We start from the raw sequence: 288,358 nt of genomic DNA on the forward strand, positions 1-288,358 counted from the left end.
GCCCACATGCTGACCCATGGACGGCCACACACACCCCCCAGATCACCTGGGCCATGGAGAGACAGGCAGACACCACCTCTCCTTTGCCCCATCATCCAGGTTAATTTTTGCTGCTGCTTCTTCAGTATATGCAGCTGTGCCTCTTTGTCCCTCAGCCTTCTTCACAAGCTCACCTGGCCTGTCTGTAAGGGTCAAGCTTATTATCTACTAGATCATCTCCTTTCTTTCTGCCCAGCCTCTCCTAATGACATCTGCTTAGTGTCCTTTCTCCACACCATCCATAATGTTCCAAGCATATGGGACTTTCAAAGACACAGGAAGAAGCAAATTGTAGTTGTTGATGGCTCATGAGAGGTGCTGTTCACATTTATTTTGTTACCCTTGCCTGTTCCTTGACATGTGGTCTCTTTTTCGCAGGTGGTGGTTTACTTCTCTCTCCTGGAAGTTTGTTTGGACACAAGTGCACGGCTCCAAGCCCACATGAGCACTGCAGCATCACAATGTACAATGTGTGTGAGCAGCCAGGGCAATGCTGTTACCCAGGAAAGGCCAGGCCATGGATCAGCAGTAGGGAGAAGGTGTCTGAGGTACTGAAGCTGGGTTGGTGCACACAAGAAACACCAGCCATGGAGGCCCTGCTCTCAGAGGTGACATGGTGCTCGGCCAGAGCTGCCAGCCCAGGAACAAAGACCTCAGGAATCATCCTTATCTTTAAAACCCTCCCAAAGCTTGTATGGATGGAACAAAACTTGAAACTCTTGGCCATAAAATATGACTTAAATAGGAGGTGTGTAAGTCAGGCAGGTCATTTGTACCCCTTAGTGGCACAACCCCCATTTTCCAACAACTTACTGGGGCCCCTTGGCTGCATGGCCCTATGGGGAATGAATAAAAGACATTAAATCCCACAACCCCAGAAGACAGGGCTAGAAAATCTCTGTCCCAGTGGTAGCAGTGTCCAGTTCCCACTGGACTTCCTGATCCCACGCTGTACCAGGACAGCCCATTTCGCAAGGGCCCAGCCAAGCTGCTGTTCCCAGAAGGCGGCAGAGGGTGAAGAGAGGGCAATTTACTGCCCTGGTTATTGAGTGGTGTGTGAGTCGTTTGTCACACTGAGCCCTGGCACCTTGTTCTACCTGTGTTGTGTGTGTTTTATTGGTGTTGAGCAGAGGGAGGCTGGAGCAGAGGGAAGTCTGGGAGGAAAGGCACTCAAGTGAAAAATGAACCGAGTCAAACAGGATTGAGAGAGAGAGAGAGAGAGAGAGATGCAGGGGAAGGGGGTGAAAGGGGCCAAATTATAAAACACAAGACAAATGTGCCCACTGGCAGCAGGGTTAGGGAGAGAGGGAGAAGGAAGGCATGAGGGGGAGCAGGGGAAGAGAAAGAAAGAGAAAAAAGACACTGCCTTGTGGCCAGCACTGTCCTAGTGGGATCAGGGATGCACATGTAGTCAGAAAAATAATTCTCAGTTTAACAAAGCAAGAAGAGGGGGTGGGAATGGAGGAAAGCTACAGATCCAAACAGAAAGTGCCCCAGGGTGTCCAATCTGCTGGGTTAAAAAAAAAAGCAAAACCCACATTTTGCTTCTTTCCCCTCCTTTCTCCACTGGGGAGCTGGCTCCTTCCCTGTACCCCCAGCCACCACCACCACAAGGAATGGGACCAGGGAAAGAGCAGAAGGTCTGTTTAGAATTTCACATTCCTTCTATTCTGATCCCTCAGTGCCAAACTTTCAAGACAAAAATCATAAAACGAGGTGCTTTGTTGGTGAGGCAGATTCAGAGATCTTCCTGTTAGGAACAAGAAAGGAAAGAGAGAGACAGAGTGAGACAGAGCGATAGCTGGATGGAGGGCTGGCTTTGTGCTTGCAACAAGCCACTAAAGGTGCATTTTTAATTAAATTTATACAAAATGTGTCAGTTTTATCTCTATGTTTCAAACCTGACTCTTTTCTATCAAAGTAAAGTATTGATCTTCACTGCCCCGAAGCTACCTGACTGAATTAAACAGAATAAATAGAAGAAGGACTGAAAGGGCTTAGAAACAACTGCAGAGAGGCGAATGTTTAATGGCTCCACAGTCATTTACTGCAATTAAAAAACAAAACCGTTTAGAGGGGCTGTTAACACCTTGAAGTCTGAAAATCCTCACTTCAAAAAAGCCCCAAAACAGCTTCCAGGCAAAACATTTTAATTGCCATAAATACTTCCAGCCCCAGCCATCACTGGTGCATGTGCATGTTATACTGATAGACAAACAGATCCCTGGGCCCAACAAGACAGAACGTGCTCAGTTGGTGAGATACAGGTATGCTCTATATGGCATAGGGGCCCCTACACCCAAGGAAAGACCTGTATCCAGTATAACACAGAAATATGTCCACTTCATGAAAACAAAAACTCGTTTATCTGACAAGTTAAGGATGGATGTTTTATACCCACACAACTATTCCAGGTACATTTCTGTAATGTGACATTGCCTTTACTGAACAAATATTCTCCAAACTCTATACTCAATTGCATGTCATGCAAGTCATAGGTATCTTACAGGGCTCTCTCTTTCCCCGTTTTATGTCACAAGAAGCTGTGATAGACAGTTCTACAACCAGTTCCACTTGATTAAAAACTATGTTGGGGCTGGGATAGCCTACAGGCCCGGGAACAGGCAGGGCCCTTACTTTTGTTAAAGGCTCTTGACCCTCATGTGATTTAAGAAACTGACCAAACAAAAAAACTCACTACATTTGCTTGGTTAATCTTAAGGCAGTGTGCTACTGTATGGCTTACCAAAGCCTTTCTGAATGGCCTGTGCACCTCTCAGCATGGAGATTTTCCATCCCTAGTTTGTAGTCATCTTCTGCTGAACTCAGCAGAACTCTCTCTGTAGAGAGAGACATTAGCAGGCTGAAGAGCCCTAGTGGCTTTAGACTTCCAGAGTTTGCACTGGAAAATAGTTGGGCTCATTCACAACTCATCCCTTTCCCTGGCTATTTCTGGGATAATATAGCAGCCTCATGGTTGAAAGCAGTTTTTGCAGGACATGATTACAGTTTCCTATCTTAGTGGGCATACTACCAGGTAGGCAGTGTGCTGGTGCTGTTCCTGGGGAAGATATTTTGTACAGAGACTATAAAGATTTTCTTTGTCTTTATGTAAATCTGGAAGGAGATCTATAGCCTGAAAGCAGCTCTTGGCTGAAAATCAAAACAAATATATATCTTGGCCTTGTGCATAATTCCAGTTAGCGAAGTAATGTGACTGTGAAACTGGATGGCTGCTAAGAGGGGCTGGATTTGGTTCCTAGCTGTGTCAGTCTCACTGTGGGACCCTCGGGAACTTGAATTATCAGCCTACAGTTCTGGTCCCTCTGTATGACATGAAGCACATCCAATCCCCTAAGCACAGGAGCACACAGATCTAAGTCTTGGGGACTATGGGTTTGAAAGCCATGGAAGTGACTAAAAGTATCTCTGTGGGGCATAAAGCAATACGGTGGCCAGTACTAGAAAGTCTTTAAAGGAACTAGCTCAGATCCTAAAGAAGAGGACTTGCAGCACTCAGCAGGGTAAATCCAGGCTGTTTCTTGTCCATCTGGGTTAGATTTTCTACCTGGACTAGCTGTGAGTGAGCTCAGGTACAGCGACCATAGCCTGAATTGTTATTGCCCATTTATTTGTGAGGTTGATTCACCAAGCCTATAGCCATCTGCACATACAACCTTGCAGGCCACAAGCTTAGCTCCAATTTGGCTTTGGAACTTCAGGCACTGAGAAGGTTGCTTGACTTGGATCAAATTCTTTGGCAACTTCCCAAGGCATTTTTTCTGGCTTTGTGAACAGTTCTGCTGATCAGGATAATGATCAGAGCAGGACTTCAGCCTATCATATGGACTGTAAGTCCATCTCTTTTGACTGATTCAAAATGTCCCACAACACCAAATACAGTGTCCCTCATCATTTCAGGGCCAGAAACCATCTTGAGAATTTTCCTTACTTGGGTCCAAAAAAGGAATGATTTTTGCTGAAGGAGCAAAGTCAGATAATCAAAGCTGATCAGTTAATAGTATATCAGTTTAGGCAAGTGAACCCTGCATGTTCTCATCTTTCAAACATTTTCTTGAACATTAAGTAATGATGAAGAGATTTTCTGTAAGCAGCAGGACATTTCACATAGAAGCAACAGCATAAACGTCACCATACACAGTTCTTGCCTGTGATTGCTAGAGAATCACATATTTTTAAAGGATCTGTGAAGCCACATACACGGGTTTGTACTGTGGCAGCTCCATCACCAGCATCTGAACTGCAGGTTAGTGTTCATCCCAGGCAGGTGCAATACTCACAAGCAACAGAAGCCAGCATGGCTCTGCTTGACAGGATTTCAAAGCTACACTCTCACTTGAGCATCAGGAAGTTCTGCCCTATACCCTTCCTGGGCCCACAGCCTCTCGGGTGAAACAGCCCTACAAATCTGAGCCAGTTGCCATATTCTGTAGCAGAGGGTACATACGTATTCAGTCAACCTGCAACTTGTGCATCTGAAATGAAGCGTTTGAGAGCCAAAGAATTAGCCTCTTTAGCACTAAGGTTGGATACTCCTGCTGCTTATGGCCAAGCTCCTGCTGCTGCACTTCAGAGCATTTTGCTTTGTTACGGACCCCTGATTAACACTTTCTAAGCATTTCAGCCCACACTCCAGTCACTTTGCAGATTGCAATGAATGCAGATTTCAGTTTATGGGTTCATAAAAGTGTGAATTAGAACAACAATTTTCTCCCAGCCTATTTGCACAGCCCTTCCTTGAGTGACCTGTCCTTACAGACAACACAAATATTTCAGCTCAAGCAAACTGCCCAGCGAGGCATTTTTAAGAGACTAGAATGAGATCAGTGGCCCAGGAAGCCATGCCTGTGGGAGCACAGAGCAGGAGCATCACTGTGAAGACCAGCACTTGCCGCTCCTGGCAGCACTATAAAGCACTGAGGAACAAACTCCCCTAGCCCCTGTAGGAACTGCAGTGATCCCAGCAGCTCTGGCCACTCATACAGGCCACTCACACCAGCTCTGAGCCCAGCATTGCTATTGCCACCCACACTAAACACCAAGAGGTGAACACACCTCCCTTGTTCATGTTCCACTGGTGCAGTGTAGTCACATAGCCACAGAGACCCCAAAATAAGTACCTCACAGTGACCCTGTGCTATGTTTCTTCTCACACCACATGTGCCTCGATCTCTTCCAGCCTCTACCCTGACATCTCATATCTTTGGGCTGTGGAAAACACTGTCACCCAGTAATCTGCCCTTTTTCCTGCTCCCTCTGTATCACTGGTGTGATCAGTCCTATCTCTGCATGGAGGAGGGGCTGGCTCACCAAATTTCTTTAATTAAAAGAAAAAGGATCAGGTTTATTTCAGATAAGCAGGCAGGATTAAAATAGACAGAAAGAATAGACAAGGGGCAGCTGTCAGCACTCCAGCTGATCCAGTGTGATTATTAATAATGATAAGCAGGAGAAGAGGGCTAATAAAAGGATAATGAAGTGGTCCTGAAAGTGACAGGAGATGGAGCCTGATAAGAGGGCCCATGGCGTGGAGCTGTTCTGGCCCCAGTGAGGTCTGTGCAGAGCAGCCTCCTAGGGCAGACACAAGTAACAGGGCACTAGGAGGAAATGTTTCATCTCCCCAGGGATCATGGCAGAGAGATTAGTGGGCTCAGGAACTCTGGACGTCCATGCCACACAGCATTCATGACCAAATCAATCAAGGTCCTTCCTAGGCTGTGACTGTCAGGAGTGCAAGTCATCCCTCTGGATAAAGCATGGCTCTGAGAGGACTGGTCTCACTAGGACAGCCAGTTGTGGATCTCCTGTGTTGCTTTGCCTTGGCCCTCACTCAGCACAGCACTATCTCTGCACAGCCCAGGACTGGGGCGCCACATTTCAAAAGGGAGCACAAGTGGAGAAGCTGCAAGGAACAGTTGCTGGGAGAGCACAGAAGCAGCATTGGGGCATCTCTGCCCTGCCTGGGGATTACCCACCACTCCAGTTTCTCCTGGCTCTGTCAGCTCTCCAGGCCATGAAAGTGTCCCATGTCTCAGGCAGTTGTCCAAAAAGGTGGAATGATGTGGCTGCAGAAAGAGCAGCCTGGAGGACTGGCTCTGGGTGTCCTTTCCTGAGGGAAAGGTCACGGGCAGATCACAAAGTACAAGCAACGATTACCACAGCACTCTGTACTAGTGGTCTGGGTCAGTCAAGGGGAAATAAGGTGTGAAAAGTTATTTCCCAGAAGCCATTAAACAGAGAATGAAATCCCATCTAACACCAAATATGTCTGTCCTCAGAGAGAGGAGAGGATCAAATCATCTGTAAATATATGGTGGGAAAGAAGGAAGAGGAAAACTGAGGACTCAGAACCTCAAAGCAAGACAGGACAAGTCAGATGGCTGGAGAAGGGAGGTCTTGGTTAGGGAATGCTGTGGGAGGAATTTTGGCTGTTTGGGACAAACTGGATTAGCTTTCATTAAACGAGTCTCTTGTATATCCAAACATCCCCTTCTCCCTCCTCAAGCCTAGAGCACCTCTCCTCGTTCAGAGGCAGAAATACCGTGGGGCCTAGGCTGTGACAGCCCACAGGGCAGCTGGCAGGGTTGTTCCACTGGAGCAGTCACGCCCAGGCACAGGCAGCAGCACTGCACAAGGCCCCAGAGAGGAGCTGGGAATACAGGCTCTGGCTGGCACTGCCTGGCACTCGGCTCCCGCCACTCTGGGTCACCGCGGCAGATGCTGGGAGCATATGCCATGAATTAATTCCACTTTCCCTGAGATGCTTTGGAGAGAGGAACAGCAGTGCCTTTCCAACTTATTAACATAGGCGCTCCCTCCCACTTCCACTTGCTTTATCACACTCAATAAAACAGCCAGCCAGAGTTCCTCTAAGAGGTTCCTTAATGGAAAGTTGCTGGGTCTGGCTTTTTTTCAGCTTTTATTTCCTCCATTTTTTCCAGTGTTTCCTAGGCTATCTCAACCCCAATATTCCCTTATCACTGACAAACTGCACTCTAGTAAGGCATTTCCACCAAGAATGCCTACAAATATGCATTACTACAAGCAAAACCAGAGATTTCTAAAACTGATAGGACCTAGATTTAATTTTTCCTTTATGCACTTCTTTTACTTTATCTGTGATGAGGCTCACCATTGGCACAGTATTGCTCTATTGAGCTCTAAGTCTGCCAGAAGCTATCTGCAGGTAGACATTTACACCCATCCAGAGTCCCAGCTTGTCCCTGGGGAGACACCTCATGCCAGCTCACTGAGTTAAACATGCCATTTGCACACACATTCTTACAGGTTTGCAGCTCTGCCTCAACAATGTAAGTATAGAGCAGAACAAAGACCAAGCAAGACTTCCCTAAATTGAATTGCTGATGAAAAACATTTGCCAGATATATGAAAGCTATGTTTGAATTGGGAACTTGAGATTCCTTATTTATATTTTCCTGATTCTGCCAAAGATTCATTGTGTGGCCCTAAGCACACCACTGTACCTTGCATTACCCCTCTGCAATACAGGGTCTGTGGAGACCAGCAAGAGAATACTGCTGTATGCCTTGGCCAGGCACAGCCCAGAGGGCTGATCTGAGTTCCTAGGAACTGGGGACAGTTTTGAAAACTGCTCCCTCTTCTTATCTCACCTGAAGCTCAAACAGAGCAACTGCTTTGCAGTCTACAAGAAAAAGTTACACCTGCCATTTCCTCTCCTGCATTCTCTTTCTGCAGGACTTGTCAGAAATGTGGGTTCCTGAGGCAGCTTTGTCACAGCCAATACACACTGGCGCATCACTGGTGCGGGAGCCCTTTTATTAGAGGGTGAAGATAAGCTGAGGCACAGACTTCTAGTTAAACACAGCATAAAAAGGGTCCTGGTTTATTCCTCTTTACAGCTTAGTCATCCTGGCTCCAGCTATTTGCTGACTCTGGCTGCAGCAAGCTCCAACTGGAGGTTTCCCTTGCAGCTTCTGACTGCTGGTTATTTCCTGCTAAACTATGACTGTATATATGAGTTTGCAGACTCTGAATGCAGGCTTTTACCCAACTAGACTATGACTACAGGTTCCAACAACAGGCTCTAACTGCAGACCCAGACTGACCTTGCATCCGTGATTCTCTCTCCCCAGGATCCTGCTTCATGATTCTCTCCTTCATGCTCCTCAAGGTTCCTCCTCCATGATGATCCTCCCCTTACCAGCTAACTCCCTCTTTTATCTCACTCATTGGATATAGCTGTTACTCATCAAGGGTGAGATCACCTGTATTCCCTTCCCCTACACAGCATCACAAGTCTGGGCCTGTGAAAGAGCAGCTCATGGTTCCTCTTTAGTAAGGACAGTAACATGAGTGTGACAGCACCAGGACTTGAGAAAGAGAAGCAACAGGCCTTATTCATCTTTCCAACACAGCAACCAAAACACAACTGTGGAAGGAAGGTGGGTGGGAACAGCTTACTGGAGAAGGGCCAGGAGCCTGGCACCCACCTCCCCTCCTCCAGCTGTGCAAGGAATTGAAGAGACATGGAAACAAGTCTCAGTCTATTAAGTTTATTGAAGGAAATTAAAGAGACAACTTGATCCCAGTGCACATAAATACTGAAGCAAGGAGAAAATACCTGACAGCATGGCTGTGGGAAGGTGAAAGCAAGCAGGCTCAAGAAACAAAAGAGGAAACTCGGAAACTGAGTCTAGAAATAAAGCAGATTTTAAACCATAAGGGCAATCATCTATTAATAAGTAACCACGAAAGAGTTTCAAATATATTGTCTGCCTTTCTAAAAGACAAACAAAGCTCAGCTCTATCTCACTGGACTGTAACATGGCCTATATTATAACAGATCAGACTAAATGATCAAAGATACCTCTTCCTGCCATAAAATAGATGAGGCTGGCATTTTTTTCAAGCCCTTCTCTCCAGCTCTGTTCAGGTGTTTGCTGGGTTACCACTGTCCCAGACTGGGCACAGGGCTGGCCCACACACACCTGCTTCTTACTCCAGAGTATCCCTGCCCAGGGTCCCCAGCTGAGGCAGTAGCCAAAAGCACCCAGTTTTTTCCCTCTCAAACTAGCTTGTTGTCTGATTTACTAACCTATTTTAGTTTACTGAATTTCATTTTTTTCCTGGGATGTACAAAGCATTCTAAATTCTCTTTGGCCAGGAATTCCAAGTGTCACAGAAAAGTAGATGGATGCTAGCTCAGCTGGGAAGTTTCTGCTTCTACCAAAACAGGTTTCTTTGCCCAGAGAAAGATTTCTGGATCATATTCCATACAATGGCCTCCCAAGCTTATGCCTCACTTAGTTTTCTACTTATAGGAGAGATGTCTTAGTCCTAAAAAACTTAGTGTTTCCTTAAGACAGATAAGTCTCCCATTATTTTTGTGGCCACAGACTGGAGCCCAACTCCTTCTTTTTTGTTGGTAAAGTTGTTTGGCATGTCAGCTCACACCTGAAATTCGCCAGAGTACTGAATTCACAGAGAGCTATTTGACCTGTCCTGCTGTCACAAAAGTGGGGATGCAGTGCCCTGTTAGACAAACCAAACAAGCAAAGAAAAGCAGCACAGTAAGTTTCCTCCCAGTACTTGCACTCTCCAGAAATATACAGCAAGGTTCTCCAACAGGGCAAGGCTTTGAAGGACACTGGTTTAGAAGTAATGTTACTGTTTCCCTCAAATAATGACCACGGTTCTACAGGGACAAGGTATTAACAGCTAAATGAGTTTTCTTTAGATGACAATAAGAGTGAGTTACTTGGTTCCTAGGAGACACCCACCAGGGAGTTACCTTGTTTGGGAGCATCAGGCTCCATTCTTTCACCCACATGGAATAAACATTTTCCTTGCAAAGCACCTATGCCTGAAGCGATCTCCATTCAGGCTGTGGTTTTGGGTGATTGCAAAAGCTAAGTGAGGTTAGGCCTGGTCAGAATTTAGCTTGGAAACCTTAAGGTATAAAGAGGGGCTGTAAGAAATGGCAGTTTAATAGGTGATGCTGCTTCCTGAGTCAATACAGAAGTAATGTTCCAAGAGAGAGGTTAAACTAACAAGGAAAGGCTGGAGGCTGCTGGATGAAATGTAAATCAGATATCCTAACAACTTGAGGTGTCTGTTGTGAGGAAGATGGTTACCTGGATGTCATATGAAAACAAGTCATATAGTCTAAGCTTCTTTGATAGCCATCAGTGCAAACCACACTCCATTGTACGATGGTCCACTCCAGAGAGGCTGCATTTCCATAGAGAAAAGACTGACCATTGCAGTTATCTTTAGAGGTGCTATTGAGGTGGAATGACTCTTTATAAGTAAATATTTTATTGTGTTTAGAATTCTTAATTTATTTTGAGAACAAAAGTTCTTATTAAAAAATAACCAAAACTTCTCCCAAGACAATTTTTCTATGAAGCAAGGTCCTATTTATTTTCATGTCTGAAATAAATTCTCAAATACAAACAAGTGAATAGAAAATTTAAATGCTCAACTATTTACAGAAGATGGACATATGAGACATCTGGTGTCAGAGCTCTATGGGAGACTGAGGTGGTCCTCTCTCTCCAGCTGTCCCAGGTCCCACTCAGTCACTAGTTCTGATGACACTTCTGTGAAGAGATGGTCCCAATCCCAGCTGACATCATCCTACCAAGAGGAAAAAAGACAAACATGCTGAAATGTTACTGGTGTCACCCAAAGTTCTCTAAACAATGCCAGAACAGGAATGAGAGAAACCAAAAGACAACTGCCCTGACCAGGGAGCTCTCAGATTCAGTTGGCTAGAGCAAGAATACTAGAGAGAAAGAAATGTGAATATCTGCTACAATTTTAAAATATGGACAAAATCATTGATGTTCTAAAATTCTAGACAGGACATATTTGTTGATTCTTGTTAATATTAGATACACCCAGGCAGGGCGTAGAAAGGAGCCCTTCCACTCTTCTGTGCTTCTGCTGAAGCATGTGCCGTTCAAAGCTGCAGAAATCCTTTGTTGCCAGTCCTGAACTCCTGCCCACTCAGTTGTATTGAGGTTGTTCTGTCTGCTTTAAAAACCCCATGCCCAAACTCAAAATGTCTTTTTCCCTCTGTACTTTTCTGTAGAACCACCTGTAGTTCATGGTGGCTACCAAAGAACAAAGCACTGTTTCTGCAGGGATCTCTGACAGTACTAGGCCTTTCACATTTTCCTGAACAGCTCCTTCATACTGAAGGGGGCCAATCATAGTGATGCCATAAACTCACACCAAGAAAGCACTATCTATCTTAAAAATCACCAGCTGGGGAAATCAAACCTCCAACAGCTTGGACAAGCTCTTCTTCTCATCTCTTCTTCACTCCACTGACAAGGCTTCCTTACCTAGTACAGTACTCTGAGACACACAAGAAGCTTTTACCTTGTTTTCACAAAACAAAGACTTACCTCTCGTAGTTCATGCTCTGGAGCCAAAACTTTGGTGAGGAGCTTCAGGTCTACCTCCCCATCCTATGAACACACAGAGTCACAGTCTTACAGACACAGAGAAGATTAACACCATCATTTCACTAGATACATTTGTTAGACATCACCACATTTGCCTCATAAGGGTCACTTTGTCCAGGACAACAGCAAGAACCTCATCTGAGCAACAGATACCATGTTCACATTATTTACAGACACAAACAAGTACAAAAGCCATGCTGCAGAGAGGAACAGACTCTGAGGGAGACTGCAAGTTCTTTGGATGATAAGGCTGTGTATTTTGTGCACCTGAGTATCACCATGGAGGATGTCATGAGCCTAGAAGGAGAGGGATTCACACTGGCCAGCCTACAGCAACATCCACTTACCAGAGTCTGGAAGGCAGCGTATTTCATTAGATCTTTGTCCAGGTCATGGTAGGTCAGCACTCGGTTCACTTGCACACTGCAGCCAGAAAGGGTCAGAGAACAAGCCTGTGTCAGTGTGGAAGCACATGTGAGGAGAAGACTGGCATAAACAGCAGTCTGGTGACTTCTTGAGTGTCCACATCCCCCATACAGACTCTTGGGATGGATGTACCCAGACAGAAGCACAGCTCAGTCAACAAATGAACGGTCAATGACAAATCTAGGTACCAGGTTGTGCACATGCATAAAAATAGGATGTGGAACAACCATAGACTCTCTCAGAGAAACCAGCATGCCAAAAGAAGATCCACAGACTAGTTGGCAGACAAGGGCTAGAAGGAAAAGATCATACTGAGCATTCAAACAGCCCCAGTGCCTTAGCAAAGGAGCCTCTGAGAGCAGCACCATACAAGCTACACAATAGTAGGGATTTTTGGCTTTTCATGTCTGAGCTGCATCAGAGCTACAAAATATGACTTCCTAAAATGTAGCCTTCCAAGAAAAATATGGTGTAGGGAGGTGATAGACTGTTGTACCACACCTGCCTTCACAGGTGATCCAACACTATAGAAAAGACCTCTAATAATGGAATTTGCTTGTGTTTGTCCACGAAAATCACTTGCCTTTTCTACTACAAGAAAACTATAAACACAGGAGGATCAGATTGCTTTATTAAAAAAAGAAAGAGAGAGAAAAAGAAATTAATTCCAGTGAGAGACACAGTAATTTTAAATTTACTACTATAAACTGTCAATTGTTTTTGTTAACAGCTATATAATTACAATAACTCCTCCACACTTATGAGAGAGGCATCTGGGCCAGGAGTAAGATATCCCACCCCTCCAAATAAGGATCAACAGAAATCACAGTCTGTGACCTTGGCAATAAGCCCAATAGAGGAAAGAAGACTTTCCTGGTATGTTTAAGACAAAACTCAAAAAACTTTCGTTTTTTAAAACTTTCTAGTCTCCCTTGACCTAACTCCAAGGCTACTGTGACACCACCTTCAAACAACAGGATTGTACTTTGCAAATTAACTACACACTTGAGTAAAAAGGATCTCCTGTGAAGGACAAAGCAGTCTACAGTGTGTGTGATAATGCATGTGTATTGGAGACATTTGGGGTTATGCAGGCAATCTTAAATCAAGAAATTTCCTACTTTTGAGAGTTTGATTTTGCAACACCAAATACGCTATTCTAATGTAGGGGGTTTTTATATAGAGAGAGAATATGCAGTAATTGCTTTTTCTGTGTAACAGAAAACAAGAATTTTGCACTGTTCAGCTTGGAGCACTACTGTCACAAAACACCACACCAAATCCTGCAGAACAGCACTGCTGCTGACATCCAAAGAGCGTAAGATGGGTTTAATTTCACTAGCCAGTTTGCACTGCTGATGAGAACCTCAAGAGCACCTGGCAGTGCTCTTACCTGGGGGGAGCTGCCACTTGCATGGCCAGATCTTCCTCCTGGACATCCTCCAAGTCAGGGATCACAGGAATGTCTGCAACAAGAGAAAGAAGCAGCAGTAAGTGGGGAGCGTTGTGCAGTCCTCTCACTGAAGACAAAGGTTCCCTTGCTTCACAGCTATGAAGCACTCTGTTTCTTACTAGAGGAAAACAGTGAAGGGTTATTTAGCAATAATTAAAAATAAATGGTTTAATACTAAAACAAGGCATTAAAACTTTGAAGTCTGAGGTCACAAGAAATCTTGCAAGAGGAAGAGATTAATCCAGGTAGGGCTCTATAGGCCATGGACTATGCATCTATAAACACAACCCTGAAGCTGAAAAAAGTTAGTGCAAAAAAAGGAGAAAGAGAAGGTAAAGTAACTGGAGGCAGAAAGCAAGAACAGAGTATACCAATAGAGAGCTTCTTTAAAGACTCAAGACCACAAAGGCTCTCCAGGGGATCCCAAGCCCTCAAACCATGAAGAAGCTGGTTTGGCTCAGGGAAAAGGATTCACTTGCGCAGTGTGCAGGCAGAGCTGGTCCCTTCAGCCCTGGAATGAGCAGCCTGCTCCCAGCTCTGCCGGCAGCGCGACAACGCTACTGCTGGATGGCAGCAGGCAGCTGAGCCTGGCTCTGCCCCGTTTTGCAGCCCAGGCTGAGATGAATATTCAGGAGCTGGAGAGACATTCCCACCTATGGTGCCGAGGGCTCTGGGCAGGGTCTTCCCGAGAAGCCCCTAGTCCGGCCGCCTGTCAGAGCTGCGCGGGTCCTCAGCTGCCCTCCCCCGCTGCAGGTCCGCCGTGTTCCCCCGCCGGCCAGCCAGGAGGCAGCCCCGGCCCAGCTGCAGCGGGGCACGGGTCAGGCGGGCCCTGGCGCGGGGGCCGTCCGGAGCTGGCCACACAGTGGGATTTCTCGCTAATTGCCTGCCTGGCGGAAGGCTGAGCGGGACAGGGGCTGTCATGAACGCGACCACGGCAAGAGGAGTGACAGCTTGGCCGGCCTCAGCAGAGCTGTGCCTTCCAGCTCCCCAGCCGCCCAAGGAGCAGGTGCCTGCGAAGAGGTTCTCCAACCGCAGCAAACTTCCCAAAGACATTTAAAGGGAAACTGCTGCAACAGCCCCTACGCTGTCCCTTAGACAGAGGAGGCAAATGCAAGGAGTGTCTCACTTGTGCATCACTGGGCATTTGGGGCAGATCTCCACACCTCAGCTTGTGAGGACAGTACCTGGTAGAAGCTGCTATCCCACTGGCTCTTCCCTGCAGAGGCTCCCAGGTCTTGGTAAAACTTGTAGCAGAATGCACTTATGGGACAAAAGCATCTCCAGGGACAGACAGACTGATGTGTGGAGGCAGCTGGTAAACTCTGCTCAGGGATAATGTGGGAGAAAGTCCCTGTATATAAGCAGCAAGGATCAAGGAGGGAACAGACTGGTGAGACTGGTCCAAGGCGGGAAATGAAGCTCTGTGCAGAGGTGCCCTGTTAAGTCCAGGAAAATGAGCATGGGAATGAGAAACCATTTAACCTTTCCTGAACTAATTTATCCTTTCATGACAAGACTATGAACATTTCTCAACAAACAAAAGTAAATTAAAAACTACCTGGGAACAGAGCTGTCTTCACCCACAGAGCAGGAGAAGGTCAGATCCTTATCCACTTTTGACAGCAGAAGTGTAAAAGGTGTGTGCACCTTTTTCTTCACTCAGTGCTCATTTTGGCAGCTACTTCAGGAGTCTATTTTCCCCAGTTCTCTTTTGTTTTTGTTGATCTCTTTTTACACTAGAAAAAGTTGTAAACTTAGGGCCCTGATCAGTGATGCCTCTTCCATTTTGCGGGTTCACAAAGACTTCTGGGTTCTCTAGTGCTGATTTTATCTCATTGCCATTGAATACCATAGAGAGATTTCTAAACCCCTTGCAGAGCACGACCTGCACTCTGTATTAGCAAAATTCAGGCGACCACTTAGAAATTTTTTCCAAAAGAAATTCAAGGCTCCAATATTTTATAGACACTTTGAAAATATTTCAGACGGAGGAGCTGCAAAAGCTCTGGAGGCCCCTGCCAGCCCCTCCAACAAAGGCCAGTGCACGCTTGTTCTTACTGCAAAGTGCAGATGCCTTGCCCATTTCTAGGCAGAAGCAATGCCCTTTAGGACTGTGAGACTGACAGGAAATAGTACAGAAATGTCTCAAATTTTAAGAAAATATCAGGTCCCTGGGCTAGATGCTATCAGGGGCAAATAATTCCTGAAATATTTGTGTCTTTATTTCACTTGTTACTCATAATTACCTATTTCCTCTGTCAATTCCCAATGTGCCACTTCTGCACAATCCCTCTCCCTTCTCTCAGCACAATTTGCAAAGTGTCTCAGTTCTGTCTTATCACCAAGGACCCAGCCTTACCCCCACTCATTCTCCAGTCATTTAATTGTTTTTGTTGCTCTTCTTGAGACTCACATCTTTTTTCCCTATAAGCTCTGGTAACACAGCTAAGTTGTAGCACAGGGTCAGCTGCAGGGGAAATAGCACAGCACGGGCTATTGTGCTGCAGGAGAGTAGGCATATGCTCTACTATTAATATTCCCACTAGCTGAAGGGAGGCTTTACATATAACATTAGTACATGTAGAAATGTTCACAGGACCATGTCCTCCCAATCTCACACTGCATTTTTTTCCAACAATAAAGTTGCATGACAACCCCTCACTCTGTGTGCTTTGCTCTGTGACCCACATTTTTCCTCTCCTCTTCAGTGTGGGGGTTTCAGATCATTTTCCATAAACCTGTGTTTCTGGTGCAGAACCTTGACACATACTTTACTGGCCTGGCTCTCATGCCCATGTAGACAAACCTCAGAAATGACTGCAGAAAAGGACACACCTTCACAGATACCAGTTCACTGCAATGTCATGAACAATGAAGTGAACAAATGGCCTGTGCAAAGATGAGTGACCCTCAAACACTAGATGACAAATGCAAACTCCCCTCCACCTCCCAGATGGTTATGAACAAGTGAACAAAGAATGAAATCAAAATGAGCATATTCATATGGAAGTTATGGTGGGGCAGGAGATACCGGTATCAGATGTTCGCTAATTGGGGAGTTAAGTCACTGCACAAAACTGATTGTCCCAGAACATGTAAGTCCCAGCATATAATTAAGAATAATACTTTATTTCAACAGCTGTACTTAGCTAGGTCTTATATAAAAAGAGCTTCATGACTAAGTTATGGCATGGCACCGATGACATAAGACAGAAATATGTGAATGGGAGGAGAAGATGGAGGGGAAAGAGTGAAGGTAACCCATGCTACATGCAGACAGTCAAACAATAAGCAGAGAACAGCAGCTTTTCAAGTCATACAGAAGGATGGCTTTATGTGTTCATTTTAAAGTACATGTATTAACCATCACCTTTTTTACCTCTTAGCAAATAACTTACTTATAGGCAAAGAAGACAACAACAAAAGCAAGGAGCAGGAGACGGGAGAACCTGTACCAATCTAATACCCAGCTGCTCCTGCAAGTTGGTAAATTGCACCTCCCCTCCCAAGCACAGCTTATTTTTGGTTTAGTAGCAACACCTGCAGCCTGGGTGTCTTAAAATCTAGCAAATTCCCAGTAAGATCTGGTCCCTGCCCAAAAGTACTAAGCTGTCTGCTAGATACAAGATGGCGCATAAATAGGGACAAACAGAATCTCTTCCAGGGACAGACAGAACCTCTTCCAGGTCAGGCAATAAATCACTAGCAAAGCTACATTTAGAAACCATGTTCCAGTTCAGACCTGCAGTTAGTCAGAGTGTGGTTGCTACTTACTCCCTAAGTTGATTTAAGAGTACCCTGAGCCCCCATCCTGACACCCATAAACAAAGAAGACTCCATCTCACACAGTCTGATCCACTTTCCCCAACTGGGTCAGTGTTTCAAAGGCCAGTTCAGAATGGACACTCTTGTAGAGGGTACTGTGCTGCCCTCCCTGTGCACACACCATCATATCCAGAGAACACAAAGAGGGTAGTGGCTTCTGGAGCTGGGAGTCTCCTACCACCAAGCAGGGATAAAAATGAAACTAACTTTATTTTATGTTGCTTGCTTATAAAATGTAAAACTGAAATAATTACAATATCTCTGCTGCTGCAAAACTTTGTTTTACTGAATGCTGTTACCTTCTGCATCACGTTTGGGGAATTTTAAACAGGCAAATGGAAGGTCTGATTGAAGATGAAGTTAAGTGAAAGAAATTGGTCTCATTTAGCACATGACAGGATTCATCTGTGTTCCCAAGTCCACTGAGGTAGCATCATGGGCGTTTCATATTCATGAGCTGCTGCGACACTGTGTCCCCTCATTTACAAAGCACCGTGTTCAGCAAATTCTGTCCCTGTGGACACTCTGTGCATTTCATGGTCTTGTCAGAGAGACATCAAACACTTCAGTAACCAAATACCAGAAAATGGCTTTAATTAGCACGTCTCAATGCAATAAATAATTTTTCTCTCTAAGTGGAAAAATGGAGAATTAAAAAAAAAAGGAAATAAAAAAGCAGAAAGCAACAAGCAAAAAAAAATCTTCAAAAAACCATAAAGAACAAGGGACACAGACAGCTTCTGCTGAACACACAAACAAGCTTGAAGCCTCTTGGAAGCTTTCTCAGGAGAGCAGCAGGCAAATGGAGAGAATAAAGAATGCTTCTTTGGATTCTTGGACATTAATTTCATAGGGATGTCTTTTCCTAACTGAAACTGCCCTACCAGTAGGTCAACATGGAACAGCATACCTGTCTGATCAACCAGCAAGGAGATGAAAACGGTAGAGTGAAAAGCAGACAGTACCACAGCTACCAGGGCACTGTCTCAAAAGTGAGATAGTGAGAAAACTGAGATAAGCATAATACAACCTGAGTGTCCCATGTCCCAAAGCCCCTTCTGAGAAGAGAATGGTAACAGCACAACTGGGCCAAGCTGATGAGAAAAGTCACCCTGTGAGCGGGTGCTAGAGGTGTCACAGGATCTAGGGAAGGTCATACAGCAGATTCAGTACTGACCCTACAGCTTTCCATTAAAAAGTTATACATTTGCTTTGTGTAACGTTGCATCTCAGCTAGATGGATGACTGGCTAGGGGTCAGGTGGTCCAAGAGACATTCTACTTGCTTCAGTAGTGTAGTGCTTTCACAGACTGCTTGGTGTGGCATGACTTCTTCTGCACCTGACAGCTTGCAGGGGACAGGCATCAGGCATTTCTGCTGCTTCCCAAAGCTGCTGCTGACACAAAGGCTCTGCCCAGTTTCAGTCATTTGAAGTGTGAGGAGAGGCACAGAACAGCCCTGTCAGATGAGTCACTGGGCTCAGTGCAGGGCTTCACAAGCAGTAGTGCATAGCTTGTACTTATGCAAGAAGTAGGAGCAGACCCTGACAGCTTTAAAGGCAAGGAATCTCTTGCATAGGTTTGTTCATCAGCAGCAGAAGACAGGAGAGACTGGAGGCCAGGCCTAGAACCTGGAGCCCGCCATGTTCCTGAGGTTATCAGCATTTAGAGTGGTAACACAGTCTTACCAACAGCCTCCTGACAGAGCACTACACCTGCCCTCCTTTCCAGTAACATGTGTTTTCCTCTTTTCAAAGGCTGTTCCCTGTTCCTTTGCAGCATTCCCATGCTAAAACATACTCAGAAGGTAGTGGGGCATCAGATGAGAAGGTATGAGGTGTCCTGATAGGGTCTAGTGAACTCAGAAACACAAAACCCTCTTCAACATCGCTGGAGATGAGGGACTGCATTAGAGCATTACTGGGGCAGGGAAAGCAGCTTCTCAGGATGCTCCTTTGGAAGTATGTTCAGGAGCAGGCGTGCCTGATTCTATTTCATCCTCTTCATGTTACGCTGGAAAAACAAGACAAACTACATTTCTTTTATGCTAAATCCTTAGGTTTTTTTATTTTTCTTATATATATTTATTAAAAAATGCCTCTTTGATCGGCAGCACCCATGACACCTCCACATCCAGCGACTCCTCAGAAGCCTCCCTCCCTCCACACAAGGCCACCGCTGCTGACAGCCAGCCAGGTTTGATCAGAGCCACTCAGAATCGGATTTTCATAAGACAGATGAGGAATCTTACTGCTGCTCTTTCTCATATCAGATGAGAAACTGAGGAGGAGGGGGGATGGGTCCTGAGGGAATGACACTACAATCAAGGGCTACGCGATTCTCTCTCTGTCCCTCCACTGCTGCAATTTTCAAAGGAGTTTGCCTCAGGCAGTTTTAAATGATGGTGTCTCAATTCTGTAATCATCTTTCAAGAGCTTTTTCTTAAAGGGTATTTTAGGTAAACCTAGTCCGTCAACTCCATTTATGGACTCAGCAATCACAGACCCAATATGACTGTGTATCAACCATATCGCAGAATTTAGCAACAGAAGATGCTTCCCCAGACTGTCATTTTCAGCCCTGGACAAGCCATGTGTGCTCCCTTGTAATTAAGGAGCCCATTGCCCCTTGGCCAGTGGTCTGCTGCTTCAAATAGAACTTCAGACAGTCTCTTGGGACATACTCTCTGCTCTCCCCTGCCCACCGTGGCTCTCAAGAGAGAGCTGTCCTCCAGCACCAGAGGCTCTAGATCACAATGCCAGCAGTTACTGGAGGGGTTCAAGCTGGCCTGGACCAACAGTTCAGTTGAAACCATCAGGCTGGGCTGAATCTGCCCTTCAGTGACCTTCAGAGCACAGAGACTCAGAGCAGTACATTGGGTGGGGGAGCAGCAAAGGGGAGAGCTGTGGCATGGTGACAGAGCCACACATGAAGTCAAAATGCAGAGTCCCAGAGACCCAACAACCACTGACACTCTCTGCCCCAAAACCTTCTATTCAGCCCATTCATACCGCTTCCAAAACAGCATATCTTTCTCTTCATCTCCATTTCACTGATGCTCAGAACTTTTCATCCATTTAGCTCTCGCCAAATCACTCTAACACTGCCTTCTGAGCCTATGAAGTACTCACTGGCCATATTCCTGACTATTCCTGCAAATTCTGCCCTCTCTTACCTTCATGCTCAGCCACTGCATCTGTCCTTGCAGCTCCTGGCCTCTGGAATTCACCAGCACTTGGTGTGCTCTGTAGAAACAGCAGCTCACCAGGGAAGCACCTGGCAAAATTGATCAGGAACGACAAAGCCAACAACAACTCTCATTGTGCCCTATTCTCAGCTCTGTTTGGAGCAGTATCATCATTGGTGTATATCTGAATGTAGCTCAAGAAGTGTTGGATATTTTATGGCTGTGAATTACAGATCTCCCACCTGACAGATATCACTACCCAGAAGAATTGGGGACCATGGCATCTGCCCACTTCCCCTCTGTTGTTCAAAGTCAGGACTCTCATCTTGTTCAAATGCAAAGGAGCTGCTGGCACATGCCAGAAGGGTAAGAAGTCCTTCTAGAGGTTTGACATTGCATAGAGAGGTCTAATCATCAGCTCTGCTTCCTTGAGGAGGCTTCCCAGCAGGCAGGAAAGGGTTTTTTTGCCTTGAGGGCACAGATCTAGTGACTGTCTCCTGGCAGCTTTCCTCACCTGCAGGTCAGGTTCCAGTTATCTGTGTAGCATAGTCAGGCCTTCATTTCAATCAGCTGTCTCATTCACATACACTATCTGCTTTAAAATAACAAGCTGTTGTTCCTGCAGACAGAAAATCACACATCACATCCCAGTGATTTTTCTAGGAGCCCTTTTCTAGGAGCTATGCATCCCAAGAGTAACAGAGAGAAGGCAGAAAGGGACTTCTGATGATGTTGCAATAGTCTGTGTGGGAATAGCTAGAAGGATTACAACCTTAGCTAGTAAGTTTCCATAAAGTGCCGAGGAGAAAAATCCAAGTGCAAAGTAGTAAGAAGAAAGATATCAGGGGGAATACAACACAGCAGTGCAGAACTGGTGGACAAGAAAGAACAACAAAAAAACTTCTAGCCAAAGGACAAATCAGATTGCTGAGGTGGGGGAGGAATGTTAGCATTTCTCGCCCTGACAAGAAACAGCCCTATCTAGCTCTGTGCCAGAAAGAGACACATGAGGAGAGTAAAGCCCTCTATGTCATGCTGGAGAAAAGAGCAAAGGGAGGATAAAGCCCTTCAACTTCGGCTTGGTTGTTCCATCTTCCCTCCCACCTCATGACAAAGGATAGTCTGCACGTGGCAGAAGCTCTTGGCAGCTACAGAAAAGGAAGCAGTGCGCTGCAGATAGCACCTTTTGAATTCCACAGAGAGTCTCACACCTCCCATCTCATGCAGTTTCCCTGCCATACAGAGCTCAGTCACTGCTGCTCATTTTCCCTGTTGACATGGACAGAAAATTGAGCAATTACCCTCAAACTCCTCTCTCTCAGATTGCGGAGATTGCTACATACAAAGCATTAAGCCCCCAATTGCCCCTGGTCAAAAATGACTTAACTAGCCCTGTCCTTTAGGAATTAAACAGTTTTGTGTTGCTTGTGAAGGTTTATTATTCCTCAAGTGTGATGCATTAAATCCTGCTAAAGCAGGTTTCTCACCATGCAGAGGACCTGGTCCCCCATGACAAGGTCCAGTGGGCACATACTCACTAACCGAGGCATTATCCATTTGCTGTGCCTGAGTTCTCACAAGTACCAGCATGTGTTCAGGAGGGTGGGCACTAAGATTGCAGTGGGTGCTGTAGGAAATCAACCTAGCTATCAATTAGATAATCCAGAGCTACTTTTGGAGAGACATTGCACTTTTTCAAAACTGTCTTCTACCTTCTGGGTTTCCCCGTGCAACTGTAACAATGGCTGAAACTGCAGATCATTCTCTGCACGTCCCTGTCGGCTTCACCTACGTTTACCACCTCCCATACTGTTTCAGTCACTCCACACAGCCTGAGAAGTGTGTCCATCCTTCTCCCCCAAACTCCCACAGAGATAAGGAGTCAGATGCTATTTCATACACAGGCCAGGAGCAGTGAAACAATCCTATTTTTATTTCTGAAACTACAAGGTCTATCAAGCCCAAAAGTCTCCACTTGGTTGTACAAAGTTCCCTCCACTCTCCATCTGCCAAACGGGGTTCTCTATAGCCCCCATACTTTTTTAACACATTCTCTAATGGACTCCAAACTTGGAGGCTCTGGTTGTTAGTGATGTATAAACGATCACAACTGAGCACATTTCAAATTCACAAGAACACCTTTTTAAGGGCATATAGTTTTGTCCTTCATTCTTCTAATGAAAAGGTTGGATGGGGGACAAACAATGTTAATGGAATGGTACAGCTCAGCTTTCTAATAGGTTAAAGGAAGGCGATCCAAATGTATTGGTTGACAGCAGCAATCATTACGCAACCGCGCCTGTTCATATTAAGGTGTACAAGCTAAGACATTATGCAGCACAAAATAACCGTGACCCATCCTTGGGGATCCATACACCAATGTCTTGATTTTTGTATGTTTAGAATCTGAGCTTTACCATTACAGTTAAGGACACAAACTCAAGTGCAGTTCTATACAAAGGGTAGGCTGATACAGCTCAATTTACTGCACAGCCACAGCCACTGAATGCTACTCCTTGCCTTCTACACTAGGCAGTTTTTTGTATCTCTCTGCTTATTCAAAAAAGTAATTTTATTCAAGTTCTGGAGTTTGTTTATATGTCACTTTTCTTCAGTCCAATTACTGAGCCCACAGGCAGAATTCCTCTCCCAGAACAGTTTACCTAATCTCCCAGTCGAAATAGGACCACAACCATGCAATACACCATCCATTTAGAGATTTTCTATATGCAAATTAGATCCACAACCCAGCATATTTGTACGAGAAACTGCCTGGGTAGGAACCATACTATATCTTTCTTCTAATGCATAGATTTAATCCAAAGCCAAATGCCAGTTTGCAAACAATCCAAATTCAACCGCTAACCACAGGTTAGGCACAGATAAATAAGTTAAGTCTCTTAAGATTCAACATGTATTCATACCACACTCTGCATCAATTCTATTCTATATTTATTACCCAAGGTCTTGGAGTGCTGAAAGTCACATGCTACAAACAAACATGTGGCAAGCATTTTTATGCCTGGTTAGCAAAGACAGTCATACCCCAAGTACATGACCAAGGTTCAACAAAAAGGACAGCACGTATGCAAGCAGTCAGAGCTGTTCAGAACAGACTACCAGCCTCAGTGACATACGCTGAAATTTAAGAAGCCCAAGGAACTTCCCAGGGGGAAAATTTAGTCTGTTCTGAAGATGCCAATACTATAAAGGTGCCACTTCTGGCAGTCATATGTTGCAATGCTTAATCTGTCTGTAAGACCCAAATAAGTCCTTATTTAATCTCATAAACTATACTGATGTCTGATCCTTTGTGACTCCAGATAATTCCTCTGATGCTTGGTGATATTTTACAGATGCAACTTTTTATACACTGTATAAAATTCTTAGCCCTTGAAAACTGAGATACCTCGTAGAGGCTTTAATAAATTTCTATGCTCCTCACTAGTGCTTGTCTTGAAATTCATACAATGGATTTTTCCTGAGATCTCTCTTGACTCATCCAGTCCTAGAAGAGCAGGTAATACACACTATAAAGAAATCTAGTGCCAAGTCAGGAGTGCAGTAGATTTCATAGCAGCCTGTACAGGGAGGAGATGGGATTACCCACCAATGTTTATGTTTAGCTTATGATCTATGATCTTGGGTTAGGGCAAGCAGATTTTTAAATTAAGAATTCCATCATGACAGAAACTCCAAGCAACAAGGATATTGCTATAAAAGATAATAGATGCTTTAAACAGCCTACTATCACCTAAACCAGGGGAGAGCAGGGACTTCTTTATCCACTCAATCTTTTATTGTGCTTTTAGCTCTCATTTTGCCCAGTCCACTATTCTCCATGGAGGTGATTACAGAGAAAAGTGTGTCCTTGCCACTTTCCTGCTTTCCAAGGGTCCTCTATAATTCTATGTTCTTGAAGAGCCAGAGTTAGACTACAAGTTCATTTCCTCATCCTCCCTCTCCATCTCCTTTACCCTTTCTCCCTCATTCATCTGGGGAGACCTAAGCAGCTCCTACATTTGTTTATCCCCAAAGTGGTAAATTTCCTTGCAACTTCTTACAAGATGCCTCTGCTCACTTTACTGGAGAGCCCCTAGACATGCATGAAGGCATTTCTTGCAGTCAAGTAGGTGATACCTTACCTCCTCCATCATCTGATGCCTCCAGGCTCTGCTGTCTGAGACGATGGCTGCAGCAAAGTAGAAGAAAAAATTTCAATTGCAAGCCCAGAAAAACATCGTCGTGTCCCCTTTCTCCCCACAAATGTCATGACCTATCAAGGAGAGAGTTTCCAAGTGCGCTTAGCCCACAGACTGATCTTCCATACCCCTCATTGCTGAGCTCAGCAGAAATCTCAGCTTAAGCAAGATGGACCCAAGACAAATCTCTAGGCTGCAGACAGTAGGGCCTGGGCTGGGTCTGGGAGGAAAGCACTGGCTTTCTAATTTTCCTTCTTTCTGTTTCATGGGAGTGACAGAGCCATCATCTACTCCATAACCCAGGGAGCTAGAGAATGACCAGCCCTGCCCCATCCCAGCACACATGATATGAATTCCTGACAGGCTCTGCATCCTTCCCAACTTTCAGATCTTGGTGTACTGGTCAGATGATCAAAACAGATGTAAAAGTTGTGGAAGAATTCTCAGCAACAATGGGAACTTACTCTTCTACTTCTTCTGCATGCTTTCTTCCTGACCTGCAAGACAAGGAAGGCTTATGTTTAGAAAAGGCTAGAGAAAATTAAAAACTTTGCCTTTCCCCATATGATTGTTATTGTGCAAAACAGTTCCTGCATCAGATCTGATATAACACATCACACCTTAAAGAGTTCTGAGTGACTATTAAGCCAGTGTACCAAAAAGTCCCTGAGCATGACAGACTGAAACGAAACCACTTGGGTCCCAAAAGACAGCCATGCCCAGATATGGCAAGAACCATAGTCTCTGGTTCTTTAGTTTCTCAGACACTTTTTTATCCCCTTTGCCATCAGCTGCAGGAAAAGCTGGCCATACCTGAGTAGAGAGGTTGGCGCATTAATGAGTGAAGAAGGTGCAATACTTCTACCTACTCCTGAGAGATCAACAGTTTCCTCCCCATGGTTGTGCATAAAGACTTTCTGGTTGCCTTTCAGGTTAGGTGTCACACCTGAGCTGGCTCACCTCAGGTCAGACGTGCAGTTGCTGCAGAAAATCAGGGTTGATCTGGCTGAGTTAACAGGAGTTCATAATAATAACATGGTGGGGAGGTGCTGGCAAATGGCAGCTCCCTTGCTCTCCACCCCAGCAAGCCCAGAAGTAATTCAGTCCCGATTAGGGACACTTGTTCAATATTCAAAATGCAAAACATGGAGATTGCTGAACCAGCACTTTGAAAAGTTAATTAAATGCCAGGTTTCTTTTTAGCAGATACTCCATCACTCACTGATTGCTTTGGCCATTTTGCAGAGTGAAGTTTCATGTCTATGCGTTGGGAATAAATATTCTCCCCTCCCCTGAAGTCAGGGTTCCATGACAAAGAATACATGAGGCTCTCCCCTGTCACAGGCACTGTCCCAGGACACACCACGATGTAAGAAAAGTTGCTTCACTGCCTTACACTGCTCTTTTCAAAGCACTTCGTGACACGGCACAGGCCTCTCCTCATCTGTTCTCTGTTCTAGCAAGTAAAGTATTCATCTAGCTCTCCTGTGAATAATCTATTCTTCTTCTAAGAGCAAGGAATAGGATAGAGAAGATGTTTAGATATATGGAGAAGAGATATAAGGAGGAGAAAGTCCTTTGTCTCTACTGCTCCCTCTGGAGCTTGCAGTCTGAGAAGCTGAAGATTACACTGAATCAGTGATCTGAGCCCAGTAAATATCAACTGCTGTAATCAGAACTGCAGCTGTGTGGTGACATCTGCACTTGGGCTTTCAGCTATATCTGCACCCTCTATTCAGAGGCAGAAATGCAATGTAACTGGGGGAAGAGCTCTTCCTGTGAGGATGAAGTGTCCAGCTCCATCCTTCTCCCCAGTGGTAGACAAAGCACTTTTTGTAAACCTCCTGATACTATGGAGAAAGATACAGATGGCTTTGGAGAGCCCTCCACCAGTTTTCAATGGCGTTTAGACTCTGAGAAGATAGAGGTAGAAAGATGATGCAAGATTTCTCCTATTTTATTCCTCCTTTATGCCTTCACAGAGCTGGTTCCCACAGGGCCTTGCCCTTTCCAAGCTGAAACATCCCAAATGATGGCATTGCACAGCCATGCACAGTGAGATGATTTCCTGGGGTTCAATTTAACATCTTCTTGGCATGATCCCGTTACTCTTGATGATTGTCCAACCCCAAGTAACATTCTCTTCCTCAGTACTCACACTCCTTACATTTTTGCTCCTGTCTCCAGGCAGGAATGAAACACTCCACCATGTTCACACTTCCCAGGAGAGAAGGTCACTACTACTATCCCTGTAAGCAATTTCTGTTTCTTTTTCCTAAGCTCCCTGTCATGACTGATATCCAGATGGCCCACAGGGAAGGCAGTCATATTAGTCCTAGAGGCAGAGACTGCTCTGCTTATGTTCTGAGATTTAAGTGTTTTCAACTTTTCCATGTTGTTAGGAAAGGACTTATTCAGGACAATAAGCAAACATCTCATTAGGAAACAGCTGCACTACATATTGGAAAACACAATTTTGGGGAACAAACTCATCAGCAGGGAGGGGGGAATAGTACTGGCCCCTTTAATCCCAGAGCCCAGGTGTTAGAACTCTCCCTTAAAACAAGACTATTCCTTCCTTTTCCCAGGGCAAGTTACAGCCTCATGATCAGTGCCCCCAGGAGAACACCTCAGTCCCTGTGCCACAGGTCCCAGTGGTGGCACTGGATGAGGCAAGTCTCTCACGCTGACAGTGGTGCAGTTTATACAGAGCATTTACATACTAACAGCACTGAAGCAGGAGCTAGAAATGTCTGCTCTTCTGTTTAGGAAAGACATCTACTTCCAGTCACCTGTACTAGATATGTTTGTTAATACATGGTTTGATATAGCTTTATTTGATGAAACTAGCATTTCAAGTCAGCTCATGAGCTCACATGTAGAAAACTGTCCCAAAAATATGGTATGAAGCTTCTGTAGTGCAGGAAAGAATTGTTTGTTTTACAGTCTCTGTGGCCTTAATAATCAAGCAAAGAAGATACCAGGCAACCTACTATTTCTTCTATTTTTTTTAAATAAGGCTTTGTTTCATTTTGTTTGGCGCCAAATTACTTTTTGAGTTCTTGTTTCAGATTGGGGGAAAAAATGACAACATATTTTTGGTTTAACTAGTCTTTTGCTTTTTTGGCAAAACTGCAGTCCCTAAATCTACGTAACAAAGTGACTCTGAGAGGAAAGATCAGCTTTGTCTTGAAGGAAGTAAGAAAAATCATTAATAGCTCTTCAAAAGGTGCCCCACCTTCAATTCTGTCCATTCCATAAACTTACCTGAGGGCTAAGCTATACCTGAAGATAGTATTCCTGCAGAACCAATCAACTGCTTGTCTCTTTGCTCTCCAAGTACTATGGGAAGCCTCACAGGATTTCTTCATGATGTTATCACATTGCTTTAAGGATTGTGGAGTAGTTCTTCCTAAGAATAGTCTCATCTTACCAATGTCAATTGCCACACATTGAGACCAATATTTCCTCCTTCAGGAATATCAGGTCTGGGTAAACAGCACCCTCTTCATTCATCTTGTGAGCTTTCTAATGGTGAGTGAAAGCAGACATGGAATGAACTCGACTAAATTCAAGCCGGCAAACTCAGCTTTCCTACTCTTTTCTCATATTCTCAACAACACGAAGTGCACTGCCCTGCTTTGTCTGCTGCAGCAGCAGCAGGCACCCAGGGAGGGCAGCAACAAGGACCTACAAAATGAGCAACTGAATATGACTACAGATACAGTCACTCAAGTAAGGATAAACAAAACAAGACAATCCCAGGAGCAGTGCTCAGAAATACATTCAGTCTGCTGTATTATACACCAGCCACTCCCCAGTTTTGTGAGACAGGGATACATCTGTTTTTTTCTCTTATGCTCCCAAGTCCACAGCATCTGGAGGGGCAAAGAACATGGACTCACTCCATCACCTGGACAGTGAGACCAGTGCTCCCTTTCCCTGAGAGGCTGTCAGCATTCCCAAACATAACCATAATCCCAGAATATTCCCTCTGACTTTGGACAGCTGCTTACCCCTTCTCTATTTCAGGGTATTGAATAGCTGTGAAACTGGGTGAAAGACCCTGACAGTCCTTGTGTAACCCCATGGCATGTAACTCCTAGTACAGAATACCTGTTTCTCTCCTACCTCTGCCCTGGAGCAGAGGATATAGATCTGATCTCTCGAGTGTTGTCTTTGCTCAGTTCTTCCCGGGAGGAATCCTTCGTCCACATTAGTGAGAACGGGTTAAACCTCAAACCCGAGACTTTACTCCCACACAGCCCCCTGATGTACAGCTGAGCTGCCTGCAACTTCTGTGCTGAAGGGTGAAAGGCAGTTTCAATGTAGACATCATCTCTGTTAAACTGTTTCTTTCTCATTTAATGGACTACCACGGAGATCTAAATGGAGATAAAGTGGCAGGGCTCAGAGAACAGCCAGGATGCTATCTTTATGCAGCATGACAATGTGCAGTGGTTAATTAGACACCGTTAACCTATTTTAGCAGAGGACATAACTGGGATGAATAGCGAAAAACGTCCTTGAAATCTTTTAATGTCCGCAGCTCATGAGAGCTCCAGACACACTAGCGGCCCGCACCGCGCCACAGCCAGGCCCAGGGGTTCACTGTGCAGGGCCGGGGAGGTGTGAGGACGGGCGGCACAGCTAAGGAAAAGGGAAGAAATTACCGCAGCTAGGTAAAACGGATTCGGAAGCGGCGGGACGGGAAGGCCCAGCCCGGCGCGGAGGAGGAGAGAGGGCTGGGGGCGCGGGCAGGTCGCTCGCCCGCCCGGCCGGCCGCGCTGGGCCCGGGAGCTGCGCCCGCCCCGCCCGGGGCCGCCTCCTCAGCCGCAGCATCGCCGGGCCGCGGCCGCCCCCTGCCGGGCACAGCGCGGGGCTGCGAGCCCGGGCCGAGCGCCGCTCTCACTGGACAGGCCAGCGCGGGGGAAATTCATCTGCCCCTGTGTGGGCTGGCCTATGTCCTGGCGTGCCTGAACCCCTTCTGCGAATGACGGGGAACCAGAAGGCCGCTCCAAGCATCCCTCTTGCTAAAAGAATGAAACGGGGAAAGAGGAGAAGGTCGTGATGTTCAGAGATGCGTTTTGTTTGGAGACAGCAGGGCGATCAAAGGGCGGGCAGAGACAGGCTGGGTGCGCAGGAAGCAAGTCAGCAAGCCAGCGTTTTGCCTCAATGCTTCCACCCAAAACCATGCCCCATATCAACATCCAAGGCTTGGCTCAGCCCACAGGGAGGCACGAAGCTTTTTGCCCCCCGGGCAAAGACTGTAATTCAGGTCTAGGCCTGAGAGAGGAGGGGAAAAACTATTTTAAAAGACGTTGTACCCTCTTGCTCAAGTGTTCCTTAAGTGCCCATCACCACAGTGAGTGGGCGGTGAGTTAGGAGTTGCAGCTCGTTCAATAGCCTAAGGCACAACTAACTTACACATCCAATATGACACATAGGTGCTAACTGAATAGTTCTCCGGGCTCTCCAAGTGTGGGTCTCTGTCACTGCTTGTTTGCTGTCGCATGGGAAAAGATACATTCACCAAGGCTGTCTGTAAATTAGAACTACTACCGGTTCTGTAAAGCACAAGGTGCCTTCTCAGCTATTCCACTGCACCTTCCCTGGGGCTCTGATCTCTAAAGTTTCCACCGTCTCTTTGTGGCCTGTGGCAGCCTGGAAAAGCCAGGCTTTCCTTTACAAAATTAAGGAGTTTAATCTTCACATCTCCTACAATTAAAGCAAGTTTTGCCATTGATTTCAGTATGCTATGAGGCTTTATTTTCATCATAGGATGTCGCCTCACAGCCCTCCACTTCCTAGCTCTGGAATGCATGGCTATCTGTATCACTGCAATGGGGGTTTGGGCAGACACATATTTTTTAAACTGTAATGGCCCTACCATCCACTTTCTGCCCCTTCACAAGCTGCCTGTGCTGGTGGGACTGCATGCTGAGCACACTGCCCCAGAACATGGCTCTGGAAGAGGATGGATACAGCAATGAGCAGGCATGCTGTGTAAGATGAGATCTGACAGACCTGCTGCTAGCCACCTGCAGCTGAAATGGACTTGGGAGCCACTTAATCTCCAGCTGAAGTGGTTTTGTTTCTCCTCATGTCCTAATATGAGGGCTAACTTAACAGAAACTACAAAGGAGGGAAGCTCTGGCAAGCAGGACTTCAGGAACTGGCACAAAAGAACAAGCTGACAGAGAGTGCTCCTGAGGATCACTGAACCTCAGCCTGCTCACTGCATCATCCCCGAAGCAGATGTTCCCAGGGTTCCCCCTCTCGCTCACTGGTAGAGAGCTGACCGGCAGAGCTGTTCAGAGCTCCCACTGAGCAACAGTAAAAACAACAACACTCAATACAAATTCCTGCTGTGTGGGAAAACAGAAAGCAGTGCTGCCGTTTCTAGAGGTATCCACCACATATCTTTGGTCCCTGAGAACAGAGGCTTCTATCCAAGTGATCACGTTCTTGGCCTCCAGTAAGCACAAAGCCCAACTCCCACAAAAAATGACTCTTGAGGTTACAGGAGCATTTCAGCTTCCATTTAAAGAAAAAAGCACACTTCTGGATCCTCATGATTACAGGAAAGAACTGACTGCTAAAGGAGACAGTATTTAAGGTTGTTTGGGTTTTTTTTTCAAATCTCACAATAGAGAACAAACCTGTGATTACGAGGTTCAAAGACCTTTCACTTGTGACTGGCCTCACTGAAAACATTTACATGAAAATATTAGAAAGAATTAGGTGTTTATTACCGAATAGTATCTTGTTCTGTCATCTGAGAGCAACAGCTTCTGAACGAAGATATTTTAAGAACTTGGATTAAGAATTTGAGAATAGTAGAAGGGTTTTATGGGGAAGGGGGCTGGGGGAAGGGGAAATAGGGTCAAGCAAGTAGATCAAGTCATATCAGGTCCCTTTCAACAGGTAAACTGCATTAAGATAGACTTCACAGCCAATATACAGGTGACCTACAATGGCCAGACAAGCTTTTAGCCTTGGCTATGACAGATATCATTACCAAAAATGCCACACTTCTGTTCCGTTTTTGTCATGCAAGCTTCATTTCTACGGGAGCAAGAGACTGCAATCCTACTAGACCTTCCATTGCCCAGTATCTTTCCAGAAAAAGAAGGCAAAGAAAACATCACTAACTGGGAAAAAATAAACAAAAATCTAGGTTAAAAATGAGAGAAAAAGAAAAAAGAAAAAGAAAAAAGAAAAAGGTAAAAAAAACTATTGAAAAGAAAAAAAGGGTGAAAAAAGGAAAAAGAAGAAGCAAAACTCTTTTTCCAGGCTCCTCTGAGCACTGCAAAGATATAAATGGACATAAGTCTAACACTTTCCCCTTGCAAGAAACTCTTGCAAGTCACACTAAGCAGGTTTAAAAGGAATAAAAATCCCCTGTGACAGCCAGGGCGCTGAGAGATTCTCAGGTGACTCTTCTGTCTTTTAGCAACATTTCTTTTTCTGCCAGTTATCTTTACTGAGTCTAAACAGAAACACCAAGGAGAGCTCACCCCAGCAATGACATGAAGGGACAAGAGGACAGGAGCTTGTTAGCATTCCTGGAACATCCAGCCTATTAAAAAAAAAAAAAAAAAAAAAAAAAAAAAAAAAAAAAAGAGAAGGGGGCAGGGAGAGAGAAGAAAAAAACCCACCCTGGGCCTGCACATTGCAGCTTACCGCCATCTTGATGTCCTTGATGCGTGCTGATGGCATGGAGGTGGCTGGCACCAGATCAGCCCAAGAGAAGGAATGAGAGGCCAATGGAGATTTATGTGAGGAGAGTGAGATGGACAAGGTAAAATTGTCAGGAGGAGTTGTTAGAAAGTAAAATATATTGTGACAATTCCACTCCTGCCGTTCATCAATAAACTGACAGATCATTTAGTGTCAATTAGGAGTGATAGATGGACAAGTCCCCATGATCCTGGGCCAAAATTAATGGCTGGGAGGGAGAGGGTGATTGAAAATGACGGCTGACATTGAGAAGAAAGTCCTGAAGGTCCCCAAGGGGCCATTACTTGCCTCATTCCCTTGCAGATCAATGCAGGGACAAACCCAAAAACAGACACTTCAAGACAAAACTTAATCAGACTTCCTTTTCTTTCTTCTCCTTCTAAGTTGTGCCCCCTCACTTGGCAGCCTTGATCCTCTCTGGCTATACTCCTCACTTCACTGAGGACATCCGCAGATGGCTGCAGGCTGCAGAGTGAGGCTGACATCTCCCACGCAGCCAGGAGTCTGGCTCTGCTCCTAATGTGGCAGTGTCACAATAAGTCCAGACTGAGACTCACCTCAACCCTGCTGGATTTGGAGTAGAGAACAGAAGCAATGACACAAGCTTTCCCCCACTGCCCCAGACAGAGAAACTCATGAGCACTTAACTACTCCCAGCTGCAAGATAGGGATTGCTAGAGGTTCTAAAACCAGGCACTCTCAGGGGTCATTTCTTATAGAGAGAATACAGCATAGTTTAGGCCCATATTTTTGAAACAGGAGGTTTTTAACTTTACCTATCTCTTGAGACCCTGAATCATAAAACCCCTTAATCTCTTAAATAACTTTCCTCTGGCTCCAGGGTGCAATCTCACCCCTGCCCAGCCTTCAGAGCCTGAAATGATATCTACACAAGGGCTGGGTTACCCTGCTGTAAAGGTCACCCCCACTGCATCCTCTTCCTTCCTACAGGCGCTTAATATTCACCTTCTTGACAAATGCATTCCTGGACACTGTACCACTTCTCTGCCAAAATACTTCAGCATGGTCATTTTCCTAAACAAGCCTTGATTATTCCAACTCTGTGTGGCCTATCAGTCAGAAAGGGGAAATTCCAGTTATAGCTGAAGCACTTGTTGATAAACTACCATGATCCACATAGAAGAAACAAGGTACACATGCAGTCACTGGAAGGGACTTCCTACTGAAAGCAGCACTTTGTGCTTGCTTGCCGGGCTACCTAAAACAAGCTGTGTTTATTCCTCAACAACCCAGCTGCTGCCCACAGAGCTGTAGGAATTTTAGGGGGCTCATTGTAAGACCAAAGGGATCAAGTACCCAAGTGAACTGAAAGAGACCCAAGAAGCAAAGAAATTAACTACTAGAGAGGAAACTGGAAGAAATTCTATGAGGAAAGTCAGAGACGAGATCAGAAGTTGCTGGAATTAAATCAATCATGGAAGCACCCCTCCTTTATCAAATCCTCACCAGTATGCAAAACTGAATTCCCTTCCCCCACTGGCAGGCACTTTGTGTTTCTTCCTTTTGATGCATGAGATAACCTGACAGTAAAGCTCTGCTTTGCTTGTCAGGAGAGTCAGCGCTGATGTCATTAGGGACATCAGCACAGCTTTCAGAGTGGCACTTGGGCTCCATCCAGTGGTTAGAGAGCTGCTTCTGTAGGAAAACCCAGCTGAATTTACTGTTATTTATCTCAGCAGGCTACTAGGCTCCAAGTGGCCGCCCAGGTTCTTTCTGCTGGTCCCCTTTCAGCTAATACTGGCGCTAGAATGTTGCTGGGGCAGCAGTGAGCCTCTTCTCACAGGGAATGATTCTTCTGAGTACTGGTTTAACTAGATACAGCAGATTCAGGTACAGATGGCCCTGGTAGTAGAGAAAAATGAATTTCCTGTCACTACTTTGAACCATTTAGTTGCTGTTTGCAAAGGACCAGCCTGGGGGTTTGCTTAGATACTTACCAGTGGTCCTTTGTCACCCAGATGTAAAGAATGGGACTCCTGGAAATGACAACTGTTCTGTAAGAGTACTGGGAGTCCAAAGTAATCTTCCCACATTTGGCTTTTGAAAACTTGAGTAAAATAGATAATTTTAATCGTTCTCAGCAATTTAAATATCTGACACAAATGCTATGGGAACTCTAGTAAGATTCTGTATCTCGCATACCATCTGTGCTAATTAATTTAAAAAATAATTTGGGTTGGAAAACTTTAAGAGTCCTCCTTTTCCTGTCTTGAACAGTCTGATGGAAATAATCAGCAAGATGTTGAGAATATTTACAAGTTTACATAAGCATGACATGAGCTGGTAAGGAAAGGGACTAAAAGAGAGCACAAAGGTAGAAAAACAGGTTGCAAACTAAATTCTACTCTAACATGTGCCAAATGGAAATAAAAAAGACAATTTCAAGTGATAATTTGATACTGATAAGTCTCTGAACTAGAAATACAGCAGAAAAGCATCCCTGCAGGAAAAGCAACACATATGCAGTTGTAACTGACTGAATCTGTCATATACAGAACTAAAAGCTAAGACTTCAAATGGAGAAAGAATAACATAAATAGCTACAAGATCATTGCACAAGTGGCTGCAGTATCCCATCTGACCCAAAATATATTTACATGACACAGAAAATCTAACTGTAGCCACTCTGCTCATCCTTCCTAAGTGAAAGAAAAAAAAAATCAGATTTTAACACTGTCTGAAAATCAATACTTCTAACAGAACAATTCCCAACTGTAGGTTCAGTTAAACCAGCAAAAAAGGGCTTAAACTTAAATCAGATATATCAACAGAAGCATGTTATTCTAACTACATCTACACTAGTGGACTTGGAGCAAGTTAACTTGATGGGCTTCCAAACTGAGTCAAATTGTTTGAAAAGCTGTGGGGAGATAGAGCCTGAGAAAACAGAAACAACAAAGCTACAGCAACATTGGTATGACATCAGCCAATGACTCAGACTTTTCACATGAAGGCTTTACCCTGGGATATATCACAAAGCAAGCCCTACAGGCCAGCATGTCAGACTTTTTTAAGGGAGAGAAGAAGAGAGATCAGCTTGGGGAGAATACACAGGAAAGGAAAGACAGGGGAATTAGTTGTACAAAACCCTTGTACCTCATATGACTGGAGAAAGTCAGGACAAACTTCTTCATAAAATCCATTCAATAAAAACCCTTATTACAAATGAACACTGTTAGATAAGACATATCACATGCATGATTGAGCAAGAGACATATCTTGGTGTCATGTCCCAGTGTGCAGACTCAGGGGCAGAAAGGTCTGCAACTCTGTGTCCTGTTCTGCTTCTCCAGCTGAACTACATCCAGTGTCATCGAAGCCTTTACTCCAGACACTTAGAATGTCTTGTAACCCATGCAGTTGAGATGCTGGGGGAGCACCACTCACAGCTAATGCTGCAAAGTTATAGGACAGAGCTAATATCAAACAATGGAAAACAATGGTAAAATAGCACGTGGCACAGTGCTGTTACATTAGGAACCTGCTCACTGTCCTTCAGGGCACATTAGGCACAGACCTGCACATGCACTACCTCCAATCTAGTCCTTCACCTAACCAACAATTACATAACTTGTTTTTCCTAAACAATGAAATTGAACCTTCTTGTCTGCTGTCACATTTCCATGAAGCTTCTGCTTGGTCCTACAAAGATCCAGGATCACTGGTGGCACTTTTTTAATACCCTGAGGTGGATGCATCTTTGCAATGGCAACTTCTAGCTGCAGCCAGCCTATGAAAAATAACCATCATCAGGGTTAAACTGGAGAGCAACAGGAGTTCAGGTTGAGATCTTTATTCCCTTGCTTTATTCTAGTCTCCAGATTTCCAGACTATTTATTTTTCAGAGACAGAGTGATAATTTTCCCAGAGAAAGTACTGGTTTTTGCGAAGGCTACCCCAGAATACAGACCACCTTTCTCCCCTCCCAAGAAATACTGACTGTGTAACAGGTTTCTGGATGTCCTCACCCATTCTCAGTTTCAGAAAAGAAAATACATAACTTTTCATAAATCAGAGTGCCTCCAAAGTATATAGTAAGGCATACAGACTTTTATTATAGGCCTTTAACTACACAAGCAATCTCACACCACTCCAAAGCTGAGCCCTTCAGCTCTGTGAATATGAAATATTTCAGCATAACTTCTCAGCTTGGAAAAACACAACTATTTGAAAGCAAGTAATGTCCTCCCAGTTTGAACTGTCCTTTAGTTTTCACACCTATTCTATTACCATACCCAGATATTTCCTTTGTCTTTCGTGTCCTTCACGTAAGTATCAGGCTTCTCAACGCACATTCTACAATTTGTATACTTTTTCCTCCCATCTCTTCTTGCTGACCATCTCCATCCATCTCCATTATACCATAACCCTATACACACATAAACATCGACAAATTTCACCTTTACTGTCAAGGCTGATCACTAAATCCCGATGTGTTCATTGCACTCTTGTCAGTGTGGTGCTGTCATGTGTCACTCTCCTGGAAAGGATGGAACCAGTCAAATCCCCCCCATCCCAGCTCCTGCATTTAACATGCTTATCATGCTCTTGACTCATTCCAGGCACTGTACCAGGTAAGGAATGCGCTGCCTCTGGCAAACAGGGACATGTACAGAGTTTGAAGGCTCACCAAGTCAATTAGCCAATGGAACCAAGCAAGAGCAATACTTTAAATGGCTTGAACAAGTTATATTGATAATGGAAAGAGAGACCATCTAAAAGACCCAGGAAAATTGTCCCAATGTCTGTGACAGCAAGGTCCAACTAGTGATATTCCTTTATTCCACACCTAAGTCCCTCTTAATAAGGAAAGAGGTGAGGACTCACTTGGTAGGTGCCAGTACAGGATCATCGGCCCAGCCTCCTTGCCGGCGTGGGGGTTTAGGTGGTGGAACCTTTAATAAAGAGAAGAGACATTTTACAGACACCTCTGGTCAAGGCAAAGTCAAGCCAATTGAGACATCAGGTCCACACACACAAATGTAGCACTTTAACAAATAACGGAGAGATAGTGTTTAAAATGCTCTTTAATCATAAAAGGAAGACATAAATTACAGGACAGGTTTTTAAGCTTGTCTGTAAACAAAAGTTGCATCACCCTAATCAGTATTTGGACAAGTTTCAGGTCTATGTGCCTTTGACTTTTTGAGTACACACAATACAGTAGCTGACTGATCCATAGAGGATGTGGTCTTCTGGCAAAATAGGGTTCACTGGGAACATGTTCATCACTGTTGCCCACATATCAGTGGAGGTATCACAATATGCCTTTCCTAGGGTACAAGATAGGATATTTTAGACATCTTGTTTTATATGAGGAATTGTTGCTAAAACATCTGTTTTTGTCCACTGCTTAGTATAGGAGGAGAGATGCAAAGTTCAGATACAGAGATCCATACCCAAACTCTTCCAAAGTTAGTTGGGATGAATCCCACCACTGCCACCACCAAAATCCAAAGGGGAAGATCATCTGGATCTTAAAAACATTCCCTGCTATTTTCTTGCATTGTCTTGTGTGGCACTCTGCCACCTGGCAAGAGAAAATGGGAATTCAGCTTAGGGCTTATGATGGGAATTTTCAAATGGGGCCAATGGGAATTCCCACCATTTGAAAGGTGCCCATTGCCGTTTTGGGCTTAGTTTCCCCAGCCTGAGGCACTTTGTACAGCACTGCCTTCAGTGTTCTGCATGGCAGGCAATGATGAAGGCAGAGGTAAGGTGAACCCAGCTTACATAGCTCTCAATTGATGGTGCCTAGTGAGGGAAGATGCATTACAGGGTCCTGTGAATGGACCATCATGAGAAAGAATGATTGGGTAAAAGGTCCCGAAGCAGAGAAAAAATGCTAACTGCAACGGAATGGTGGGGGCACAGGTGGCTTCCACAGCTTTTATTAACAAAGTGAATAAGTGGGATGACTCCTTAGGAGTTTTGACATCACAGAGGACCTTGCATGTGTGGTGGGGTCAACATTGAACCAAAGCCAAATTGTCTCTTGCCACAGATGAGGACAGGGTCGAGCTAACCCCTGTCGGTAGGGGTCTCACATGTTTATTTCTTGAAGTAGAAGCATTGTTTGTGAGTGTGGGAAATTAGGAGACCCTGCCAGGGGTGGCCTCTGCCTGCTGCAGGGAGGGGGTATGACCCTGCATAGCTCCCTGATAGGAGCAAAAATAGTCATCCTCCAAAAATAAACAGGGAGCAGGAATGAGGCAGGAGCTGCAGTCCCAAAATACCAACTTTCTTCAGCAAAGGGAGCACAGGAGGGCAGAGGGACAGGCAGGGAGCGTGAAATGCAGGAAACAGCCTCCTTATATGGGCTCATCCGTAGGGGACAGAGCTCAGTCGACTGGAATGACCATGTCACAGAATGTGAAGCCTTCAGGGGCCCAAGTGAATGGAGTTTTCTGATCTTTAAATGATTCCCCCAGATTCTTAAGATGCCAAACCAGAGAAGAGGCTACAGTGCCAAAAAAGGAGCATTTTGAATTCAGTTGATCTGGACACACCCAGAGCCCAGGAAAAAGCGGGAACACACACCACATATGGGCGTGCATGCCCACATAAACATCCCTATTCCCATTACACACACCCCTAACTCAAAAACACACTCCTTCCCATACAGATGCTTCCCATGCAAACAACCCCCTTTCCCCTCACACTATCCCTCTGATAGCCAGCAAGCTGTATTTCCAACACACAGCCTTCACAACTCCTCACAAAGGAGCATGAGGATACAAAAATGACACCAAAGAACCTGTGCCATAAGGCTGAGGGAAAATGCAGCATCTCCAGGACATTTCAATGCACCTGCAATTTAATTCACTCATCATCAAAACTAGCCTTCAGATCAAAGATAACTCAAGTGGGGCACATTAGATCAGAGGGTGATGACAATGTCTGGCCCAGTCTTTGCAAAAGGCATGACTCCAGGGCATCTAGGGGTTTGCTTCCAATGCCTTGCCAATGTTACAACATGTTCCCATTGATCATACACACCAGGCAACGCTGAATGTCTGTCAGATCCTGAAAAACACCTCACATACACCTACAGGTCTTTTATTCCTCTTGCAATAAATCAGGTAATTCTTTCTGAATTGCCTACAGGAGCACTAGCAACAGGAAAGGCAATGTTAACTGTCAGCTGAGAAGAAATAGCTTTTCTTTGTTAGCTGCCTGGAAAGTGCTGCAATAAGGTCACATGCCACATACACTTTTGTCAAGTAAATAAACTTACCTTCATATATTTTCACAGTTCCAAAACCTCAGCATAATTTACAATTGAGAAGGCAGTGTTGTGCTTTGCCATAATAAGGTGACAGGTAGGGACTTTGCAGCTGCAAGCAAGAGCTCAAGGCAGAAATGGGACAAATGTCAACCCCAGAGGGATCAGAGCAGAAACAGAGTACACTGTTCATCTGTAATGCAGCAAATATGCTCCTAAACATACCTTTTTGGTGAAGAAGACTGGGGGATTTAAATGATCAGAACTTGCTGGTAACTACTGTTATACCTTAAGCAAGATTTCTATATATGTTCTCAAATGCAAAGCTATACATCCGAACAGTTTAGTGTTCAAAACACTGAGATTCCACCAGCTCCTGACAACAGTGTTGTTTCTCAGCCCTTGATGCTCAGTCTCTTTCATAGCCTCAACTAATCACTTACTTGCTGGGATTTGCCTTTCCACTTCAGTTTTGTTAGTTATTTATCTCCAGAAGATCTCCTCTACTTGAGTTTCTGCAGATTGTCTCTCTTCCAAGGAAAATTGCCATGGTCTGAGATTTTGTTTTGCTTTTTTGGGGTTTTGTTTTGGTTTAGTTTTTTTCTCAGAAATTCAGCTCACCTTTTTTGTGATGGCATTTTTCCAGTATTTCTCAGGCCAGCTTTCTTACCAACACTTTGATACTACATCCATAATCAGTATTTTATCTCTCCCTTGGAAAAATGACTGGCCTGAATTCCATCTCTCCTTCATTAAAGTAGAAACTCTACCTTCTTCTTTATTGCTTTTCAGGCCCTTTCTTATCAGACAGATGCAGAATTCTAATCTGGCTTCCCCATTAAAGCAGAAATTTCCAGGCTACTTGTCAGATCATGTCTCCAGCTCTGATGGTGCCAGATGGATCCTGCTTCCCTCATGGAAGCAACTACCCTGTGTGTCTCTGAATCCTGAAGGTCCAGCAAAGTTTCTTTTAAGACCTACCACAAAAGAGGCAGATTATGGGCATGTTAAGTCCCTCAGATTCTCAGGTGGGTCTGGAAATATGGATTAATTTACCTTCATCAACATGACAATTCCTTTGAAACATTGAGCACTCTGTGCAGGGATGCAGGGACTCAAATGACATTGACAGTGTGCAACAGAGGACACACAATTCATGTCATATTTCTCCTAAAACATGTAGGATCTATGTTTTTTCCAATATACAAACACTGTGAGATTTTACACAATATGTAGATGTCTTCTTTTATCCAATCTTGGCCATGAAGTGAAAAGAAAGAAGTATGGGCAGTCTCAAAGATTCTCTTCTCCAGCAAGATGCAAGAGGCTCCTTTGACTGAAGAAAAGCAAATCTCCACAACCAGGCCTGATGAATTAGTTTTGATTGCTGCCATTTTAGGAGCTGTAAGTCAAATAGCCCCACTGCTCCTAAACAGACACATAAAGTAATATATACTGATCTCAGAGTATGTATGATATCAAAAACACATCAATTCCAAGATCTATGCTAGCCTGGGCTTTTTGCAAAGAACAGCCCATCTCTGCTGGCTCTCTTTATTATATCCATAGACGGTTCAAATAGTGCATCTGATTTTAATGAATACCCTTCAAGGACTTCTGCATGTTTTAAATACCAAGCAGAAAATACTGGATTTGCATTTCATCCAGAAACTGTCCTTCTTTTCACAGTCACTGACTTTTCTTTACTAGAGAAAAGTGTTACTGAGACAGAAGTTCTTGGGGCTCTTCAAATATTCTCTGCCATCTAAGAGAGGTAAAGGAGCAGTTCATATTGTTAACCAGCTATCAAGAATTGCTCTCCTAAAACAGTGGCCAGCTGTGGTCAGCTGACATGCACCCGTGAGGAAAGCTGTCACCTTTGCAGCATTTGGCACCTTAACCTGTCTGAGGAGTTACTGCTCTCCCCTGCAGGAAAACAGTGAATCAGCACACAGCAATCTGATTCTCTGAACAAGGGGTCACCAGGTAGGATCCTCACAACCCACAGTTACAGGGAAGTGCCCCTCCAGCCCTCCTAGGCATGAACATTTCTCAAACAGTTTGCTACCACTTTATGCTACATATGGTCAGACATTTTCCCATCCACCTTCCCACCTCCTACAGTTCTTTTGCTGCCTTGAGGTGGGTCCAGGAGTACTCAAAGTATGAAATGAATGTGTGGAAAAGGAAAAGCTTTTAATAAAATTATTTTCATTAAGATTGTCCCTGATCCACATCAAGGTAGACAAGCAGGCAGGATACTACTAGAAAGGCTGGGAAACATGGCTGACTAGCAAAGCTATTTCAGAAGATGTCATCAAAAGGCAAGGAGATAAGCTCAGAAAGCTGAAAATAGCTGCCCTGCCAGTCAGCCAGTCGGGGTGCACGGGAGAGAGGCTGCACAAGGCCTTGGGGAGCTCCAGGCCATGCAGTGCTGGGGCTCACACTGGGGAAGTTGGCCTAATTAGGGAACAAAAGTTCAGCTGCATTTTTAAGATTCCTCCTGGAGAATCTGGCCAGCTTCCAGATGAGAGGTCCCCAGGAACAGGCTGGGAGTCCAGCATTTCTACAAGCAACCAGAAGACCTCTGGAAAAAAAAAATAGATGCAAACTCTCTAAAATGGAAGCAGGTAAAAAACCCCAGTGCGTTCTTGGATGCTGGATCCTTTCAGTGGAGGGTATTTACTAGAATAATGCAAGAATCAAATGACAGATGACAGAAACTCTGGGACATGGAAGGACACACACGGCTCAGCCCAGGACCACATAAACGGGAGGGCATTCACAGTGTACAAGAGCTACAGGAAATTCTGCCCCAGAGAACCTCCCAGGTTCCCAGAAATGCCAATTGCTTCAAGAGCTATCTACTGCCAGTCCACCCTACTCCCAACTGCATGCCTAAGAAGGCAAAATGCTGGCAACATGCCAAACAAAAAATGTAGCTACCCCTGGTGAACGCTCCTCTACAAGCTGAAGATCACAGGGGAAAACAGAATGCTAAAGAAAAACATTGCAGCTAGACTGTAAGGTCTTTGGGAATAGGAAATTTTTATTCCAGCCATATACCAACACTCTCTGGATCTTATTGCAGTGTAAATTGTAGATACAGAAATGACTGTGACTGCATTACAATTATGACTTCTGAGTCATGAACTCTCTAAACCAGAGTGGAAGGACAATGCCCAAACCGTTGTGATTATTTTTATGCAAATAAGGTCCCCTGATCAACACTCAGCTGAGTACAGCTGGTGCTGGGTTCCTCACTTGCATGTTTCTAAGTTTCAAGGAATGTAGGGGAGAGCACTTGGGGGGTGGCTGTTGCACAGATCCAGACCAGACCAGAAAATGGAATGAGAGTTTGGTGCTGGATGCCAAGCACTGTGCAAGGGTAAGAACTGGGTCAGGAAAATACCGTTCTGATTAAAGGCCCTGATCATATCAAGCCCCAGGCCATGTCTACACCACAGGTGCAGACACACCTGCAAGCAGGATCCATGTGAGTCAGCTCAAGTCTGGAAACTGTCTTGTTTTAGGTACTTCTGGTAACAAAGCTGGTACTTCCCCAGGCAGAGTGCAGGTTGCTTCTCACCAGGGGATCTCCGCACCATTCTGCACTGTATTTTAGAATGCAGATACACTCACTCAACTCCACCCAACTCAGTGACCTAGCAATTTCAGAACACAACTGGCTTTATATTTCAGGTACTTACATTTTTTTTATAGTTGTTCTTCCAACAAACATTCAATGAAAACAATTGTTCCTGACATGTTGACTTAACCTAAAAAGCAACAGCCCATTTTTCTACCCAAACGTTTTAGAAGCACTGGCAACTACTAAAGGACTTTGATCCCCCTCTGGAAAGGTTGGATCTTCAAATCCTCTTTCCAGCTGTTGCCTTAAAGTGTGTTGTCACTCAAACACTTAGTGATATAGAGCCACAGAGGCCAGCATCCACCTATATAAGGGTCAGAAATCAGGTGTTGTCCTTGTTTTTATTCCATGAAGGACCTTGAGACTACCTGTGGCATGTCTGCCAAAGCACAGCTTGAGGATGAGGTCCCAGCTGAACTCATTGGAACTGATGTCTTCCCACTCAAATGTTGCTGCCTTCAGTTAGAAAGTCTTTCCCTATGGTACCAAAATTCTTTTGGTTCCATTTGCAAAGCAGAGCAGCTCCAGGAGAAAGGACTGAGAGCCTTCTCAGACTCAGAACAGCTCATAGGCTTGTTATTATATATACTATTCCCCGTGAAGCTGGCAAACATTACTTGCTGCATTTTTCTCAGAGAAGGAAGAGGACAATAAAATCAGTGTTTTCCAGCTTAGAAAGGAGACGGCCAGTTTAATCTCTACATCTAAAGCATGAGGTTCCAACACTGAAATGAACATCTGCTTATTCAGGACCTGGAGGTCCCTGAAGGCAAGGAAAAGCCCTGCTCCACTTCTGAAGGCTAGAAAACACAGGATGGGGATCAGGGTGTCTTCAGTGGTAGTGCAAGGACATGCACTCCAGAGCTCAAGGAATGGGGCCAAAACTCCACAGAAGGACAGGGTTTCAGACACACTGCCATTCCCAGCCACTCTTTATCATCCCAATAGATCCACCTGAGATTATCTACGTACTACAAAGGCACCTAGTGCAGGATATAGATTTTGTTTTGAGGATACAGCATCTGAATCCCTCTCTGAGTCTATTTAGGGAATATCCACAGTGCTTCTGCATAAAGCTCTAGCCTTCCTTTCAGATAGGGTCTAAAGAAAACTAGTGGAGAGACTTCTCCAAGGCCCCAGAGCAAATCTATGGCAAAGCCACGAAAAGAACCCAGTGAAATCTTGGCTCACAACCACATTCACACTCCTGCTTATTCTGCTTCTGCAAATTAATTGAAATATTAGGATACACCCTTTATTATACCATTGATTAGCCTAACAGCCTTTGGCTAAATATCTCAGGCAGCCTTGGAAGGTGCAGCCAAATGAGTGATTCAACTGGCAAAAATTCAGATGCAAGATGAGTGGTTTGCCAAAGGATGCAAAACAAGTTTCAGAGCAGGCAGATGGCTAGAGGGCAGGACTTTTGCAGGTACATTCACATCTACAACCCAGATGGGGCTGTTTGTTAGTATTCAAGCAGCTACAAAGTTATCTTCAGCACAGCAAGAGGAAAGGGACCAAATCCAGGAAGAGTTCAGATTGTAACACTCAGCAAAGCCCAAAGGGAGTTCAGAGAAGGGTTATATGAGCCATCAGGGACAAAGGGGCCAACTTCGGACAGATGAGTCAAGAAGCCAAGTATTTCAGATTGGCCAGGCAGTGACTAAGGGAGGAATATACTGCAACAAGATTTGAATCACACTTTATAACATAAAGTTCCACTAACAGTTGATTTGGAAGAGACTTATGATACAATTATCAGAAGTTTGTAAGCATTACAGTAGTGTAAGTTACAAGCAGCTTACTGATCAGTCAGTTTTCTGAACACTCAGTTAATCATTTTGTACCATTTACGGACTTTTACAAATGGAAAACTACTGTAAAGTGTGACTGTCATGCTTCAGAGCATAAGCCTGAATAAAGGACACAGGAATTACCCAAACAAGAGGGTTTTCAAAGCAGGAATCCCCTCATACTAAGTAAAATCTCCTTGCCAGGCACTATTGCGTAACATCCCTGAAGCAACAATTGCTCATGTGGAAGAGTCACATCAGTAAAGTTATTTTAATGAAATTTAGCAGCCAGAAGCAAGAAGGCGCCTGTGGCATGTGACCAGTCAGCACTCAACAGCAGACCTTGGGAATCAATGATTTAGGGCACTGTATGGAGGTGGAATTAGTTCCAGTGAAATGACTGTAAGGACTGGTTCCAGCAAGGCGAGGGGGAGAAGATTAGATCAATTATCAGTAAAAATTTCTATTAGGCAACCAGTCCCCAAAACTATACCCATCAGTGGGAGGTCTCTTTGCCTAATAAATGGAAAAGTGCTCTGGGCATAGTCCTGAACTATCCATCACTGCCAAATAAACCCAGTGGATCTTTTTTACAATATCATCTCTTACACTACCAAGAGAAAACTGAGCTAATCTGAATAGTCTTGACTCCTTGTGATGAGCATACCCTTCTGAGGCCAGAATTAATGAGATGGGTGATACGGGTTTCTTTTCTGGGCTTTACATTTCACAGATGAATCTACTGTGCTACCACTACTGGAGTGGTCCTTCAGTAGAAGGAATTAAGAGCACAAGAGAGGGTGTTTTAATTATCTAACAGAGAGCAACTCTAGACAGGAAAAATTGGGCAACACCAATTCCATGGTTAGAAAGAGTGCAATGCAATTAGCCCAAAGAAAGCCTGTTTCAACAGAAACAGGTAGAACTTCTCAGGTTGTTCTGAACAGCATCATCCTGGCTGCTAATGCTAAATTAATGCTAAGGCATATTTTAGCTTTGGTGCAGGTTAACAAAAGACATATATTCCTTCTCTGTGTGTGATAGGAGCCTGGTAAGAAGCACTATGACATAATTAATTACAGATTCTGGCATTCAGTGCTGGTGCAATAAAATGAAAAGACTCACAGAAAATACACAGGCACATGTCCTTGTTACTACTGCCTGGCCTTCTCCTCTGGGGCACCAGCAAGACTTCATCATCTCTGAAGACAAGGTTTCATGTTATAAGAGCAAACTAACCATACTGGACAGCAATCTAGGTTCAGTCAGGTTTTGTACTCTATTAGCTAAAAGCTGTCCTGACTTTTAAATGAAAATAGAGCATCTTTTCAGTGGCCACATATACATCTGTGACCTCAAAACAAGATACAGCAGCTGATAAGAGCAGCTGTTTCAAAGATAATTAAAAATCTGTCAGCAACAGAAACAGAGGATGCAAGAAAGGCACTGCATCCAAAGCAAACTTTATATTATTCTCCAGCATTAGAGTACCCTCTTAAGATAGTCTCCAGACACATAATAGGTTAATCCTACTAGTCCCCTTCAGAGGAGCCAGCATCTACCTAGAAAACTTCTAGTCTTACATGGTCAACTTTTTCCTGAGAGTCTTCATCCTAGAAGGGTCAGGAGGGAAAAAGAGAGAAAGAAGTTAAAAGGAAGGACTGTGGAAGCCTGCACAAAAGAGCTTGAAGATTGTCATTTATGGCTGTCCTGCAGCATGTGCTTTGCAACCTTATTCACTTGAACAAAGCACAAAGTTGATCCCACCATTATAACATTTTATATCTAGTCATTTATGCAGATGCCAACTGTGATACTTAAAGAAAAAAAAAGTAAAAAAAAAAAACCCACACAAACATGAGCAAGAAGAAAACTGACTAAGTGACTTAGTTCATTCTCCCTACAGCACAAACTCAAATCATTCAGGTGTGTAGGATTCTAGAAAGATTCATACAGAGAGTCACTGCAGCCATGCCAGAGAACAGAACTGATGCTGGAACAGTCATACCAGGCATTATACACTGTGGCAGGCTAACTCTTTTTTCAGAAGCTACTGTTTCTCAAGGCAACCTCAGATTCTCCCCTGAGAGCACAAGATGAAGCAGTTAGTGTAAGACAGGCATAGCTGACATCAGTGTCAGCTCCAGCAAATGATCTTTAGCTAACACTATAAGGGAGCAGCTTGGTTGTGGGGTAGATAAGTAACTCAAGAAAATCAGCCTGTTAATCACTGTGAAAGTTGCAAAATGGTTGAGAAGCTTTTAGATGAGCAGACTCTCAGCACCAGCTATTGCAATAATTAGTGCTGTTAGGCACCAAATGCCTAAGGAGGTAATTGAGAACCCAATAATCTCTGTGCTATTCTAAAAAAGACAGTGTTCAGAACCACTCAGGAGGAGAATCTAGAGTATTCTACATTGACCTATGATCCTACACCAGGAATATGCATAGGATGGCTGGAAAGGAAACACTCCACTAACCCACCTGACTTTTCCTCTGGATAGATCATCCCTCCCCTGGAACATGGAAGCCACATGATTCATAAATTGCATGTATTTCTGATGGAAGTGGTTTAGTATCTGAGTTCATTTTGTGTCTTTGCTGTCATCTGGTCTTAAGATCTTACTACAGTAAGAGCAGAGGGGGCTACGTGCAGGTTAGGAGAGCTGGCGTACAGAAGTGTCCTTACCAATGAGCAGCACAAATGAAATCAGATTTCCCCAACTGGTAAAAATCTGTTGGAAGCATGTATCTGTCAGCCAGGGGCCTGCTCATTCCCACAGCCAAAAGCAGAAAGGCTTCTGTGGGCTCCAACATGACCCATCCAGCTTCTCTGGATGTATGGAGCCCAAGTGGTACAAGACTTGCACTGGCATTGAAGAAAATCTAACTGGGCAACACATGTTGGAAAAGCATTTAAATAACCACTTCTTGGAGCAATCTTCCACGTGGGTTTCACCCTCAGCAACTATTATTATTATTACTATTACTATTATTCTTTACTCATTTGGGTTAGGTAATGGAGTCCTATTTAAACAATGCCTGGATGTCAGTCTAAAGAATCACTGCCAGGAGTGTTTGTAAAATGGGTGGTGGAAGTCCAGATAGCTGCTTTGCAAAATTCACCTGCAGGAACATCCTTCCAACATGCAGCAGAGATGGCCCAAGTTTTTGTCTGCCTACGTGGATCTATGCTGAATAAGGTATTTTTTACAGCAAAAAGCTGTATTTTTTACAAAAATGCTTTTTAACTACCACCTAAGGACCACAACTACATAAGCAAGCTTACAAATACCTAACTAGGACAACAAGAGAAGAACATACTTTCAAAAGTGAAAGCACAGAGCCTTTCCTCAGGCTGTAGTGAAATGTGGCAGAGAGAACCAGCAGGGAACTTGATGTTTGGGCAAACCTTGATATAAAGTAATTTTGTCCCACCTATGTGGAAATATTCTCAAAATAGGGAAAACCTTCATCCTTTAGCCTGACCATTGCCTAGTAAAGCAGTCTCCACTCAAGGGATCTATGACTGCTGCCAGAGACAGCCTGACAAAATCATACTGAGACTGTAAGAGGCAGAAACCAGGGAACTCTTGAACAATGTCCCCAGGGAATCACGTCACTGTAAGATAAAGAGAAAATAGACCATGGAAGTAGGATAACATTAAAATATTTTTGCATACAGATTTCTCACAGAACAGCAAATACTTCACTCTTGTTGAGAGAAGAAACAGGAAAGGAAAAATCTGCTGATACATTTTTTAAAAAGGCTTTTCCATTCAGCTTTCCAAATCAATCTCATCAAGCGCTCAAAACCTGGCCAAACAGCTTCTTCTGACAGATGTCATCAAACCAGCATTCAGGCTGTCGGATGCAGTGATAGAGCCAGGAAAAAGGTTTGACTTTTATTCTATAAAAGTGTCCAGAAGTCCTGTTAGGATGGGATAGCAAAGATCTTCAACAGATCTCGTTATATTATCTGACCCTCCCATTATACAAATAACATGACTAGCTTGATTTTCTCCCATTCTGTCTGAAACTTGATAGCAGCAAGATGAGTAAATGTACCACATCAAGCCAGGGGATGAGAAAGGCCCCTCAATGGAAAAAGAGATACATTACCCCTCTGAAAATGAATGTTTGAAATGTGGAGTTCTGGCATGCAGCAAGCAGATTTCTCTCTAGGAATTCCCACTTACAGCATATTCCCCTGGGTGCCCAAGAAGCGCCTGCCGGATTGCCAAGGAACTCTGAAGGCCAGGAACATACACAGCCTTGGCTGCAGGAGGGTGCCAAGTGCACCAATGACAGCAAACAATCATGTTCCATCTTGCCTGGTGAAATAACACATAGCTGTAGTGTTGTTTGTTAGTACTTGTACTTCTGAAAAGGCAGGAATGCTCTGCATGTCACATGGGCAGAGCGTGAGCTTTGTGACCTTTCATGAGCCCCTTGAGGAGGTCTACATTTGAAGATAATGCAGGTACTCACATAAAGAATGGGAATTATGAAGTAGAGATTTGGGCAGAGAAATTACAGATTTGCTGCTGTAGTTAAGAATATTCTTGTGGGAGATACACACACAACAGGCGCTGAAAAAATACTAAGATATCATAGTGTTTTCCTAGAGCTTGGGGGAAGTAGATTAGGCTACAAGGCACAAGACATTGCAACTATGCCCTGGGGAAGGGGGTTTTTACAACACACTTGCTGAATAGAGCAACACACAGTCTGGAGTCTTTTTGGAAGAGAGAGTCCAGGCCAAGCAGAAATCAGCAGTAACCTGATAACATCTATGCTCCAAGTCAGATGATTTGCCTATTGACTTCAAAACAAAGATCTTTTTAATTACAATAATTGTTCGCCCCCAAAGTGAATTTCCTTGTAATAAGCCCAGATGTTGAAACATGGAGAGACAGGTACTTTTTGCTTCCTTCAAGCAAGCTGCTCCAACTGGAAAACACTTCCTGGATGCTTCTCAGTGTCAGAAGACCCAAACAATAGCAAAAATGGTATGTTCATACCAGAAATTTGGGATGGCTGGAAACTGGGTGGATTGGCATGGAATTAAAAGTCAAGGTGAATTAAACTAGTTTTAAAACTCTGAGTTATCTCTGAAGGCAAAATCACTAACCTGAATGTGAAACTGCATATGAGGGTGTGAATATGACAAAGGTTTAAGACAAACCCCTTTGTCTTCAAAATCAGTAATAAGAATAAAACCACCTATGCTGAAATTAATTACATGGGGCCTACTCCACTTCTGCCAGTTCCAGGGGAAAAAAAAAAAAAAAACAAAAAAAACCAAAAAAAAAAACACCACCCTGTTTATTTTAATCTTGCATTCCTTTTGGGAAGATTTCTTATAAAGGTTTCAAGATGACTAGATGGCTGAATGAGACATCCATTTTAACAGCTGACCCCACCACTTAATGGCAAGCCAAGGCCAAGCTTCCAGAAAAGTAAAAGGCGATTGTCACTCTAGGGTGAAGGAAAAAGCAATATTAGTTCTGTTAAATACTCACTTTGGTAACAAATATGGTCACATATAAAAAGCCTCCAATTTTGGAGCAAAGGAAAAGACTGAGGATTATTTACAGTGGATTTTGTCTTTCTTCCAGTAGCTCCAAGGTTTTCGATTAACACAAACATTTAGCAACAAAGACCTGTCTGAAGGGAGATGATTGACACAAACTGACTCTGCCTGGTGGTTAAGATCCAGTACTCACACATTTGAATGTTGTAAGGCATGAGAGTCCTCACCCTTCTGCTGCTGAAAAGCTCACTGCTTTCAAACAGAATACTAAATATTTCTTAGTCTTTTTCAGAGTTGCCCTGAAGCCTGGAGCCCCTATGATCTCTTCCCAGCTATTGAAATGGTTGTGATGTAGCACAAAGCACAAGTAAACTGCAGAAAGTCACAGTCCATCATCTGTACCTCTATATAATGCCCTGTTCTCTTTAAAACCAGAGAATCAGCCCATGAACTAGGATGGCCAGTTGCAGCAAGAGAACAATCTGACAGCAAGCCACCCTAATGTGGAGGCCAGCTAATGATTACACCCCCTTAAACCACCAGCTGGTTTCTTTAAGACTTTCTTTACTTATAAGATTGACGGTTACTTCTATTTCTTAAATTGCATCTTCTGCACATTCCCTCCCAAAATCCATCCTGAATGCCTACAACATATCCAAGGGGAGAATCCCTAGGTGAAAGATGATTCTCCATTATGCCTATCAAAAGAAAAGAGCATGCTTTCTCCAGAAAAAAAGCCTGCTCTATGAGGTGTTATTGTAAGCTAAACTGTAACAGTGCTATTTTCAACAGCATCACAGGGTCTCAAAAGAAAAAATCCCCCACAACCATTTTGGCACAGATGTCTGGGACACAGCTACTCAGTGTAATAGGAAAGTTTTGTCACTGCACAGGGAATCAGGGAGTAGTCACTCCAAGAGAGAAGGTCCCAGAGCTCTGAGCAGAGTAACTTGAAGCTGAGTTGGTGCCAGTGGCCAGCAGAGCAAAATGGGTCTCCAGTTTAAAGAGGCCAAGAATATGATATGCGGGAGACCATTGACTGGCACTGCAAAAGGGTAAACATCACCTCATTTAAACAAATACCACTGTCAACAAGGTGGAAGTCGGATGACACTTTTGTCCATCTGGTATGTGTCAGGGAGCAAAACTGGTATGTCATTTCCTGACAGCTGCTCCTTCTAGCAGGAGATGCCTGTGGAGAAGTCATGCTAACATCCAACAGCAAGCTTCCAGGAAGAATTTCAGCATTCTGCAACACTAAGCAAAAAAATTATTTGAAGCAGTTCAGATCTATTTCTGGGTACTTGAGGATGTTGCCTCACTCTCCTGAGAAAGAAGAGTTCCTGACCCCCTTCTACCATTTGAAGATGTATTGATAGAACAGCCTCTGAACCAAAGTTTTCTTCCAAAGACAAGTGAGAGCTGACTTTGCACATTATTACCCACAAGGAAAAGTCTCAGATGCTGCAAAGTCAGCTCCTAATGCCTTGTAGGCATGCATAAAAAAAATGAAAAAGAGCATCACTACACAAACTTGATAGAGACCATGTCAGATGTACTCTGGCTCTAGCAAAGCAAACCACAAAACTAAGGCATCTGTTTATCTGCCTTGCTACCATAGATGGTGGCAAAACTCATCACAAAATGATGTGCCTGCTCATATTTTAATTCTAGAAATTAAAATATCAGGAAGATACACATGCACAGGAGGGAGAGGCCTCAAGTCCTGTATGATACTACTCTCCATACTTGACATGTGAGAAACCATAGCCCTAGATACAGAATGTGTGTGGAAACTATTATACAATGGGCAACACTAGGAAAGGGACAGGGCAGTCACATGGGTCCCAAATCTAAGGATAAAATTCAAAGGGCAAAACACACCATGCAGCAAGGAATCTCAGAAGAAATTAATAATTCTCCACTGGAGACAACAGCAGGACAACAGACAAGTCCTGCTGACAGGACACCCACCTCTCCAAGAGAAGCAGACGGGGAATTCTTCCTGCTGAGATTTTCATCTGCTAAGAGGTCTTGGCGGGCTCGACGGCCCATCTTTAGTACCTGTAGTGCAGGGGGACGCGGGAGCAGAAGGACACGGTTACTGACAAAAGCCGTTCCAGTGCAGGGAGCAGAACGCCAGGCCCGGCCCTGCCGTGGGGCCCCGCGGTGCCCTCAGAGTGCGGGGGCATCGCCTGCCGCAGGTGAGAGCCCCACGGCCGCCTCCGGCCCCTCCCGGCCCCTCCCGGCCGCGCTGCTCGGCCCCACCGCCCCGGGTGGGCTCGGCCCGGCCCTTCCCGCCCCGCGCCCCCCGGCAGCCGGGCCGCCCGCCCCGGGCCGCGATCCAGGCCCCCGCGCCCCCGGCTCGGAGAGGCCGGGCCCGCCCCGGCCCCGGGCCCGCTCACCGCGGCGACGCCGCCCCTCCGCGGCCCCTCCGCCCGCTCGGGCTCAGCCATCCATCCGCCGCCGCGGCTTCCGGCCCACAGCCCGCCCCGCGCCCCGGCAACGCGGGCACGGCCCTGGCAACGCGGGCACGGCCCCGCCGGGCTCGGCCGCAGCCCCAGCCCCAGCCCCAGCCCCGCACCGCCCGGCCCAGCCCCGCACCGCCCGGCCCAGCCCCGCGCCCGGCAGCCAGGGAAACACCACCCCTGCAGCGGCCTTATAACCTCGGCCTGAGTAACGGGGACACCAGCGCTGCAACACCTCGGGAATTCTGTTAGCCCTTTCTAATTCCACCTGCAGTAGGGCAGGCCAGGGACAGTCTGAGGCTCTGCCTTCTCCAGCTTTTTGCCGAAGACGCTTCAAGTTCCCACTAAGGCAGATAATCCTGGCCTTACAGATCTGTCTCCTGATAGAGGCTTTTGCCACAGTCTCCTGATGGCTCCTGATGCTCTTCCCAATTCTCCTTGGCTCTCACAGCTTTCCAGATGGGGCAGCCAGTCCCCAGAGCCCGCGGTGGAGGCACTACCAAGGATCAAATGTAAGCACGACGATCATTACACACAGTCTTCTCCACCGTGAGTTGTGCAGAGATTTCCACTGAGCTGTATAAAACGACCCCAGTCTGTTTCTTGGCTGGACAGATGTACAGTTAATTGTAAATAGATCTGGGTTTAGCTCCACATGTTTAACCAATATTCAGTTTTCCAGTCCCTTTGCCTATATTTTTTTTTCTGCTATCTCACATTCCTCACAATTTTCACCCATCCTCATTAGCCTAAATAATTTCTGCTGCTGCTACAATAGAGAACTGTACTACACCACAAACTACACAGCTAACACTTTGCCATGATGAAAATTGACTCTGTAAGACTAAACTTTTAAGCCTCCCAGGAATACCTTTTACTAAAGGCACCAGATGTCACTCCATACCTGCTTGTCTTTTGTAGAAGCTCATGGTTTGGCTGAGGAACTTTAAGTCATCTAAATAAATTGTATCAAATAATTCTCCTTTTTTTTTCATTCCTACTGACAAGTTCAAGTAGTTGTGCTGTGATGATCTAAGGATTAAGTGAAATAAGATTTGTGGGCAATGGTAATAACTTTTTATTAGACCAACTGATATAGCTGGAAAAAAAACATACAAGAAGGGTTTCTGTGCCTGAAAGCTTGTGTGTTTTTTCCAGCTGTATCAATTGGCCTAATAAAAGATACTATCTCCCTTTACAAACCTTGACATGTTCAAGGAATTCAGTAAGTGAGACATGATTTTCCTTTTTTGAAGCCAGGCTTGCTGGGCTTTATGAAATTATGATCTTCCATATACTTTGTTCTTCTCTTTTAATTCCAGATTGAAGCATTCATGAGGTAGAGAGGGCAGTTTGCCCCTAGCCCCATGCCTGGCCACAAGGGCCATAGGAATATGGCCCTGCATTTCCCAATTCTCCCCAACTCCTCCAAACAGCCACTGCAACAACACAGCGACACAGATGCCAGGGGACAGACAGGACTGTAGCTCTGGGGTTACAATGCACTTACAGCTGACCTTCTTGATCAGAAAAAGAGCATCCTAAGAGGAGCACGATAGCATCTAGAGCAATGTCTGCTAAAACAGGAGGGTATCCCTGGGGAAGGAATCCTTGGGTAGGAGTACACTGCCAGCTGTGCTCCCACACAGGCAGCTGGCAGGGTGATCCTCCCAGAGCCAGGGTAGAGCCTGGGTACCATCCTGGACAGACAGATCATGAGGCAGCATGACCAGTGCATTTACTTGTTTGGAACTGCACTCCCCCTCCAAGCTTTTCCTCATAATTCCCCTGGGTCCCCATCCCAGACAGTACACCATTTCCCCCCAAGACACTCTGTGCTGCTGGCTGCCTACCCCAGGGAGAGAAGTCTAGAGCCAGTGGATGGAGGATGAAGTCCATGTGCAGGAAATACAACATGTAAGGACTTGGGGAACTGAGCCTTGCCTCAGAATTTTGCCTCCTGACTTCAGAGTTTTTCAGTGAGAGAGAAGAGCAAATGTGCAGAAAGAACAAAACCTAAAATCTGTCCTACCTAAAGTCCCTCTGGACTCCACTTATTGGAATGGGGTTTGTCACCTACCCCTGACAGTTTTGCCTGCTTGAGGAGGGCAACAGGAGGAAAAGAGTTTTCATCCATCATTTCATATTGTGGCTAAAGTGGATTTTGCTTTCCTTAAGTTTTTGGGGTGATATTTTCTGAACAGTTTAATTCTCTTCTGTCCTACTGGTGACACCACAGGCAGCATTTGACCCTGGGCCTAGATTGGCTCCACTCAACCAACCAAGAAGGAGTCAGGTACCAGGACAAAGGTCTGGTGCTGCTGTGGTTGTCCAAAGCTGTTTTCAGTGCTTGCTTTCTGTCCAGTTCAGGTCTGTGGTGCCAGGTTTTCTCTTCCCCAGTGTCCAGTTTCAGGTGTATTCTCAGCTCTTATTCTGCCTTACTTGTTTGGTTTTGCCCTCACTGTAAATCACACTGCTGCCACTCCCTCTCAGCTGAACAGCAAGTAAGAACTACGCAAGCATTCCTTTCACGGACAAGTTCTCACATCTAAGCATGGACTCTCTCCATCTGGTTTCAACACAAACCTGATCACATAGAATAGGACTAATAGAGTCTCCCACTAGTGCTGTTTACTGTTAATTTCTCCTTGACTGGCAGACACATGAATAGAGCTTGTGTCTGGTCCTCCTATCCATGAGAAAGTCTGGGAAAGCAATCACACTAAGCCCTCCCATATGCTTCTGGTCCTAGACTCCCTTTAAAGCAAAGGCATACACGTGTAGTTAAAGCTACAGCTATGGTGGAAAGCCCACATGGTAGCACAATGATCACCTTATTCAGAATGGCCCAAAGGTTTTCTAAAGCAGCTCTTTGACAGATGGATTTATGGGATGCAGGGCAATTCCAGTAGCAACAAGTGACACAGCACTTTCTTCCTCACCCCATCTTCACATCAGGCAGCCAGCCCAACTCCTAATTTTGATATGGGCCAATTCATTAAAACATTAAGCTTCCACTGGGAAGCTAAGCACTCAGCAAAGACTGCTGCTGTAGCCTGCTCCACATTAGCAGCATGCTGGCAGCTCCAAGCATCTCAGTTTAATTTTTCTGCAGGTTTTTTCCTCCATGCACCTCCCAAGTATGTACTCTATCTCTAAGGGGTTTTGGAGGGGGGAAACAACTGCAAATATTTTTCTTTCTTTAGGCTCCAGAACAAAATCCTCTAACAATTGTAAAGTTTCAAAGAAGACATTCCTCCCTCTGTATAGTGGACGGGCAGCAAAGGCCCACACATTTGCCTGTCTTGATCTCCATGAGGACAGATGCTGTTCATGTTACATCAGCCCCAGCTCAGACTGTCAAATCCCAGCCAGAGTTGCCAAGTGTGGCATATTTCCTATGATTCTCACAGGTTCAGTACCCCTGTCAGGCCCTCCCTCAGCCTAACTGGATTCCAGCATGAAAAAGATGTGCAACCTGTTAATGACTGCTGCTCACAGCCACCAGCATAGCTTCCCCATGGGGCTTCCCCACCTCTTTTCAACCCACAGAGGAACGCTTGGAGCAGAAAGTGAGTGGCCCAATACTGGAACCAGCAGGACACCTACATCCTTCTCCACTATTACTTCCAAGCAGTAAGCTCCCACTGCCGGCTTGTAACAGAAAAGTCTGATCTCAACCATTAGCAAGGTAGCCTTGCATTTTCTACTATTGCATTTCATCCCATTTCTCCTGTATTAGCCTTCAAAATTGCCTACCCCCTCCTATAGGATATCCCAGTCCTCCCCTGTACTGACAATGCCTCCAGTTTTGGATAAGCAGCCAATTTCGTTAGCACATCATTTTGGTGTGCCAAGATCATTAATAAAACCTGGGCTGAGGACCAGCCTCTGGGAAACTCTCGTAATTTCTTATAATTTCTGTACTTGTCTCCATCTTAACTAATAACTCACCATGCGGCACTGCAGCAAATGGATTACTGGAGTCCAAAGCAATCAGTTTGACTGCATTTAGTGTGACCTCCAACCTGGCAGCAGGGTGGAGGGGATCCCAGTGTGGAAAAGCATCCAAAAATCATTTCAGAAGTACCTGGGGAGATCTAGAAACATCCATCCCAATCTACTTAATAATATTCCACCGATAGTTAACATCAACAGTCAGAATTTGCATCTTACTTCAAGTCAAAATTTGCCTGACATCATCTTGGAGCCACTAGATCTCATTACATCTTTGTCTGCTCCATCAAAGAACTCTTAATTCCTCTTCCCCAAGCAAAGCACAAGCAAACAGTGAGCAGGTCACCATTACATTTCCTTAGAGCTGCACAAAAGGGCTCAAAGGGCATCCAGCACCCCCAGCTGCCCCGTGGATTTCCTGCCAACCTGTTCCACACTTCATGTCTTGGGTGAGCCGCTGTCCTCTGAACTTTGAGTGCTCCCCTAGCCCAAGGCCTCTGACCGTGCAGGTAAGGGAAGGCCCCTGAGGCTGTGCCCGGTGTTTCCAGTCGCCCCCAGCTGCACTGTTGCCGGCTGTGCTGGACACCACCGCTCCAAGGGCCACATGCCCTCAGGGCCAAGAGCATGAGGATCCAGAACTTGCTTCCACAGAGAGTTCTGCCCACATCCCGCCTTGCCCACAGCCTCGCAGGAGCCGTCTCTGCCCCGCTTTTCCAACGCGCCACCAACCCAGCGGGCTGACCGGCTCCTTCCAGCGCTGCGAGCAGCTGCCGTGGGCTGGGAAGGCACAAAGGCTCAGGGGCTGTCCCTCTCTCTGCTGGCCCCGGGAGAAGGGCTGGGTGCTGGGGGCAGGCTCCAGGTGATGCCAAGAGAAGGGCTCTGGCTCGCTCCGCGGGCCGGGAACCCCTCTCTGCTCCTCGGGACAGCAGACACTGAGGCGGGAGGCCGGTGTGGCGGGTGCAGCAGTGAGGGCATGCCCCGGCAGGGAGCCGAACAGGCTCGGGTTATGAGTTATAAACCCATCCACGGCCGGCGCTTTTTCTCCCGACTGTGGTCCTGCCCCACTTGGAGGGCAGAGGATGCCCGAGGCAGCCCCTTGCCCGCAGGAGGGCTGCCGTGACCGGCCCCCGCAGAGCTCTGGTTGCCACCTGCCTTCAGGGCCGAGGGGCATCGCCCCGGCCCCGCCGCCACCGCGCTCCGGGGAGCGGGGCCGCCAGTCCCGCCGCAGCCCCCCGTCCGCCGCCTGGCCCCTCCCTCGGAAAGAAACCACATCAGGAAAGTATTCGGGGTATTTTTAGCGGCTTTTAATGCGATTTCACAGCTGGCGGCGGGAGGGGCCTCCCCGCACCGCCCGGACCACCGCGAAGGGCCCGCCCGGCGCTGCCCGAGCGGTGCCGGCAGGGGGCGCCCCCGCGCCGCGGGCGGGCGGTGCTGCGGCCACGTCGGAGGGCGCGGGGCCGGGGCCGGGGGCGCGGGAGAGGCGGCCCGGGAGCGCGGGGGGCGCGGAGAGAGGGCGGGGGAGCGGCGGGGGCTGCGCGGCTGCTGGAGCCATTAGCGCGGGGCTGGCGCGGCCGAAGGCCGGGCTTGGAGCTCCCTCCCCCGCCCGAGCCCCGTCCCGGGGACGTCATGGGAGGGAGGTATAAAATTTCAGCGCCGGGGCCGGGGGAGCGGCAGTGCGCGCGGGCGGGCCGGTGCGGAGCGGTGTCGGTGCGCAGCGGTGTCGGTGCGCGGAGCGGGGCCGGTGCGCGGAGCGGGGCGGCGGACGGGCCGGCGGCGGCGCTCTCCGGCGGGCGAGAGGCGCCGCGGTGCCGCGCTCCCGGGCGGCGCGGGCCGGGCCGCGGGCGATGTAGGGCGCGGGGCCCGGCGGGGGCATGAATGGTGCAGCGAGAGGGGCGGGCGCGGCGCTCCCCCCGCGGGAGGGCGGCGCGGGCCGCTGACACGTGCGGCGGCGCGGCGCGGAGGGGCGCCCCCTGCTCCGCGGGGCCCGGCGGGGCGGCGCATGGGGAAGGAGCGCGGCCCGGCCCGGCACGGCGCCTGCCGCTTCTCCTTGCGGAGCGCTGCCAGCTCTTCCTGGAAGTCCTGAGTCGCGCGCGGCGCAGTGAGTTCATGCACCTCCTCGCCAAGCCTCAGCCTGCGGGTTCTGGCGAGGCCGCCGCCAGCGCGCCGCCCGGTCCCCCGCGCCCTCTCGCCGCCGCTCGAGGGTCTCTCCGGGAGGCCCCCGCCGCCGCCCCCTCGCACATGAAGATGTACGTGCAAAGGGCTCTGGTGCTGCTCTCCCTGCTGAGCTTCGCTACCGTGAGCCTCTCGCTGTCCTCCTGCACCACCTTGGACCTGGACCACATCAAGAAGAAGAGGGTAGAGGCCATCCGAGGGCAGATCCTGAGCAAGCTGCGGCTCACCAGCCCCCCGGAGACCGTGGGGCCGGCCCATGTGCCCTACCAGATCCTGGCTCTCTATAACAGCACTCGGGAGCTGCTGGAGGAGATGGAAGAGGAGAAGGAAGAGAGCTGCTCTCAGGACAACACCGAGTCCGAATACTATGCCAAAGAGATTCATAAATTTGACATGATCCAGGGCCTCCCCGAGCACAGTAAGTGCGGGGCTCCCCGTCCGGCCGGGTGCCGCGCCCGCGGGGCGGAGTGCCCGGGGTCCCGGCGCGGGGGAGGGAGGGAGGGGCGGCCGGCCGGGCCGAGGGGCGCCGGGCCCCCCAAAGGGGCCGCTTCCCCGGCGGGGCGGGGGCGGGCGGGGGCGCGTTTCCCCCGGCCGCGCTCCGGTACGGGGTGAGCGGGAGCCGCGGGGCGGGGCGGGGGGCGCTCAGGACGGCGCGGGGCTCTGCCGGCACTGGGGACGGGGGGTGGCGGGGTCCAGGAGCGGCATCGGCCCAGGCCCCGGCCGACGGCGGCGAGACAAGCCCGTGCCTAGAACCTTGACATCAGAACAAGGCAGGGAGGGGGAAGCCTTGCGGGTGGCGGGGTAAATGCTGCGCACCGGGCTGCGAGACGGCGCAGGTCTGGTGTTTGGGTGACGGCAGGTAGACGGCCGCCTCCCTGCTGAAGCTCCAGCGCCTGCCGCAGAGATACAGACAACCGTCCGGTCCGTGCAGCACTCGCGCCGGCAGTGGAGGAGGTGGAGAGGCACTTGCTGAAGAGACTGCTTCTTGGAGGACACTGATTGAGATGTTAGTCAGATGGTGTGAGCGTTCAGAGAGCAAGCAGGAGACAACGGGGATGCTGAGCAGGTGTAAAGCAGACAGCGATGCCAAAGGGACCCCCAAGGGAACACAAGCACTGAGGAAACATGACAGATGTTGAGCAGGTGTGGAGCAGATGATGAGCAGACCCAGATGTGGACACTAAACAGATTCAGGTGCAGAAGCTGAGCAGATACAAAGAGACTGAGCAGACATGAACCCAAAGCAGATTGCAGATGCTGAGCACATGTAGGCACAAGCAGTCGTTTTGGTTTGTTTAGGATTCCTTGGAATTGGAAGATGCAGTCATACCACTATCCAGGGTGTTCTCCTGTGATGCTGTGCCGTCCTGGGGATAAGATCTGAACACCAGCAGTTCTGGGAGGAGCTGTGACTTGGTGCAGGCAGTCTCAGAATGCAGTTACTCTGCCAGGTTTATGTTCATCTTGACATATGATGAGCTGGAATAAGCTACAATTTAGTAATGCAACAAATTTTACTTAATCTCTACCAGACTGCATTCCATATGGTTATATGATTAGCTCTTAGCTCAGGAGACACCGAGATTCAAGGAACAGAAAGGGCAAAGGTTACCTGTATTTCAGCATTTTTGACCTACTGAAGTATCATTTGTGAAATTATAAACATATATGGGAAAACCAAGTGTCTGCAAAATAGTACAGCCACACTATGCACTTGCATTTTTGGGGGAAGGAAATGGGGAAAACACAAAGCACAACAGTGGCAAATGGAGTTAGGGATGTGGATTTGGCTAAAATAGAGGGGAAAGCGGAATGAAGAAACAGTGCATGAAAAAGAGTGATGAGCAGGGATTGTGGCTTTGGGAAAATTCCTGTGGAAATGAATGATCCTGTCCCATGTCCCCATAGGACACTGGGTTCAAAAGACCAAGTATTGTTGAGATTAAATTTCTGAGAGTGGGCAGTGTAGATGCCACCACCCAGAGAAGGAGGGAACTTTGTAATTTGGTCACACTGGGGGAGACTAGCTCCAGACAGATTGTAGTGGTGGAGAGAGACACACTCTTTTTGAAACCTGGGGAGTTTCATTGCTTACACCATGGCTGAATTTGGCCTCGCATCTTCAGAAGTGGCTAGTGCTCAACTTTCCCATGACTCTGTCACTGTGCCAGGTGGTGATCTAAGAGCATGCTCTGAGCCAAAGCCGGTCTCCTGGGGAGGGGGAAGGGGAGGACTACTCCATTGAAGGAACTGCAGTGATGATACAGAGAAGTCTGAAATGTGTGCACCTCACACAAACTGTTCTAGCTACAGACTATTAGTCAAGTGGCATATTGGCTCAGAGAACCCATCCTTTTCAAAGATACAAAGCCCAAATGTGAGAAGAGCTGAGGAGCAAAAAAAGCAAGGAGGAGAGCCAAGTTCTCCATCCCTTCTTTGAGCTGCCTGGTGACTCATGGAATGGTCTTTTCCCTTGTGCATCTCAGGTACATTGCCTGAATTAAAAGTGATTTTCAGAGTGTAACTCACTTTTGACTGGCCATTCACTTCAGGGATCTCAGGTGGATCAGACCCCTTTAACCACTGACTTGGTTATGTTCAAGCTTGGGAAGCATTTGCAACAGTCCTGCAAATAGCTTTTTTGCCTACCTTCCTGAAGGAAAAACAGATGCCATTTTCCAAGGCAGCTTGAGAGACAAGGCAATTAAAGTCATGGGTCGCTAGGGCCAAACATTTATTCCCTCTAAACCTGCCACCTGCAGAGTTCCAGATGGATCAACTTTTTTTCTCTAAAGTTATGCAGCTTTGGCATAAAACACCTTGGTGATTCAGAGGTATAATATAGAGTGAGGCAATACCTGCTCACAGACAGCCTACCCTTCCTTCTCATCAAACTTGAACTGCACAGCCATCAGCCTTCCTGGGGCTTGCCAGAAACAACTGCTTCTGCTGGATCCAGCAGCATGTGGTAAACCTGCACCTCACTTAGAGCAGTGGTAGGAAGATGGAAGCTCCCAAAAGAACCTGCTCTCTGTATCACATTATACACACAAACAGGCAACTGGTCTCATCATTGGTGCCGTGAACAGCTCTGGGCTGCTGACTCCACAGTAACAGCAGGTTCCAGTTGTGAGGATATGTCATACCAGACATAGCCTGGCATGGGTGCACAGGGTGTCACAGATTCCTGGTCTCCAGGCTTGGTTACTGCCACTGGGAGTTGTCGACTGGGAGAGCTTGCAGGAATATTGCCTCCAGGCTTTGTTCTGTGCTGGTGGTGAACAGGACTGGATTCCAGTGTGATTAACACACCTCAGCTGGGTCTGGACCAAATTCCCTGAAAAATCCCCTTGCTCCCTTTGCCTGTGCCCTCATGCAAAAAAGTACTTGGCTGTCAAGTTTCCTGGGAGTGAGACCTCTGTCCTGAACCCCATGCTATGAGAAACAGGCTCCAGCCTCACACTCACAGAGTGAAACACAAAACACAGCTTCATTTCTGCATCATAGAAGGCTTGTTCCCAGGGTACAAAGGGAACATGAAACTTTTAGGGAAGGGAAAAGAGCTATTACTGTTTTCACTGGGAAGGTCTTCCAATACCAGCACCTTGATGGTGAAATAAGTAGAAAGCAGTGTGGCTTTCTTCTTTTCTTACAGCAGGTGAAAATCAGTAGATGTAATGTCTTAGCACCATGGCTGTCTAATTTAGCCAAAAACATTAAGATGATAACACAATAGTTGTCTCTCATCAGCTCTGTGCTGTAGGACCGTATTTGCAGACTCTAAATAGATTGTCAGATAAAGTGCTGCTGTTGGAAACATACTGAGCTACACTGACCAGTGGTCTGATGCAAAAAGGCATTTCTGATGATAATTGGGACACCCCTTACGGCCAGGCAGTCAGGTCTGAAATGAAAGGGCAGGCTGTTAACAGCACTATTAATAGGGCAAGGCGTGCAAAGCAGCTTCAGGGGCTATTGAAACACAGTATCTGCCTCGGTCTAGGATACAGAACAGAAATCAGTGTTAGACTTCAACTAGGAAGATGTCTTTGGGCACTTAATGAGAACTTGGGTTTTTGCTGGGCTCTTCTGCAGCATCAAACCTTGAACTGTTCACAGAGGTGGAGTCCCCCCAATAAGCATTTGTGTGTGGCTGGGGCACCCTTCATGTTGCAGGGTTTTTGGGCTGAGCAGGCCAGCTTGTGCCTACAGTGGGGTGTGGTCTCCTGGGATTCATGAACAGCCACCTCTTCAATAACAGCTAGAGACTTTCCCTTATGGGAATGCTGTTCTGCTCAGTAGTACTAATGACAAAAACTCCTCCAATTAAAGTCTTATGTCAGCATCTGGTCCTTAGCTTATTGAGTAAAAATTCAGCACCCTAAAAACACATCCTTGAAAACTGGCAGGGTCCTGCTTGCTGAATTTGTGTGTAGCACAAGAGGAAGACCTTCATCTCCATCCATACGAGTGTACATCAGTGTTGCTGAAATCAGGATTTGGCGTGGGAGGTGAACCTCTGAACTCAGGTGCTGTTTCACACTATCCCATTTTCAGAAGCTGTTTCTCAGAGGAGATAGTGATGGTGGGATCAAAAGAGGGGCCTGCAGGACTTCAGGAATGTAGCTTGAAGGTTGTTCCAGCTAGGGCTTCTAGCCAGTTTGTCACAGGCTGGAACCATGTCTGGGAAGAGGTGATAGTTCTTCTTTCTGTTTCTTTATGTTTGTTTAGAAGCAACTTAAATATCAGCAGATATAAGAGCCTTCTGCTGCATTGGACAACAGTCAGAGGTCATCTGAGAGGCTCTGCAGGGCTGCAGACAAACCTGCATGTGGATATAGAGCAGGAGCTGCTGTGTCTTGTCTGCAGGAAGCTTTCATGATACTAGAGCCTTCAAGGCTAGCAAGGTCAATAGGAGAGAAACAACAGCAACAACAAAAACTTCCATGAGACCAAAATGACCCCTCTGATGAGATTGTTAGTTGCTCTTGAGGACTCTGGTTTGGACTTTAAAGGTTTTACCTCCTCTCTTTTGAGGCATCTGTGAAATGGCTTTTTCTGTTCAGCAGACACACATGGAAGCAGAAAATTGCTGCATTATTTCCTGCTCATGTGTGTGATCTTCACAGGCCCAGTACTATTCATGAACTCCTTCTCCAGTTCATGAGTGAGAACCAATTTTAAACCCTAGTTCTTTCAGTACACATTGAATAATCACTGCCCCAAAGAGTTTTGACACCTCATAGCTTGTGTTTTTTGACACTGGGTGGTTTCCATTCTAGGAGGCAATGTCAAGATTCAGCAGCAATGGGATCACTTTGTATGTGGCTTCATGTCTCCATCATGAGCAGAATAACAGCACCCTAGCTGTTGGGAATAGGCCTCACTAACTGCAAGTGAGGTTGTCCCATTGCCTGGCCTTGGGTTGTCATTTTGGTTGCAGCCAAGTAATGAGTATTATCAACATTTGATGAGCAGAGATAGAAGACATAATAATAAACATACTGTGGTTGATCTTTACTAATTAATTCTCCATCTTGTGGCATTGAAATTATGATGGCAGTAAATGGGAATGTTTGCAAAATGTTGCAATGTAGACCAAATTTGAGTTAATTCATCCTGTGTTATCTTGAGCTAGATAGCTGTGCTTCACAGGTGGCAAGATGTTTGAATGACAAGTCTCTACTGGAAAGCTCTTTCTCAAACAATATTTATTTGAGATCCTGCCTCTCAGGGATGTGATTCTCAGTGTTTCTACATTTCTTTCTCCTAGATGAGTTGGGCATTTGTCCAAAAGGTGTCACCTCCAATGTGTTCCGCTTTAATGTGTCGTCAGCAGAGAAGAACAGCACCAACCTATTCCGGGCTGAGTTTCGAGTGCTGCGCGTGCCCAACCCAAGCTCCAAACGCAGTGAGCAGCGCATTGAGCTCTTCCAGGTGAGTATTCTCATCACCTTCCCCAGCGTCTGAGCCCAGAATAGCTTGACTCCTTAATTGTTCTCTCAACTGGTATGTGCAGAGCCATAGAAGAGAAGAAAGTGCATGCTGTAACCCAGGGTTCTTCCACCATATGCAGTGATACAGTCACCTTTCTTTCCTTTTACAATGTGGTGCTGCCCTTTTCCCTCTTGGAAGGGGAGCCCCTCATCAGTGGAGCAGCTCTGATCCTTCTGTCACATCATATGTAGGACCCTTGACAATTTTATTCCTTTGACTGTTGTAGTACAGTTGGTGCTAATCCAATGGATGGAGCTCTCTGTCTTGTCACTGATTTACTAGAAAAACAGTGCTTGCTTTCAATGTTCCCTTCAGCAGCAGCTCCCCAGGAGCACAATTCAGCCCACCTGTTAATCCAGATACTTATCTAGAGCTTCCTTTGAACCTAGGGACTGCCAGAATAAGGTCTGGTTCATGCTTGGAAGTGGTAATAGGCTGAACTGGACCATGTAATGATACAGCTTAACATCCCAGCTTAGCAGCACACTCCCACAGGCTCATGTCCACTTTTCCATAAGAGTGCAACTAAAATTGTCTTTGGGTGGTAGTTCTTGAGGACTTCCTGGAATCCAGCATCAACGATCACAGCAATTCTCCACCACACAACTGACACAGGAGGTGATCTCAGAGCTTCTCCATATGTTCAGTGGTCTGTGGAGTCATCCTGGGGTCTGCAGGAAGGAACATCTTGAATGTGCTGTGGTTGTTTGTCTGGAAGTGGGAAGAGATGTCAGAGCATAGGCAGAGGTCTCCAAACCTGAACAGCCCTGGTGTGTTTTGACAGAAGTTGAAGAGTGTAGGACACCTGAAAATGCCACGGTGAGAACTCAGTAAATTGGCTTCCTGGGCTAGTGACTTGTGGCAAGATGCTGTATTTATCACTGGTGGTTCTAGTCTGAAATCTAGATCCATATTCCACAGGTGTATACAAAAACAAATCCATCCATTAAATGAATTGCTGTGTGCTTCTGCCTTTATATGTGTGCCCCAAAACAATTCTGAATTGAGAGAGGTGGGCTGCTTAGGACACAGAAATGAGCATTGTGTAGATCATCTCTGGAGTTCCAGATGGTTGTGAAGCATGTCCTTCTCACGTCACTCAGGGTATTCCTGGAGTCTCACTTGCCAAGACCAACCTTATAAATTAGTTTTTAGCAAGCTGTGAGAGAAAAAAAGACTGAATACTATCTCTTCCTTCTGCACAGCACTGGTTGATTTTTTCTACCACTCCTTCTGACACAGATCCTTCGGCCAGATGAGCACATAGCAAAGCAGCGGTACCTCAGTGGCAGGAATGTGCAGACACGGGGCTCCCCTGAGTGGCTGTCCTTCGATGTCACCGAGACCGTGCGTGAGTGGCTTCTGCACAGAGGTAGGGGTCTCAACTGGACTGGGTGTCAAGGCATCCATAGAAATAGGGATCAGTGTTCACGGAAGTATCTTTCTGCTCCTCTTGTCACAGGAGTTTGGTTCACAGAGAGGATAGGTTCTTTTAGTCTGGGAACAAGCGTTTCTCCAGAGAGCTTCCTCAATGTGTGACGTTTGCTAGATTCCTGGCTCTTTCCTGGAGGCTGAACCATGTAGATCTGTGGGCTGAGTCAGAACGAGGATTCATTCCCTGGAGGAAATTCTTTACAACTAAGCCCAGAGGGGACCCCTCTGCTTGTCTAAATGATCATAGAAAATAACAAATTCTTTGCTTAAATTTTCATGTGAATTAGAGCAAATGTAATATGGGAAAAAGCAGCAAGGATCCTGGTTTATTTAGCTGTGTACAGCTTGTCAGGTATAAAGGTGAGGAAGTACCAGAGGATGACACACCTACACAGATGGAGGCTTTAACACTGCAGAGAACGTACCTCTGCTACCACTGGACAGCCCAACAGATAGTTATAGGGCAGTTCCCAGCAGGAACACTGACCCCGTTTACAGCTGGAGCATAAGGCATCGTGACTCACAGCTGGATTGGCCTCACAGATAGAAGCTAGGTGCTACTGAAGACTGGAATGCAGGTACTGGCAAGCAGCTACTCCCTGGAAGGGTAAGCTGTGAGCTTGCAGGCTCCTCCTATTTCAAGCAATCTAAGTTGTGTCCTGATGGCTGAAGTTCAGAGCTGGAACTGCAGCAAGATCTGGGCAGGCACACTAGCTGACAAGGCATCACAAAGTATATATAGTGCTGAGGAAAAAGGGTGCTAGGCACCTTGTCAATGCCCCAGGAAGCCAGATGTTTTAATTCATGGCACAACATAAAAAAAGAGCTTTCATAAGAGTCTTATGTTCCTGTAGTCAGGCCCACACAGCATGACTGGTCCAGGAAGTTATTATGAAAGTAGATTTGCCTCTGGAAAGTCTGTGTGACTTAGACTGCTAGCAGTTCAACAAAACAGGAGGTTGCAGCTGCTGAGAAAAATGCTTCCAGTAAAATTACTTGTCCACATCCAACTTGCTTATTTTCAGACTTCTCCCTCAGACACTGAGCAGAAGCCAGATAATAGGTACTAAGGATGGCAAAACCGATTTAAGAGACCAAAAGTCAGCTCTTCAAAATACTTGTTTTCCCAGGGAAGTTCCTTGAAGCTCACAATGTTTTTTGGATGCTGAATAGCCTAAAAAAAGTAACAAGCAGCACACTTCTTACCTCTCCAGAAAGTTCCCTTGAGCAAGAGCAAGGCTTTTGGCAAAAGCTAGTGGATTTTTCTTTCTGTTCTTCCCACAGCAGCGTCTGTTCCTCAATTCTGATAACATCCCTGACTCTGAGACCAACCCATTGTCTAGGAGTTAGCACAGCATGTGTAAAACTTCCTTAAAACTTCCTTATGCCAGGAGCTGTCCCAGCTGAGAAAGATTGTTTCTCACAGAGTCATTTTCTTTGCAGAGTCCAACCTTGGCCTGGAAATTAGCATACACTGTCCTTGCCATACTTTTCAGCCCAACGGGGACATCTTGGAGAATTTGCATGAAGTGCTGGAGATCAAGTTCAAAGGTGATAAAGAGCTGGGTTAGGGGAGGCTCTTGGGGAAGGGAAAGCCTCAAGCATATAAAGAAAAAAAAGAGGTCTTGCTTTGTGTATTCAAGCACTTTATATTGTGTAACATTTGTCTTAAAACATACACATCTGGGTTTGTGTCTTTGTTATATGGGTATATCCACTATATACATAGGTTACAAAAAGAAGCAAGGGCAGGCTGGGTGGGTTTGCATGAGTGTCTGCAGAAAGGAGTAATTTTGTATTTCAGCATCTCTCTGGGAAGTTCAACTTGATGCCTTCTCAGATTTCCACAGAGGCTCTACTTTCTAGTTAGGGTGACTGAAACACAAGGAAGTTAGGCATCCTGTGTGAGGTGGCTCAGAGAGTCAGTGGCTTGGCTGGCCTGAGAACTAGGAACCTCCTGGCTTGCAGCCCTGGGCAGCAGCCACTGGCCCCCACAGGCTCCATTCCTGAGGCTGTTCTGCAGAGTGCCAACTATCTGACATCTTCTTTAAACCATTCATCTTCCTGCCTATCCTGGGACTCAAGCCAGGAGTGAGTGGGATGGATTAATGGCCCCACCAGCAGTTTGCAAATGGTAAAACAGGTGGCCCATAAGCCTCTATTTCAGGCCTGCAACAGTCAAATTCACCAGAAATAAAGGGGTCTCTGTGAGAGAAGAAGTAAGTAGACACAGTGCCTGAACCTGGTTCAAGAGCCAACATGAGAGTGTTAAATGTACTGAAAGATCTTGTTGCATCCTCCACTTCCATGCTGATTTCTTCTTCATACATCCTCTTTTTCTGAAGGCATTGACAGTGACGACGACTATGGCCGTGGGGACTTGGGACGCCTGAAGAAGCAGAAAGACTTGCATAATCCCCACCTCATCTTGATGATGTTACCCCCACATCGACTGGAGAGCCCCGTGTTGGGTAGCCAGAGAAAGAAACGGGCCCTGGATACCAACTACTGTTTCCGGTAAGTGAGAAACCTGCTCAGATCCTTTGCCTGAGGTGGGCAGGCCTGGCGAGACTCTGTGCCACCGGGAAAGGCAGAGCCCTCCACAACCTCCGGTTGTGGGTCACTGTGGTGCCAGAAGGGCCACTGGCCAGTTCAGCAGAGGTGCTGTGTGAGTCTGGCAGAGCCACTGGTTCAAAGAGACCCGCAAGCACCTTCCAGGAGCACGGGCTGGGCAGGAGTCCGCAGCAGCCCCATGCTGGGTGCTGGAGCAGCAGGGGTATTGGGAAAGCTGCCTGCCAGCAGCACAAGCAGTGCCCTGCCTGCTGAGCTGCCCCTGCTGCCAGGCTGTGCCACTCCTGGCACTTGGCACACGCAGCCACCACGTCCCACCAGCACTGCTGGTACCAGTCCTTCTGCTCAGGAAGCTGCATCTCACAACTGCATGTAGGGCCCCCTTTAGATTCACTGTGTTTCACTACTGTGTTTCAGGAACCTGGAGGAGAACTGCTGCGTGCGTCCTCTGTACATTGACTTCCGACAGGACCTTGGCTGGAAATGGGTCCACGAGCCTAAGGGCTACTTTGCTAACTTTTGTTCAGGCCCTTGCCCGTACCTTCGCAGCGCAGACACCACTCACAGCACGGTACATCCAGTATATTATCCTGCTTGTGGCTGTGATTGCCCCTTCTCCCTAAGTCTGATCAATATCCAGTCTCTTCAAAGCAGCATAAGTAGTTCAGCTCAATATTTGTGAAAAACATTCCAAGGAAACTGCAGGAAAAAAGCCTTGGTGGTTCAGCAAGGAAAATGGGCTTGCTTTGGAGTCAGTATTGAGTCTGCTTTCAGGCAAATCGTGAGGAGAAAGATGCTGTTGTCTCTTGGATAAGATGTGAAACACCAGGACTGATGGTTTTAGGGTACTTACTCGGCAGTGGCCATGGTATTAACTGAATTGTTCACATCAAATATCAGTTCTGGTAATTATCTTCTTCCTAAATTTCTCCTGCAATTTGCACTGGACAGAGGATTTTTCAACACTCTGTGCCAGCTTGTCATGAAAAACTGTTGTGCAATGGCATGTGCCTGCCATCTGCTCCTAGAGGGGCAGCTATAGCTCAAAAGTGCAGGGAAATCCATGTTCATTTCCAGAAGTAAACACAGCTATTCAGTAAGATCTACCTTCTCACAGTATCATTCTCAGCTGCATGAATCCTACCTGACCTACAGTAGGGAGGAAGCTACTAGGCAGTGAGATTTTTGAGTGAAAACTTGGCAGAAAGCAAATGTCTTTAGGTAACTTAGGCATAACCTCTGGTCAGTCTTTGGGAAGAATACAGTCTGAGCCCGGCTAGAGTGGAAGAAAATAAAAGTAATAGAATAGCACAGGTATGGTAAAAATATCAAGAGGAAAAGACAGATTAAAGATTAGATAGTCCATTGCTGAAGCAGGAAAGGACAGAGGAAAATCCTGTGCTTTTTCTGCCCACAAAAGACAAAAGGCAGCAATCCAGATAATGCAACAGCTCACTAGCAAATTACCTTCAAATTCCACTAAAACAGTTACTGGAAAAATCAGATTCAACTGAAGAAAAATAACTAGGTAAAGATGGTATTTCAGAAAAGATGCTAATATTTTCTTGACAGCTTGACAGTGTGCATTGCAGTAAGGTTCACTGAAGCTCAAGGACTAATATCAGTGGGAACAGCTGATCTGTGGGAATGAAGAAGTGAACAGATGCTGGCCAGTAAGCACAAGACAAAGCAAGGGAATGAACAGCTTTGAAAGGGTAATGGGCATGTAGCTTTACCATCTGGTTGTCCTGAGAAGCTCTCTAGAAGGTAACTGGACTGAATCACTGTGAGAGACAGGAGACTTTAGAATGACTCCTATGATCTTAAGCAAGAAAGGAAATGAGCAAGCATTAAGGTCAGTGAGGTGATCAAAGAAAACTTTAGAACAGTACAGCTGCTGACAGCTTGCCAGCACCACTTAGGAAATACATGATGAAAAGAAAACTTCTCACCACTCTGTTTAACTTGCTGTTGAGTAGTGGCCCCAGAGCACATGATACCCTGTGGACAGCCAGGGGTACTTTGCTTAGGATCCCAGAGAGTACCACAACAACAGTGATTACATGGATCTAGATGATAGAACAAGATGTATCCTTAGCACCTCTCATCCCCAAACACTGTTAAATAGTTAAAATACAATGTGTTAGACCCTGTCATTTATACCAGATAAGCCCTGAAGAGACCACACTAGTGCAGGTGAGATCATGCTCACTGCTGAGAAGTGGTCACCTCTGGCAAGAAATGTGGCAACTGCTCTGTAGTGGTTACATGGCTGTAGTGTATAGTCATCTGTGGGCTGGGGCCAGCTGGGAGGAAGAATCCAGCGAGGTCCCACAGGACACTGTCCTGGCTCCAGTATTATAGTGTAATGACTTGGAGGATGGAGTGGACAGAGAAGGCATCAGACAGTTCAAAGCTGGGAGGGAATTGTAGATACTTGAGAGGACTGGCATCCACCCAGTGCTATCTGGAGATGTTGGTTGAAATAAGCAGCACAGATACTCTTTCTTCTGGTTTCTTTAATAGAATCCAAGACAGCATGGCCCCAGGCTGGTTACACCCAACCTTGTTAAAAGCAAAAATTGTGACACGCTGCTGTACCAAATTAGAGATGAAAGGAGACAACTACTTGTACTCCTTCAACCCTTAAGCATCAGTCACAGAGAGCAAGGGTATTACAACTAGAGAAAACAAAAAAAACTCTTAACAGTCAGGCCAGGGCAGGTGAGACCCTTTAGAACCAGGCCGTGATCAGGAAGTGACAGAGGAGTATTACTCATCTCAGGGAAATACCCTCTGATGAGCATAGTACAAACACCTAGAGACTTGTTGACTTGGCAGCCCCTTCCTCTCCTCAACCAACTTCAATGTATTCCTGACCTTGTAAAATACATTTACTTTGTTCCTGCAGGTGCTGGGTTTATATAATACGCTGAACCCTGAGGCATCTGCTTCACCCTGCTGTGTTCCCCAGGACCTGGAACCACTCACCATCTTGTACTATGTCGGGAGGACCCCCAAAGTGGAGCAGCTCTCCAACATGGTGGTGAAATCCTGCAAGTGCAGCTGAAAGGCCCCCTGGCCCACCCAAAGCCAAGGAAAAAACTGTCAGCACCCACTCTCCTGCTCCCAGGCTAACACAAAGGGAACTGGGGGTCAGAGACTACGCATGCTGAGGGCCAAGTGCCAAACCTTGAGAGTCTGGCAGCCCTTGGGGATTTCTTCTGGAACACTCCTTGGTCGTCTTGGCAGTGTAATGTTCCTTCTAGGAAGTACTTTGGTGACACAAAGGCCACACTCTCCAAAATGGCTGGACAGTTGGTGCGGAAGAAAAGGATAATGTGGAAGAACTGCTGTGTATTTGAATGCTGGGTGGTTGAGATGGGAAAGCAAGAGAATGAGAAAGCAGGTGAAAGGGAGAATGGAAAAGGGGAGATGTTTTCTATTCTTGCTTTAGCTATCTTAAGACCTCAGCCCTCCCCATTAGCCTAAAGTATCAAAGGTTTTCCCTGTAGGAGGAATTTATGAAGGTTTCCTTAGAGATGGAAAATGCACCAAGCAGGGAAGCTGCTAAGAGAAGAAGTGCTCAGAGATACACTTAAGACTTTTGTTCCTCAGAGCTGTGCTCCAGGAGTCCTGCAACTGAAACTGTGTCTGCCAAAACCTCTAAGTTCAGTTGATAGGATCCTGGCTATTGGGTTCCACATGTAAACTGCAAGGCTCTCAGTCACCCTACCAAGGGTGGGCAAATACAAGGAAAGAGGGTGCTGAGACCATTTTCAGAGAGCCTGATGTCTCCATTCAGTTCTTTTACCTTCCTGGAGTTTCTAAGAGATGGTTTCAGGGTCAGGGCAGGAGCTTCTGTGGGTACCTGAATACTGGGCCTGTTCATTTGTGACCTGATACACCCTGAGGATCTCTTGTCTGTTGTGGTTTTTGAGGTGCTTTAGGGTGTTCTGCACCAATTCTGCATGATGACCTGAACTTGGTCTCACCTGCCAAGACTTAAAAAATAGTAATCTCAAAAACTTTGTAAAAAATAAATATTTGGAGGGCGGGGGGCGAGGGGAGGGAAATGCAAAGTTTTTCACAAGCAAGTTTTTTGCTGGAGGGTTAGATGATTTACTGTTTTTAAACTGCTACTGCTGTGGCATACTCAGTCTAAAATTTTTACCCTTTCCAAAATGTCTCTTCAAAAGAACAGATAGAATTTAAGTCAGCAAGAAATTCCCCAAATGGAAATTTATTACCCTCAAACTGTACCTGGTGTAAATGTGCCTCGTTCCAACCTAGTCCTTCAGACATGTACATCACTGCTGGCATCTGCTTTTGATAGATTCATATAAAGCTCCCCTCAAACATAAAACATTTTCAGCAATACTGTTTAAATATTCAAGGCAACGCAGTTGCCACAGCTGACAAATGTCCTATGTCCATTTGAAGGTATATGTGGTCTGCCAGTACAGACCTGTACATCCAGGTGAATAACACACCCTTCCTCTCATGTACTGATTTGGTGCCCATAAAAAAGATTACAGATGCTGCCTGGGCAAGAAATCAATGTAATCCTTTAAATGTGTTTTTGCAGCCATAGATACTCCCAGAGGTAAAAATCTCTGGTGCTGAATGCCACATGAGACTCAGGGGCTGTGTCTGACTTGTCAAAACACAGCTACTTAAAGGTCATGTTCTAGAAACCATAGAGGTTCCTCCCTGTCTCCTCCCAGTTCCTGGTCTCCAGCAACTGTGTAAAATGACACCTGGCTGATTAATCACTTGAGGCCAGGGCTCTCCAGGGTCAGCTCAGAATCCAGCTCTTCCATCAAGCCCTTCACAATAGTGGCTGCTTCCATATAGTTCATGTGAGGCTGCCAAACCATGTAAACTCCAATGTCTTAATAAACCCTTCCTGAACCATTACCAACTGGTTAGGGGTTAGCAAGGGTGGGTCAGTAGAGGCAGCCTGCCAACCTGTATGCCATTTTGGCCAGGGCACACATGCCCTGATAGAGGCACTCCCCAGTGCTTCATCCTTTTCATCTCTCTGGGGCTTCCTGACCTGTGTGATTGGTGTGATGATGAAAGCTCTGATAAGCCTGCAGCACTACAGTATTGCTGTGCCCTTTGCATCTCTCCATGCCTACTCTTCCCTGCCACCTGCCCAGGGAAGGAGCAAATAAATTCATTATGACTACGCCACCATGCCAACAGACAGGCCAGAAATTTACTAGCTACAAGAAAGTGTGTGTGGGGGAGAAATCCAGATGCCTATTGGCATAGGAATTCCCTCTGATCTCCTTTTAGTAGCAGCCTCAAGGGAGGTTTTGGCTTACAAGCTGCAGCCTGTTCTTTGGTCATTGTTCCTCTCGAGCCCTGGGCTGGCTTTGCTCCTCATCCAACTGAAGGGCTTCCTTGCTAATAAACAGGGAAGCAAGGATGGAGGAGCTGCAAAGGCTTGAGCTAGAACACTTGCACACTCAAAAGTTCTGTGTGGCACTTGGAGCACATCAGAACCACCCACAGATTAGCCCTGGCAGCCCCTTGACATGGGACTGTCTTACTAGCCCTTGTTCACTGCTGCTCCTCAGTGACAGGAAGGGGCAGCAGAAAGACCAAGCCTTTTGCCTCTTGGCAAAGGAGACAAAATGGCAATGGAAAATCAGGGGTGAAGAGTCCTGGGGTGTCCAACCAGTATATATACTCATGGGAACAATAATTTTTGAAATCCAGCACATTTCAGTTACTGCTTTTCTGTTCAGCCTTCCATTTCTGTAGCAACATTTGAGAATTAGATTTGTGAGACAGACTCTGATTTCATTTTCTTAAAACTAAAGTAACTTTTCCAGGGGTGCTTTAGCTATAATTCAGCAACAAACTATACTAGCTACATAGGGCTTAGTAACAGATTGAATACACTTCTGGGTGCAAGTGTACAAAAATGTTTCAGGACACTTGTGTGAGAAGGCAGAGGGCAGTTACTGTGCTGTTACTAGCTAGCAAATTGAAGAAGACAATGGGAAAGAAAAAGTGGGATCTTCAATGCCAACACTGAATACATCTCTCAACAGTTCCCTTTTGTTGTTTTCAGAAACAAACAAAAGCTGATGAAAACAATCCCGGCACAGTTTGTCTCTTTAACAAAGATCAATGGTTAGAAAGAGTGAAAAAAGACCCTATTCTGCAGTGCCATAACGCAGATCCTATACAGATGATCAAACAACCTTCTGTGCAGTCCCTCTTTCTCTGTGGCAAACTATTATAGCATGCAAAAGACCTAGATCTGAACTTGAACACCTTGTTTTTCAGGCTGTAGTGCACTGTAGCGTTCTGAGAGGAACACTGCTTCAGTGACTACAGAACATACACTTATACCTCAGCAAAGAATGGTCTTTGCAGACTAAATGAGTCTTTGTTCCCTGGGCTTTGCATTGGATGGTCTCTAGCAATCCCACTGCACTTAGATAAAGCCCATCCCTGTTACACTGTGTAAACTGGGATATGCTGCTTGGTGTTTCCATATAACCAACAGACATCAATACACTCAGTCAGAAAGATGGACCATGAACAAAAGTAATAAAAGACAAACATACCTGTCCGTTCCTCTGGCAACATCATGGCTCTGTTCTGCTGGGTCCTGGTATGCCTTTTATCTCTCTGTTGTAGCTATCAGATTTTCATTTTCCCAGTTCACAGATCCTTTTCTCATCTTTCTATGCTGCTCTGAAGCTTTCCTTATCTGTGACTACAATATCCTCACCAGAGCAAATATACAGGAGGTCTGGCTCAAGTTTCTTTGTCAATGCAATCACTACAGCCATCCCATGAAGCGGATCCATTGAAATGTCTTAGGTGGTAGATGTCTTCAATATGATCTCAAGTCCAATGCAGGGCAGGCTGAGTATCACAGTGACCAGAATGCAGCTCTAGAGCCAGCTCCACTGTGCAGAAAAGGGTTTTTTGCCCACTACAAGTATTTCTAGTGGCATACAAAAGAGCATCTCTGTAGTACTGGCTTGTCTTCTCTAATAGGTGATTGAAAGGCAATAAAGTCCATAATGAAAATGCAGTTTTCAATACATATGGAGTCAACAGTGTTGTATCTACACACTTGGAAAACTATACTACTTTGTGGTCTTATTGGCTACCTATAATCTACATTAATTGTGGTTTAGAATAACAGCAGCAGTTTGAATATACTGCAAGGATGCAACTATGCCTTCTAATTCTTTAGAAATAACATCTATTATTTTTTACATTCAAACTTAGTAAGACATATTGGTCAAAAGCTGTGTAAAATTACTATGTTTAGTAAAAGAACACCTGGACTTCCAGATATCTGTTTTACCAGTATTTTCTTTTGTATAGAGGGAATTCATTTTAAATCCTGGTTAATTTCTTATGCATTTCCAGAAGTGACAGATGGAAACAACAAAGCTCAGTGTCTCTTGTCCTCTCTTGAAGAGAGGCTTCAGATACAAATGCAAGATCCTTTATCATGCAACAAGTCAACACAAAAGAGATGAGACAGTTTACTCATTATGAAATAGATTGTCTTAGAAATGAATTCTGGTGTATCGACAAGAAATACAGCAAATGAAAACTGTTAATTAAAGGTTGCCATTCTCTAAATGACAGTAATGCATTTGAGATGCCACTTATGCCCGTAATTACAGAAAAAATATGGTACAGCACTTTGGATGTCACAATTTCCAGGAAAGACCAGTTTCCAAGATTAAAGATCTCAGTTACTTGGCTGCTTTATGACATTCTTATATAGGGCTAGGTTTCTTAGAAAGATGCAGAGATGGTCTGAAGGCATTCAACCAAGCAGCTGGGCCCTTTCCACTATTGGCCTATGATTTAATGAAAAATACACTTAGAGATAAGGACCTTTCAATCTGGTAATGAATAATGGTTTATTTACAGCTGTGGTTTATGGCAAACCACTCCTCCTCTCCTCCCCTCCCCCTCCATCACCCCCATTATTGGTCTCCTACATCCTACAAACTTAGAGAACAGCTTCCAGGCAGAAATTCTGTCCCTATGCTGGCTTATACTGCTACTGTTAACTTAAACCAAGCAATACCAAGTGGTACCTTCTGAAGGCAAAGACTTATTTCTCCCTCTTTCAGGAGGGTTGTGATCTTTGTGCAGGGTGATATTCTTTGCCTCTCATTCCACTTAGTTGACTAGGAAAGATCATAGAATGGTTTGGGTTGGAAGGAACCTTAAAGATAATGTAGTTCCAACCCCCTACCATGGACAGGGACACCTTCTGTTAGACCACGTTGCCAGAGCTTCATCCAGCTTGGTCTTCAACATCCCCAGGGTTCCAGTGTACACATTTTCCCTGGGCAGCTTGTTCCAGTGCCTCATAAACCTCACAGTAAAGAATTGCTTCCTAATATCTAATCTAAAATTATTCTTTCAGTTTGAATCTATTCCTTCTTGTCCTGTCACTACTTGATGTTGTAAAAAGTCTCTTTTTGTCTTGTAGGCTCCCGTCAGGTACTGGAAGGCCCCAGTTAGGTCCATCCCTAAGTCATCTCTTTTCCAGGCTGAACAAACCCAATTCTCTCACTCTGTCTTCACAGGACAGGTGCTCAGTCCCCGTGATCATCCTGGTGTCCCTGCTCTGCACTTGCTCCAACAGGTCTTCCTGTGCTGGGGATCCCAGAGCTGTACACAGCACTGCAGGTGGGGTCTCACCAGAGCAGAGCAGAGGAATCCCTTTCCTCACCCTGCTGCTCACACTGCTTTGGATGCAGCCCAGGACACAGTTGGTTTCTGGGCTGTGAGTTCACATTGCTGGCTCATGCCCATCTCTCCTCTCACCCCCAAGTCCTTCTCAGCAGGGCTTCTCTCCTGTTCATCCCCCAGCCTCTGCTGATACCAGGGTTGCCCTGACTCAGGTGCAGCACCTTCCACTTGACCCTGTTAAACCTCATGAGATCCCGTGGCCCCACTTCTTGAGTTTGTCCAGGTCTCTCTGGATGGCAACTCATTCCTAGGTGTGACAGAAGAACAGGAAGATACCTCATTGCTGTCCACATGGGGCCAATATAGGAAAAAATTAACATCTAGGCATTAGGTGTGTTGCAGAAAGCAAAGTGAGCTTCCTTTTTCTGGTCTGCCAACACTCAGCCATTTCTCACTGGCTGTTTAGATAGTCACTCATCAGATTCAGAAATGAGGCATTATAATAATAGATCATGGCCAGTGCATATACATCACTTGATGAAAGAAACCAGCTGGGTCATATCAAACCAGATTTCCTGACATTTTTCAGGAAGGATTTCTTTTTTCTCCTGAAGTTATTATCCTCTTCAGGAAGCAGACAAAACAAAGATTTGCTGTGCAGCCAGGGGCAAATCTTACAGGATTTGTGCAATGCATGCAGTGTAATGACTGGGGAATGTCATGGTAGCCGTATTCTGGCCCTTTTTTGAAACAAAATTTTGGCCTTTTGGAGTGCTGAAATCCTCTTGTAGGTTGACTAGATGCTTGGGAGAAATCCACTGTTTTTAAAGACTTGTAAGAAACTCCACTTGCAGAGGAAAGCAGTAGCAGATAGTCTGACTCACAACAAGAGTCCCTGAAAGACATCCAGCTTGCAACAAGCTGCCTTGCATGACACAATTTGACATCTGCCCCCTCAAAGGAGACTTGCTACAAAACTCCCTAAGTATGCTTCAGGATCTGAAGATCTCATTTAGATACCACCATGCTAAGTGTTCTGTCATGCTAATCTGAAGAACTGGAAAAAAACAAATGTTACAAACAAAGAGAAACAAAAGAGATGGGAATAAATTCTCAGGAAAATCTAGTGTGACAGCAGTTACACTGCACTGAATTGTCTTCATTTTTGTCATTTACCTGCCTTCATTCAAAGACCTGGGCCCCAATTTGGCAGAAAATGCCACCAATCTTTATTGCTAGATAATTTTCAAAAGGAAGTTTTACTACACATATGGAGACATGAGTTTTGTAGGTCTGTGGATAAGGAAAAAATAAAAATCCAGGCTGGTATCACAGAAAAAAATGTATTCCACATTGAATTTCTGGAATTAGAAATAGTGGAGAAAACACTTTCAGGAAGGAAGAAAACCCCAGATTGAATGAGGGAAAGCATCATGCAACTGGAAGCATTAGCAATGTAATTAGTGGCACCAATGAGATGCCTAAAGCTTCCCAGCAGAATCACAGCTCTCTATCTGCACCTTGAAGATTGGTGTATTAAGACATCCTAGGTGTATTAAATATATTATATTAAATATATCTGACACAGCATAACTTTTTCAGAAGATCATATCAATAAGGCAAAACCACATGAAAACAACGAGGTAAATCCTATACGATAATTACTGGAAACAGCATGGAAAAAATCCCTTGTCATCTTTCTTCCCTAGAGTCAGAAAAAACCATAGTAGTTTTATAGTAGAATGAGGGAGTGATGACAGTCAAGCTTTTTGACTTGTCAGTACAGAAACTTTTCAAAGACTCTTTCCTGACTTTTGACACGATAATACTCAAGATATACGGATCAGTTCAATGATCCCAAAATATTTTATGACTTTGGAACGTAATTACACTGAGTACTGTAACTTGTCTCCCCTTTGTGTGAGGGAAGGAGACTATATCATTGCTGTAACTATGGTGAAATGAGGTTTTCTAAAATATTCTTGCAGGGGCACCAAATTGAACTAATGTTCTGAGGTTGTCTTCTGTTGCACATCCCAGAACAGCAGAAGGCAAAATGTCAAATACAGTATTGAAATTTCTTTTAGAGATAACAGCACCTCTTTCAACCTGCCCCAAACAAATCATAAAAATTTTGTTAATAAAAGTGTGTTTTTAACAGCCCCCCAAATCTTTAACAGCTGCATCAAAATTGGTCTTTTTAAGACAAACTTGAATTGTCTGATAGATCAGATAAAGAAGCCACTTCTTTTCAAAGAATAGAAGATTTCTCAAGGTCACTGTCTGTGCTATAGGCGTGGACTTGTAGAGAAGAGGCCTTGTTAAGTATAGTCTTTTCCCTTGGGAACCACTATGATTCACTGAATACCACTGGCAAAGGCTTCATACCAGGGTCTCCACAGTGATCAGTGATTCTTTCCTTTTAATTCAAAACAGCAGTGAAAACTCCTTTCCAATGAGGGCCAATAAAATTCTTTTTTGGTAAGGTAATAAAGCAGAGTCCTCAGGGCAGACTTGGTGTTATTTGTCACCTTCAGTTCAGTGGAGTTGTCCTCTTGCATTACAACTGCAAAGGAAGACTCAGAATCCAACAATTTTGAGATCAGTCTGCATTTCCTAACTACTCATCTCTAAGTCAGCAGGAAAACTTCATTCTTTGGAAAAGGACAGCAGCGTTCTAAAGTGGGAAGGAACAAGTTACCAGGTTCATTAAGACATGCTGTGGTTGTGCACATTCACCTTGAAGGTGCTCTGCACTTGAGCTCTCTGGAAAACAAAGATGGCAAGTGAAATGTTTATGAATAAGATAACCTTTCTTCTAACTGAAGTTTTTAAGGTTTTTTTCCATATTTATGTGATTAACCATTTACAAGGATCATATTATGGATAACTTCCATATAGCAACCTACTGTCCTCCAAAATCCCAGTTTGTCTAGAGGTGGATATTGGTCTCCCTTATGTTCTTTTAAAAGTTTCAACATTCTAAAAACATCTGCAATACATAGTGTCCATCCAGGTGAAAGCATAGAGAAGTTACATGTGACAACGGTGCATATGTCAGCCATAGACACTTTCCTTAAGAAAACTCAACACCACAGGATGAATTCTGGTAGAACATGCAATTGTCATGAAAGTAGCTATGTCTTGGCTGTTCTGATAGTCTGTACTGGAACTGTCAAAATAAAAAACCCATGTAAAATCAGACTACAAGACCACCTAGCTCAGCCCTTGTTGGACGGCGGTCAACAGCCCATGCCTGATGCACAAATTAAAAACTGGAACAGCCCATTGTGAGACTTCCCCAGAATAGTAATTTGAAAAGTCTGAGAAACTTCCTGTTTTTCAGTTTTAATATTTAATATGCTCTAACAGATTACTTTTTCATGGATTTGTGTACTTGTCTTTTCAAACCACATACTCTTTTTTCATATTCACATGTTGTAACAAGAAATTCCATAGGTCAAGTACATACTGTGGAAAAAAGTTGCCACCTCCCCCACTTTCTTTTTTTTTTTTTTTTTCTTTGAAACTTGTATCTGTTAGTTACATTTGATGCTCCTACTTCTAGTGGGCATGATTGTAAACAATTACTCCTTTTTCAACTTCTCCCTTACATACCTTCTTGCTCATCTCTTTTCCACTTTCTGCATGAAGAAAGCTATGAATGTTAAGCTGTTGGTATAAGCTCTCTCAGTTCTGTAAAGCTAAATATGGTTCTCCTGATGTTTGGTGTAAACAAAGATGTCTCAGCTCTAGAAACATGAAGGAAAGAAAGGAAAAGGCGCTTTTTTTTTTTCTAGAAGGAAAAAAAAGCCCAGCCCTAGATTTACATAAAGCTCAGAAGCTTCTTTTGGAAGAAATCTATGACAGAACCATGAGAATAATGTGTCCAGAAAGGAAATAATTTGAAGAGGATAAATCAGCCACTTACTGCAACCAAAAAAATCTAACTATTTATACACCAGAAAATAACCCATTCAGATTCAAAGTGAGCCCAGGATTATCAGCAAACATAGGACTGACTGAGGAGAAAAGTCCTTGCCAGTTTTATCAAGTAAATCTTAAAAAAAAAACCAAAAAAAACAAAAACAGGAGCCAGACTACTTTTGTTTCCAGCAAATCCAAAATTACTACAAGTGTTGTATTAGTACATGGTACAGGTTTAGAGAGTGCATGCTGAGAATCCAAATTTGTTCTGTAAAGTCATCTGTACATCAGTGAGCTCCTCAGGTAAAGAAGAATGTCTGCACTGCCAGCCATTCAACCCCGGGCATATGGAGAGTTTCTGTTATGAAGAAAAGGCACAGCACTGAGATTCCTACTAGTAAACAAAGGTCTTGATACCAAAGCTTCCTTCCACAACATTGAACCAGTATCAGAGACACATCTGTTGGCCTTGCAGGCATCATAGTGAGGAGCATTTCCAACAAATCACGATTGTCCAAAAACATATACCTAGTCTTGAGAATAGAAACTTAAGTTTATCTTGTTGGCATTCAACAGTAAGTGGTTTGTCTAGGGTCACAACATGATCTCCCATTGACAGCACTCACGTGCCTTGTGAAGCTGTTTTAAAGGTCAACACCTAAAACACAGCACAAAATGCTGTATGAACTCACCATTAACTCAGCCTCCAGGACTCTGATGTGCACATTACTGCTTTCAAGACTAACAAGCCTGATTCTCTGTCACTAGAACAAGCTGTGTAATTTGGAAGTGATTAAACATCACAGAAGAGGGGGATTTTTACATTATTCACTGTCACCACTGAGATAGATGCTGAATGATTGTTGGGGCTTTCTATTAGTAATTTTCTTGCAGTGAAGAAGGACACTTCCGATGCAACCACTGATGAACACAGAGAAAAAATAAACCACGCTTGAGAAACACATAAAACTGTGTTCCCCTTGTACAACTATTACATATCTAAAATGGTTTGCTATTCTACTTCCCTCCCTTGTAGTAGAAAACACTTCCTGTAAAATGCCTTCTCTCCCAAGATGGGAGGGTAACAGTTCTATGCTTCCCCACTGAATCTCTTAACTGCAGCACTTGGGAGGCTTAAGGAAAGGGACATGGAAGTAGCAGAGCTGCAAAGAGACAAAATACATGTTAGCCTTCAGTACATGGTACCCACCATGCACAAAGACATGTGAACTCCAGGCTGAAGAATACAGGGCGATGGAAAAAAGAAGAGGCTGGAATCACAGAATTTGTTCCTGATTCTCTATTGCACATGTTCCAAATGTATCAGCATTTGTGTTCAGAGATGGGATCAGCAGATGCTCAAGACAAAGGAACACTGCTATGTCATATGATGTTCTGGCTGAGCACATCCTGAGAATAAAGTGGATTTCAAGGTCTAGGTGTTCGGCTTCAGGTAAAGGACCAGCCTTGATACTCCTGGGTTGGTTTTTTTTTTATTATTTGTCAGAAGCAGAAGAAAAAAATTCTCAGCCAAAAGGATGCAAGTCTTCACTGCTCCTAACAAAATTCATCGCTTCAAAATAAGGGTCTTATACTGCCCTGTGCATTTTCCTGAATATTTAAAAAAAATCTTAGAGACAAGATATTTATTATACTGCTACTAAGTCAATACAGTTCCAGATGTGGGGGTTGGCTACATCTAACAGGTAAAGCAAAGAAGTTCAGGAAAAATGTCTATAACCAAGTGCAAATCATTATCCCAAAATGAGTGAGTGTGAGACTGGCAAAGCTGACAAAACAATTCACCTGTGTTCATAATAAGCCAAACTAATAGGTAATTTTCTTGACAAAGATGTAAGAATGTTGCTTTTGACAATGATTCCTATAAGACAATCACCTTTCCTGAGCTAACTAAATCTTTATCCTACAAACCTCTCTACAGGCTGTGATAACCTGAACAAACAAACTAGAGAACAAAAGCAGAGATAAGAGGTCCACAAGGATTTATATCTCACAGCTACTCAATCCTGTAGACAAAACCCAGTGGAATAAGGATAACTCATATCCTTTGGAAGAAAGGAATGGAACTGTTATTTACTGAAGCTAAATCTTACATGGAAATAGGCCTTCTGACTGAGCTGGAGGTGATAGCCAATACCACACATGGTTATGAGAAGACAGACCTAGAGAAGGTGTATCTTGAAGCCCACAGCTGCTGAGAATGTGCACAAGTCTGAAGTAACAACTTCTGCAACTAAACTTGCACTAATCATGAGCCAACAAAAATGCAAAGAAAGTGAATGTGATTGTCACTGTCTAATGGAAATGAAAGATAAGCTAATGAAGGGAACAGCTGTATCAGAAAGCTGCATTTTGGACAAGTGAAGTATTCAATGTGTCACATGTGTGAGTGTACCAGAAATAGAAAAATGCATGTTCTGTCCTATGAATTCATGCCTGAAGTGAGTGGTGGTGAAATTAATAAGGTACGAACATAATTATTTCATCTTCTCACAATTTATCTTGTCTTGAGTGACAGAAAATATGTGGAATACAAGAGTGAACAAGAATATAATCATTTCAAGAGAAAACACCTTCTCCCTCTGATACACTTTCCTCTGTCAGTCCTTTGGGTTGATCACTATCTACTTGTCAACATATTTGAATGATCTCTTAACAATGAGTATACAAACTAGAAAGACAGGGGAAAGTGGAGTAAGAAAAGAGATCAAAAAGAATGTTGAATCCAGTCTCTGAAGACTCTGATACAAGCAATAGAAGATTTACCTTTAAGAACTATCAATCACACCCCTTGCTGTTGAACAAGGCAGAAGTGGCAAAATACTGAGTTTTCCTTTAACTTGGCACCAACAAAGAGCCAGAGCTGAAGCTGCTTCCTGCTCATTTTAAGGATGGATGGACCTTCTCTCCAATACAATTTCCAGCTGCTGACATTATTTTCTAACACAAGCAAACTAATTTTCATAACACTAGGCAAATTTTATCTGGAGTGCTTCACCAAGACAGTATTGCAACTGATAAGAGCCACATGGGCCTTAGGGTTCAAGCCTGGGTCTGAAAACATCAGCCAATTAAAAAAGTTTACAAAGTCTAAACAAACAGAAATCAAAACACAAAACAAGCCACACAGAATACAAGTATCCCACAGTGAAACAAAGACAGATTTAAAATCCTGTCCAGTATAACAACAGCAAATATGGGCGTGTGAATTAATAACTGAAATTATAACCAAAACCAACAAATGAAATTACTTTATTTAAACTGTTAATTTCTATGGCTCTGTGCCAAAATTCAAGATGGCAACCAACACAGACATCTTCAGTCACATATTCTAATATTTTTCTCTGCTGATAGTTGCCATGTGATGAAAGCACGGAATCTTGGCTATTACCAGACTAGAACAGATTGAAATGGCTGAGCAAGTGAGACTTTATGTTCAAACCTAGACTTTAGGTAGAACAGCTGTAGGAAAGATCTTTTCTTTAGGAAAGATCTCACAGTTAGTGATCAGGAAGAAATGGGAGGAAGTGATAAAGACTCAGCAGCAGAAGCTCTCAGAAGTGTTCCTTCACCTCAGCTTACAGGTGTATCACCACAATCTGCTTTCACAAATGTTTAGATACTCTTTTCAGTGGGTTGTTCTCTCACCAAGGCCTCCTCTTCTCTCTTTTGGCTGATATGAGTGTGATGGTGTGAAGTCACTGCTGCTGCTTCTTCCTCTGTCCATACTTGAAGCAACTCTTGGGATTCCTCACCTGGAGTTCTGTGTTAATCCTTCTCTGCGAGCAGAAGCTGGGAAAAAACCAAAGTTTCTTTACTCAAAGCTTTCAAGTGATCATGGAGGACTTTTTTTTTTTGTGGGAAAAACTGCTGCATTGCTCTGCAAATCTCAGCCATCACCAGAAACCTGAGTGTCCCTATCACACAACCTCTCTGCCACAATAGATTAGATCACAGACCAGTGTAGTAAGCTACTGTGTGAAAAAATACTCTTGGTATTCTTTTCAAGCACCAGAATACCTTCTTCACTCTTGCTTCTGACTCATGTGGCTCATCTCTTCACATGCACCCTCCTCTAAATCCTTCTCCAACATCAGTATGCTTAATCTCTTTCTTTGGGTCTTTTACTCATTTGCTTGCATAATAGTCTACTTCCCCAGTCCAACACATGCTGAGGACCTTGGTGCAGGAGAACTAGGGGTGTGAAAAGGCTCATCTTTAAAAAGAAACAGAATGGGAATACAGAATTTTGCCCCTTCCCCGTTATTATAAAGATACAGTTTTGACTTCTACATACTACAGCATTTTACTATTTAGGCACTTTATGAGAAACTGTCAATGTCAACTTTACATCTTTTACTTAAACATCCTTAGACAGCCCTTTAAAAAGAAAAATTTAAAACACTTAGAAATGTACCAAGTTTGTTTTGGACTGCTTGCATTTTACAGCTAATCTAGTAGGTAAAGCTTGTCCTGTGTATTTGGCACATCAGCTTGCTTCTAAACATGACTGACATTTGTTGAGAACTATTTATTCAAAATATTGCTATATTTAAAGAAAATACACTCTGCTTGAAAGTCCAGCATAGAGCCAAACATCACAGAGCACAAAGGATCTGGAAAGATATTTAGAAAGTGGAATTACCAGCTATGTCACTCCACAGAAAGTTTGAAAACTGAATTAGGAACCAAACTGTCAACCACGTGCATTAAGATAGGATACCAGTCCAGAAACATATCCCTTGGCAATATGCTGAAATTAAGGAAACAAAGGCACATGAGAGAAGACAGCCAACATCACCCTCATTTTCCTTCATGTTTTAAAGATGTTTGAGCCTTTGTGTTCCTACAGAAATGCATAGCAGTTTGTCATTTCTCACAAACTGAATTAGAATCACTTTCCTGGAGTTCTTGTATGATCACCTTAAAGACTCAGCACAGAGAGGGGGATTCCTATGTCTACAGGTAAATATGTAAGTTCCTAACAAGATTGCAGCTCGTCACCAATTCATAGATAATTTCATAGATAATCCATAGGTCATTTCATAGATACTAATGTATATAATTCTTGGAAGTTTTATCATTTCAAAGCTACTGGTGAGCATTCCACCTCCTTGTAGCTGAGTAGACAGAGGTTCTGGTGGAGTGGGGGGAAGAGAAAAAGAGCTCATTGCTGACAGAAGCCAACATTAAGGGCTGATTCTCTCCAGTGATAAAGAGTCATTGCAGTGAATCACCACACACAACAGCATAAGCCTCCTTTATTCTCTGCCTGCCAGGAGGTGTCAAAGTATCTGCCCATATGTCTGCCCACATGTTTACACACTATTATGTCATCCATGACTGGACCTCAAAAACCCAGAACAGCCACAGTGGGAAGAAAAGGATTACCTCCCTTTTATGGATATGAATCTGAGTCACAAGAAAATCAAAGGAGTTGCATGAAGTCATTTAAGAGATATCTGCACACTAAAATTCAGTGCCATAAAGACTTTCCCAGCACAGATGTACACAGCCTTGCTCACAAACCAACACCTCATCTACTGTGCTTCCTAGCTGCAGGAATAAGAAGAGCAGAAAGCTGGATGACAGTACTGGGTCAGGAACCCATGCTAGCATTTTTAACAGCTAATTTGGACTGTTTCATCTAATCTGCAGAAAGTTTGTGGGAGAACTGAGCAGCATATTGAAGTCTCCTGAATCTAGTGTTGAAAACAGGAACTTCCTTTCTCCCTGAAAAGCTAAGATTATCCTAGAAATTCGGATTTTTTCTTTTTTACCCCAGAGTGCATTTCTGGTCTTAGAATGATGCCCAGCATTCTCTTGATAATATATAGTATAAGTTAAGAAAGGCAATAAATAAATGGGGTTTATTTATATCTATGAGTGACTGACACTAGCAAGCCATGACAGCTGACAACAGAAAGCCAGCCTTCCCTCCCCCATATTTTGAGCACAATTTCAACCTGACTTGCTGGACCAGGAAGGCAAGGTAAAGCAGCAGTTCCAAGTCATGAAAATTTTCTTGGGGGGTGGGGAGGTGTGGATGTCTGAGTGTGTGTGGGGAGTGTGATGTCTGTGTCGCGAACCATAGATACAACTGTATTCCAGAGACATCTTCTTGCATAGAAAACAGCGAGCAGACTCACTGACAAGTATAGAAATATCAGTGGAAGTCAGCATGAGCCTTCCTGCTCCCCATGATAAAGACCCTTACCACACACTCATCCCAATTGCTAATGCTCTTCTGTACTTGACAGCCTTCCTTCTGATTTCTCTTATTCATCTTTCTACTCTCTGGTTCACTGTGGCTCTCTCTTCTCTGGCTCTTCCTCACATTTCATTTCATAACTTCAGACATGTGTTTTAGCCTATTCACACACATTTTGGCTTCTATTTTTAGCCTCAATAAAACAATGCCAGATTAAAACAAAATCCAATTTGGATGGGCAAAGTCATCCTCTCTATAGGTAGCTTAATGCCAAAGGACCAGATGTGAGACAGAAGCAGCCAAAATATTATATAACCTCTCCCCAGTCTTTGCACACCTGATCTTGAATGACATTTCCAACACAGCAAGGAAACACAGGCAGTTTGCCATCACCTCACTACTGAGAAAAAGCAATGCTCAGCCTCCGATCAGGCAAAAATGCCAGCTGCCTGCAATCATTACTTATCCTGCTTCGGAGGTTATCATAAGTGAAGGCTCCTACAATTCAAGCTGAGCTCTAGCTCTTAGACAGGGAAGCTCATTTCTAAAGACTGTTCTTTCCATTTTCTCCTGCTTTCATAGGAAGAGTCCTGAGACGTGGAATGTCCTTTCAGTGGCATGAGATCAGCAGCAACAGGACAAAGCTCCTTCCTTTCATAAAAGATAGGCAACAAGTTGAGTGAAGATGTGAGAAGCAGGTTGCTCTCACAAGTTAAAGAATAAAGGTAATTTCTGATGATTAGAAGTGAACACTGACCCTCAGTTCTATCTGAGAGGCAACGGCTGAGTTGGATATTATCTCCTTAACATCACATAAGAAGGGCCTGGAATGCTCCTGGCAGCACTTTACACTCTGCTGAGACTTAATGAGACTTACACTTCTCAAAAAACTGGATAAACTCAAACATAGTCATGACCAGTTGATAACCTGTATCTATTTTAAAGGTACTGATTTAAAACATCTGTATTTGCTCATTGTTAGTCATAAGATAATAGTTCCCTGCCCCTCCAAAGAGTACTAAGAAATGAGGTAAAAAGAAAGCCTCTTTACCCTTCTCCTTTCCTTTCTGGTTCATCTGGTACTACAGGCTTGTGTGTCATTATCTGACCTACGACTGATTCATCAGCTAAAGCAGGGAGTGAAATTATTTTTATCCCCCTTCCTGTGTCTCCTTTTTATAATACTGTGAAAGTCAGTAGGGGTGAGAGAGAAATTATTCAGGATGTTTTTGTGATGCATAAAAAAACAATGGCTTTAGGAAGATAACAATAAGAACAATGGCTTTAGGAAGATAACAGTAAGAACTAAATATCCTCCATTGTAACTGATTCTTTGCCCTCCCAAAAAGGGAGACACAATAGTAGGATTCAACTCAAGCTTCACTGCTTTCCAAAGTATGATAAAAAGGACTAATTCTGTTTCTCAATGATCCTTTCTCTGCCTGGAGACACATTACAGAGAGATACTGACAGAACTGCTGTTAACTGCTGTTATATGCAGGGCAAGAGACCACACCAGGAAAGTTTGATGCAAAGTGCTGGATATCACACAGGAGCTCCTTCTTCAATGATCCACCCAGAGCTTCTCAACCAGACAGGTGGTTCTGAAATGATTTATGTGGAAGAGCTCATCATGACTCCGTTCCCTGACTAGGATAAGTAATGAGGTGACATCAAAAGTTGCTCTTTTTTGCCATAAGATACCTTGTGTCGGAGTAGTCAAAGTAGTCTGAGGTAGAGGTTACTCGAGGTGCCTATTTGAAGGTCATCTTTTAAAGTGAAGACCATTTGTGCAGTCGATCACAGCAACAACACAGAGAACCAGGAGTGTGCAAATGAAGACTGGAATTAACAGGATTAGTGAGAGGGAGGGGGTGTACCAGCAATGTGCTGTGTAGAAACCTGAGTGATTTCTTTTCCCAGCTGCTCCTGATGAAGGATTTGGGCAGTGTGGTGAGACCAGCTGAAATCACAGTCAAGGTTCCTCCTGGGAATGTGGTAACAACATAAAAATAAATACATTGGTGTTCAACAATCTACTGCTTTCCAAGGCTGCAGGGAACCTGGCAGAAGCTGAGGAAGCCTGGACAAGGCTGGGCAGCTGGGAATTCCACCCCACTGTAACAAATGGCTGGAAGTCTGAACAGGCCATACAAAGTGGTAACAGTACATATTACATCCCATCCCCACCCTTAATGCTCCAAGACAGTTGAGAGATTCTTGTGGATAAAAGAATCTCCAAACTCCACACATTTGTTTTTTGTTTGTTTGTTTAGATCTGGCAAAAAAGATGAAGTGATTGTACATGTCTTGTTTATATGCCTGCTGTATTTACTTGCCTTTTTTTTTTTTCCTGGACTAAGACAATTTAGAGGCTTGTACCTTTGCATAGCTGCTAAAGAAACCTAAAGAGGCTGCATTTCAAGAATAATGTTCAAGCAGTGGGTAGACAACAGCCAGTCAAGACTTAGCACCTCCAATGCTAACTCTAATTTCAGGTCCCCAATACAATAACATGACCTTGCTTTGAAGGTCCATACAATACTCTTGGATATAAAAAACTTCAGAAATACACAATCTACTTAGAGATTTTCTGTAAAATGCAAAGAACCTGGAGTGTGCTAGATGGTGAGAAGAGCAAGTAGAAAAGTACTTGTTACTGTCACTAGTTTACAAGCAGGCTCCATTCATTGCTCCATACAGGACCACAATGCTTACACATTCATCATATTTGGATGGCATTTGGACATTGCTCTCCACCTCAGCCTAAAGAAGGATATCACTAGAAAATGAAGAATAACAGCCTGCCTTCTACATGGGTTAGATCCAAACCATTTTATTTATCCCCATATTCTTCTAGTCTCTTTGCAGTTCAGAATGCAGTTTTAAGCCCTTATAGATGGTAACACACTTTATTTCAAAGAGCTGCATACTTTCTGGACTTGGCATTCCATGCAGATACGGGGGCAGGTGAATGTCCAAAATAAACAGACAACTGTTCATCACCCTGCAACTAAGCACAGCTACAGAACTGAAAATCACAGGAAATAAAATCAAGTCTATACTAACTAGCTCAACAAGATTCATCCTAGTTTCAGAATGAATTTTGACACTTACTTTCTGCATAAAGTATTTTCCAGAAAACTAAAATACAAATAAATTAGTTTTGGACTTGTGTTTTCAACCAGACTAGGTAGAGATCCAAGATTTTGCATGAATTAGTGGTCTTCACTGTCAAACTTGAAATGCATAGTATTAATTTTTACTTCCCATAATTCTAATGGGTTTTTTCTCCTTTCAGCAGACACAGTAGGAAAGTTATGTGGACATTAGTAATATAAACATCAGCACAATAAACTGCATTACTGTTAATCAGTCTGATTATGCAAAGATGACGGTCCTGTCAAGTTTGGGCATCAGTCTTGACCAGTTTTAATCATGATTCATATTTGTTTGTAATTATATAGTTTATTAGTACATTATGGTTTTGTCATAGCAAAACAGAACCCCAGAGCTTCTGTCTTCTGAAGTTTTTAAAATAAAAGTGTCACAAACTGTCCAGAAGCTGGTAACAAATGAAGGAGAAAAGCCTAAAGAACACAGGCATCATTCATACAGCAACTCAACAGTTGCGGTTAACCTTTGGAAATCAAACCAAACCAAATAAAATCACTGTGAGTGTCTACTCTACACCTGCACTGACAGGTTAACTATACTTTTAGATTGTTCCTATCTCCAGGCTCTTGCAGACAAGAGTCCAGTTCAGGAACAGAGAAGCCACTTGGGACTATGCTATTAATTTTCATAAAGTGCTCTTCATCCTCTAGTCTCCCCAAACCTCCTTTGTGTTAGCATTTTCAAAAGTGAAAAATAATAACTAGAATTAATTTCTAACTTTAAAATTGACACATAACTACAATAAATTCTTGATATTTCTTGCCAGCTTATTCAAAAGGTAAATTCTGGTGGAAAAATTACATCTTTTTTTCTAGGCCTTCACTATCTCAAGAAAACAAATTCACACACTATTTACGTAATGCCACCAGAGAGGAATGGAAACAAACCAGCAAAACATGGCAAAATGTCTCCATACACCTTACATTCTTAAAATGTACAATAAAACAAGAATGACCAGCCTGACCATCATCTGAACTCAAGCACAGCCTCCATAGATCAAGCACAGCCTCCTAAAGACAACCTGAACAACCAACCACAGTACTTATCGTAGCTGTTACTCAGTAAACTATACTCTGAAGAAGACTTTGAAAAGAGAACTGGTTACTTAATTCAAAATTACCATTTCAATAATCCTAATTGAATTGCTAAATTCCATGAACAGAAAACAATCAGTGTAATGCTGAGGGATCCTCAAAATAAAATAGAATTTAAAAAGCAATGTGATAATGGCTGTATTTTCAGAAACCCACTAGTGGCTGGGTGTTCAATGAAAACTTAGGTCACAAGCAACTTAAATGTTCCCTAGAGGTAGTAATTCTTAGTCTTCCTTTACTAGAATAAATCCTGCTAAAGTTCCACTAATTCTGCTAAGAACCTGTCTCTTCAGACACTACAACTAATCCCCATTTGCTATCTTGCAAATTTACCTTCCTGTCTGTATAGAGTCAGGGGGCTCTCTGCCTTCTCTCTCAGTACACCAGTGACAGACAGCTCCCATAACTTCTGCCTCTCTATGAAATGAGGATGAGGCTACTCCCCCAGTGTAGTGGTGGCTTGTTTCAGAATCCTGAGCTACTTTGCAGAAATACTGACTTTTATTTTCCTTTTTATTTCAAAGGATCTGTTCTCAAGAGCCTGAGCCCACTGCACAACAATGTGCACAACTGCTATTTTACAGTTGCAGCGCTAACCACTAGTGAACTGTCTTCTGGACAGTCCAGTTAAACTCTCCATACTGCCTGACTTTATCTTCCATTGAGCATCATCTTGGCTTGAGGTAAGATTACTCATGACACCTTTATGCGTTTTCACAGAGCCCCATAACTATTCTCAGATAGGCTGTTCAAGCTTCTCAGACATTTTTGAACATCTGTGTGTATGTGTTCATACAGAGGTTCTGTCTGGTTCCTCTTTTATATCAGCAGCTTTTCACAGCCTTCTATCTTTAAATGCTTGTAGTTAATTGTGTGATTTGCTTTAAGACTTGTGCGTCCAACCTCTCTAGTTGGTATCTAAGATACTAAATACATGTGAAACAGTAACCCCAAGTAAACTGCTGCTGAGGGGAATCAGGGCTCTAGTATAAGCAATCAATGGAGAGAGTGAAGAAGAAAAACAGCTGTTCCTGCAGCAAGGACAACTACTGCAGAGTAGTTTCTGAGACACATAAACTGGGCACAACAGACTCTGACACATACCAGTGGCTTGGTGCAAAGCTGAAGAAAATATCTTTCCCAGTTTCCAAGAACAAACATTTTGCTATAGTTAGTTTAATCACAGCAATATTTAGTGCTATTCTTGGAGCTTTTAGCAGCAAAGAAGCTTTGAGTGATCCACCCACCGTGGTTCTACTAGCCTACCCCTAGCCAAACCTGGGCTTTACCTAAGCCCTGATACTCTTAGTTAAAGGGCTAACCCTTTGCTTCAGCTTCAGAGAGGGTAGTTTGGCACAATGCAGCTAGGCCAGTTCTACAGAAGGAAACAAGAGTTGAAGTTCTCAATTTTCACTGGATTACAAGTATTCACAGAGAAGTGACTCCCCTGAACTTTACAGTTGTTATCTAGCCTCTATTATTCCTCCAGCTCTGACTGTTGCATACCATCATTAATATTATAATCCATCTTCATGCATGGACTGTAGGTATTCACAGAAATGGGGAAGGATAACAAAATACTAACTGGACACACAAATGCTTATGGACACACATAACAACAGTATCCAGAGGAGATGGAGAGATTCTCTTGGAAAGCTTAAAATTACAGGGTGGCAACTGTAAGAGTACTCTTGAAAATGTGAAAAAGAAGACAGAATTCAGCACACAAACACCTTCATGGAAGTCCACTCAACAAACCAGTTTTGTCAATATATTGAGAATTTAATTTTTACATTTACTTTTAAATTTATCTGTAACCTTGCTTTATATACTGCACTAAAAACTTAAATTGGACTATACACTAGACCAAAATGTTTGATTCAACTATACATATAACACAGGGTTAACATAATTTTATTATATGCCAGAGTACACTGTCATGTTCCAATGTACCATAGGGTGTTTTAAATTGACTATGGCCATTCACCCCATAAAATTTCTGGTAGGATAACTGGAGTATTTGGCAGGTGGTAAAGTGTGGGAGGCAGTTTGGAACTGTATGTTAAGTGCATTAGCTAAATGTTTGTGCTAGAGGATCAGCAAAAAAAGCACTGACATAAATAATGAGAATGCCATATTTTAAGTTTCAGAGATAAATATCCAAGAGATGAACTGGGTAGTTCACACCTCCACAAACTTTTCTTTCAGCCTCTAAAAACACAGAGATACTGCATTAGTGATGCTTAAGTCATGTTCTCACAGTTCCATTGCAAAACAGAAGGTCAGAAATAATTTTTCAAAGCATTCTGGAACATAATGTATCCATATATTCCATTACACCACTATCACAAATCATTCTGAGCCACTGGTAGTATGGGTTTACAAGACTATGCTCTACCTGCCAATATGTCTGCATAAATGAAAAACTGATTGGGTCCTCATTTGCTGAGAACTTATCAGCAGATAAACCTGTTTGAATTAATTAGCCACTAGGGAATGACAAAGATTTGATTCTGTAACTCTCTGTGATTTTCTATTGGATACTTTCACCTCTACTGATTGGCTTCACTATGCAGCTGATTCACAAGTCTCAGCTATGTCTTAGCACAGAAAGAGCTTTTCTGCAAGACCAAAGAAAAATGTAAAGAATGTCCTGGCTCTTTATTACAGGCCAAGCTTAAACAAGAGAGCATCCTGAGCCAAAGTCTAAAGCAGAGAGGAATCATTTGAGCCAAGGTGGTTTTTTTTTTCTTCCCCAGCCATATTTTAAGGGGTCTTCCAACTCTATGAAACTCAGCCTTTGCTCCCTTCTGTTTAGTCTTTTTAATCCCAGGGGGTATAAATTCCCTGCACAGCTGAACCCAGACTGTTACCTAGGAACCACTACATGTAGAGGAGGCAGCTGTATTTCTTCTTGCTGATAGTTTTTTCCCTGCCAGTTCTTGAAAAAGATGAAAGCATCCCAGCATGCCCACCCCCACCTTCCTGGTCTTTGGCACTGTCACTCACCTGTGGAACATGTCACTCGCTCACAGGACGCGGCACTGTGAAGGCTGTTCTGGAATCCAGTCAGTTGCTTTTCAGTTGAGGCGACCCTAAGAGGTAAAACCATAAAATTAGACACAGATATGAAGTGATAAAGTAAGAAGAATAAAAGTCTCAAAAAACTGAGAATTCCCCTTGTTTACATAATCTCATTGAGACTGTAACCATGAAGCTGTGCCTGAATGTGGTATGAAAAAGCCAGTGACAGCAACTGACTCCAAAAAAGCAGAGCAAGACAAATGAACAGTCAAACCACCAGGAAAACTTTGATGTGACTAAAACACTTAATTGTCTCATGTGCCTTGGAAGCTGATTCTGGAGAATAAAGAAGATAGTAAATTGTATTGGACCACCAACATACATTGCAACTAGTAATGCTGTGGTCTTCTTAGTCCAATGATTTTAATTTAAGTGATTAAGCAACTGTTCCACAGAAATGCACATGCTGTCAAAACATGCCAAATTCAAGAGTTAAGTCTTTACATCTTGCCTCAGCAGAGAGAGCTCATTTAGCCAAGACTTCTCACTTATCTTGCAAACTGAGACACATGGGATGCATCTAATTTTCAGTAATCCAGTGCCATTCCTCAAGCAGATCCCTTATGCAAATCCTTCTGCATCGACCTCAGCACTCCAGTTACAGCAAAACTACTACTCTGTAGACTACAACTGCACTTTAACTCACAAAGATTCATTAACAAACTGAGACCACGTTCTCCTACAGAAAAGTTGAGTCTACTCACAAGAGAAGGACAAACTATATAGCTGCAAGCATCTATTCTGTCCTTAAAAATTTATACAATTATCCATCTATTCCTGGTTTGTCCTCTCCTCCCTTTTTCTTCCTTGCTTTTCTTCCTTCCAGCTCAACTCATTTCTGATCACTACAGACTTCTGCGTGTACACTCATCTCTGCCAGAGTCCTTCTTCACTCTTTCAGCTCTGCAGTGTTACAGTTGCTGTCAGCTCTTCCCCTGAAGGGCATCATAATCTCCAATCCCCATGGGATGCCCTGACAACTAACAGACTGTTTGTTACTCACTGTTTAAATTTTAATTTGCTGTTTAAACATGTACAGTTTCTATGGTTTTATCTGAAACCTTTTGCTTCCATATTTCAAGGTCAGCAAGTTGCCAGTAACCCAAGTGTTTCTGACAGTTGAAAGGTCTGTGAGGGACTCCTGAATCTTATTTCAGGTGGATTTCAGTGAAATGAATTGCAGTCCATACGTAAAGGGAGAGGGATGCAGATACATGTGCATACCACAACCCCTTACTTCAGTCAGTCTTAACAGGAAATGCTGTTGTCAAGTGAGGTGCCTGTTTTTGTGTTTATTGTCTCTTGGAGAGACTTTTGGATCGGTACTTATGGGGTTTTTTGTGCTGATATTGCATGGTCCTTCTGGGAGCAGAGAATCCAGATGGATCTCTATGCTTTTTACATAGAGGTTCCATGCTGGTAATTAGCTTGTACACTTTGTTAACACAGCACAACTGACAGCCAAATTCAGCTCACCCTTCTGTAAGTAGAATGCAAGACTAGTAGCTGAAAAAGTAATCAAGAATGCCAGCAAGTACAACAAAAATAAAAAAGCAGGAACAGTCACTCTTCTACCTTATTGTTCAGAGACTTTATCTCTGCAGACTTGCCCTTCTCTGCCTACCCATAACACTGGGTACCTTGATTCTTGGCAGTTTCAAGTCACCTCATTGAGAGCTCATTCTCAGCTCTGCTCCTGGGATCTCCCACCATGCTAAGCTCACTTCCTCATACTCTCTGTGCTGTCCTGATGGAAGCTTCAGTGCCAGAACATATTCACTGTTTAAACTGAGGTAATCCCTTTCCACTTTCTTCTTCCTTAGGTTGGCTGAAATCCTACTGCCTTCTCTCAGTTTCCTACTTTTAATGCCTGTGTTGTTTTTGCTTCCATTTCTCCAGTGCAATCCATTGTTATGTTCTCCATTTCTTCTTCAATACTAACAAAACCAGTCCCAAGTGTCCCCTCCATTTATATATCTGTCATTGTTCTTTTCTATCTCCTTTACAGCTAACTCCTCCTTGAAAGTGATACTGGCTTCCTTAATTTAGGTACTAGACTAGCACTAAGCTGTCCAGTCTTGGACTGCAAATTCTGTTCCACATGTGAAAGAGAAATACTACTTTGACTGAATTTTGAACATCTTTGTTTTATGTAGGAGCATCTGTGGACAGCAGGGAGAGGGAACTCTGCAGACATGAGACATTCTAGGAACATGCGGTTTTATGGCAAGGGTTGTGGGTAAAAAGGCCTGCCTTCAGCCACCTTGGCTGAAGGGATGCCCCAAAGAGAGAAGGGGATAGAGAGAGAGAGAGCCAAAGGGTAAGAGGGGTAACATGGTAAGAGCAAGAGGGTAAGAGGTAAGGGAGGTAAGAGAGGTGGCAGGGGTAAGAGAGCAAGGGGTAAGAAAGGTAAGCAAGGTAAGGGAGGGAGGTCTTTGTTACAATACATTATATCTCCTTTTGTGTTAAATATTTTAATTTACAGTGACCAACCAGTGAGAGATACAAAACCTACAGACTTTGCATACAGCCTATGAGAACTGCTATATTAGCATATCACTCTGTATTCTAAACTCTAAAGGCTACTCTCATATCTACCTTTTCCCCAGCTACCTTGGCTGACCTACACCCTTGGGTCCCTTGGTGTCCCTTGGTTTGTTATCACTCAACCCATCTCCCAGTTAATCACTGTCTTCCTGCCTGCCATGCCTACATCTCAAAGCTGGCTTTAATTTCTATTTCACTCACAGGTTTTATATTTTCAGTATTTCTTGCCAGGCAATCATATTTGTAAGCTTTTCCCGTCTCATCTTTCCTAGCAGTTTTAACAACCTATTTCTGGGATGCTACAGATGCATCTAGAGGTCCCGTGGAACCAGACAGATCTGACACTATTATATTCACACCACAAAAAGCCCAGATTTAACAAGAGGACAGCCAGAGATGTAAAGATCCACAGCCATGAAGGCCTGTTCCTCTTTGCTCTTTGTTGTTCTTGGACGGGGTACCCCCGCATGTGAATCTGTGTGTATGATGTGAGGCTAGCCAAGGGCTACAAGCTACAGGTCTAGTGAGCCCAGCTGTGTCAGGGTGTTAAATCAAGGCATGTCTCTTGGATGCACTGCTTTTACTGCCAAAAACGTCTAAGGGTCAGGCAGCCCGATTAACCCAGATATTCGGGAGCTGAAAAAACGAGTGTGCTGCAGTAGAGCAGTAGCAAAACAGTCAAAGGGGTTCCAGTAACTGTTAGATGTGTGATCTGCTGCCTGTCCTCTTTTCAGTGGGCACACAGTTTACGTGTGTGACATATCTGGCTCACTGAAGACATTTAACGCATGGACAAGACAGGATACAAAACAGAGACACTGTTTTTTACAGGGCTAGCTCTGTGATCATCATCTGCTTTTGGCACATTTGCTAGGCTTGGCCACTGTATCCTAGAAAAGCTGGCTACTTCTCTGTCCAACTGCAGTCAGGACTCCTCCCCACTCTGGGATAGATTTCCTGAACCCTGGAGAAATGGATCCCCTCTACCCTATTTCTGTACTAGTTACAATAGAGAACAACTTTGGCTCTTCTACTGCTGGCACCATGTAAAACAAAAGAGAACATGGTAGAAAGATTTTTGTGCTCTGGTGGTGGGACTTGAATGGAATATTTATTTCAAAAAGCTTCCTGAATAGAGCTCTTATGACATTTACAGAGATGTTCAGTACAAGAAATTATGTCATGCTGATCAATATTCCCAACAGTTCGTAATGTTCCAGTCTACTGCTGGTAAACTTGGTGATCTTCCTGGTCTCTCTCTGATAACATCTTGAATAATATGCTCCTTTTCCCTACCTAGCATTTCCTCTCCTTATATACAGTGGTCTAATATGGACAGATCAATTTTTCTGAGATGTTTTCTTTGACTGATAGTTCAGTTCACAGGTTGTTAAAAGCCTTATTCTTCTTGACACTGTCCCAGAGAGAAAGTTTCTGAAGTTACTATGTGAATGATAGCACAGAAATGTGTATTTATTACGACTTAGTCATTCCTAAAAGCTGAAAGATTTTTCATCTACCACCAGTTCACTCTGGTGAACAGCTGAGCTAATGTGTTTTTCTACTTTGCATGCTGCCATCTGTAATGTGAAGATTCCATACACCAAACACTGCTTCCAGGGAACATCTGCTTCATTCCATAGCTTATAAATACTGTATCTGTGATCTCTAGCTCAAAATATCAGCAGATCTCTTCACAGTTCACAGACCTGTCAATAGTAGTGGCAACATGAGCAGTGGGAAAGACCTAATCTGACTCTGGGCAAGAAAAAAGAGTTTGTTGTGGTAGCTGCTCAGAAACTATCAGTGATATGAGCACATTTAATCAAAACTACAGAGCCCTGTGAGACCATTTTATGGCACTATATTTCAGCATAGAGCAGCATACTAAACATTTCTCCCAGTTAGTATTTTTCCACACCTTAGTATGGGCCCCAGTTTTCCACTCTGTTAGTTTAAGCAAGGAGTCTGCTTTGGACACAATCCATTATAAAGTCAACCTACCACCTTTTACGAAAACAAGAGAAGCCAGGAACTGAAAAGACAAGACTGAATTGTCTGGCTGTTACATTACTTTTTCCTTTATGTTTCAACCAGGAAAGTGTCCAAGTTACTAGACAGTTTTTGAATTAGTAATGTTCATCTTTAGCATCTCATTCTGTTTGTAGTTGAGTTTTCTACTTCTTGTTTCTTCCTTTTCTGGAAGCCATGTGTGCTGGCTGGGAGAGAATTGGTAAGGCATGCAAGGAGGAGATAGGTCAAAGAGACAAAGTTGATTTTAGTTTTGTCATCAGAGTCCTGTCTCTGGAGAAATTCTAGAAACAACTTTAAAAAGATGATCTTTGTTAAAAGATGTGAAACAAAAGCCAGGCAGCGCAAGAGCAAACAGAAATAAGGTCTGGCTAACTGAAATATATGGGGGGAGAAAGAGACATGAGAGCTTTAACAACAGAATGAGATTAGTTTCAGTGAGTCTTGCAGAAATAACACATAGCACTGAGATCCTCCTTGAGGAAAGATCAGAAAAACAGCCAAGAAGTATTAGGGAATGAGAGAAGGCACCATATCAAAAGTGACCTGACAGACAAATAAAGCAGCCAAAAAGATGTTAAGGAGAGGGATATTTGCCATGTCATGACCTAACAACATGGTAGTCTCACTGGAAAAGTACAATTTTGGGTGCCACAGTCCAAGCACTCCAACAAACTGAAGAAAATCCAGTAAATTCAAGACAATTAAGACTTGGCAGGTAGAACTACTATCTGAGGTTAACAAAACTTCAACAAGTCTGAGCTAAATCAGGCTACTCCAAGAAGTAAAATGATATTCAAAAGATGGAAAGTATTTACATGAGAAAGTGCTCAGGGTTCAGGAAGGAGGAACAAAGTACAACAGGCTGAAACAAAGGAAAAATTCAGATAGAACATCAGGAGAAACTAGCTGATTAAAAGGTTGTCAAGATTCTTAAATAGATTTTTATGGCACACACTAGAGTTTCTACCACGAGACTTTTTTGAAAGCAGACTACACAATGTGTCCAAGAATACTCTGTACAAATTATCAAGGACTGTAGAAAACAGCCTGGAGCACTCAAGACATCTTTTTCCTCTCTGGTCTATATTCCTTTGACACAGAGGCTTTTCTCCATTCACTCCCCTCTCTAGATGTGTATCTGGTCTTTTCCTGACAACAATGAATGGATTAAATCAGTCTGAAACATAGCAATTTTTAAACCATCAGCTCTCAGTGTGCTGGAAATATAGCTAGGCGCTGTTGTTTTCCATGTAAGTGAAAAAATGTTACTGCAAGATTCCGTGAATGGCAAAAATGGGTTTGGAGCCTTGTGCTGGAGACTGAAAGGCAACTTGGAAAATATTTCCGGAGCGGCTCCTTGCAGCCTTCAATACTTGGATTAGTTTTCTGAAATTCTGAAGGAATCTTTTGCTTTTTTTCCCCCTTCTGTGCATTTTTGGTGCTGAACTTTTTCCGGTTTTCCCACACTCCTGCCTGTCACAGAGCAGAAACCACAAAAATGCAGCAAAGTAAAGTCTGTCCAAGGAGCTGCAATTCCATCTCACAAGGATAAACATTTCCTTTGCCAAGAAGTGAGCACAGCACACCGGCATCTTCAAATACACATCCCTGCTGCCCAGCAGAGAAACCCACTGACACAGCCTGTCACCTGTACTAACAAGAGCCATCCAACATGAAAGAAATCAGATAGCAAAGCATACCTGCCAGACCTGATGCTCACATCTGCACTTGCTGAGCTGACAAAATTTACTAACATCTTGTTTTCTTTTCAAATGGTTTTGGGGGATTAACTCCGTGTGCTATCTCTTAAGATAGCAAGAGTACAGGCAGCAAATATACAAACTTCCTCAAAGCAGTTCTGTCCAAGTTCCTTCAATATGCCTTGCAGTTCTAGATTTGATTCACACACAGTGACTGCATCTTCATAAGGTGTCTTTCATCAGTGATCTAAAACTAAAACTTCTCTCTTTAAACAGGAAGTGAAAACAGAATTAGGAAACCTCACAGGAGCTTGCTCTGAAAGCTTTACAACTCTTCTGGCTGTAGAGTAAGTACAAGGAAGGAAGTTATGAAATCAGTTTTTCAGGATGAAACAAGTCTGAGGATATATGAGGAAAAACCTGATGAAGGATTTAGACTAAAGCAGTTCTGCCATTTAAGAGGAGATAAACAGAGAGTTCTGGAAGCTGAAAACCCAGAAGCCTTGCTCACATTTTCTCATAATGCACAAAAGAGACAACATATGAAATGGAAAGGAAGGAAACTTACAATCAGTAAGCAAACTTTCATGGTAATTATTTTTGTTTGTTTTTAAAGACAGCATTTGTTCTTAAAGATAACTGTCAAATCCATCCACTTACCTTAGAATAGCAAGCATTATTTAACTAAAAGCTTACTAAAAGTTAAAAGAAGGATTTCTACACTTAATGAGAAAAGCTATCATTACATCAGGCACAGTATAAACATTTCAAATGAAATAAACACTTATGCTTGAAGGCCTAAATCCAACATAGTGTGTTAAATTTATGGGAAAATTTGGCTCAGGGGCAGATTATCTTCTTAAAGGTATTGAATTGCTTTGTTGCTTTGTTTTGGCTATTTTTTTTGGCACCCTCTTCTGACCCACGAGATTCTAACCCCCATCAAAGATCAGTCAGAGGGAGTGACTTAAGTGCCTAAACATAGATGTACCATAATTGGTGCTCTCAAGTTATTTGAGACAGCTGTATGGGACTGACAGATACAACGCAAGATCTACAGAAGACCTGTACTCATCTGGAAGAGCAGCTGGAAGTCAGGTGGAAGAGCCCTGGTCATCCAGAATGGCTCTAGCAATCTGTATTTACATTACTGAATCCCACTCTGGGATTGATCAGACAGTTCCTATGTCCTCACTTTTGTATGATGCTACAGTTACCTTCCACATCCTTGTGAAACACACAGCTGCAACACAGTGCAATACTTCTTTCAGTATGTACACCTCAGACTTATCCTGGACAGCACAGTCAAAAAGATCTGTCAGAGTCAGATGTAGACAGTTTCTTCTTCAATATTCATTTTCAGGGATAACCAGTGCCAACTCCCTATTGTGGATGGAGGAGATAAAACTTACTTGGAAATCCTCTGGGCTGGAGCCTTTCTGATCACTGTCTGTCTGTGATTTGCAGGAGGCTTTGGAACCAGCTGAGGAGCTGTACTCTGGGATGACATCACTTTGTGCAAACTGGCTGCCTTCTGGATACTAGAAGTGGCACTTGATGTCTTCCGGGCATCAGAGCCAGCTGGCATAGATATATGACTGGTGCTGGGTTGTGAGTAGTTGGCAAAAACAGCCTGGGTAAAAAAGAAAAAAATCCCATAGTAATTGGTGATTACCTCTGTGAACATTGCTAAGAATGCTGATGAAGGTAGGTGACATTTTTCTGAGGGATGGTATCTGTCTGGTGAAGGCAATCCCAGGGCTCCAGGGAAAGTTCCACACATAAAGAGTTGAGTTGTTAAGCAGTGAATTTTATGCCCTTGGAAGCCTGGACTAGCTTCTAGGAAAGCAGACAACCTCACTACTGCCACAGAATTCTACTACTCTGGATTAAAAAACAAGAGGCCCAATCCTCAATCTAATCTTGCAGTGGGCTTCCATCCACAAAGAAGTAAAGATTTCATTACATTGACTTTCTGCATTATCTTGCTAAATTATTCTTTATGTGGAAGGTAGGATTGAGACACAGTTCTAGGAAAGAGAAAGGTTATGGGGAAGATGATACAATGCTACTTATTTGGTCTAACTGTGTAAGTGCTTGGAATAACAGAAGAGATGTATAGTACCTTCTTCTGAAAAAGGAACTTTAGTCCACCACTGACAAAAAGGAAATCCCCATTAATATCAGAGAACAGAAAATATTTCTATTCCTATAGCATGTGGGAGAGTAAGCATGTTGGAGATATGACACAAGGAACAAAAGGATGTCATGAGATGCTAGAGAACTAAGCAATGGCCTGGCAAAGCAGGGAGTGGAGAATATTTCCCCTATGGGTGCTCCGCAGACTGCTAAATTCTCTTCAGAAAGGAGCAACCTGCTGGGAGTTCTGCTTCGTCTTTCCTCGAAGTCAGTCAGATTCCCAGCACAGAGGCAATACTGTAACCTTGTAATTTGGCATCTAGAGGTCAGTGATAGGAGGTAAGGGGAAGGGCTGAGCCCTCAGTGTGACCCTGGGAACAGGGCCCTTCACTGAGTTTGTCCTCAGTTTCTCCTCGGGTGGAAAATACACAAAGCCACAGCAAATGGGCTCCAGGCTCCAGAGAAAACCACAGTCTGAGAGCTGGCTGAGTCTCAGCACACAGACAGGAAAAGCCCCTCTCCCCCGCAATTCTCTGGCAAATGGCACAGCAGTGGTGTGTGGGAAGGCGTTTCTGACAGGCAGAGTTCTAGGGAGAGAAGGAAGTGCAGGAGCCAAAACTGGCCTGTTTCCTAACTAGAGCTCACTGACAAGACGCCCTTGAGCTCCCAATCCTTAACCTCTCCCTTCCCTGAAGCTCTACCTTGATTACTGCTTTCAGATTCTCAGCAAGGAAGCTAGTACAAGCACAGAGGTCTGGAAAATAGCAGTCACAACCCACCCCTTCATACAAAAAAAAAAAAAAAAAAAAAAAAAAAAAAAAAAAAAAAAAAAAAAAAAAAAAATGGAACTTGGTTTAGTCTCTTGCATCTCAGAGCCTGACACATTGTAGGGTTGGGATGGAGACCCTCAAGTCTGCACTCACTTCTTATTCAGCAGTGACATTTCACTGTGAAATGGTACTATTCATCTTTCCTGTAAGTTCTTTTGATACTATGCATTTTTCCTGTAAGTTCTTTTTCTTGTTACTAAAATCACTAAGATCCACAATGTCCACAATGCATACAGTCATAACCCTGTCCCTGTGTTAATATGCACTGAAGAAACAGCAAGCATGGATGCTCTAACCAAGTCTGATTGGCAAAAACTGTTTTGAAATCTGCCTAAAAAAAGGTCATGGATGTTTTTCTTGGGGGTTACAGACTTCTGAAAACGCCTTTGTCTCCACACTGTGTTGAGATTCTGGCTGTCTTCCAGGCAAGGATTGGGAGACTGGAAGCTGACAAGGACCACAGCTTCTGGATTCAGCTATAGAGTATTCTGTCCTGCTGTGAACTCCATGGGGACAGGACAGGAAACCAGGAGGAGCTTCTGTGCAAGTGAAGAGGACAGCTGGGGAGAGCAGAGCCTGACCACACAAAGGAAGGGTTGGGAAGCTTTCAGCACATCCAAAACACAGGAGACAGACCTTATCACTCAGGATTCTTAAGATTAAGGGTCTAGAGAGAGCAGAAGCCTAGACCAACCTTGACTGATGCAGTCCTGAAGCAGGTAGCACCTTACAACTACTGCTGCTTCAAGTGAAAAACTTTCAATTACAGTTCCCAGGCAGGCAGATTTAACTTGATATTGAGGAGATATTTGCTAGCCTAACAAGTCTCTAGGGCTACGAATCTGAAACGCACTAAAAAAGCTATAAACTGTTTTAGCTAAAATTTCTGTAAATTATTAGTGAGTTAATTCTTGTGCACAATTTTCTGGAGAGGAGGAACAGCATTAACCCTGTCTTGCCCACGAAGAAAGTTAGCACCAACAGAGAAAGTATTTTTCCTTATATCACAGACTGAAGCAGTATCTTCTTGCTTCAGTATCTACAACACCATACACAAAGTATTACATGTACAAAAAAAGAAATTTTTATATTAGAAAATGCATACACCTTGTCAGTAAGAACAATAAATGTTTAAGAGTGTTAGTCAGTAGCGGCTAAGTTTGGGCTGTTAGTGATTGAAGCTGAGAGGTAGTGTAGTACTTTGAAAAAAAGCAGATATATTAATGATCTTCAAAAACAGAAAGAATGTTCCTGGCATTTACCATCCCTGTATCTAACACCCATCCCTAGCATAGTAATGGAACAACTGTTGCAAGCAAAAACATGTTTGTTGTGTGACCAGAGGAGGTAATGAAGCTCATTTCCTGTGAATCTGTCTTACAGTATCTAATATAAAGCATACCCCAAATTATGCCTCCCTTTTTGGGTCTGGGCATTCTTGTGCTGATTTTGTGCTGGCTAATTAGGAGTGGTCTCATGCTGCTGCCTTTGGCTTAATGGGAACAGTAGTTGAACCCCTTTCCCAGATATATGGCTTTTGATTTTAATGAAATTTGTATGAATCATAGCTGTGAGATTTCTATCCCACAGTCATTCACACTCAATTGGATCAGCAAATCTGAAAAAGATGAGAGACTCAGCAGTGTATGAGGACTGACAGACAGACATACACACACATGTATTGCACAAAGATCCATGCAGCTAGTTCCAAATCCCTGGCACTGCAAACTGAGATGTTTATAAGCAATAAACAATAACAAGGTTTTAACTAAAAAAACCCGAAAAACAAAAGCAAACACAACAAAACACAACCCACCACTTTTAGAAAAGCAACTGTGTTCCACATAACATTGCAAAAACACAGAGAATTAAAAGACTTGGAAGACCTTTCCAGTCATATAAATTGTTTAGTGGAAATTCTTTTGAACACATACTAATGCATTCAGTTAAATCAGTTTGAATACAACGATGGATTGAATTGAAAATTCACAAAGTGGCAATAAAGAGCAGGCTCAAAATGTACTATTAACTACCACAGTGTTAAAATGCACTAAGAAGAGTACCTTAGGATCTTAAAAGAAGCACAAGCTCATGGTATGCACAGACAGCCCTGAACCATGTCCTCTTTAGTAAATTCTTCAGAGCAAGAAAAAAAATATACTACATTCAGTTGACTTGGTGCCTTCTGTTTTATTTCTCTTGGTACTGCTAGCTCTCTGGGGCAAGGATTGGGCTGTACCATTGTATTGGAAAGACAGTTAATGCATCTGGGCGTTACCATAATTCTAATAATAATGACAGGATCAGAAACATGGGGACAAAATTTCAGCTGTTATAAATCCGTTCAGACTACTGCTTGTTCTGGTTCTTCTGTTTTATTTACACTGAGACTTAGACTCATAAGTGTCACAAGACTCAAACAGGAAAAATGGCAGTTTGCACATTTAGTGGGAAAACAATCTGAGGGAGAAAGCTGCAAAACAAGAATGAACAAGAAACTGAAGGAAAAGAGACAGTGCAGATCTGACAGCAGTTCCATATATAATATTGAGAAAACAGTTTAATGATGTTCGAGGCTGCATTCAAAGATGCCCTGTATCCTCAGGCAGCAATAATATAGTTCTAGGAACACTAGGAATATTATTCACAGTACTCAGCATTTCCAGTTAGATCTAAATAAATGGTAAGGATGTCAGGAGAGAATCACAAATATTAAAAGACAAAAATTTGCTGAACTGCATAAAATGAGGAATACTTCAGAGGACATACTCTGAATTTTTAAAGAATTGAGAGGAGAATAATTTAAAATTAATTTAGCCTAACCTTCTACAGTATAAAATCCACTTAAACTTGTGATTGAAATGTGATCACATAACTGCCCACATAACTCATTAACATGATTCATGTCTTATTTAACATGAGCCTTTTTGATGTAAGCAGGACTGATGGGGATCATTCCACCATACAATTGTACTTCCCTTGTTTTAATTTAGCTTTTTTCCCCATGTGAAATGTTTGGCATAAAATTTTAAACCCAGTAGATGCTAGGCTAAGCAGACAGAACATAGCCACACAAAGAAGGAACCTCCCTGACAGCTAATGGCATCTTTCCAGTACAGGAAACAATTAGAGAATAAACAATGATGGTATATTAACTGTCTTGCCAACTGCAGCAATGATAATAACATCTAGGTCATAATGTGTCACATGAAGTCTCCTTTAAACATTAAAAATACTGCTACAAGCCTGTTTTTCTTGTCTTTTGGTTTGATTTTGTAATTCTTGCTCCGTGATTTTACTGATATCAGATTTAAGCTTCTTGTGTCTACAATCAAACTCTTTCCCTTTCTATTTTTGTTCACTTTTTTCAAGGTGTCTGTTCCTGGTCCGTATCATTCCACCTATTTGTTTGTTAGATTCTCATCCAGTCAGTTTGGTGTTTTTCTTTTTGTCGAAATAATCAAGTACCCATTCTGTCATCAAAGGTCTATTTCTACCATACTACACTGTGTGAACTAGCTTCTGCATACAATGAGCGAAAACTGTTCATTATTATTCCTCTTCCTCCACCCACACAGTATTTGATATTCTGCAGATTGTTAAATGCCTGGAGAAATCATCATCATTCTTACATGTCTGGAAAGTGCTAAACCAAGGGTGGGTGCTGTAACAAAGCACACAACAAGCCTTCACGTTAACACACATGATAAGACAGATCTACTGCATGGTAGATGGAGGAATTCTTACGACACAAATAATTGACTAGAGAAGTCCATGCATTCCAGTGCATCCATCTCATCTCCAACATACTGTACAGGAGAAGCATTTACTGTGTTATTAATCATGGTGCTTCTGTTACTTAACCACATATATGTAGTCAGACATGTAACTAGTCTCTTTGCTGGAGACAGAAGGAAAGACTGGCATCTAGTCATGCTGCAGGGTCACACAACACTCAGGGTGTACCTCAAGATAAATTAATTCATAGATGTACTTCAGCTACTGACAAATAGCTAGTCTGCCTTCTAACCATAACAAGAACTTGAACAATCAGACAAAACAGTCTCAGAGATATCCTGCATGCATTCCCCAAAGTAGAGAGATGATGACAGTCTTTCAAGTGATAGGCCTTGAGTCTTGGGGGATATATTTCTTCTGCTGAGGGGAGACTGAAAAATTTGAATGTAGCAGGTAAGAAAACAAAGTATGGAGTAGATCTCATAACATGGGAAGGAAGAGAAACAAAACGAAAGCAATGGGAGATAGGTAGCATAGATGACACTGACAAGGAAATGTGGTAAAGCCATGCAGGCTAGGATAAACTACATGAACTCCAGCTAAAAAGGGAAGACAAGTGAGGGTCAGCATGAAAGGGTGGTGTAGAAGTCAAAGCAGTGTGAGTGGGAAGATGTAGGTCAGATAATGAATAAGCAACAGAAACGAGAAGGCAGTTCTTAGGCCAAGTTAAAGGACTGAAGTCTGAGAAGCTAACTAGAAGAAGGAAGAGGTCAGTGACAGAAAGCTAGACAGGGAGCAGGGGAAGACAAGACAGTCAGTGCCATGACTGGCAGGATGAGCATCAGAGGACTGATGCAAGTGTGACTGGAAGAGGAGGGCTGGCTGGTTCCATACAATGTCTTGGACAGGAAGTGTCCAAAAGACAATAATTTTATTAAGATCACATTTTATCCATGACAGAAAGTCTGAAGGCCTTCATGTTCAGCAAGTATTTTTCTTCATTAACATCAAACTCAGTGCAGCCTAAGTCCTGCAGCATGGCAATAACCTCAATACAGCAACTCCAAAATGCTTGGCTCAGAAGGAGAAGGGAGGGAGAGAAAGAGGGGGGACGTTGTGGGGGTGAGAGGAGGTTTAACAAAGAATCATTTTAACAGAAACTCCTGAGTAATGGCTCTGCCTCATGCCAAGAATAACATCAACTCAATGTCAGCAGTTAGAAGAGCATGGGGCTCAGCCAGGCCCCATGGCCAACTCCAGCCTCCTCACAGGCAAAAGCCAGTTTACAGCCCTTTCCTGAGCTCATGAACAGCAGTATTTGCCCACCCAGAGCCCAGTGGACAGAGATGAAAGTAAGATCTGCACAGACTGAGAGTGAGAAGACTGTAGGTGAGAGAAGTTGAGGATGTAAACTAGATGGCTAAGTAAGAGCTGTGAAAGAAGGAGAGCAAGGAGCAAGAAACAGAAGGACCTCTCCTTCAAGATGCTCCCAGAAAAGGATGAGGGCAATTTGCCTATAACCTATTCTCAAGGACCCCAACTAATGAATCATCTGCTTCACAGGAGGGAGAGTGGGTGTCCAGACCTCTGTGTGTTAGGTCTGTTCATGGGAGTCCAGTCATGCCAGACTGCTAACAAACAGCTCCTTGCTATTGGAGACAAAGCTGTTTTGAATGAGGGTTTGTTCACCCAAAAGCTTCCTTCTTTTTAGCAGGGAAGCCTTTTGGACATCACTCAGAATCTATCTCTCTCTCTCTCTCTCTCTCTCTCTCTCCATAATAACAAAGTAAGGTAACAAATGTATCAATCAAGTCATTATAACCTTGAAATATTCTCCTGGCAGAATGGAAATACTGTTCCATACACCGTGGTCCACTTTTGGCATCTAGGAGTCATCCAGAACATCAATAATACAAGCCCTTTTTCAGATTTCCTCCAGCTCTTAAGATGTCAATGTAATGGAAGAAGCTATTGGGAACCACAGTATCAAAATTGCTATCAAAATCACTGCAGGTAATACTGCTTTTGTTGCAACCCACTTTAAGAGCTACTTCCTTCACAAAATCTCTGCCGCATGTACTGTCTCTGGGTTTGTTCTGCACATCTAAGACTCAATCAGCACTGCCACATCCCAGACAGGATTTTTTCTTAGTTACCTGTTGTCGTGCTTGGTTTTGCTCCAACAGCTGTCTTGCCTGAAGTTTCTGCTGCTGAAGTTGCTGCACAGCAAACTGGAGCTGATAGCTGGGATGTGCTAGAGGACTCCGTGTCACCTTGTAGACACTGTTCTCCGCCTCTCCTTCCAAGGCAAAATGATGATTCTCTGGAGCCCTGAAGAAAGAAGAGCCATCATGTTTTCACCATTCTGCATATAAGGACTCCTGCTGCCTATAAGGCACTGTTGCTTCCAAAAAAACTCTCAATATTTAGCCATCTATGAATTTGTATTAAGTGGCTTTAGCAAGTACAACACCTGCTAAAGGTGCCATGTACCAACTGCTTCCTGCTAACCACTTTCTTGAATATAGGCTGGAACTACATTACTAGACATTCTCTTACGGAGAAAAAAGGAAAGGAGAATAAAAACTGGAACATTTCTGTGGCTGATTAGCATTGAAGACAGGCAGAACAGCAGCAGGAAAAAAGCCCATCCCCATCTCTAATGAGATAATAATTTTTTTGGATTTGTAGAGGCTTTAATACAGTAACACAAAGCTTACACTAAGCACATACATGCTGCAGTGACAATGGAATAGACACAAACATGCAGTACAACATCCAGAGAAGATAAAGGACTGGTTGGGTGAGGTTAGAACTAGGAAACATATTGGCTCTATACAGTAACAATCCAAAAGGCCTGGGGAGAATGATAAGCTCATTTCTTTCATCCTCAGAGAAATGCAAGCTTTTCTTAGAGGACAAAAGGCCTCCTGCAAAAAGACAGGAAGCTCTTACAGCCCAGGCTTACATGGCAGGAGTTCAGCTGTGGCCTGCAACATGATAAGCACCAAGAGAAGCTCACCAGCTTGCTTTGAAGTTTGTAAGCCTTGGCGAGAAGGCAGCACCAACACACTTTACACAAAGCTGAGGGGCTTTGCAGAGAGCAGATGGCAGACTGACAGGACCACAAGGTGTCCTGAGGAGACTATGATGGCCCAGCAATTCACACATTCTGTGTTCACACGACAGATGTTGTATGACCCACTGAATCTTGACACTGACTAATATAACCTTCAGGCCTCAGTGCCTGAGCTTCCCAACTGTCTGCTGATCTCTGATATGTTTCTCTCAGATACGCCTTCCAAATATTTCCTTTGGATTCCCAAGGCAGACTTCCCTTATATTTCCTATCTACATCACACGTAACTGGGATATAAAAGATAATTTGTGTCTTTCATGCCACGATTTGGAGTGTTGGTCATGGTTTTGACAAGGGATTTATGCAATCTCTTTGCTCCAGGAACCTATCAAAACTTACAGCCTAGCTTCTTTAAACATACCACAGCTTGCCTTGAGTGTGTTGCTCCTTCCCTCAAAAGCTTTGTCACTGCAAACCCTTAAAATATTCAGAAATAAGAAAATTCACTCAAGCACTCTTTAAGCTATTCATTCAAGTTATATTATTAATTCTAGAAACTAACATCTGTTCCAACTCCTCCTGTTATCTACCTCCAGCTCAGAACCTGCAATACATAAAATTCATCCTTTGATCCAAAAGAATGCTTATGAAGCTCAGGATTGAGCGATTATTTCTAAAATGTAACAGCCAAGACAAAATGAGGAGACAAAACTGATATAAACGAAAACTCCACTAAAACTGGACCTGCCAATAGCCAGATTTTGTGCCACAGAGATAATGTGCAATGACTGCAGTCTGCAGTACTGTGAAGGCCAGTATCTAAATGGCAACATTTTAGTAACATTTCCTTGATTCTTATTTATTTTGTTTTGAGATATCTAGCAAAGGATTAACTGTTATGGATTTACAAATACTTAAGTCTGACTTTTTAAAAATGCACCGAGATTGCTGCCTTTCTCCAACTTTCATCCAATTCAGTGAACTCTCAAATTCTTCTGCTGGATTTCTAACTTGCTTTAATTCAATTTTTCAGTTTCAACCAATACACTGGACATAATATTGCCCAGGTAAACTTGTCTTAAATTACCCAGGAAAGCACTGTTTAAACTACATTATAAACCCTTAGGAAAAACTAAATTTAAAAACACCAAACAAAACCACATAAGTTTGGCTAAGATTTTTTTGCAGCACAATTTTGTACACATTTCCCTGCAGTTCCAATACCTTCTTCCCACATGACACAACAAAACAACACTCACCTTTTTTCTAGATACTATATTGAAAACATTATTGCTTGCCTAAACAGATTTTATCCTCATGGCTTGCAGAATCCTTCTGGATTGAATATGCTTCTGTTGGCTTCTAAGTGAATATCAAAGTAAATGCATTATTCTGCATTTATGGATTATGTTGCAAAACATAACTTCGACCTTCTATAATATAAACATATAATACGTGACAACAGAAATCCAGCGCATTTGGCAGTCTTGGGGGCACTTTCATAAAGAGATATTTAATTTGTAGTTTTGTAAAGTCCCCACATAACATGTTATCAAGTGCTGATATTACATCTAAGGTGATGTTTGCCCTGGTACAGAACACGCTGAGGATCTGGGACTCAAGACACTGCTGCCAGAGACACGCTCCAGCTCTCAGTTCATCTGTCATGCTCACGGGAATGTGTCACAGAGCATCTCCTATTCTCAGTCTCTGCCTGTTGGATCATTTATCAAAACATGATAACACTTTTGCACCCTGAAGCAGAAATTAGTTCTGCCTAAGGAAATTGCAACAGGTTCAGCACCATAATGAAGGCTGCAAAACAGCTGTAGAGGACCTCACACCTTAATGGATACTAAAGAGTTCACTTGTTAGGGAGACTGTATAAATATAATAAACTGAATTAAAAGCTTTCTCAAAACTTACACTGTTTTAGGCAAAGCCAAAAATAACCAGAAAAAAACCTCCACACCCCTAATGGAAATGAGGATTGTAGAGTCAGTACTCACAGACCTGCTTGTTTTCAATTCAGGACTATTGCTTGAACACTAATGATTGAATATTCATTTCTTCACATGTACAGACAACAGACTTAGTCACAGATGTACAAACATGCAAATGGGAAATAGAAATTCCTGCCTGTGCCACCAGAAAAGATTTTGTTTCATTCTGTCAGCCAGGCTGGTTGTGAGCAATCTTCTCACAGCTTGCTCAGAATTATTTATGAGTTGCTTAGTTTGGAGACCTGGCCAGGATTCAGGCCTTCACTATGCACAGGAAATCTCAGCCTTTGGCATTATGGTCCATCCTTTGTAAGCAAGATTCTGTCCTTCCAGCGGCTCTTCAGCCTACTCAGTGTTTTTGGCAAGAAACCCACTGTGTTCCTTTCTTTCAACTGTAGTTTTCATAAAGGCTGGGCCAGAATTCGCTCTTCCAAATCACTGACAGCATAAATCCTCTCTGCTGCAGTTTTTTGTACCACAAAAGATACAAGTTTGATTGTGAGACCCTTTTCAACAAATCACCATGTGATTATGATTGGAATCCAGCCCAAAAGGGCTAGAACACCATACATTCATCTCCAGGTTTTCTGGTTCCAGACTGCCTTTCTACTCTAGCTCCCTTTTCCAATTTGTTAGCTCTTTTCTGATGTAAGCAATCTTTATGCAATCAACTACTTATACCTGTACTAGAAACTAATGTCAGTGTACTAAAATACTAAGTACTAATAAAATGTTAATGCATTTTTTCATTGATTACAAAAAAAAGTGTCTGTGAAATCCAGTCTCCATACAGAAGGGATGTGATTAGCAGCTCTTATGAGAAAGGAGAGAGATGGCTTCTGTTTCCATTTCAAAAGAATTTGAAGAGAATTCCAAGGACTGAAGTTGTAGACAAGACCAGACCCCAGAACACCAGTCACTGAGGATCCCACAGTTACAAAGAACTACAAGACAAACAGCAAGTCTGTACTGAAAGAATGACACCTCAGGCTTACATTTATATTTCAACTGAAGCCTTCTTCCAGTGGCACAGCTGGGCACTTGCTTGATACCAATTCCTACGTGGCAGGCAACAATACCAATTCATGAAGTACACTAGTGTTCTCCATATATCACTCACTAAGCAGGCACTTCTGAAATACTTGAAAAGTGTCTACATCCCATTGAAAGGCAGTGCAAACTAGGCTCAAATTATTGGGTAAATGAAGCTTCAGCATTCATGAAGAGTATTCTTCTGTTTAACCCTGCTTTGCTTGTGAGAACTGAAAGGATCACAGCAGAAATCAGTATGTCTGGAGGTCTAGCAAACTGAAAGAAGAATTATTTTTCTACTAAACAAGGGAACAAGCTGACAATGAAAGCACTTTTCATCCTTTCCTGTACAGGCTGGAGCTAAGGAGGAACAAGAGCCATTGCTGGCAATAAGAAAACCCAGTGCATTTATAAATCAGTGCTCCCACCTTGCCATAGAATGCAAGACAATCTTGGGCAGCAGTTTCTTTCCCACAGGGCATTCAGATGGTATGACAAGTCTAGGAAGTTTTCAGTACAAATCCTTGGTGAGCACCAGCTGCTAGAAAGTAGTTGGCATAGTAACTAATGATTTTGTCTAGTGTGGCAGCTCCCAGCATCCTGCTGACTTATGTTCAGGCACTCAGAAAAACACAGAACATTTTCTTTGGCACACTGTGTGCTTCTTCCATCCCTAACAATAGGTCCTAGATTGGGGCTGGCTACAGAGCAATGATAAACAGAGTGGGATGAAGCCCAGGACGCTGGGGTCCTGGCTGGGATGCAGGAGTTTTGGGCCTCTCACTTGCCTTGAGGCCTTTCTTTGTCTTTCTTCCTCTTTCCTTCCCCTCAGCTTCAAAAGCAATAAATTAAAAACTGAAAAACAGAGCAACAAGTCTCTGAGAATGGTTCACTCCTGGCCTCTGCTGTTATCAGGAGTGTCCATGAAAGAGGGACTTTGGTGTAGTTTAATCAGTAAGAGTCTACATTTTAGCAAGGACTATAGCTCTGATTGCTGGAACTTGCAAGCCTCTAATAATCTCCTGTTTTGTGACATAGTATGAGCTGTGTTACAAAGGTAAAGAAAAATAGTTTCACAAAACACCAGGGGTGAACAAAGCATTTTGAATATACCTAAAAGAGCTAAGCCTTTTGAAGATGTGAGGCACTGGGAGCTGTCCAGAACTCACCATGGTACAGGTACTTGGAGACAGGGAAGGGGCAGGAAGCAATTGGCCTGTATAAAATCCCATCACCCAACCTGCAATCCACTTTTGTACTTTTCAAGAGAAGCTAAGGAACAGCCTCTAAAGTTAACGAGCAGCTTGTTAAGGCTGCATTGGCGCAACAAACTTGCAGAAGTGCATTTTGGGTTCAAATCCAATTCAAAATGTAAAGTACACTCTCCCATGGTAGATGTGGCGTAAAGATGTAGGAGAGTTTCTGTCAGAGACCATCAATCAAAACTTTCCTCTATTATTGAGGAGGTATCATGAACTAGTTTCAGCCTTCATTCTTCAGCTCGCCCTTTTCCCAGCAGCTCAAGCTACTTTTACCTACAGAAGGGGCTCTAACCATCAGTATATTTGCATCACAGAAGATGAAGAGAAAGCAGAAGATGTATAATATCCATGTGCAAAACCTTAGGACTGAGTTAGTTTAGGCAAAAAACATCAAAAGTTTTGTGCATTTAACTAAAATTTTCAAATCCATTCACAGGTTAACTGTAAGAACTATCAGAGGAGCAAATCAAGGATTCCAGAACATTTTAACATGCATAATATCTAGCAAATGTCAGGAGTCCCCCTCTGCTATTCTCACAATTCCCACTTTCAGCTGAGAGAACTGATATTGTTCTAAGAATTTTATTCAGAAACAAATATGTGAGCAAAAGCATCCAGCTTATCTCCTTGTGGTGCAGGATTAACATGTTTCAGTGGCTGTAGGAGTCCTTGTGTCACACTCAGCTGTACAACTCCACAAGCAAGCATGCATTCAACATCAAGAATTTCCCCCAACATGCCCAACGAAACTTACATTTTCACTGTTTTATTAGATGGCATTCTTCTTATTTCAGGACTAAACCTTCACTACTAGAACCATGCCTCCTTTGAGCTCAGCCAGCTTTGGCACACTTAGCTCCCTTCTTTTTCCTCAACTCAGTCCCTTCTGGCCTGGATTGCACATCGATTTTCTGTGAACTTTTTCCACTTTATTATTCCAGATGTGCATGCACAATAGCCATACAAGGAAAGCCCACTGCCTTCTTGCTCCTTCACTTTTTTCAACAACTACTATCAAAGTCCACAGGCTTCCTTCTTTTCTGCTATATGTTGCTGGATAACTTATTTCTTGCTCCCTGCCTTCTGAAAATTATTCTTGCTGTTTACTCACCATTGATAAACCTGGATTTTGGAATGTAAGTATGTTCTTATAACAAAGGCAATTCAGATCAGGCATTAAATGCTTTTTACCTCCTAGGTCTCCATATACAGGCAAGGTCATGAGTGTTAAGTGTCTCTAACCTGCTAGGTTAGAAATGAGGTGCATCAAAACAGCCTTCTGATAGTCTAGGAGAGGAAGGGCAGACAGCGATTAGAGCACTGGAAAACCTCTTCAGGAAAGGCCTGACCTATCTCAGCTACTCCTGGATTTAACTGGCATTATCGATCAGAGGCACTAAACATGCCAGTCTCAGCAAATTAAATCAAATATTTACCCTTCAGTGGAGACAATTTTTGTTGGGCCCCTAGTAGCATCCTTGGTTTCACGCCTCTTACAAAATACTGTCATTCTCTCTGATCTGGGGAATACTTGGCAGGTAAACAAGTCTTTTTTTTTCCTTCTCTTTACACATGGCAGCTCTGAAATTCCCTAGCAGAAAGGCTGAATCAAGAAGATAACCAACAGCCAGCCAACTGCAAAGTTCAGTGTCTTCATCCTATTGTGGCTTATCGGGTCATTGGAAAGGTAATGAAGGAAATGAGCATATCTCCTCTAAGTGATCTAGACTAACAAAATCACACAGCCTTTCTACTCTCAATTAGTGCAAACACAGGGTTGAGCTTTACTAAGTGGAAGGCTTTTCTGGCTTCACGTTTCTTACATGTATTTCCACACATGCAAACACAGTTAGAGCCAGCAAAAATATTTTAACAAGTCATATATACAGTAAGACTGAAACAGAAACCTGGTATCATTTTGCTGTCATAAGGAAGATTTGGGGAGGATTACCTGCTTAACTCTGACATGCAACTGCCTGAACTGTGCTGTGTGGTTCCACATACCCTACCCCCAATTTTTAAAGTATTAATTAATTAAGGAAGCTCAAACAGAGCAGTGTGTACCAAATTAATTTACCTCACTGTACTGCCTGAATCAGCTTTTATTAAGGTAAGCCATTGAGACTAAGAACATGTACTATTAAGTGCTATCTTAAATCTGATCACTTATCCTAGTCCAGGCCGAATTTCTGTTGTGATTATAAACACTTCACAGAATCCAAAGTACCAGAAAATTAGATGCAGCATTGCACCATTTATAGATGGGAAAGGCACTCCTCACTAAGGAAGTTCCACTGTAAAAGGCTAGCATGAGTCAAGTGGACCAACTTGATGAGCATGAGTTCTAACGACATTCTTCTACTTTTTCTCTTTCACTGTAGCTAAGTTTATTGAAAACCAAACTGAAAAAGACTTACAGGCTCTATTTGTTTCTAGACATAAAGCATTTTTTAGTGCTTTATGCAAGCAGATTTTGCATTTCATGGGTGGATAGCAGCAGTAGCACACAAGGATGAAAACGGTAAATGGGCAATGTTATCTGTCTAGAATAGGCTTTTGACTGAGCTTGTAATTAAAGTCACTCATCTCTCCTGAAAACCCATACTCCTTACCTCTCTCTAGAGAGGGAGGGGTTAAGTCAGGACCACTACATTAGCCCTGCACTCTATAATGCCTTTGAAAAGCTGCTCATAGAGTTTACAGGGAAAGAGTGAGACTGTAGCTGCTGTCCCAGCCAACATTTGGTTCCTATTACAGTGAATAAATCTCCCCCTCCTCCTTTTCTTTTCTTACCCCCTTTTTATATTAAAAGTCCATCAAACACATTTTTTTCCCTTTCATATTTTCCATTAAGCTTCCTCCTGTGTAAGCTTTCCCGGAGCATGGTGCTCTTTGCTATATGTGCTCAAGCGGCAGCTGCAAAATCCCAATAAGTAAGAAAATGGGGAATGAAGAAAGCAGCTCAGGCTCCTCTTTAAACCCCAAGAGGCAAGTGAGAAGTTACAATTGGGCTAAACTGGTGAAATGTAGAGCACTTGAGAAGAATAAACAAACAAACAAAAAAACAGGCTGTTGAGTTTTGCAGGGTTAGGACCCATGAGATGGGGAGGAGTACTCAAAGCCCTGACCCTGCCCAGAACTAAATGCCCCTGCTGCCATCAGTATCCCAAAAAATATAGCACAGGATGGTGTTACACTAGAGGGCCTTAAGGATTCCTTAGGATTGTGCTGTCCAGATTTCATACCACTTGAGGCCCAAACAAATTTTTTTGTGCCATATGACCAAGTAGTAGAGACATTTCATGTACATTACTTTAGCTATTTTGTTATCTAAATATTAAATATCTATTACACTGAAAACTTTAGGTTTACAAAATTTGCACTGAAATTACTTAAAGCAACTTAGCTTGATAACCAGTACAACTATCACCTTGTTATGTGGTAAATGAAGACTCCCTTATGATTGTCTCTTAGAGAAGACTTGATAAATCTGGCAGCTTAGATGGTCTGTCTACGGGGACAAAGCAGCTGAAGTATACAGTTACCTGAGATCATGACTATACATTTCAAGAATTATAGCCAGGTAAGAGATCATCACAAAAGAAGCAATACCTCAACATTCATAATCTATATACCTAAAGGGAAGGCTAAAATCTGTTCTGCACTTCCTGAGCAAACATCTACAAATTCACCTCATCAGGGATAGTGGGAAGTGTCACCTGAAAGCCACCTGGCCACCTATATCAAGATAAACAGTCCAGGTAAAAGAGAAAGAGAAACAGCATGGCACCAGTAAGATGCATCCTCTGTGCTACCATTCAGTAACACAACTGAAGCTGTATAATACCTAGCTGCTGAAATAAAGTAGAAGATGACAAAAAATATAAAACAAGAACTGAAGGTCACTTTTCTGGGTCCTTGCTATGAGGCTGGAGGGTTGTGGTTAACAATCTCTTTTTTCTGAATAATTCCCCAAGCACTGATACAAGGGCAAAGTAAAGGTCTTAAAGAGACCTCTACCCTTAAACAACTGAATTTTATCAACCCACATCTAATGTAATGAAGCTGCCTTAGTTTCCCAATAAAAAGATAGACTGGCATAGTACCCTAAGCCTGACAATACTCATATGCTGACCAAAGCTGTGCCTCTACATTCTTATCTGCCCTATGTTAGAAACTCAATTCCTTATTTATACATAGTTTCTACTTTCCTCCTCCCTCAAGTGGATTTCTGTAAGGTAACAAGGTATAACATGAAATAGACTGTATCTGAGAGTGATCCCACCTGTTAAACTGAATGTTTTTCCTCCTCAGGTTCCTTTTGCAGTTTGTCTGTGCTGGATCTAAGGGAGAATTCTTTTACCTCCACCTCCTGTACAAAGATCAACTCACCTGCTGTGGCTCCCTGAACATTTAACAACGAACTAGAGGAAAAAGTGACTATGTCTGTTACAGCACACACTTCCTAAAGTCTGTAACAAAGTAGTTATGTAAAATATAATCAGGGGATGTTGGTATGCTCAGATACACAGAAAATCTAGAATGGATTGTTACCTATTGAAGAAGCTGGCCCAGTGACTGTATATGCTGCATAGGCAAGACTATCCTATCCCACACATCGCAAGAAATTCAAAAATATAAGAAAAAAGGCTACTTATTCAGAGACCACAGATAGCTACTATCATGATACAGACTTTCAGCCATCTTAAGAGCAGCACAGCACACTGACACCAAAGCAACACCAGGGGTATGGTACTAGTTGTTTTACAGCCTTTTTTTTTTTTTTTTTTTTTTTCAATCACTGCTAGCCTCATTGATGGCCAGAAAGCATTGTATTTGCATTGTAAAAAGTAAGCACTATTTTTCCCTCACTCCACCCAACTTCCTTAGAGGTAATGGAAGGTACTTTATAAAAGTACTTATTATTTCAACCAAGGTAGCATAAGTTCCTAGCAATAATTTTCTCAGGCTAAAAGTGACAGAAGTTTTCCGGGTCTGTAGTGCTCTTTCTAAGAATCCTCAAGAGACTCCCTATTTGGTGGAAACTACTTTTCAGAAAAAGAGCAAATACATTGTGTTTTGTTCATAGCTAAAATGCAGCCTAAGAAAAAACTTCAGAATAGAATAGCAGTTTTAATTTTGATTTAGGTGTTATTGATTCTTCATATGGGAAGAGAAAAAAAACAGAAATTCTATAGCCAGCACTAGAACAAAGACAAAAAATCAATAGTGACATTTCCTTCCCAAAAATTTCCATCTGTCCCCCTTTATTGCCTGGGTGATGACATACCAGAATTGTATTATGAAGAACTGCAGGAAATACTAAAAAGGCTTGTGTGTATTTATACGGCCTCACCTGGAAAAGCTAGTACTGCAGAGCAAGAATCTCCCCATATTTTTGGACTTTGTCCTCCAGAGATAAATACCACAGAAGTGTATTGCCTTGTCAAAAAAGACCATTGAACTTTACAACAATTTTTGCCTCTTTGTTTTAAACTACACTGAATACAGTGCCCCTCTACTCCTACTATTGGGATCTATCTGCCTCTTCACCTGAAAACAGAACTCAGCCTCCAGCATTTCCAGTAAACCAATATTTCAACAAGCAAAATCAGAAAGGAGTTCACATTATGACAAAGTTCAATATTCATAGAATATTTTCAGTAACAGCATCTTATTTCTGGCAGTGAAGAGTTAAGTGAATAAAGGGGAAATTCCCAGTGAATTACCTTCAGCAGATATAGCAAGCACAGTGTTGTCTGTTCCTGCTTTAACAGAGGCTTTATATGAAGCCTTGGTTTAGCCACCACATTTCTCTGTCTCCCTCAATCCCTACTGGAAAAATGATCCAGTCCCTCTAGACTAAGCAAGGAATTCTAGTGCACCATACATGTAAATCTCTGCCTATTTTAATGACCACCTTTGTGGTCATTACAAAACAAAAGTCTAAAATTACTACAATTATTTTGGAAGCAGACACTAAACAGAAGAGGTGAGGAAGAAGCAATTAGAAAGGCAAAGAAAGCTGAAGTGAAATAAATTTCTTACTCTAATAGGCCCAATTAAGTGCAAGGCACTTCACTGGCATGAGACATAAAGCACTATAACTCAAAGTGTAAATATAACAAAGCAACACTATTGCTAATGCCTATACTCTCAGTTTATTTTATTTTCTCTCTCCATTCTGGCAGTGTAAAGACGAATATAATGCATGAAGGCTGGGGCCACAAGTGCTGCATAGGGCTATATCTAGCAGCTGCTAAAACAGAACATCAAAGTCTCAGCTCCCTTTGAAAACCCATCAGGCAAGAACCACTCCTCCCCTTCAGCTTCTTTAGGAGCTGGTACACATAACCACTTCAGTGTGTTTGGCAATCCTACAACCACTTCCAAAACAGGTGGTGCAGTTGAAAATCAGGGGAGAGCCCCAAATCATTCAGTTGTCTCCTTTTCCCCAGAAGGCAGCAATACACTTGCTGACCAAGAAGGTCAGCTGACAGAAAACAATTAGCATTGAGAACAGGAAATTTGTAATTAAACCTCTGAAACTACAGAAAAGGCTCAGGCTTATCTTGGTAAACTGGGTAAACAAAATCTTTCTCCAGGAAACTGATACATCCGATGACAGACCAAGTCTGTCATTAGAGGAAGATGAGTAAAAGCATGTTAAGATAATTATATTGTATAGTACCAAGAGATGAGACAGCACATTTTAAAACACAGTTCCTGAACTTGTCCAGTATTCATTGAAAGATCCCTCTCAGATCCTGTCTGCAGAAGATGTTCAAGTTGCACAAAACTTACTTGATCACCCCTTGCCTGAAGTATCTTTATGAGATTTCTGTCTCCACCTATAACTATAGGATAGGAGGTAGAAACTGTAAGCACTAGTTTTGTTTGCAACACCTAGGAAAAAAGCTTTTTAATTATCTCCATTTGACCTGTATTTATGATGTTTTCTCCTCCAGCATGGACAGAAAAGCCTATGATGCAGTTGTGCCAATCTGCTGGTCATCCCAGATGCATACTGTATCCATCTTTTCTCCTTGGGGTCTGAAAATAGGCATCTAGGAATGGTGCTGTTTCCTTAAAAAAGCAATTTTGCTGGATTCATTAATGACAGATTTTGGGTAAGCCTTCCAATTGATAGGTCTTTTTGGACTGTATATGGGGGTTGGATATTTCTACTGACTCTGAAAACCAAAAGCCAAGAGTAGGTATCTTCAGAGGAAGTGCAATAGCTTTCATTTGTGGAATTTGCGGTTAAACATGAAAAAAGTTATGCAATCCTATATTCCATTCCAACCCAATCCCTTTTTCTAGAGCCAAAATGAAATTGTTTCCTACAAGTACAGAGAAAATTGTATAATTAGTCAGAAGCTCCCAGATTCAGGAACACAGATGGGAACCATGGAATCTCTACCCCAGGAATTCCACCAAGTGATTGCATGTACTTCTAAGCATGAACACACCAAATATGCAGATGCTAATCCCTTAAAAGGGCAGACTAAAATACCCCAGCCACTCATGGAACAATGTACTTTCAAGATTTCCCTCCTACCATAGATAAGACACATCAAGCAAGGAAAATAACAACAGTGTCCATCAAGGAATCAGCATTATATGCTGCTTCTTTTACTTGATGCTTTTCATGATGTTTCAGCAAATGTTCTAAATAGAGCAGACTCAAAGGCCACAACTGGTACATTTCAGAGAAAATCCATCTGCAGTACAGGCAGATAAAAGTCCAAACATGGCCTCCAGAATGCTCGAGGTGAAAACAGAAACATTTGCAAAGAGGTTAACATTCATGCTGTGTTTAAGGCTCTAGAGACCAGCTGGAGCATAAAACAGTAGGCAAGCCTTCACATAAAGGTAACAGTGTTAGAAAAAAGCCTGAAAGTAAATGACAGGGGCAGTCAGTACCTGGTTTTGCTACCAAACAATATACACCATAAACACCAGAGTGAGATTTTGACAAACAACACACAAACAACTATGTCTTGCATAGCGACAACAGTGTTACATGATACCAGGAGTTTTGGTAATTTCAGAGTGAAACATGCAAACAGCAAAATACCCAGCACCACAGCTCTTTTCCCTTACATAGAAGTGTTCCTCAGTAATATCTGAGGATTTGCAATGCTTTAGAGAACTAGAATGTTAACATTTCTTTCTATTTAGAAAATATCAATAGAGAAAACCCCTGCAGTACATGAACCATAGTCTGTCCTCTACACCTCAAAACAATCTAGAAACTGATGCATAGATTTTGTTCTCTTTATAGTGGAGGATACTTTCATATTTAAATCATTCACATTATTATCAGCAGTAGGAAAGTGGGATTTCAGAAACAAATGAAAACATGACTCTGACCTTCAAATACAGCAAAATCAGTTATGCAAACAATGTCCTGAACAGAAAAACAAAATATTTAAATGACTAAAGATGGATTGGATCCAAGTTTCTTTAAATGCACCAGAATAATCCAACTTTTAAAACTGTGTTTTCAAAATTATTTTACCAGTATCTATTATTTTACTTAATATTTTTAAATGTGTTATATGGGCTTACTTATAGAAATTAAAATTTTAAAAAATTAAAAATTTGTGAACTTTTGGATAAGAGAGAAGTTATTATTCTTGTTGATTTTTTAGCAAAACTTATTCCACATTAAAACAACTCCTCCTTGAGGTTTTTCAGCTTTGAAGAAAGATAAGCAAATTGTCAATATGCAAAACCAAACTCTATGAAAGACAGCTGTTTCAAAAAATCTTAATTGGCAGCCTTTGTTGGAATTGTTCCTAAGCGGTAAGTCTAAACTTTCTTGCTTTTCTGGTAAGGAATTTTGAAAACAGAAGGCTAGGGGGATCACTGATAGTAGAAACCTAAATCTCACTCTCCTGGAGAATACCCTGGAGATATTATACACAGTTCCTTATTGAAAAGGGATTTGCTTATGAAAGCATTGAATCTTACGAACAGCAAATGAAGACTGCTGTGATTGAACAGTGATCATATAGAGAATCACTTTGGGGGCTGAGTTTGTGGGCCCGCGCTTAAATCTCTCACATACACTGTTGGATTTACTAATTTCTTCACAAAAGATGAGACTATTCTCTTTGTCATGTTGACTGCCTGAATCAGAAAGCCTTTAATTGTTGTTCAAATTATGATCCATCCAAAGATATTTACAGAGAAGCCAGACTCTTTAGCAACATGAGACTGTCAAAGAATCACACCCAAGTGTCTAGAGGACCTGAGATCAGAAATTTATTGAACAGAACATTCTTTCTAGCAAGTTATTTCAAGCTTTTTCTAACACCACAGCTTGAGACGTTTTAGGAAGCTACTATGGGAAGTATAAGTCACTCCACTAAGGAATGCATTGTCTTTAGTAAGTAAACAAAAAATTCTCATTTGAAATTCAGAATTTGACTGTGAAAAGTTTTTCTGAACTAAGTACCAGTACCAAGAAAAAAAAAATTCCTAAACTTACTCAATTTCAAGTCTCTGCATCTTCAACTTTTCAAAATGCTAAATGAAGATAAGCTAACACCTCTTTATCCACCCGCATCTTTATCCCAATATCAAAAAAGAAGTAGATGGTCCAGACTTGAGATTTTCTCCTCCTTTTAAGCTGGTCTAACAAACATGAAAATTTTCTCAGCTGAATTTTGAGAAAACTCAAATTTTCAGCACTGAGAATATTCATGGCCCAACTTGGCTACATTCTTCACAGAGAAGACTCTAATTTTTTTTTTTTTTTTCCAGCAGCAAGCAAATAAACAAATCTTTATGCATACAAAAGGTTTGGACCTAGAATGTCACAGCCCTTTGGCTTTAAAAGATTAATCTTGCCCAGGCAAAGTATCCCTGACAGACAGCTGCCAATAGCATGTACAGCACTGCCAGACCTTCTTTGACTAACTTTTCATTTAAGTCTCATGTGCCAGAGAGCAGAAAGATAGAAAGGGGAGTGGAAGACATGCACTGAGCCAGATGTAATCTGAAATTCAAGCAAAGAAGCCAAGCAACACAGAATCACACAGTGTCCTGAGCTGGAAGTGACTCACAAGGATCACTGACATCCAACTCCTGGCTGTGCACAGGACACCCCAAGAGTCACACTGTGTGCCCAAGAGTATTCTTCAAACACTCTGGCAGGCTCCCCACTTCCCTTGGGAGCCTGTTCACATGCCCAACCATCCAGCAGAGCACTCTTAGTTTTAAATTCCTTTTACTAAAGGTTGTTGTCTCAGTGCCAGTTTTAAACAGATTTGAATCAGCCAGGCTGGCTTGGCATCTCCCCACCTGGTTTGCTGTGAACAGTTCTTGGATAAGAAATATTCATAAAAATGCCATGTGTGCAATAGAAGAGTGTCTGGAAACTGGTATCTTTTAGCACTACCTAGCTTTTTTTGCCCACTCTCCCATGTTTGTTTGGTTTTTTTTAAGAACATATCTTTCAACTTCTGTTACAGAATGAAATCCTAGAAATAACTGCCTTTAATAAAGGATTCTAGACATTTCCATCCTGATACTGCAAGTCCAACCTTAACATGAGGCTGGATTTGTGTTTACAAATTCTTGTAATTGGCACTGGTTCTAGACAATCTAGTAACAAGCTTTTTTGAGTGAGCTTTTTTGCTTATTATCAATCAAAGTTCTCTTACCCAGAGCATTTTGGTCAAACTACTCAATGGCTGATAATATCCAGTGCTGGGTAGAGACTAAAGAAGTACTAGTAACCAAAAATATTACTCTTTATTATAAGCCACACTACACCCTAAACAAAAAGTTGATGCTCCCAGTGGAGTTTTGGCAGCTGCATCTTCTTCAGATTATACAACATACCTAACCCTAGGACCTACTGTACAGGATCACCAAGCAAAGCTGTCACCACGTACAGAGGAACTGAAACAATCCTTGCTTTTTTACATTTTTCCCTTCCCCTTTTTCAAAAGGCATTCTTGTTAAACACTGGTTCCTTGCATGGTTCACAAACAGCTGCTGCTTGATACCTGCAGTCCAAAGAAACCCTAGAGAATAAGAGATTGACATAGAGCCAACAGCATGCAATTTGCAAGCGCTGGTGTCAGCTACAAAACTTTACCAGTCAGAAAGCTAGGGGGAAATTAGGTGAAAGCAGAATCTTCACAGGAAAGGCCAACTGACACTTTCAGGGACAAGAAAGGGGTTTCTTCACGCTTTTGCAGGGATTTCCCATTTATATCATAGTAAAAAACACCAAAAAGATTGTTCCTCCTGAGAAAGCCAAGCTAAAGCATGACCTTGGTCTGAATGGGAAATATGAATGTGCATTACTGGTGGAAAGTTCAGTGTACAATGGAAGATAGCTCCAAAACAAAGCCTAGCAGGAAGGAAAACTCTTTGGCCCCTTTTGCTACCTCCCACTCTGGCATTTGTACTTGGTCACCAAAACCCTCAACTCAACTGAGCTCGATTCCAGACCCTTTGGCTGCTGACTTTGTAGGGTTGTCCAGGGACTGCCCCAATGGAGGGCTGCCTTTTGGAAGTCCTTCTACATGGAACTCGGATCACACTCTACTCCCAGCATTGGGCAGGCTTACTGAGATATCAGTATAATCCTAATTCAATTTCTTTTCCTCAGCTGTGTAACACCAATATCTTCAACACAGCTGTTCAAGACTTTTGCTCTCATGAGTAACCAAACTTCCCTTCTCACACTACCCACTACAGCTCCATTTTCTTGAAGTGAAAAGGCACAGGGCAGACTTGGAAATCTCCAAAATATTCACAATGAGTTCAACTTCAGGATAGTCCTGGAGAGCTTGAGGCAAATGAAGGTAAAGTCACTAACCCTATCTTGTCTTTCATAAGCCTGGCTTACAAAGGGGCTTTCCATTTCTACAAAGCAGCATTCTGTATGCCTGATAGGGAGGATACAGAATATGCAGCCCCAAGATTTCAGAGTGCCTCACTGTAACACATAGGAGCAGCACACTTCAAAGATGGGCCCATTCAATCCCTCTGTTCTTAGGCCAGATGGACCTGCCCTAAGATCAATGCCAGAAAGGACATTCTTCTGGGAAACTTCCCAATGCCCTTCTCAGCTGCACAACTCTGAACTAATTCCAACAGCTATGACATGGTAGCACAGCTTTCATTTATACTTCACTACGTGCAAGGCAAATCAATGGATAAAATTTGAGATCCGTGTGTGAGGAAGAGTCACAGATGGATAAAAATACTGTTAAAAGAATTAGGAAAGGGGAAAAACCAGACATTTGTGGGATTCCCTGACAGCTCTGTGCAGAAGGAAGGGCTGGGCTGGAAAAAACAGGGCCTCAGGTTCCTGCCAAGCTGTCTGAAGCCCGTCCTTTCCAAATAGCTCAAAGAAACAGCCAAGGCTCCCTTGTAACCCTTTCAGAACTCCTTTAGAGAGGAAGGCTGCTGTAGCCAAAGCCACTCCTACAGAGCAACAGAACATAGGGTCCTCTCATTCCTACAAGAATGTAAGGAGCAGAGTAGATCTCCCCCATGAAAACTACAGACATATTAACCCCCTAAAAACCACTGTGGAAAACAACTGTTTTAATGGTGAATGGGAGGTTTAATAAACGCAGAGGAAAGGAAGACGGGCTGGTCACTTTGCAACATGAAATATCTAGAACTGATACTGTGTATTTCAAAGACCTCCAAGATCAGGGGTAACTGGGGGATCATTATGAGTCAAGTAGTGCAAGACACTAGAAGATTTCAACTTGTTCCATATTGTATGAGGTGTTTAATAGAACAGTAAAGATCAAGCAACTTCCATCATAGCAAACAAAATCCACTGGTGAAGGAAGAGTTGCCTAGCAAGGAATGGGGAAAGAAAAAAAAAATCTCTGAAAAAAAATTAACTACCTATACCTGTTGCTCAGTTCGATATTTACGGTAATAATCAAAGAAAAACAACTGCATATTAATAAAAAACTCAGTGTTTAGTATGGTCAGAAGCCAACAAGATACTGCTATATGTAAGTTGAGATAGAAAGAAAAGATATGCTAGTGTTATTTAAATGAAACAAATGTTTCACCCCTTCTTGATGTACTGTTTTCATTTCTTGTCATGTCTATAAAGATAGCCAGACAATTATTAGAGGGCCAGGAAGATTTCCATTTGAATTTGAAAAGAATGGAACTGTTTAGTTTAGAGAGACAAAAAAGAAGGGAGATTATAAAAAAATAGAGAACAAATAGTGCAGAAAATAAACCAAGCATTTCTGTTTGCCTTTGTGTGATCTTATTACAGTTACAGAGACTTTTGACAGATTTTGCAAAAAAAGTTTTAAAAGAAAACTTTTGCAAAATATGCACCACCTGTGGAACTCACTGCTACAACTCAATGGGACACATTTTTTGCAGAAGGTAAATACACGATTAATTATAATATCCACACTAGAGTACACAGAACAAAGTATTACAAGCACTACATGCCAGCTGTTAGCAGTTAGAGGGCAAAATCTATCTCCCCCTCAGAAAAGGAATATCCCTGCTGCCCATCAAAATACTTTTTGTACTGATGACAGTGGAGATAGTTGCTCTGAAGCAGAGGATGGGGAGAATTGAAGAGATTAGCAGCCCAGTCCAGGATATCAAATCCTGTGTTTACATTTGGGTAACGTCAGTTTGTGGAGGCAGCTGAAAAGAGGAAACTCCAAAGAATTTTGCAGTATTGGACTGGGAGACAGTCACTGTCCTCCACATATCAACATGGGCTGCTTGCTCTCCATAGTATGCTGTAGGGAATTGTAGGGAAAATCCTCATGTCTCCTCTGGAAGTCATGCAGTCAAAAGGAAGCCTGGTCCCCCTCAAATTTTGAGAGTTATTTGCAGAAAATGTAATTGTCCAAGGCCAGTAGACAAAGGTAATGCAGACGCTGTGCCCCCTGTGCTCAGCCAGGGCCCATCCAGGGGAGGCACCAGGGTGCAGCTCCAGCAATGCTCCCCAGAAGCAACTGAGTAGGGAGGCCACACTTGCACAACTCCCCTGGTGCCCTGTTCTGCCCTGCTGTGAGGCCCCAGTTTTCGCCTCCAGCTCACAGCCCCAGCACTGGCTCCTATGGTCTCCCTGCACGCAGCACAAACCTCCTCTGCCTCTGGAAAGGGTCCTGTGATTAATCTCACTTATTACCTCGGAAAAGTAACAGTGCGGCGGCTGCCAGCCAAGTCCGACTCAACAGTGTCTGGGGAGCTGAGGCTGCAGGGCCAGGCCTCAGACTGTCTGGGCAAGTCACGAGCTTTCTGCCTTTCCTCTCCTGGAGCCTCCAGACAGACAGAGCCAAGGCCTAACTGTGGGAAGCAGGGATCCTTGAGGACTGTGCTAATCCACGGTGCTGAGGACCAGAGCGGGTTCCAAGCAGGATGGAGAGCAATTGGCCCTGATAACACAAGTTCCCTTAGTGTGATCAATATATATATATTTAAAAAAATACAAAGTGAGTCATGTATTTCTCAAGTTGAAGTCAGCCAATTCACTTCCACACTTAACAAGTTGTCACTGGCGACCCTGGGAGATGCGTGGAAAAAAATACAACTAAAGGTAAGACGGTGTTGAGGCAGAAGTTACAGGCAAATATATGCATGGATGCACAGGGAAAAGAAGACCACGCACAAACTGGAAACTAGGTGTCTTGCAAAAATGTACAGCTACCCAGGCAGCAGTTCTATTTTTCACCTGCCCTTCTCAAACCTCCCCTGAGCAGGAAGTAATAAAGCCCAAACTCGGGGCTCTCGGAAATGCTGCCTCTCAAGGACTGCAGGTAGAATCAGCGTGACAGAGCTGCTGAGGTGATACAGACAGAGGTCACAGAAAAATCACTGAACTCACCCTCAATTACTTCTCTGCCTCAAATAAAGAAATTGTATTAATTCAGGCATTAAGGTAAAGAGAAAAGAGAAGAGAACTAGCACTGTGGGGAGCAAGGAGAAGACGTGGCTATGCTAGCACAGGGCTGGACTCAGTGCTGTCGGGCTGCTGCTGCTCTGTCACTTCTGTAGTGCTTAGCCAGGGAGGTGTTAGGGTCACTGCAGTTTGCTCAAACTGAACTGAGGGCCTATTGTGTAACCCTCAAATCCACTGTCTTTTTCAAAAAACAAGTGGCATAGCAGCTGCAAATTCCAGTGCCAGAAACTTCTACTAACCTCTATCTACTGTCCTTACAACTAGGGATTACACAGCTATTTGCTAACAGGTACTTCAAAGCTAGTTTATGTTCTGAATCAACAAATTTCATTCTGTTAAACATCTGATTTTTTACCTTTATTATGAAACCAAGAATGCTTTCAGGAGAATGCTTTTTCAAGAGCAACTCTAATATGGTCTTGCTTCGGCTGACTCATAGTTTCACTGGATAATGAGGAATCACTTTCATGGTGGTTGTCCTTGGATTACATTACTAAAATTGTGATAAAAATTATATACGGTAATCTTTAATAATTCTACTACAAAACACGTAATCACATTTCCTGCCTTTTACAGCACAATGTGAAGGAGTGACAATCCTGCCCAACGGACTTGAGTGAGAAGCTGAGAGAGAACTGAGATAGGGCACTGAGACAGAACTAGGATTAAAGAAGGATAGAACAGATCTGGCATAACTTCATTGATATAGAGGGCAACAAAGGCAGGTCTGCAGCAAACGTGGCAGAGGTTGATAATCATGCCACAGCAGTCAAAAGTGAGGCCACACACAACTTGGAACATTTCACCTCTTGTGCAGCCACGCAGGCTTCTTTGTCTGAGGTGCAGCAACAGGCTAGGCCATAATTTGAGTGGAAACAGTGCCAATGCTTATAGAAAGTGGCTAAAAAAGAAACTCAAAATGCACAGCAGTCCAGATTTATAAAATAACATTTTAACATATCTAGAACAACCTCCTTTGCCTTTTGGCAAGCAGACTACTAATTTGGCACCTTATCTCATGCAAAGAAAAAGAATCAACAAAAGAAAGGATAAGTTCTTTTGAGATACGTTTAGAGAAGTCAGTACTGGGAGAGTGGGAATTAAAGGGGAAGATGATTTGTCTAAAAGAATAGCCTGAATCCTACCGATTTGCAGGCAACAAACCAAAATTTTCTAACAAACTTCAGCAGCACTACAACGGCTTAAATTTACCACAAAGGCATACAAAAAGTCCTGTGAGGACTGCACTGCAGAGACAGATGTTTGAACTGGAGCTAAGTGCAAGCCAGATAAGAGACTCATTTACAGAACATTTCCATCCTTGCTGAATTCTGCAACTGATAGACAAGAATCTCAATGGAACAAAACAGGAAGCTTTTCTTCAGTCACCCAGCACTGAGCACAGGCTGACACCCATCAGATGACCCTCTATGAATTGCTTGCTCCAATGTAACAAATCAAGTAGTAAAAAAGGCATTTACAATACAAGACAGCCATCTCCATACATTATGACCTTGATATTCCTTTTGGAATTCTCTCATTAAACACAAGTTCACAGACCAAGTAATCCAGCATTGCCTCAAGATTTTTTTTTTCATTTCCAGATTTACACAAAACTCTTAACTCCCAGTATTTTGGCCATTCAATAAAAGCAGCCATGAAGATAAAATAATTCAATAGGGAGTCAGTCTTAGGGCATCTTTCTGACTCTTGTTCTGAGGATAAAAACAGAGCAATTGAAGTAATGAAAGAGTAAATGCCTTGTAAAAGGTTTGAAGTTGTGACTGGAAAATTATGAAGTATTTTCAGACTGCTGTACAAAATAAAACAGAAACTTTAACTAAAGGCATTAAACTATGCACACAATGCTAGATGAGACATCACCCTGGAAGTCATTCAGAATGGAGTTCTGGGCATTAGTGGTGGGGTTTACAGCTGTCTGTGAGCCCAAGCAAAGGTGCAAACAGAGCTGAAAAGGGAATGGAAGCTCTAGGACAGCCTGCACGCTGCTGGTCTCCCAAGCCATGTAAGAGGGGAAGGCACTTTACACCTGTTGGATAGGTTCTTTATTTGGACTAGGTAATAGCTTGCCTGGATGAGATCCAAGAGCAGAATCACCACCACTTCTCTCAATAACTTTAAACCCCTGAGGCAAACATTGTACTGGAACAGAAACAGGCCAGGAATTCATTTCTCACATTCCTCTTCTTTAGGCAGGATGAAAAGTAGTAGACTGATGAAAGAACAACTTTACTTGAGCTTTCCAAATCCCATTATGATCTTTCTAATGAAGGACCCATTTGGGAAAGGATCACCACTCAGATCACATGCCTTCTGCACTTTCTTCCTCTCTCACTTCCCTCCATTTTCCAGTAGCATTCAAGCACCAGTAATAAAAATCAGTATTTTCATGTATTTTCCAGACCTAAACTCATGTCTTGGAGAAGCTCTGCTTTATTATTCTCTTTTAAAAGACAAAAATGAACACTTAGGCAAAGGAATCAATACTATTTACTGGAATGGCAAAGAACTCAAATCTCCAGCAGTCTTGGGCTTACACTCCAGCAAGTTTGCCTTGTTCCTGGCTTTAAAGATTCAGACTTCAGCGCAAGTAAATCTTGCTGCTCTTTGAATCACAGGGAGAATGGTTTTACTGCAGAATCTGTCCTCTGCTCTGATTCCAAAGAGTGTATAAGCCATAAATATAAATTCCAATGCCCAAAATTAATATAGAATATAAAGAAGATATGTGGAAAAGAAACTCTGATAAACACTGCTCTTTGAACAATCTAAACTTGATATTCATGGAAAAAGCATGAAGATTAGGATATAGTGGAGATTTTTGCAGCATGAGGTCTAAGTTTGTACTCTGCATATATGTCTCAACACCAGCAAACCTAAACTTATAGATACAGGGACAGGAAATGTTCAAGGAAAAACACATTTCCTTTTCATCCACCATGTTCATCTATGCCCTTATTTCACCATGAACCTGACAGCTCTGGGAACATAGCTATTTTCATAGGGCTAGTTTCTAGACCTGAGAGGAACCATTACTAAGCCCTTTAGAATCATGGAATTTTTTATGCTGGAAAAGATCCTCCTTTTAAGATCCTCAAGTCCAGCTGTTAACCTTAACACTATCAAGCTCACCATTAAAACATGTCCCTAAACACCACATCTACATATGTTTTAAAAACCCTCAGGTGACTCCACCACCTCCATAGGTGGCCTATTCCAATACTTGACAACCCTTTTGGTGAATAAATTTTTCCTAATATCTAATCTAAACTTCCCCCCATGGAACTCGAGGTCCTATCCTCTTGTCCTATCATTTGTTATTTGGGATAAGGGACCAACACACACCTTGCTACAACCTCCTTGCAAGGAATTGTACACAGTAATATTGTGCCCCCCACTCCTCAAGACTCCTTTTCTCCAGGATAAACAATCTCAGCTCCCTTAGCTGCTTCATATCAGACTTGTGCTCCAGACCCTTCACCAGCTCTGTTGCCCTTCTCTGGACACGCTTCTGCATCCAAGCAAGAAGCCAAACACAAATTACAAATGAGGTCCTGAGTGATTGCATTCTTCAAAAAGCTAGAGCAGCAATTTCAACTTACCTGACTTCTGAAGGGACAAATCTTTTGTCATCTCTATGAGTGTCTGACCGAACAGGCCACAGTGACCCTCTTTTGTTGAGTGGTGACCAGTAGCTCTGTATGGCAGCTGCATTCCCCTTGCTTGCAGCTCCACTTGCCAAGTCCAGGTTTGTTAACTAAAGAGGCAAAAAAACAAACAAACAAAAACAAACAACAAACAAAACAAAAACAAACCCAAACAAACTATCAGAAACAATTAAAAGCCAAGAAAAGAGATAAAGGTATCACTAAGTAAATGGGATAGAGTATGTACTAAGAGAAGTGAAACTGCTAGAAAATGAGAATATTCAAATGCAAAAATACTGTTCTAGTTACATAAAGCAGTGAGAGATGACACCAACATCCACCATGCCTGAGATGAATTCAGGGGCCAGCATGACAATTACAACCCTTCCAATCACAGAAGAACAGAGGAGGAAAAGGACAAAGATGGGGCAAAAATCCCAAAGTAAAAAATTCCTGCCACGTGAAAAACAAACTCCACACACAGTGATCAAAAGCCAGAAGCTTATATTACACTGAGCAGAGACCAGGGTATCTCTCCAGTCACCGTGAGCTGTGTCAGTAAGCCAACCATATGCACCTGTCCTGTCTCTACCCCTCCATACAAACATACAGGCACAAGCCAAAAGCATAAGTATCTTGGATATAAAATTCAAACCAAAACTCAACCAAACATTAAAGAAACTGCTCACACAACCACTTACAAAGAACTGTGTTCACACAAGTAAATGCACAAAAATCGTGTTAGGTGTACATTTGCTATATCAAGCTCTAAATTGCTATTTCAAAGTATGGGAGATGAAGAGATTAAAAAGAAAAGTTCCATAGATACTAAAATGCACAAAATATCTTTTTAATCCAGCCTTGGTTTTGGCTGCAATACTTCACCTTGCCTGAAGTGTTCTGAAAACTGAACAATAAGCATTGAAAACATTAATTCAAATTAATAAAGTTTCAGAGCACTATAAGCAATTGAAGACAAGATCTTACAGTGGGACAATATCAGGTAAGTTTAGTAATGGGTTGTGTTATCCGCTTTATACAGAAAATAGTGTCATTTTGGTGCCTCTACCTCTCCCTTAATGTCACACTGTGTTCTGTACAATTTAATTAAAATTTAAAGCATCTTCATTGCAGTAACAGAAAGCTTCAAATTAGACTTAGTTCTGATTGTGCCAGGCACTATACAAATACCTAACAATGGCAGTTGCTGGTCACAAAGAATTCATTGTCTGAAAAGAAGGAAGAATGGCAAATGATGCAAACACAGAAGGCAACATGGTAAATAAAACAGGTTATATATAATTCTTAGCTTGTCAGCAACTGTGATCACAACTTCACTAACACATCCAATGTGTGAAATGAAGATGACTTCATCCAATTTTCTCTCCTCTTCATCTTGATGCCAAGAACCATTTAGTCTGATGAATTACCACCTCAGTCCTACTCTATTACTGTGCCATGCTTATGTTTTTAATTATCATTGTATCAATGTATCACTGTTTATTTGAAAGTTGTCTTTTTAAGCAGGTGAGCAAATAGGTAATAACATGGGTAATAGCAACATTTCACACATTCCCAACAGACAGGTGTTTAAACTACAGCAGGATTAAAAACAGGTAAAGATTTCAGAGAGAGAGAACATCAGCAAGAATATAAGGTTTAGCTGCACCCAGCCCACCCAGACAGGTGTTACTGCTTGTTACTGTGCCATGCTTTGAGACATGTCAGCTGCTATAATTAGCTGGCCAGGATGTTGTTTGGGAGGATTACTGAGGCCCTTCCAACACATCTGTGCTCAGCAATGGCTTCATTTCCTAGTCTCCCTGTGCACTAGATGGAACTGCATTCTTCCCTTTACAGAGGCAAATACTTAGCAGCAAATCAGTTGGTGCTTTGTTGTAAAAGGTAATGTAGAACACCTGGACCAAAATATCCATATAGAAGAGCTTGTAGCTTCAGAATTAGTACTAATGGAGCAAAACCAAACAAATAAAAAAATCTCTCCAAAACCAAGAAAGGCTGGTAGGGCTCAACAGGGAAGGTGGTTTATGGTGTGGATCTATAAGAATTAAGTTCGTTTTCAAACTGAGTTGCAACACGATGGGTTCAAACTCTCCTGCTTGGTAAGATTCCTGTTTTTCATTAGCAGTGATTGACTATTTAGAGTATTTTTCCTGACACTGATAGTATAGGACACCTGTGTGGGCTGCACTGCACACTTCAAGCACCCCAAATTTCAAACATCTCTTGTCACATCTACACATTCTTTGTGTAAAAGAATGCCTTGCCTTGTAAAAGGCAAGACAATGCACAGCTAATATCTCTCATGATAGGAGGATTCATAAAGTTTTGCTACAATTTTTAAACTGATTGGGGCAGCAAAGATGTCAGAAGCTGAAAAGAACGTGCTGACTGAAGAACACCATGATACAGTAAATCCCCAAAAGCTCTCACAGAAGAAAAAGAACCCACTTGATGTACTTCTATTTATGATAGAACATGAAAAAATGAGGGGAGGGGAGAAGAACATGTGGGTTGTCACAGCCATATCAATAGAGAGTTGTGTTGGAAACAGTATGTGTATGTACTGTTATATTTACTTCAATATAATGCTAATAAGCCAAAAGACAAATTATTGCATAATGCTGAAATACTTCTCTACATTTATTTTTATTTTTAAATGTTACGAGGTAAGTTTATGACTGCAATACACTTGGCCTTGCCAGCAGAGACACATCAGCTTAAAAGAACTGATTTCTACAGTCATGCCTTATTCTGAGAAATTTATTTCTGGAAAAACTTAAAGACTGAAAGTAAGGCCACAACACAGAATGATACTCCAAAGTGCTGAATATAGGAGTTAAAAGGTTTGTTTTTGTTAATCTGCTTTAAAAATTCAATATGAAATATGAACTCCCCAAGTACAGATAGAAATAAAAACTTCAGGATAGAATTTACTTCCAATTAATAGCAGCCTATACACAAAACTCCATTGCATAGAACTTCTGAGAAATCACAAGCAACAGTCAGAAAAAGAGCTTAATATCTTTTACTTTTCTGATCCACATTATACTAGTCCTTCAAGAGTTTCCCATTACCATATTCAATAATCATTTTCTATAATCAAGTTAGTATTTTCTTTTTGATCTTCTCTAATGGTTGAAATAAGCTAAAGCCATCAATTATAACAATCAGAAAATAATAATAATAATAAGTGTTGTAGATCAGTCTCTACAGATTCAAGATAAGCCTCCTGAAAGCCTGAATGCTTCTCTTGCTCGTTTGTAGGTGTCAACCAGGGTGAGCAGGGACACATCACCACCAGAAGTTGTTACTCCGGCCCTTCTTGGCAGGCAGTGAAAAAGTGACTTAAATTTTCATTATCAACATCCTGATCCAAAGTTTCACTGGTCAACATGTTACAGCGAGCAATACACTACAAATTGCCTACTTGATCCTCACCAGTTGGCAGTTTTAGCACTTTTCTGCCAGAAGCCAGTCATATCTTGTTGCCTAAAAAGTGGTGGAGATTGGAGATCTACAGTCTAAAGATCATTCCTCTTACTTGGAGCCACACTGCATCCTCCGCAGTTCACACATCTCACATTTCCATTTGGATCTTTCTGACTGGTGAGGAGGAAAAGGGGCCCAGAGCTCAAGTTATATATGACATGTCAAGCCTAAAAGATATGCCAAAAGAATGCAGTAACCATAGGCCTACTTTGTCTCTTCCAAAAAGCCTTCAAAATGACAGAATTTTCACAGTCAGAAGCAGGAGGAGACAAAGTTTTCAGCACAATGTACCCTATCAACAGGTCACAAAGGCATACATGAATAAACTGTTAACCGAGAAACCTTTTTATTTAAAGGATTGGACAAGGATCATGATAAGATCCTTGTCCACGTAAGATCACTACTCCTCCGCCTTACAATCAGGTCAGAATCCTTAAATTTTGATGAGTCAGGACAAGATGACACTATCATGAGCTCAAATAGGGAACTATTCCACTTGAAAACTGAAAATGTGCAAAATGTTTCATCATTTGTAGTGTGTTCTCCTTTGCCTTTCAATCTATTTTTACCCATATGCTCTGTAAGCATATGTATCCATAAGTTTATACAGTTTGACTCCTTCAAGACTCTTCAGTCAATCTCTAATTCTCCATTTTATTACTTACTGTTCATCCAGCAACACCAACATTATCCAATAGCTTGCAAATGAAATGTGTTTTTTCTTTCATTACCTGGCTTCCATAGTCACAAGTATTTTCACTTGCCAAGCCTTCCTCAAACACAGATACCCCTAAGGCTTTCAAGATGCATGAAATCTTTAGCAGAAGGGAAGAGCTAAGAACTTGCCATGTGGAGGGGAAAAAAAAATTGCTGTATTTTTTCAGTTATTTTTCTTCCTTCAGAGATGACTGACTGGATGCTACAACATATAAATACTCACTGTTAACTAGTCCTCCACAAGCATGTGTTGCATTTTCCTAGCTTTACCACAAAGCTCCCAGGTCCATCTGGGATCCAGGACAGGCTAGCATGACTTGGTCTAACACAGTTTGTAGGTCTGCCAGTACTACTGGAAATAGTCCCACTGCCTTGCTTTCCTTAATGCATCGAGATACTGGAACCCAACAGGCTATCCCAGTATGGGGGGAAAAAAAAAAAAAAGAAAAAAAAGAAAAAACCCACACAATCTTAACCTGCCTCTTAAGAGGCAAAGGAAACCCCAAATCACAGATAAGACACACACACAACCACTGCCTGAACAGTGTAACAAAATGCATCACTACAAATTCCATGAGGAAATCATGTAATACAAACAGATTTTTCTAGAACCACCTTTCTCTTACCCAGGCCATCTTGCTGACCATACCCCATACTAAAGCACCTTCATTTTACGTACAGATTTGAATTTGCAGTAACAACTGGCCAGGAGGGAAGAACCGGGGCTGACAGGCTGGGAAGTGTGAAATCTTTGTGTGTACCAAGGCTGATCTGGCCAAAGGCCTGTGACATTCCTTCTTTGCTCTCTGAGCTTACCAGCTTACAGGATATACATATGCATACAGAGCACAAGTGTTCCAGTCTCCAGAAAACGTTCCAGACAAAGACCTGCCAAAGACATTCCTGGGAAACCTGACAAACTTGCAAATTCCTTTGTAGCGTCTCCAGCATATGCATCCATTTAACAATGAAAAAAGAAAACCCAAGTTAGTGCTGCTGCTGTGGATGGTTGAACTCCTCCTCTTCTTTCTCCTGAAAAAGTCAAGCTTTCATTTAGACACTCTGCCTCAAAACTTCCAGTGGGAGTGATTTTTACAAGGCACAATCCTGCCAAAAGTTTGATGATCAGAGTGTAATCTTTCCCATAACATGAGACCTAGCCACTCAGCCTGGCCTGTTTGGTGACTATCTGCAGATGTTGCTGCATCATAACAAAACCCTCTGCTTCTATTCCCTGTGGAGCCTCAGAGCAGAAGGAGTTCAACAAGAGCACAGCAGAAATTACAGTGATTTTTCACTTCCTACAACCTCTGCTGAGACCAACTGGTTACTGGTACAAATCAGCAGTAATAAAAGCAATTCCAGCTCCTGTGTGAACAGTTTGAGTGAGAAGGTGGGGCCCTGCAGCAATGCAGAGGTGTGTGAAAGAGGAAAGAAAAATGGTTCCCAGAAGTGATTGCCTGCTTCTTGCTCCTCTTACTAATTACAGTAAGATGCCTTTTTTTTCTTTACACTTCCCTTTCTCTCCAGCAGTGGAAGCATAAAAACCAAAGAAATGGTCACAAGGAAACTAAAACTATGACTCAGATAAAGTGGCTTGAGTCAAAGCAAGGGATCATCACTGAAAAAACCCCAAAACTCCTCAGTGGGGAAAACAGCCTCACCAAATTTCTGTAAGTGTTTGCTGCACCCTAAATTTAATGTCTTGCTGTGCTGTTCAGGTCTAGACAGGAAAGAACTGATGCCCACTGGGACCTGTACAGTGCATTTTGGCAGTTTGCTCTGTCGAGAATAAGGCAGGCAAGGGTACCACACGGTGTAACCAAGACAGCGAAATGAGGAGTGGTGTGGCTTCCAATACTGCTGTAGCTGATGTTTAAGGTGAAGCTCACTATTTTGGGATTCCTGCAGCATATATAGGGCCCCTCTGGAACACTGTAAAATGTTCCATTCAATTCTTCCTCACTGTCCTAAGGCTTAGTAAACTTATCTGCTTCTTGCTCATTTCCACCTTCTGTCTAAATGAAAAATGTAGAATAAGACAAGTGGCCCATCCTCCACTAGATCTGTCAGTATGTTTGGAGGAATCCTGGCTCCTGGATCTTGGGCACTGACTGGCTGCATAGCACAGAAGGAGGCAGCTCTGTATAGCCCTTGCCTGGGTGGTCTGATGTTATCCCTGTGATAAAACTCCCCGGCTGCAAGAATTGGAGCTATTCCTGATGATAGCTGGGACCTGAAATCTCTCACTCTCCCACACACACACAGAGTCAGAGCTCCCACCAGCTTTCCCCTCCTTCTCTTCCTCCTCCTCTTGGTCAAGCTGGCCAATTCAACACATTCTTCAGTTCCCTAGCATTAATAACCACGAAGTATGACAGCCTGCTAGATATCAACTGCTGCCCCCCTCACCAGGCAGTGATAGGGACCTCACACAGATACAGCATTGCAAAAGAATTTTTACCTTACAGCGTGCTTTAGAAAGAAGTTGCATGTTATTCAAAAAGAAAAACACTCATGTGCATCCAGGATCCAGCCACCTGGCTCTGGATGTACACATGCTGTGTATTTCCATGTCCTCCCTGCAGAAAGTCTTGCAATACGAACACATGGAAATGTTTTATGCTAAACACAGATGAAATAAAGACTTTAGGATTAAAGCCTGGTATAGAAGGAAAAGTAGTCTGGGTAAGTCTTCAACCATCTGTCCATCAGGAAAGGCCAATGGCTTACAGTAGGTACAGGTAAAAAAACCCTCTTAGTTCAGCTGTCCAGAAGTCCCAAAGCATTCAGTAAGATTTCTACATCACAAATCAAGGCAAGAAAGGCAATCAAGTTCCTCTCCAATGAAAAGGGCTTGCTGAACTGTATCTTCAGGCTTCATTCCCCAATTCACCACCAACATACCTGCCTTGTTTCCCCAACAGTACTGTCACCATCTTAGGCTTATGCAAGGCAATGGGCAAACTGAACAAGAAAATTTCAGGAAACTGAAAAATTGTATTGTTAATATGCACCATTAACCACTACACTACACACATTGACAAAGACATCATCACTTTGTAAAAATAATTAGCAAGTATCTGATTGACATAACTAGAGAAATCATCCATTTCAGATACCGAGTTCCTCACAAGTGTCTCAGTAACACTCTTAGCATAATGAAAAGATTGACTACAGTAAAACAATGTAACAAAGAAAAACTCATTAGTATGAAAGCAGCAGCATAGCACATGTTCTTTAGTATAAAAGGTCAGTTCAGATCAAAGGCCCAGCAAACTCCCTATCCTGCCTGATATATTTCAGAAGATGGAAGAAATTTGGTTTCCATGCATATAACAAACATTTTATTGATAAGGCAAATGAATTTTTTATTTCTTTTTGGTAAAATCTAGGGATCTAACATTTGCGAAATGCTCATTATTCTGTCTGAGGAAACTACAGCCTACTAGTTTTTCAGCCTTAACTGTATCTCATTTCAGGGAGTTTCAGAAGGTAAATAAATTCTGTGACAATAACTCTTTACTTTTATTATAATTTTTTCACTCCAGTATCTTCTTGCTAAACTGAATATCGTCTTCTTACTATGAGAAACATGAATAAACTAAACTTTATTTACCTTGTCTTTCATTACTTTATGTAATTCCTTCACACTTATATCCTCCCTCAAAAAACTTAGTGTTTTAGCTTCCTCATTAAAACTGCATTTGCAGTCAATCATTGTGAATCCAAGTTATTTTTCCTAAATTCACTTTAGAAATGTCACCCAGAAGTGGAAACAGTTTTAAGGGAGGTTATGTAATTGATGCTTTTATATATATATATATATATATATATATATATATATATATATATACACATACACACACACATATATCCTACCCTTTTCCTTAAACTCACTATTTTTCTTTGCTGACTTTACCACTTAACAGGTATCTCCACTGAGCTTTCAATGAAATAAATTTTTTTTTTCCTTCCCTAAAGAAATAAACTTTAGATTAATCATTCAAGAGGTTATAATTATTGCTTATCATATAGTCAGTTATCTGTAAACACTGAACTTCATCTGCCAGTGTTTAGCCCAATTAACACAGCTCTTAAATTTCTACTAGTTTTACTCATAATAATAAAAAAAAGAATGCAAACATAGTGACAAATTACCAGGAGGTAGGCTCAAGTTTAAGTTTACAGCACACACCTAACTTCATTGTAACTGAACATGAGACTCTTGCTGCCCACATTATACTGAGGGTAACAAAAAATTACTACATGTAATAAACATGAGTTGCACAAACATGGATGAACACTACAAAGTAATTAATCTACAGTAAATTCACACCCTATATTACCTTGCAATAATTTGCTTTTATATTCATTCTTTAAGTAATAAAATGCCTTATTCATGTCCTTATGAACCTTCTCCTTTCAAACATTTAATTTTACACTGGGTCATGTACATTCTGTATTATGCATCCTTAGTTATCCATTTATTATATAGCAAATTGACTAGTTTTTTTTTTTTTTTTGTTAGCTTTTTTTTTTTTTTTTGATCTGTAATAAAACTTTCTTTATCATCCTACAGACACCTGTCCATCCTATCAGCACTTGCTGAAAGCTTGTCAAAAACTTTTTTGGAAGTCTGAATATGAACAAGTTATACTGAGTGGCATTTTCCTCAGTTCAAAGAACTCTAATAGATAGAGCCTAACAGATTAGTCATTTTCTTACGGCCATCTGAGATCAGATACCTCCTTATTGGCCTACTCAGCCACCACCTTACCAGGTTAATGCTGGACCCTCAAAGGCACATTTACCATAGAGATCTCTGGTGCTTGCTCCCAGACACGTTGGGTAGTTAATGAGAGACACACCTTTCTATTTTTGCATGCTTTGGAGTACTATAGTTAGATTGCACATACTGCAAAAATCAGGCAGTATCTGAAATATATAGTATGGATAGAGGCACCTAACTCCCACTGTTGTCATAATCTCAAAATGAGCTGTATTTAGAAACAGTAGAAAAACACAACTTAATGAAGGCAAAATGTTCCTACACACTTTGTGTGACAGTCTGCGAGCACTAAAAACTGAGTACAACAGAACAAAACTGCACATCAGTAAGGTTTTACCTTCCTATATCTCCATCTCTCATATCCTAAGAATTGTATATTCTATGAGTATCATCCTATCTGATATTTCAGAAGCGAATAGAGAGGACCGACTAAGACGGAAAGCTGATGTAAACACAAAAATCATATTTTCTTTAAGGGAACAGGTCTTAAACATCTTTTTCAAAGTTCATCGTATACTTAAAATTTTCCCTTTGGACATTAGTATTTTACTAGTAAATAATAAAGTAGTATCAATAATATCAATAAAACTATATCAATAAAAAATAACTCAATAATAAACTTATTTACTACAGAGGCTAGAAAACAAAGAGTGTAAAAGAGGAAGTACAAAACAGGCGCTTAGGGCATGAGTAGAAAACAGTGAAGAACAGCAGAGACTGGGGAGGGACAGAGGTGGACTCCCAGCCACAATGACAACACCATTCCAAGCACAGCTGCTGAGGCTACATTCCTGGGAACCCCAGAGACCCACACTACTATATGGATACCAGAAGCAATTCTCACAAAAATGGGAATAAAAAATAAGCTTCCCAGCTGCATTTGGAAGGAGGTATGCATTCAGAGTACCCCAGTCTCCAAAACAGCTTGGCACAACACAGGGAACAGGAACAGGAATATACAAAGATATTAAACTCTCACATAGAAGTTCTTGCCCTTGGAGGCGGGGAGGGGGGAACCACACAAACCAAAACCCCCACAAAAACAGAGTCCACAGCAACACCAGTATTTTCAAAAGTCACTCTTTCATATACCCTCTCCAAATCAATGGTCCTAATCTTATCATAAAACGTAATTAAATCCTTATATCAAGTCCTTTTCGTACCAGCCAGGTACTTTCCAAAAGGTAGACTAACTCCAAGTTTCTGGAATGGCTTTAAACAATTGTACTATTTTTATTATTAGGTAAGTAATGTTTTAATCTTCATGCCAATTTATTTAAGAATGCTTTTTAAAAAAGTAGTATCATCTTTCAAGGGGTTTAAACAGAGAAGTCAAAAGGGGAAAAAATAACACTTCAGAGCTTCCTGTCTAGAAATGTATAGGAAAATAGTGCCCTGTTTAATTAAGTGACATTATGAGGGTAAAGGACCCTATATGAGCCCTTTCTCTACTCTCCTCTCAGTTTTCAATCCCTTAATTCTCCTGTCCTAAAGCCATCAGAGTTTCATAACCCAGAACCCTCAAACATTCCCATCTTAAGCTTTCTCCCCTTTCATCTCATACCAATAGTCTTTGACTTCCCAGCTCTCTCCAGGTGTTTGCTAAATCCTCTCCCACATATTTCTCTGTCTCATCTGCCTCTGTCTTTCTCTCCTGGCTCAGGCCAAATCCAGGTCCACCCAAATCTAAAACCATGCAGCACTCCTAGGTAGCTTCAACATTAGCTATTCTTCTGCAAGTCACTTTCCAAACTGCCAGCCTACTCTGCAATTCCTGCACTTCTATTTATTCAGTGCTCCTGCTTCAAATCCACATCCATGCCTAGCAGTTCAAAGACATCCTGGTTCCAGGTCCGTCAACAATAAGCCCAAGCCATGCTGTCCTACTATTGTTTTATTGTATGCTGATACCTCTTACTGCCTTGTTGTCATGGCAGCCCTGGCTTCTCACAAAACCCCTGAGTCCTTCTTGCAAGACGGGCTTTAAAATCCAGAATGGATTAAAAAAAAAAAAAAATTAAAAAATTCAGAATAACCCTTTAATGACTGACAGAAGAGTAGAATGTGTCCATGGTCCATGTGGGGAAAAAAAAAAAAAAAAAAAAAAAAAAAAAAAAAAAAAAAAAAAAAAAACCAACCAACCAAAAAAACAACACCACAAGCAGCAACTGCATGCTTTAGTTATGATACATTGGGCTTTGCAGCTACATCTGAACCTTCCAAAACATCACAGTTTCAAGTGTGCTTAAAATAATGGTCTCTGCTTAGAAATTGCTATGTGCCATAAATTCAGGACTGAAGAAACAGTTTGCCTTAAAAAACTGTTCTCAACTAAATCCTAAATCCAAATTTTCATACTAAGCAAGCTTCAGATTCAGATTTCATCTCTCCAAAGGCATTATTTAAAAAACATGGCCAGAAAAATCACAGTAGAGAACAGATGTCTAGAAATAATGGACACAGGCTCAGGAAGGAAACTCACTATCAGACAGAACTCCAGCTCTAAATTTCTCACTGACTCATGAATTCCTTTCTACATGGATCGTTTTCATGATGACACACGATGACAACATAACCCAACACATTTCTATATTTCACTACTGAAACAAAGCCTGTGTAAACACTGCATAGTTTTAGAATACGAAATATAGCAGAGTCAGAAAATCAGCCCTGTCTGCTAAGAGCTGAGGTGTCTTTTGTTTGCTTGTAGCAAAGCAAACTAGCATCATCATTTTCCTGCTTTGCAATTCCCCACCTCTTCTGTGGGAAAGTATCTTGGAAGAACCCAGAAGCAAAAGCAATGCAGACACATTTGCTACAGCCAATACATTTCCAGGCTACCCATGTACTTCACAGCCACCGTCACTCTTGAGTATACCTACACAGACTGACTGACTGCTGGCTAAACAGGTTTCAGCTGCCACCAGAGTATGCTCCTTTGCCACCCAACACATCTGTGCTCAGGGAACTGCTGCCCTTCCAATGCAGATCTTTCTGAATTCCTTTCTTAATTACACCTTCTATACCTCCTAATTTTTCTAGGAGTAACTAGCCATGGTAGGAATACAGGAGTTTAAAAATCATTTAATAGCTACACAAATGCAAGAAAACACATTGGGTTCTCTAGACAGACCTAACAAACCACAGCAGTTGAAGCAGAATGGGTAATGAATGATTTTAGGGAAAAAGTCTATGAACTTATTTTTCAAAGTTATTTTCTGGAAAGACTGAAATTAAATAGATGCATTTCAATTTTTTTTCCCAACTATTTGTTTAGATACTAACTTTTATCCAAGGAAACAGCTTCCATCAGCTTTCAACAAATCAGCATTTCCTGAATGAAAATGTTTCACTATCAAAGTTTTTGAACAGTTTTACCGCCAACATTTAACTTAAAACCATCTGAGAACCAGAGTGACAGCTCTGAGTATTACTAGACATGCAAACAGGAAAAAGTTGTCTAAATAGGATCTGGCCTTATGCAAGACCAGGCCTCAGCATCACGAGTATAGCCAGTGCTCACATTCTCTCTCAAGTCCATCAACAAGAAGGGACTTTATTTTTTGATGTATCCTTTAAAAATTGAAGACCTGTCTGCAAAGAAAAAAACTATTCAGCTCCCTAAAGTTATAAATGTACCCCCGTGTTGAAATAAATATATTGCCAATAGCATAATCAGATATTCAAAATCCAAACATACAAAAATAGAATTGAAAGAAGCAAAGAGAAGCAAATACCAGCAGCTGTTGCAACTATTAAACATGCCTCAGAAAACTTAGCAAAATATAACCATTAAAACAGTAATTCCAAAATACAAGAATCAAACTAACACATTCAAATCATTTCTCTCCAGAAAGTAAAGAGAAAAAAAAATACCGTCCAAGGCAAAGTGTCTATGCTAGAAAATCTGCAGCTAGCACCTTAATTAACTGACAAGTGCTCAGCTTGAACACCTTTGATGAGTTCAACTATAGCATATTATGAAGCAAAAAAATTGTTTGTGTGTATCCATTTAGGACATAATTCAACAAGGAATATGAAACTAAGTGGAATTCTACCAGAACTCAACGTACATTTCATGTATATCACCATGTTTGACAAAAGGATTATCATTCCACATGCTAGTAAGTACTTCATTATGTCTTTACAGTGTTATTGGAATATAGAATTTACATCAGAACCCATTCTGCAGACTTTCATTGCCAGCACTGTGATGACACACTGGAGGGATGATAAAGCAAACTGCATGGAAGCACAAATCTGAAAAGACTTGGGTTTATTGTCTAGTAAGACAAAGCATGGATTCCATTTTTTATAACGTATTTTCTAATCATCTGCCTTTTCTTCTATAAAATGACTTCCAGACATTCTTTTCATCTCACAGAAAATCAAAATTTTGGTGACTGTAAGCACTTTGAAACAACAGGATAGAGATGAATTTTCATGAAATTTCCTGCTTGCAGCATATCTCAGCCCAGCCCAGTGCTCACACAGAAGCCTGAAACAAACTTCTCCCTTGCACAGGGACTCCAGTGCTTACATACCTGCTGTGTAAGGAGACTGACTTGGCTTGATGAGGAATACTGGCAGGGTGCTTGCTTATCTGGCAGCTGCTGCAGTTCTGCTGCCACCACACCGGGGGCGTGACGTTTGCCCTGGGAAGAAGCGTGTTCTGCATCTTTGTGCGTCCTGCCGGAGCCCACACACTGCCCACTCAAACTGCAACGGACACCTACCAAACAAACATTGCCATTTGCTTAATGAGCCATGTGTCACGCAGCCTGCTGATCAGAGACACACAAAAGCAGGTAAAGATACCAAGAAGAATACAGAATACACTTATTCTACATGGGTATTGCCCATATGAACAATTAGCAATTCGATGTCTGTATTCTCTTTATTACAATGTATCTAATGGCACCCAGTTCCAGAGATGTTGGCAGCTGTTATGAAGTTAAATCTGCAATATTCTTCCTTAAAAACAAATGGATCTCTTTAAGTAAGCTGCTCAGTCGGGAAGTAAGATGTTTTTTAATGCTAGAGGGGTTGTCAATATGTATACAGCAACTCTAGTAAATACGTGCTGACCCTGACACACAACCTAGAACAAATAATACCATCAAAATACAAAAAAAAATAGTATTATCAGGATCACAGCTGTTAGCCTGTGTGTGGTTCCCAAAAGTTTCCAAATAGATTACAGTCTGCATGCAATTTCCTACAGTTTCTCCTACCCTTCAAATTCTTTACACTCTAAAGCTGCATTGCTTAACTGTGTTCTACCACAGCATGATAGAGGAGAGGCCTCGATCTTATTTCTGGGATAGCCTTGGATATGGCAGTGTTGAAACACCCTAGAGAATGAGATATTGTAATGATTCATTCAGATCCTTCTCTTCTGGAGGTCTTAACACACCTTTTAGTACTCAACACTTAGGAGGTTTCATTTTAAGATTTCTATGCTTGATAGGCAACCAGAGAATTAAGAACAGCACATAGACTGAGACAGGACTTTTGCTAATGCAAAAAACATTAAACCCACTAAAGATATATGAGATCAGTAACATAATAAAGAAAATATACAAAACTTAATTTCACAGCTCTTTTTGAACAAGTTCAAAGGCTGAGGGGAGACCTTATCACTATATCCACCAGAAAAAAGGTTTTTGTGAGGCAGGGGTCAGCCTCTTCTCCCAAATAACAAACAACAGGACATGAGGAAATGGCCTCAAGTTGCACCAGGAAAGTTTTAGATTGAATATTGGGAAAAATTTCTCCACCAAAAGGATTGTAAAGCACTGCAACAGGCTGCTAGGAAGTGGTTGAGTCACCATCCACAAAGACATTTAAAAGATAGGTAAATGCAGCTCTTAGGGACCTGGTTAATGCTGAACTTGGTAGTGTTAATTGTTGGACTTGGTGATCTAAAAGGTCTTTTTCAACCCAAATGATACTATGATTGCCTGTTCATTTGGTCAATAAAAGGGCATCTGCCTAACAAGAGCTGCATCCTGCACTTCTGCTTTCTGTGAGAAATTTAGCACCAATCAACCAGACTCAATTCTGGAAATGTAAAATTTCTATCTACTCCACAATCTCGATACTGAACTAGCAGGTTATTATGAATCCCAGAACACTCACCTGCTTTTGCAGAGAATGGTTGGGACAAACGTTGGCTGTAGATCTGAACAGCTCTCTGAAAAGATGAAAACGGGCCAATGGTGTAGCTACCAGAACGACGATGTAACCCTGCAAGGCTAAAAGTGTCAGTGGACACCGAGTTTGTGAGGACAGAAGAGCTGTCAGGAGCTGTGCTGTGCAAGGAGGGCAGTGGGGGTGGGGACTGAGTCAGTCTGGGAGCAGCTGCAGGAGCTGGCAATGAAGGGTGACCAGGTGCCTTTGAATTTTCAGAGGCTGCAGGCTGAGATGGCATCCAAGAGTTGGTACTTCTCTGGAACATGGCACCAGGAACAGAGGAAGAAGCACCAGGAGGGCTGCACTGAGGTAATTTCACTTCGGCATTTAAGGAGGTGAGTCCTTCTGGAACTATACAAAGATATATGAGGAAAAAATCTGTTTTTTAGGTCCTTTGATAATATCAACACACCAAATGCCTCTATTCAGACACGCTGAAGCCAAAATGACCTCACCTACCAGCAGAGACAAGAAGAGGCTCTACATGATAAATATCCTCTTTCAAAGTCTGCCATATCTAGATCATCCCCCTCAGGGAAGGGCAGCTAACTCTTTTCCACTGCCTACTCTACAGTACCTTCTCTTGTGTTTAAAAGTAAAAATTGGGCATTTGGATCTCTCAGTTTGAACCCAAAGGTTCCAACCTTTGTTTAAAACAGTATTAAAAACAGTATATGCAGTCAATATTCTTTTAATGATTATTTAAGTCAGTTCACTTACAGCTTGATTTAGCTTCTTTAGGTTTACAGCCCTTTAGCGCTCCTTCTGCAGACAAATCTGAAACTGAACTTTTGGAATGATCACCTTTCATTTTTTTCACCATTGCAGGATGCTCTGCAACAAAATCAAGGAGTTAGGAAGTAGAACATTGCAAATCACCAGAACAAAGCTGCAGAATTTGTATAAATTACTTTATTGCTAGTACTTCCTGTAGACCACACAACTTCATCAATGACAATTATGCTGTCATGTACAGTAGCATGGACTACTAGATACATACAGCTGGCACACTCTTCCTTCCATGGAATGCCTAACTAGGCCCAAATATACAGTCTGTGCCCTCCAATGGATACTCTCACTGCAGGCAGCAATATTTAAGACCTTGATTTCATTTGTCCCTTACTTTGATTTCAGGATTCTCTGTTCATTTTAATTCTTACCGCCTTAAGTTTGCACATTCTCATTTTAGTCATGAACTACCATCCTTATAAATGCCATTCTAAGTTCAACCCATTTCACTTCAGGCAAAAAAAAGCAGGAGTGAAGTTACTCTAGTCTTCACATAAGACTGAGTTAAAAAAGAAAAAAAATAAAAAGAAAAATCTGAGATTTTAGGGTTTTTTTCCTCAAAAAACCTGAGTAACATTGTGAAGAGGCTGCTCTCTTTTCATAGACTTAAGTTAAACTAGTTTGTCTGGGGAACATCATCTCAAAACTGCCTACAAAACTTACCACCTTGGGGCTGTTTCTCTGACTGGTGACTGCTGTTGCTGTGTTTTGTGCTTGTGGATTTTGTTCCTAGGAAGACACTTGCTGATTTGTTTTTGTGTGTGTAAAATGTCAGTACTTCCTCCAGGTCACTTTCACTGCAATAAGGACAGAAGAATGAATGTAGCGTGAGGACACTAAGCTTTTCTGCATTCATGTAACAATCAATGACAATAAACAATAAGAAAACTGAAGAGTGGAGTAGGGGGGGAAAAGGGCGACACTAGAAAAGCTAACAATTTGCTCAGTTCTGCAGGGTAAGAGCAGAAGGAAGGCAACATGACCTGGTTAAACCTGAGATTCCCACTACAATACCATCTTCTTATGCAGTAGAAAACTCAAGGCATTCAGGAGCCTTCCCAGGATAAAAAAAAAGCAAGTGAATACTCCAAACACATCTCCCCACATCTGGGGAGATTAACTCAACATGAGAGATTCCAATCTAAATTTGTGAATCTTCTGCAGGTGCTCTTTAGAATGAGCAGCTATCTTCCCATGAGAGAACTCAGCTCAGCTTCTGTTTTATAGTCACCATTAGTAGTTTCTATTCAGCAGTAGGGAGAGAAGAAAGAAGGCAAAAGCTTGTTAATTAGCCAAAACTGCCAGACAACCAGAACAGTCAATCTTTTTGTGAAATTCACAAAACTTGTATATGTTTCTCATTTTCTTTACAAGAACAAAGTGGGACAGCCCCAATATCCTAAACATTTATTGGTTCCAAACCAGTATCAGTTATTTAGCCATTCTTATCAGAGCTTGTGCAAGCTGTAGTTCCAGTTGTTTGGTATCTAACATGCTTTCCTTTTGCTTTATAGTTGCCTCAGCATCAGTGAGTGGCTGCATAGCATGGCAAACACCAAAGCAAGTAGTATAGTGCCAGCAACACTACAAGAAAATGTAACACAGAAATACAAATTAGCAGAGCAGCAGTTAGAATCTTTCAAAATATCCTCTGAATATCACAATTGTAACTAGTATTAGCTAGCCTAAGCTTTGGTAAAAGCCATGTCTAAAGCTGATACACGGAAGTTTGCAGTATGCCCTGAAGATCCAAACTTCACCTTTTTCCCCAGAATAGAAGTGAAGAGAAAATATAAGAATGAGAAGTTGTTGGTGGAAAGGTGCTTTAAGCTTTTAAATGAATTTACTAGGATGTATGTGCTTTTACAATGCACTGTGGATGTTTAGAATCAATGGTCATAATATACGTACAACTAAACATGATATCCATATGATATCAAAGTTAGCGAGTCAATGAGACAATCTCAATTAAGAAGCAACATTTATTACCCATTTTCTCCACTGTTGCATTTACTGTACTGCAGAATGAATGCTCAAAGTGGAAATCTACCCTCTTTGCTTGGCTCCAAGTAACTTGCTCACTGATTTAAGCTTGAAGCATAGTGCCAAGTAGTGTCAGACATCAGTTTTAAAACACATCTCATACTTCGTAAGAAGCACAAAGATCATTGCTAGAAATTGCCTGATCATTGGCAAACTATTCTGTATCACTCAGTCAGACAACCCAGCAAAAATCTCCAGCCCCAGCCTGGACAGTGCATCAGGCCACGATGGCACGGTAGCCAATAACACAAAACCAGAAGAATTTGCAGTTCTGTTCAACGCAGTTATCTCTCAACATTTCTAGCAAAACGGAAAATGACCCAACTAGAACACAACAGACATTTCAGTGGCCAGAATGGTCAGAGAACCAAAAGCATGCCATGGGCCCATGTAATATGCGTTTCTAGCAAGAGCAATAGATCCTATGGTGTATGGTAGTTAGGCATCTTTATCTGAAGGTTTTTCTGTGATCCTGTAAATCCGTTGCCATAATGACTCCATCAATTATATTAGCAAAAGGTAAAATACTTGTTTTCATAACAGTGTATCAAGACAGACTGTGAAACCACCTGAACTTACTCAGGATGCCTCAGCTACCACTCACTTCTAGTCATTCACTATTAGTGCTATCCAAACAGAAAAATAAAGAATGCTTTAATAAGTAGTCATGCAAAAGAAGTGACCATCAAAATTCACAGAAAAAAGAAGATGGGCATTAAAAAGACAGGCAAACTCTGTCCAGATATTGACAGGGGTTCTTGCCCATGTAGGCATATATTGACGAAATGATAGAGTTTGTTTTTTGTGCTCAAGAATCAGAGACTTCAAAAATATAATTGCAGTTCACTGAATAATTTCAGACCTCTTTACAGTCAGATAGCTGTAATTCCACTGTTTGTCACACAATGCTGCAGGCCCTAAGGAATCTTTAACTATTTTTAAAATATATTTCTTACCACACTCTTTTAAGTTTAAAGCAGATAAAGTGCCATGATAGAAAATTCTGCTTTTGCATTGTGAAAATAACTGCCTGCACTGAACTGCCTTAGCAGGCCAAATAAGAGGCCTAACTCCCTTCCTTGCTCATCTCAGAAAATCCAGACCTGGAAAATTCCTGAAGAGAGGCAGCAAGCATGAGATTTTTTTTTCTGAGAGCAGAAACTTGAGTCAGATCTTTAACAACTGTTCAACCACAGCAGCTCAAGATCATCTGAGCAGCAGTTCTAGTTTCATTCTCCTTCCAAAGTACTGCCTTACTTGGTCCAGCATCACAGGAAAAGAAACCATTAACTCACCAGCAGCAGTTTGAAATTTACACAGGCCAGGGCAACCACTGCTGTCCTTTGGGAAGTTACTTAATGGTCAAAACATCTATTGTATGTTCTTCTCTATGCACCAGGTGCTGATGTTACAAGTGTTTGGTTGCTGGAAGAGAGACAAGAGAAGACAAGCTCTCTGTCCCTCAGCAGGAACAGGTCCTACAGTCAATAAAGGTATGTAGAGGCTTTAGATCAATCAAATCCTCTTTAGAACAATGCTTCAAGGCTGAGAGATCATTTATCAAAGGGAATAAAATCTATTCCTACCTTGCTCTGGCAATGAAGTTCCGAAAACATTCAGGATTCACTCCTTCCTCCTCCTCTTCCTGTTTCTTTTTTGGTTGTTTTTGGACCATCTGCTCTGTTTCCTGTTAATAAGCAGTATCAGTAAGTGTCTCTATGTTCCATGGCAGAGCTACAGCTCCCAGAATACAAAAAGCAATTCCACAGGACCTAAGAAGAAAAGAACATTGCTATGTGCAACAACATGAATAAATACAGAGAGCCCCAGAGACAACTTCCTAAGCATACACTGAGTCTATTCCCCTACCTGACACGAACCTACCTGATTTGCTGAGAAAAGGTCAAGTTTTCAAAAATATGTTCTGTTCCTTCAACTATACCCTTTGCAAAAATATAAGGAAGTATGGAAAGAAAAAAAAAAAATAAAATCATTCTTTACAGATATTAGGTCTCCTCTCCACTTTGTTATTTCTGCCACAGAATTCCTCCAAACAGCTTTTATTTCTGCATGTGTCCCAGAAGTAGACTGACAGAAGAAAGGAGGGAAAACATGTAAAATCAATCTTAAAGAAACTGAAGGATGTCTGTAGAAAATCAACAGATTTTCTACTATAAACTAGTAGTTCTCTTGAGTTAATTTCTTTTGTCAAGCAGCAAATTGCTGAGGGCTTATACACATACCAAAACCCCACTACTTTAGCAAAGACTAAGAAAGTAAAACAGTACAGCCTATGGCAAACGTGTTTATACACTGAAATATACTGGAATAAATGGTAAGCCTTTGTGGGTGAAAATGGGAGCAAGTTTTCAGATACAGACAGTCTATTTTACACAGTAGAATTGGTTGGCACCCGAGGTTGGATTGATACAAACATTTTTGTTCATTAAAAAAACGTTCAAACCTGTCCGAAATACCAGTACCAGCTTAAAAGCTTTGTCTGACCAGACTTGACCTCCATTTCATTTCTTCCTGCTGCTAACCTGAGCATTCCCAGGAAAAAAGGGTCAGATACATCTTTTGAAACATAATTTAAGACAGGGAAGAAAAAGCTGGTTTGGGACATCTTTACCCTTTACTACTTAAGTAAATGTCTGGATAATATTTGATCTGTTTTATTTAATTTGCTAAAGCTGTATTATTTTTTTCTGTGTCATTATAGATGGTATATAATGGCAAGTAGGAGTCCCTATTAAATCTGAAGTTACAAGTCAATGAAAGAAGTCTGTATGCTGGAATCAGAAATCAAAAAACCTCACAGCCCAACAGTCTCTCAAGGGCTTAAACACATACACCCTAAAACCTCAAGTGATATGTTCTTACTTGTTTTAACTGAGAAAATACATTTATGCACTGATTTATTACCAGTTACACAGCTTTATTTTGTGAATTTACTCAAGAGTTAGTAGAAAATCCTAATGTTTGAATACTATTTAAGTGGAAATTATATCCAAAGCAGCTGCATTCTTCACTCACCACAGAGCCACCCAAGTGTTTTGTGGTTCCTCCTAAAAGAGTACTTCAGTGAGCATTAGGCATACAAGGCACTCCCTGGAACAGACTTGGTTCAATACCAACCTTGATTGGACAGATCAAGTTACCAGATGTCAGTTCTGACAAGGTAATGTAAGTGAACATCCTCTCCTAACAAGTAGAAGCTTGGAGGCCTCTGCACAGCAGTCTCTGAAAGCTGAATTTCAATTACCCTTTTTCTAACACTGAAGAAATGCTAGGGGGAAAGGAAAGGGGAAGCTGTCCTTGCAGAAGAAAGATTAGGTTGAAACCACCTATGCTAAGAACAAGACCTCCTACATATAAAGATGGGAAAATTATTTAAATTAGGACCTACATCTCCTCAACACTGAGCATGCAGAGTACCTTCCTGTAACACATTGCAGTCCCTCAGTATATCAAGTAAATAGTAAAATACATATTTCATGCTGTTCTGTATAAAACAAAATATTTTTAAAGAAGCCCCATAACAATAAGTAGTAGGAAGAAGCATTACAAAGCACTAGAATCAAAGAAAAAGCCCACTGCCAGTTAAATTCCACTTCATTTCAGCACTTCTTTTTATGTACATAATTACTGGCCTGCACATATTATGTAATATTATTGTTGTCTGTCTGATAATTTCAACAAAGTACCATTATTGGATGCACAGCTGCAAACAGATCATGTAAATTACAGAAGGGTGCCTTTGAAACAGCCTGCACGAGACACTTTGTAAGAAGCAAAGAGAAATCAAGAAAATAATTTAAAAAAGAGTAAGTCACCTTGTTATAGGAGAAGATGAAATCTCCCAGCTGGTTAGCCAGCATACGACGACGAGCAGCCAGTCCTACATGACGGCTGGGGAGCAACAGACTCAAGGACTGCCGAAGGTTGCTGGCAGCTCGCCTCAGAAAGCGGATGATGAGCTCCTGCAAGCCAGAGAGATGGAGTTAACAACGAGCTATCTGCAAGATGTGGGGAGAAGAGAACAGAGATACAACGAGCTGAAACTGGCCGGCAAAAACATTCTGCAATATGCACTTTTATTACAGCCCTATAAATCCAATGTGGGGAAAAAAACAATGGTGTATCTTACTTGAGGTGGGTCAGAATTTGGAACACTTAAAAAGTGTTTGTCTCAAGAGCATGGCAAATAAAGGGAAAAAATAACCAATCAGCAAAATGCAGTGAAACATAATAACCTGTAAAGCCCAGTATCTTAGGAGATTGTTTCCAAAAACCCACCTGCAATGTGTTAAAGAAGGTCTGTGAAAAAGTGCACTGACACAAAACTCTCTCAGTAGTACCAAAGGAAAGGGGATCTTGGTCAGATATGGATAGCCCCATTTCATCATTTTTCTCATATATATATATATGTGTATATATATATATATATATATATATATATATATATATATATATATATATATACATATACACACACACACTATTGACACATCCTCTCCACAGTAATAGATGCCTACATCTACAGCCATGTAATTCCAATCCCTCACCATGTCTGTTTGACCTCTGGTGAGGGAAACATATGGCAATGCAGACCTCCAAACTCTCAAGGTAGATTTCAACTTGGCTTCTCAGTCTGGCCAACACAATGGCTTCTTACCATTTACCAGACCCTAAGGCAAGATGCATCCTGTGGGTGTTTTGAACCCTTTCTGTCTTGCCTCTGGATCTGCTTTTCCTTAGGAGCTCAACTAATGCACAAATGAGCAGCCTCACAGCCAAACTATTGGATTTCACAGCTCGCCTCTCACTGCCATTACTCCAGGCTGGTTTGATCTGTTATTTTAAACATTATTCTTCACAGTACAGCAGACAAAGTGACTCTCAAAAAGCCCATTTTAATTTCCACTTGGAAAGAGCAGAGGTAACATTTTCCACTGAGTTGAATGATTATTCTTGACACACAATTTTATCTCTGAACTACATTGGCTGTTTCCCTGCAACATGCACTCAGTGAGAATATATGCAGAAAGCTCAAGAGCCTGCTGTACAGACCTGTTTTAAGAAGGTTTCTGAAAGGATCTGGGCTTGCTGTGTTTTTAAAATGTACACATATCAAACACAGAACTTTAAAATACTGCCTAGAAAAATCCATCACTTTTACTTTCTCTTCTCAGTGGCTTTTACTTTAATTTCCTCTATGTAGAATGCAAGTAAGATTCATAAACACACATCTCTGTATACATTACAACAGTACATAAGAGAGAAAAAGCTTAACTGGGTACTTGTTCTGTTTGAGTAGATGAAGGCTTTGCTTAATGCAGCAGAAACCAGATCCTGACAAGTAACCTTACAGAATCTTCTAGAGAAGAATTCAAGAGCAGGTAAGTTCAGAAATCAATGAAGGAGAACCAACAAGAGATCTGAGCAGCTTGAATGCCAGAGTCCCATCATTAAGAGCTGTCTATCATTGCTCTCAGGTCAGTAAGCAGTCCTACCTCATCTGTATATTAAAAATACAGCACTTGCAGCAAGACAAAGACAAACAACCATCATCTCAGTTGGACTTCTGTACTTCCAAGGATGGGAACTGACCTCCAAACTCTCAAGGTAGATTTCAACTTGGCTTCTCAGTCTGGCCAACACAAAGCTTCTTACCATTTGCTCATCCTCCTTGGCAGCCCAAGCAGGATTCTGGATCTGTTCACCAGCCTCCTTCATCAGTCGGAGCCGAACATGCTGTAGATAGGCAGAGAAAGCTGTACGAGCTTGTACTTTGCTGTGGAGAAAAAGAATCAATCAGCTACCTTCAGAATAGGAACAGAAGAGTTACAGCAGTCAGCCACAGCCTATGGACCAAAGTACAGTCAGCAAGGACCTCTTAAGTGCACTAATGCTGAAGGTCAAAGAAAGGAAGACCCCATTACCCCATCAGCATTTTCAAGCAGACCTTCAGTTCACCAAGATGGGGTACAAAAGATAGCAGACACTCTCTAAGATAAATTCTAAAAATGGAATGTTCTTCCTGCCTTTTACAGCCTTGGTTACTCTCCTCTAAAAGCCAGTAACATGGACATCAGCAAAACTCTGTATTTTTAAAACAAATTCAAGGCTCTACTGGGCCTCTGTTTTCACAAACATTTTGAACACCACAACAACAGACCATAAAATAAACAAAGGCCTTGGTACTGGTGCCAGAGTTATAACAAAGGCCCTGTAATTCCCATTGGAAATGAAAGAATTAAATCTGTGAAAGTGAGCTCTTCCCCTGCTGGCTCAGGGATATAAGCCAAATTTCATTGAGCAAGGCTCCACTGAGGAATGAAGGAACATCAGCAAAATCTGCTGTGCAGCTGGCTGAACATGTTGGGAAGCTGTAAGCATGAACTGAGGAGAGGACTGGGAGGGACACATAGCTTCTCATTCCTTCACAATAGTAGCCACTTTAGTATATGCATCTGTTGTGAGAGAAATTGCTGAAAGTTCTGCCTAATTCTGTTCATTGTCCTCTTGGTCCAAACCCTATCCTCAAACATTCTGCTCTCCCAGCCTCTGCTCTTCCTCAGTTTTCCCCACAGTTGCTAGAAGCCTTTCATAAGGATATAGCAGCAGATTGGCTTTAGCGTCAGCAACAGATTTCCCTTTCTATCACAGGAAGTGTCCTAATACCTTCTGTAGAATTTTAAGTTTCATCTTAAACAAACTACAACGTTGAACCCTTTACTTTCCTGAAATATTATTCCAGAACTTACTGTTCTAATAAATAGGAACCACCTCTTACTACCCAGCCCAGCTTCACTTACAAGCAGTTTATAACTGCTTTTTCTTTCTCCAACATTGTCCTGTATCTTAAATATAATCCCTGATGGGTCTCCCACCTTGAATATCTTTATTAACAGTTACATCCTTTCATAGTTTTCATTTTATTAATGCGAACTATCCCCATATGCCAGTGTCTTCTAACAAAGCACCCACAATGGTGACGATGAGACCAGCAGCTCACCTCCACCTGTGTTCCACTCACAGTTTGCCTTCTATGAATATGGGTGATAAAATACTCCACATGAAGTCTCCAAAGTATGTCAAGTGATAAACCCTGGAACACATTTGGTGTTTTCATGCATGCATGACCTAGAGCTTCACAAATTTCCTCTGATCAGCCAGCATGCAAGATATTTTTCCTTATAATTAATTTCCAGTTGATGGACACCCAGCTGACAGAACTTCTGCTGTAAATTATTAGTTCTTATGAGAATCCTGTTGCATTTTTTTCTACTGAATTCCATGCCAGTTATATTATTTTTATCCCCAAGGTCATCCAGTTTTTCTTGTATTTACTGCACTACTTTTTTCTTGTGGTAATAACTCTCAAATATTTTCCATCAGCAAATTTCATTAGCACATTTGTACATTTTGTGTCATTCTTCAATTGACTATTAATATCAGCCTCAGACTGATTCCTGAGGAACCTTACCATATTTTTTTCTACTTGTTCCTTGCTTCTTATGAATACTCTCAAGTATTAATATGGTCCTTATGACTCCAGGTACATGAGTCCTTAAAATGCTATTAAAAACTCTGTGCAGCAATTAAGTCTTTCTGGTATATAGGTCTGTAAATTTCAGGAACACTATATTACAGTGTTAAACAGAAATCATACCATAGCAGTACTTATAGAGATCAATGCATTAATTTAGGTAAGAATTGAAGTTAAAATAAAATACATTGGAAGTATCCTTGTATCGGCTCAATCATCAATTTTTGATGCTTCTGCAAGGTCACACAGGGCCAAAGAGGGGCTAAGCCAAAGACAAGTGCACAAGAGTCTCAGGCTAACATCCTCTGTTAATAGCTGTACTGCAGCAACTAAAACATCATGAAAATACCTGGTTACAATTTCTGTCTTCCAGGAACTTCATTGAACTCCCAAATGCACAGCAGACCTTGTAACATCTCTGAGCTCTGTATGCTACTAGTCACTATATCTGCCTTTTCTTCCTACATGTGTGGAACATTGGGAGAACTCTCTGAATCCTAGCTGAGAACTGATACTCTCTACATCAGGCTACCATGTATGAGAAAAGGCTCTCACCTCAGCTCTCTAGAACTCTCACATTTGGTTTAGGTACAACTCAAATACCTCATGACTAGTTCAAGATTTGTGCTTGGTAAGAAGCCCCCATTATCAACATTTTATCAGCACAATAATACAGGTTAACAATATTATCAGCACAATAATATAGGTCTTGGCCTGCGCCTGACACTTCTATGACTAAAAACTAAAGAAGGTTTTTGTTTAACACTACCTCTCCTCTGGTGTGGAGGTTATTTAGGGCCTTAAATGCAGGAAAAAGTAACTTCCTTTTCATTTTACTTCTTTGGGAATGGCACAGTTGGGGGAACAAGCTTCCTTTGACTATGATTTCTTCACCAGTAACACCCAATGCGTGGAACGCAGATCTTTCTTCATCAGGCTGACTAAAGGAGAGAGAATTCCTATCACTTACAAAAACTGAGTAGAATGGGCCTGGTTTCTTTTGGATGAAGATCTTATTACTTCAGTCCCTCTCCCTGTTGAGCCCACAAGCAAAGCTTACATCAATGACAGATCAGATGGGGCCAAGCCCAGCACAATCTTGGAATATGAGGTCACCACAAGCCTTATACCCTTCTGTGGGGAATCCCAACAGTGCTGGGTGCTGAGCAAGATTCTGCCAGGAACATCAGACAGAGCTTATGTTCTTGGCAGGAGTCAGTTCTATATATACGTAGATACAGACACAGCATTGCTATGTTTATCCTCAAAAGAGGTTTCAGAATCCTCCCTGTCACAGCAGCAAATGTCCTTGCCACAATTAGACACCAGAACAATCCCAAAAGCTTTTGAATAATTCATAGTTTCTCCCAGAAACTAAACTAAGGAAGCAACAACAAGAAACATTTTCTCTACCTTTGGACATTTTTCACAGGAAATATAATGCTACTTCTTATCTAGAAGATGTAAAGCCTTCCTCTACAGATATATATGCTCATGCCTTCTTTTTGCACTTTTTGTCCATCTGCAATTAGAGCTTTGCTACCCACATTCAAGGGGAAGATCATATTTCAAAACATCTTGTTAAGACGTTGCTTGGTGGTTTTGCTCTAGAATCTCCTCCAGCGCATCTTTTTCTTTTTCCAAAAAATAGAGTTGTGCATCAGAACATACTCTACTTCACACCATCATACTCAACAACATGCAATGAGATATATATTCCAGTAATTTGTCACTCTCAAATTACCTCCTAATCTTCCTCTCAGAAGGCAATGACCTTGAGCAAAGATTACTGTAAGAGGTAAAAATTCTATCATCAAAAATAAAAGTACAAAAATTATAAAACTAATTTTATGGAGAGACAGCACTGAGATATTTCTATCCAACCATTCTTGATTAATTTAGCATATGTTTATAACCACTTCTTGGCAAATACAAAGAATGAGAAGAAAAAATTTAGAATTCAGTAGCAGGCATCCTGCATTAAGGCAAAGAGACACTTTAGAAGCCTGAGCTGGCAAACAAAAGCTTACATCATCAGATTAAAGAACAGCAATGGAAACCATAGGGTCATACTTTACACTGACCCAACAGGTCAGGCATTCAGGTAAACTGTCAGGCTTTGCAAATGGTCTCCCTTCTCTGCCAACAGGATGTTAAGCCAGCCCACAGTTAGACAAAAGTCCAGGCCCCTTTTCTAGGGTCTTCCTCTCTTCACACTCATAACGTGCATCCTACCATATTTTATCTCATATTAGCTTCAAGTCTAAACTAGAGGCAATACGCAGAAAACTCTCACCTCAAGTTTCCTTGCTTTTGAAGAATCTGAAGCAAGTTAAACTGACGTTCTGAATCTCGTTTTTGTAGAAACACCCCTTCTCCATCTCCAGTTTTCTTCTCATGTTTTTTTGGTAACTTCTCTTTAGAAGTAGTTTTCACTGAGTCAGAGACCTTTGGCTTGTTTTTCACTTGGGCATCCGAAAGAGAGCAAACACTTCTATCTACATCTTCTTCTTCATCTGCATCCATGTCCTCTTCCTCTTCACTTTCCGTGTTTGACTTGAGGGACAGCTTTGTTGGTTCTGATGTGCCTGTAGCAGAGGAGAAATCACTTATTCTCGTTAAGAAAAAAGAAAGTGGAGAGGATTGTTCTACTAATTATACGCTTTGGTTTAACCCTAAACTCTTTTCTGCTAGAAGGATGGAACACAACCATTTCAGAGCAGCATCTTAAGTATGACTGTTCTATATTATTCTTTCTGTCTTTCTTCTTGTGCATTGAACACTTGAGAAGCCCATTTCCCCAACATCATAGAACACAGACCAAGATTCTTGTTTTAACCTTACAAATGAAAAAAGAACACCCACACAAAATCAAAGAGGCAAAGACATTTTCCTATATTTTATCCTGATTCTTACATATATAGTGACATATATACACTCATACTTGATATATATATATACAAACACATTTTTGTATGTTGTGTGTCAAATAAAACAAAGCTACAAAACCTAAACTTTCACATGTGCCAAGAAAGACTATGTGTCTTAACAAAGAAGCGAAAATCATCTTATAACAGCCAATCTCTCCTATTGCAGTCAGTATCACACAGCTATTAGAAAGAGCTTAGATAAAGACAGGCACAGTCAGTTATGGGGGATCATTCACCTCTGTACCCTTTTAAGTTTTCCAACATCGGCTTGGATACAGATTTCTCTTCCCAACAGCTTAAGAGTCACAGCTGTCTAAGAGAGCCAATCTGAAAGGTCCCACCTTTCTCTGAAAAGCTGAAGAATTACAAAGGCACACATACTGTTGAATTCTTTACCAGAAGTGCAACAACAAGCTCATCTCCAAGCAAGCACTGATTACCTTTAATTATATAGATGGGGGTGGGGAAAGGTGGGAATGAATTCAAGGCAGCAAACAAACAAGAAGCTCAGAACTAGAATGAAGTGAAAACTATTAACATTTGAAACCGAACAACTCCGTTCACACACATTTCAAATGAAAAAGTCCTTTGCTTGCTTGTTTTTGACCAGTTGCTCATCTAAAACTCTAGCCATGCTTACCTGATGCACTTGTCTCTGCTTCTCTAGACTTGCCATATTGCCAACGCTTCCGTAACTCCAGCGAAACAAGCTTTCTCTCATAAAAGAGAGCATGAGAGTCCACAGCTTCCAGCCTCATATCCGGCCTTCCATTGAGACCTGCTCTGGGAAGCACAGTACAGAGATATCCCTCAGTCTGCCTTTGTCTTTCTCCCCCTGACATTACAAGAGACCTAGTAGATCAAACTTCTTCAAGAAACATTCTTCCTGATATTTACCATCAGTCTAACTCTGCTTTTCTCAAGCCTGTAAATGTTTGAAGAGAGTCTTGTATGTACTTCATAGATTATCACCTCTCAAAGCCCCAAGACACACTCACCTAGTGTCATGCTTTCATGACTGAGCAGCATTTGCCCATCATGCAACAGCTCAGGACACAATTAATAGAGGAAATTGCAAGAATACAAAACAACAAAAAGGAATGGAAAGAGAGCACATTGACACAAATCCAGTTGTCTGAACCATTTATGTAGACAGCTTGTTCTTCACTGATCAGATATAAGAATTTTAACATAATAAAAGTGGAAAATGCCAAACTTCTTACAAGTTCTACCTAAGTCAAGGGACGAGGAGCCCTGCCAGATTCCTTAAGGGAAACATACAAAAGTAACTTTCTGCCAGCGCACAAAGATGCAGAAAAGTGCTCCCTATGATATTAGTGGAAACGAGCACAGAAAATGTTTATTGTTTCATTTATCTTTTTAGATCTAACAAAGTGAATATATGAGTATATGAAGTCCAAAATCCTTGTGCATTACAAGATCTTTTGGGAGAGCTCAATGATGAGGCTTATCAAGATGGCAGGAATACCAAAGTGAGAAGCCTATGAGGAGAAATTTTAAGGTCCAATGAAAACATGAGCTCTCCACATGTGGATATATTCTTTTCTCACTGTATTTATGTTTCTGAAATTATTTTCATGGATTTCAGGTAGAAAAGATGTTGACTCACAACTTGGAAGATGAAAGGAAGGAAATCTAAGGAAATCTAAATTTAGAATAAATCCTACAAAGCACAAATTATGTAATTAAGAAGCTATTTACCGGGATCTCCCAGTGACGACCTCTCTTTTCATCTTGCCCCTACAAAGAGAAAAAGGTCAAAAATTACTCTGCATACTGGATCAGCCTTGATTAAAAAGCCTCCCTAGTCTTTCACATGCACAATGGAAAGATCATATTTACAGAATTACTTTGAAGTTCTATCTTAAAGGAGAAAAAAAAGAGCTCCAAAAAAGACCTCTGAGCAGCTGTACTACAATCGATGGCATTTGTCTGGCTTAAGCTGAAGAAGGCATCATTTAGAACTACTCTTTAGACATATCCCTGGACATACACAGAGAAAAAAAATTGTATAGCACTGATGTGGAAAGAGCTTCTGTAAATATTTTCCTTTTTCAGCCACCTTGTCTTTACTTGGTAGTTGCTTCATAGTGGATCTCAAATTTGCACAAGAATTGTAGAGAAGGAAGGACATTAAACACACAGTGAAAGACACTGCATACAACTCTCAATGGAAGCTCAGCTAGTGGCATGACTGTCATTCCCACCCAACCACAACCCAGAAAAAGAATCATCAAATCATGATTGCAGAGGTCAAGAGATAGGGATACTAAAATGCTAAAGGAAGTCAATTTCAGGGCCTACTTTACATGAAGACAAGCTTTAATGTGATTTGAAGTTTGAAACTAAAGGTAAGCCAGGACGACCTAAAATCCCTTCATAGAGAAACCTAAGTGCTTGAAGTTTTTTCATGTCTATAGTAATATTAGTACTCCAACAATTCCCATGCCTTTTGAGTATTGACCTTTTTGTCCTTGGTTTCAGAAGAGCAACACAAATATATGAGCAACAGTCATTGGCACATTAGAGAAGATTCACAACTATCACCACCCCTATAAATCCCAAACTTGTGTGTAAAACATTGGATAAGTGAGGAAACAATCCTTTTTGTACTATTTGTGCCCTTTACCTCTCTCCCAAACAGAGAAGCTTTCTACCTGTCCTTAAACAGACGTGTAGCCAGCATGTAGTTCATTGATGTCTTGTGCTCAAGAAAAGATCTAGGAAAAACAAACAAACAAAAAACAGTATTATCATGATAGAGCTCAACACAATGAAAGGCAGCATAATACAGAAATAAACCACCTCTAAAAAAACATCCCAGAAGTGGCTTCAGACAGCATGCTGCACCACAACAAAAAAAGACAAAAGGAGGAGAGCTATCATTTCTCAGCTGAAGTTCCTAGTAATGCAAGATACAGAGAAGACATCACAGACTGGAAAAATAAAATTAGGAAAGTGTAATATAGTATAACTTTCAGAATGAGTGAGTCCTTATAACTTTCAGAATGAATGAGTCCTATATGGTGGCTATGGCCTAATGGCAAAAGTACACAGTATGCATCTTGAGGATATAAAAGTAGATAGCAAAAATCTGAAAGGGAGACACTCTCATTCTAACAGAAAAGCAATACCAGAAATAATGTCCAACAGCTTTCCATGGGGTGCAGTTAAGCAAAGCAGAAGCTGATAAAAACAAGGGATCAGAAAAAAAGAATATTCAACACTAAAATAAACTCTGCCAAAACTTTCAATACATCTTTTTGAATGTCAAGATGGCTGATCTACACATATCTAACAGGATATCCCTCAACACAGAGCATCAGTGCCATCCTATCAGATTTTTCTTCTTACCCATAAAGGTCCCATGTCAATGGGGTAGGGAATATCCGGACAAAGCCGCCTCTCCGTTCATTTTCCTCTTTCACTCGTCGAAGAACTTTGATCTAATTAAAAAAAAAAAAAAAAAGGCCAGCAAAATAGATAACAATGAAAAATTATCCTTCCAAAAATGTCTGAATTTCAGAAAACAAAACTATTCAGTCCTGCAAATGGACTTGGTAGATAATGATGTCCTTAAGGAATTTTGCCTTACGTTTAAATTCTGAAGGAGTCTATCACTGCTTCAAGCACATCTCTGCTTGGCATGATAGAGAGCAAGGGCAATACCGGCAGCAAAACTTAAATTCTGTTTCAAGAATTATACTACTTCTGTCACATTTTTCATTTACATGCACTTGCTCTTTGTTGAGCAAATAACCCCAGATACTGCATGAAAGCCAAGGTAAATAAAAGCTATTTATTAGCCTCCTTACCTCCTCCATGCTGAGGCCTATCACAGAGCTATTGTGCTTTCCTGTTGCCTTTTCCCTGCTTAAGGCCATGGAGCTTTTAACTTCAGCATCATTGGCAGACAGAGGACGGGTACGCTGTAGAGACAGTGTGAATCCAGATTTTTTTCCTCTCTCAATTTTCGTATTTAAAAAATTACATTCAAATTCCAGGACCCCATTCCCAGCAGGATCTACACTCCAGAGCACTACAGCTAGATTTCACAATTCCACACCCCAGCTGTTGAAGAGTCCACACCCCAGATGTCACTAAGTGTGAGTATTCAGATTCTTAGATTTTAGCACAAGAGGCACAATTCAGGCATCACTGCCAGTATTTACATCCTGGCCCCTTCCAGAAAAACAGAAGACATACCACAAGCAGCAAAGTCATACAGGAAAATTTTCATCCAAGGGGCACTAGAGTCAGCATTTACAGGACTCAAATACACTTGGATTACACATCAATGGTACTAGAACCATGATTCTCTGTTCCAGCTCTAGCTCTGTGTTGCTACTCTAGAACAACAGAACTGTAATTCCCTGGTGAGATTAATGTTGCAGGGAAAAGTGCACCACCTGTTATTCTTTTGTTACCATACTGCTAAATGTCAACTTGCTACTTCTCTCACTGTGTCTGTGAACAGACACATCCTGCAGATGTACAGTTACATCATGCAAATTTGCATAAATATGCAATTTTTTTAAAATAAGAAAAGCAATAATTTGCAGACAGTGTCACTAAGCTTCTTTTTAACTGATGGGCAGTCCTGGCCAATTCTAACAAAAGGACAGGAATTCAAAATGTCTTTGAATCATCAGGATTATAAAATTTTAACATCCAAGCAAGACAGAAATCTTTGAACTTGTTCTCAAGTACATTTAAGATGGTCTTAGGCTCAGTTTAGATAAACTACCTCTGTAAAAACAGCACTCAAAGAGTCTTGAGAAGGTCTCAAGCATTTATACTAAATTTGAAGTTTCTTTTAGCTCTATACTGAGCAAAGAATGCACAGAGAGCCTTAATCTAGAAATAAGAGAAAAAGCATGACAGAAACCTTAAGGTGGATAAGTCCAGGGGCATATCTCATACTGCTCAGATACAAAAAAAAAAAAAAAAAATCCATGGTAAGATCAGGATGCATCTTTATTTGAAAAAGACTATTGGAATTGAATTCCATTCTCTCCGTTTCATTAGAAATGGAAAGTGGCTATTCAGAAACTGTAGGTGAAGCAACAGCAAAAGCAACAGGCATTGCACTGGAATAGATTACACTGCAGTGATTGGCACAGAAAAATCCAAAGATCAAACAGACATAGCAGGCACCAACTGAAACATTTTGTTAAAGCTAACTAAAACCTGATTAAAAAGAGAAGGGAAAACAAGTCAATCTGGATGAGAAAGCAGAAGACAAATATGTGCAGAAGAAATAAAAATGCCAGCAATAAAACAGGTTTGTTTGATGCTGTGGATAGCACCAAGTTGAAAGATTTCAGTCTTTCTTTCTAAGCTTTCTTCCATTTCAAATCCATGGCCCAAAAACTTTGTTTAACAACTTTCTCTAAAATCTGATAGGTAACCTTCTCTTAAAAACCATTTCTTGGCACTACCATAACAATCCATCATCATGTGAGAACTGCTGCTCAAAAAGAATATTACAGGAAATTCTTCATCCTATTAAATGATCTGCTTTACTAAGGAAACACTTCAATGAAATCATCTCCATTGTCTCAATATAACAGACATGATTTCACTGAATACGAACAGTAAACGTACATCTATGTATTGGCAGCTCTGACTCCTCCCTAAGAGCAAAACCACATTGCTGTCAAAATGCTACAGAAAACTATCTTTGCTGGACTTCCTGCACAAACAGTCTTTTCCATGTTTCACTACAGAATGCCCTCTTGGCTGTAGCACAGAAATGTCTCCAACTTCAAAGATCTTGTTTCCTCTTTGACCCAGCTTATCTATAAAAGTATAGATAAATCCAGCCACTCTGGTCTATCTCCAAATTCTGCAAGTATCCTTGGTTCCCAAATCATGATTCTAATTTAATAAGCACTGACAGCAGTTGGCACAAAGATCCTTCCTATTCTCTACAAAACCTTGCTATTCAGTAAGACTCTTTCCTCTGAGCCTCAGCTAAACTTCCTCAGAATGACAAACAGGAGTGAATAGACTAAATTAGGTTCTCAAGACGATTCCATGCATTCTACCTTCCCTTCCAGATGGGGAGACCCCAATTTTAAAAAAAAAAAAAAAAAAAGAGAGAGAGAGAATAATTCCCAGTACATTTGTGCAGGGAGCCCAGCAGCAAAATAATACCTAACACGTCCCCACATGGTGAGGTGCTCAGAACTGTAAACTAATATTGATTTGTCTATGTGGCTTGCAAGAAGGGTGATGAATATAACAAGGTCAGTCTCACTTAGGTACACAACAGTCCCATATTTTTCCATTAACTTTAAGAAATCTTTCTTTTCTCTGCATCTATTTTGACCCAGTTCACTCTCAAATTTTTGCGGTGTTCTTCAGAAGACTGTCTCACAGAAAATGATTATTTCTCTTGTAGAGCCACCTGAATTTTGTCTGCAGTGATTCTCCTGTGCTTACCTCATCATTCAGACTTGTAGTCTTAAAAACTTTGAGGGATTTGATCCAGGTGACCTTGACTCTCAGCAAGCTTCACCTACTTTTTTTTTAAGCTGCTAGAAGTGATGTAAATATTTTTTCAACATTTGCTTTTGGCACATGGAAACATGCTAGTGCCATCTCCCTTCTCACGTTGACTTCCCTCTCACCCTCCCCGCCCTTGCCCCAGGCTACTCTAACTGTAAAATATATCTGGGGACTAATTATGCCAAAAGCATTGTACACAGTAACATCCGAAACCATAGCCCTTATACAAGTGATGGGAGCTGAAGGGTACTTACCAATCTACTGTTTGTTGCTTGTGACTGTGCAGACACAGGACGCTGCAAGAGACACACAAAGAGAATAAAAATCTTGCGTTCTCCAAAAAACTATGATCCCTGCCTAAATTGCTGAGGACTGGCAAGTACCCTAAACAGAACAATATAAGCAAAGTGTGGTGAGGCACTGGAACAGGTTGGTCAGAAAAGTTGTGGATGCCCCAACTCTGCAACTGCTAAAGACAGCTGGATGGGGTTTGAAACAACCTGGTCTAGTAGAAGGTGTCCCTGTCCATTGCAGTGGGGTTGGAATTTGAAAATCTTTAAGGTACTTTCCAATCCAAACCATTCTATGATTGTGTGATAACTGAAGTCCAGAGATAAAGCTAACCACTTACATCATGTCAGTTCTGATCTTCCTCATATCCTGCAGAAAAGTATCCTGTCCCCATTCCAAACACAGCATTCATTCTAACCACAGATGTGTTCAACTGTGCAAAATGCATCTGGACATATGGTTTTCAAAACCATGCTGAACTCAACTGTGATGACGAAAATTCATATTTTTGTAGAATAAGAGTCACCCTTATAAAAAAATTTAATAGCTATGCATCAAGGAGAAACAGATGCTGTCAAATAAAATTCTTCATTGAATAGAGGGGGGGAAAAAAAGTAAAAATCCCATAGTTTTGCAAGTAATTTCATTTAAATATCTCAACAGTATTCCAGTTCTTGTGGAGAAACAAGATACTATTTAACATTTGAGCACAGGTGTAGAAACATCACAATGTCAAGAAGTACCCTGTATTACTTATCTGGTATCAGGCCTACAAGTAAAACCAGTATAAGGACAGGGACAGGTTCAAAAGAAAACAACCATCATTGGAGCTTAGATTTTTCTTGCCTTCAGTAGTATTCAGGCTGTCTTCCTCATCCCCAACACTCAAGAGGAGCAAATGGTGTAAGAAAGGATTCTCAGGAGACTTATCTATGATTTCTAGCTGTACTACTGACAAGTTCTCTACAGTTCATCTATTCAAAACAGACCAAGGTCCTTTCATTGCCTACAATTAATTGAAAGAGCTCCACCCCAAATCAACAAGAAATTACAAAGGAAGCAGCTAAGGTGTCCATTTCCCTAGAGAAGAAACACTCAAGAAGTCAATCCAAAGAAATTGCACAAGAAACTTGCAGTCCAGTCTGGTGAAACTCAGAAAAAAGAGTAACCATCTCAAGACAGTTATTCAAGAGAACTCAAGAGCACTGGTATCAACAGCTCTTTTCCAAGCAGCAATTTTTAAAATTATTAAAAACAGCCTATGGGAATGATCAAAACTTAAGGCATCATGAAGGAGGTAGGGAAAAAAAAAAGATATTACATATAGCCTTTGCAACAGAGAATTGGAACAGGTATCAAAAATCCAAAAATTCTAGATAAAATGTATTCAGCAAAGAAAAAGCTAAAACATTCTGGGACCATGGAAAGACCAAAACATCTATTTAGCCATGGGATTTCCACTTAGGTACTTGAGGAAAAAATGCTGTAAAACTTTATCACTGGATTACAAACCTGTTCCTGTTAAGCATAGGTTAGGAGAATCACCCTAATCCCATCTCATAACCAACGCACTGATACAAACCTTTGCACTTTTCAACTGGCCAGCCTTACATCTCCTCGTGGATATTGGTTAAGCAAAACAAAGTTGAAAGCATCCTTAAAAGTAAATGCTTTACAACAACATAATTTTCTGAGACTGTCTTGTATAATTTTGTCAAATCATCAGGATGTGATCACATTACTCTAAGAAAGAAGGGTGCTTTACTTTGAATGGTTCCTAATTTATCTCATGTACCATTTGTCTGCTACAGAGAGCACCTATGCAGTCAAAGGGATCTTTATTTAAAGAACTATTATATTTGTCTTAGAAGTTTCAGACTCAGACATGCATCCTAAAGATATTCAAATCCCATCTTACAGCTATACACTTCTCTCACAGTGACTAAAGACTCTGACTTTTACAAGAGACGAAATATTGCAATTTCTGTGAGTTTTCCCCATACCAAAATGGACAATGTCTTGGTACACTATCACTGAACAAAAATGACTTGTCATTTCCTAACTGTACATGAGCTACACAGCCATGTTGTATGTCCACCAAAGCAACATCAGCTGCAGAGATGACAGAGAACACCCTCCGCCTATTTGCCTGAGGAGAAATGAGTTGAAAGTCTAAGGTAACAGATCTCCCTGCCTTTTGTGAATGCTCCATTTCCACAGATATTTATGGAATCCATTTCAAAGACTAAAAGAGATAGAGAACAACTGCCCTTCAACATTACAGTGCTGAGAAAGCACTACCTCAACAGAAAAGGCAAGGGGCAGTCAGAAAGCCACATGAGGCCTCTGTCCAACGATCCATGGGGAAGAAAGTGAGATTTCAAAACAGAATGAGAAAGAAACCTTAAACTTCAAATCGAAGAAGTTGTTGACTTGGAAAGAAGTCTTGGACACATTCATAAAGCTCTAGGGTTCTGGAAGCTTGTTGTCCACAACAAAATCAAAGTGGCTGAAAAGCCCAGAACTCAGGTGTATCCCCTGACTCTGAGAACCATAGAATGGTTCGGGTTGGAAAGACCATAAAGGTCATCTAGATCCAACTCCCCTTCCATGAGCAGGGAAGCTTCCACTAGACCAGGATGCTCAAAGCCCCATCCAGCCTAGTCTTGAACACCTCCAGAGATACAGAGTTCACAAACTCTTTGGGCAATATGTTTCAGTGCCCATGACCCCACAGTTAAAAATTTCATCTTCTGTAGTTATGCTAGAAATCCAGATGATCTCACTCACTGCCTCTCACCTGTGAGTCAAATTCAGTGAGAATTACTCCCTCCTATGCACCTCAGCCAGGGCTTGTAAGTCACTTACCTGCAGCTTCTGATACGGATTTCTTCTGACAAATTCAGATGAATGATAAATGGACCGGCTTGACCGCTGGGATGGATCCTGGCATACAAAGCCTATGGGCACCAAGAGCCACATGAGAACTTTAAGACAGACAAACCTTGAAATATAAATCTAGCATTCCTGTTCACAATCTTAGTCTATACATCACCTTCTTGTCCCTGCCCAAAGACCAATAAGGATGCTTTTCTTTTTTATACCTTACTTTGTTTAATCCTAGACTGTAATTGCATCACATTCTTTTAATAAAAACTTGCTTCAAGACCAAGTAGTTAAATCAATAAATGGGTTACTGAACAGCAGCACAGAGACAGACTTGGTTTTTTAAACAGCTGAGCAGGGTACCTGATGACAATTCTACTTCTTTCACTATTGGGGCAAATTGCATCAAGCAACTAAATCGAGATGCAAGGGATACTGTGCTCTAGACAGTATTTCAATTCTAGCAACCCAACCAAAACCCACACATTCAACCTAAAAATGCATGAATACTAACTCTGAAACCTAAAGAGAGTGCAGTGTCTTGAAATACCAAATTAGGGACTCTTAAAACCACCTAAGCATCACAAAGAGATGATTATTCTCAAGTGGAAATGTCCATGTATCACTTCTCAGTGCTAAATACAGCTGCTCTCTTCAACTAGAGTTTACCTCTATTATACTCATCTAGTAACATGCAGCTTATAAACCTGCCTTTTATTGGTTTTAAATAACGGAAAGATTGAAGGATATTTTTTGTTTCACTCACCTACAAGAGTGAACATATCTGAGAGCATGCTAGCTTTGATCTTCAGGTCCAAGGGGGAATCACTGTCCCCACATGCAACAGAGGATAATAGGAATTATTTTTCTGGCATTAAATGAGAGGAATGCATCAGTATATCTCCCAATATAGTTTCTTTGCCTTCTTAAAACAGACAAAAATAAGAAGAAAACTAGGTGATTTTCACATACACAGGTAAAGATCAGAGAGCAATGGAAATAATCTGTTCATCCTTTTTCCACACCTTTTAGTGTCCTAATGCAGACACATAAAGCTTTGTTTAAACTTTCCTTCGGGCTAGAAGCATTTTCTTTGAATGTACATGTTACATTTCATGAAGTAGATAAAAGTTGCTGTTGTACATTCTTAAAAACCACACTTAACTACACGTCTTCCACATAAAATCATAGCTGAGAGATCTACAAAAATAAATCCTCAATTTCCATTAGAGCATGAGTGTCAGAATAAAGGCCAAGTCAACACTCATTCTAGAGTACTAGACTGAGCCCAAGAACTCCTCTACATATTCATGTAAAGTGTAACCGTTTGAACTCTGCTTGGACTCCAAATTCTTAAAGCTTCTATCAGCCAAGAAGATTGAAATCCCACACAATAGTCTGACAGAGCTCCAAAATTTATCTATGATGACAGGTTATGAAGCATTAACAATGATGACGGAGGAGAAATAATTAAAAAGTAAATGGAATCCAAACTGGGCTCTTTCAAAACCTATTGCTGCAATGTTTGTTTATTCAAAGGAAAAAAGCAGAGGAATACCATGTCTGTCAATCAGTTGTGGAACAAAATCTGCAGGCATCATGAAATCATGCCCTCCTAGGACCACGAGTTTCAAGGACAACCATCTCTAGCAACAGTCCCTGCCTCTTATTAAACTGGGAATGACTTACCAGGCCAATGATGGGGACAGGTTCACTTCCAACAGCCAGGGTTTCAGAGTGTCGTCAATAAGGACATCAAAACCATATAGCTCTGAAAACACAGCAAACACTAAGTTCACCTTACTGCATCTTCAAGCATTCAGGTAAAGTCCAACATTTTTCTCTACCAGGTCATTTCTATCTAAATTATATATGTTAAATCCAGTAAACTCTCCAGGGACGAACAAATAATAACATTTCTCAATGTTATTATGTGGCAATTTTCACTTCCTTAGAATCAAATAAATATATTCTACCTGTGGGGGAAAAACAGGAACAAAAATATTAGGAAAGTATTATATAGAAAAATAAAAATACCTCTACTACTCACAAGCTGTTGTTCACACAGAACTCTACTACTTGTTTTCACAGAGAATTTACACAAGCATAGCAAGTTCAACCTACTTCTTCCCCTGGATCCTGGCAATAACAAAACTTCATTCTCCTTCCCCCTTTTTAATCCCTTTATTCATTGTCCCAGTCAGTTAGAGAAACTCTTGCTTCTTTCAAGCATCAGCCTCTTTTCAAATATTCTTGTATGTTTTCTGCAATATCCCCATGGGGTTACACAGCAGACTTCTCCTCGGCAACTCCATCTGCATGGACAACCTCTCCATAATATTTTAGCTTATTGACAGCTTGCCACTTTGCAGCAAACCACAACAAAAATATTTTTTCCTTAGTTTCTAAAATATTCATAACATATTACATCTGCTAGATGTGTTCTGCTCTACACAGGTCAGATTGAAGCCAGCTTCCCATTCCAAATCCGATTTTACTATTTCACTCTCTATACACATTTTGTCTAGTTTGGAAAGTGTTGCAAGAAGGATGCTACACAAAGATGAGTGTAAATCAGAAGTTGGCATTAATGCAATTCCTTCTTCCAGCATTAAGAAATAAACTTAATAATCATCAGGGTAACTTGAGCAATTTTTTCTAAAGAAACACCACAAAACAGCGTATTGGCAGAGAAGGACTTTCATGGAATTAACCAGTTCCCTAATGCCTGAAATAAAAGCAGGAGAACTTCTTTGCCATGTTTCTTTCCTTGAATTCTGGCCTTGGCCTTTTATTGCCTGCCTGACATTGATGCTGGCTCTGGAGAGCTGGACTGCTTGACATGATCTTTCTATATAGACAGCTGTTCAAAAGCCCATGTAGCTTATAATAGGAAGTCAATGAACTAGGGCAGGGGGGAGGCTTGGAAGGGAGGTTTCACAGAAGAGTGAGCATTGCCTGCTCACTCTTCTAGAGTCTGTAGCCAGATTTGAATGGGAAACAAAACAGCAGAGTTAAAGAGTTGGTTTACTCCAAAGAAATTAGACTGAATCTACATTTTGCCCTATTGCTCCCCAGACAGGAATGGCTTCAGTAGAGGGAAAAGGAGAAGGTGAGGATTGTAAGTATAAACCTTAGCAAAGCATTTTGAGAAACTTCTCATGACTTTAATACATTATTTCAAAATACAATCTCAGGTTTGGTGAAGCACAGAAAATTTAGCAGCTCATGCCCAAGGCAGAGAAGCAATGAGTGGGCCTGCAGCAGCTGCTGATCTGCAACCTCCCAGCCCGGAAGCAGCGCTTTTTGTTTTGACTAGCTCCTGCTTCTTTTGCTGCTGGCCATTCCCTTCCTTCACCCCTCGGAGGCCCTTTCCTGGTATTTTGGCTTCTCTGACTTTGTCCTCCTTTCCCACAATTTCCCACAATTCTCTTGCAAATTGCTTGCTCTTTAAAGCTCCATCTTTCCCACCCAGTTACTCATTCTGTCCACTTTTTCAAATACATATGGGAAACCTTTCAACCTCAGCTAGCTCTAACCATGCTGCTGGAGCTTCACATTCTTTTCCCTTGTGTCTGCCTTATTTATTAGGACAGTAAGTTCTTCAGGGTATCCCTGTTGACTCAATTCCATTGTTAAACACGGATTCTAAAGCCACTTGCAATGACTTAGGGTCTCCTAGGAAGTTTCCACTGTTGCTCCATAATGCCCCAAGCTTCATATATTCTGAGTCATATCTACAAGCCCTAGAGAGACGTCTTTGCTACCTAAGGGCATCAAGAGCTATGCAATACCCATGTTCTGGCAACCAAATCAAGCCTTACAGATTCCACACAGGGCTTAGCACAAAGATCTACTCAACAGTCAGAAGTTTACCCAGGAACACCTCACTGGCCCTCTTCCACATTTGGAAAATGTACTTCCTAGATGAAACAGGTAGCCATAGTATCCTTTCCACTGTGAAGCTTCACTACCGCTTGATAAAATAAATACATAGGTCGAACAAAGACGTGGAGAAACATGAGCATAGGATAATAAAAGTACATCCTCTGCAATTACAACTTTGTAAGTTCAGCAAGGCTGACATTTCACTCTGCAGAGAGAGTAAAGAGAACAACTGAAAGAGCAAAACATGCCTCACACTGTGGCAATGGAAGGTTCAGGGCAAGCCATCTAGTGCCACTGTTGTTACTAAAGGAAGAACAGAAGAAACTAAGATACCAAGTTTCCATAGTGCCTTCTCTTGCTACTAGTCCACAAAAATATGTTTCACCCCTGCAGTTTGCTAAAGACTGGAATTATATCAGAAGGTACCAACAGTTTCCAAGACTCTACAAGAACAGCCTGCCTCTTCCTCCTCTAATCCCCATAGAGAAGTCACTGAGCTTCCCATCCTCAGTGTGCAGTCTAACACCAACAGTTCAGCCAAAGACTTTTTTGCCCATGACATTATCTAAGACTACGACGAAGTCTAAAGAGATAGTCTCAGGCTTTTTGGTTCTTTTACATAAGGAATTATTAGCTAATCACAAAGAACAAAATAGAGGTCTGGGATCACTTTGTTAATAACCTTGCATGAACAAGGCAACAAAATCATGTAGTACTTGTAGTGCTTCTTGATGCACTTCAGAGGAACAAAACTGAGCATTCCAAGTCCTTTGAAAACTGATTATTATTAAAATGCAGTAAAAAGCTCACATTACATAGCCAAAATGGAACTCACTACACTCTGTACACAAACTGTCACCAGCACTGTGTTTCGACATTAGAAAAAGAACCATCTTCACCTACCACTCTCACTTTCTAGGCAAGCACTGGTAGCAGGAATCAGCCTGTCTCACCAGTCTTTTCTTAGAAAATGAAGAAGCCATGAATAAATTTTCCTCATTTAAATCTAGGAAAAAAGTACATTACATACAAAAACCACTTACTTGTGAAAGAACTGAAGGATCACAGCAGTACTAAACTATTAGAGAAATAAAGTGGGCAGCCTCATCTGGACAAGTAAGTACTCACGATTTAATTTTTAGGAAGAAAGTGGCAATTGTACAGGAATTCTATTCCCTATAACAGCATTACAAACTCTAGAGTAGAATACAACTTAGTTATATATTTTTAGAAGTTTTCCAAACAATACCCATTTCTGCATCTGAATTTCAGCTAAAGGTTTCTGAAGTCTGAGATACTTTTCACATGATCAGCCCTTCTCAGGACACACACTCAGTTTCACTGTTCACAGCTCAGAATGAAAAAGAAAATTAAAAAACCCAACAGCTCTTGTGAGACTCTCTATACTGCCTTGAAATCTTCATTCCCAGTTTTCTCCTTCATGTTAACAGCTATGAATGAACTAAACCATTATGAACACTTCCAGCTAGAAAAACTGAATATTTACAACAAGGTTAAAAGTCATACAACCAAAAAGTATCTGAACAAGACACACAGATGACAAATGAACCATGCAGCATGATGGAAGTCCAAATCCTTGAGACAAAGACCACCACTTAATTGTGGGGGAAGGTGGCAGAAAGTACTGAGCTCTGGAAATGCCTAAGTCTCCCTAGGGAAGCAGTATGGCTCCTACTTAAGCTCTCTTTCCTGGGAAGCTCTTAATTCATGTTTACACTGAAATAAACGGAACAAAACAGTTTATTTGTGGGGGAGCATCTGAGAGGGTGGTTAGTGCTGCCCTGGGGAGGCAGCAGGAAGTGGGATAACCTCAGAGGAGGCCCAGCAGAAAGTACATGAGGAACATTAGTTTCCATATATACAGCTCTAGAGACACAGCTGAGGAAGGAAAAGGGAGAAGCCAAAAAAAAAAAAAAAAAAAAAGGCAGCTAAAGTGGTTTTGATGTGTCTTTTTTTCAACTTGCCAATAAAGTGCCATTTCACTGAAACTTATATCTAACTCATAAATCCTCATGTACGACCAGGTCTTTCAACTTTGAACAAAGGCATGAGAGTCAGTCAGGAGAAACTAGGGTGGGAGAGGTAGCTAGTTTTGGGAGGTAACTAAACAACCCACCAGTTACGGCTCCTTGATTCTTGCCTGTCTTATCATACCCAAATATCCAAAGAGGCATTTATGCCGTAGTGTTGAAAGCTGCAGAACTGTCAGTATCTAAGTGCAACTCAAGGACCACATATATATGGATTTGATCTGTTACAGTTAGTTTAAATATAAGTTCCAATATCTAAATACAGGATAGCCTAAGCCAAGCTTGGCCTTCGGTTTAAGCACTGCCTAAGACTTCATCTTCATGCATGCATCCACATGAGTGAAGGACGGCTAGGAGCAGGAGGAGGCCTCTTTAGGGAAGATTGGGAAGCAGCCACTGGAAAGTGGGAGAAGGCACACTGTGGTACCAGCCGCTGCTTTCTGGAGCCCGTCCCAGCATGTGCTGGCAGTGAGCTCCCCCCTGCCTTTGCCAGCACATAGCTGCGCCTGCAGCTCCTGCCAGCAGCGGGCTTGGCCGCCCCCGCGCGGCGCTCCCGCACAGGCACCAGCACAGCCCCACCACCGGCCCTCCCGGCACTGCTGCACACGCCTCCTCCCCATCCTCACACACACGTCGAAAAATGCAAAACTACATTGCTACATGGCTCGAGAGAAAAAAGCAAACGCTCTAAAAACGTGTTTAATCATCCACAGCTATTCTTTGCAAGGGCACTAGTAAATCACCGACTTCCCAGCACCTCCAAGTTCCCCTTCAAGTCCCTTCTCATCATTCTATTTTAATTTTCTTGCATGAGACTCTGATCAGTGGTACTGACACAGGGTGAAGTGTGCCTTCGATGTCCCCTACCCTCACTGAGGCTTATGCAGAGGAAAAAACAAAACAAAACAACACAACCAAAATAGTATCCAGCTTCCTTGCACAAGGGATTGCACATTTCTCTCAAGTGTGACAAAGCTGGAGGTTCTAAACAGTACTCAACGGGCAATCAACAAAGATGTCCCCAGTGTCTTACCAAAGCAGCTGCCACGATGTGAAAGAAAACTTTTACATGCTGAGGCAATGGACAGCTCAGCAGAAACTAGAGCCTTGATAATCAGGTCCTCCACGCTGGCCATCAGTGCTGCAAGGAGGGGAGGGGGGGAGGAGGTAAAAGGAAAAAAGTAGATTGTGAAGTAACACATAATATCCAGAAAGGCATGAGAATATGCATATGAAGATACACCTTTGTGAATCAAAGCACATGAGACCCTACAGATGACAAAGTAATGATGCTTGTAAATCCATGCAAGCCTAAGTATATAGAGACATGCTTAAGTATCCTCGTGCAAAAGTACTCACAAATGAGAACGTGACAATGGTAAATATGAGTATATGTACAGTGCAGGTAAGCAGGAACATATGGCAAACACATCAGCACAAGTCAGCTGGAGTCTGACCACTGCCCACTCAGAGCATTAGGAAGGATTAAAAAAAGTTAAACAAGAGTGGGTTAGTGAGGTAAGCCCTCAAACTACAGAGAATAAGCCATAGCACTGAGATATAAAAATTCTCCTTGTGAACTTTTATGAGGTAACTGTTCTGTGACACTGCACCTTCCTCTAAAGCAGCTGTTCCCACACCAAAATTCAGAAGTCTTTTCAAAATTTTGTGACTGGTGACAGCCCCCAGTCCTGCTGACCTATAGATAACCCACAGTAAGAAAGCACTCTCCAGCTCCTGCACGAGCCTGAGAAAAGAGCTCAGGAACAGGAGTCTAAGCAAACAGAGGAAGCAAAAGACAAGAAAAGATGCACATTAGACATAGACCTGGATTCTACACTGGACTTGGGATGAGTCATGCGATAGAAAGAACGCCACACTGATTTTGTTTTCAAGGACAAGCAATAGAGAAGTTAGAGGAGGAAGAAATGAACAAATACCAGAATTATAGTCTCAGAAGTTAGTAAGGATGAAAGGACAGCCTTCCCCACCCCTCAAAGGGAGCACAAGCAAACCCACACAGACATCCGGCAATCCCTGCTTCAAAGAGTATCTTCTAGAAACCACTTGAGTAGAGAGTTTACTTTAGGTCTACAATTACTATTTCTCATGCTAGATGATGACATGCAGGGACCTGAACAATTACAGAAAGAGCATGCAAGCAATTTCAGATGTGAACTTCTGTGTCAGAAAACAACTAAGTGAAACCAACATAGCATGGAAACATCCCAGCACACATAAACAACCCAGAGCACAAAAACCCCGCCAGCCCAGATGAGGCCAGCACTTTTCAGCCAGCATTCTGCCTCCCTATGACCAGAACCAGATGCATTAGAGAAAGGTGCAAGAAGTCTTGTAATGGATAGTAAAAAAAACTGGTTGCATTGCTCAATAGTTTACTTAATTATTAAGAGTGTATATTTTATACTTGAGGTTGGGGTGAGGCATGGAGATGTATCAATATCAGTAACTATGCATTCATAGCTTGCTGAGCACATATGGTGCAAGGGATTGAACAGCCATGCACACACATGATGGAAAAAAGTCTACTTCTGTCTGACAGCCAGATTCAAAACCCTTTCTCAAACACTCAAGTGTTCATTGGCAACATTTGCAATAGGGGCCATAGCAACTATCAGTAATTTTACTGATGCCTCAGTATCACAGGTAAATTATCCCTTAAAGGATATATCTGGATTCTACTCTGCAGATGCAGTTACTCCCAGCAGACCTGGCAAAGGTGTGGAAGAGGGAGCTATTTTATATGAAACACAGACTAAATGAAAACACTCAGCAAAAACCTGAGCCATGGAAAGATGACACCACATCCAAGAGTCATTCAAACTGGCACAGTTGTCCAGAGGTTGGTCACTCATCAGACTGAACAGGCCATGGGAGCAGTAGAGGGAGGGAAGCTTTTAGAAGGAATGGAATGACCTTAAGAAACGGGAAATGTAGGTAAAATATTAAGAAACACACCCTGAGAAAGTCTCAGAATACTAGTTGCAAAAAGGAAGAGGTTAGGTCTTATCTCTGGGGATAGATCTGGGCCTTATATCTCTGGAACAAATGCACAGCTCTAGTGAGTAAGAAACAATGCTTCCCTCCACCCTGCTCTAGTGCTAAATGGGACTCACTGGGGCTCTTCCTTGACTTCTTAGAATTCACATTAGTGAGATGATCAAGATCCACAAAAGAAATAAAAAACAAGATTTTTACTGACCTGCAGTGTCTCTCCCCTCCTGTTTTAAGTACCTCAGCATTGCACTCATGCTCCACTTGTTTCCATAATCCTCTATTTCAGGATCATCAGAGCTAAAAACAAATGAAGGAGATTGACCATCACTGGCCTACCTCTATGGATCAGCATTAGACCAACTCAGATAAACTGACCCAGCCTCTAAAGAACGAGTTCCATTTTCCAGCCAAGTACCTGACATAATCTCCACTCTTCTTGTTGACACTGTAGTTGGTCAGATGCATGAACTGGTTTTTAATGTTCTTGGACGTGTGGTCATACCTCACTGTTGCAAACCTGTAAAGAGGAATAAAAATTCACAGTATTTCTTGAGCAAGTGGCATTCTTGCTAGAGACAGCAAGCATGTCACTACAAATCACAGACTATCACACAACGGCAACACCTAAGGAGAAAATGCACGTAATGAGAGTTCATCAAATGCAAAATATAGTTTATCCTCAGAGGACATATCAAGTAAAAAATAATGTAATAGAATGCGAATATAGTGTAACAGAATAGTTACAGCTGGAAAGGACCTACAACAGTAACCTAGCCCAACTGCAATAATTTTCTTACACCACATGTAAACCTGATTCAATACATATTTTAGGCCTCAGACTTTGGAGAAAAATAAATTTTTAAAAATTGACAGCAGAATCCAGAGCATCTGGTAGGTAGAATGACCACTATGAGCCACTGATAATCACTATAGCTCATAACAGCAAGCATGTTCCAGTTCAAAAAACCTCCAAACAAAACAAAAAATCAACAAGAAAAAAAACACCTTCACTCTGACAATCCTCCTGTACCACAAGAGCTTAAGATGCCAATCAAAAGAGATAAGGGGAGTAAGAAAAGATAAGGGTAGAGTCAAACATGCTATCCAAAGAAGCCCCAGCAAGAAGAAAAGTATATACCAAGGAGAGCAGGGTTAGCTGTATAAAAAGGGGAGTATATATGGAGGAAGCCTCAATGCAAGAAAAAGGAGAGAAAGTTGGATCTCTGGTTATGCAATGAAATAATGTTCAGAAAAGAATGCACCTCCAACTTTTTTCATTAATACTCATCTCTCTTCATCCTTCCTCAATTTTTTCCATAGTTCAGAAGAAGTTGAAGTATACAAAACCAGCTAACAAGTTACACACAAAAAAAAAAAACAACCAACCCCACAACAACAACAACAACTAAAAACACCAGTAAAAAAAAAAACCAAAACACATCCCTCCTTTAGAAAGAACTGCCAAAAGAACAAAGACCTTATTTCTCAGTTAAAACGATGCCACTACTGCCCTCACTTGGTAGCCATTTTGAGAAATACCTGTTGCCATAAGAACTATACCAGCATATTCATGAAAATGCTTAAACTTACCCTTAAATACCCATGTGGAAGCCGGGGGGAAAACAACCCACCCCCCCCCATGATATAACTAATTTTAAATGGCAAGGTTAAAAGAGTGAAAAATATTTTGCACTTTATTTTTCTCAGCTTTAACTACGTATGAAGTCAGAGCAGCTGGCAACAAAAGCGTTTGGAAGCTTGGATCCCCTTTCCACATATTTCCACAGCTTAAAGTATTTGAATTTCTTTTCAGTTTAACTGTAAGTTTCCTGGATTTAGCACTTCTGATGTGAAAACAGTGACAAAAGCCCTGTCATATATTTTGTTCTTATTTATGATTTCATCATCTCTGTCTTAACAATTATTTACTGGCAGCATACTAAAAGTATTTGTTGAAATATACTTTCAGCCAGATCCTGGAAGATATTGAGCACGATCAGAGAGCCATTTCAAGTCTCCCTTGGTACTTCCAAACAGGGGAAAATTAGGTTCACCATGCTTTTCAGCTTATGCTTTTAATTTTTCACCTTCAAATATGAGAATAGGAACCCCTGGCAGACACAGACAATACTCTCAACAACAGTATTTCTGTACCTTCAAATGCTTACATTAGCTTTCTTCTACAGAGACTATCCTAAATTATTAGGTGGTCTGAGCTCCAGGCTCAGAATTTTACATTTCCATGGGGACTGTCTATTCAGAATATATTTCACTGTGTTCCAGAGCTCCCCGTACCAAAGGTTTCCTTTTTACTAGGATGCTATCATCTTGAAGGACATCATGGGCAACTTCAGCAATGCACCAAAAACCTCCAAAACATTAAATTACTCATCTACTCTCAAAAAAGCCCAAGCTTTAAGCAACATAATCTAATGCTTATTAATACATTCACCCAGAGCTGGTTTGACCAGCCTCATGGTAAGTGCAAGCCTGCAAATGGAAAATCCAAGCTATTTCTAGAGCTTCTATCAATAGCCTCTGGATGTCAGAATAGTAACAGACCAGAAGTACAACGCTAGCAAATGCCCCACACTCCTTACACTTTTGTGTTCTGCACTTGCTTGAGATAGAGGAGTGTTACTACCTCTGAAATACCAGTCATAATTACCTTCAGTACTCTGCAGTTCTACAGCTTTACAGAGTATACTTTACTGTATCATTCTTCCACTGTAGTAACTGTGCTGCTCATCCACCACACTTGTTCTCTCCAGGAAGGACAAGAGACTTGCAGGCTACAGAATATCTTGCTCCAGCAGAAATTTACCATTATTTTAGATAAACCTTTAGAGAAAGGTCATAGGAAAAGGCCTTACAGTAATAGTGAAAAATAGAAAAAATTGAAAATTAGAAAACCTGATTTTTAGGTGTTAAACTGAAATTAGAATAAACTCTTGAGGAACCTTACAATCTTTTAGAAGATGACTTTATTTAAGGGCAACATTCTTTTCCAATTTCATTCTGGGCCACTATTAAGAATAGAATATATGTTACTTAAAAGATAAGGGCCAAGACCCTAAAAGCAATTCAAAAACTATATGCTAAGCAGGGACAAAAAAAAAAGGGAAAGCCTTGTGTTTTCCTAGTAACAGAATTTACCACAAGCATATGCTTCAATATTCTGCATGAACTATTTTTCTAAACACTAAAGGCCTCATGCCCAGGTGTCTCATATTGCTATAATCCAGCCAAAGAGTGAGGAAGGCACAAGTACGTGAGTCCAGATCACCATCTGCCAGGACAGCCCTGCTCCTGAGCCAAGGCATTACTCGTGGATGCTGCTATGTGGGAGCCTGCAATCAACAGGAATCCAAGAGTACTCCTAAACCAGAGGCTGGACTGTCCACACGTGGAGGCCTATCTTCAGCCAAAAAAGAGTATTTTATCCAGGGAAGCTCATCTAAACACTATCTTCTGCTTACTAATACCATCTCTTCTTACTCTGCTTCAAGCAACTGTCATTTTCCCCCCCACTGTGATCTGTGCCTGTCCAATTTCTGGACTAGTCCATAGGTCCTGCAACGCAGAGACCCATCACACTTAACAGGCATTGCTGATAAAGTGTGTGTGGGCTGAGTGGTTCAACAACTAGATTCACACTGCTTTTAATTTCTAAAAAAAAAAAAAAAAAAAAGAATTTTCCTGTAGGACTTGTCAAGTGGAAAAAAAAACTAGGAAAAGGTAAAATTTTCCACTTTTAGTCAGGAAGGTTTTCTGCCACTTCAGTGCATTCTTCTGTCCCCACTTCATCTAAACCAGCAGTTCTTCTTATTGTTAACAATGTGAAATATTATGCAGGTAGCCAAGACAGGAATGGATGTCTGTTCTGTATCCACCACCAGAAGAATATGAACTCTGTTTTGGCCTGAATTCAGATTTGCTTTCTACAGAATACAAGTTCTAACCACCAGTTTTCAAAGCTGAATGACTGAACTTTCTTTCACCTGCCAATGCACTTGGAGAGAGTGCAGGAGCAGAAGATGCAAGAGGAATCATCCTCTCTGACAGCATTAACCTGGGTCATCTCTGAGATATGTATTACACAGAGATAATACAGTTCACAGCAGTAAGAATATAGGAAGGACCTTCCTATGTCCTGATGTTATGTATGCTTGCATTCACTGTCAAAAATGATCTGCAAGTGATACTAAAGATACTCACTTTCATCAACTTGTTTACCGGGCCTTACTGCAGTCCCATTCTCTCAAAGATCCTCCCCTTTTAATGAATTGTCCTTTTAAAGTCTGAGGAAAGGGCTAAGTTAAGAAAATGAAGGACGCATTCTAACACAATATACAAGAGATTAGATTTCAAAAGCCCCTAGGAAGAAATATTATAGTAGAGCTTCTACCCAAAAACTACAGCTGGAAATAGGAAAGGTTAAACTGAGGTTGACTGCACATTGTTCAGTTTCCACACTAACTGCTGCCTGTAATTCAGCTTCCCAGGCAGAAGCAGCTGCAATCATATTGGGAACAGCCCTGGCAGCCTCCCTCCCTTTCTCTGCAGCTTCTCTTTCCCCAGAAGGACTGAGAAGATGCCCTCCATTTCTGAATTCAAAGCTCAGAATAGAGAAGTGATGCTCATACATTCCACTGTTCTGATACATCTGCTCATGCCTCAGCTGGTCACAGCCAAGTCACACAAGCATATTCCAGCTTAGATGAAGGCAACAACCCATTCTCCATACCAGCAACTACTACACTGCTCACCTTCCCTCTGGCTGTACTTCGTCTTGGATCAGAGAGGAAGAAATAAAAAGTAATCAGAAGGGTGGCAGTAGCAGCAGCAGGCAGCCTGGGCAGCACAAAAAGAAAATTAAGGGAAAACTCCTCAGTAATTCCTTCAGACTCCAGAACTACTCTCAACCTCCATACTAACCATATAACATCTAGAGACATCCCAGCTCTCTGCCTCCCTGTCATGCTTCAGGTTCACCTTTATTCAGATTCTGAGAGATTCCAGTCTTCCTTCCCTTCCTTGTAAGACTTCATTAAAATCCTGATAACCACACTTAAGCTCTATCTGCAATAGGTCACCTCCTCCACAAGTGCCATGCAAGCTTTTTCCCTGCTCACCTAGCAGTCTACAAAACATGTCAGACCACACTGAAAAATCCCCAAATCCACCACACCAAACTTTGGCCCTTGACCCACATCCCTACACCACCTTAACCCAAACAACTACCCTTTTACTGTCACAGTTTCAGGCAAGACAGTACCTAAGGGACTGTACAATGCTCTTTGCCTTATCTCCAGCATTACTTCAGGAAATTAATTAACCACAAGGTAAAGTTTGCAAGTCATTTCAGAAACATGTAAACTGGATCATTAAATATTTACAGAAGATGTTACATGGTTTTGCATGAAACTTGACAGCCCTGGAATGCTTATTTGAGGCATCTAGTCAGAGCCTGGGAAAGGAAGAGGAGAAGGGAAAAGACTCTGGAGTGGGAAGAAGGAAAGAATAGTTAATCCCTCTTCTCTCAAATGAGTTCTACAAAAAAGCACACATTATAATACACTTTTCCATGACTGCACAGAGAGTTCCTGCATACATGTCCTGGAAATAATCAGTGTAGTGCTTTTACAAGCATGGTCCTCACATTTTACACTTGGAGTCACTTTTCCAGTCCCTTATTCCTCCCCATACATTAGACTTTAGCCTCCCTGTTAGTCTATTAGCTGTCACTTTGTTTAGGGAACACAGTTCCCTTACAGTACAGAACAGAAAACAGAAGTCTAAAGATCATCACAACCCCCCTACCTCCAACATTAATGTTTCACAGTATCCACCTGATATGTCAGTTAGTAACCGAGTATGAAAAGGAGCTAAAGCTTATAAGGGAATTACTAAACATAAAAAGGAGTTTTGGTAACACTTCTATGATGGCAGTTTCTCTAATCAAAGCTGAATAAAATTATTCAAACAGTTCTATGCTAAAGAACAAGATCCAGGAGCAGTTTTACCAGATGTTTGCAGGAACAGGGAGGAAAATAAAGACTTTTTAAAAATCTTTTCACAACAAATTTGCATGTTTTCAATTTATGCATTGCCATTAATAGGATTTTGAACCTTCAGAGCACAAGAAAACACCATGAGGATAACCAAGCACTGGCACAGGTTGTCCAGAGAGGTTGTGGAGTCTCCCTCCTTGGAGATATTCAAAAGCCATCTGGACAACCAGAACTAGATGGCCCCACTTGAGCAGGGGGTTGGACCAGACACCCTCCAACCTCAGCTACTCTGTGATTTGGTGAACCTCTCACATTCTGTTTCTCACATTCTCTAGTTTCTCATTGTTCAGACTGTCAGCAGCTTTAACAACTGAGCTGACCAGCTTTAACAACTGCTTAGTAGCCTGTCTGTTAAGCACAACAGTAGGATCATGTAGTTATTCACCTCAGTGATCTGAATCTGATTATTTTAATTAAAAAGTAAGAAAGCAATATAAAGCCTTCTGGCTTGATGGTCTATCCACAGGCCTTAAGTCCAGCAGGTACATCTAGTGAATGACATTGCTCCACAGATTCTGCATGGGGCAGTGTCTACTGAAGTGCCTGTGACCCAGTCCCAGGTGTCCATGCAGAAATAAATGAGTTGCACTTTCTAAGGAGCAGAGGCTGCTGGGCAGAGGTTACTGCAGGAGGGATGGGGCTGCTGCAGCTGGCTCAGCCAGCTCTGGCCTAAGTACAGCCTGTGAGCTAATGTGAATTCCTTGGCACAAAGCAAACACCTGAATTCTTTGGAAACCACAGGAATCCAGCCCAGAAATGGTGAATATCCCAGAGAAGCCACTGTCAATTAGGAAGCCAGGCTACTGAAGGAAGGGTGTGACAAGGCTGAGTGGTGTGAGCTCAGGTGGCAGCATGGCAGCTAGAGGCAGGTGCTGCGAAGCCCAGAGGTCTAACTCCAGAGCTAACCCTTTGTGTCCCACTGGAAAGTCTCCCCAAGCTGCTGCTACTTGGGCCTTTTGCAAGAATATTTGTGTTTTAGCTCAGTTTTGCTGCTTCTTTTTCTCTAATCTATTTTTCAAATTCAGTGTAAATCTGAATGACACATTCCTGATGGTCTAAGACCCTTCCAGCTATTCAAGCTCAGAAATAGGGTTGTCTAAACATGGTTTAGGAGAAAAAGCAGTCGATCAAGAAGTCTCCCCAAAACAAGGAGCCATTTCATGATGAATTCCCCACACTGTGTCGAGCCCTCATCATGCCTGCAGGCACCAAGGGAGGTCCATCAGGCTCCTTTCTGTCTCAAGCAGAAGGAGGTGAAGATAGACAGGAGAGAGAACTAGTAAAACAGGGAAGGCTCACAAACAGCACAAGCTATTCCTGCCCTATGTTCTCTTCAGCTGTACTTCAGGCATAAGTCAGGCTTGTTATTCTCTACTTACATGAATGCCCCTCCAAAAACCAGCATAATCCACCAACTCAGCAGTTGGCTCTAAGTGAAGCCTTGGGACTCCCACATAAATGGGCTTGGTGAGTCACCTTCAGAAGCATGTCAAAGTTTAAAATTAAGACTGTAGTTTATTAACAATGTACCTCTTATTCAAACTAAGATATAAAAGGTATGTCAATAAATATATTACATCGCTTGTTTTGGAAATCACAGATAAATAAAACTACCAAGATTTTAATGTATGATCAGATGACAGAGTTATACCCTCAGAAAACCTGGACCAAGCTTGCCATATAAAAGGTATGTCAATAAATATATTACATCGCTTGTTTTGGAAATCACAGATAAATAAAACTACCAAGATTTTAATGTATGATCAGATGACAGAGTTATACCCTCAGAAAACCTGGACCAAGCTTGCCATGACCATCTCATTTTCCAAACCTGTATCTTCAATGCAAAGGTCCCAGCTACAATTCTCCAGGCTGTGATCACAGACAACCAATCTAGATTATAATTGTCCTTTCCAGTAAAAAGTTACTAAATATTTGCCAATTTAACAGATGTATGGCAGCACATTGTGTCTACTTTTTTTTAATATGTACTAGAAAAGCGTTCAACACACTTTACAACCCAACAGGAGGATCTTAAGTCACTCAGTCCTGTTTTATGTCTTACACACAGCTTCAGTCTTGTTTCAAGCCTCAAGTAAGAGAAAAAAATCCCCACCCCACTCCACTCCCTCCAAACAGATCACTGCATATCTCCAAATTAATCTATTAGCAGCATTCCTTCTAGAGGTCCACCAGGCACAAAATATGCAAGGAGTTTTGACAGAGTTCAAGGGAGGAACAACTAGAAAAGTTGTATTGTAACAGAAGATAAAAACAGAGCACATTCACTGATACCACTCTTAATAACTCTCCAGAAGTCTGACAGTTGACTCTCTTCACTTGAGACTCTGTCCCCTTATATAGCTTATTTCACATGGAGTAGGATGGAAATAGCTAGAGAAGGAACCTACTCAACATTAGTGCTTCCTGAGTTCTACTCAGTATTCTTTTAGAGGATAAACAGAAAATAACCCAAAAAAAACACCCCAATGCAAACATTTTGAAGTCATTATCTTACTGAAAAACTGCATTTAAAAATTAATAAAAAAGATAGAAAGAACTATGGCCAGGGCAAACCAAATAGTTATTTAGTACTTCCAGCACAACAACTGAAGGGTATGTTACACACATCTAGGTATATACCCTTCCTGTCTCCTTCAAATGAAACTTGGAAAGTGAAATAAAAGGTACAAAAATATTTGGTGTGCAATATCTTACTTCTTCTCAGCTCTGAAGCCTCAAATTCCACTCTAGATCATGTCATGACAAGTCTAGCTGTGCCAGAAGAAGCAAGGCCTAAGGAAATATCTAGTCAAACATCACAAATATATTGTTATACCATGTCTGTTCCTTGTAAAGATCATTACATCTTATGGTTTCCTCATAACACTCCTTTTCTAGTAGAGGCCACCAACTTTACTGAAACAGTCAGGTTCCTCTTGAAATATGCAAAGCATAACACTAGAGAGGAACATGACCTTTCAGACAGATTAAGAAAACGGGGAAAAAAAATTAAACCACCAAGCTAGGTCATCCTTACTACACTTCAGAGACTATCTGCCTTCAGAAAGCAAATTCAAAACATGGAAGTCACTATAGTGCACCACAAGCACTAGCTGAGGTTCCAAAACCAGATTGCTTTGTTCGGCTGGTATTTTTCACCTTAGATTGCTTCTATACCACCTCTGATTCCAGACCCTGACATTACCTCCCAGTTCTCTGCTAGAAATTGTTTCTACTCTTAAGCAGCATGGGTTTTGTTGGGTTTTTTTCTTAAGCAAAGTATTAAAAACAACTTCTACTTCTCAGGGTTAAAACATTTCCCTCCTCCTGCAGAGCTAAACTTTTGTCCCAGCTTTAAACCAAAGCATTACACTATGTGGGGCAATACAATGCTCTCTCCCAGCATGTAACTCACACTGTAAAATGAATGGCAAAACAGCTAAATAGGAGCCATAATCTAGTAACTCCAGGTTCTCTACCTCTCACCAACCGAATCTGCAAATGCAGGGTATGGGGAAAACGCAAACGGCTACAAACTAAAGACCACTAGCGCCATCTGGAGGTCACATAAAATAGTCCACCTAAAGTTTTATCAACCTCTGCTCACCTTGAGCGCTGTCCTCCAAAGAGAGCTTGCCAGCACTTGCAGCATGAATATACCAGCTGTACAACCACAGTAGACGGGAAAAGCTTAAGGATAATTAAAGATACTGTCTGCAATAAACTTACAGCTATCATGTGAAAGCATTTAACTACAAGTCTAGCCATAGCTGACACTTCAGCTGAAATTGCTCAGTGGGCAGTTGAAGTTTAATAACAGAACCAGAGCTACTCTCTGTAGCCCGGAGTTATCTCTCTTGGAGGAGAGATAATAGCTCATTATTTTCATTTCCTCTACACCTCTTCCATAGCTGTATTGGTAGAGTGGACCATACTGCAAAACAGCATTAACATACCTAGTGCCACATTTAGTCTCCATAGGCTATCTACCTCTCACAGAAAGCTGAAGGATGGGATGTAATTTGAAAGAAAGGAAAACTTTAATTAGTAATACTGTGGTATCCTGTAGATGCATGTTCTACTTGTTATGTGTGTCAACACCACGTGCACCAGATTTGATTATAGTTCAAACAAATGGAATCTAAACACACATAAAACTGCTAAGGATTTCAGAACACTGAAAAATGATTCACAAGTATTGCTGCCAGATGGGCATTGAGAAGATAGGCATGGAATACAGAGAGTCCAGAATTGCTGAGACTGATGTTTCCGAATGGCTACCCAGATATGCACTTCCACACTCTTACCCTCAAGCAAAATATATTACTGGCAAAAAATGCACACTTATCCTCAGAGTAGAATACTTCTGTTTATACAGAGGGATTTTTTCCAGAAGTAAACTCCTTTGTTACAAGATCAGCAGAACCACCTTTAAGATATTAATGATGGTGCAAATCCTATTTTTAAAGGCCTGCTACATACTGCCCATTCTGAGAACACACTGGAATTCTATGCTATCTTGTTTCCTTCTTTACTTTCTAAAAACATGCAATATTAGCAGGTAACAATTCAGCTGCCAGTTCCCAAGGGAAAAGTCTTGCACGATTGGCATGTTTAAGGCTCCCTTTCTAAAGTGAATATAGTTGTTAAGCTTTCCACTTATGAAGACGAGCTTCCCCTTTCTACCTCCTTTTAGGGAAAAAATGTGTTCACATTATCTTTGCAGGCAGAGGCACATCACAACATACCTGAAAGGCATTCATCAATTTAATGGATATTTCTTGTAGGATCCTTATTTATGCATTCTTTGGGATTCATTATCTTCTTGGGACAAAGATAATTTGGATTCAGTATCTACCAAAGTCAGAGCCATGTCAGGCATGAACCCTAGAGATACTCTGAATACATCAGATGTGCTTGTAAGAGAGACACAGCATTAAGGAGTAGAGAGGCAAGCCAAGAAATGCGTGGATCACCGAGTTCAGTACTGAAAAGGAAGATTTCTCCCATACCTGGCCAATCCTTCCTCGTAGAGATAGATGACAAGTGGATCATAGGATGTAACCAGAACATAGAGACGCACATCGAACTTGAAATCTGAAATACAGTTGTCAAGAGTCAGTCACTACAAATATCTTTCAGACATCATAACCAGTTGAGGAATTTCGACAGACTCTGAGAGCAACAAACCATTATCTGGTGATGACATAGATGCCCGAAACTCTCCCGGGCAAAAAGCTTCCACGTTTTAATTAATTCTTTAGTTACATTTGTCTGATGCTAGATCACTCAATTATTCAACTAAACTCCTGCAAAGCCTGCAGAGATCGTCAGATGCAGGGTTGGGGGAAGGGAGAAAAGCAATTCCTAAGCACACTCACCATCTATGAGCAAGGGATTGCTGATGTATCGAGACACCAAGATGTTGTCTTCCACTATAATTTGGTTTGGCTGCAGAAGAACAGAGAATTTTAAGAGTGAAAAAACAGAAGATGTAAGGAATAAGAAGAAATTAGATCAAATCCACCATTTTTCCTGCCTTTCCCTCTTAAAGCCATCCTGTACCAATAAGTATGTCTGGGGAAGGAAAAAACAAAATCAAAAGGAAAAAACATAACTGTCTGTCACAACATATATAAGGTAATTAGATCCTAAAGAGAAGTCTATGAATGATTACGTTGCCAAAAAAACCTGCTCACTGAATTTTCCAGTAAAATATTCAGAGTAGCATACAGATTTAACAGCCACATGGCAATGATGTAAAACTAGCAGAAAAAAAATAACAAACCTTCACATCTAAGAAGTAACTGTTACTCTGTTTGCTTCTCAAGGGTTTAACCAAACATGGAGAAGGGGTTTAGAAGACCCAGGATGGAGTATGTAACTACAGTTGGTAAAGTCCCAAGTGAAGAAAATGACTCAACCTGTGATCTTTATAACTACATCCTGGGCTGGTATCCAGCCTTTTTACCTACCTTCTACTGAGTCTCAATTCACAGCAGGAGCGCCTGTACCCAAAAGAAGCTACACTTGTAGGTAAGAACAGAAAGCCCCAACTATGACAAATACACACTGCAAAGTTATGGGATCTGTTGCAAAAGCTTTTACTTTTTGCTATATGCAAGACTCTCTTGTAACCAGTTTCTTGCACAACACTTTATTGCCTTCAGTTTGCAAAAGAGGCCAAGAGAATCACAGGATTCTGCCTTTATTCAATTTTTTCAGCCACAACACCAGCAACTTGAGCTGAAAACCTAAGCATATAAAATGCTCATATAGAATGTGAGAGAACAAGCTCAACTACCCCCAGAATATCACATGAAAGTGACACACTGCTCTACATACATCAGGGAAACACAAAGGTTTGTAATTTGTTTGGAGGGGTTATTGTTGTTTTCAAAAACTTTTGTGGTAAGATTCTAGAAGACACCCTTTTAATGGCATCACACTGAAGGAAACTGCCCTGTGGGCCAAACTAGCTGCACTGTTTCTCAAACAAAATACACAAAGGGATATTGGTCCCAGAAGGGTATTTTCCCCAGGTCATGGCCAACTGCCATGTGAGCCTGAGCTCATTCCTCCCTTTCAAGCAAAGAAAAAACTGAGTGTAGCTCTGGAAATACTGACCTCATACATTTGGCAAATTGCTCCCTTATTTTATGGGAAATGATCCAAGTAGAGAACAGATGAGGCAGCATGACCCCTTCAGTGCAGGGAAGGCTAAAGGGGTTTGAATGAGTGAAAACAAAATGACTCAACAGTCATTTTGCTGCTGAGCATATTTATTGGAATCCCCTCATGTGTTTGGCTCCAGTTCAGATGTATTTGTTACCTATGACAACTGCAAAGCCCACAATGAGCAAAAGACACTAAAACCTGGGCATTGATTTCAAAGAACTATCTCCATTACACCTTAGGAAGGCCACACTGTCCTTTAGATAACATAGCTTTAAGATTAATACACTTCCTACTCTATCAAGGTTCATTTAAACTGGTCTTTTCCATGGGGAAGTGGGAGACAAGGTGTTTGTTTGAGGACCGTTTAGGTTATACAGGGAAACAACTAAGGAGAGTTCTGGAAATCTCCACAAGGTCAGCCTACCATCAGCCACAAAGAGAGCATGACGCAGCGCAGCTTCCCAAACTGTCTCAGGGAGTATAAACTTGCTCCTAATAAGCTAAGACTTGAAGATAGATTACAAGATGAGCACAGCATACAAAGAGATAGACTGCTTTTGGTTACACAGCACAGGTCCAGGCAGACCTTCCAAGCTGCCCAAGGCTGTTGAACTGCTCACCAATATGTGGCTGAAATTGAGAGTAAGGCCAGTGTCCAATTATATGCCTCCAGGCCTCTTGCCTGGAAGTCAACATAGTTTTAAAGACAGTGTTACTGAAGGGCAGTCCTTTTAGTGAACACTTACATTATTTACCAGGTAAACACCTCGACCTCTGGAAGAGGCCACAGGTTTCACTATCCACGGGCCTCTGTCCTTCGAATAGGTATCTGGTTAAAAGAAAACAGCACAAGTCTGCAACATTTTCCATTTTGCTTCATAACAGAGGAGCAGGAATCCGGAATGTTGCCTATGGTAAATGCTTTAGAGAACTCCGCAAGCAGATCAAAGTCTGCTTTTCCCATGTGCTATTTCACCCCTTTGGAATCACTGCAATTATTACAGCTCCTTCCTGAAGCCCCCTCTGCTGCTCTGATAGATTCATTTTTCTATCCTATGCCTCCTTCTGGTGCTTCTTACTTCAGTACTCCCAGGCATTAGGCAGGGATATTGTGAAGCTGATCATCAACAACACTCTGCACATAGAAACTGCTCCATTTTGGAGTCTTAAGCCCATATCAGCTTTTTGAAAACTTACACAGGCATGGAGTAAACAGCAGAGTATAAATTACATAAAGAAATCATGTGGACCTTTTCTACTGTCTTCCCAGCTTCCTCTAATTTTGTTGCCTTAACCACTGGCATGATCAAAAGGCTAGGATATTAAAAATAGCGCCCTTCCCCCCACATCCCATAATTTTAAGTCTGGGCATCACCAGCCATTCACTTACTACAGAAGTCCTGGTACTCTGTCGGGAGGATAAAGGTCTGAGGTAAGATATGGAATGCCTTGAACCCATGGGTCAGCTGCATTCGACAGACATTCTTGTACAGTCTGTCCTTTCGTGTCAGTTCATATGACCTGGAGTTCCAAAACAAGAGACTGTATCTATTTTTTTCCCTGACATAACATCAATCCTTTGTCCTAGCTGCTGAAGTATCTGTAGGTTTGTCAGATGCCTAACCCTAACCCACAATTACTCTCAAGCTTTACTGCCTCTACCTTATGGCAGTATTAATATAATTTTGTGGCACTTCTTGCAATTTCCAAGACAGACTGAAGCACAGCAATCTGTTATAATGGTGGTTACAAACTTTAGCTGAGGACATAGGACTATGCCTCTAACTAAAAACCCATAGTCACAAATAATTTATCATCAAATAAAGAAAATAAAATTAAAAACTTGGGCTACAGACAAGCATTTTAATTCATATACTGTTCCCCAAAAACCCCAAAGACCATTAAGAATGAAGACAGCATGTGGCACTGGCCCGGTCTGTTGGGATTTTACAGTACCATGTATACTCTATTTTTTGGGGGGTTCTATGTTCAGATTTTTGCAAATCCTCACAGAGATGTTCAACAAAACATGGTATCAAGGCCTTACCTAGGGAAATGATTGACTTTCTGAACATCTGTAAGGGTACGCAGCAAGCAGGGTTTCAAGTGTGATCCTGTCCACATGAGATTATAATCACTGCTACTAGGGTGAACCTAAAAAGCAACATAAAAAACACCACACACAAAAACATCAAGCTAATGAAAAGCAACACCACTTTGTCCCTCAATCTACAAGGCCAAAGCAACTCTAGTTTAGTTTGATCTCCTCTACTATCTCTAATATGAGGCCAACTCCAGCCAAACTGCTGCCTTAAGGTATTCCTGTGCTGGGAAATAACCATATCAAATTTTTCTATACGAAGTTGTGACACTGTTATTTTCATAGACAGTTTAAACACAGTTTGTAAAGCATTTTAAATCTCTTAGGAAATCTGTCAGATCAATTCCTTAAGTTGCTGTTATTCTGAAAAAAAACCTAACCGATACATCTCTCAAATGGTCATTAGCTGCATACAGGACATTTTTTAGAGCAAGACAGGTACTAGAAGAGAAGTGTGAAATACTACATCAATACTTCTGAGAGCTGGTAAAGGCTGAGAAATTAAATCATTCAGATCTTCTCAAGGGTGTGATGCTTTAAAAGCCAAAAGAGAAAAAACACATGAACAAACTTCAGCATTCCTTTTTCCCTATTTTTGAAGGCTTAAGTCTAATGAGTTCTCCTTTGAGAGAGCAAAATGACATGTTTTCAGTCTAACTAGCAGAGTACATTAAAAGACAAAACCAAAAACCTCAAGGGAGCCCACAGCAACTTCCTGGTTCTAACCCTGCAGAGTTTAAAAAAAACCAAAATGACCAAACAAAACACACAAAAATATCCAAAAACATTATCATCACCTCCCAGCCCAGCACAAATCAATGAGAAGCTCATTGCACTCACCTCATGGAACCCGTGGGCAGACAGAATGCTCCTAACCAGCCGGCTGTCTGTCCGCACAATCTTATAGGACATGTGAAAACGCTCTGTGAAGAGGCAAAGAGACACAGGATTAAAGTCTGCACCTGGAAGAATGAAACAAAGTCACTGATGCTACCAAAGAAAAGGACTCAGACGGTACAGCTGCACTTATTCACAGAGAGTAGCAGCACATAACAGGCAAAGGGAGATAGGAAATGCCAAAATCAACATCACTGAACTGACTTACATCAATCCTTAGCTATAATATAGTAGCATCACAGAACCCCATGATATAAAAAATAAAGCACAAGACAGCCTAACAAATATCCAGATTATTTTTTTAAATCATTCTATTGTACAGACTACTTTATAACACTCCAAACATGATTTCAGGTATCTTCTCTATTCAATATTGGTATTCCTAGAAGTGATCATGTATAATGCCCCTCATTGACATGGCTAGCTTACGTGATCACTTTTTAGATCCTGAAAACCCAAAATAAAGCACTGAATTTTTGTTTACACCTCATTCACCTGTACCAATCTTCCAACAAGTAACTGCAAATACAGTAAGAAATAAAGTAAATAGTACAAGGAAATAAAAAGATAAACTCACTATACAAGTAGAAAGTCATAAAAACAAAGGCAGTAAGCAGCCCTGGAGGTATAAGACAAACCAAAATCAAGTAGCAAGACTAGAGGTCAGTTGTAATATAAAAGGATGTGGCAATCCAAAAAAGAGTTCAAAGAAGTAGAGAAAGAAATTGCAACACTAGAATACAGAACTGCCTAGAAAAGGCAGTTTACAAATTGATTCAAACTGACAATAAAAGGGTGAAGATTAGATTAAACTTCAGGAATTATGTTCTATCAACAAAAATAAGTCAAAAAAGTGAGAAGTACCATAATCAGGAACAAGACAGAGGTGGAGGAAATTTAACAAGTTTCAGTATTCAGCAGTAAACTTGTTAAACCATGGGAGAAAAAGTAGGAAAGACCCCACGCTCCAGTAAAAATGCGAGTTACAATTACCATCAGCTTCTGGCACCATCCAAGTATGTTTTTAACTCACATGAAAAGGTTCAGGAGTTTCCACATATAAATCACCTTCTCCACCCCTTACCCCAATGAGCCAGAAGCATTTCTACTTGGATAATATATTAGAAACTAAAGCACCAATTACCTAAGAAAGGAAAAAGCAAGAGAAGAAAGAAGTGTCAGCACCTTCACAAAAAGAAGCTGAGTAGATTTTAGCTTTTCTCCAACTCAGCATGTCCAGAACGAGCTCCCAGCTGTACACACCCACAAGTATTAACTTTTCAAATCCAAAGTGACTGCTCATAACAACTCAGCTTCTTTAGAGGCTCTCCATTATTTGACACTAGGCAGGTTTGGTCTCCCAACTCAAGTGCTGCCAGCAACCATATTGTTTATGGCCTTCTCAGGGTTGTGAAGCTGTAGACTCAGAGATTCGTCACTACAGCTTATTATTGTTCAACTGTGGGGCTGGCTGCTTTATTTCCCAGTGAAATACTCTCAAATCTCACTGCAATGACTGATTTTAAGGTCTTAGCTATGGTGAATTTGTATTCTGGTTCTAAGTTCTAGCATGGCCTCCAAGTTCAATTTGCAAGCAGACAGTTCCAATTCAAAACACATCAGGGTCCAGTGGAGGGATAGACACTTACCATAGTCCAAAGACATAAGCATTCACCAAGAGATTAAGTGTATTTGAATGTCCCAGTGGTCAGAGACAAGAGAGGATTCTAATTTCTTTCCTATCATGTCCTCTTCCCACCACAAAGTGAAGGGAACATCAGGTAAGAGACTTTTACCTCATGCCTTCAAGGCAAAAGTTGGCACATAGTAGCACCTACCTCCAATTAGACGGAGGTAGCTGTCCTTAGTCAGAATGGCTTCAGCATGAAACACCAAGACAGGGATCCGCCTGCAGCCACCACCAGTCCACTTGATACACGGATGATCCCTGAAAGGACAAGACAATCAGTATTAGCAACTGCTGAGCTTCATACATGCAGCAGTTAGGTACAGTAACAACACAGCAATTCTCCATACTCAGCCACGTAGCCTGTGGACAGGACACAAGCAAACACACTGAGGAAAATAGTGAAAGATTAGTGAGGAGGACTGTAAACATGCCTAAGTGACTTACAGCTTTGGTGTAGAAAAATACATGTGACAGTCTAACTGTTGCCTGTCTTGGTGTGTTTCACAAGTAGAACTGAAGTCAGATAGCACAGCACTGCAATAGACTTCAAGGCACTCTACCGAATATGCCTGAGATTCCTGCCCTACAGTGGGAAAGGTCAAAGCACAGTGGTAAAATATACTTGCAAGAATCCCTGAAAAACAGGTGTTTTTCACTGAGCAGCAGCTTCAGTGATCCTCTAGCAGGGACCAAGCTCCACAGTGCCTGCCTCTCTGCTTATGTGCCTCTGATGCTGCTTTGGAGACCCCCCAGTGAGCAAGGGAACGAAAAGAAATTTATTCTTTGCATTTCAGCCGGTTTTATGGTTGAACCTAAGCTCTGCCTGTGCTGACTCCACACATACATGTGCTGGGCATCTGTGGTGGTTCCAGGTTGTACCCTGGCTAGATGACAAGCGCCCACCAAAGCTTCTCCATCATTCTCTTTCACAGCTGGACAGGTAAGAAAAAATTTACCAAAAGATTCATGAGTTACAGGCAGGGAGGGATCACTCACCAATTACAGTCACAAGCAAAAGAGACTCAACTTGTGGAAGTTAATTGAACTTACTACCAATCAAAATCAGAGCGGGATAAGGAGAAGTAAATCAAATCTTAAAAACACCTTTTCCCCACCCCTCCCTCCTTCCTGGGCTTAACTTTATTCCTGAATCTCTACCCCCTTCCTCTCAGCACTGCAGGGAGACGTGGAATGGGGGTTACAGCCAGTTCATCACGTGTTGTTTCTGCCATTGCTTCCTCCTCAGGGAGAGCTCATACCCTGCTCAAGGATGGGGTCCCTTCCCACAGCAGACAGTCCTCCACAAACTTCTCCAACGTGAATCCTGTCCACGGGCCACAGTTCTTCATGAACTGCTCCAGCATGCATCTCTTTCCACAGGGTGCAGTACTTCAAGGAAAGGCTGCTCCAGCATGGGTTCCCCACAGGGTTACAAGTCCTGTCAGCAAATCCGTTCCAGGGTAGGTTCCTCTCTCCATAAGTCTGGAGGTCCCTCCCAGGAGCCTGTTCCAACACAGGCTTTCCACGGGATTCCAACCTTCTTTTGAGCATACACCTGCTTCAGTGTGGGGCTCCTGTACGAGCTGTAGGTGGATCTCTGCACCCCCACAGACTTTCATGGACGGCAGGGGCACAGCTACCTCACCATGGTCTTCACCACAGGCTGCAGGGAATTCCATCTCTGGCACCTGGAGCATCTCTTTGCCCTCTGACCTTGGTGGCTGCAGAGCTCTTCCTGTCACATATTCTCACTCCTCTCTTCTCTGAGCACTATTACCCCCATGCAATAACTTTTTTTCTCTTCACAGGTATGTTACCACAGTGGTGTTTCTACCATCATTCCTGTGCTCCATCTTGACCAGTGGCAGCTCCATATTGGAGCATTGGCTCAGTCAGACACAGAGGAAGCTTCTAGCAACTCCTCACCAAACCTACCCTGTAGCCCTCCCACTACCAAAACCTGGCTACACAAATGCAATACAGCACCCTTGGTGCAGCTACAAAGGGAATCTTCCTCTTGAGTTCATCTTGCCAGTCCGAGTTCTGTTTAATCCTGTTTAGTTCTGTATTTATTTTAGTGGGTATAATTTAGGAGAGGCCTCATGAGCTTTCACAGCTACAGTTCTCTGAGCTTATAGCCTGAAAACAAGATCTATAATTCATGATAAACCACAATTGCTGGTATCCACACAACCAGACCTTGCAATGCAGGTTCCAGCCTCCAATTTTAGAACTGCAGATCAGTGCAGTCTGCCTGGCTGTAATATTGGAGTTTGAAGTGCACAAAGAAAACACACTAATGCAGCGTTTGAGAGACTAGGACAGACTTGGCTCAACACAATGGATAAAGCTGTGTATTCTTCCCTTTTAATTCCTGTCAGATACAGTGGAATGCAAGGAAAGAATTAAAGAATGATGCCCCCCAGTGCACCACTTAAGCTACAGGATCTGAGATGCGGTGATCAGTTCTGTACAAACCAACAAGATACACTGGGAAATATGATCTCCGCAGAGGAATTAAGGACACACCAAAAAAATTAAGACCTGTTATATCAAATTCTAGGATCACGCAAAGAAAAAACTGTCAATCTCCCTATGCAAATAAGACTCTGGCTGTTTATTACCACTGCACAAGGAAATTAAAAACATGGAAAAGTTAACAGAAAACAGAGACTGAGGGGTTGGAGAGACATCTCTACACTAACAAGAAGAAATATAAAGACTGACAGAGATATACAAAAGCATTTATCTACAGAATACAAAAGATCATTGTCTGCCAAAGGTTTGGAGGAGCTACACAAGACAAAACACTTCCAACACTTAGAAAAAAGGAGCAGAGATAAAAGGGCAACTTTCTGATGCTAGGACAAGGGCTCTTAAGGGTAGTCTTGGTCCTCTTAACAAAGTCACCATTATCACCCAGACAAATTAATTTCACAGCACTCCCACCTGCTTCCACTACCTCTAAAAATAATTTTTAAAAGAAATCTACAACTGGGGTGCAATTTACTATTCAGACTGGAAGGGAACCAAGAAGTTTCCAGAATTTACACTACAGGCCAGAGCCTTATGTAAGTGGACAAGGAGCTGAGGCAACAGGGCAGGAGTTTATATTAAGCCTGTCCTGAGGATTTGCAGCAAGGCTCAATCCTCCAGGTGACAGTCATTCATTCCTAGCATGACCCCTGGTCACTTGATGCAGACACACTGCTACAGTTACATTCTAGGTGAAGTTAGTTCTGGACCTTTCCATCCTTGAGGATCTAGCAGATCTAAGCCAACCACTTGCTACAAAGCAACATTCCTCTAAATCTCTTAAGACACTGTTGTCTGCAGCTAGGCACTCAGTCACAATGTGCTCCCAAAAAAAACCCTAACAGGACACAGTGAAGTAGGTCCAGGGGAAACAAAAGTGATTCTACTATGGGAAAGAATAATAAGGGAGCAATTCTTTCACAAGCAAAGCTAAAAGAAGTTACTAAAGAAAGATGGAACAATCATGATTTGTTACTAGTAAGAAATAGGAAGTCTAGTACTTGAGTTATCAAAAGAAGTTTTATAGAAATGACATAAAATATAGTATATCAATCTACTTGTACAGATTTCCAATCTCTGCAGCAGTAAAAGCTAAAAAACCCACAAAAACCACACACACAAAAAAAAAAAAAAAAAAAAAAAAAAAAGACAGATATCATCAAAACATTTCCATTTTAGGAACATGACAGAAAGAAATCCATGAAACTATGGACTTCAGAGCAACCAAAGAACAGCGGCACATCCAACCCTGATGAATGTCGTGGTCTTTTAGGCTGCAGATGTAAGTAGCCTGCCCATAGGCTTGAGGCCCAAACAAATCATCTTCCACTTCATAGGCAGGAGGGTAAAAGGGTAAGGAATGCATCTGTCTTTTCAAACTACTACGGATCCACCAGAAAGCACAGGGACAGAGAAACAGTTCAGAGGAATTTTTTCTACTTACTCCAGTCCATCTACAGTATCTTCTTCCTCCTCTGAGGATGAGCCAGTTTCCTCCAGATCTTTAGCCATCCCAACTGGCATTTCCTCTGGGAGTTTTCATACAGCCCAGTCCCGGGTGCAAGAGCAGTTACCTGCAGTAAAGATTAAATGCTGGAATGAACAGCTAAGCAGGACAGTGAGAGGCATCAGGTAACTACCATCTCCTGCCAGTACATATTTCTCACAAGACTATCAACAAGTCTGTTAACATCTGTGATCTGTCAAACATCACTTCTGAGACACGAGAATGCAGCAAGAGGCATCACCTTCCAGCAGACTATTCCGCACCTGCCCGCGAGATCCACCCGGGCGCTTACCGGTAACGCGCGTCCCTGCCCCGCCCTGCCCCGCCTCGGCCCGCAGAGCCACGCCAGGCCGGCCCGGGCCCAACGGGAAACGCCCGCCGAGACCGCCCCGCCGCCCGAGGACAGCCGGACCCCGTAACGCCTCCACCGGCGCAGGAGCGGCCCTCCGGCCCGAGGGGCGCCTACGGCCCGGCCCACCCGGCGCCAGGCCAAGCACGGCGACCTCCGGCGACCCCAGAAGAAGCAAGAAGGGCGAGGAGCGCCTAAGGCAGCGGGTCCCCGTGCTAGCCGTACCTGCCCCCGCACGACCGGGCCGCGTCGGGCCGGGCGCACAAGGCAACCCCGGCCCCTCCCGCCGCTTCCCCGTTACTACAACAACCGACGGGCGGCGGCCCCGCCCCGGCGCGCAGCCCCCCCGCCGCCTCACTGCGCAGGCGCGCTTCACTCCGCCCCCTGCCGGTGCTCCCACCTACTCCCGCGAGGTGGGCGGGGCCGGCAGAGGGCCCGCCTCCCGCGCGGCGAGGGATCCGATTGGCGAGAGGCGGTCACGTCACGTGGCGCGCGCATGGAGCGGCGCACAGCGGCCAATGGGAGCGCCGGGCGGTGGCGCGGGCGGGGCTCCGGTGTCGCCGCGGGATCGCCACTGGTAACGGGCGGTGACTTGTCGTGGGCCCGGCGGGCGCGGTTCGAGCCGGCGGGGAGGATGAGCCGGTTCCTGAACGTGCTGCGCAGCTGGCTGGTGATGGTGTCCGTCATCGCCGCCGGGAACACCGTGCAGAGCTTTCGTGATCACGGCTTCCTCTCGGAGAAGCTGTACACCGCCAGCCCCGGCCTCGGTAAGGGCCGCGCCGGCTGCCCTGGCGCCTGGAGGCCGCCTTCCGGCCCTGGGCCTTGGGGTGTCCTGGGGGTCCCCCCTCTGGGGCCCTGGACTCCACGGCGGGACTGGGGGTGGCAGGCAGGGCCGTGCGTGGTCTCCATGTGCTCCCTTCTTTACGCAGTGAATGGGCTCCAGGCTCGGACCTTCGGCGTCTGGACCCTGTTGTCATCAGTGATCCGCTGCCTCTGCGCAATCGACATCCGTAACAGGACGTATGTAAAGCAGCACCCGAGAAATCCATTGGTTTTCTTGCTAGACACAGCCCGAGCTTAGGGGGCGGCACAGAGGAGGTGGGGAATCAAAAGCTGTTCCTGAACTTTCTATACTATAGACAGCGTTCCCCTAAAAAAGCTCAAATAGCAGTATGAGATTTGTGTGATAGCTGCTGTCCCCTTCTTCCTCTGTGGGGACAGCCTGTGCGTTTGATTTCTGTTCTTAGCTCAGTCACAAACTGGTACTGAGAACCTCTTACTGTCACCAATTTCTGAGCTCCAGCTTGGAGAGCATTTTCTGAATGGCACTGCTGCTCTGTTAATTAAGCAATTGCTAATGCTGTGCTGTGACCGATGCTCAATACTTATTTTACTATGACAGCTCAGCTAAAAACTGGGACAGTTTTAGGTGCCCCATTGCAGTGGTCTTAACTGGTTGCTTTCTTTCCTACACTCTTACCTGGGCCTGATAACAGGGCCTGAGGGGCAGCCTGATGCCTAATGGGAGACACACCAATTCTCCCTGTGCTAACAATAAAACGCTTTTGTCACTGCATTCCTCAGCCCTGCAGCAGAACTGTTCACCTGGCAGTATGTGCTTGGATTGCCTAGGCTTATCTGAGGTAGGGAGGTGCAGGGACTAAATGATAGGTTTTTAGGGGGTGGTGGCAATGCCAGTTGTCAAGAATCAGTTGTTTCTTGAAGGAATTTTGTCTTGCATCTCTTCAACCTGCACCCTTTTCAACAGCTGTGGCCCATAGAGGGTAACAGAGCACAGGTGGGAAAACATTGGGTGATGCAGCCTAAAGTCAGCCAAGTCCTATCACCCTAGTTCTCTGCTCATCCAGTTCTTACCTTCTTTTTATGCGTGCACATACTTCTCATTTCACTGATTCCCTACTCATGCTCTCCCCTCTTCACTTTCCTTCAGGCCAGACAATGCCTCTGACTTTCAATGCCCCATTGAACATGCTGCCCTGTTCTCCTCTCAGCTGTTGCCCAGGGAGATTTTGCACCTTAGCAGGTGAGGGACAAAGTCCCCTCTGTGCTGTCAGTGAGAGCAGATGGGGCAGCATGCAGGTTTGCCTTTTTTTTCCACTCAGCCATATTCATGCCTGTACTATGGTATGATAACCTGCTTTTTTTTTGCTCTTCAACAGCCTCTATCACCTCACGCTCTTTACCTTCTTTTTGGCCCTTGCTCACTTCCTCGCTGAGGTCTTCATATACCACACGGCAGCTTTGACAATTGGAATTATGGCACCCCTCATGGTAGCAAGTAAGTAGAGCTCTGCATCCTCCCCCTGCATACTCTCCTTGGAGCTATGACACCCCAAAAAACTCCCCATGCAGCTATGGGCTGAGGGGATGGCAGGGATGAGGGGATGCCTCATCTCTTGTCCAGCATTTTCTACACAACTCATCCTGTATCTCTATCACAGGTTTCTCTATTATGGGGATGTTGATTGGGCTGCAGTACCTGGAGGTAGAAGCTCTGTCACAAAACAAGAAGAAAAACTGAAGTTTGGGACTTTTTGTAGGTCTTCTGTCTTCACTGCCAGACTTCCACAAAAGCTCAGCAGAACTTCTCCAGGACACCAGTCCCATTGATGGGTCAGTGTTGGACTCTGTCAATCACTGTCGTTACCAAGTTGTTTTTGTCTTGGCCAGGCAACATTTCAACTGACTGATGTCAAAGACCAAGTCCCAGAGGAGTTTGTATCAAATCTTATGGGAGGCAGTTGGTGACTGACGCCTTGGGTAGTAGGCAAAGTCTCTGGCATGCCCAGAGCACTGACTTCTCTCCTGGTGTACTTGTGTGGACAAGGTGCAGAACTATCCTGGATTTAATGAATGCTTTGGACCAGAAAGAAAAGGTGCTACCCCTGGCACTGCTGTGTAACTTGCATGTGTGTGTTCCCCAGGGGCCATTTCTAATAAATGACAAAAAACTGCAATGGGCTATGTTTGTCTTTCTGCTCTACAGCAGTGGGTAGAAGATCAGAGCCAACAGCAGCTTCCACTGTATGTTGCAGAATACGTCATCTCTCTTTACAGTAAATGAACCGTGCCCTGACTCCTTACCACAAAGTTCCAGGTCTGACTGCTCTCAAACACACATGAAGAGGGTCGTTGATGCTCTCTTCTGCACCATGCTGGTGACAGCAAACTCAAACTATGCATCTGTGAGTGAGGACTGAGCTTCCCGTGTAATGAGCTACAACTGCAGAAGATGGAGAAAGCAGGAACAGGTTCTTTTGACCTAGAGAGAATAATGCCCAAAACAGTGGGTGGCACACAGAATGCAGAAAAAAAACCAGCAGGAACTCCTACCTGGGAAGACAAAGGGAGTAAAAGCACTGGGCACAGCAATAGCACTGGGGAGAAAGATGATTTTTCCACTCTGCAGAACATTTCAGGCTATTAAATGAACCACACGTAGACTGTTTTCAACCATTTAATATGAATACGTCATGTTTCATTGTACAATTCAAATGCTTATATTTTATATTGAAATTTCTATTGCAAATCACTCTAAACCCCCATCCTCAATCCCAAATTATAAGATAGGACTTCAATCACAGAATATGCTGAATTGGAAGGAATTTATCAGGCTCACAATCCAACATCTGGCCCTGCACAGGCCCCCTTAGAATCACATCATGTGCCTGAGAGTGTTGTCTAAGCACTTACTGAATTCAGGCTGTATCAAAATGTAATGTATAAAAAAAAGGTTAAAATCTCACCAAAAAAAAAAAAGTTTTTGTCAAAAATAGTCTATCAGAGAGGAGCATTTTTAACTATTTCACCTCAGCACAGCTTTTGTTCCCTGCCTCAAATAATACATAAGTAACTGCATGATTTAAGGTGTACAAGGACACTTAAGGCACCAGCAGGGGTGGGATGCTGGAAAGGACGGAGAAGTGATAAAAGGATCTACAGTTGTTTAGAAGATAAACAGCATACAGATGGGCAGTGTCTATAAGACACAAATGCTGGTAAGTGGACACCTTCTCCTGTTCTCTATTATGAAACAGGAAGCTTCCACACTGGAGCAAAGCTTGATTCCCATCATGCCCCTCTCTGTCGCTGTGAAAAGCAACACAGCCTTGGCTGTTTTTTCTCAATGTAACACTTCACAAAAGTTTGTATGTAGTGTTAAAACATGAAAAGGCACTTCATTGTTAAAGAGGAAGACACAGTCCTCAGCCGAGGCAAATTGTGGTTTGATTCACTTTTGTTGCTAATGTAGTGATGAGCTAGATTTAGGCTGCAGAACTAGTCCTTGCCTCAAGCTAGAAGGAGGCATATTGATACCTCTTAATTACTCCTAATATGTAGGAATGTCAGGGCAAGCCCAGTGAATTCCGAGCAGAAGTTTATCCAGATTAAGAGTGCTTCATCTGGGAAAGCCAAATAAAAAAAAACAAGAGCTGGCAGCAGCTGGTAAATTGCTTTGCACTTGCTGGTAATGTACTGAGGCCTCTATTACTACCTGTGTTATACAGCATCATGGGAACCAAGGCAACGCAATCCCTTTTCCCTGGAGACAGGTCTTCAGGGCTGCTCACAGAGTAAGTGTGGTCCAGCTTCTGCCTTTCATGTCACAGCCACAGGCAAGGTGCCACCATCATGCTCAGAGTTATCCTGGTACTGTCACTGTTCTCTCAGCACATGTACTTTTTCCAAACATACATGGTAGGACTGGGGGGACACAGCAGATTTTCCTAACTTTTCCTCCCAAACACCAAAACAGCAAGATGCAAAGATAAAACCGACAAAATCAACCCCCCTCTTGTTTTGCTCTTTCACACTCTCCAGAAGCAGTTCACAGGGCTCTTGTCCTGAGGCTGCCCCACTCCCACGGGGTACATGTCACAGGAGGATGGTGCAGGTAGAAAAGATGGGAATGAGGGGAGCTGTATCTCCCAGCTTTGCCATCCCTTCATTTCACAACCGTGATTCCTCAAGGACTATGGGATTAGCATAGGCTTCTGGCAACACTTTCTGCAAGTCAGAGAAAAACAATATGGTTAGGATCCTGGCTGGCCAGACCCAGGCTTCAGAGATACCAGCTGGCCAGAGCCTGGATAGTTCATAGCTCCCTGTTAGTGCAGAAATCCCCAAAGAAGAATCGCCATCCTCAGAGACTGCTGCTGGTTCCCTCTTCCTTCTCTAGCCACTCTGACTGCCCAAGCAAAAGCCACTGGGGCAGCAGGGCAGTGCAACATCTGACTGTTGAAGCTACTTGCTGCAGTCCTTAGACCATTATTAATTCACTGTGGGGCTGATACCACCAAAGGTACCAGACCCACAGCCAGCTCACCAACATTTCACTGTGACACAAGCTCAGCCTCAAAGCATGAAGTTGCAGGGCCAGTTCCCTGGGCAAGGGAAAGTGCTGGGAACTCCTTCATGCCATGAGGCCGCACAGTGTCTGTGCAAACACCAGAGAGAACTTGCTTCCTTTACATCCTCAGGAGGCTTAGCACAACCACTAGTTCCCCTGTGTTCTTACTCCACCATGTCTGAGGCCTCTTCCACTCCCAGACACATTGCTTATCTTGCTTATCTTCAAGTCTTTTCATCCATACCCACACTGCCCGTCAAAGTGCTAGCACCCTCTGTCCTGGTTCTTCCCTTTCCCCATCTTGGATTTATGGCTGAGATAATTCGACAGAATGGTGCCTTCTTTGAAGTTCACTACTTATACCTTAAAGAGACATAAGAAATAAGAGGCAAACATACAAAAGTATTTTTCTCCATAAATCCTGTAGAAGAACTAGCCTAATTTCTTGAAACCTTAAGATGAAGGAAGCTTTTCCCAGAGGAAAAGCAAGGAAAACTGAGACTGTTGCCCAATTACCACCCCATCCTCAGCTTCATGGAACAGTCAAACTGTCACAATTCCAGTTCAGCTTTCCTGGTGGAATTTGACAAGCTCAGCTTCTGAGCCTTTCTGGGGTGTGTTAGGATTAATCTTGAAACTTCTTCCCCTAGGGAATTTCTGATGCCTCTCAGGTTCTGATTCTGCTTACAGTGAGACAACTCAGCTGTCACCAATTCAGAAGACAGCACACATAAGGGTGAATGTGGAGTTTCCTGCAGCCTGGGCTCTGAGTTTACTCACTGTAAGGCAAGACTGACATCTCAGGCAGAAATCAGAGGTGCACAGGAAAGAGGTTCACATCCCCAGTCCAGTTCAAGAGAAATCCAGGCAGCATGGAAGCATGAGATATGAAACATTCTCATTTTGAGTAGGCTCTTACACAATCTGTAGGTGAAAAGGTTTTACAGAATTCAGCAGCAATATCCCAAAGCAGAGGATTGAGATAAGGAAAGCTTCAAAGAGATGTCTGGAAGCAAAAGCCAGGAAGTGCAAAGAGGGAACTTCAACAAGCAGGAAGGGTCGGGGGGGTTCATGAAGTAGTGCCAGAAGTAGGAATAAGGGGAAATCTGCATTTAGACTTTGGAAACTCTACCAGAATGCACCATGGAAGCACTCAAGCAACTCAGAACAGGCTCCCCAAGCACCCCTGGGGTCTCAGCACCAGTCATCTGCTGTGGAGCTATAGGAACAGAGATTTAGATCAGACAGGACTCCACCACCTTGGGAAAGGAAGCCTGCTCTCACAGCTGTGAGTCACAGTCCTGGACAAGGGCATACAGATGGCCTGCCTATGGCTTTGGGACAGGAGAAGGCTGCCTCCCACACAGTAAACACAGAAATGGAGTAGGGAAGTTTGGGAAGCAGAGAATGGATACACATTGTTTGTGCCCACTAGACAAAATTCCAGTATTTTTTTATTAGCAGTATTTCACTAGAGGCTAAGCATGGTGCAGCTTCCAACAGAATCAAGTAAGCTACTGAGGGTGGACACTTGTCCTGAACAAACTACGGAAGATCAGCAAAGGTGCTTTTTCTTAATGCAAAGAAACAATACAAAAGGATTTGCATGGATGCTGAAAATCACAAGCAAATGAGCACAAGCAGTACACAGCATATTCATGAGTATAATGTGTGTGCTGAATCAACTGACACTACTATGAAATCTTAAGGCAAAACACTGGAATGGCTTCAGATGCATTTACAACAAAGGCAGTACACAAAAAGCCTCATTATCATGTAGAACAGGCATTTGATCCAACTGTCCTGAGATATAGAAAGCTAACCCAGCTGGAGCTCTAGGAATTGAGGCAGATAAAAGTGGGGAGGATTGTTGGGACCACACTACAGCTTAATTAATAGAGGACAAGGTGTACACAATGCCATTAGGCTAATTTAATCTACTAACTGCAACATTTGTTTAATCATAACTGCAGCAGATGAGGGAACCAATAGAAGACAAAGTGCTACACAGCCCACGGCACAGTGCTTCAATGGAAAGTGAGATCTGCACAACTTGACAAGAGTCACTTGTGAGCTTGCAGAGCACAGCTCTGCATGCTCTGCAAGCTCACAAGTGACTCTTGTCAAGTCCTCTCCTTGCAACAACCACAGAATTGTTTAGGCTGGAAAAGACCCTTAAGATCACAGAGTCCAACTACAAACCCAGCATTGCCAAGTCCACCGTGTCGCTAAAAACCACATCCACATGTCTTATAAATGTCACCTCCTGGGATGGTGACTCTAACATTTCTCTAAGCAGCCTGTTCCAATGCTTGACAACCTTTCCAGTGAAGAAATTTTCCTAACACCCAATCTAAATCTCCCATGGTGCAACTTGAGGTTATTTCCTCAAGTTTCCTGTCGCTTGTTACTTGGGAGAGGAGACTGACCCCCAGCTCACTATGACCTGCCTTCAGGTAGTTGTAGAAAGCAAAAAGGTCTCCCTTGAGCTTCCTTGTCTCCAGGCTAAACAACCCCAGCTCCGTCAGCTGCTCCTCATTGGACTTGTGCTCCAGAGCTTTCACCAGCTCCATTGCCCTTCTCTGGACAGGCTCCAGCACCTCAATGTCCTTCTTGTAGTGAGGGGTCCAAAACTGGACACAGGACTCGAGGTGCAGCCTCAACAGGTACAGGGAGACAACCTCTTTCCTAGTCCTGCTGGCCACACTATTCCTGACATAAGCCAGGATGCCTCTGGCCCTCTTGGCTACCTGGGCACACGCTGGCTCGTGTTCAGTGGCTGCTGACCAGCACCCCCAGGTCTTTTTCCAATGGACTACTTTCCAGCCGCTCTTCTCCCAGCCTGTAGCACTGCATGGGGTTGTTGTGACCCAGCTGCAGGACCCAGCACTCGATCTTGTTGAACCTCATGAAATGACCTCAGCCCATGAATCCAGCCTATGCAGGTCCCTCTGCAGAGCCTTCCAACCCTCCAACAATACTCCTGCCCAATTCAGGTTTTGGTCTGCAAACTGAGTAAGGGTGGGCTTGATCCCCTCAGCCAGGTCATCAACAAAGTCATTAAACTCAGTCCCCAATACTGAGCCTTGGGACACACAAATGGTGACCTGATGCCAGCTGGATATAACTCCATTTACCATCACTCTTTCCCTGCCCATGGGACTCTTCCTCATACTTCCATCAAAGCACAGCAGCTTCATGGTCCCTGTAGAGCATGCCCTAATCTTAGCACAGTTAAGGCTGGTTTTCCCAATTGGCTCAACCTGCTTTTGCCTGTTAGTCCTGTTGACTGTGGCAATAAATGATTGTCGTAGGGTGATGTTTGTACCCTCAATTGCCTGCTGGGTTTGTGTTGGATCTGGGAGAAGGGAGAAGGGAGAGGCAGTTTGTTTTCAGAAACTCTCCTCTGCCAGCTGGCCTTGAGAGTTGGAGTCAGCAATACACGGCATGGGACTGAGAGATCTTTTTTTTTGTTCCTTTTTTTTCAGTAGTTAGTTAGTTAGTGTGTAGCTAGCAGAGGGAGAAAAGCTTCTCTTTTTCTTCTCCTCCTGTTTTTTTTTCTTTTTTTTTTTTTTTTCTTCTTTTTTTTTCTTTCTTGGTTTTTTTTTTTTTTCCCCCTTTTTTTCCACCTTCCCTCGGAACTGTTAAAAATCTCTCTGGACTGAGGACCTGGGGGAGCGCCATGGGGGCTTACACTTGGAACCCACCAAGATCTGTGCAGCAACATTTCCCAGTGCCAGAGGGACTGAGACAGAGCAACCACCTCCAGGAGGGACTTCTTTTCCAAATCTGTCATCTCTCCAGAGCAGCACAAAGTTCTTGTCATCGGGTATTGTTAAATTTATTGTGCTGGGGAGTGCTTTGCCTGTTTAATAAACAGGGTTCTTTCCACTTCTCTCTGAGGAGGTTTTCTTTCCAAATTGGTTGGGGGAGGGGAGAGAGAGCCCCTTAGGAGGTTTCCTCCCAGATTTGCTCTAAACCACTACAATGATACACATAGTCTATCACACCTTGAAAAGTGAAGGGTAGCATGGATAACTTAGTAAACCAGTTTGTCAGTGTGAAGCAGAGGACAGTAAATAGTAAAGCATACCACCCCAAGCAACAGCTAAGAAAACGCGAAGTACCACTGATATTCACAGATCAACAAGCACAGAACGTTACAACTTTCACGCATTCTTATACCACAAGGCACCAAACCAATGACTCTGCTCTTGCTACGTGTTTTTAAATTTCCCTCTTGAAGCTGGCCATGCACCCTGTCTGTGTTCAAAGCCAATTCTTTAAAGGGTTATCACCCCTGGTATCACCCCCAGCCAAGAACTTGGACTGTAAAAATAGTATCCGAGAAGTGAAGTGGCTCTAAATGTTTGCACCTCTTCTCCCTAACAAATGACTGACAGTTCAGTTCTCCATCTGCTCTAGCACCAGGCTTTGATTTGCTGCACCTAGCTGAATCCCTACATCTCTGTCTGACATGAGTCTGGGGAGATCTCCACTCTGTTCTTGGAGGCTGTATTGTCTTTCCTCTCAGCTGAGTACCTAAGAAGACCAGAAAGATTCTTGATACTCTACAGCCATTGCAGTCACCCCAGAACTGCCACTGGTTTGGTGCCTGTGCCACCGTGTGAGTGTTCAGAGAAGTAGATTAGTGCAATTCTCCTACCTTGATGTGTTTAAGCTAATGATCAGGAGTGGGAATTGGTGGGGTTAGTTACAAGCTACAGTCCCATAATCCATGATCTGATTGCTGCCTTGGAGTCTCTGTAATGATAGTCACAAGTCACCATCCCAGAAAATATGGAGGCAAGTAGGAAAAGAAATGAAAGCGGAGCAAAATAAGAAAGGGAAACAGGCAAAAGAAGAAACCAGTAAAATCACCCAAGCATGTGTAAGGAACCTGTGTCACATAGAAAAGCTCCAGTACCTGACTTTGTCAGAGTTCTCCACAAAGGCAGCACACAATGCCCAAGCCCAGCTGGCTGATCCCCTGGCTGAGGCATCCATCTTAGTGCAGAACACCAGATTCAGCCTACCTTCAGTCAGTCGAGCACCTGCAGTTGGTTGTTAAGTTTGAGAATACTCAGGTGAGCTCACCCATGTGGAGGACACATTTGGGGTAGTGGTGGGGTGTGCACATGACTTCCTCAGAGCATGTCTCCTCAGAGGGAAGGAGCTGCCAGTAAATTTTTGACTAACTGAGACCTGTTATCTTACACACATCCCTCTGGTTCTTACTACTGACAGTTCTGAAGACTTTTAGGATTATAAAAATGACAGTGCACCACATTTGCTCTGGTCGCAATGCTCTTCCCCATGCAGCAGCAAGCTCTTACAATAGTATTTAGACTGAAAAAGATTTATACTAAAAATGGCTTATGCAAAAATGTACAATTCATCTGATGAGAGAAATGTCTGACAAAGAGAAAGGATCTTACTACTAGAAGGCATCACCTTCACTGCCAAAGGTCCTCAGGCCCTGTCCTGGGCCTTCCACATACATGTTATGAATTTAACTCAACAGTGCCACCAGCACAGGAGGAGGGCAGCAATGCCTTTTGAATAGAGCTGACTCAAGAGAGCAGAGAACTGAGGTTTTCACACTTTGCTAGTCATGATTGCTGATGGTTGCCTGAATGTTGAGCGGATATCTCTGCTAACATCCTACAAGAAGAGCCCAGAGCAATATGGAAAATAGCCCAAGCAACCAGTCCTCTCCCTTTCCCTGCAGGGAGAGCTTCTGACGGTATCCACTGCAACTGATTCATCAGAGGCTTTCTCCCTTGTGCAAACAGCTGCAGCTGCATTTATTGCACAATATGCCACAGGGACATCACACACCAAGCTCTGGAGTGCAGGTATGAGCTAGCAGCCTTGCCAGCAGCACTATGTAAAGCATGAGCAGCCAGGTTGCTTAAGCCCTCACTTAGGCTTTGCCACTTTAGCTTCCTCCAGTCACATACACTGAACCCCACTTGGCAGCTGATGGCAAGGAGTAAGGGGAATAATCTGCCAGCCTACAGGCCTAGAAATAATAGTTACTCAGCTCTAAAAAAGCAAAGCACTGAAGGCCTCAACACATTGTTAAGGGAGAGAAGCAAGCAACAGCACTGCCCTGTATCTGCCCCTAGCTGGTATGATGTGTGAAGCCCTACAGAACCCCAGAGGACCAGAGCCTACAGATTCTGCATGACATTAACACTGAGCAAACAGAGGCCTCAGCAGCTGGCAGAGCTGGGATTACATACAGTTTGAAAATGCCAACAAGGAGCTTCCCCACAAACCACCCCCTTTCCTAGAAAGAAGAGAAGTTGAGTGTTGTCCTGAGCTAATAGCAGGGGCACAGCAGAAATTCAAGGGGGGTTTACTCACTGTCTGTTCATTTTCTAAATTGGCCTGTTGTCTTCGGAGATCAGACTTAATGAATGCTGGAACAGAGGGAGGAAGAGAGATATGAAGGCAGTTAAGTCACCATGAATGCCTAAGTCAATTTCCCCAGGATTCAAAGGAGCAGCATAAGCCCCAGAAGAGACAGAAACACATTGCAATGAGCAAGAGAAACCACTCTCCTGGACAAGGCTGAAAACACTTCTGAAACAGGCAAGATAGAGATTCTCTATTGCAGCATGTAGAAGGTGCAACTTTGAGACCCCAGCCAGAGCCAGGGCAAAAAGCCTCGGCTCTTCTTTGTAACACAGACCAGATGCTTAAAGAGGATCAGCATTGCTATGGCACTGTTGTGTGGGTTCTGCCCTTTCCTGCAGGTACTGCACACAAATGCCTTCAATTAATATGCCAAGCCCAAAGCAAAGTCAGAATAGAAGAACACGGAAAATTTTAATTACCTGTCATAACGGTCCCCAGGAACAGGACGGAACAAAGCAAGAGGTTTCCTGCCTTTGTCCCAAAGCGATCCATGATTTGCCCTTGGCCAATGGTGAAGGCAATACCAAAAATCTACAAACAAACAAAGGCAATGTCAAGCTGTACTGTTATTATAAAGCAGGCCAAACTCTTTCCAATCTTTACCAAACAATCAGAGCATACAGGCCAGTCAAACAGGGGCTAAAGTTTGGTTATAAACACATCCAGAGGCACTTCCTTACAGCTAATGGAATGACAGATGACCCCGACGGCTGGAATATCATCTCTCACTGTAGATGAGCCAGGACAGTTAGAAACTATGTTGGAAAAGGCAAGGATGACTGGCATCCTGAAGTATTTTCTTAAACAGAAACAGAATGAGTGCCACTACAGAAATGCCATGAGGAACATCATTCAAAAAGCCAAGTCCCAGGGTGCTTAGATCTGCAGTACATTATACCAATAATGGACAAGAAATAAGACTCAAGGCTTAGAACTACAATTCTTTCTGCCTAAAAAGAGGCAAGCAAAGGGAAGACAGCACACCTACCTGTGCTGAGACATTAAGGAGCCCTGATGATGTTCCTTCTGATTCTGGGTATGTCAACTCTGCAGCAAACTCAAAGCCCAGGGGAAGGTATCCTGTCATGAAAAACCTGCAATGAAGTACACAGAAAGGAAGATTCAGCAACTGCCAGAAGGAAGACTGAAGAGATACAGTATAGATCATAACTCTAAAAGGCATCACCCCCAGCACAGTCAAACAGCCATGCCAGCCTACATGCTTTTTACTCTTGTCCACTGATCATCTATAGGCCTGTGGGTACCACTTGCTTTCCAAAAGCTTCCACTTGGTTACCTGGAACAATTAAGTGGCTGCAGCAGAGCAGGGTCACAATAATGCCCCTAATTCTAATGAAACACATACAAGTGAGAGTTGGGAAGGGCAGATAATTTTGTCCTTAAACCATGCAGGAGGTATTCAGATGCTATGGCTCTCCCCAGTCCCACCCACAGCAGGAGTTCCGCCTCCCTGCTCATCCACTAGCAGTTCACATGCTGAGGAAAGCAGCCTGCACATGAACTTACCCCAGCAACCCAGCAGTCACAAAGACCACCCAGAGGTGGCCCAGGCTCAGAGTGAAGGTATAGACTATCATTCCCACCAGAGACATGATATAGACAACTAGCGTTGTTTGCCTGCAAGAAAAAGCAACCAGGGTTTTATTTAATCCAGTCCTCCTTTTGCCCACAGATCTTAGTATAGCTCGTAGCACGTGTAAAAAAAAAACACATTTCAAGGTTGCCCACAGATCTTAGTATAGCTCATAGCACGTGTAAAAAAAAACACATTTCAAGGTTGCACAGTCTCTTGACACTCATACCCAGACAGAGGAACTGGACTGACAGAGAGCATGGAAGGGCCTGCACACTGAGCAGCACAGCAGAAGAAATATCCTACCACAGGTTGACAGGTGGCTGGTCATATACGATACATGCCACTTGAGGGGGAGAACAAATGCCTGTTAAAGAGATCATTGATCTTTCTTGGGCATCCTCTGTACTATAATGAGTTGAATATGCTTACTTATAAGCAGGAGTCAAAGAGATCAAGCACTCTCAAGGAGGAACGTAAAGGAAAGAGATGTCAACACTGCTAGAGTCTTATGAGCCTATAGTTTTCAGTGCTGTCTGAAACAGCTTTTATTGCTGCTCATTTCTGTTGTTTAAACTACCTGATGTATTTGGAGAGGTGACATACAAGCCAGGTTGCCCTCACAGCCTCACTCTCAAGCCTTGTGAGCATTTAGCAGGGACAGTGGTAGTTCCACAGCCAAGAGCAGCTGAGCCACAAGTTCTTGTCTCTGTGCAGAGAAGACAAAGACACCCCGTGCTCAGGAAGTATGCCAGTCAGATCCTGGGAGCAGCCAAACCTGCAGCCAGGCCACGCAAGGATCATTAGTGCACTTAGTACTGCAAGGCACAGACAGCAGTCCAGGCCAGCTTTTACTGCAACATTTAGCAATTGTCATCCTTGACTAAACACCAAGAAAACACTTCCCACATCAAAAAAAAAAAAACAAAACACAAGGCTCTTTCTAGTACAACAGGCAGTAGTAGGTCTTCACAGTACATAGTTTTGAGGAGGGAAAGGTAAATACTTTATCTGACTGAAATTCCACCAGGTTTTTGAAAGCAGAACAGTTAGCAGAGTTGATAAAACCTTTTGATCATTGTCTTTTAGGAAGAAGTTACATGTATTAGCACAAGCTACTTGTGTACTTTCTCCCAAATTGAAGTCTTAATCCATTAAAAAATGTGTTTGATCTCAGTTCTTAGAATTCTACTGAAGAAACTCAATCTCAAACTATTTTCACTTTTCCTTTTTAATGCAAATTATCATTGTCAAAAATCCAGCCCAAGTAGGCAGTAAGTATTACAATGTGTAAGAAAATGTTCCCAGTATACTGAATTACTACAGATAAATCCAGACTGTTCCAGCTAAGGTTCTGTCCTACCTCACTGCTGCAATGACTGCAGTCAGTGGGGCTCATGCCCGTATGTCAATTCTTATCTGAATATAGGCCTGAAAAGCTAATTTCAAGCTTCAGCTATTGATCTCTACTTACAAGGTTCACCAGGCTCATTTAATATATTGAAAGGCTAAACAACATGCTGTGGCGAGTAATTTTGTGGTGTATCAAAGGAGTAGTTAAATCCCTTAACCTCTAATGCTATATGATTTCTAGAGTAAGGTCTTTCCAAAGTTTTCACAGAGGGATAAATTCATCTGTGAAGGCAGCATAAAGGGACTGCTTACTTCTGTTATAATCCATTGCAGAGAGGTGCTTCATGGTTGGCACAGAGCCTGGAGGCTGCAGAAGGAGAAGAGCTGAAAGATTGACTGAGCAGAGGAGTAGTCCCAGAGAGTGAAAGAGACGCAAGTAAAAGCCTTTTTCTGTTCAATACAGGTTCCTCAGGTATGTCCCATGAGTACTTATGCCTCCTATGCCTTGACAAGCAGCCATGGAGGAAAGAGATGATTAGGAAAGGAGCTCAAAGCTAAAATTACAGTTCTGTACTTGGGCTACATGAACCAAGTTTGAATGGGGTGCTCCTTCCATAGACAGAAGTCTCCAAACTACATAGCAGTCAGTGCTAAAATACTGTGCAAGTCTCCAAGATGTGGCTGCAGCCCTTGGAAGCTTAGTCACTGCCAGCAGGGACATTCAGCCCATGGAGAATTTTATCATTTTTTCTCACCACAGCCAGTTTTCAGCTCAGTGAAGAGGTCTCAGGATAGTCACACAAAATCTCAATCAGTTTCCTTGGCTTATGGTTCAAGTCTTCCAAATTATTTGTATCTTATTCAGTGTCATGACAGTTGCCAAGTGTTGCACTTCACGCCTCATCTCCAAGCAAAGGTGAAGAATGAGATAGTGACCAGATGTGGTCAAGACTTTGTTTCACATTGATGTTATGTCATTAGTCAAGCTGCAAGAGGGGAGTTCCCAGAACGTGCTGCGCCCCACTGAGAACTAGAGCAGGCAGACTCCTGAAGGTATTCTTCACTGAAACTGCAGAACTGTGTAGAGGACAAAATGGAGAAAACTGATCCTGCCATGGGTATCCTCATTAGCAAGTTTTCCTGACTGACCTCCCTGAATCATTAGGCTGTAGAAAGACAAAATTAATCAACAGACCTTCGTGGAAGAACAAGACCACAGGGCTGAGTGTTGTGGGAATCACAGACCAGGAAGCACCATGAAGCCATGAGCTGCTGCCTGCTCACCACAGAAGACTCCTCACAGGAACTGAACAGACAGCAGTGAATGCAAATCTTGCTTCAGGAAACAGCCTTAAGCACACAAGCAGACTTCTCCTAAACCAGACTTCAGCAAAACCCTGCTCCCCCAAGCATACAACTGATGACAAGAAAATGAGATTTAGTGCTCAGCAGTCCAAGAAAGATGCAATATTTCAAAGAGGGTTAAGTGAGATACTGGTAGATACTGGTGCATAGGGAAACAAAAACCCCTGGGGAAAGACACAGAGGCAGAGTGTTCTCAGGAAGTGGCCTTTGACACCCTGTTCACCAGAGGACAAGAATGCTCTGTGGCCCTACGGGCACCAGGGCATGGAAAAATGCCCAGTTTTAGCTTAATAAGCCTCTTATCATAGCCATAAATCTATCTCATGGGAGTGAAAAAAGCACGAAGGAGGAGAAGCAGATTCTCAGAGCACATCAGCACTACATTCTAGAGTTTTTAGCAACCTACTCCTATGACTCTACAGGGACTGACAATTTTCATTGTGTGAAACGGGGAACAGAGACTGTCTAGTTGGCAGGCTGATTAGTGCAGTGAATACAGGCTGGAAGTTAGGCATCCTGCCACATTACCTTAGAAAAACTGAGGTTAACCCAACCCTGTGCTCTGGGGTGTGGAAAGGAAGCCTGCTGCACCCATGTGGAAGCATTGCTACAAAGGCACCAGTGCCAAGTCTCTGTGGCAGAGCCAGAGAGAGATCTGTGAAGGACCTGACACGCTTGTCACTTAGATGAACCTAACTAGCCCTGACATTCATCTGCCTTCCCAGTCACATTCCCAAACCTTCTGAAAGGACAGATTAAAGAGCTCACACAAGGGGCTCTGAGAAAAAAGAGACCTTGGAGAAAAAAGCCAGACAAGGCCAGCACCAGCAGGGAACAGGGCTGAAATGAAGAATACACCTCCTGCTGTTCAGTCAGCTCCAGAAGAAGCCTCAGAACAAGGACAGGGTATGGCCCAGCCCAGCCTTATCCACAAGGTCACTTGGATGAGGAAAGCAAAATTGACAGGACAAGACTCAGAGGGGATTGCAGCTGCAAAAACACTCGAGTCAAGCAACATCTGAGGCAACAAATGAACAAGCTGGGAGCAGGAGGTGGGATGAGGGGCACAGCCACATACAACAGTTTTAGCTGCTCGCTGGGTTGTTGTGTGCAGCTCCAGCATACAGCTCTGCTGTATGGACGAGGATGACAGATGGCCTCCACAGGCTTTGCCATGAGGACAGCACATTCCAGGCTGTGCATAAGCCTGAACAAAGGCCTTGTTCCTCTGTTCCCAAAAGATCTCATAGCTGAAGACATGGAGGTGTCAGATGCTGGAGGAAGGGATGAATTGGAGAAGACTGCTTTGGTTTTCACCATGCCCTTATCCTTTGGCATCCAGTTTTATGCCACCTTCTTCCTGTATGAAGGTCAGAAGAAAGGACAGTCGTGGTAAATTATATGAACAAGACATATGGCAGGACAGTGTGAAGACACATCCACTACACAAAGACTAACCTTGTATAAAAAGGGCTACAGTAAGGCCTAAATTGCAGGTCAGGCTAGGCTGAGAGAACGCTCACCTTTCAGTGGAAAAAGCCCAAGTGCCCCATCCTCCACTGTCTTTTCTCCCTCCCCCAAATTTTTGTACTTTGCATCTGTACAGACCTAAAACACCACTTGGGGTCTTCTGCCTAGTCAATGGAGAGAGATATGGACATTTCTGACATCTTACCTTATAGAGATGCAGCAATGAAAATGGAGAGTGCTGACTGCAACCAGCTTGACCTGAGGCCATGTGAACACTGCACTTAAAAGAAAAGCATGGCCAAAGAGAAATGATGATTCATTCAGTCCCCAAACGCCTCCTTCTGAGCCAGACTACCCTACAAATACCAATACACACAGCAGTCTCCAGGTGTCACGACCTCATCTGTCCTCTGAGCCAGGAACTTGATGTCAAAACTTTGAGTCTTCTCCTGATTCTATGATTCAAAGAGATGGGCTGTTCTCAACAAGCCATACCACCAAAGACAAGCCCAGTTCTTGCACTGCTCTCTTGTCACTACATAACTGATGTGTTTATTTGAATGGACCAAATTTGCACCTGCTATTCCATAAACAAGAACAGTGCAGGGGCTGCTGCAGGGACTTGCCTGCCAAATAAAAGCAGGAGTGCAAGGCCATTTGGTGCCTGAGCATGAGATATGGGGAAAGCCTGACTTAGCACAGCCTCACCCTTTCAAGGAACTGCTGATGGTACAGTAAAGATCAAACATGCATGTAGAGCTCTGCAATTCCTTCTGTTATTAACATTCCCCTGCTCCCTTCAATCACAGCTGGATCCCATTCATTTGCTTCCCTCTCTCTCCAAGCTGAATAAAAAAAAGGCTTGATATCTTTCCTTCCTGATTTTCATGTGCTTACCATTTTATTCTTGATACTATCTCAGCAACAGAGGGAAGGGGGAGGGTACCCACCTAGAACATCTGGCATCTTGACAGCTTTTTTAAATAGACTTTTAAATGGGGCTAAATAAAGACTGTAGCACTCAAAAAAAAAAGTGCTAGTTTCACAGAAATCCATTTTGTAGGGTGTAATGGAGAATAAATTTTAAGCAGAGTTTTTCCTCACCTAAGACTGAAACTATCTCCCAGTAGTCCCTGGGGTAGGATAAACTCCATGGATAACATAGTCCTATTTTTCTATTTTCCTATTATTTACCCAGCTCTGCCTACCTATGTGATCCCTCCAAGGAAGGAGGGGACATGGAACAAATATGGGATTTGTGTTTTTTTCTCTCACTCCCATTTTATCAAATATCCCAGTTCAATGTCCCAATTTCAAGTCCCAGCTCTGCATGGTGAATCACAAAGCTCTTCAAGCCTTCATACTGCAACCTAACCTCAGTTATGGAGAACCAGGAAAATTATCCAGTTCAGCAGTGCCAGCTGAGGCTACCTTACCACTAGCCCCAGGCTGAAAAGAGACAAGTCATATTGCACGGTTAGCAGTGCAGTTCTAACAGTTGTATTTCTATTTCCTAGGACTCCCATATAAGAACTACTCAGCACCACACAACCATCTAGACACAGCAACAAATGACCTGCCAGTCCCAGGAGTCCTCACCTACCGTTCTTTCTTATTAGAGAAGCCAATTTTCTATTTCTGATCCCTGTACTTAGCTCCTTGTACTGGAGCTAAGGCCAGAGGCCACTTCAGAAGTTGCAAGCTCACAGCTAGCCAGATTAACCTAAGCTGTCTGCAATGAGAATGTGCGTTTCTGGCCCAAGATATGAGGTGGATAATGGCAGTAGGACTCTCCCAGACAAAAAGCTGCTACAAAGAATAAAACTCTGAAATTCCTTTCAAGTAATTACCAGCACATTACTAGTAAAGCCCTCTCTCAGCTGACCTGCTCAGACAAGAGGTTATAGCATAGTTCTCAAAGCCAGCAGAGAAATCAAAAAGCTGGTTGGCCCCAGTATAAGACACAAGAGTCTCTCTGTATCCCCTGGGATATCCTACAGAGAGATATGTTTCAGTGAGATCCAAATTCCAGAGGACCGGGAACTGTAGGACAAGCAAAGACTCTTAACTGTCCCTTTGCAGATGGCAAGGTATGCTGGGCAGATCTGCTTTCCCAATTCACTGGGCAACAAACACAGAATCATCCACCCGTAACCCCAATAACCCTTATGCCTGCCCTAAATAACAGCAACACGCCATCAACACAATGCCTCTGTGGAGGATTCAATGTGCCTTTCATTAAGCCGGACAAAAATTCACAGAGGCTGGTTTGTAAGGGCTGAGAAATAGTCTGGTACAGTCTTGATTCTGCTTGTGCCAAGAACTCTCTCATCCCTGATGAAGCAGGGCCATCTCATCTTCTCTGTAAGCCTCCCTAGGGACCACCAACACCAGATCTTGTATGGGCCCAGTGCTGGCTAATGCACAGCTCCAAATTTCACTTTAGACTAATTGGGTTTTGAAAAACCCTATTTTTTTCCCCTACAAATCCTCCCAATGATTCAGTCTCTAGACTACTAACTTGCAACTGTACAGAGTTGCTCCTTGCAGAGTATGTAGGAAGAGCACAGTCACCAGGGCACAGAGGCAAACAAGGGACTTACTTGTAGGTTTTGGTTTTGTCCAACCAGATGCCGGAGATCAGAGCCCCAACCATCCCCGACAGTACAATGGTGAGTCCAATCCTGCCAGCATTGACCTCCTCCCCCTGTGGTGAGACACATATACACTCACACAAATGCGGGAGCTAACTCATATCCAACAAAAAGCAAAGTGTAGAAAGCCCAGAGAGGAAGACACATCAAAGTAAGTCTTCACACATGTTTTCTGCTGGTAACACACTAACCAGAACCAGCCTTTGCAGGAACAATTTTAGGCCCACTTTCTGAGCTGGTGCTTTCTGGTCCATGAAAAAAAAGTGTCTGAGCCAGCCCTGAGAAAAAGGTGTGCACTGGTCAATGGGAGTAGATACCCTCAGAGGAGTTAGGATAAACTCTATGAAGCTTGCTCATAGTTAGGATTTGAACCAGATTGACTAGGAAATATTGGGACTCACTACAAGGCAGCACAGAAAGGAGCTCTGTAGCATGCAACACCAGCAGTAAGCTGTACAATAGCTCAGGTACTGAGGCACTCCACCCTTCTGCCACCAGAGCATGAGCATGGGCAGCCTCCTGGGACAGATGTCCCAGTAGAAATCATAGTCAGAAACAAGGAGAGGAAACGGCTGGAAGATTTTCTCGAAAGTAAATGCTTTCATTTAAGGTACAAAGGAGCAGTCTTTTCTGGAGCTCACAAGCTTTTGCATGGGGTGGTGTAAAGTAAAAAAAGGAACAGCCAACTTGAGCTAGAGTTAGCCAGGATTGCTGTGACACTGCCTTTCTCACAGACTCTCCTTTGGCAGCCAGCACTGGACAACAGCAAACATCAGAGAGGGCCATGAGGGGTGGATGCACTTACTGGGTAGTGATGGATCACCATGCGGTTCAGCAGAGTGGACAAGGCGTAGAAACAACCTACATTCAGACCTGAGAAGGGGATAAAAATGCAGCACATTCAGAGCCTGCTACTCTCCTGCTGGGTTGTGAAAGGGTAGAATTGCAGAGAGAGAAATCCTTGGGACCATCAGTCCAGAACAAGGCTGCAGAGTCTCAGGAGAGTGAGCCAGACTGGCTAGACATAGGTTACTGAAAGAAATGCAGACCAACATCCAAGCCTCAGCATGGATGGAAGCAGGAGGAAGAGCCCTGTAGTTTCAGGATGGTTCTTACTTAAGCAACTAGAGGAAGGGCTATGCACATTTCTGGTACTGAAAGGTGTTGCAACTCCTTCACAGTCTCAACTCTCTCTCACAGCCAGATCCATCTTTAGCACTGCAATTTTCTCCTCTGCCCCCAGCCAAGTCAGAATACTAGAAAAGCATCTGCCTCAGCATCACACCTTGAACAATGACCTGAGATTCAATTAACAACAGTGTCATTGACCTGCATGTTTTCCACCCAGATAAGAGCCTGTCAGCATTCTTCCTGCTGACAGCCAGTAAATAACACTCTCTCCAAGCCAAGAAATGCCAGAAGACAAGTAGGAGCAGAGCTGATTGGTGAAGCACAAACAGCACTACTCTCAGGCATCTGGGGCTTGTGTCTTCATGGGAAGAGTCTTGCATTTTAAAAGATATCACTGAGGCCTGAAAAAAAACTGTGAAAGTAACTATTTCTGAAAGACAACTTACATTAACTGTTATAAGGATCAACCACCTTATGAAGGTTTCTCAGTATCACCCAAGGTGAGAATGAAACTTTTGGGGTGATACTGGTCAAGTCTCATTCAGACATTGCTCCATCTTACATGCAATTCTTGTTGGTTAAATGCTCAAAAGGGCAGAAAACCCAACAGCTTTGTTCAGCAGGCAGGAACATACACACGTGCACTGGACCAGCGGTACTGCAACGGCTACACTCTCACCTTGGGTGATACTGAGAAACCCTCCCAGGTGGATGAGGTCTGTAACAGCCAGCATAACTTTCTTCTCAGAAAGTCATTTACATTTGCAGTTGGTTTCTCTTCAAGGCTTCAGTGATTCTGATGGGTGGAGGGAAAGAGACAGATTTCACCACTGTAGCTCACATGTCTGTAGGTTCCAAATGGAGCCATGGGTTTTAAAAACAGATTTTCAGGCACAGAGCCTGACATCCTGAAAAAACAGATACATGTCAAGTACCCCCTTCCTACTTTTCCTCTCTAAGCCTCAGCTAAAAGCAGAAACTAACAACACAGGATACAGAAGTACAGTCTAGCAGGAAAAGCTTTGACAGAGGGAACAAAGCCCTGAGCTCTCCTAACTCTGAAGTCCCGTAGCTCCGCTTAATACTCAGGAATCCTGCACCTAGCCCAGTCTTCCACTGAACACTGGATACCTGTTAGAGTAAACATCACTATGAGAAGCCACAAGATTGGCAGCTGGAGGGTGCATCACACTTCCTTCACACACCATCTCTGACAACATCACAATTTACTGTGAGGATGGTGAGGCACTGGAACAGGTTGCCCAAAGGTATAGATGAAAGTGTTTAATGCCAGGCTGGACTGGGCTCTGAGTGACCAGGTCTAAGGGAAAGTGTCCCTGCACACACCATGGAGTTTAGAACTAGATGATCTTTAAGAGCTCTTCTAACCTGTCGGAGTCTGTCCAAGGATGTGAGATGCCTCACGACTGTCTCCAGTGGTTGGGGACTGGGACCCCGGACTCTGAAAGGAGCCCCTGGCCTGGCTGAGGTAGAATGTTTGCCAAGTCTCGGAGGACTGGTATGCATTTCCATGAGAACAGAGTGCAAGGACAATGGAACTGGTCACAGTGGACTGAGCCGAGACTGCTGTCCAAACTGGTCTGTCCGTACCAGAGGCACGGCTTGCAGCTTGTTTCTGAGCATCCAACCTCAACACAGGTGGTTCCTGCCTTGGCTCTGTGCCCCTCGCTTTGGTTCCTGCCTTGACTAACCTATAAAAACTCTGGAGACCCCCGCTCACTTTCATGTACACCCCACTAGAGAAGATCGCGTCTATAGGCATCTCTAGGCCTCAAGGACTCATCCTTCCACGTTGGTAGCTCTAATCCCCTTCCCCTCTTTCTCTATCTTTCTCACTATTCTTTATTTTCTCTCCCCACTATCGCATTTGTTGGCACTAAATAAAGGTGCATTTTTGTTTAAGTAAATTGAGTTGTCCCTCGCTGTGTCTTTTGCGCTCTGAGATCCCTAAAACGAACCATCAGGCTCCCCGCGTGTATCTGCGGAACCTGACATAACCCAAACCATTCTATGGTTAAGGCAAAGTTCACTCCGCAGCTGTACGGTATTGACAACAGATGAAGATGCAAGTGATCCCAAATATCGCTTGTGACAATGCTCCCAACTTCAAAATCATGTGTCAGAAGGTTACAAGAGAGGCTAGTAAGCTGAGTGACATGCTCGTTAGGCAGGAGAATCTACCCAATCCTTCTCAAGAGTTACTCAGGAAGGCTGGAAACTCCCAGCAGGGCAAGCAGCCAAGGATGGGGGAGAACAACTGCAGATCTCGCAGCAAGGAGGCGCCCTCCAGCCTTGAAAGCTGTCTCTTTGCAACACATGGCTATGGCAAAACAGCTAACACACCCTAAATCAGCGTCATCCTATCTCCACCTCTAGAGCACCCCACTCACTGGGTGACACAAGCTGCAGTGCAAGGACACAGGAGCATGGCAGATCAGAACAGTCCTGCTTCTTCGCTTCAAAGCCGGGCATAAACATTAACCACTCATTTGTGCACCTCTATTTCTCAACCAGCCAAGAGGACAGCAGCCTTGCGAAGACAGTCAGATGCTGCTCTGGTACCTAATGCTGTCAGTAAACCAGCTTTACAGCAGCTCTGTGATCCATATGATTTCCAAGACAGAGAAGGGCTCCTGCTCCCAAGCTGGACAGAAAGTAAGAGTTGGCAGCAACACTTGGCAGCAGACAGAGGCAAAACATTCTAAGAATCAAGACAATGTGTCAAATTTGCATATGTGAGGGCTGAGAAAAGTTGTGGGCACTTCATATGTCACAGTTGGCTCAGTAAAGCTTCTCTGAGAATTACAGCTGTTTGAACGTCTGTAAAACAGGTAATGGTTGTTTCCAATGGGAAAGGGGCAATTTGCCCACCCAGATGAGGGAAACCAGAACTAGTAGCTGAGAGCAGGACCTCTGAAGGTCCAGTATGACCTGATTCTTTAGCTAATTACTATGGTTTGTTTGTAATGTAGAATAACAATTTTGATACCTCAGTGTCTCCTCTATTATATAGCGGCCAGAACAGGGAAGTTTATTGCCTACAGCTCCAAAACGAGCCCTTATTAAGCCTCAGACTAGAATTCAGGTCTCCCACAGGTAGACAGCCTATTACCTACCTGTCAGACTCTTGGTCTTTCTCTTGTTCACCCTTGCAATCCTCCCCAACAATGGTTCCTTACACAGCTCTCACTGCCCTACCTCCTCCTCACTGCCCTATCACCATTCCAAATGCTGATTCTTTAAGACTAGCTCATGACTCCCATTGTACCAGCTTTTCCCAGAATTTCCCACCCTTTTCCTGCCTACTGTCTCCCACTAGCAACATCACCCCAATGCAAAACCCCACCCCACAGACTTGGAATTCCTTAATGTTAGGTTATGCTTCAGTTTTATGGAAGCAATGTCAGCAGCCTTGGGGAAAAGGTTCTCTAAGAACTTTCCTGAAAAACAGTTCACTAGCACTGACATAGCAGCACTGACACCACTGTTTCCAGCACTGTGAGTCTTGCCACAAGAAAGGAATCATTGCCTGCTGGTAATAACAAGACATTAGAGATCTGCAGACCTGTTCTGACCTGGCATTGTAGAAGGATCCCCAATCTTTCTACAGCCAGGAGAGATGAACAAGCAGCAGGTTTGCCCCTCTCTCTCCCGACACATGCTATGGTAAGACAGAAGCCAACAGGCTGCAGATAACTTTGTGTTAGCTAGGCAGAATGACTCAGTTGCACTCATGTGGCTGCAGATGTCTTAAATCTTGGCCAACGTAACTTTTGACTTGAGTAGGAAAAACTGTCACCATTTTAAACCCAGACAAGCTAAAAAAAAAAGTTTCACAGCATAGTTCCTTCTCTGAGTAACAGTCACCACTCAAGTCAAGCTGGAGATTGGCATGCGAGGAACAGAGTAAATGCACAGACCAGCAGCAAGAGAAAATGAATTATGAGCCACTGAATGGATTTTCCACACTGTTTTTGACTGCCAGAAAAGAATTATCCCAGGAGGGTCAGATTCTAAACTCTGCTCTCTGTACTGAAAGTCCTCCTCTAGGACTTGTTTACCCCTATTAGAGCAAATGCTTTCCACTTTCTTTTTCCTGAAGGGTAAGTGTGAACTGAGCAGATTTTAGACATAGTCTGCCTGACAGGGGTTTTCTGTCTTCAGTTTCTGAGAGAGCATTATCTACTATGGGGAAAATAAAAAAAAAAAGCCAAACTCAGCAGATGCAATGCAAACCAGGAGAGTTTAAGAGCAATCTGAGAGGAGCATTTCTAGAGGTCTACAGCACTGAGAAGGAAGGGAGCAGAGATTCCAACAACTCCAAAGACCATTAGCATCCTCAGCAAGTAAAAAGCCACCATCTGACTCTCTCCAACCTGCCTAGTCATCCACAAGGTCTTTCAGATACAATTGCTGGCAGAATGTGCAGAACTTTCAGCAATATTTAACCGTCCCCCTGAGAAGTTTCCATATCAAGCTAGTAGGAAGAGTGAGGACAAAACTACCCACAGACTAGCTGGCTACAGAATACCCTATTATGCAGCCAGGCACAGACCACAATGGCCTTTCTGCTAGTAAGAAAAACACTTTTCCATATGCCAATTCAGGATCAGGGAACAGATTTGGCACATCACACTTCCCTCAAACAAACAGAACGAGACTGCTGATGAGAAGGAAGCAGCAAATTCAGCATGCAAGGACAGACGGCATAAGATGTTCTCTAGTCCTTCTTTCCAATTGCTTCACAGGGACTGCCTAGGAAACTGACAAGGTCTGCACATCTGCATACTCCACATGACCTCTACAGAGATGCCTGGCAGTCATATTCATATCCTTGCCTTCGGAAATGACTTTCACTCAGTTCTGTGACTTGCATTCAGACACTTCTATGTACTTCTTATGTAAGCACTCAGATTGTGATCCAATTAACTAAATGACTAGGAAAAAAGAACAGATAAGGAAATCCCCTGAACAGCAAACAAAATCTGGGAGAACAGTTGTAGAGGCATATCATCCTCTGTGTTTGCCTTCCTTTCATTCTTCCCCACTGCATCTGCTGGTAACCACTGCTGAAGAGAACTGGGCTATAAGGTTGCCTGGTCTCTGAGAGCACAGGGGAGCTATCTTTATGTTTCCCTAAAACTACTAAAGCCAGTTACTGCCCCAGCAGAGCACAGAGAGGGAGGGAGAAGCCATGATAACTGCACAAGAAGAAAGGCCAGACCTTACCATAAGTGACCATAAGCAGCAAAAAGTTGCCATTGCGGAGCAGGCGGAGGATTGATTGCACATAGGAATACTCTGCCGTTGGCCTTGACTGGATCGAAGCCTGAGCTCGGCTTGGAGGGTTTGGGGGCTTCTCCTTGAAGACTGAAACCAGACACAAAGTACATCTGTTTGTAATGGTGCAGTTGAGGGGCCTGAGCACACACAGCACCATTTGAGGGATGGCAAAGGGGCTGGTAGAACCAAGTGCACAAAAACACACCGCTTTCCTTAAGCTTTGATCTCCATGCATGAACTTATCCAGGAACAGGAAAGAACAGCTCTCTTCCAACAGTAACTCTTGACACCTTCCCAAGGGAAACACCTTGCCTTCAATTAGCTTTTTGTGTAGGCAGTGTCCAGCAGCACAGAAAGAGTTCTCATGATCATTAATGCCTTTGTCTCTAGAAGGATGACCAGCCAGGTGCAAAAGTGTTATGTGGATTTACAAATGACAAAGTGGAACTGAACAAGTCAGTTGACAGAGGTGGCCTAGTGCTCTGCAGTGGCCAGTGCCCAGGGAACAATAACTTTTTCCCAGGTTTTATTTCAGACCAAGCCATCTGCAGCCCCTTACTAGTATTAAAGGAGCATTCAGAAATCCAGTCACAGGCAATACTGCTATGCCAGGTGCTAGACAGGCATTTTTGTACCTTTTCTATTCCATGCCCCACATTATTTGAAGACTACATCTGATTCAGCCACTAGCAATATGAATAAAATGTCAAGAGGAGCCTGTCAAAAAAATTGCATGGAATTCAACAACCAAACTCAGCTTGCCAGTGAGCATGCCAATCTTTCACATTAAAGATCTGGCTTCGACTTCATCTGTTAAGCAGGGGAATTGCACCTCTCGTGTGCTGCTACTGTCCTTCATGCTTTATTCTCTCCACTCATAACTGGGAAGAGCTTGCTCCTGTGATGCCATATAATCTGCCTCCTTCTACTCTTAAGGGGTAGTCAGATCCCAGACATAACTCCAAGGCCCAGCATCCTGTTTACAGGGAAGATGACTATGAAACCTTCAAGATATCTTTTGGTTTTTAAAGGACTTACTCATGCCTGGAATTTATTATGCTGCCAATGGACAAAACTAACAACTTGGCAGACTCGCTGACAACCTCCCTTCTACATGTGCTGCTCATCAAGGGTTTGAAACAGCAAGATACAGTATTGCATGACCCTGTCAGGTGCATGGTAGGACACATCCCCAGATGGCCTACCCAGCCCCTTTCCTGGCACACAGGCCCCTGTCACACATTGGCTGATCTCAGCCCCGTCTGGTTTCACATTCACACTCCCACCTCCTTACCTATGATAACCAGGATGAACAGGGCTGATGCCACACCTGCAGTCATGAAGAACATGATGCTGATGTGGTAAGCCAGCTTCTCCACATCCTCCACATTAGGGATCAGAACTGGAGGGATCAGAAAGCCTGCAGCGATGCCAAGCTGAGGAGAAAGAGGGGATAAACAGAGGCATGACATGAAACCACAACAGTGCCACTACTCTATAGCTCAGTACAGGCTCAACTAAGCCTAACCCAATTTCACAACCAAGATGAAAATCTTCCTTACCACCTAAAAATTAAGAGATAAAAGTCAGACACCACACCCATTGCAATCAGGCCATAAGAGAGATTCCGCCACTACATTTACAACAAGGCAAGGTGTTACAACAGAATTGAGCAGAATGAATACCTGGCTCCAGCAAAGTGGAGGTCTGGCCTGCCCTTACCTCCCCCACAAATATATGTTACTGTTCACACACACATCCCATTCCTTACCTTGACCCTGCTCTAGAGCTGGCCTGATCACCTGGTAATTCAATTTTGCTCATTAAAAATGGCAGAAAACAAGACCATCAAAACCAACCAGTATCTGCTAAGTTAATGAGTTGAACTTGAATGAGTTGAAAATGAATTTATTTTCCAACCACGTAAGTTCAAGGGCTGAGGCACCTGACCACTCACATAATTGAGATATTAATCTGGCTCAGCCAGATTTGATACAGTTTCAAATGAGCAGCCTCCCAAGACATAGCTCACCCTACTACCACCAGGAGAACCTAGAAGAGCATCAAGGCTGAAAGCAAGGGAAGTGTTGACAGCACATATCCTCAATGTCAAGGTTGTTTTAGTAACGGAGCTTGGCAAGTGTCCCTGGATAAACTGCTCTGAACTATACAGAAAGCAAGGACTAAGAAAGACAAGTTCTGTGCAGCCCATAAGCCTCATAGAAGCACATCAGCACAGAGCAGAAGACCCAAGAGCCCTGTAACCCAGGCGTGAGCTTGGATAACTTTCCTGGGCTGTCTACTGTCTTCTAGCAAAACCCCCTTGCGCTTTCTGCATGTCTTCTCTTTCTCATGTCATGCTTTTTCTGACACATCTCCATGTTTCTGGGATGCTGATAGACTCATTCTGGAAGACTGACTTGCTGGCCAAGACAAAGATCTCAGAACAATTCTATTTCATACATTGCCATATTTGGTAGTTAAGCTAAAAATCAGCTTGTGCCCTCCAGTCCCAGAAAACTCTCTACCAAATCCCTCCATCCAGCTGGTGTTTTTTTGAGACAGGAAGAATGCTTAGGATTCAGAGCTATCTGCTACCCTCAGGCATCCTATTAAGCTTACAAACAAATGACTTTCAACCATGTCTGTCCAAACTTCTGCATCAAACAGTGCCCTCCACTGGGACTGGGAATATTCTGGGTCAGGACCAGCAAGAGACATCTACACTAAATTTGTTGTTGGTGCTCAGACATTGCAGGGAGCTAGTGAGAAGAGCCACCAAGAGATTACAGATGTGCCCCACCAGTTCAAGGCACTGTCAAGAATAAGAACATTTGAGGTTTGGTTACACAGACTGAAGACAAACCCAAGCTGTGCCATCCCAGACAGCAAGTCAAGGACTGAAAGAATTTAGGAGGAAACTTAAAAGACCATTAGGGAAGATAAACCTTCCTAACATCCACATGGCACAGAGAGACTCTGACACAGGACTAAATTTACCAGAGCTCAGTTTTGCTCAGATATGGCCAATGCCCAGCCTCTCAGCACAGTGAGTCAGGCTGGCTCTCCTCCTTTGCACTGCCCGCTGAGCACAACTATCATGGTTTAGAGACTTCAAGTTCTAATCTCCATCAAACTGCATGCCTCCCCTTTCCCACACAGCTACACAGAAAAGGTAATGGCACCAAACACAGAAGCTCGCAGAGATTGCTGGTAGAGGGCAGAACCTGCTTGTTCCTGCAGCACATTTATTTTGCCCTCCTTGTGGCCAAGTGCAGCCCTGTGCCTCTGGTGTGCCTGGTCAGCCCAGGACACAGCCAGTCAGAGCTTCCCTCCTATGTCCAGAACATTTCTAAAGATTTAACCTTTGTGGAAGAGACTCTCAACATTGCCCCTTTCATTTGAGGGAAAAGTCCTATTGAGCCTCATATATCAGGTCTTCCATGTGCCCTCCACCCTTTCCCAAGTAAGGTTTACAAACTTGACTTGACTGGAAACTGACTCTTTGTCTTACCATTGTTTCGTTCTTGGAAGAACTAAGCTGGATTCCTGTGCTAGGTACTTCTTGGCTTCCTTCTCTCTGCAATCACATGCTACCACATGAGCTGCTGAACAGCAGCAACACAACAGGAGAGACTCACGCTTTATTCTGACCTCTCACATAAGTTTCTCCAGGACCATAACTGAGATTCAATCTTTTCCCGTCTCCCTCCAGCTGCTCCCCCCTGAAAAAGGATCTGTCTGTTATACCTAGCAGAGAAGGTATTGAGAAGGTATTGTGTTGTAAATTGTTTAGAAATCTTTTACTGAGAGGTCCTACAGTCATCACTTACCCAATGGGTCACAGACTTATCAAGCTTTCTCGAACTACTTACTGCCTTTTCAGAAGAATTTTCCTGAACAACTTTTCTAACATAAATGGATGTTTTGTCCTTTCTCTTCTCCTCCCCCAAAAGGAAGCAACTTTTATCCATTCGAAGTTCATTATACCTTTGATAAGAACCAGGTAGCAGAATGGACAAAAAAAATCATAGCAATAGGAGCTACATTTTATATTTCAGAGCAACTCATGCTAGTAATTCTGTGAAGATAAGGCTCCTTGACTTGACTAAAGCTGAAGATTTCCTGAACCACACTCACAGACCTTGGATTATTCATACCATCTTTAGCAAAGAAGACAAGCTCTCAACAACATGATGACTATTACACTGCATATACTTTTATATAAACCTATTATAAGGAGATTTTTAGCCTGGTTTTCAGCAGATCAGTGTGAACATTACCATCAGCCCACAGAAATACTGTAACCAATTAACCAGAAAATTTAAAAGATGCCTTAGAAAGGGAAAAAATACTTCTCTCCCTTCTCCACACCTTGCACATCAGGGAAAATAAACCAACGTAAAAATAAGATTAGTTCTGCAAATTTGTGCTACCCTCCTTACAGGCACTATCAGTCATAAAGTATCATAATGGACCCTCTTATTTAATTTGCACTCCAAACCTTTACGCAGGCAGATAGGTCTCCAATACCTATATAGGTAAGCCTGTTCTCAAAATTTGATACATCACTCAGAATCCTCTCACCCAAAACACCCAGCACTGTCCCGATCTCTGAGGATCTCTCCAGAAGATTAGGCTGCTGGCACTTTATTTTAAAAAGGCTTTGGGGTAATTTTTAAACACACTGCCAGGAAAGTCAACAACTACAGCAAAGTGCACTGTTCAGACGACTTACTCTTTAGAGACTAGTAAAGGATAGAAGGAATGTATTTCCTACCTGAATTTTGCAAAGGACCAGTCACAAAAACAACATCATATTCAATATTCAAGTGTGCACAACAACAGGCAACAAAATCAAGAGTAAGTAGCTAAGAAGATGGTATAAATGTACCCAAAACCTTGAAACAGAAAATGACATGTCTAAGGTTAGCTGCTAAGAGTCTTCTGAAGGAAGATAACCAGTGGTGTATCAGCATAAACATTGTAAATGAATGATCGGTGGAGGAGTGCAGGAGTGGACCTCCACCTCAAAGAAAACTATGAGTCAGCAACAGGAACACATAAGCCCTGTAAAATTCCATAAGTAGGCATAAATGTTGACAGGGGGAACCACCAAATCCAGAAGGTTAATTAAAATGTTAAAAGATAGAGAGAGAGAGAGAGATGCTGCAAAAGCAAAAATATACAACAGTAAGAAATTTGACAATGCCCTTGCAAGCTAAATAAGTGTCATGACAGGGATGATGCAGAGACTGCATTTTTGGATTCCATAAATACCCTTTTCTGAGGAAAACTTATAAGAGGCAGCACAATTTGTGATTTTGACCCAGAACAGCACAGTGTGACTATGATCAATATTACAGAATGGTTCTGCACTAGACTGAAATTCAGCTTCCTTGCAGCAGCAACAAAAAAGGGAAACACCCTCCAAAACACTACAGCAATATATAACTCACAAGAGGAAGCTGCCAAAAAAGAAGTATGTAAAATGGAAATGAAGAAGAAAAGCCTAAGAAATTAAATGCTTGCAAGTGGCATTAAGATTGTGCAAAGACACTGAATCAGAGGCACACTGTAAGCCTAGAGAATATTAGTAAAATATTTTAGAATAAAGGAACCACTATTAAATAAAAAACAAAAATACAAAAAAAACCAAAACAAGCAAACGAACAAACAAAACCACAAGAACATAAACCACTCAGCTCTAAACTGGACATTATTCCTTCAAGCAAAGAAGAATGACAGAAAGCCGGACCAAGCTAAAGTAAAACCATAATTAGGTCAAAAGAGTCACCAGAACAGCTTTACAAACTAAGTCAAAACTCTTCAAACACAACAAATCAGGAAACCCGACAGAAGAGTCAAAACATGATCAGTGTGGAAGGAGAACATTCGAGAAAGAGGTCTTGGACCATCATTCATGACATGATGCATTATGAGCGGAAGATATTACTCAATTTATTTAAACTAATTTCTTCTATGAAGCATCAGGATCAGCTGGTATTCATCATGGGGTTCAAAAGAACAAGTCAACAGAAAATCCACACTACTTGCACACAAACATACCAAATGATCTGTTACCAAATATTCAAATCGGAATGGAAGAAGAGAAAAGTGATGTTAAATTTTAGCAGGACTCCCAGGAAACCCTGAGACCAGCAGCCTGCTTGTTTGGCCAAGTGGACAGAAAATGTAGCAATCAAAAGATCTATGCTTTGATAAACACCAATACAACAGGCTTTTCACACACCATGATTTCAACATGGTCTTAGCAAGTTCCCAAGCCAAGACTCTGGAGAGTGAGGAGGATGCACTCCAGGATTCACCCCCTCTGGATTCACCCAAGGAACCCCTTTGAGGAGATGCTTGTTCCAGAGCTCTGGGCAGCACAGAATCCTCTTCTACTCTTGTCTGGGTATCAAAAGTCTGTCCTAGGCCCTCCCTCCTTTTCTAACCACAGGTGCCCCTCAAACTGTAACCATGACATTTCACAAGAGCAGCTGAACCCTATGACCCTGTAATTCATATATCACAATCTGCAGAGAGCAGACAGCTACCCCCTTCTCACACTCTGTGCCTCCCAACTCAACACTGGCTTCCCAATACTTTGCTATCAGCAAAGGTCTCAGCTGTCTTTCCATATAAAAGGCTACAGGAGAATTGAAAATGCCCAACTGAGGTGCTGTTTAAGCAGAAGCTGCCAGTTCCTACACAGTAAACTTTTGTATTAATTTGTGTCCAGAATATGATTCTTCCATACCACTGACAGCAAAATTAGAAGAGCCTATTGAAATCCAGATAGTCAAGAACCCAATGTGCGTATTTGCACAGTTTATATAACCTTCTCGCAGTGTTTAAAAAAAAATAAAGAAGTACACAAGTTGTGAAAGGAAAAATTGTAATTGACCTTTGTGATGAGATAAGGCTTAAGCCCTATTTTACTTCCCCACTAATGTGAGAGCCCTTTTGTTTTTTCCAAACTGTACTTACACAACCAAAGCTCATCTGAAAACAAAGCAAACTCCCTTCTGCAGCACACTTCTGCTTCTGTAGCATCATCTCTTAATGCTTAATATGATGCAATGCTGTACAGTGAAGACCATTCCCCTGTGCCGGTCATTCGGGGCCTGGCAGCTTTGAATGCACCTTCCCCCAGTCTGCTGGGAAAAAAATGCAACACAGCAAAACAACAGCAGTAGACAAGAGAGAGAACAAGCTGAGGGGTTTCAGCTCTGACAGCAACCTCAGCTGCTAGTAGAATCCTCAGTGAGGATATGCTTTGGTCAAGGACCTACTCCAGTCACCTCACACAGACAGTCCTGGATATCCTGTAGAGCAAATGCTGAGGGTACCTGCTCTAGGGTAGGCCCTCCCACCAGAAACACTGCAGACATTTGTTTAAACTCCCAGGCAGAACTTAACCCAAAAGCCAACTTCTGTGAGAGAGAAAGGGGAACTGCCTTTGGTCTGGGAGGGAAGCACCAGATGAAATGGGTAGGAAAAGTTCATTTCAGGCTCTCATGTCCATTTATAGAAACTGAGGCATTCCTGCAAAAGCCACATTGCTATTTGGACAGCACACCCTCCCACACTGAGCCAGTCCAGGATCTTGGAGAGTTGGCCACATGGCACTTCTTGAGATCCAAGCACTCTGATCCGCCCTGCCCTTTTTTTTTTTTTCAGTGAGAGAAAGGAGACAGAGCTGGAGAATGTCACCCATTAACTACTGTCACTACAAGCAACTATGTCAACCATTAGCTAATGCCTCTGAAATCTTCTCTATTCTGATAGCTAAAACTCTGAGAGATAGAGGGCCAAGCTAGAGAGCTGTGAGACAGGTTGCCTGTCCATATTTCTAACAGAGAATCGTTTGAAAGAATGAGAATCCTCCAGCAGAGACAGAGCAGCCAAAGAAGATCAAGAAGTTCACCTTAAGACTGAAAGACAGGGATTCCACAGGATATGATACAGTTCCACAATGCTTCTTGGACTTTAAAATGCTGCCTTCCCTGAAGGGCGAAAGGTACATAACAGAGTTATCAGTGAGGCATCAAACAATGGCACATGCTCAGCACAAACAGCACTGTGTAGGATGACCAACTCGAAAGCAATGGCTATTCAGATGTTGCAGACCCAACTACATGGCGAAACCCACCTCAGCCACTACCCCAGCCAGACTCTTTCTCTCAATTCAAAACAGAAGAAAGGACCCACCAGGAGTGAGAGAGAGAACATTTCCCTGAATTTTATTTACACCTTATCACCAGCTTTGTCCATTTCAAAAGCCATCATCTAATCACATGGAGACTGCCAATCCCAGCAGGCTGCAGATACCACCTAAAACCTCTGTCTCAGGCTGTATCTGTTATGGAAGTCCTAAATCTCTGAAGTCACATCACAGCTACATCAGAATGGGGACAGATCCTAAGATCAGTGAGGTGCTGCATGATTTTTCCCCTAAAGCAGAGTTTACCATGAGGCTGAAGTTTTCTTTCCTCCCAAATCACATCACTTTCTTTCAAGCCCTGATTAAAAAAGAAAAAAAAAGACAAAATTACTGCAAAAGGATCATTTAACAGGCCTGCATCCTTACTCTCAAGCCCATCAGTCACTTGTTTCTTTGTCAAAACAGCAAGAAACAGGAACAAGGTCTCTCTCAATCAATAAAAAAAACAATACTGGTGGCAAAGCAATACAAATCAAATCCACAAATGTTCTTTGTCTGTGTGCAACACAGTTATACACTTCTCTGCATGCTACCTATGCCCCTTGCCCATCAAGTGACAACAAGGAGATAAACTACTAAGAATGAGATATGCATAAAATCCAGGCACAGCAGTTCAGCATGCACCATGGCACCTGAAGGAGAGAGCTGGTACCTGGCCATCAAATCCAGCTTATAAATTTCAAAATGCCATGAAAATTTAACTCGCTACCTAAACAACCCCTCCACCAGGTTAGTTCTGTCATGCCAAAGGACCATGTGCCTCCTCATCCCCACATTATGGAGGAGTAAGTGTGTTAAATGAAGGGGCAAGACCTGCTGTTCCAGCAAGCACACACTCCTGAAATGCCAGTATCTCAGGAGAGTGTTTCTTCCCACAGCAGTCCTGTCACCAGGCAGAACAATGGACAGTCTTCCATTAGCACAGAAGTTTAGAAGCCTGTTTGCTGCTGCCTATCAGGTCTGAACTACAGTCCCAAACAGGGGCACAGCTGATGAATCAATACAACAAATTAGCAACAGCATGGCCTTATTCAGACCACTCTCTCCTATTCACCTCACTCGTGTGTGGGGCTTCACATGGATATCAAGCACCGAGGTGCTCCACAGGGAACACTGCTGATGTAGCAGGCACACTACTACTGACAGCTGTATTTCATAAGCATGTCAGACAAATTCCTGCCAATATTAAAATACATCTGAAGAACATTAGTGAACTCTCCAACAACACCTCTGCTTCTTTACCCCAGATCTTCAGCGTGAGGAAGAGTCCTCATATAGATTTTTCCTAGTCTTTCAAGCAGTGAGAAGCCAGTAGTATTTCAATAACACTGATAAATTAATGCCAAAGCATCCGACATGCAAACTTCGTTCTATACCTCCCCACACATGAAATTCCATGACAAGGAAAAAAAATAGAAAAACACCTATGTATCTTCCTGTTAAAATGTGGAAAAGTAAAATGTCATGAAAACCAGCAGTGGGTAAACAAGAGAATGTGATCACAGTCACAGGTGTTCACGCTCTTCTAGAAGCTCTCCAGCACTGATTCAAGAATGCTCAGTCTAACCAGTTTTTGCACTTCAGATAGCACAGCCAACATATGGCCAGAAACAAGTGAGGCAATTCTGATACCTTACTAGAGATTGTTGGATTTTTTTTTTAAAGGGTATTTAATACCTGGTCTGATTGATTCAATGATTTACTCTTCAGTGCTAACTTTGAACTTGAAGGTTACCATCAGTCAGCAAGCAGAGGCAGTGTCCTGAGCCAACATGGCCCCAGCAGACCAACATCAGCCAGCAGACAGGGTTTTTCTCAGGACAGCACTGCTGAAGTGCAGCCTGGGGCCAAGAGAGCAAGAGCAGAAAGAGGGCAGGTATAGTAAATAAAGCAGTGACACTTCCCTGCTTCTTCACGCAGTCGCTGCAATTCCTAATGGAGAGGGACAACAGTGCTTGGTATTCAATAATAATAATAATTAAACTAAGTGACATGGCAAGGAGAACCATACAGTTGTAGACAAACGAGCATAGGGAATAATTTACCATACTGCAATTACAAAGCCACTGTATTATACCCTTCACTAACACTCCCTAACACAGTCTTTTACTGCAGTCAGGAAAAATGTATGCCTCTATTTCTTCCCCCTGCCTAACCTCATCAGTAAACAAAATAGCTAGTTTTCATTCACTGTGATTATGCTTGACTATGGGAATAAATAGGCCTTCCCTATGGAGTATGCTCTGTCTTTAGTCACTACCATTTCTGACTTCCCCAATTCTCTAAAAGGACAGTCTGGACTTACAAAGCAAAGACTGTACAGAACTGAGGTCTCATTGTCATGTCAGTTCAACCGCCAGAGCAGTGTGGAGCACCAAAAGGGTAGCCAAAGCTTGCCTTTCGCAACCCTTACACTAAGCCACTCCTTTTGGGATGATGATGACTCCACACAGGCATACAGCACAGGCTGACAGCCTCATTGTTTGGATTTCTAATGCACACTGTTGAGTAACTCCACCTGAATAACTTTTAAGAAATGTGACAGCAAAATGCTCAGTTACTTATTTGCTCATGCCAAGTTAGATGCCTTCCACTCTAAAGATGCATTTAAAAACACATAAAATCGAGCCCACTGGAAGGGATGATAAGAGCAAAAAGGAAAGCTTAGATGCACTCAAGGGAAGATGTTTTCTCTTTCCAAAAGATGTGAAGCGATCTCCTTAATTCCCTAGTGCTGTTCAGCAAACTACTCCTCCTCAAATACCATCTCCAAGCATTCACCTTTTTGCCTCAGCAGTATCTAAATAAATACAGAAACACAGGAAGAAGCAGGCTGCATTAAAAGCCACCTGAACATAAACCATTCAGATCAGAATGGCAGTCACTCACAGGGCGGAACGGCCCAGGGTGGAGCACAGATTCACACGCAGGGGAGTACACTGCATCTCAAAGCAACGGGGACAGGCCCAGTCTAGCAGCTAATGCCAGCTTCCACTTTCCTCTTCTTCTGTGTCAGAGCTGCAGAGCCAGGCTCACTTCACTTATGCCCCACTGCACCAGTATTGGTTTATTCACTTCATGCAACTGGTATAAGCAGGTGTTCCGGTGCAAGGGTCAAGAAGCTATTTCCCTGATCCTTTCAAAGCCGTATACAAATTTATCTCCTCCGGCTACGAGAAAAGACAGTCACAGCTGGAGCAAGTGTGGGTCACTGGCCTCCGGCACTCGCCTTGATACAGAGTCCTCGGGAGCTGACCTCGCACTGGCCTGATGGAACTTTTCTTTTTTTCAAAGCAACTGCTTGTGGAAACTCTCTATCTACTTTTAAGAGGTGTGAAAGTGCTAAAGTCCTTTTCCTCCGGGGCCCAATGATAATGTTTTCAGCAGAAAGCTTATCTCCTTTGTCCCATCTAGTTGTCAGCAGGAAGAGGATATTTTGCAGTGTCAAGTCCAGATACAACTGCAGATACAAGATTTGAAGGACACTCTGCCTGAAGCAGTACCTCAGCACTGTCCTTTCCCCCCCAGGCCGTTTAGTTCTGAATCACAGCCCTGGACTGGAGATTCACACACACAGGAAGGGGAGAGCACTGGAGAAGAGCCTGAGCCAAAGGCCTGTCTCAGCCAGAACCACACCTACCCCCCATGCTGCCCTCAGCTTTGTACAAGGAGGTCCCACTTGCCTCTGCCACCACCATCACGCCCTCAAGCTAACAGCAGCGGCATCCTTCCAGATGTCAGCTGCATTTTCCAGAGGGAAATTCATGTAAGTTCGCGTTATCCCTGTGGCTGCCCTTCAGGCCATGAGGATCTCCTACCCCTCCCTGGTCCGCTCCCTTGGCACTGCCGGTCTCCGGCCGGGCAGGGGACAGCCCGCCCCACACGCGGGGCCGGCCGGGCCGCAGCGCCCTTTACCTGGTTCCCAAAGACCGCAATGGAGCAGGCGGTGGAGACCTCGTGGGAGCCAAACCAAACGGAGGCGATGCGTGAGGGCATGCCCAGGATGAAGACCTGCGCCAGGCCGCAGATGACCTGGCCCAGGACAGTGACGGGGAAGAGGTGCGGCCTCAGGCTGCCCAGCTTCACCCAGGCGCCCACGGCATTGAGGGCCGAGCCGGCCAGGGCGATGAGGCGCAGGCCCCTCTTGTCCAGCAGCCAGGCGACAGGGAACAGCAGGGGGATGTAGATGAGCATGTAGCTCATGGAAAGCCAGTCGATGGCGAAGGCGCTCACGTCGTAGAAGCGCACGAAGACGTTGTTGATGCTGCCGTACTGGATCCACTGGAAGGCGTTGCACAGGGAATAGCTGCTGAAGAGCAGCAGCACAGCCCAGCGAAGCCGGGACAGCCGTACCTCGGCGGCGGCATCACCGGCCCCTCCCGCCGCTGCCGGCAGACTCGGCGCCCCAGCGGGCTCCTGCAACACCATGCCGGCACCGTGGGCCGCGCCCGGCTCGGCTCGGCTCGGCTCGGCTCGGCTCGGCACGGCACGGCACGGCTCGGCACGGCACGGCACGGCTCGGCTCGGCACGGTGCCCCGCCGGCACCACCTGCCCAAACCGCCCCGCCCGCCCGCTCGCTTCCTCTGGGCTCACTGGCGGCCGCGGCGCGGGGAGGTGCCCCCGGCCCGGGCCGGCCCTCCCCGCCCTCCGCCCCGCCCCGCAGCGAGGCCGGGAAGGGCTCGGGCCGGCCCGGGGGGCACGGGGAGCCTCTGAACTGCCGGGGCACCCTTGGCCCGGGCCCTGCAGCTGAGGGGCCCAGACCCCTCCCCACGGCCGCGCCCCCGCCCAGAGCCCCCCCGGCGTTAGCAGGGCCCGGGGCAGGAGAGGCTGCGGCCGCCGGGGATGAGCGGGACTAATGAGGGCTGAGCAGAATCGTGACCTGGGACAGCGAGTGGGCAATGCCCGACGGCCCCAGAAATGCCAGGGTGGAGTCCTGGAGGAGGAACCGCTTTGGGTTTCCTTTGGGTTGGCCTCTGATTCTTTTTTCGCAATGCCACACTAGAGAGTGAAAATATCCAGTGAAATAAAAAATTAAAACATCTCGGCGTCGCTGAAGTAAAAGAGCCAAAAGTGGTGTTTGTTTCCATTCTCATGGGGAATTCGCAGTTAATGAGTCAGCGCTTGTTTTCCCATTACTTGAGCAACACGCCACTGGCAGATGCCTGCCTGGAGATCATTTATGATCTACAGTTCATTTAATTAGCATCATGTTACCTGAATTGCATAAACATTCCTCAGCATAAGGACCCGGGTTTGCTGGTGGTGTTCATCTCTCTTCCAGCATTTAACACGCAGGTCAAAATTAATTTGAAAAAATAGGAGCAGTGTCTTTTGCATGTTGTATTCCTGAAACAAAGGAATATAGAGTATGAAAAAGTGAAGTTTCTCTGGCTTGTATTTACTTGATAGCTGCATCATAACATATTCTTTTTGCATACTTGGTGGAACATTGTCAGAGGTTACTGCTGCTGTCCTCTGAGTTAGCTACCTACTGTGAGGAGCAAAGACAAACAGCTTTGATGCCTTTATGTTCTTATTTACCATGAAAGAAAACAAACAAACAAAACCCCAAAACAAAAACGCTTTGCACAAACTATTCAAAGGAGCACAAATGTCAGTTTAAGTGGTTCTTGCTGTGTATCCTCACTGAGGTTATTCCTTGTCACCTGCTTGGGTTTCTTACTCCCAGCAGTGGCCAGAACCAGAGCTGGAGATGAGCAGAACCAGTACAGTCTTCCCTACCTACTCTGCTGAAGGCTCCACAGGGCAGAGCTGCAAACCCTCCTGCTCTCTCCCTCCTTAGCCCACAGCTTTGCCAATGAACCACCAGCCTCACCTGGGATGCTTCTCACAATGGTACAACATTGTCATAAGGTAGTCCTTTTGCATAATAAGTAAGAAAAACAAATTCAGAAGCAAAAGTCAGAAAAGAGATTTTCAGTCCCATTTATTATTAAATTAGGCAAAGTTAACTCGAAGCTCTGCACTGAGACAACAGAAGTAACAGAGGATTTTGTTGTAACAAATTTGTAATCTAAACGTTATCAGGAATGCAATGAGTGATGGCAGTGCAGATAGGGCAGAGGTGAAATGGAGCAGGAAAAAGACTCATGCTTCAACAACTGCTTAGTCTGAGAACTTTGATGATAAAACAGTGAGATAGTACAGATGATTAACTTCTAGGTTGATAAGATTTGAAAATACCTTTATAAAATTCTCCATAAAATTATACAGAAATCAAGATTACACAGAGGTAATCACTATCATTGATTAAAGACCAGTTGAAAAACAAAGTCAAGAAAAGAAATGTACAGGCAATTTTTAGGATGGCAATCTGGGTTTGTTCAGAGGACCATCATTTATTATCCCTTTAGCAGTGTAAGGAACAAAATTTGCGGATGGTTAAGACATTACTGAGTTAGTCAAGCCTAATTTAAATATGTCACCTACATGTTGTATTAAGGTTGAAATGACTTTAGGACTGTAGCTTTAGCTACCTGTAACTTAAAGTATTATCACAGTCCATGGCATCTTTAATTTGTAAAATTAAAGTCATAAAGTCTCTGGGCAGCAAAGAGGAAGATATCAGTGACTGAATGTGGTTTTCAGAAAAAAGAACAAGCAGAAAAAGTGTAAAGAGAACAAATTAGGAATTGAGGAGGTACTGTCACACATCAGGAAGACACAGAGAACAGTTAAATTTCTTAATACATGGCTGAAAAAGAACACACACGCAATAGACAAATCTTCAGATATTATGGGAGATGACTGAGACACATGTTGGGTCCTTTGTCTCCTGCCAGCTCTACTCCAAACTGGGGTTAAAAACATCTATCATCCTGAGTTTTGTTTTTGCTCCACCTTCAGCTCCTAAATTTCTCTCAAAAATCCTCAGGTTTACAAAGCATCAGCATAAGATCTGCAGCAAGTCAGAGCCTGCCAAGCAAGGAGCCATTTGCTCCAATGTCTTAGTCCTGTCAGAAAAGTCAAATGATAAGTCAAGAATGACTAAAACACAGGCTCTGCAGAAAATAACAGCTGAAATCAGATGCATGAAAGCAGTGCCCAGCCTCTGGTGACCGCAGCCTGTCAAGTAAACATGAGCCAGGAAGGGAAGCAACACTGGCTCCTCAAAGCCGAGTCAGACAAGGGTTTTTCATACCTATAGGCCCACATTTCCTTGAACTCCTGTCCTTGGATTTCAGGGCTGTTTTGTTACTAACTCTGTGAACTATTCAATCACCCCTTTATATAATTTGCCAATTTCTAATTATAAAATACTAAAATAAAATCCCTGTGCTTTGCATTTCCTCCTCTATTGCTGCATCTGTTTCTACTCACATGCCTCTTTCCCTTCTTGAAGCAACAGAGCAGCTGCTTTTGGATTTCCCTCATCACAGCATATTTTTATAAAAATTTCTTAGCCATGGAAAATTATTTATATTTCAGGACAACCCCTTGAAGTGGATTTTAAAGCTAGAGGGAAATCTCCTTTACATGGAGATTAACAGAAGTGCTAAAAAGCTTATAGGATCCTAGAGCCAAAAGTATCTGTGAAGATTGGACTGCACTAAATCAGAGGAAGAAGCAGGACCCCAATTAAGTGTAACAGTACAGGCCATAAGGTAGAGTGTAACCTCTATAATCTTCTTCCCTACTGATCTCAAGAAATCCAGTACTGTACTCTTGGAATATATGCTGCCTTTATGATCAATTAGTACATATAGTTCCTTTATGTTATGTAAAGCCTTGCAACAAGCTTGCTATTCTCAAAGTCCACCCAATAAATAAAAATGCTAGGGATGGTGACAGCAATGATAATCCAGATGGCAACAGGCCTCAGTGACAAGCAAGGGGATATGAATGGGTGAAGAAAATTGGCTTGAGGGTATACAAAAGGTATTGTAGAAAATTATTGTGAATAGTATAATTCCTTTGTGTCTTTTCTCTCCACACTGGTTCAGAGATCCAAGGAGTAGGTGAACAAAAGAAAAAAACTGCTAAGGAAAAGCAAGTACTCAAGGATCTACCAGATTTTACATCCATGCAGTTCTCTAGATTCCTTTTAAATGGGAAGTATCCAACCTCAAAGGATCACAGGATGTCCCATGCTTTCAAACACTCAGCCTTGTTATTTGTGCCTCTAAATTTCATCATTGCACTTACAAAGCCTAACTAGCTTACCTCTTAGGTGGCTCTATCACATTTTGACTGATAGCATTTAGGTCCAGAAGAACTGTCAGTAGATATCCCACACAACTTTTCACAACAGATATTGCAGGAAAGATTACAAGATCTTTGTTAGTGGAGGGAGAAGGCTTTATTTTGAGTTCCGCACCTAAACTGCTTTAGTGAAGTTCTTCAGAGGCCGGGTGGTTGTATCATAAGACCAAATGACAAGATTCGAATAGCTGGGAGAGCCACTCATTTCGGGGTCACACTTGGATGCAGTGCTGAGCTGACACACACAGTGAAGCATGGGCTGGCAGGGCTGCTACTCTGCACAAAGCCAGTGGTGTTCCCCGATGGAGTAGGAAACCCTACAAGCCCTCTGCTGGCACTCATAGCTTTCTGCATCCCAAGAGCCACACAGAATACAGCTTATAAAGGCAATGGATTCGTTTATTACTGTAGGTTTGAGACACAATTATTTTGATACCCTAAACCCTTAAGAATCCTTCCTGTTACATTTTCAGTGTGAAGATCTGGGTACATGAACAGTGGTGGAGAACTCCATTCATAACAGTGCAGCAGGCAACATCTGCAGCACTCAAAATTTTGCAAAAATTACCTTTCTCTAGACAAAACACAATGGCTTAGTTGCACAGTCAAAAGTCTCATCTAGAGATTTCAGACCTCAGAACCACCAAAGTTGTGCTGGGGCTGAGCACCCAAACTGTACTGTCCAAAGCTTTAGGCCTTTCAGAAGTACAGCTTGGGGAAGGGAAATAATGTTTTCCTCCTCTTCAGCATATTTCTTTTGGAGCTCTCACTCTCTGGGAGCTTCAGTGAGGATGCATTATCTGTGTCTATTTTACAGGGGCGCAAAGAGTTGTGATGATTTGTGTGGCCCTGCCAGGGGCAGGATTTTTTTTCAGTTTGACACCTTCCAGCCTGGGCTGCAAAGGCTTGTCTGAGAGCAGTTTGAATTTCCCACTCCTTTGAAAATCCAATCTCCCTGTTCAAAGCCTGGCTTTAACAGAACAATGGCTTTAATTTAACCCTGTCCAATTCAGATGTGATGTTTGTGTGGATGAATCATGCAAGAGTAGATGAATTGTGAAGCGCAGATGGGAGGGCATGGCTGAAGTGCTAATATTCACAGGTGCCTCCTTGCAATAAGAAAAAGATGTAAAAGGAGTGCACAGGATGCAAGAGCACTTGCATGCAAGATGCCTCAAAGGTGCTGGTTTCTGATTAGTGCACACCCCTCCAGACACAGGGTGCTTGTGCTATCTCTGCATGGCCTTCTGAAAACAAATCAACATGCTCTGCCCCGTCCTCTGATCAGGCCGGATGAGAACCGGCTCTAATCCAAAAACTGTGTAACTGTGGTTAGTCTGCTGTGCTGCTTGTGTATCTAAGCCCAGTTCTCAACCTTTGCTTGTGAAAAGCTGTGGAGATACAGACAGCTGTGAGGAAAGCTGTGCATAAGCTCTGTTATTGGAGTAAACCCACCTCACTCTGCTGTGCACCAGGCATGTACATGAGATACGAAGATCTCTTTGTTCAGCTCAGAATAAAAGAAGTGAAAAAAAATTGAGTTAGCCTCAAAACTCAGCCATAGTTTTCCATGCCCTGTCCAGATCAGGGTCACAGATTAACCCCAAATACCAAACCTTGAAGTATATAAGCCCTTCTTACTCATCATCCTCCAGCCTCCATCTCAGTGAGTCATACCAGTTCATGGCAATGACATGAGAAGAAGATTTTAATCTTCTATAGCTTGCAGCTGACATTAATTAATAATAAAAGAGTGCTGAAAATTTGCATAGCCTCACTGCTGAACTCAGGCATTTCCCTCTTCTTTCTCCCACTCACACTGCACCAAAAAAACCAAACCTGGGAAAAGTTCTGAGGACCATGGCACCAAACCACTGCTGTTGTGAGGGGAGAAAAGTTGGCAGCGTCTTAGCAAAAAACACAGAACTGGTACAAGGGTTGGGGGGAAGGTGTCTTGTCACTGCATGGATGTCTCTGAGGCATGAGAACTCTCAGGAGCTGGTGTCTGCAACCTCAGCTGCAATAAAAATTATAGCCTCATGTTGTAACCCTAACACACTGATTGTAACCCTGCCCTGACAAGCAATGAATATATGCTCCCTAACATTTAGCACGGTTTTTGAATAACCTTAAAAAAATTCATGGAGACGTATAACTCTGCCTCACTGCTCAAATCTCCTCCAGGTCAACAATCACTAAGGTGGCAAAAACACAGCAGAACACAGACACCTAAGCCCAGGGCTGTTCACTCAGAGAAAATCTTAACAATTCCATGCTTTGTTTTTCTCTTCTTGACAGCTTGTGATTTATAAAAATACTTTGTCTCTTAGCAGTGATTCCTGATCTTCTTTGATCTCTGTGTGCTGAAGTATTAGTATCCAGGCAGCATTTTTGTCTGGCTAGTGCTGCTTTGTACACTGTGATGGTTGCAGGAAGCACAGAGAGAGGGTCTCTTGCGGGCTGCTGCTTTGGTTCAGCATGCAGGAGGTTATCCTCCTGCTGACGCAGGCCGGCAGCTGTAACACAAGTGAATTCTGAGACGGGATTTGTGAAACAAGTGCGTAAATACTTCGGAGCTACAGCGAAATGGGCAGCAGAGCTGCTTAGTGTGTCCCTTGCCCAAGTGGCTTTGCCAGGAGGATGCAGGTGCCGCTGTGAGCGCTCAGCCGTCGCCCAGCAGAGGACAGCACACACGCAGGGTTCTGGGCTTGCACGGCTGAGCTGTCTCTCTCCTGTCTGGCCTTCCCCGGCTGGAAAAGCTTCTCAGCCTCCTGTGAGCCCTGGTTTATGTAGTGCTTTGAGGGAGGTTTTCAGTGAGGAGCCCTGTAGCGCAGCAGAAAGGCGCTGGCATCCTCCTGGGGCAGGGGCAGGCTTCCACAGGCCCGGACATCACCCTGTTTATCCAGCTGTGTGCCCAGAAACATCCCCTTCCCTTGGAGCAGCCAGCAACTCGGTGCTCCCCAAGGCCGGGCACGGCCAGGTAACACGCAACACTTGAGGAATGCCAGATGCCAAGGAAACGAAAATTACAGGAATTGCGCTGCTGGGAGGAGCAGATAATGGAAAGCAATCGGCAATTGCCCTGGCCACCTCCCTGCACCTTGCTCCTTGTTTAGGCTCATTTGCAGTTCATTTGCGAACAACAGAGAGGGCCACACCAGAGGAGAGGTATTTGGCTACTTAGAAATCAATAGTAGTGTGTGAGAGTCTAGAGGAGAGGCCGGAGCCCGGGAAAGAAAAATAAGAGAGCACCAGTACAGAAGTGAAGGAATCTCCTCACACAACTGGAACAAGCAGTTTGTGCAGCTCTGCAAATAGCCTTACGAAAAGATCTTTTTTCCCTGCACTGTTTGAAGGAGCAGAAAGGATATGTTGTCCCTTGGTGCTTGGGTGATAAGGACATTCTCCCAGGAGAACCATTCTTTATAACGAAGAGAGACTGCCTCCCAGGTACCTCACAATTACAGAAGGCGGCAGAGGTCAAAACCAGCTTCAGCCACGCAGATCATGTTCTGTGATCAGGTTTTTGCGGGCGAGAAGGGGCAAAGCCAAGTCAGATTGGAAGATGTGTCTCCTAAGACCAGCGAACACCAGAATGGCTTGGTTTGGCCAAAACGGCTGAGTGCAGCACTGGTAGGAGCTTCCAGCTCACAGTCAGCCACGCAGAGGGAGGGCACATTGGACTGATGATGCCAGGAATATTGTTTAGGTTTTGGAGAGGATGTTGTTGCAAACCCATCTCCCAGTCTCACCACTTGCTGGTTATTTTCGTTCTGAGTTGCAGTAATATGTCTGAGACGTTTCCAGTGACTGGGTCTAGCAATTCTATGGGCATTACACAGAACCCCACCCAGCCTGAAGGATCTAGACTTCGACAGCTTTGCAGCAAAAATATTGGCTCCATATCTGAGTGGGCATAGGTGACATGTACATCATGGTAGGACCTTCTCCATCGGCAGCTAAAACCAAGCTTAGCATTTTATAGCCATGAGAAAATGTAAAGGTCGCAGCAAGGGTGGAGATCTCTCACTGTAGGCGACACTGCAAGCTTTGGTGGGACTCTGTTGCATCCTCCAGTGAAGAGCATGAGCCTGCAGTGCCTTCCACAGCAAACCTCAAGCAAGGCAGCAGTAGCTTTTTTTCTCTGCCTGTAAACCAGGAAGCATGGGAACATCAGAACCCTAAGGAACAGCAGAAGTGATAGTGAAAATCTGGGAGAAAATCCACCAGAAAATCCCAGGAGAAGATGCAGAGCCTGTAAAGACAAGCTCATCTGGAGCTGGAGTCAGTTGTCTCTCTCAGGCTTAAAGGGACAAATTACAGAGAAAAGCACCTTGGGAAGAGCCTGTATAGCCTGACTGGCTCAAAGCATGGCCTGTACAAGGAATCAGCAGCTCTGTTTGTTGAACCAATGGTTAGAGTGAAGCCTGTTAGTGTGAGATCTAGCAGAGAGGGGTGGTGTAAGACACACTGAAATTGTTCCTGTAGATGCATTGTGCATGTCATATATGCAGAAACCCAGCTCTCTGGCTGGAATAACCACCGTCCTTCCCTGTGTCCTTCCCTAAATGTGCTCATCCCTCATCCCAGAGCCACACAGACAGGGAGGGCCAGTGCAATCACCCATTGCGTCAGCAGTGCTTTTGTAGGTGACACTCTGGGTGTAGGGTGACACCCAGGCCAGTGTGCTGACACCAGGCATCTCTGACCACAGTGCACCTCTTGCTGGCACAGAAACTGGAGGCAGGAGGCTCACAAACCTCTGAACAGACTGTGGCAGGAGAAATCACAGGGCTACCTGTGCCTATCCTGAGGACAGCTGGCTGAGACATGGCAGTATTTGGTTATCACCTTGCTAGTGCAAACCAGAGAGAGAAAATGTGCACAGCACAGCACACTACAGACTTTACCCAACTGCTCTTGAGGGCTATGATGATGGGCCAAAGCCCATCTGGAAATAGGCTATTGTTACGATTCAGGACAGCTCATGTAATGACACGTAGAATTCCGGTTTTTCAGAGGGCATTACAGCAAAGTTTATTGAAAGACATATTCTTTTATACAGTGTTTCGCTACAGTGAATAGGATTGGTCTTTCAGGGCACCACCTTTTTGTAAACATCTCTACCAGTAAACAAGTTGGAAAAACACTAGGTGTCAGGAGGATGCTATCTACAGGGATTGTTTATACGGATTGTTTTGGGTTTCTCTTCCTGATTTTCCAGGTCACACTTAGGGAGTTTTGTCCTTAGCTTTCCCACAGGCTTCAAGGCACTGCCTGTAGCCTAAGAATCTACATTCTGTCCACTGTCAGTTCCCACAAATAGACTGCTTCTCTGTGCCTGCAAGAAGGATATCTACAAATTTGGTCTATTTCCCTCACTTAAAAACCTACATCAGCAGCACTGTGTGTGGTACTCTATGCTGAAAAGATTGCAGCTGATGCTCCTTGAAAATGGCCACAGTCCTGAGCCACTGGCAGGTGGGCTTCAGCCTTGTGTGTAGAATGGGGCTGATAGGTGGGCTGCTGGCTGGTGTGGGGTGAGGTGCAGAGATTGCTTGTATGGACTGCTTGTGTTTTCAACAAATCAGACCCAGAAGTACTAATCTCCTCCTCTCTGACCTTTCGAGTTTCATCTGTTTCAATGCATGAGGTAGTGCAGCAGCCTTTTGTGAAGCTGTGACTGATGGGCAAGGGGAAAGAATGTAGGCTGCAGCTACCCTGCCTTAGCAGGGTACCTTGGAGCAAGAGTCCTGCTAGGTCCTGCTTCTCCTGTGTACACCAGGAAAACACCACCAGCTCCCTCCAAGCCATGATGCTCCTTCCCAGCTGTGCTGCTGGCCAAACTGAAGGCTCCACCAGCCCACCAAGACCTGCCTGTGAGCTGACACAACATGGCAGTGCACCTCCACACATGCAAGGGGAGCATGTGGAGGCATAGCCACCAGTAGTAGGGAGCTGAGAGGCTCAGCTGAGAAGAGACCTGTGATACTACATGGCATGTCACACTCATTAGCCAGGTCCAGCCCTGCAGCAAGGAGATACCTATCCTCCACAGGGACCTCATCACCCCAGAAACCATTGCTCTTCAGCCTGCCCAGCCTACATGCATGGGCTCCCCTTCTAAATGTGGGGCTCTGGTTGCTTGCTCTGGATTAGACTCCTATGCATGCAGGGCTGTTTTCTGGGCTCCAGGTTCTCCCCTCCTGCTGCCTGTGTCTTCACTGTATCATGCCAGGCCTTAGGAGTGACTCAAATCCTATTTTGGAAACAAAGACTTAAGCATTTTCAATCTTTATTTTAAAAAAATAAACCAGCTTTGCCCTGACACTCTGTGGCCCCCAACCTTCCCCTCCACCCCTGCCCCCTTTCCTCCTCCTGGAGGTCTGGCTGTTGTGTGCCACAGCCAGCTGCTCTTAGGGAGGCTGCTGGTGCTGCACAGTCCTGTGAGTCTCCCCAAACAAGGACCAGAGAAGGGGGTTGGTGCCCTTTTGTGACTGCCTCTTCCTCCCAGAATCAAAGCTGGAAACTGTCCAAAGATACCTGGTGGTTCTGCCATTTCTGCACAGGGTGCAAGTCTTAGGCAAATCACTCAGAATACACACTTTAAGGAGGAATGTTCATCTGTCCAATTCCTTCCCTTGGATGGAAAAGCAAGCCCCACAAAGTTTCTTCTCCATCAGTGGAGCTGGCAGGCTTCTGTCCTGCTGGCTGGCTCAGTGCTGGAAGCGTGGGGAGCTAATGTGGGGCTGGTGAAAAGAGTGTGTGGCATAGAGCACTTCTGGAGGCGGTGGAGGGGATGTCAGGATGGAGCAGAGCGGTTCATGGGAGCTCAGCATCGAGGTGAAGTGCTTCATTTCCTCTGTCAGCTGCTTGATCTCCCGGCGCAGGGCAGCATTCTGTCTCTCCAAGTCTTCACTCTCCTGAGGAGACAAAACCACAGGGGATTCCTCAGCATGGGACCCACGGGGATGAGGTAGGGACACGAGGGTTGTGGTACTTCACCTCTCTGCCCCATAGAATTTCCAGAATGCTGTATTTCTGGTAAATTCATCACAGAGCCACGCCTGGGCAAACCCTCCTCCGCCAGCTGGCCGGGCCGGGTGTGGGTGCGATGCCGGCAGCCCCAGCCACGCTCCCCAGCCCCGGCTTACGAGAATTGACTGTGGCTTGCTCCCGCCCAGGCTTTCTCGCTCCCTCTCTTGCACACACACATCTCCGGGCGCTTCCCGGGCAGCCCAGCCCCCAAGGGAGAGCACGTTGAATAACCGCCGTCTTTAACCAGAAAACCACCTGCTACAGGAAACCTGTCATGGCCCTGGAAAGAAGAGACTCACTGCTTCCTGCGAGCAGCCGAGGAAAGCAGCGGCGAGATGGGGAGGAAGGGGAGACGCTTGAGTCAGAAGAAAAGAGAAACTAAGGCCTCAAAAGAACTGAATTAATACTGGTATTAATGAGAATAACAACAAAGGGGTTAATAATGATGCTCAGCCTTGTCTCAGCAATACTGAGAGCATCAAGGCTTTTGCTACCTCTGCTTCTGCTGAAGTGCAGCCAGCTCCAGGCTAAAGCATTGCAGGCATCGGCTGACCATGGAGTCAGCAGCCTGGGCAGGACTAGAGGATTGAAAACTCAGGTGAGAGAGCTAAAGCAGGACCCAGCACTTGGAGGCTCTGGAAAGCTGGAGCTAAAGCAAGACCCAGAACTTGGAGGCTCTGGAAAGCTGCACCACCACTTTGTCAAAGTGAACCTTCTGCTCACTCCGCTGCCATGCTGATTCCTGGTGGTGCCTACTCCGTGCACGGGTTGAAATGCACCCAGCAATTACAGCTGCTGTCACAACAGGAGCTCACAGAACAAACAGCATCTCGCAGGCATGACCAAATGGTTTGGAAATCCTGACTGTTGTTGAACTCAGGAACTGATGGGAATTACTTATGGGCCAGATGTTGGGAAAGATGGGATGTTACTACAGCCAGGAGTCCCAGTTTTCCCATGACTCATTCCCCTCAAAACACAAGCTAGAAAACCCTGGGGCAGATGAAGTTGGTGCCTCCTTTCATACCACCATAGCTCAAAAGGAGCCATGCTTTTCTGTGAAGAACCACATCAGAAAAACAAAGGCCCTGATGCAGAATCAACCAAAGGCAAAGAGTGCTCAGGGAATGAACCCAGGAACAGCAGAGTGTCACTGACCACTGTAATTGAAAAAAACTAGCAGAAATTTACCATCCATCATCTACTTGTCTCCCTGCATTTTTTCATCTGCCTGTTGAGATCCAAACTGGACTTAGCCCCACTGCCCCATCCCAATGGGCAGGCAAGGACTGTGTGTTACCAATGCTAGCTGAGCAGTAGTAATCTCATAAGCAAGTGGTTTGTTATCTGCTCTAAGAAAAGCAGCCCAATTCTGTTTGGTGCACAGCGAGGCAGGATTTTCCTGGGGGAAGCTCAGAGCCTATACCCACCTCTAGGATTATTGTGGAGAGAGCACTGACCCCAAGGAAAGGGTATTTTCTCACCTCTCTCAGAAACAGTTACCCAGAGCCATTGCTGCTGGCTGATGTAATTCAATCAGTCTAGAGCTATGTCAGCTCTAGAAGGTTCATCAGATACTGAGAAAAGAGTGAAATCTCTGTCTTAAACCTAGCTCCAACCATGGACTAAGGGCACTATGTAAGGAGGAAGGTTCAGAATTGGATTCTCAATAATTATTTCCAATAATGGAAATATGGAGACTGCTAAATCAAAGGAAGTTTTTTTGAACATGAGCTGAACAAACACTTTTCAGAGGACAGCCAAGCCCAGCACAGGGATGAAGATGGTTTCTGGCCACTATAGGCTGCATATTCTTCATCCTTCCCACCAGTGGCCCAAAATACATGGGACTACACTTATCAATGCGCAAAATGCAGATCATCCCAGCCCTTATGCTCCAACACTGACTACATAGGCCTGCCCAAGCACACACAGCCAGAAGTGATCATCCCTTCTGAAAGGCAGGTATCTAATTCTTTGCACTGGGAAGAGCTGTTGGCAGTGCCCACAGTGTCACAGAAAAGCATCTTTGTAGGCTGTTGCACCTCTGCATAAGTGGTAGCATGAATCTCAAACCTGGGGAGAGCCAACCCAGGTGAGACTGTGGTTTCAAAGAGCTCAGACAGAAGAGAGTTGGGAAAGGAAATCAGTAATGAAAGACTGAGAGATAAAGTTGGATTCAAAACTAGCTGCAAAACTAAACGCTTCAGTGGCAGTCATCTTGGGCTGTGTGCTCTCACTGCAAAAGCTGACTCCTACATCCTGCCCTGGCCTCACTTCTCCTGTCCTGCCTCTACTGAGCATCTCTGCTCCGAGTCCAGGGGAGAAGCACATTGTCTTTTATGAGTCCTCAGCACCAGGGGAAGATGGGAGTGCTCACCAAATGCAGTGTGTCTGCTTTCTGGGTCTGCCTCAGGCGGCTCTTCTGGGCAGCAATGCGATTCTTCTCCCTCCTTTGGACTTTCCTCATGTCATCAGAAGAGTCCTAGGGAAAGAAGGCATGGAAATGACAGGGTAGTTCTCTCCCTCACCCTTCTCCTGCAGGGCAATATTTGGGAAAGGGACACAGCAGATAACGTTGAAGCAAAGGACATACCCTCCATACCAGTATAAAGCTGTAGCCCAGGGGATGTGTGATGCTTTTAGTACCCCTGTTGCCAGAAGGGGCACATCTGACATCCTTGAGGATACCAGCACAGCTGGGAAATTACCACTCTCCTTTCACCAACACACTGGCCTGGAATACTGTTTTATGGGCCAGAGTAAGGACCTTCCTCTGGAAAAAAGATGATTTGAATTCTTGTACAGAAAACCTTTTCCTTTCCTGTCTCTCTGCAGGGTAATGGCACTGCAGACATTCCAGCTCCTTGGATATACCACTTTTCCAGATATTCAGCCTGTGTTTTCCTCTTTTCACCCCTGTAGGTCCCTCCCTTCCCCAGCACCCTTCTGCCCCAGGCTTTATTTTTTGCAGACCCTCACAACGCAATATGGCCCTGCTTTATTTAACTAGACAGAGCTTTTGTTTTTAACACAATTCTTATTTGCTCCACCTCTCTGATCTCTGCCCTTGCTCTTTTTTGGAGTCCCCTGTTAGGAATGCCTGCAGTGCTGACTGCAATGCTCCCAAGCCCCTTAGGCAGGGGAGAACAGAAGTCTCCAGGCTTCAGGCCATGAGCTTCATGCACCAGCCATTCTCTGCTGAGATCTGGTCCTTCTGACAGTTGAAACTGTCACACAGACTTTCATCTTCTATTTTCATATTGCACTGCCCCTCCTGTGGACTCTTTAACATTCACACCACCACTTCTCCACAAGACTACAAAATTCAGCCACAAAAGTTATCCTCCCAGCCCATCTATCTGTCCACATCCTCTCCCCCCTCCCCCAACCCAAGATATTTTTCTTTGAACTTAACCGTTCTATCCTTGCCTTCAATACCCTGAAAATGTCTCTGATATAGCAGCTCCCAAATCCTGCATCAAGTCCAGTTCCTATCCTTTGGAAATTCATGTGCTTTATCCCTGTCTTTACAAGGATGCAAGCCAGGATGCATTCCCATCCTTGTTTGGAAGCCAAAAATCATCTACCTTGATGAATCCCATGATTTCTGAGCAAAGTCTAGGCACTTGCTCTTGTTGCCAGCCCTAGAGAAACGGCAAATGACAGATAAAATCAAGTTTAGCCAGAAAAGGCAGTGAGAATACCTCAGGCTTGTGTCTGTATCTGCCAGCAAAAGACCTACCATTAAGGTATGCAATGCAACAAAACAAAATCCCTCTGTGGAGCATCACTGACATGAAAAACTGCTGAGACTGAACAGTAAAGAAAAAAGATCCAAAGTAGCAGGGTTTTTCTGGGTTCCAAGTGCTGTCCACAGAAGCAGGAAGCAGGCAGGTTGCCCCTGAGCTGCCCTGGTCCACGGCCAAGAGGTGCCTGCTCAGGCTCCTCACTAGAGCATCAAGTCACACCAAAGCTTCCTGCCTGCCTGGCATGTATCACAGGACCCACCATGCCTGGGGTCCTGGGCCCCCAGCTGCCCCTGGTATAGCCCCAGGTAACCAGGTCATCTCTGTCTGCCCATACCCAGCTCAGTCGCTGGAGTTTCTGCCAGGGCCCTTGGCTGAGCCCTGCGTGCATGTTCCCACAGCCATTCTTAGAAAGCTCTGCCATACTGCATGGTGAAAACACCAAAAGTGGGTGCCACCCCACTTCCTACCCACCCGTGGCCCACCCTGAAATAGCTGGGGATAGCTGGGGAAGGGCCCCTGCTTTACCTGCTTGCTGGGAGGGGGAGACTGGCTGAAGCTGCTGGAATCGCTGCTGTCGGAGCTGTGGGGCATAGCTGCTGTTTCTGGCTCCCAGGGTCTCTTCAGCTTCTTTTGTGCTCTTGGTGTGCCTGCTTTCTGTCTTGCTTCTGTGCCTCTCCTCTGTCCTCCTCTGGCACCTCTGATGTGGCCCTTGGCTCTGTGCTCTCACACGTCCCAGAAGCGCTCTGTCCTCCTGCCCAGCACTCCGACACTTTCGCTGCCTCTCCTCTCAGAGCCTCTGCACCTTCCCTTTAGGTCTCAGCCTCCTGTGGTTTCTCAGAACCTCAGGGATGTAAGCTGAAAGTCACGTGGCCGGAAACTTTAAGGCAAAGAAGAAAAGTTACAGAAGAAAAAATTTTTTAAAACTAATTAAAAAAAAAAGAAGAAGAAGAAGAAAAAAAAGTACATCTGGGAAAAATGAGCTTCAAAATAGCCTGAAAAACCCCCGAAAAACACCTTCAGGCAGTTGAAAAACAACGCGATGGGTTTTCTCTGAGACAAACAGCAGAGATGGAAAGGAAGAAAAGCCCCAGCCCTGGCTGTGAAACCTGGACCCTCAAAGAAGGGCAGTGCGGAGGAGGTGGCACTGGGAGTCCCAGAAATTCCAGGGGCAGTGTGTTCCATGCCAGCCCTATGCAGGCAGGAGATCAATCCAGCCCCAGGCGACCTCAGTCACCCCTATGCAGCTGAGGAAATTCCCAAGCAGCCACACATCTCCCCACAACCCAGCCACCCCCTTCTGCCGCCCCCGACACCGCTGACGTGGGTCCCGGAGAGGGGACGAGCACCCTCAGCAGGTGCCACATAAACACTGCTTGTGCAGGTGGTTCATGTGGGCATGGTGGAGCACCAGTCCCATTTAAGAAGAAAGGCTCAGGATCATAGAACATTTGGACCGGGTTGGGTAGGACTAGTATTTTCTACAAAGCAAAGCTACTTGGCACTTTAAAACATTCATTAGGATGTCACCACTGGCCCTTAAGGGAATATCAACCCTGTCACACAAAGTGCTGTAAATATAAGATAAGAATCTATGGATCAGCCCACGAAGACAGCAGCAAGGAGAAGCTGCTTTGGATCCCCTGCTTTGTCCCCCAGCCTGTGCTCTCTGGGACTACTTCTATCCTTAGCATGAACCTCAGAAGACTAAAGATGTGGAATCAGCCCCTAGGACAGCAATGCTTCAGGGGTACCCTTGGAGCACCCCATGCTAGTGGCTCTGGAGATGACAATGCAGCAGTAGGAAGTGCCAAAGCAGGGACCATTTGCTTTCTGATCTGCTCAGGTCACCAGATCCAGCAAGGTGAGCCAGGGCCACATGCCAACAGGCTCCCCATCCACAGACAGGAGCACAGGACTTTGAAACTGCTTAGTTCTCACATGTGCAATAAGGAGCAGATCTGGAAACAGCCATGAACCCATCCACAATAACCCACTCCTCTGGAAAAGAGCAATTCCCAGTTCCAAACTTACTGGGTTTTGTTGTCTGTGGTTCTTTTGTTTGAGTTTCTCCTGCCTCAGGTAGGAACAGCTAGCAAGTCTCATCAGCAGTACATAGGTCAGGGCACTTGAGATGAAGTCATCATTTGGGAAACAGTATTGGAAATAATTTCTGTATTGCAGCACAGAAAACACGCTTGCAGAGAAGCAAGTGCATGGAACACAGTGCAGACTTGCATGGGCACTGCTAGCATTTCTTCCCATCTTTGCCACTCATGGGGCCAGGACAGGAGCAAACATGGCCAAAACCAAGAACTGCATGTGGCTGGCTGCAGGCTTGGTGGCTCAGGGAAATCTCCTGACTTTGCTCCAGTAGGGAAACTACTCCATTTTGGCCCATTTCCCTCTTTAGAGACATCCTGTGGCACTAGTGTTCTACTCTTAGCCCTTTTATCTGAACATTTCACAGCACTGAGTGTTATTTTTCCTCCTGGTGTGCTATAAGGAAATGCTGTGATCCATCACACTTTTAACATGCTGCAAGGGTTTGCTTGGCACGACCCACACCGAGGGACCCAATTTCCTGGAAGCGCAGCCCCCATGTAGCACACAGGGCTCTTCTGGTGCAGCTGGCTCCAGAAATGAGGTAGCCAAAGGCATTGGTGAGGGGAGAGGTGTTGAGTTCAGGCCTCCCAAGGCACTGGATAGCAGCACAGCCCTTGAAGGATCCATTAGCTCGCTGCATCACTACACTTCCTCTGAACTCTGCAACCCTGTGTGGCACTTCCTTTCCAGGAAGCACACTGCTGTATTCCCACTCTCCTGAGGAAACCACACTCCTCTGCTGGTGAGCTGGTTTCAAAGACTGCTTGGCTGTCCTGCTCTGCAGGCTGCTGGATGGAGGTAGCTCCTTCCTCAGAAAAATATCCTTGTTCCATTATTGGACAAATTAGCTGAACTCCCTCCTTTAGTACCTAGCAGGACCAGGGTCTGGGAGACAGTTGGGAAGGTGGTGGAGCTGTTGGCAGAAGGTGGTGAAGGAAGCTGAGTGTCCTGGCAGGAGCTGGACAGTCAGTGCAAAACTGTGCAGAATGTGGCTATGGCAAAGACCATAGCCTTTGATCATGTTATTTGATCCACAGGAGGAAGGTTTTGAGTGCACCTTGGTTTGCTCAGAGCTGGGCTTTTATTAACAGCTGATAAAGATGCCTCAGAAGAGAGAAACAGCATGGGAGAGGGTTTGGACACTTTGTCATTCTGAGCAGGACTAAGAGAACATCCCTTTTCCTGCCTTGTCCAAACACACTCTTTTCGCTTGAACTGGCCATGATGTTTATGAATTCCTGCAACTTAAGAAAGAATAATCATCTGCAAGTGAGACAAGTGTCTCCTGGTGGAAAGATGGGCAGAGCCTTCACAATCTTCTCTGGGCTGGACTGGACCCATGTTGTCTCCTCATAGGCAGTGAGAGCCTCCTTCCATTTCTCTGGTCAGAGATGTGATCCTCCAACCCAGAGCAGCAGAAACCATCAGTATGGCTCCACCAGCATCTGCTCACAGCTTTTTGGGAACTGACCTGGGCACCTGCTGCAGGCACAACACGGGGAGCTGATTTCCTGTTTCCCCTGCCCAGGCTCCCCCATGCTGTGAGGGGGAGCTTCAGGACTCGGTCTCCTAATCTCTGTGCTTGACTTAGGTGACTAAATTCATACTGTGAATAATATTCCCCGACTTTCTGCAATCATTTAGTTTTCTTTGATCTTAAGCACTGGAGCTGTGACATCACTGTCAGTGGCACTGGAAAAACTCACAAGTGCTAGACTACTGCCATACCAGCAGCTTAACGGAGAAAGGATGGTTCCAGAGGTTTTCCAGGGAAGGACAGGACCAACCAATTCTGTACTTGTCCCTTGTAAATTACAGCAGGCAGTGCTGAAGGGAGTCTTGTTCTCCTAGGACAGAGTGGCTGCAGGGACTCTGGAGTCCAGCTTAGTGTGATCTCGACTGCAGAGCAATGGTTTGAAAGCAGCAAGATGCAGTTCAGCAAAAACAAATGCAAATGAAAAGCAAAGCGAGCTGTAGGTAGAAGACCTGGGGAATAACCGATGGGGCAGCAGAATAACAGCGAAAAATCCAGGGGTTGCAGAGGACTGAAAACTGAAGCTTTGCCAGCAGCAAAGGGGTCAGGTATTGACTTGGGGTTCTGGGGCAAGGCAGAGGAGATGACTGCTTTGTGCTGCCTGTGCAGGACCCATTCAGACTCCCAGGCCAAGAAGCGGAGCAGTCTGGAAGAAAACAATACAAAGGATGAACACACAGAAATACTGCACTAAGAGAAAGAAGTAAAGAAGTTGGACCCATTTAGCCTAGAAAAGAGAAGTCTTGGGGGTGGGAAGTGGGTGGTGAGGAAGAACAGTCTTTCATATGTTGTAATGGAAAGGGTGGTCAGCTGGTTTCTGTGCAGCCAAAGCAGGGTAAGAAGCAACAGGCTCCAACTGCAGCAGGAAAGATGGAGATCTGACAATTGAAGCAAGATGAGGCTAGGAAGACCTCAGGATGGGCAATTCAGAAAAGTTATTCAAGCCCCTTTATATAAAGTGGCTGGGAAGAAATGTCTCTCAAAAGAAGTCCAGGTTGAATCCTGCCTCCGTGATGGGATGAATTATGTTATGAGTTTTGTTCCCAGGGTTTAAACAAGGGAAGAAAGAAAAAAAAAAAAAAAAAAGAAAAAAAAAAAAAAAAAGGCGCTACTAGGATGGGTTACTCAGAACCAAGAGAGCACATGGGGTATTTTATCCCTATGTCCCACATGTGCAACCAGCTTCCTCAGCACAGGTGGGTGCTGGAGTTTCCTTGTAAACCTGCCTGCAGCAGACTTTCACCCCATCCACCTCACTCATCTCGTTTGCACATTCAGTGCATAGTGCTATTTAAAAATCCAGCCTAGAGCAGTTACCAACTTCAGCCTCCTGTAAACCACCGAGTTTGTTTCTGCTTCACATGTAGCATTTTATGCAAATAATTTCTTACAATATTTGGACAATTGCAACAACTTGTTTATAATTCTTAACATGAGTTGAAGACTTTTGCGTAGAAATCAGTGCTGAGAAGAGATGTTAAGTGAATGGCTGTGTTGAACAAAGTCCCTGCTCTCTGCCAGATGCTTCTGCCATGTCCCGTCCTGCTCTGCCACCACATGTCCTGTCTGCAATGTGTGCAGCTTCTCCAGTCTCTGTCACCAGGACTATTTCATCTTGACTCAGCTGAGTGTGAGAGTGAGGTTGTGCCAGGGGAGCTGAAGCATAGTCCCACCAAATTCATCCCACTTGGCACAGAGCAAACACCAACACTTTCAGTCCTTACCAGCCAATGTACAGGAAACAGGTACTGGTAGTTTACACCTGGAATATCCGATAAATGACAAGGGCTGTAAGTCAAGCCCAACTCAAAATTATGGAAATCCCATAATAAATTCCTAAAGCATACTGCATGTATGCCCTCATGCTGTGCTCTGTGGCTGCCTGATCCACTAGGGTATATTCCCTGGGATGGCTGTGTTACCTTCATCTTGTCCTGCAGTCAGCATGCTCCAACATCCTGCTTTTCAATTTCTTCATGGACACTTTGTAATGCTCATCACTTCAGCACTGAGTGAGAGCCTCAGGGTTATTAATGAAGCTGTTTTCTCAGCCACCTTTTCAGGTCCAGAGCTGGGGATGAGGTGATGGAGTTATACCTATTTGACAGGTGCAAAATAAGAGACAAAAGAGATTCAGGTCATAAGTACTCATTCATTTTGGATACACATTTTGAACCAACTAGGAACCAAATCTTTTTATGGTTTTGGCACTATATAGCACTTAGTTTAGTCAAACTCCAGATCCTGATGTCTATGACTGTATCTGAAAATCTTTAGCACTTCTGTAAAGCAGCTTGGGAAATGAGGAAGACACGGCTGCTCCTGTGAAAGCTCTTGCTTATGTGGCTCACCAACTCACAGAGTAACTTCAAGGCAGGGGTAGACACAGACGCAGCTCTCCAGGGAGGCATCAGCTCTCTACCCAGGAGAACCACCCTTCTTTCTGCAGCCTCTTGCTTCACCAACTTGATAGGAGTTTCCCAGCCCTGCTAAGAAAAGAGGCAGCCTAGCTGTCCAGCATATTGCTCCCTCCAGCCAAGGTCCAGCCTGGGTGGTGAAGAGGTGGCAGTCCAGGGCAAAACGTAGGAAGTGATCATATGCACAAGACAGCTGAAGCCAGGCTGCCCAGGCAAACTAATTTCGGGCAATTTCTAGGTTTTCAGTACTTGCAAGGCTTTGCCACTTTTATGTGGGTTTTTTTGAATGTCATTAGTAATGTTTTGGGGTTTTTTTACCATATTTTAAAAGAAGGAAATTGTAGAAAGAAAATGCCAAATGTGCTAGTTTTCCAGATATGGACATTGAGTTCCAGGTGGATGGGGTCCATCTGACCCAAGTGGAGAGGAAGAGCAAGCCCGGCTAGAGCTGAAGGGTTGACAGGAGGTTGGCAGGGTCAGACCTCTGGCATACACAGGAGTTTCAGTCTCAAGACACAAATTATTAGAGTTCACCTCCAGGCTATTTTGAAGGGATGAACCACATTCTCCTTCTGTCCTAAACAGATCAACTGGTTGTGTATTTAGTTGAGCAACCTCTAATCAGTCTCTGGCAAGGGCCTAGCAGCTCATGAGCAAATACTCAGCTGTACACTTACAAGTGTCTCCAGGTCAGCAGATGTCAGACCCTGGTAGAGTACATCCATTCAAGGCCAAATTCTCTCACCACTGTCTTCACAGGCCTTTTCTACCTTCTGGGATCGGTCCAAAATGAACCAGGTCACCCAGCTGCGCTTGGGACACTGAAAAGGTTCAGCTACCAGCTGTCCCCCAGTCCGCCAGGGTTTCTTTGTTCTGCTGCCTGGGCTGAGCCCAGCAGTTGAACTATCCAAGCGCATGGACGTGCTGTGCGGAGGGTGCAGATGTTGTCTGACGGTTTGACTCATCTCGGTGGCAGTCTCGTTCGGAGATGATGGGGAAGGCCCAAAGAGGAAGGGCAGTGACCCGTTTAACCAGAAGGGCTGATCCACTCAGGGGTAGACTTACTGGTGATGGCAAGGGGCCATGGCCCAGCTTCCTTTGTGCTTCCCAGTGTGTGCATTTCCAGGTGATACAAGAGCAGGAGAAGCACGTTTGGCTGTTTAGCCTGGCCATGGTAGCTACAGGACTCAACCTTGGCACTCTGCTACTGCTGCGGCAAATCCAACTGCAACAACCAAGCAGCAAAAACTGTGCTCCCAGGGGGCGAACAATACCTGATGGAGGATTTGATGTTCACAGGGCTTTGGTTGAAGACACGATCCATGGCATGGGGGCGGATGGCATCTCCTAAATTAATACATGACTCGAGTGTATAACGCTGCTGCTTCATGACTCCATTAAGATGAAAATGTCCTTCAACACCATCCATCACCACAAAACGTGTTCAAGACTCCCAAGGTACAGCTTATTTAGGGCATGTTCTTGCAGATAGACTCTGAGACACCCACCTCAGCAGGAGATGGCTGTGAACAACATGCATGCTAGTACTGTACTTTCACCCCAATGGGATCTGCTTCACTTTTTGATTATGGGGGTGTGTACACTGGTTTTCCCTTCTCTCCACCCCATTTGGTAGGAACAAGAGCTTCCCAAATCCTTCAGCTCACACAGCATGATTGGAGGAGGTGTTGAGCACAAGCAGCTGCACTGACAGGCTCACATGCAGTGAGCTTGTGCCCAGGCATGTGTGGTGCTTGTGCAAGCAGTGCTGGAGCAGCACGTCGGAGGCAGTATGGGGGAGGACAGGCAGCATGGGACAGAGTGGCTGTGAAGAAGGGGACAGAGAAGCTGTGCAGAAGGTACATTTGGTGTCTGTACAAGTAGTCCTGAATGGCAGAACCACGCTGGCAGAATTACCAAAACACAGAAATGAGTATAAACCCCATCAGCCTGGACAGTGCACTGGCACGTGCTGTCACACCCTGGCACACACAGCTCTCACCTGCTGCCAGCTCCCTGGGAGACAACCCAGAGTAGGCTGCTGAGGGAGGCAGTGGCAGGGCTGAGCCCCTGACTCAAACCTGGTCCATCCCTCAGAGCCCCCAGCTAGGGCTCTTCAATGCCTTTTTGAGAGAAACGTAAGAAAGGAGGCCCATGGTCAAATGCCCAAACACCAAGGGAGGACTTGCTCAGTGCTGGCTATTTCAGAGGGTTTATAAAATCCCACAAGTTTCCCCAGGGGGCTCAGAGCAGCAGATGAAAGGAGGGAGAGGGAGCAGTTTCAGATGATCATCAATCCTGTGCTTTCCACTTTGTGTTTTGGTACCTGGCAAGAGAGAGGTGCTCTGTAAAATCAGCCTCCTGGGACGTGGCTACTTTTCCTACAGCTTTGTATGTGGCTGTCAACACCAGTCTGAGATACAGGTGACCTGCAGCCTCCCTTGGCACCTCATCCCTCACTGTGCTTTGGAGGCAGAACGAGGGAGAGGTGCTACACCCTAAGCCATGACAGCAGTGATGTGCAAGGCCCTGACTTGAAGACTTGGTCCTCCTGGTGTCACTATTAATGCCAAAATTGGTTTCAAAGAAGGGACAGGAAAATAGAAACTCCTTGCCGCCATTCTTTACCTGAATCCCGAAGTAGATGTTCAAGAATCATGCCATCTTTTATCTTATTTAAGCCAAATGTTTTTGCTTCAGTTTTGGGTATTCTTGCTTTTCATATCAATACCTGATCCTTTGTGAGCCATCTGAAACTGTTGGCCAGCAGGGCATCTTGTCCACCTGCACAAACCAGTTTGCTCCTCTGTGAGAAGTGTGTCAGTTTACCAGTGTGAAATGAGTTGTCTTTCCATTTCTTTGAACATCTTGTGAGGGGGTGAGCAGAGGAACAGACTTATCTCTAAGCCAGGAATTGCTCCGCACATCTCTATCACACGGCATTTCACTAGTTTCCACTCTAAACTAGTGGGACTTTTAGTCCCTACATAGGGAAATTTTCCTGCAGCCCTAATTTAGGTCAGCACCCATCTTTGGATGTCAACTGATTTCACAGCAGGGAAGACAGAAGCAAACACAGCAGCCAAGGCATTATATTTATAAAGAATGAATGTATTCTTCTTTATCCCATTCCCCATGCAGCCTTCCTTCTTTCCCCACCACTGCAGAGTGAGGGACCCAACCAGGTAGCTCTATCTCAAATTTGGAGTGCAGCCTTGAACCCTTTGGCACTCACATCTAAACCACCCAGGTGTCAGCCGCCACTTAGACACACTCCAGGCATGGCTGGGAGAAATGCAGAGGTGCTGCTACCCCAGCATGCAAACGCAGCTGCCAGGCAGTGTGGGACCTTGCAGCCACAGCAGATGGTTTCTGTCAGATGAAGAAATGTGTTGCCTCAAAGCCCTGCCTGAATGAGGCTCCATGTCACACAGGGTACACTGGGTGCTTGCATTGCTCCTAAAACTTGTGCACAGGATCCAGTAACCTGCAGGTATTCCACAGCCTGCATCCACTTTGCAGACACAGAGAACACCTTGTACCTGCAGCTGAGGGGGTTTGTTTGGACCAATGACCTTGGCTTTGCCAGTCTGTTACACTGGCTGCATGGGGTGGTATCATGCTGCCCAGTCATACAGCAGTGCCAGCATGCACCAGCACCTTAGCCACTCATCCATTACCTGCTGTCTGGAGCTAGAGAGTGAATCAGGTCACTCCCTCCAGGGAAGGTCTGCACAGAAGCAAAGGGATGCCGCCCTTGGCAAACACCTGCAAACTGCAGCAGTGCCTCTGCTTGGCACCCACAGAGTTTGACTCTGTCACAGAAGTCAGTAGCCCACGTACTGAGGGGCACTTGCCAATACCCACATGTTAGCTCTAGTGCAAACCCCCTCTTGCTGCTTGCCTGGTCACCAAGTGTTCAGCACCACCTTGAGATGAGCTGTCAGAAGCCATTTTATCTTCAGCCAGAAACTACATGTTAGCCTGATAGTAGCTCCATTGGATTTGGGAGCCCGCAGCAGAGCCTTGCTGCCCAGTTCTTTCTGACAACCCCATTGCAGCATGAGCAGGTATCCAGCAAATCCAACCAGCCAGCTGATGCTGCTGGAATTGGGGTCATGGCAAAGCAGAGGCAGGAACTGCAGTGTCAGGAGTCAGGACTTCCCCTGACAGTGTCACAGATGACAACTCAGCAAGTTCATTCTGTAGAAACTAGATAACATCAGCACAAGGTGGTGGTTACTGGCAAACGATCCTGTTCCTGAAGCTTCATCTGAGACGTGACAGGCTACAGTGAAACTTGTCAAAGAGACCCAAACTCTGCTTTTGCTGAAACCCATGTGGGCTTCTGGAAGTAGCTTCATGCTGGTATTTCCTAGGAGCTCCAGGCCACAGTGCTGGGAGCCAGGGCTGGAAAAATCCATCACCTTGCAAACACAGGGCCTTTTTATCTAGCAGAATCCCTTGAACTAGACAGGGATGCAGAGCTGTTAGTCTTACCCACAGTAATCCACTTCCTGCCTTGAGCAGCAAAAGCTTTTCCACAGGGCCTAACCTTTCTCCAATCCCCATGACTCCCCACTTACACTCTGTTCAAGCACATCAGGACATAGGATTGGAGAGAGGAAAGTCTTTCCCTTCCTTCCTTCCTTCTTGGAAGTGACTGAAGTTCAATAACCCCTTGGCAGATGCTCTTAATCAGCATTAAAGCCATCCTAGTACAACTGGGCTCACTCCCTACCCCCTGGGTAAGCTTTGCTCACAAAGAAATTATCAGTACAGGCAGTCATCACTGCCTGCTCTACCAAATATGTGCCTGGGCTGAAGTCTGCTTGAGTTAGTCACTCCACTTAAAAAAGCCAAACCAAAGAAAACCCACTTAAACTCCACAGCAAGGCACCTGGAGGAGGGTATTTCACCACCAAATTAGCCTATCACTTTAGCTGGTTGGGAATAACTTCTTGCTCATCCTTAAGCTCTCTCATCCCACAATCACGCATTGCATCTTCGGCCCAAACTCGGCCCCAGGTGATGCATGGGCTGCAAAGCCTGGTTCTGGCCTTAGTGAGCTACTCTGTTTCCCTGCCAGCCTCAGCACCAGCTCCTTCACCACCTTCTCCCCAAGTGTGTGGTGAGGAGCTGAAATGTCTGTGCTGGCAGGAGACCCAGCTGCATGCAGGCAGAGCCACTGAGGCTGTCACAGGGTCTGAAGCTTGAGGAAGCATCAGAGGCACTGGCTGTGCCTGGAATTACAAGTCTGTTGCAGTAGAGGAGTCAGCCTGAGCTGACAGGTGCCTCCAAGGCTTCTGCTCCTGGGGATTCAGATGTAGAGAAAAGGCAAACTCCAGCCATGATGTCATGAGTGCCAGCCTTTCCTGGTGACCCTGACCAGCAGGACCTCCTGGCTGCAGGGAAGGATCTTTTCCTCATATGGCAAGTGATGGTGGCAGAGCTGCTGACAGCAAGCTCCCTGCCGTGGGGCTGGCTACACCTCTGACAGTCTGACAGCAGCTGCCCTGCCTGCCTCCATCACCCACCTGGGAGATGACCCAGGCCATCACACCAGCTGCATGTTGTGGGAAGACTCATGGCCTAACCAGGGACAAGTGACCCACCCAGCTCTGCCCACAGAGCAGTTTCCCGAGTCCAGTAGGAGCAAGGGATGCACATGGACCCATTCCCTTTGCTCGTGCCCACCTCCCCCCACTTCAGTCGCCAGCAACCAGTGATCACAAATAAGCAAAAAGTTTGCAGACCCAGGTGATGCTTCCACGCTCAGAGAAGCAGCAGTTGGGTTTTCTCATTTTCTTTCTGTGAGCTTCCTGGCAGCACAGTTTTCCCTGTCTCCAGTCCTGTGCCCAGCCATGGGCCCTGCTGCTGCCAGTAGTGCTCAGCAGAGTCTGGCAACCATGGTAATCAAAGCAATTTCCGTGACTCTTGGTAAATATCAAGGCTGGGGATTTTTGGGGCTTGTTTTCCAGCAAGTTGAGTAGAAGAACCAATAAGGACAAAGATAAATGAATACCTGTTGCCCTTGGCTCAAAATGAAACAAGAGAGACAGGTCACTGCCAAAGGTTAGTTAATACCACTTACCACAGTGTTGCAGAGTCACCCTCAGACACTGACAAGAAGGGCAGAGGAGGCAATTTTTCATAGACAAAGCGAGAACAGAACTGTGAAAACTGCAAAGTAATGACCCCCAAACATCCTCTGCTGCAGGTGAAGGGAGGGAGGGGCTGGATGCCCCTGTCCCCAGGACTTCACACATACCTTGCCTACAAGAGGATGGGGCCAGTGGGTTGGGAGAGGATGAGGAGGAAAGGAAGAGGGCCACAATGAAGCTTTGAGAGCATGATGGCCCTCTCAATCTCTTCAGGACAAGCTGATTGGAGGAGAGAGGGGTGACAAGCTGGCAAAACACTTCTGGGGAAACAGAATTCTCACTGTCCATGGCCCCTGACACTTGCCAGGGGTCTAGCAAGAAGAAGAGAGTCAGGCATACAGTGTAGAGCACTCATCCCAAACTACTGTAGCTGGATTCCCAGCCTGTTTATCCCCCACAGCCTCAGGCCTGGTGATTTTGGGCAAAATGGTACCTATCTTTCCTTAGGAGTGAAGAGGAAAGGGTGGCTTTGCAGAGGGAACCAGGGTAGCATGCAAAGGGCACCAGAGAGCTGTTACAAGCATCTAAGCAATGGAAAAGTAACATTGCTCACGTGCCTGGGATTCAGGAGAAATAGGGTATCACATCACTCAGGGGAGAGCTCTGGCCTGAACTACTAGGGAGTGTGAGAAGGAGCACAAGAGTTCCGACCTGAATGTGGATCTCACAAAACAGAAGATGGGTGTGTCCTGGAGGAGGCTTGCTGGTCCCTGGAAATTCCTACCGGTGGTCCTGGTTGTTAAGCTACTTCAGGTATCTCAGAAGCAGAGAGGCCTGCAGGTGAAATGGCCAGGAAGCATTAGTGTGGCCAGGTGGGCTCACATGTTTAACAAGAACCACCTGATGGAGCCATGGCATGGCACCATGAACCCTAGAATGACAGAAAGGTTTGAATTGAATGGGGTCTTGAAAGTTTCAAACCCTTGATCTAGTTTCAACCCCCTGCCATATGCAGGGACTCTTCCGCTAGACAGGGTGGCTCAGAACCCTATCCAGCCTGGCCATGAAGACTTCCAGGGATGGGACATTCATCCCTTCCCTGCACCTGTTCCAGTACCTCAGCCCCCTCATTTTAAAAGGTTCTTATATACAATCCAAATTCTCTTTCAGTTTAAAACCGTTGCTCCTTGTCCTATCACCGCAAGCCCCGGTAAAATGTCCCTCTCCAGCTTGCCCAGAGACCTTTAGGTACTGGAAAGTTGCTCTGAGGTGTCCTCAGAGCCTCCTCTGCTCCCGGCTGATCAGCCCCAGCTTTTCTCACAGGAAAGGTGCTCCAGCCCCTGCCCGCAGCTCCGGCCCCGCTCTGAGGGCTGCGCGCCGGGCGGGGGCGGTCAGTGCCCGGGGCGGTCAGTGCCCGGGGCTGTCCCAAGCCCGGGGCGGTCAGTGCCCGGGGCGGTCAGTGCCTGGGGCTGTCCCAAGCCCGGGGCGGTCAGTGCCCGGGGCGGTCAGTGCCTGGGGCTGTCCCAAGCCCGGGGCGGTCAGTGCCCGGGGCTGTCCCAAGCCCGGGGCGGTCAGTGCCCGGGGCGGTCAGTGCCCGGGGCGGTCAGTGCCCGGGGCTGTCCCAAGCCGGGACCCAGCGGGAGCGGCGCCCGCCCCGTCCGGCCGCACACCCGGCCCGGCCCCGCGGCGCCCCCTGCCGGCAGCCCCGGCTCTGCGCGCTGGTCTCCGGACGCCGCGTGTGCGGGTCTGGGTGAGCACCGGGGAGCCTCAGGCTGGAGCGGCCAGAGCCAGACTAGAGCCGTGTGCCAGCAGCGACTGCCGTCCTCAGGGCTCCTGCGCCCAGGACCAGCAACCGCGGCTCTGCAACCGGCTACAGCCATCCACCGGAGGGATCCATGTGCACCCACCAGGATGAGGGATGCAGCCCGACAGCTGGAGCGGGGACGTGGGGCTGCCAACAGCCCCACAAGTACCAGGCCACCGCTCCAGCACCACCGGCACCAAGCCCTGTCCCAGCAGTACGAGATCCCTTCAGCTCTGCTCCACAGTGCTCCACAGTGCCCCTAACACAGCACGGGGTGGGGTGGTGTGGGATGGCCAGGAGGTGGCTTCCTGGCCTTTGAGAAGAGTCAATTGCCTTTTCCAAGCAAATCCACATTACTAGTCCATGCATGAAGTGGATTCAAGAGCAAGGATGCTGCCACAGGTAGAAACATTGCATTTTAGGTTTGGGAGCATGTTCTGGCATGCAGCAACACAGGCTGTGCCTGGCCTGTGTCCTCTACTCCTGCCCAGGAGATGTCACTGTAATGCATAAGTCTGTCCAGTGGACCATCTGTCCCATAGCAAAAATTTTAATTCTGAGAAGGTGGGAGCTGGGTTTTGAGAGGACAAATGCTACCAGCGTCAAGAACATCAAATAGCCTGTCTCCTATAGGAAGCAGGGGGGATTTGCAGTTTAGCATACTGCACAGAGATGGAACCTTTTCCATTGAACAGTCTCAGGCTGTGGCCTAAAGAGGAAGAGGCCCAAACCCTCTGCTTTAACTTTATTGTGTTACAGCCCAACCAAGTCACCTGAAAAAGAAACGCCCTAAACTTAAGAGTGTCAAACACCTTGGTACTGACTGGAATACAGCAAAAGGTTGCCTGGGTAACAGAATCAGGGAGTGAATTTGGTTAGGAAGGACCTTAAAGATAATTCCAACCCCTGGGCATTGCTAGGATTCACCTCCTGCCCAAGGCTTGGCTGGAATAGCTGAGCATTTAACTGATGTAGATACATCACTCTTCTGCTGGTACCTTTGCTAGCTGCTTCTAGCATGCTGGGTTTCAAAGGACACCTTTTATTTCTCTTCTAAGCCAGTTGTTTTCATGGAAGAAATTTTTGACTGCAATGTGGCTATTTGCCAGAGAAAGACCATCACCTGCACCCACAGCACTGCCAGTGCTGCTGGAAGCTGTGTAGCAGGTAAGTGAGAGGCCTCCTGAGTGGAGATGAGTACACAGGTTCTCCGTGAGGAAAAAGTACAAGATGCCTGGATCATCTGGTGTCCACAGAGATCTCCTGCTGACCACCAAAGAGGAAATTTGTTACCATGTACACTTTGCAGAGGGAAATAAAAAGAAAAGGAGGCCCAGCACATGCTCTGCATCCTTTCAGCAGAGCTTGATAAAAGGCAGAGGTATCATGTTTTTCAAAGAATAAAGATTGGCTCCTGACAACAGCTGAGGAATGGGTCAGATCTGAGCCATGAACTCCACAGTCTGGGCAGAAGGAAGCACAAAGGCACATAAAGGGATCACCAGCACAAGGATATCATGATAGCTCCCCTGTCCCTTTCTCATCCCTGAAATGAGTTCATACTGCTGTATTTGGGACTGAAACACAAAGGACCAGTTAAGGATAACGTTATGACATTATACCAGTTAAGGTCTCCCTCTGACTTTCCAAGTGGCAAGCCATTCCTGCCTGTCCTTTTTGGTGCAGCATTGAGTTACTTCTTTCTTGACAATAGTCAGAGTGGCCTCCAAGTTTCCCAGCTTTCTAGGGTGAATTCTCCTGGCCCATAGCTGCTAACGCCACCACCAAAACCAGCTCTGGGATCTGCTCTACTGTGCCCCTCAGCCAAGAACAGACCTGGCCTCTTCAGCCCTGGCAGACACTGCCACAGTGCTGACCCAAACAAAGGTACAGGAGGACAGTGTACGCAAAGGTAACATTTACTGAGAGATACAGAACTGAGTATTATGAAGGACATACATGGATGGAGAGGGTAGCAACACCACTGCAGAGGGCAGCTTGGACCCCCTTCCCAGCATGCCAGGAAAGGAGCTGGACGCTACCAGACAAGTAACACAATGGAGATAACTGTGGCATATGTGTTTGTAACAAACAGACCATTATAACATACATTTCTATGGGATCACATCTAGTGATTATATAAATCCATATAGAGATCACTGTATAAAAACTTTGTAAAAAATACTTTAAAAAAGTGTAAAAATGTGCATTCAAAAGCACGGCCGACACGGACAGCTGGGCTGTAAACATTATACTGAGTGTGCTTGTGGGGGGCGCCTGCGCCACCGAGCCCTGACAGGCCTGCCCACCAGATGGGGCTGCATCAAGTGTTTGTGGTTCTTGGGTCTGGGTTTCCCTCCAGAGCGTGCACCAGGAGCAGCAGCAGCCTCTGGGCAGGGTGCTGGTGGGCACTGCACAGCTGCCACTCCTCAGCCTGCAGCCCCTGCTACCCATGGGCTGCACGGTCCTTGCGGGACACGCCGTGGCTTTGTGGCTGTCCCAGGGCTGAGAGCGGGCTGAAGGGCTCTGATGAGGTATCACTGGGAGGTGGCCCTCACTGGCACCACCAGCCCTGCTCCCAGGTTCAGCCTCAGAGTACATGGTTGGCAGGTTCCTGATCCTCTTTGTTCCCATGTTTGGTCCATAGTTCCCAAGGAAGCCCACTAGGTCCTGGCTGCACCAGGCCTGGGTGCAGAGTTCTTCATACAGTACATACATGAGAGACCCTGGAAGACCCTGTGCCACTGTCTCCTCCTCCTGGCCCTGTGCCACCTTCACTTCTTTTCTAGCTGCTCCAGCAGTGGGTTGGCTTCGCTCTCAGGCGTCTTGATGCTGTCTGTCCGCACGATGCAGGTGGGTCGGTGCCGGTTCAGCATCAGGATGAGCTGCTGCCTCTCCTGTTTCAGCTCTTCTATCTGGGCCTTCAGCTCAGCATTCATGAGCTCTAGACGCTCAGACTCCTAGCAGGACAGGAACACAACTGCATGTGACTTTATCTAGCAGGACAAGATACAAGAAACAATTTGGCCAACATGCCATCTTTGCTCAGTGCTGTCCCTCAGCCCCTGCAGCAGGGGAGCAGACTGAAGACCTGCCAAGGTATCACATCCCTCCAGGCAGTTCATCCCCAGCCCTGCTGCCTTCTGCTACTTAGTGTCATCACACAGAAATACACAGCCACCACCTCGGGCAGGTCTCTGCCACACCCCAGCAGAACCTCTGCCTGGCTGCTTTCTGTGGTCTGGTAAGGTGTTTGGGAACAAACCCATGTTTAAGTTTTTGCCCAGCCCATCTGTAAGGATGTGCCCTTGTGAAATGACTCCTTGTCTCATGCTATGTCATCTACCATGTCTCACCACTGTTTGCAGAACAACAGCAAGGTGGTGTGAGAGTTTTTCTGCCTTGGAGCTAGAGGTAGAGTGGGCATCTGGTCTCTGAGTGGGAAAATCTTTAGGACTTCAGTCAAGGGGCCAGCGCACTGCCAGCCTTTGTCTGTGCTACACTTCTATGGGCATTTCTGCTCCCGCATTGAGGCAGAGACATTATCATTCCTCTCTCACTGCAAGCCCAGAGCCAACCTACAGCCCTGGTACCACAGGTAAGCTCTGCCTGGGCACGTACATAGCCACCACCTTCACAGCCTCATGAAAAGCAGGGGCTGTATTTTCCCAGATAAAGGCACTGGAGCAAGGAGTGGCAGAGGGGCAGTTCAGGAGGCAGTGCTGCCTGCAGTTGGAGAACTGTTCAAGGGAGGTCCCTGCTGTGCCCTGGGACAGACTGGGGCACCCACCCGCTGCAGGAACTCCGTCCTCTCCTTCTTCTTGTTACGACATCGTGCTGCTGCTACTTTGTTTTTCTCCCGGCGCCTTTTCCTCCTCTCTTCTTCCTCATCCAGCTACAAGAAGACAGAGAAACCCAGATCAGAGCCAGCAGGTGTGAGCTGGGGCAGGACATAGGGGTGAGCATGTGGCAGCCCATGGTGATGGGCCATCAGCAACATGACTTAATCCTCACTGGAACCAGGTGTGCCACTGCTACAGCCTCTACATCCACTTTGTGGGAACACAGAGAGGGAGACCTGTACCCACAGCTGAGGCCATGGCTGGCAGGGGACAAACACCCCTTCTCTGAGAGAGGGAACAGATGGAGAATAGAGCCCGCTCCCAGAAACATGGGTGGCTTGTCACACAGACATTTATAGGCTCAGCTCTGTCAGCACAGATGTTAAAAGCATCACACACAGCCAACGACAAGAAGCAGAAAACCCCAGAAGATACTCCTGCTAGGCCTGCCCCATTCCAATACCTGTGACTCTCTGCTGCAGCTTCAGCACTGTCTGAGTCACACAGCCACCACAGTAAGGTGGGGACAGGTCCTGCATCCCCTGTAAGGAGGCAGGTCACAGCAGTACCTGCACTGTTCACCATGTCTCAGTTCTCCGTGCTCTTTGACTCAAACCACACAGGCCAGGCCAATAGGCCCTATGGATTAGAAACCCATAATCAAAGTATTTGTGGATATATGCTGCAAAGCCCGTGTAAATAGCCTATGGCATGCCTACATCCAAGAACCCAAACTAGCACCTTCAAGAAAAATCCGAGTGCTGGAAAGCCCTGTGAAGTCAGGATATACTTTGTAGCATGGATAGAGAAGAAAAGGTCCCCAGTGCCTTCATCCACGTTGGCCTGGGTCTCTGAAATTTGAGGTGTCAGACTGAACTGCCTCATTCCTATTGACCGATACCCGGTGGCCGCAAGATCACCCCACATGTAGACACACCAGGAGTGTCTGATGGAAATGAAGACTGCAGGTGCCATCATCCACAGTAGACTGTGCACACTGCTAACAGTCACCAAGTCCGAAATCCACTAATCAAAATATCCCAATGTGATGCACAAGGACTGGACAAAACATGGACTCAGCAAAGGTAGAATGAAGGGGCAGCTTAAGTAAGCTGCATGTCCAATACACAGCACACAGCATGCTGCAGAAGGCAATGTCCAAGCTTTACAGTACTAACAGTTTTGCATCTTTTCCACTTTACTTTGCAAGCTCCCAATTATACTAAAGTTGCTATTTTAGCTGGGGCTAAAATATTAAGCAAAGCCAGCACAAGCTATGCACAGACTTCCATAATGCCAGGCTGCCACCATCCCTTTGCCAAGCCAGTGTTATGGGGCACCAACGTACCACACTTGGGAGAACTAGGATGGGAACTGCACTGATACCCCCAGTCCAGTCAGAAATGGACAGCTCACACAGCACCCACATAACTTAGAGGTGACAAGTTAGCAGAAGTAATCTGAAAGGCACTAACTCTACATTCTGCTGCCAGGTCTTACAAAATTTCCTGACAGAAATTAAGAAGAGGTGGGCATCAGGGTAGATGCAATTCCCCTCTGCACATTTACCAACTACTCATGTACCCCTAAAACAGCTTCTTGACCTTTTAGTTCAAGGATTACTAGGAGGATGCAGAGAGGTAACAAGTGCTTACAGCTCCAAAGCTCAAAAAGCATCCCCAAACTTGGCTTCAAAAGTATACCTTGGGGTGTAACAGCAACTGGAAGAGCAACCAGCAACTGCATCAGCCCTGGGAACTGCCTGACATTTCCATGCCCTGTTGGTCCATTCAGCTAGAATCACGGAATAAATAACCTATCTCTGACCCTGCCTCCACCCCACAGAGGGCCCAGCAAAGTCTGTGTCCTTTAGATGGCATACAGATGCTCAAGGAAGGTGGCTTAACACACACAGAAGCAGCTTGAACTCTTGGCTCTGCTTTTTGACCACAGCTCCTATAGCTTCATAGAAATATAGAAGGGTTTGAAAGAGCTCTTGAAGATCACCTAGCTCCAACCCCCCTGCCTCAGGCAGGGACGCCTTCCAGTAGAGCAGTTGCTGAAAGCCCTGTCCAGCCTGGTCTTGAACACTTCCAGGTATGAGTAATCCACAAATTCTCATTTCTCTTCAAGAAGGCAGGTTTTCCCCATATGCTTCTGCTTGATTTCAGTTCAAAATGGTGCCATGCCCCTGGTGCTGAGGATTAGGGTGTTATTCAGAGGAACATGGGGCAGTGATGACATATCTCCCAATAGCATGTCCCAGCAGTTGATCTCCAGGACATCCCTGTGGGTAGAAGGTCTGGGGATGCCTCCTGACCTGCTCCCGTCAGCAGCCTCAGAGACTGAGGCGATCATCTGCCTGAGGGGCAGGACTCAGTCCCAGAGGGAGCACCCTAGGTGGGATTCAGTGGTGGAGGAGCCCAGCAGCAGCTGTCCACACCTGCCCAAGAGGAGAGCAGCTTTCCCAGTGGGGCTGTCCATCACCCTGCAGAGAAGCCGGCACCCAACACGCACTGGGTGGGTTTTGTGTGCACCCCCAGGCACAAACACCCCAATGCCAGGAGATGCTGGTGCCCTCAGCAGAGCAGAGAGCTGCCTTGCCCAAGCTCATGGCAAGCAGCCTGTCCTCCCAGGCACCACAGAGTGGCACGCTGGCATTCCTGGGCTCCAGCGCCCTGCAAGAGGAAAGCAGCTGCAGGCTGCCTTGCAAAACTATGCGTGGGCAGCTTCTTGGCTACTCATGGGATAAGCAGCTACTGCTTCAGCTCCCTCAGGCTTTTGCTGCAAAGCCTTGCCAAAGGCAGCTCCATTTGCTGTCTTCAAGTCCTCAGCTTCACAGCCCATGCAGAGGAGGAACCAGCTGCATGGAATGTAGCTGTGCAAGGGCTGTCAGTGGGTTTTCTCTTATCTTTCCTCCACATGGTGCCTCAACAGCTGGCTCAGAGGACACTCAGCAATTCCAGTACCTGCTGTGGGGCAGAACTGCCCCGTCCCTATTACACAGATGCCAGTGACTTCACATACCCATGCCCACAAAAAGCAAAAGCTGTGCTTGCAGGGCCAGCTCAGAGGTGCCCAAGATGCCCCAGGAAAGGAGCTGGGCCCAGGAAGACAGCAAAACCATAGAGTCACCCTCTTTCTTCCCCACCTCATGAAGCAAGGCAGGCACTGCAGACCATTTGCTGCATTAATACCCAGAACAAGGGCTTGGAAGTAAATTTGGCTTCAGCTGCAAATCTGTGACGACTTTGCCCATAGAGGAACAAAAGCCATTAGCATCCCCCAGGGCCTTATGATGGCCTCCCACAGTATCCTAGCCTCAGGTCTTCCCATTGCAGAGCTGCCCAGTCCTTCCCAGGCAACCTCCAGGCTGCACAAGCTGACTGGACACTCTCTTGAGCACAGAACTCCTGTACAAGGTGATCAAATGGACAACATCATACCAGTTCTACCCACAGGAGTCCACCCCAAACAGCTGGGGGAAAGAACACGGATGCTCTGCACAAGTGGGCCTGGCAGCTGCTGAGCTTCTGCCAAAAAATTGGGCTAAATCAATCGTTAGCACCATTTGGAGAGCAGGTTGCTGCCTGGAACTCCTATCTTAATCCTTTCAGATCACAGCTCATCACAGGCAGCTTTTCACATCATCTAGCACCTCCTTGCTCACACTTCCAGAGAGCACACATCACCCTCTCCTCATATGGCATCATCTAGGTAACTTCACCCAGAGCAAATGCTCTGTTCAGAGGGCTGTTTATTGGACCTTCTAAGAGCAGCCAGCACCCTCACCAATGTGGGACCTCTGAAAAGGTGGGTTCCAAGATCCATCTGTAGGCAGTAGGAGGTGCAAACACCACCAGTTCAGCCAGAGTGAAAGACTGGACGACCAACACATGGGACAGCCATATAAAGAAAATACTGTCTAAGCATCTCCCTAGTCCCTTCAGTCTGGTTCTGGCATGGCAGCCTGCGGTACCAAGCAGAAACCACCCACCTTCCCCATCCCAGGAAACTCAAGGTGAAGCCAGGGCCCACCCCAAGCAATGGGGCAGGGGCAGCTCCCAGCCAGCAGCACCTGCAGCACAGGCTGAGCCACTGCTCCACACACCCCAACCCTGCTGGAGGGGCAACACCAACATCAGAAGCACCAAGGGCTTGTTGACGCAGGTGACAGGTTGTGTGACTTCTGCTCTGGACGCACACCCCAACCTAGGGACATGTTGGCTGCACCAGACCCCACTGCACAAGCAGGGTTTGAGTTCAGATGGCTGTCAACTGCTGCATTGGACCAGTCAGGTCCGGGACCCTGAGGCTCCTACTGCCAGCCAGGGACAGAAAATCAGGCAGGGAGAAGAGGCAGCTAGTGGAGTAGCTGCCAACATGCATGCACAGCACCAAACAGGAGCCTATAAAACACACTGCTGGCCACCCTGCTACAACAGCCAAGCACGGGCAGGAAGGAAGCCCAAGCAAGTGCAGACAACAGCCCTGTGGGGCCACCTGCAGCCAGCAGTCCCCAACACTCACCTCACTTTTGACAGGCTGGGGTCTCTTCCCAAGCTTCACCTCCAGGAACTGGAGCGGCGAGATCATGGCCCCGATGTTGCGGATGTCAGCGCACTTGAGCTCCTCGGCGGTCAGGGCTGTGCCCGGCAGTCCCGTCAGGGGGCCCAGCCCAGGCAGCGCGCCAGCCGTCAGCGACGGGTCGGGGATCTGCCCTGGCATCATAGCAGGGGAAACAGCTCCCTAGGCTGCAGGGAGACACAGACAGCCCATTACAAGCCAGCCACAGGGCCTCATGGCGCAAGACAAACTCATGCTACAGTCCCATCAGCTACAGGAATATGAGTCAAAGAAGGCAGACATTTTCCCCCAGGAAGGGCAAAGGCAGAGAATAAGCAGACTCTATATGATAGAACCCAAGACATATGAATCCTGCCAGGAAGAATAGGCTACTGGGGTGTAGATCAGGAAGGGAAGAGACCTGAGAGGCAAAGCACTAGAAGAACAGGAGCTAGCTGCAATGACAGTGATGTGATCCCATGGACATTTTTTTCTGGAGTACAGCAGATCAAGGTTTGCTTTTAACTGTGTTTTGATGATTTAACATGTGGATTATTAGTATAAGAAGAAAATGGCACAAAGAGAACCATAATATGCCCTAGGCTGGATTTCTTCTGGGCAGGCTCAGCCACTGGTCAGGGCTGGGACACAAAGACCACCAATAAAACTGCAAGAAAAAAAACTGCAAAATACCTGTGCAAACATCTCTCAGCACAGACATGAGGAAACAAAGACTGCAGGGAAAGGGAAATGGTGCAAAGTTCAAAAGTCGTCTTCTACCATGAAAGAAAAAAAGTGAGAATAGGATCAGGGCAAACTTCAAGAACTCACTTATAGGGAGGAGAAAGGGAGTTATCAAGAAGTATGGAGAACAAGCAGCACAGAGATAATAAAATTAAACCTAAAATGGTAAGTCCACAGAGCTGGAGCTGTTACATTAGTCCAAAAGCCATGGGAGCAGATGGTTGTTGGCTGTAATGCAGGTACATCCCTGCTGTGTAACTGACCTGGGACATTCACAAGTTACCTATTTACAACATTCAGAGTCAACTTCTGTCCACACAGCAGCCATTTGCTCCTCTTCTTCAACTCAACCACACATCCCAGTATGTGTGCACTGCTCTCCTTGCTCTGCCCATCCAGAGAAGTCCCAGCACACTGTAGGAGCTCACTCTGCCCCTGTGCAGGAGGCGCCAACACAGCAGGGATAAGGACCAGCAATGTCAAGAGAGAAACAGACTAAAGGAGTGGACCCAAAATCTCACTGTGCAGCTTCCTGCAACCACAAGAGCCAGTCACAAGGCAGGATTTAACAAATAGCTGGGGAAACCCATGGGGGCTCTCGCAGCACCACATGTCAGAGAAAGGAGGAGCACTAAATGAGGGATACATACACTTTCCCTGCTCCTTCCAAACCATCCACTCTCATCTGCTGAGACACCAGGTAACAGGCAATACAGACTTTCGGCCCGGGCAGTACAGTCATGCAGACTCATGTACACACACATAGCCAAGCCAGCTGCCACAGCTGCTTAGCACTTGCCATCCTGGGGTAACAAATCTATGTCAGTACAGGCTGAAAACTTGAGTAATGCTGCATGTGAGATAGAACTGCTGGATCACAGAACCACAGAGCAGTTGAGGCTGGGAGGGATCTCTGGAGATTGCCTGGTCCAGCTGCCCTGCTCAGGTGGAGTCAGTGGGAGCTGGCTGAACAGGGTTAATCATGACAAACAGAAAAGTTAAGGATTTCTTGGCACTAGCACATCTCTTTACCCAAGAGATTATTTAAAATATTTGTTAATGTGAAAAAAACCAGAGACAAGCAGCAGAAGGGAAGTAAAAACAAGCATACAGGCTAGTGAGGGGCAGAGAGGCTAATGCAAGCTCCACAGCATCCAGCACGGGTGCTGTGCAAGCTATATTAGTGTGACAGACAGAATGATTTGCAGCAGAGAGTGCCTACAAGCTGCAATGAGCTGTGAGCTGTCATACAGTCTAATCTGCCAACAAAGAGGTCCAGGTGTCAGCATGAGATGTCCCCTGGCAGGGTTTGCTCAGCTGTGATCAAGACTTGAGAAAGAGCAGGAAAAGCAGATGCAGCAAGACAGAAACCATAAAGAGGTGGCAAGCAGGAATCAAGCCCTCTGTTCCAGTCATCCTTTAGGAGACTAGAAAGGGGAGAGCAAGCCAGTGCTCAGCAGTGCTGGGAGCACTGCTGTGGGGAGAGGAAGCTGGGCAGGGAGGAGGTGATAGGCATAAGGTCACTAAAGCCTGAAGAGAAGACAGGAAAGACAGACAAGTAACTTCTCAAGAGAAGCAATACTACCTGATGAAATGGACTCTTGCCCATTTGGTGACAGAAAAGAAAAAATACTTAGTAATGATGCTTGAACCTTGAGATTGCAAGGACCTAAACTGATGCAAGGTATTCATTCTTCCACAGAGATCTCTAAACTAGAAAACTGTAATTCCACATCTGCAGTGGAATTTTGTACTGAATCTGCACCAGCATCTTGTAAAGTGTCCAGAGATGCCCAATGCAGCTGGGCTCTGAAGCTGCATGCTACCTCCCTCCCCCTTCCTTTCAGGCCTACACATGGCTAAGATGCTTCACTCCTCCAGAAACAAGCACCATCACACCCTTAGTCTGCACTCCAGACAGGAAAACACAAATTATTTAGGAAGTGTGGTTAAATCCCTACCATCTTCCTCAGAGATCATCCCTCTCCAGCAGGAAGGCACCAGGTCAATGAGGTGGCACAACAAAGGGGAGGTGAATCTAGAGGTTCTTCCTAGGACCCTCTGCCACAAGACAGAGCTGTATGGAGTTAAATTCAGTCTACCACTTTGGGATTACTGTGTACACTGCAGAGTTGGTCATTTCCCTATGCTGCCACCAAGGTGACATGCTGTGGCACTGGGGAAGACACCTGCCAACAGTAGCACAGCCCAGCCCACCTGCTGCATACCCCTCACCAGCAATCCCACAGATGTCCAGCCCCAGCTCCAACAGCTTACATCAAAATAATAATAAAAAAACAAAATAGAAAAATGATCAGTAGCAAAAGTACATGAGCATCCACTTGAAGCCTCTCACAGACTGATCTGGGGCCCTGACCCATCCTTTCACAGGATTCGGGATGAGAATTGACTTGAGCCCAGCACTGGATGCTAAAATCTATTCTGGACTTGGATGACTGGGTTTTCATTCATTCATAGAATCAGAGAATATGCTGAGTTGGAAGACCCATCAGGATCATTGAGTCCAGCTCCTGACCCTGCACAGGATAGACCAAGAGTTACACCATGCGCCTTAGACTGTTGTCCAGACACTTACTGAACTCTTGTCAGGCTTGGTTCTGTGACAACTTCCTTGGGGAGCCTGTTCCAGTGCCCAACCACCCTCTGAATGGAAAACCTTTTTCTGATATCCAAGCTAAACATCCCCTACCTCAGCTTCAGGCCATTTCCTCGAGTCCTGTCACTGGTCACAGGAGTACTCTGGTACCAAGAGTACTACTTGGGAGTCTTCCCTTCCCAACGCAGTTGTAGACTGCAATGAGCTCTCCTCCCCTCAGTCTCCTCCAGGCTGAACAGACCAAGTGACCTCAGCCACTCCTCATGCCGTTTCCCTTTCAGGCCCTTCACCATCCTTGTGGCCCTCGTTTGGATGCCCCCTAATGGTTTAATCTCTTTTCTCTATTGTGGTGTCCAAAACTGCTCACAGTATTCGAGGAGATGCCACATGTGTGGAGCAGAGCAGGACAATCCCCTCCCTTGACTGGCTGGCAATGCTGTGTCTAATTTTCTCTCATCATGGCAGGCAGTTGACACCACCCAGGCTAGACAGTCCAGGTCCTCAGGCAGACTGAACATAGGGTCACTGCAATTTATGAAATAAGGAACAAGAGAAATCCATTCTTCAGACTGTGGGACAACCTGACCCCTCAGCACCCTCCTTCATGCACTCCTGAGCCTGGGGTAGATCCCTGGGGACAAGTGGCTAAAGATTTGAGAAAACACTATTTTCTCCAGCACACCTTCTCCTTCTGCATCTTTGATCTGTTAGCTTAATATGCCTTTAAATAGCCTCTGTACCAATGTAACACATAACACAGGTCAGAGTGAAGGGGTTGGCCTAGTATCCAATATGCTGTAAAAATTTATCCTGGATCCAAGGACTGCAGTGCCAAAGCCCACATCACACCCGCATCAGAATAAACTAAATTTTAAGCTGATCAAACCAAAGCCTTCTGGAAAACTATAAACCTACACATTAAGATGAGCTGAGAACTAGGTGGAAAGGGGGAAAAGTATCTTCTGCAAGTGACAGCTTGCTCAGGGGTCAGAAAGCTTAGGAGCAAATTGAGAACTGCCAAGAGTCAAGTTGAGTTAGGCCTTGGAGAAGAACACAACACCATTCCCAGCAGGGTTATAATCATGGAAATAAAAAGGAACAAGGAGAGATGCCATCCCTCTCTGCAGAGCAGAGGTGCAGTAACAGATCATCTCCCCAGTTCTTGAGGGCCCTCATCTCCAGGCACTGTCACTCCTGCTGACTGGAGGGACTCGAACAAACCCCAAGTTTGTTCCACTCCTTTGCTTCTTCCTAATGTAAGCACAACTTTCTTTTCATCCAAAGTCCCAGATGTTTTCCCATTCTTTTCTGGTGAGTGCCAGAGGTAAGTTGTACTTTGATCACACAAAGAAAGCCAGAGTATGGAATTCTGTTTAATACTTTGGCTTTCCTCCCAAAGCCGTTACCCTGGCAGACATGGACATGCCCTACCTATAGCTCCAGCATATTTGTACCACGTTCACATTTCAGGGCAGAACTTTAAAGTTCAGGATCTGAGTTTGACCTTTAACCTGCAGCTCTTCAACAGCCACATCTCGCCAGATGGGGTGAACACAGCTGGTGCCTTGCCAATTCTTAATTCCTTTCTGGATATTCCCTTGCAGTATTTGCTATTTCTAAGGCACATGAACCAACTCACCTCTGTAGTCCTTCGCTTTCTAACACGGTGCTTTAGTTGGGATTCTTATTAGATTTTTTTCTTTTCAGAACTGATTAATAATACAGCCTTTTTCCCCTCAATCCCAGGTGGTCTTTCAACATCTCCTTATGTGAACTTGGAAATGGTGTATCTTCAGTAAAACCTAGTTTTCTGGTGTCCTACATTTGAACCACACAATTCCTCCATACACATTGTATCAGCTATGCTTTTTCACATAATGAAGCCAACAGCAACATGGCAAGGAGAAAAAGAATGTGCAGTCTCGCATATGACCATTGGATCAGCATGACACCAGCTTCTTGAGTTTACATTCACCATAACTCTGCCTTCTGCACCAATACTATTCATCATTTTGTGCCATGACATCAAGATGCTCCAGAGTGAATCAGGAGACAGAGAAGGCTTTCTTACAACTACAGTTCAATGATGAGTAGCTTATACCATTCATTGCTCTGTTCAGCAACTATCTTTGCAGCAAAAATATGGTAAACACATGATTTCACAGGTCAAAATTCAGGTTTTATTTCCTAAGCTTTGCCTCTACACTCCCTTATTCTGGTTAAAATGCTGTAACATAAGACTTGACCTCTTGCCGAAATGTCTGTAAAGCCTCCTGATAATTGCAGCAACTTCTGCGTCCTTGCTTTGGCACTGTTCTTCCTGTGGCTTCAGTCAACTCAGTTATTTTATCAGCAGTCTCATACCCAAAAAGCTGACAGCAGTACAGCTTTCTTTGCTCACCTTGGTTTTGCTGCATCTTTCCCACCAGTTTCAAGTGTCCCTTTGCTTTGTTCCCCAATTATGTCCATATGGTCAGCAGTCTGTGATACTGGTTGTTTTATTATTTCTTAGAGGCAGCACCCATTACTCTTAGCTTTTCTCTTGTTGCCAGAAGCTGTTATCTTCTGGAAACCAAAACCTAGAGGGAAGAAGCTTTACCAAGTTGTTTCTGTCCTATACAGTTGCTCAGCTTCCTCAGTGACACTGTCCCCACATACCCTTCTATTCTTTCTCCTGCAGTTCTAATCTTCATGTTATTTGGCTTCTTTTTTTTTTATGGGTTGGGGTTTTTTTTCTCTTCCTATACTGATTTGGTTGCTGCTTTTTCAGGGGACTCTTTTTGTTTGGGTTTGGGTTTGGTTTTTTTTAAGACGCTGATGTTTGCACAGCAGTTACAGCATGAATCTATCGTGCGTAGGCATAATTCGTATAACCCAGCATCCCTGGGGACTTGTACTCCATTTGCTAGCCTGTATTCACACCCCTCCTGCCACCTCTTCACTGCTATTCTTACCCACAGACTAAAACTGGCACAGGAATGCCTACCTGTGTTGAAATCATACATTCAAGTCCCTGCATACAGACTGCCTCAGTTCGTATCTGCCATCCTAAGCATCCCCACTTATCCAGAGGCACTGTTTGTTTCTTTATAAACCAAATGTAGTTGGCACTGTTGCATCAAGAGAATCATCCTGCAGAGACAACCATGACATCCCAAAGCAGGCTCTGACAGTCACACTTCAATTTAACTTGCCATTACTGTCTTATCTCTGGTGTCAGCTTCCTTGGTGAGAGTGAGGGCTATTTGCAGCCTTATTTTCAATTTTGCTGTATATAATACAATCACAGTTTCTTACAACATAAGCTATTTCACATGTGCTGACATCTATAATTGTTGATCCATGTACCCTTCTGATGCTAAGAGAGCTAGTCTAGCATCTAATATCGCCAGCCAGCATATTCTGACACACTGTACCTACCAGCATATTTCTTTTGCCCATGTTAAGCACTGCACTAAGACACAGTCTGTCCTACCAGCCCTTCTCCACGCTGCCTGTAGAATAAAGGCCGTGCTTTCCTGGCACTCTCTCACCAGGCTCAGCCTGGGTACCTGCCATTACTTGTCAGCTGCCATGCATCAGAGCACTGCTGAAGTCTGTAAGCCACCACACAAGCAATCTTTGATCTCTTCATCAGTGTGTTAGCACCTAGCACAATATTGCCATTTGTATGTATTGCCTTGGAGCACAGTAACAGTCACAGTAATTGGCCTTTCATCAGCTCCTGACCAACAGGGAATAATAATTCTGCTTTGGAGATCAGAAGCAGCACTACCGACTTCTAGTTCCTTAGATTCTACTCTGGCTTTATTGCCACTTTAAAACTTTTTTTTTAGCTGCTGGCTATCAAGGTACTTCAGTCTGTATGTCATACATTGAATCTATCTAGTTTCTTCTGTGAGCAGAAGGATGATTTATATGAAAGCCCTTTCCTGACATACCCAACTTCTCATGCCCCAAGAATGTAACTTCCTAAACAAAGACAGGGCAGTTGGCTATCACTACTCCTCTGAAGCTCTGAGCCACTTGCTTTTTTCCATCTGGACTCTTCTGAGAGGACTGCAGAGTGCTGATGGTCTGAAGCCTACAGACCTTCTACTTTGAGGTTCAGGCCCCAGTGGGGGCAGATGAAGGCAGAAAGACATTACTCCATATTCCCAGTGCCACAAGTACCTTGCCATGCAATTAGAGCTTTATTCTGCTGTCTAAAACACAATACTGTCCCATTGCCACACAATTCCATCAGCTCTAGATGTATTTAATTTTGAGTAGCACCTTATAGTAATATCTTCTGGCTGGCTGCTTCTGCTCTGCACTGCTAAAAGCAGTAACTTGCAGGGCCAGTGCCAAGCACCATGGTGATCAGTGTCAAAGTTATTCACCAAACATCAGAACACAGCAGCAGACAAGCCCTTTGGGGGTAACCAGTCTTTTCAGATCCCCATGCAATACCTCTGATAAATGTGGACTTTAACAACAGCCATGGTGTGTTCATTCATTCATTCAGTTGCTGAACCTGTTGATGCCAAGGAACCCACCACCTATGCCATACTGAAAAGCTGCAGTGATATCAACTAGAATAAAAACATGCTCTCTCTTTACTGAGAGCCTAACGTTACTTACTGTCTTATGGCATCACAGAAATTCCCCCTTGTTTAAAGACCAGTTAAAGGCATGGTCACAGCACAGCCAATCCAGTGCACTAAGGTGGAGCACATCACCTCAGAACACAGGACACTGTAGTACCTCAACACTCCATTTCCATCCCAGGAGGGAGAGACAGCTCCTACAACCAGCTTCTAAGTTTGCAGGTCCAAAGATGCATCTGTGCCTTTCCCACAGACACTCAGAGCTGCCATTCTCGCTGTTCCTTTCCTCCCACAGGCAACCCCATGTTGTGGGAGAAGAGTTGCAGGGTTTGTGAACACCCATGCATGTAACCTCCCACCCCCAGTTCACAGAGTGAGTAGGGGCCCACAATGCTGAACAGAGAAAGAAGCTATGAAGAACTGTTCCTCAGGAGGTGGAATGCTAAACCTCCTTCAAGAGTGAGAACATTCTGGCTCAGTCCTGCACATCTAGCTGGCAGGAGGAACATCCGAGTCATTGACAGACAGAGGGCTATGAAAAGCTTTCTAAAAACAGGAATGCAAAGAGCCCTGCTGCTCTCCCTCCTCTTCTGCATCAGGGAAGCTCAAAGCTTCCTATACTGTGCACATAGGGCAGCCCAGAGCAGACAGCATCTCCTTGGCAGAAATGCCATTTTGCAGCCCTTGTCCAACTGAGTCTCACCATTAGACCTCCATACCTGCCTGTCT

The 288,358-nt window shown here is 43.8% G+C and overlaps 7 protein-coding genes and 1 long non-coding RNA gene across 15 annotated transcripts; 3 read left to right on the plus strand and 5 right to left on the minus strand.

Moving 5' to 3' along the window:
* Window positions 1-9,512: 9,512 nt before the first annotated feature.
* IFT43 (intraflagellar transport 43) lies at window positions 9,513-53,081 on the minus strand. Of its 3 annotated transcripts, XM_083864183.1 has the most exons (10): window positions 52,987-53,056; window positions 52,556-52,645; window positions 46,629-46,658; window positions 37,200-37,267; window positions 25,073-25,105; window positions 24,552-24,598; window positions 13,336-13,408; window positions 11,864-11,939; window positions 11,457-11,519; window positions 9,513-10,680 (listed from the first exon to the last, which is right to left on the minus strand). In XM_083864183.1, exons 1-10 carry the CDS (start codon window positions 53,035-53,037, stop codon window positions 10,570-10,572), a joined length of 642 nt encoding a protein of 213 aa, XP_083720309.1. In that variant the 5' UTR covers window positions 53,038-53,056; the 3' UTR covers window positions 9,513-10,569. The 3 variants fall into 3 exon arrangements, with proteins under 3 accessions (XP_083720309.1, XP_083720307.1, XP_083720308.1); XM_083864182.1 differs by lacking the exon at window positions 46,629-46,658 and having other exon boundaries at window positions 9,516-10,680; window positions 52,987-53,081; XM_083864181.1 differs by lacking the exons at window positions 46,629-46,658; window positions 52,556-52,645 and having other exon boundaries at window positions 52,987-53,054.
* A 5,800-nt stretch (window positions 53,082-58,881) lies between these two features.
* TGFB3 (transforming growth factor beta 3) lies at window positions 58,882-78,161 on the plus strand (the record flags this gene model as incomplete). The annotated part of the gene is made up of 7 exons (XM_083862979.1): window positions 58,882-59,596; window positions 64,952-65,115; window positions 66,418-66,547; window positions 68,053-68,160; window positions 68,955-69,126; window positions 69,598-69,751; window positions 72,092-78,161. The coding sequence occupies 7 exons, from the start codon at window positions 58,882-58,884 to the stop codon at window positions 72,248-72,250; spliced, it is 1,602 nt and encodes a 533-aa protein (XP_083719105.1). The 3' UTR covers window positions 72,251-78,161.
* Window positions 78,162-83,299: 5,138 nt separating this feature from the next.
* Window positions 83,300-203,722, minus strand: TTLL5 (tubulin tyrosine ligase like 5). Of its 4 annotated transcripts, XM_083864166.1 has the most exons (34): window positions 203,623-203,722; window positions 202,986-203,115; window positions 199,155-199,264; window positions 197,260-197,342; window positions 196,366-196,472; window positions 195,709-195,839; window positions 195,065-195,147; window positions 193,022-193,091; window positions 192,653-192,737; window positions 181,979-182,080; window positions 181,769-181,860; window positions 179,579-179,686; window positions 174,296-174,377; window positions 173,373-173,434; window positions 172,589-172,680; window positions 169,684-169,725; window positions 166,732-166,845; window positions 166,271-166,362; window positions 165,574-165,636; window positions 164,618-164,656; window positions 163,536-163,678; window positions 162,262-162,553; window positions 158,087-158,207; window positions 156,247-156,393; window positions 153,997-154,097; window positions 151,031-151,164; window positions 150,299-150,412; window positions 149,525-149,929; window positions 147,928-148,115; window positions 134,317-134,471; window positions 110,539-110,713; window positions 103,088-103,308; window positions 95,320-95,405; window positions 83,300-85,620 (listed from the first exon to the last, which is right to left on the minus strand). In XM_083864166.1, exons 2-34 carry the CDS (start codon window positions 203,063-203,065, stop codon window positions 85,580-85,582), a joined length of 3,960 nt encoding a protein of 1,319 aa, XP_083720292.1. In that variant the 5' UTR covers window positions 203,066-203,115; window positions 203,623-203,722; the 3' UTR covers window positions 83,300-85,579. The 4 variants fall into 4 exon arrangements, 2 of the variants coding, with proteins under 2 accessions (XP_083720292.1, XP_083720293.1); XR_014590435.1 differs by lacking the exon at window positions 103,088-103,308; XR_014590434.1 differs by lacking the exons at window positions 103,088-103,308; window positions 134,317-134,471.
* Window positions 97,091-103,244, plus strand: LOC310911004. Its single transcript, XR_014590437.1, has 3 exons — window positions 97,091-97,187; window positions 101,952-102,022; window positions 103,143-103,244. It is a non-coding gene; the product is annotated as an uncharacterized lncRNA (long non-coding RNA).
* Window positions 203,723-203,954: 232 nt separating the features above from the next.
* Window positions 203,955-206,753, plus strand: ERG28 (ergosterol biosynthesis 28 homolog). Its single transcript, XM_083863939.1, has 4 exons — window positions 203,955-204,164; window positions 204,327-204,417; window positions 205,578-205,696; window positions 205,860-206,753. Exons 1-4 carry the CDS (start codon window positions 204,032-204,034, stop codon window positions 205,937-205,939), a joined length of 423 nt encoding a protein of 140 aa, XP_083720065.1. The 5' UTR covers window positions 203,955-204,031; the 3' UTR covers window positions 205,940-206,753.
* Window positions 206,754-206,766: 13 nt separating this feature from the next.
* FLVCR2 (FLVCR choline and putative heme transporter 2) lies at window positions 206,767-242,723 on the minus strand (the record flags this gene model as incomplete). 3 transcript variants are annotated; one of them, XR_014590416.1, is made up of 12 exons in its annotated part: window positions 206,767-208,425; window positions 209,549-209,692; window positions 213,435-213,532; window positions 215,141-215,196; window positions 215,614-215,725; window positions 216,183-216,288; window positions 216,722-216,832; window positions 223,580-223,683; window positions 224,436-224,503; window positions 230,012-230,152; window positions 231,360-231,501; window positions 242,211-242,723. XR_014590416.1 is itself a non-coding variant. In XM_083863938.1 (11 exons), the coding sequence occupies 10 exons, from the start codon at window positions 242,721-242,723 to the stop codon at window positions 213,479-213,481; spliced, it is 1,407 nt and encodes a 468-aa protein (XP_083720064.1). In that variant the 3' UTR covers window positions 206,767-208,425; window positions 213,435-213,478. The 3 variants fall into 3 exon arrangements, 2 of the variants coding, with proteins under 2 accessions (XP_083720064.1, XP_083720063.1); XM_083863938.1 differs by lacking the exon at window positions 209,549-209,692; XM_083863937.1 differs by lacking the exons at window positions 209,549-209,692; window positions 213,435-213,532.
* An 8,928-nt stretch (window positions 242,724-251,651) lies between these two features.
* BATF (basic leucine zipper ATF-like transcription factor) lies at window positions 251,652-264,131 on the minus strand. The gene is made up of 5 exons (XM_083864172.1): window positions 264,041-264,131; window positions 262,869-263,043; window positions 257,835-258,186; window positions 255,938-256,042; window positions 251,652-253,442 (listed from the first exon to the last, which is right to left on the minus strand). The coding sequence occupies exons 3-5, from the start codon at window positions 257,898-257,900 to the stop codon at window positions 253,236-253,238; spliced, it is 378 nt and encodes a 125-aa protein (XP_083720298.1). The 5' UTR covers window positions 257,901-258,186; window positions 262,869-263,043; window positions 264,041-264,131; the 3' UTR covers window positions 251,652-253,235.
* A 9,051-nt stretch (window positions 264,132-273,182) lies between these two features.
* On the minus strand, window positions 273,183-279,859 carry JDP2 (Jun dimerization protein 2). The gene is made up of 3 exons (XM_083864437.1): window positions 279,644-279,859; window positions 275,062-275,166; window positions 273,183-274,231 (listed from the first exon to the last, which is right to left on the minus strand). Exons 1-3 carry the CDS (start codon window positions 279,842-279,844, stop codon window positions 274,046-274,048), a joined length of 492 nt encoding a protein of 163 aa, XP_083720563.1. The 5' UTR covers window positions 279,845-279,859; the 3' UTR covers window positions 273,183-274,045.
* Between the last annotated feature and the right edge of the window lie 8,499 nt (window positions 279,860-288,358).

This window comes from Zosterops lateralis, assembly GCF_965231275.1.
Source record: "Zosterops lateralis genome assembly, chromosome: 6".
NCBI lineage: Eukaryota > Metazoa > Chordata > Aves > Passeriformes > Zosteropidae > Zosterops > Zosterops lateralis.

What these genes read in the sequence shown, in the direction of transcription:
- ERG28 (XM_083863939.1), top strand. Translation starts at nt 204,032, where the DNA reads ATGAGCCGGTTCCTGAACGTGCTGCGCAGCTGGCTGGTGATGGTGTCC. An exon ending in CACCGCCAGCCCCGGCCTCG is followed by an intron (nt 204,165 to 204,326) that starts GTAAGGGCCGCG and finishes TTCTTTACGCAG; the next exon opens with TGAATGGGCTCCAGGCTCGG. An exon ending in GGCACCCCTCATGGTAGCAA is followed by an intron (nt 205,697 to 205,859) that starts GTAAGTAGAGCT and finishes TCTCTATCACAG; the next exon opens with GTTTCTCTATTATGGGGATG.
- IFT43 (XM_083864183.1), bottom strand. Translation starts at nt 53,037, where the DNA reads ATGGCTGAGCCCGAGCGGGCGGAGGGGCCGCGGAGGGGCGGCGTCGCC. An exon ending in CCTGTACTGGCACCTACCAA is followed by an intron (nt 25,106 to 37,199) that starts GTGAGTCCTCAC and finishes CTTGTCTTGCAG; the next exon opens with GTCAGGAAGAAAGCATGCAG. An exon ending in ACGCTGCCTTCCAGACTCTG is followed by an intron (nt 11,520 to 11,863) that starts GTAAGTGGATGT and finishes GTGTGTTCATAG; the next exon opens with GATGGGGAGGTAGACCTGAA.
- JDP2 (XM_083864437.1), bottom strand. Translation starts at nt 279,844, where the DNA reads ATGATGCCAGGGCAGATCCCCGACCCGTCGCTGACGGCTGGCGCGCTG. An exon ending in CCCAGCCTGTCAAAAGTGAG is followed by an intron (nt 275,167 to 279,643) that starts GTGAGTGTTGGG and finishes GTCTTCTTGTAG; the next exon opens with CTGGATGAGGAAGAAGAGAG. An exon ending in GGACGGAGTTCCTGCAGCGG is followed by an intron (nt 274,232 to 275,061) that starts GTGGGTGCCCCA and finishes CTGTCCTGCTAG; the next exon opens with GAGTCTGAGCGTCTAGAGCT.
- BATF (XM_083864172.1), bottom strand. Translation starts at nt 257,900, where the DNA reads ATGCCCCACAGCTCCGACAGCAGCGATTCCAGCAGCTTCAGCCAGTCT. An exon ending in CTCCCCCTCCCAGCAAGCAG is followed by an intron (nt 256,043 to 257,834) that starts GTAAAGCAGGGG and finishes TTCTTTCCCTAG; the next exon opens with GACTCTTCTGATGACATGAG. An exon ending in AAGCAGACACACTGCATTTG is followed by an intron (nt 253,443 to 255,937) that starts GTGAGCACTCCC and finishes TTGTCTCCTCAG; the next exon opens with GAGAGTGAAGACTTGGAGAG.
- TTLL5 (XM_083864166.1), bottom strand. Translation starts at nt 203,065, where the DNA reads ATGCCAGTTGGGATGGCTAAAGATCTGGAGGAAACTGGCTCATCCTCA. An exon ending in AAAGTCAATCATTTCCCTAG is followed by an intron (nt 195,840 to 196,365) that starts GTAAGGCCTTGA and finishes TTGGAACTCCAG; the next exon opens with GTCATATGAACTGACACGAA. An exon ending in AGAGAAACAGCCCCAAGGTG is followed by an intron (nt 150,413 to 151,030) that starts GTAAGTTTTGTA and finishes ATTTTGTTGCAG; the next exon opens with AGCATCCTGCAATGGTGAAA.